The sequence below is a fragment of the Capricornis sumatraensis genome, chromosome 13 (assembly GCF_032405125.1).
Source record: "Capricornis sumatraensis isolate serow.1 chromosome 13, serow.2, whole genome shotgun sequence".
Taxonomy (NCBI): domain Eukaryota; kingdom Metazoa; phylum Chordata; class Mammalia; order Artiodactyla; family Bovidae; genus Capricornis; species Capricornis sumatraensis.
Window position 1 is genome coordinate 41574678 of NC_091081.1, and position 288358 is coordinate 41863035.

General features: G+C 37.8%; 1 protein-coding gene across 1 annotated transcript; it reads right to left on the reverse strand.

Annotated features, from left to right (window-relative positions):
- Positions 1-241459: 241459 nt before the first annotated feature.
- On the reverse strand, positions 241460-241728 carry LOC138089888 (small ubiquitin-related modifier 1-like). The gene is made up of 2 exons (XM_068985459.1): positions 241585-241728; positions 241460-241531 (listed from the first exon to the last, which is right to left on the reverse strand). Exons 1-2 carry the CDS (start codon positions 241726-241728, stop codon positions 241460-241462), a joined length of 216 nt encoding a protein of 71 aa, XP_068841560.1.
- Positions 241729-288358: the final 46630 nt, after the last annotated feature.

The window sequence follows — 288358 nt, forward strand, 5'->3', positions numbered from 1 at the left end:
GAGGGGCAATGCCAAAGAATGTTCAAACTACTGTACAATTGTGCTCATTTCACATGCTAACAAAGTTATGCTCAAAATCCTTTTAAGCTAGGCTTTGGCAGCACATGAACTAAGAACTTTCAGATGTACAACCTGGGTTACAAAGAGCCAGAAAAATCAGCAATTAAATTGCCAACATTCGTTGGATCATGGAGAAAGCAAAGGAGTTCCAGGAAAACATCTACTTCTGCTTCATTGACCACTTTAAAGCCTTTGACTGCATGGATTACAAAACCCTGTGGAAAATTCTCAGTGACTGGAGGACCACACCACCTTACCTGTCTCCTGAGAAACTTGTATACAGATTAAGAAATAACAGTTAGAAACAGACCTGGAAAAACCAACTGGTTCCAAATTGGGAAAGGAGCATGGCAAGACTCTGTACTGTCACCCTGCTTATTTAACTTACATGCAGAGTTCATCAGGCTGGATGACTCACAAGCTGGAATCAAGACTGCCAGAAGAAATATCAACAAGCTCAGATATACAGATGAAACTTCTCTAATGGCAGAAAGTGAAGAGGAACTTAAGAGCCTCTTGATGGGGGGTGAAAGAAGAGAGTGAAAAAGCTGACTTAAAACTCAGCAAATTATCGTGACATCCAGTCCCATCATTTCATGGCAAATAGAAGGGGGAAAAGTGGAAGCAGTGACAGATTTTCTTTTCTTCGACTCCAAAACCACTGTAGACAGTGACTGCAGCCATGAAATTAAAAGAAGCTTATTCCTTGGAAGGAAAGCAATAACAAACCTAGATAGCATATTAAAAAGCAGAGAGATTACTTTGCTGACAAAAGTCTGTATAATCAAAGCTATAGTTTTTCCAATAGCCTTGTTTGGTTTTGAGAGTTTGACCATAAGGAAGGATGAGTGCTGAAGAACATACTTTCAAATTGTGGTGCTGTACAAACCTCTTGAGAGTCCCTTGGACTGTAAGGGGATCAAACCAGTCAATCCTAAAGGAAATCAACCCTGAGTATTCACGAGAAGGACTGTTGCTGAAGCTGAAGCGCCAATACTTTGGCCACCTTATTGGAAGAGCCAACTCACTGGAAAAGATCCTGATGCTGGGGAAAGTTTAAGACAAAAAGAAGAGGGACTGGCACAGGATGAAACGGTTAGATAGCATCATCCTCTCAGTGGACATGAATTTGAGCGCACCCTGGGAGATAGTAGAGGACCAAGGAGCCTGTGCTGTAGTGCATGAGGTCACAAAGAGTCCGACATGACTTAGTGACTGAAAAACCACAATATAGTGTAAGCATATTTTTCATGAGCACTGGGAAATTAAGACTTTGTGTGATTTACTTTATTGTGGTGGTCTAGAATTAAACCCTCAATATCACCAACAGATGCCTATACCACAAATATTTACATGGATAACCATAAATGATGAGTTTAATAAAGCAAGCTGCAAAATAAAAGATAAATTTTAAATACCATAATCAATACTTTATGAAATCACACAGATTTAATAAAGGTAAAAAAGCATAAGCTGTAAACATGAATCAAATTTAATGCCTGCCTTTGATCATGGGGAAAATCAATGAAATGAAGGAATTTCAAAGGCATCTGTATTGTTTTATTTCTTTAAAAGAGAATTTAAACAAATATAGCAAAACTACGTGTGTGTGTTAGTCGCTCAGTCATGTCCAACTCTTTGTGACCCCCAAAACTGTAGCCTGCCAGGATCCTCTGTCTGTGGATTTCTCCAGGTAAGAATGCTGGAGTGAGTAGCCATTCCCTTTTCCAGGGGATCTTCCTGACCCAGGGATTGAACCCAGGTCTCCTACATTGCAGGCAGATTCTTTACCATCTGAGCCACCAGGGAAGTCCATAGCAAAATGATAGCATTTGTTAAATTTCTTGGCTCAAAAGAAGTTATAATATTAAAAATTCAGTATGCTATCTTCTCCTAACCATCTCCTCAGCCAATAAAACATCTTTCCTGTTTACTCCAATTGTAATGTAGGTTGGCTGCTTGGGATCTCTAGTACTCTCTATTGTTTTTTTTTTTCTCAAGACTACGTCTGATCATTGCATTCCCTTCCCATGATCTACACTAGTCCTTCTTCAACTAATGCTGGACTACTTATGAGTCTTCACGTCATTTTTCTACCTTCAGTCATTCTTTTACAACTCAAGCTACTCAAGCTACATCAAAAGATGCTTTTCCTTAGGTGGTATTTATACTTCATAAGTCACTTAAATAAACTTATGGAACTTCTCTTTGCCTATAATCTTGAACATAAAGTTGGGGATTTAGCTTTTATTTTTCAGACCCTGAAAATTTAAATGCTATGCATAATTTGCCTTCTATTTTCTAAAAATTTCTCCCACATGGATTTCTCTTCCATGATTCTGCCAAATCATGCCCATTACTCCTTGGAGTATTGGGCAATAAGAATTTTACTTTAATTCCTTCTGTTTCATATTTCACCTTATTCAATGAATATTTGTTAGTTACCTAATAAAGTTTAGCAGGAATCCCCGGTGTCTCAGTGGTCAAGAATTCACCTGCAATGCAGGAGACTTGAGTTTGATCCTTGGGTCAGGAAGATCCCCTGGAGAAGAGCATGGCATCCAATTCTAGAATTCTTGCCTTAAGAAATCCCATGGACAGAGCAGTCTGATGGGCTACAGTCCATAGGGGTCACAGAGAGTTGGACATGACTGTGCACACATGCATGCTTGCAAGATTTAGCAATGGAGTCAAAATACCCACAAGAAAGACACAATCCTTGCCCTTAATAATAAACTTATATTTGTCTTACTTACTTTTGAGGTTGTAAACAGTTTTTCTATCCTTATCTCTAATTCACTATCCCACTATCCACTTTTAAAAAGTATATGCATGTAGCAAAGAATGACTAATTTTCTTAACAAACCGAATTCTCCCCCAAGTGTATGCCACATTCTATGTGTTATGTAGGGAAGAAAATCTACTGGATCGTGACTTGTATTCATCCTTAAACTCCCCTGGGTATCTGTCTATCTAGCAGTTTGTAAAGGTGGATGCGTGAAACAGGTTGTAATATTAAAAATTCAATATGATGTCTCATCCCTGGTCAATAACATCTTTCCTTGATTCCTATGATTATAATATTGGTTGACTACTTGGAATCTCTTATCTAGTACTATTTAATTTACTCTTACTGTTTTTCTCCATTCTTAAATCATCTGACTCCAACACACCTACTTCATGTGGTAGAACAGATCTTTCATGGACTAGATATAGCTAAAATTCTTGCTCTCAAGATCTTTCTTTTAGGTTTGCATCTGAGTATGCCATTATCGTTAAAGTCAGTTCAGTCTTGGAATTTGCCTCAACTTGCATCTAGCATGGGCTTCCCAGGTGGTGCTCTCCTGTGATTGTACGTATACAAAATGCTAGCCTTGTCTCAGGGGGAAAAATTGTATCTGGTTCCTTGTTAAACTTGATTCACTATCTTCAGGGCCCATTTCATTTCACTACTAACTAATCATAAAAAAAAAAATAAAAAATAAAAATAAAGAAACATGCCCAGCAGGGTCTAAATGTTTTCAGACTCATTGAATAGAATATAGGACACAGAGAGGGTGAAGCTCTGGGTGGTACTGCAGAGCCAGCATCTGGGCTCCAGGATCATCACCTCTTGTGAATCACACCAGAGAAAAGTAACATCATGGAATGCACAGAGCCTCACACACCTCCATCTGTTTCTGAGTCTGCACCGTGTTTATCAAGGTTGCAATCTGTGACTTCTGGTGGTTTTTCTTATACTTGGTGTATTTTTGAGAGAAGAAAAAGAAAAAAGAGAGATAATAAGAAATGCTATTACTGGCCAGCACTGGAAGATATTTGTGATTAAATTCCTGGATGTTTAAAAGTCTTCAAATCATGTCTGTGTGGCTGAAGGGCAGGCAGTTGAAGGTGAAATGTTTACAAATAAATAGATTTGTTCATTATTCCTATGGTATATAAATGTGCCAAGTTTCTGCTGCTGTCATTTTTTAAGTCTCGCGAGATACCAGTTTTTGGAATACTCGTATATACATCTCATAGCATTCACAAATAGATGAAGGTAAATCTGAATGACATTCAGACAATGTGTATATAAATTAGTAGGTGGGTGAATAGTTTCCTATCTACTAACAAGTATATTCATCTGTAGAAGTAAATGGCAACCCACTCCAGTATTCTTGCTGGAAAATCTCATAGACAGAGGAGCCTGGTGGGCTACAGTCCATCGGGTTGCAAAGACAGTAAAATAAATTAGCTTCTTGGCTACCTTCGGTGGTAGATACTATTAGTCTCTAAATATTCACTATCCACCTACCAACACCTGCCTCCACTCATGGGAGAAGTATAATTTTATGCCCCAACAATGTTGGGCTTTAACATGTGACTTGTCTTGCCCAAGGGAATATGAAATGATGCAACAGACATTTCATCTTATCAGAAGCTGCTAGAAGTATGCAACTTTCTGTCAGTCACCTTGAACTTCTACCTTCTGCCATTACAAGAGTAAGTTGCAGTAGTGTTTGATTTTTCAGCCTGGGGTCTTGCTCACATGGAGCAAAGCTAAACACAGTAAGACCCAGTGACAGCCCACCAAATCCAGAAAAAGCCCAGCCAAATGAAGCCAACCATCAAGGTTTGCATAACGTATGTGTGTGTCTGTGTGTCTTAGATGACTGAGAACTGAATAGTGAGATTTGAGATTTTAGGATTGCCTTATTATGAAGAAAAAATTTATTGATATCATTCTATAAAAGAAAAAAATTCAGAAGGATCAATGGATCAATAGTATATATGAATCACTGAAAAACATAATAAATTAAGGACATGAATTTTTTGAACCCTAAAAAAGCAAGTTTAAAACTCATATTTACAAGATGATTTTTATATTTTCTGTTCATTTTCTGTGAACAGAAATATGATCATTTATTAACATGGTACTCTTTCATTCCCATCAAGAACTATTTTATCTCACTAATGAAGGGTAAAAGTGATGGATATATGTTGCTGCTAGAGTAAAAGTCACCTTACGCTCCAGAAAATTAATGTATTACTGTGACAACTTTGTTCTTTATTAAAAATGAATCATCCTTGAATCAAAATCTCTTTGCTTTGGAGGTTAGTATCTCACCCTTAATATTAATTTAACTTTGTAGAAATATGACTAGAAATTGAATAGCAGGAAAATAATGAGAAATAAATTAATACAGAAAAGATGTATAATTTAAAATGAACAAGTATCACATGTGTGCACTCAAAAAAGATGAATGTGAAATCAAGAAAATTGTAATCAAAGATAGTTCATTCTATAAAAACAAAAGTATATGGGAGTATACTGATTAGAAGAGAAAATTTAAATCTCCAAAAATTGTTCATGTAGCTTATTTGAAGTCATAAAATGTAAAGAAAATAAGGTGTGCTGTTCTGGGGTGAGAAATTGCCATGACACTTGTAGTTGACAGCTGTTGGCTTTGCCTGCTCAGCTCTCATTCTCAAATTTTAAGTTAAAAAAATTCTGATGGGCGTGGGAAGCACGCTCTTTTTCTTCAGTTTCAGTAGCCTAGGTGTTACGATGTCAGTCCTCTCTTAGATCTGGGCCATGTGACTTGTTTTAGTTTCTCTTACAACTCTAGTCCCTGAATGCTGCAGTGCTCCTGAGGGATGGTGAGGCTTTTGGAGATGAGAGTTTTGCAGACAGACTTTCTGCTAACATCTATATTTGAGTAAAACCACTAAGAAAATGTTTCATAAATTGTTTAATTGTTGTAATGTCTCTTAATTTAAATGTCAACTTTGCAATGATGTCCTCTATAGGGATTTCAGCAAGTGGTGAAATGGTGTGGGGGGTGGGTGATAAAGGATGGAGAAGAATATATATATATATATATATATATATTAGATTATGTTAGAAAAATCTTCTTTGTATACATAGATGCACCACTAGATGAATGATGTCTACTTTATATTTTCACACATTCGTGTCTTAATTGTTTCTAAAATATCTTTTAGAATTTTTTTGGTAAAACTTCAGGACCAATTGCAGTTGGTAAATTATATTTATATTTTTAACCTCTGGTTTTTTTCAATGTTGAATTGTCCCTCTACCTTCTAAATTTCTCATAATATCGAATTTTTTTATAATTCCAGGGCTTTGGTCTGTTAGAATGCATCGTAGTCTTGTTTTTTATAATTGTTTCCACATGAATAGATTAAAGTTAATAATTCTGGCAAAAACAGTACAGAGGTGTTATTATATGCTTCTTACTGTTTCACAAGAATAAGAACATCGTATCAAGTTGTTTCATCATTGATAATACAAAGTTTGGTCACCAAATCTTTCAGTTGTAACTAACCATTTATTTTTGTTAGTAATTAATAAGAAATCTCTTGTGTTTTAACTTTAAGAGATAGAAATAGCCTGTTTTCTGACAACTCTTCATACAACGGTTTCAGTCTATTGATAATGCTTGTCTGACTCAACTTTTACCTTAGAGGTTGTAAATGCTTATTTTCCTATCATTCCTTCCACATTTACTAGTTGCCATTTATGTGTCAACTCTTATCTCCATCTCTTTATCTTTCCCATCTTCTTTATGCCTACCATCAAATTAATCGTTTGCTTTAGTCACTGTTTATCATTTCTTTCTGTGTCATATATTACATATTATAATTTGTTGTTGTTCAGTTACTAAGTCATGTCTGACATATATGTGCATATAAGAAGAAATACACACATGATTTCCTCTATATTCTTACACAAAGGATATCATACTATATAAACTCTTGACATAGCTGGAAAATACTCCATATAATTTCAAAGTTAATTATCTTCTTATATTAATTAAATAGCATTTCATTGTATGGCTGTTGCATAAATTATTTAATCTGTCTTTTATGAATAGATATTTAGTTTTTATCCAAAATTTGCTATTTCAAAGAATAGTACAATAAACAGTCCTGCTTATTGCACTATTATTTGAAATTACATTATTATTATCTTGTATTTGCAGATGCGTATATGCAAAGTAGAGCCTTAGAAGTAAGATTTCTGGATCAAAGTGAAAATGGTCATGCAATTTTGTTAGATATTAACACATAATATTCTACAGAATTTTTTCAGCATATGCATAGCCTATATGCATAAATATATATACATTCAGTTCAGTTCAGTCCAGTTGCTCAGTCGTGTCCGACTCTTTGCGGCCCCATGAATCGCAGCACGCCAGGCCTCCCTGTCCATCACCATCTCCCGGACTTCACTTAGACTCATGTCCATCGAGTTCGTGATGCCATCCAGCCATCTAATCCTGGGTCGTCCCCTTCTCCTCCTTCCCCCAATCCCTCCCAGCATCAGGGTCTTTTCCAATGAGTCAACTCTTCGCATGAGGTGGCCAAAGTACTGGAGTTTCAGCTTTAGCATCATTCCTTCCAAAGTAATCCCAGGGTTTATCTTCAGAATGGACTGGTAAGTACTGGAATGATAGCCAGAGGACTCTGATTTCCTCAGTGCTCATACTTAATAATTCTAATCCTGAGAAATAGAGCAAGTGAACAGTTTTTAAAAAGATTTGTCTTCATTAATGATAGTTCTGAATAAAGAACACAAAAGCCTAAAGAAGGAAATAAAAAGACACTCAACTATACATTAGGGAACTATCAAGACAATAAACTATTAAATATCCTGTATATGTTGTATGTCAAATAGCAAGAATTACAACATGGAGAGTTTGGGGGAAAATCATCCAAGTAGTCTTTAATTCCTATAAAGAATTTTTAATCTATGTTTTAAACTTCAGGAAGGTTATGATTTTTAATACTAGAGATTTAGTCAAGAGTGACTCAAGTCATTTCTCAAATAATTTTAAAAGATCAGTGTTGAGAGAACAAGATTATTTTACCTCCTCTATTAACGCATTTTATTTTGCTTATTCTTCATGAAGCATATTAAAAGTGGAAGAGAAAAAAAGATTTGTAGTCATAAATAAATTTAATATAGTAATGTAATTGCAAATCAATCTTGCTCTTAATAATAACGTATGGTCTTCTTTAACAGTATGAACTTTAGGCATTTTATCAGCATTCAAGTTTCAAATATAAACGACTATGAAGAATTTGGTCTCCGGTGAGGGAATCTTATCTGCAAGATTTTATTTATAAGTTTGTTGTATGTTTTATTGTGCTTTCTCCAAGGAAAGATTTTATTCTAAACAGTATGTGTACATATATCAATACATGAACAGTCACTAGTATATATCAAGCAATTTTCAGAGTAAATGCTGTAAAAAATCCATCACTTTCAACAGTACTTATGAGTAAATCTAATTTTAATGATTAAATCAACGTTTTTTATAATATCAATATTTTTTCTAATCTTTAAGTTCTCATACATGAAGTATAACTTACCTAAACTTCTTCTTTAAGTATGATTGGTTACATACTTAAAGTCATGTTAAAAATTTTAATGGGAAGAAATATTATATACTATGAATATGTCAATCATTATAGTTAGAAATATGGCCTATATATTCATGGAATTCATAAATGACCTCAATTTTTAAATTTTAATTTTTATTATTTTTAATTTAAATTTCTTTGGCCATGCCCCAAGTTGGATCTTAGTTCCCCAACCAAGGACTGAATCTGTGCCCCCTTCATTGTTTTTGTATTGTTGCTTTCTTTCTTTAATACTTTGTTCAGCAGAAAGTAATTTTCATCTACTCTTTTTAATCAGTCTTCAAGGCTCTATTTTCAGTTCTCTGAGTCCTTCATCCACTTTATGGATGCTTTTAGTTTTGGCTTATGATGAACTGATGAGTTAAGTGGTAGAGTAACATTTGGAATCAACTGTATATGTAAGAACTCATGGAATGAATGGGATTTTAACCAAATAGCCATGCAGGATCCCCAGATATGGATCTTTCTCAGCACCTTCCTCAACTGGAACAACTATACTTTCAAATCTGAACTTTTTGTCAGGAATATGATGATTCTGAGATTGGAAATATTTGAATGTTAATAATATATTATGTTTGAGACTAAAATAATATAACTCATATATACACACATAGGCTTCCCAGGTGGCTCAACAGTAAAGAATGAGCCTGTCAATGCAAAAGATTCAGGAGACACATGTTCAATCCCTGGGTCAGGAAGATCCCCTGGAGGAGAACATAGCAACCCATTCCAGTATCCTTGCCTGCAAAATCTCATGGACAGAGAAGACACAGTCCATGAGATCTCAAAGAGTTGGACACTACTAAGCACGCACGTGCTTGTGTGTGTGTGTGTGTGTGTGTGTGTGTGTGTGTGTATAACTTTAACCCTATTTTACTGTTCCATTTTGATGAGTTATAGTGTAACAGGAAACACCTAAGTCTGCCGCAAAATTCCTGTACAGCAAAGGCTTGTATCTTCCTGATGTCATTTTGCCCTCTAGGATGATTAAGAAGTTCCAGAACTCATTGGGCCATACCAGGCCCAGTTATCCATTTGAAAAACACCAAACACATTAACAGTTTGGGTTGCAGTATATGACCTTTAAAAAATATAATTAGTTGTTTAATTTCTTTTTAAAAAAAGGCTTCTTTCAAATAATTTAAAAATATAGGGAGGTAAGGAAGACGTTGCCCCTAGTTCATAAACAGTAACAACAGTCCTAATACAATTTACAAAGAAACAGTCTTTATCACCCTTCTTGACTCCAGGAAGTTTGATGTTTCCTTCTTAAATCACTTTCAAGAGAAAACACATTTCCAATTTGATTGAGCAGAAAATCAAATACTCGTGGAGCTATGAATGTAAGTGGTGGGATTCCTGTACTCAAAGGGCAGTGTTCAAGTGTTGTCCACATTGCCCATTCTTCATCCATGCAGTGAGCAGAGATAGATAAGGTCTGCCATCAGCTAGAAAATGAAGTGTAACTCTCTTCTCTTATTTCACTCCTAGCCCACCCTTTTCCAAGGAAGTAGTTTCTCAAAAAATTTCTCTGCATATTAGTTTTCTATATTTCTCTTTCTCTCCACAAGTAAGCCAGAGTGTGATGGGTCCAAGAATTAAATTTGAGTAAATGAGTAAATAGAAAGTCTTACTTTATCCTTACCCAAGAGCCACCTACACCCCCAACCTAGAAGTATACACTGATGTTTCCAAAACTTTAGTAGCTATTGAAAGTGCTTTGATTCCTATTCAGCAACTCATTTTTGTAAATAGCTACTTTAGATTCTTGCACTGATGGTGGGGCTGAAGGGAGGTAGTACATGCATGCTAAATCGCTTCAGTTGTGTCTGACTCTTGTGATCCTATGGACTGTAGCCCGCTAGGCTTCTCTGTCCATAGGATTCTCCAGGCAGGAATACTGGAGTGGGTTTCCATGCCCTCCTTCAAGGGATCTTCCTTACCCAGGAATTGAACCTGAGTCTCTTTTGTCTCCTGCATTGGCAGGCAGGTTCCTTACCACCAGTGCCAGCTGGGAAGCCCAGAGGGGAGGTAGAGTGATGGTTAAAGGTGATTAGTAGAGTAAGATTCAGGAATTGCTTAGTTTTAGGCCATAAAGCCATCAGTAACTGTCAAAAACATCATCTTTAATTGCTCACGTAGAGCATTGGTGATAAGAATGTCAATTTGAAGTACAAGTCAAGCATTTTGTGAGGAGAAGAGGCACTAAAAAACAAAGGAAGCAGTAGAATCTGCTTTTAGATGCTCCAGAACCGTGAGGAGAAAAATGAGACATGAAATAATTTAAAAAAATGTGGTGACTAAGTCATCTTGAAACAATGATTTCCTAGTTTCATTGTTGTTAAGTGCATTTTAACATATGTTGACAAAATGCAAACATATTGCCAAATGCTCCTAAAATATGATTAATTTTAATAATACTAAGTTAAAAGTATTATTAATGTCTGTTCTGCTGCTGCTGCTAAGTCGCTTCAGTCGTGTCCGACTCTGTGCGACCCCTTAGACGGCAGCCCACCAGGCTCCCCTGTCCCTGGGATTCTCCAGGCAAGAGTACTGGAGTGGTTTGCCATTTAACGCCTGTAGTTTATTTTATATGAAAATAGATTAAACAGCATTCTTCTGAGGTCCTTGTAGTTTTATTCTAATCTTCTAGGGCTTTTTTTGTTATATACATTTTCATCTTCTTTTCCGTTATGATTAATAACAGGATAGTGAATATCGTTCCCTGTTCTATACAATAGAACCTTGTTTTCTATCCATCCTATGAATAATAGCTTGCATCTGCTAATCCCAAACTCTAATCATTCCTTCTCCCCCTTACCCCTTGGCAACCACTTACATAGTCTCCTGTAACTTATTTATCTAAAGTTGAACCCTGTGAACTCAAATATCTTTCTGTCAAGAAATCATGCTTGATTTATATGTGGAATACTGTGCTTACTAATGCAATGGTGTGGACTAAGTTATTATAGAAAGGTCTATAAGTTGACCAAAAGTATGATACCTTGTGGAGATATCTTCACATTATATTTCTATCTATTGAATGTCCATTTTCTATATAAGATAAGAATATTTTAGGTATATTGCATTTGTTGATCTAGATCTAATGGGCAAATATAATATCGCTTTTACCCCAAATCAGGTGCTGACATCAGAGAACACTTGGAGAGTTAATATTTGATAAAAAGATTCTTAAAGAGGAAACAAATTGAAGAAAAACTAACTTAAAACACTGTCAACAATATGGAAGATAAACCCTAATCTCATATTTCAACAGGTTTAGGTTCAGATATAATGAGTTTGCCAAAACCAAGGCAAAATCAACATAAACAGAACATTCAGATGACTGTAGTTACTGATTTTAACTTCTCTTGATCATATGATGCCTCATAATTTGCACCAGTTTAGTATGCTGAGTATAAGTATGTTGACATAACTATGGTTGCCAGATTACATGGTGTATGCTGCTGCTGCTGCTAAGTCACTTCAGTCATGTCCGACTCTGTTCGACCCCATAGACAGCAGCCCACTAAGCTCCTCTGTCCCTGGGATTCTCCAGGCAAGAATACTGGAGTGGGTTGCCATTTCCTTCTCCAATGCATGAAAGTGAAAAGTGAAAGGGAAGTCGCTCAATCATGCCCGACTCTTAGCGACCCCATGGACTGTAGCCCACCAGGTTCCTCTGTCCATGGTGTGTATATATATATATATATATATATATGTTTGAATTCTACAATAAACCTGTTGATAAAGACATAAATGGAACTGGAAAAATATCCAGCCTGGCAGACTGTCTTGCATCTGTTGAGATAATAAATTTCAACATTCAAACTGCTAATATTTCTTGAGCACTTACTATACACTAGGAAATTCATATCAGTTCTCTCATTTCATTCTTGTGTCAGCTTGATAATTGAGGCATATTCATCTCACATGAAAAAAACAGGTTTTTGGCTATTTATGATATTACATGGTCCCTTATGGACTACATATAGAGAGTGCTGAAGGCAGAATGATGGCCTATGGAGTCTGGCTCCAAAGACTTTTTGCTCTATCACCATGGGTACCACTGCCCATGCAGAAACCACTCATGCTCATTGTTATCAAATGTTTTCCCAAAAATCAGAATCCAGTGCAGGCCTAAATTCTTATTGGCTCAATTTTTTTCTGAATTTCTTCTTTTGATATCTAACAGGAAGAACTGAGATTGAAAAGGTGAGGGAAAATCTTTAAATTGACAGAGTTGTTGTTGTTGTTGTTTTATTTTTTTCCTCTTCTCCAGTATCTTGCCACTGTAACTAGCCCAGTGATATTTAAAATGACTTTTCCTGTCTCCAGAGATCCCTGAGTCCCAAAGGTAGTAATTCCTTCAGTACTAGCTTCCTTAACATGTGAAATATATCTACGTGTCCTGGAATCTAATTACATCTCCTCTTATTAAACGTATTAAAACATCCTGACTGGATCTCTAGCCAACCTATTCTTCATTTGACACTTTTTTCATTGACTAAAAAACAGTTGAGGATTTCAGTGCCACATGCTCAATTATTTCTAGATTTCTCTCAAACTCTACAACAAACGAATGAGTATTGATTGCCCTTCACTTCATCTCTTTTCAGAACACAGCTTTATCTTTTTACACATGTGAAGTTTTACTCGATGAGACCTTTACCAACATTTAGCATCAATAGCTGTTTGCAGGCAATTTGAGTTTCCAATCCATCCAACTCCTTCACAGAATAGGAGTCATAGTAACTATTTCAATAAAATGATTTTCATAATGCATCTATCACCTATTTTAATTTAGTTTATCTTTTTGTTTCTGAGTCATTCTTTTTAAAACGTGCTTTGGGAAGCAAAGAGACTTTAGAACTATTTTCTATCATTAAATTACACACTTCTGAAAGGTTATCTTACAGACCATTATGTGTCTGGATAAAAATGTAAAAGTTAACAAATTTATTATAAGTTTATTTGCTTTGCATTAAGTCCATGGTGACATGTCATTACAAACTTAGAAGATATTTAGTGTTTGTTAGGTTGTTCTCTCTAACAGGAAAATGTGTCATTTATATAAAGCCTCAAAGTGAATGTGATTCCAAGAAAATCTTGAAGGCATAAATTCTGGTTATTTCCTAAAGATCAATAAAATCATTTCCATACTATGAGATCTTTATGGTGTTCTCACACTATCTTCTTCCTTCAACTGCAAAAATAAGGGTTAATTTGAGTTTCTCAGCCTCTTAAATATATGGATTATAATGAAAAACTCTATTGAAAAAGAAACCATCTTTGTAATATATTGTAATTTAAAGTTGTAGTGAGAATATACTATGAAATATTTAGGGATTTGTCCACGAGAAAAAAATTGAAGATACTGCTGCATACTTATTAGAATGGCTACACTTTAAAAAAAAATATGGGCAATACCAGAATACTGATGAGAATCTGGAGCACTTTGTAAGTACATCATTTATTAAGGGAAGCCCAGCCTATTCAGATTGTTTAGAGTATTTACTATTTTATTGATTAAATGCTGCTCCGATGTAAGAATATATCACCTTCATTGTATAAATGTAGATTTGGGGAGCATTGAAGGTTTCAAAGTAGAGACAAAGATATGGTAGAACCTTGATGTCAAGACCCATGATCATTCTATACCTCCAAGATTTCTACTGCTTTCTGCAGAGGAGTCTTGCTTCCTGCAAAGTGGAGCAGTGCCTTGGTCCTCAACCATTGCCCTTTGAGCACCACAGTATAAGCACTGGGTGGGTTATGTATGCAAGAAGGAAAGATACTCATTTGTTGTTGTTTAGTTGCTAAGTCATGCCTAACTCTTTTGTGACTCCATGAACTGTAACCTGCCAGGCTCCTCTGTCCATGGGATTTTCTAGGCAAGAGTACTGGAGCGGATTGTCATTTCCTTCTCCAGGGGATATTCCTGACCCAGGGATTGAACCTGTGTCTCCTTCATTGGTAGCCAGGTTCTTTACCACTGAGCCACCTGGGAAGCCCAAGATACTCATTTATCTTTAGACAAATGGTAACAATGTTACAAAAAAACAAATACAGATGGATCATTTTAAGATGGAATACAGAATAGGGTCACAAATTATTTTTTACCCCAAACAAAGACATTAACAAAGATAATTTAGAAAAGGTTACAACTGCAAGGAATTGTAGCTATCTTTTATACTATCAGAGGGGACTTGGGAACAAATTTTGGTTCAGGTGATTTCTGGTAGTTAAGGGGTAAACAGTTTACAAGCTGAGCAACCGGTGATCTAAGGGGAGTTGGGAATTACAATGGGCAAATATGATAGAAAAGAGTTCAACAGAGGCCCTGCTGGAATGGACAAGAGAGACATTAGCAAAACTCAACACACGTAATAGGGTGCTAAGGAAACCAAAGTGTGCAGAAGTAAATGCTCTATCAGGTCTCGTATACCACTTTAAAATGAAATAAAAATCCCCAAGCTGATAGATTATATGAATGGGTTTTGCAGATTGAGCTCAAATGAAATTTGAGTTTCTATGTGCATTTTACATATTTAATGTGTTTTGTTTTTCTGCTAAATTAACACATCAATATCATATTGTGAAAAAGTGCTTGTCCCTTAATCAGATTTTCTCATGAATATATAACCTGAAGAGTGTTAGCTGCTCAGTCATGTCTGACTCAGGCTCCTCCATCCATGGAATTCTCCAGGCAAGAATACTGGAGTGTGTAGCCATTCTCTTCCCCAGGATAACCTGAAGGAATCCCTTTTAAAAATATGCTTGAAGTGATGTAAAGATTTCTAGAGAAATATGTATTTTTCATTATAATTTTATGATATAGCTTCTTGGGAAAGAAACGAGTTAAAAACATAAAGTATTAAAACTCATCAGATTTACACTTTAGCAGTATTCATCCTTAGGGATTTATCAATCTATGTACATTTATTCCTACATCTACGTCAATGAAGCTGAGTTTATTCCAATTTTATAAAAAGGAAAGTAGAGTTCTAAAGATTATAGACTTATATGAGGATAGTATGACCAACATGAAAATCCTAAATTTTCCATTTTTATTTTGTATTTATTTTTCTCATAAGAACATAAACTTAAGTTGTTTCTCATATCCTCATTGGTTGTACATATTAATAATAGAAAAATTTTAAAATATCTTTACACTCAATATTTATTAAAGATCTGTTTTTGTTAAGTACTCGAATATGATGATTTGAGGAAATAAATAGGAATATACTAGTAGCAATTTCAGATAGCCCTATTTTTAGCTCTATCTGTGGTTAGCAAATGTTTTATTTTGGTTTCACTTTGAAACAAATGACAGAAAATTCATTCTAATACCTACTTTTAAAATATGCTCACAAGCAGTTTTATATATTTTTTCTGTTTTATATTTTTAAACCATGTGGCTTTGCAGATCTAGTTATTCTGAATAAAAAATATGCAATATAAGCAGCATAGGTTAGATATGCTCACATTTGAGACTGTAAGAATGCAAATTGTACATACATGTTTATAGACATATTCATAAATCTCTTTATTGTAGATAACTTTATTAATAGATAAAAATAACTGCAACAAAAATTACTTGCTTTTAGAAATGGATATTTGATTTTACAGAATACCATACCTAGAACAATGTGAATCATACCTCCATCTCTGATTTTAAGAGTAAAATTGGAAATGATTCTTGAGAGTGAGAAACCAAAGAATAAAGTAATTCCACATATTTGAAATGAAAAATAACTTTTCAAAGAAATTCAGGAATCAAAAAAATGAGCTAAATTGTTGTTGTTGTTCACTTGTTCAGACGTGACCTCTTTGTGACCCTATGGGCTGCAGGATGCCAGGCTTTCCTGTCCTTCATTGTCTCTCGGAGTTCGCTCAAACTCACGTCCATTGATAGATGATGCCATCCAACTATCTCATCCTCTGTTGCCCCCTTCTCCTCCTGCCCTCAATCTTTCCCAGCATTTTCCAGTGAGTCGGCTCTTCATATCAGGTGGCCAAAGTATTGGAGCTTCAGCTTCTGCATCAGTCCTTCCAATGAGTACTCAGGATTAATTTCCTTTAGGATTGACTGGTTTGATTTCCTTGCTGTCCAAGGGACTCTCAAAAGTCTTCTCCAGAACCACAATTTGAAAGCATCAGGTTTTCAGTGCTCAACCTTCTTTATGGTCCAAATCTCACATCCATACATGACTACTGAAAAAAACCCATAGATTTGATTATACAGATCTTTTTTGGTAAAGTGGTGTCTCTACTTTTTGATATGCTCTCTAGGTTTGTCATAGCTTTTCTTCCAAGAATCAATTATCTTTTAATTTCATGGCTATAGTCACCATCTGTAGTGATTTTCAGTTCAGTTCAGTTCAGTCACTCAGTCGTGTCCGACTCTTTGCGACCCCATGAATCACAGCACGCCAGGCCTCCCTGTCCATCACCAACTCCCGGAGTTCACTCAGACTCACGTCCATCGAGTCCATGATGCCAACCAGCCATCTCATCCTCTGTCGTTCCCTTCTCCTCCTGTCCCCAATCCCTCCCAGTGTCAAAGTCTTTTCCAGTGAGTCAACTCTTCACATGAAGTGGCCAAAGTACTGGAGTTTCAGCTTTAGCATCATTCCTTCCAATGAAATCCCAGGGTTGATCTCCTTCAGAATGGACTGGTTGGATCTCCTTGCAGTCCAAGGGACTCTCAAGAGTCTTTCCCAACACCACAGTTCAAACACATCAATTCTTCGGCACTCAGCCTTCTTCACAGTCCAACTCTCACATCCATACATGACCACAGGAAAAACCATGGCCTTGACTAGACGGACCTTAGTCGGCAAAGTAATGCCTCTGCTTTTCAACATGCTATCTAGGTTGGTCATAACTTTTCTTCCAAGGAGTAAGCGTCTTTTAATTTCATCGCTGCAGTCACCATCTGCAGTGACTTTGGAGCCCCCCAAAATAAAGTCTGACACTGTTTCCACTGTTTCCCCATCTATTTCCCATGAAGCGATGGGACCAGATGCCATGATCTTCATTTTCTGAATGTTGAGCTTTAAGCCAACTTTTTTACTCGCCTCTTTCATTTTCATCAAGAGGCTTTTTAGCTCCTCTTCCCTGTCTGCCATAAGGGTGGTGTCATCTGCATATCTGAGGTTATTGATATTTCTCCCAGCAATCTTGATTCCAGCTTGTGTTTCTTTCAGTCCAGCGTTTCCCATGATGTACTCTGCATAGAAGTTAAATAAGCAGGGTGACAATATACAGCCTTGACGTTCTCCTTTTCCTATTTGGAACCAGTCTGCTGTTCCATGTCCAGTTCTAACTGTTGCTTCCTGACCTGCATACAGATTTCTCAAGAGGCAGGTTAGGTGGTCTGGTATTCCCATCTCTTGAGGAATTTTCCACAGTTTATTGTGATCCACACAGTCAAAGGCTTTGGCATAGTCAATAAAGTAGATGTTTTTCTGGAACTCTCTTGATTTTTCCATGATCCAGCAGATATTGGCAATTTGATCTCTGGTTCCTCTGCCTTTTCTAAAACCAGCTTGAACATCAGGGAGTTCACGGTTCACGTATTGCTGAAGTCCGGCTTGGAGAATTTTTAGCATTAGTTTACTAGCATGTGAGATGAGTGTAATTGTGCAGTAGTTTGAGCATTCTTTGGCATTGCCTTTGTTTGGAATTGGAATGAAAACTGGCCTTTTCCAGTCCTGTGGCCACTGCTGAGTTTTCCAAACTTGCTGGCATATTGAGTGCAGCACTTTCACAGAATCATCTTTCAGGATTTGAAACAGCTCAACTGGAATTCCATCACCTCCACTAGCTTTGTTCGTAGTGATGCTTTCTAAGGCCCACTTGACTTCACATTCCAAGATGTCTGGCACTAGATTAGTGATCACATCATCATGATTATCTGGGTCATGAAGATCTTTTTTGTATAGTTCTTCTGTGTACTCTTGCCACCTCTTTTTAATATCTTCTGCTTCTGTTAGGTCCAGACCATTTAGGCTAAGAAAATAATTAAGACATACTTTAAATAGCAATGAAAATATGAGATATTAAAACATTAGGATGAGTCTAAATAGCAATTTAGAGGAAAATTTACAAACTTAAATGCAGATATTTGAAATGAAAATTTTTGAAAGATTGAAAATTATTGATAATCATTCAGTATATAAATTTAAGAAAGATAAACAGAAAAGTCATATAAAAACAGAAGTAAGAATCTGCCTGCAATGCAGGAGATGTGGGTTGGATCACTGGGTCAGGAAGTTCCCCTGAGGGAAGAAATGGCAACCCACCCCAGTATTCTTGCCTGGAAAATCTCATGAGCAGAGGAGCCTGGAGGGTTACAGTTCATGGGGTCACAAAGAGTAGGACAGAACTGAACTACTGAGCAGGCACAGCATGCCATAATGAGGCAAAAAAGAATAAAATTTTGAAAATAGCTAAGGTTTTTGAAAAACTGATCAGATAAACTTTTGTCAAATTGAGCAAAAACAGAAATAAGTAAGCTAAGAGAAAGTGCACAGATAACAAAAGCTATTTGTATTTCACATGTATTTACTAATTTAATCTGCATTCACCTAACAGAGTAGAGACTATTACTAGTCTCAGTTTACTGTTGCCCAAGGACTCAGATCTGACCAAGGCCACACCACAAGTCAGGAATTAACTTGAGGCAGTGTGTCCTAGGGCCCTTTTGCTTAACCACTGTGTTGTACTTCATCACGAAATAAAATGCTTTTGCTTCCAGAAACTTACCTAAAACAAAAGTATGAAACAATTTATACCAATGAATTTGAACAAAATGGAGTCTTGTGACTAGTAAATGTATCTTGCCTAATTCTGACTTTCATGAAGAGATTTTTCTAAACAATTTTAGTTTTTCTCTTTCCTTTCATTCACTTTCTCTAGGCAAGTGGGCATAATTTGATCAATACGTCTGGGCAGAATAAATGGTACCTTCTCAACTCAGTTCCTCCTGATTCCTCTGGGGAACTGGCTTGCCAGGAAAGCGTGTGCCCCACTCCTAGAGGCAGTGTGGGTCATGGTACAGATCTGTCCTCTGGGTTTGGCAAGGCCAGTCTGAGTGGATACACTGAGCTTATTCTGGATTTTTATAATAGTAAACATGATTGGTTCTCTCCTCAGCCTATTCTTCAAAACCAGCTTTGTTAGCAATATTGGTGATAGTGGAAAGATAACATGTAGAGATGAGATTTCAGTGGTCAGAACACGTGTTTGTTTGTTTTTTGGGGTTTTTTTTTTTTTTTTTTGAATATAATTGCTTTGCAATGTGTTAGTTATTGCTGTACAATGAACTGAATCAACTATATGATTTATGATAGAACAATGTTCCCAGTGCTTAAAACCATATGTTCCATGCAAATAAAAAGTAGAACATGTCATTCCTAACTCCTTCCTTTTTAATGGGCCAAATACACCTCTACTGCTCCCTGCTGTGATTGTAAAAGGAATCTCCTTTTGAAAGAGATGACTTTGTTTCCCTTAACCTTCTGCGGCTGACAGATAAACATTTAACTTTGGCAGTCAGGATTAGGGGCTCTTTTACCTGTGGTTATAAGCTTTTTTTTTTTTTTTTTTTGAACCAAATTTCTTCAATAAGATAAAGGTGATATTTTTATCTCCCACTTCTTCAGTCATTTATTTGATGTATCAGTTTGTTCAGAAGTCATATATGGAACAGAACTGATTTGTATTGTTCACCTTTGTTGCAGGAAGGGGGACCTCTTCCAGGATCTGAGAGTGAACTCTAGTCTAACACTCAGAAATGAATTCCCCAAGGAGACACAAGGACAGCCAAAGCAAAAGACTTCATTAAGAAGGGGTAAGGGGACCCAGGAGAACCAGTCTGCCATGTGGTTTGTTGCCTCAGGTTTTATGGTAATCGGATGAGTTTCCAGGTTTTTTCTGGCCAATCATCTTGTTTGGCTCATATGCTGTCTGATTCAGGATTCTTCTTGGTGGTGCCTGCATCTCTCAGCCAAGATGGACTCCAGGTTCAGGGTTTCTGGGAGGTTGGAAAGACACCCTTTCTCCTCCCTCCTCCTTTCAGCCCCTCCTGAATTCTCTCTGTTAATTTTCTGCAGCAGCATCACCTTCCTTATTGACACCTGCTATTGTGAGGTGACTCATGCAAGCATTTATCATTGTGCCTGGCCAAGGCAAGTGGTTTTGGTCAATGGTTCCCTAACACTTTAAACTCCAAAATCTCATGTTTCAGTTGAATTCTTGAGTTACAGTCAATTAGTAAAATTGGAAGTTCATAAAAATATATGCATACTGAAGCTTCTGGCAAGGCAGGGAACTTCAGACTTTGATGATACCTTTGTAAAGGAAGGACATATGGAATTTCCATCCGGGTGAGACTCTTCAGTATATGTATAGCAGTTTCCCCCCACCTGGATTTATATACCTGAAGCCATCAACAATAGGTTTCCCTGGTGGATTAGTGGTAAAGAATCTGCCGGCCAATGCAGGAGATGCAGGTTTGATTCCTGGGTTGGGGAGATTCCCTGGAGGAGGGCATGGCAACCCACTCCAGTATTCTTGTCTGGGAAAGTCCATGGACAGAGGAGCCTGACAGGCTATAGTCCATGCGATGGCAAAAGCATCAGACAGGACTTACAACTAAACAACAAAGCCCTCAGCAAAAGCTCCAGCCTCATCAGTATGCAGGCTGTTTAGCTACACCCCGGCTTTAGGTCATAAGTTGTTAAAGCTTGTCATTGGAGCACAGCTTTTCCCAAGTGGAAAGAGCTGTAATGAGCATTAGTGTAAAAAAAGGTCATCGTTTAGGCTTAGTAAAAACTTGCTTTGAGCCAAAGGAATCTCCAATGAAAATTATTTTTGGTTTCACTATGTGACTTAATCAAGTCCGAAAGGGACTTATCAGTGTCAGATGTCAGCAGGCACTATAGATTAGCTATCCCAAGTCCTTTCCCTATTCTGTTTTTTTTTTTTTTTTAACTAACCTGTCTTTTGGGTCTGATTCCTATATTTTGTTCATAATCTCTAGTGTCACTTGCCACTAAAAGACATCAGATATTTTGGATTTGTTAAGTTATAAAAGCTCTGAGCATTTCAGAAATTCAACCCATTGCATTGCTCATAAAAAGGTAGATTTTTATTAAGAAGCAAATGGAAGGGAAGAATGGGGCTTTTTATAGTGACAAAAGTACATAACTTACTGACACAAATTATCACAAACCCTAAGGTATAAGAAACAATTAACAAGACATATACATATAATGGTCTGTCTTCTAGAATCAAGTTTATCCATGAAATCAAGAAGAAACTGGAATGGTTACCACTGGAACAGGAGCAGTGGAAGAATGAAAATAATGTAAATTGATTAAATTGGAGAAAGAGATTTCTTTAGTTGAATGTCTGAGCAGATAAAGTTAGGAAAATAAAATATTGAAGGACATTATAGACTGATATGAAAGGGAAACTTACACCTACCAGTATACTTCTATGTACCAGTTTCAATTTCTCAGGATGAATTTTCAGTATAGTGGTGATTAGGTGTTATTAGTTTGGAAGTTGTGTTTTGTGTCCAGTGAAATCTGAAGGTGTGTAATCTTAGAGAGTGAATTTGGATGAGTCCAAATTATTGGATCTGTTTCAAAGTGTCATAGATATTCTGGGAATGATGCTATTATTTGAGCTTATGTTCAAGATATTTATACAGAAAAAGATATGGCAGACATGCAAGGCTGGGGTATTCAAAAGCTGAGAAAAGACAACACAGCAAGTGTTGGTCCTCCTATGCTCTTGGGGCACTGACTTCAGAAGCATCAAATGCAAATTTATTTCAGGAATCCTGCTGAAACACATGGGGATGAGAGAGAAATCATGTCTAGTAAGATGAGGATGGAAAGACACATTATAAACAGATGAAGGAAAACAATTTTGTTGCTGCCAGATGTTACACTCAACTCAGCAAAATTCTTGAGTACGATGAATTGAAAAGAAAGACACCTCATCTGAAGCTTGGTGCTGAGAGAGGGCAATATTGCAAATTTGTGAGTTTCCCAGAAGTTGCAGTGGCAAAGAATCTGCCCGACAGTGCCGGAGACTCAGAGATATGGGTTTGATCCCTGGGTCAGGAAGATACCCTGGAGTTGAAAATGGCAACCTACTCAGTATTCTTGCCTGGAGAATTCCATGGAGAGAGAAGCCTGGTGGGCTACAGTCTATGGGATTGCAAAGAGTTGGACTAAACTGAGTGACTGAGCATGCACACACCATAAAACAACCTATGACAGCCATACCTTAAGGACAAAAATTTTCTTTCTGGGTCAGAGTACAACCCCATGGATTTTGCCCACTGTAAGTCCCTGACTATTTCTCTTCCCCAGAACACTCTCATTTTTACCCAAATCTGTTTCCCGAATTGAAATTTTTAGGACTTCAAATAAAGTTTTATTTACAACCTTCTGCATTTTTGGTTTGACACAAGCTAATAGAAATAGGTATACAAAAATGCAAGAAATTAAAAAGAGTAACTTTAAACAGATTGATCAAATAGAAACAAAAAGGTAACATGGTGAGATAAAACAAAGCATACGAATAATAATATGACACGTAAAGGATTAAGTATAAGCAAAATACTAATATTGACAAGTTATGCAACCAAATAAGCCAGTTATATATTTTATACTAGAAGCACACATTTTATACAAGAATATAGAAAGCTTGATAACAGAAAGGATACAAGAAGATGTACTATGCATATAGTACTTGTACCTTAACTAAATAAAGTTAATGTAGCTATTTTAATATCACACTAGGCTTTAAATGTTCAAACTATCTCACAATTGCATGCATCTCACATGCTAGCAAAGTAATAATCAAAATTCTCAAAGCTAGGCTTCAACAATAAATGAACCAAGAACTTCCAGATGTTCAAGCTGGATTTAGAAAAGGCAGAGGAACCAGAGATCAGTCGGTAAAGAATTTGCCTGCAGTGCAGGAGACCTGGGTTCGGTCCCTGGTTTGGGAAGATCCCCTGGAGAAGGAAATGGCAACCCACTCCGATATCCTTGCCTGGAAAATCTCATGGACAGAGGAGCCTGGTGGACTGCAGTCCATGTGGTTGCAAAGAGTCAGGCACGACTGAGCGACTAACACACACAGAGATCAAATTGCCAACATCCATTGGATCATAGAAAAAGCAAGAGAATTCCAGAAAAATATCTGCTTCATTGACTATGCTAAATCCTTTAACTGTGTATATCACAATAAACTGTGGAAAATTCTTAAAGGGATTGGAATACAAGATCATCTGACTTGCTTCCTGAGAAATCTGTATGCAGTTCAAGAAGCAATGGTTGGAACTGCACATGGAACAACAGACTGGTAAAGGAGTAGGTCAAGGCTGTTTATTTAACTTATATGCAGAGTACATCATGAGAAATGCTGGGCTGGATGAAGCACAAGCTGGAATCAAGATTGCAGAGAGAAATATCAATAACCTCAGATTTGCAGATGCCACCACCCTTACAGCAAACAGTAAAGAAGACCTAAAGACACTCTTGGTAAAGGTGAAAGAGGAGAGAGGAAAAGCTGGCTTAAAATTCAACATTCAAAAAATGAAGATCATGCACCCAGTCCCATCATTTCATGGGATGTAGTTAGGGAAATGATGGAAACAGTGACAGACTATTTTCGTGGGCTCCAAAATCACTACAGATAGTGACTGCAGCCATTAAATTAAAAGACGCTTGCTTCTTGGAAGAAAAGCTATGACCAACCTAGAGAGCATATTAAAAATCAGAGACATTACTTTGCTAACAAAGGTCCATCTAGTCAAAGCTATGGTTTTCCCAGTAGTCATATATGGATGTGAGAGTTGGACCATAAAGAAAGCTGAGCACTGAGAAACCAATGCTTTTGAATTGTGTTGGAGAAAACTCTTGAGAGTCCCTTGGACTGCAAGGAGACCAAACTAGTCAATCCTAAAGGAGACCAGTCCTGAATATTCATTAGAGGACTAATGCTGAAGCCGAAGCTCCCATCCTTTGGCTGCCTGGTGGGAAAAGTTGACTCATTGGAAAAGACCCTGATGCTGGGAAAGACTGAAGGCAGAAGGAGAAGGGGATGACAGAGGATGAGATGGTTGGATGGCGTCACTGACTCTATGGATATGACTTTGAACAACTCTGGGAGATAGTGAAGGACAGGGAAGCCTGGTGTGCTGCAGTCCATGGAGTCACAAAGAGTCAGACACAACTGAGCGATTGATCTGAGCTGAACTAAATTGTTATATGGAGACCTTAACATATCTATCTCATTAGCCAATAGAAGAAGGAAACAAAATTCAGGAAAAATATAAAAGATCTGAAAAAAAATTAACAAACTTGACATAATGGAAATTTGTCAGCAAATACAAGTGAAAGTATTTATGGACTATTAACCTAAATTATCCTAAGCTAGTCAATAAAGACAGCCTTCAATAAATAGCAAAGGATCGAAATGATTCAAAGAATGCTATCTCAACACAGTAGAACTAAGCTAGATTTAAATGACAAAAGAAATTAGAAAATTCTCAACTATCTGGATATTAAAGCACTTCTGAGTAATCTACGCATCAATGATACATATTTTCACAAATGTCTTTTCTAGTGTACTTATGTAAATATATAGACATAGGGATATCTTTCTTTCTCTTTCTACCTATCCCAGAGAAATGCTAATACATGTGCAAAAAAATTTTGAATGATGTTTAAGAACATTTATGTAATTGAAAAAAAGACTTTCATTGAAAGTAAATTATATATATATATAAAGATGCATAATCATTATTATATAATTGTTATTGTTCAATTGTTAAGCCATGTTTAACTCTTTGTGATCTCATGGACTATAGCACACCAGGCTTCTCTGTGCTCCACTACCTTCCAGAGTTTGCTCAAATTCATGTTTATTGAGTTGGTGATGCAATTTAACCCTCTCATCCTTTGCAGTCCTCTTCTCATTTTGCTTTTGATCTTTCCTTGAATCAGCATCTTTTCCAATGAGTTGATTCTTCACATCAGGTGGCCAGAGTATTAGAGCTTCTGCTTCAGAAACAGTCCTTGCAATGAATATCCAGGGCTGATTTCCTTTAGGATTGACTGGTTTGATCTCCTTGCTGTCCAAGGGATTCTCAAGAATCTTCTCCAACACCACAGTTCGAAAGCATCACTTCTTCGGCATTCAGCTTTTTTTTTTTTTTTTTTAAATTTATTTTTTTAATTGAAAGACAATTGCTTTACAGAATTTTGTTGTTTTCTGTCAAACCTCGACATGAATCAGCCTTTTTTATGGTCCAACACTCACATCCATACATGACTACTGGAAAAACCATTGCCTTGACTATATGAACCATTGTCAGCCAAGTGATACCTTGGCTTTTTAATGGGTGCGTGTGTGCTCAGTCGGGTCTGACTTTCTGCTTTATAATATGCTCTCTATATGGTGGAATTTATTAAATAATTTGATATGTGTGTATACTCAGTTGCTCAGTCGTGTCCAACTCTTTTCGACCCCATAGATTGTACCTCTCCATGCTCCTCTTCCTATAGAATTTTCCAGGCAAGAATACTGGAGTGGGTTTCCATTTCCTACACCAGGAAATAATTGGATGGGCAACCCCAAAGACATTCCAGGCCTGGTGTCAGAATATATATCAATAATTTGTCCTTCTGATACTGGGCATTCTCTGGTAAGAGTACTGTTCTCTGTGTGTTGCTTTGCTTTAGCTAGTGGGAGATTTACCCTCTCAATTCATACTGAGCAGTAATAGCATAACCAGCTTGGAAATTCTCTTTTTATTTTTACATTACAAACTAAAAAATTAATAAATAGAAACATCCATCAAGAGAGCTGGGAAACCAGAAGAGGGAGCTCTCACACTCTTCAAAGTTTGCAGAGCCCATCAGGAAGAAGGACTCCCTCCTCTTTCCTGGGAAGGACTCAGCCAATAATAATCCAAGGACTCTGTTTACTAAAGCCTTCCCAACTTTCCTTTCCTCTGTATAAAAGAGTTCTCTTTTCTTTCTGTAGGGACTTGCACATGGCTCACCATGGTCAAATAAAATCTATATATGGAACAATCATTACCTTCCATGAAATTCTCCCTGCCATACTATCTCAGGTGATGAGGCAAGGGGCTAAAAATCAGACCATTGGTCATAAGTCTGAACTGAGAAAGTTAAACCTCACAATCTCCTGTCCAGAAATCAGAGCACTATCAGTGCAGCTGCTACACAAACAGGGAATGGGAGTAAATTCTTTGAAAAATTCTAAATTCCCCAAAACAAAAATCTATAATGTAAAGAATACTCCTCTGTCTACTCTCATTCCCCTCCAAATATATATATACACCCAGTGGCCTTATACTGAGGATCACAACTCCAGTCATAGAGTAGTAAGGATTTTAGCAGTATCTCCAGGTGCTTAACCTTCAACCTTGTGTGCAAATCTATGTCAAGAGAATGATGCTGAGATAGCAATAAAAAGTAGAAGAGACAGTTAGGGTGATTTTGAATCTTGATCAGTAGAGGCACCACATCTTGCCAAAGTGAGTGTTTCTTATTTCTCTTTTTTATTTTCTTTCCTATTTGGTGACAAGTCACATCTCATATATATTTTGTATCCAAAACTTCATGAATAGTCTCTTGAGTTCTGTTTTTTGTTTTTTTTTTATGTTTTTTTAATGAGGCATCATTGAAAAATGTGGCCAAATCATTTTAACTCAGTTACACACAGTTACAGTAAGCTATTAAATCAATGGACAATGTTTAATACTGTGTCTTAGTTTCTTCATCTAAGATATGGTGATAAGCATAGTTCAGTTCAGTTGTTCAATTGTGTCCGACTCTTTGCGACCCCATGAACCGCCTCACGCCAGGCCTCCCTGTCTATCACCAACTCCTGGAGTCCACTCAAACCCATGTCCATCAAGTTGGTGATGCCATCCAACCATCTCATCCTCTGTCGTCCCCTTTTTCTCCTGCCCTGAATCTTTCCCAGCATCAGAGTCTTTTCAAATGAGTCAGCTCTTCGTATCTGGTAGCCAAAGTATTAGAGTTTCAGCTTCAACATCAGTCCTTCCAATGAACACCCAGGACTGATCTCCTTTAGGATGGACTGGTTGGATCTCCTTGCAGTCCAAGGGACTCTCAAGAGTCTTCTCCAACACCACAGTTCAAAAGCATCAATTCTTCAGCACTCAGCTTTCTTTATAGTCCAACTCTCAGATCCATACAGGACCACTGGAAAAATTATAGCCTTGACTAGATGGACCTTTGTTGGCAAAGTAATGTCTCTGCTTTTTAATATGCTGTCTAGGTTGGTCATAACTTTCCTTCCAAGGAGTAAGCATCTTTTAATTTCATGGCTGCAATCACCATCTGTAATGATTTTGGAGCCCAGAAAAATAAAGTCAGCCACTGTTTTCACTGTTTCCCCATCTATTTCCTATGAAGTGATGGGACTGGAAGCCATGATCTTAGTTTTCTGAATGTTGAGCTTTAAGCCAACTTTTTCACTCTCCTCTTTTACGTTCATCAAGAGGCTCTTCAGTTCCTCTTCCCTTTCTGCCATAAGGGTGGTGTCATCTGCATAGCTGAGATTATTGATATTTCTCCCAGCAATCTTAATTCCGGCTTGTGCTTCCTCCCTCCCAGCATTTCTCATGATGTACTCTGTATATAAGTTAAATAAGCAGGGTGACAATATACAGCCTTGACATACTCCTTTTCCTATTTGGAACCAGTCTGTTGGTCCATGTCCAGTTCTAACTGTTGCTTCCTGACCTGCATACAGGTTTCTCAAGAGGCAAGTCAGGTGTTCTGGTATTCCCATCTCTTGAGGAATTTTCCACAGTTTATTGTGATCCACACAGTCAAAGGCTTTGGCATAGTCAATAAAGCAGAAATAGATGTTCTTCTGAAACTCTTTTGTTTTTTCCATGATCCAGTGGATGTTGGCAATTTGATCTCTGGTTCCTCTGCCTTTTCTAAAACCAGCTTGAACATCTGGAAGTTCACGGTTTATGTATTGCTGAAGCCTGGCTTGGAGAATTTTAAGCATTACTTTACTAGCCTGTGAGATGAGTGCAATTGTGTGGTACCTTGAGCATTCTTTGGCATTGCCTTTCTTTGGGATTGGAGTGAAAACTGACCTTTTCCAGTCCTGTGGGCACTGCTGAGTTTTCCAAATGTGCTGGCATATTGAGTGCAGCACTTTCACAGCATCATCTTCAGGATTTGAAATAGCTCAACTGTAATTCCATCACCTCCACTAGCTTTGTTCATAAGGATGCTTCTTAAGGCTCACTTGACTTCACATTCCAGGATAATGTTAGTACCTTAGGATTATAACAATGATATTATGGGAAATGCATAGTGCTGTGCTGACACGTACAAAGCACTCAGTGAATGTCAGGCATTAATATCATTATTATTGGCATTTTATATATCATTAATCATTCAATTAACTATGCAGCTATTTCCTGAACTATTATGTTTGTCAACTTAATTTAGATGTTGGAAATATACACTGTTACGTGAAGTGATAAATGACGAAGATCACCCTCTCAATTTGTCATCTTGAATATGTTTATTTTTTAGGAATCATATGTTATCTTTTACATTTTGAACCATACCTTATAAAATAAGGCTGTTCATTATTAATATTGACAATATAGCATTAATAAGTAATGCTATTATGATATGCATATACTCTGTGGTCATTATTAAAGTAAAATAGAAATGAAAATGAATCTAAGCTCAATCAACTTAAGGACTCCCCTGTTTTATTGTATTATATTTCTTGTATCTAAGTCAATCTTTCTTTTTAAGAAATCTTCCTGCTTTATTGATTCTGCTAAATGAATTAGATTATTCTGACAGATTTGAGTGTTGCAACTTGATATCTCTGTCATTATCCAAATCTTTTCCTTAAAGATTTCTTTTTCTGTTGACAACATATACAAGTTCAATTTGAACTGCAATCTTTTCAGTATTCTTTTACTATATGGGAATAAAGGTGGATAAAATCTGGAGTTGAATAATGTTTGTAGGAATTATTAGGTAGTTGCAGATATCGTGGATTTTTCTACATATAAACTTAAAGAGGCATCTGACATCAGGAAAAAAAAATGAGACTGAAACACTCATTTTTTAAATACTCATCCTAAACATTTGTGTTTTAACTAGCACGTAAGTTTTGCTCTGTTTCCTTCCTGGAGTATTTATTCCTCTGGTAAATTGTAATACGGACACAGAATGAAAAGAATATGTGTATGTGTATTTATTTTCATAATATCAAAATACCAATATTAATACTAGTATTTGATTTAAAATTACCCAGTATATACTAATAAAAAGCAGTTGAAACTAAATATATAAACAATTCAAAAACTTGTATATATTATAAAGCAAATACAAAATATAAATATACATGATTTATAATCTGATGCACAGATGCATAAATTTAAAATATACTATAAATCAAATACAGAAAATTATAAATAAGTTATAAAACATCAATTATACTATGAATTAAAATATACAAAATTCAAATTTAACATTCTATTAGTATATTGGTAGCATATAAATTCCCCAAATGAACAATATAAAATGAAAAGGTTATTTAGCATGTAGATTGAAAATGAAATATTATTTTTAAACAAGTGAATTTAAAAATATTGTGCATTCAGGTTGCCATGGTTGAGCTAAAGTATCTTTTTGAGCATTTTTTCCCCTGCTAGATGAAAAATCTCTTTATGTCTCCATGGCATAATGTTGCTAAATTTAGTATGAGCACATTGCAAGCCAAAACCCTGGAGCTCAGCAATCTTGCAGTTTCTGCCTCTTGAGTAGCTAGTAGCATAGGCATGTAACATTATACCCAGTCATTCATGGTACATGTGTGATGGGGGGAAATTTTCATTTACAACCATTATTGAATTTTAAGAGATGATTCCCAGTAGCATCAGGCTTTTTTGCTAAGTACTATCTTGAACTTTGGCAAATAAGTTTGAAGGCTGGGGCGATGCTAAATATCTTGGTGTAATAATTGGAGTGAAGGAAATTCAGAATTAAGGAATGGAAAAGCCTTGACACTAGTGCCTGTATAAAAGGCAGAATAGAGCTGTGTCCATTAGAGATGATGGTGGGGAAGAAGGAAATTGCGAAGATCAGATATGTTGGTTTAATGCTTTAAAGTAGTTTTACTTTGGTTTGTGCTCAGGGCAAACAAGTGACTATAGAGTCAAGAAATATGATGTATGAATTACCTGGTGAAGCTCTATATTTACAACTGTAGAGTTGGACTTTCATGTAGATGCCATTTTACATTCTTGTCAGTGGAGTGCCTGATTCATGTCTTTCTCTGATGGGCATAGTATCATGGAAAGCTTTTTGTAAATCAAATTATTTAGAATTTTATCTGAATTCCAGACACACTATACTCTCTAAAGTTTTACATAAATTTTGAGCTTTGAAGATAAAATTTCCTCAGTCATTTGGAGTCGGATTTTATTTAGTATTTGGATGCTGCCTTGAGCCAAAATACTTAATTTCCTATTTTGAAATTCAGTTCAGTTCAGTGGCTCAGTCATGTCTGATTCTTTGCAACTGCATGGACTGCAGCATACCAGGCTTCCCTGTCCACCATCAACTCCCAGAACTTACTCAAACTTATGTCCATCAAGTTGGTGATGCCATCCAAACATCTCATCTGTTGCTCCCTCTCCTCCCACTCTCAATCTTTCCCAGCATCAGGGTCTTTTCCAATGGGTCAATTCTTCACATCAGGTGGCCAAAAAATTGTACTTTCAGTCCTTCAAATGAATATTCAGGATTGATATCCTTTAGGATGGACTGGTTGGATCTCCTTGCAGTCCAAGGGACTCTCAAGAGTCTTCTCCAACACTACAGTTCAAAAGCATCAATTCTTCAGCATTCAGCTTTCTTTAGAGTCCAACTCTCAGATCTATATATGATGAATACTGGGAAAACCATAGCTTTGACTAGATGGACCTTTGTTGGCAAAGTAATGACTCTGATTTTTAATATGCTGTCTAGGTTGGTCATAGCTTTTCTTCCAAGGAGGAAGCATCTTTTAATTTCATGGCTGCAGTCACCATCTGCAGTGATTTGGGAGCCCACAAAAATAGTCTGTGACTATTTCCATCATTTCCCCAACTATATGCCATGAAGTGATGGGACCAGATGCCATGATCTTAGTTTTTGAATGTTGAGTTTTAAGCCAAATTTTTCACTCTCCTCTTTCACTTTCATCAAGAGGCTCTTTAGTTCTTCTTTGCTTTCTGCCATAAGGGTGGTCATCTGCATATCTGAGGTTATTGATATTTCTCCTGGAAATCTTTATTCCAGCTGCGCTTCATACAGCCCAGCATTTCTCATGATGTACTCTGCATATAAGTTAAATAAGCAGGGTGACAATATTCAGCCTTGAGGTACTCCTTTCCTGATTTGGAACCAGTCTGTTTTTCCATGTGTGGTTCTAACTGTTACATCTTGACCTGCATACAGATTTCTCAGGAGGCAGGTCAGGTGGTCTGGTATTCCTATCTCTTGAAGAATTTCCATAGTTTGTTGTAATCCACACAGTCAAAGGCTTTGGCCTAAAGCAGAAGCAGATATTTTTCTGGAACTCTTTTGCTTTTTTGATGACCCAACGGATGTTGACAATTTGATCTCTGGTTCCTCTGCCTTTTCTAAATCCAGCTTGAACATCTGGAAGTTCATGGTTCACATACTGTTGAAGACTAACTTGGAGAATTTTGAGCATTATTTTGCTAGCATATGAGACAAGTGCAATTGTGCGGTAGTTTGAGCATTCTTTGGCATTGCCTTTCTCTGGGATTGGGATGAAAGCTGACCTCTTCTTGTCCTGCGGCCACTGCTGAGCTTTCCACATTTGCTGGCATATTGAGTGCAGCACTTTCACAGCATCATCTTTTAGGATTTGAAATAGCTCAGCTGAATTCTATCACCTCCACTAGCTTTATTCATAGTGATGCTTCCTAAGGTCCACTTGACTTCACATTCCAGGATGTCTGGTTCTAGGTGATAGATCACAGCATTGTGATTATCTGGGTCGTGAAGATCTGTTTTTTTGTATAGTTCTCTGTCTATTCTTGCCACCTCTTCTTGGTATCTTCTGTTTCTGTTAGGTCCATACCATTTCTGTTCTTAATTCTGTCCATCTTTGCATAAAATGTTCCCTGGTATCTCTAATTTTCTTGAAGAGATCTTTAGTCTTTCCCATTCTATTGTTTTCCTCTATTTCTTTGCACTGATCACTGAGGAAGGCTTTCTCATTTCTCCTTGCTATTCTTTGGAACTCTGCATTCACATTGGTATATCTATCCTTTTCTCTTTTGCCTTTCACGTCTCGTCTTTTCACAGCTATTTGTAAGGCCTCCTCAGACAGCGAGTTTGCCTTTTTGCATTTCTTTTTCTTGGGGATTATTTTGATCCCTGCCTCCTGTACAATGTCACGAACCTCCATCCATAGTTATTCAGGAACTCTATCAGATCTAATCCCTTAAATCTATTTTTCACTTTCACTGTGTAATCATAAGGGATTTGATCCAGGTCGTACCTGAATGGTCTAGGGGTTTTCCCTACTTTCTTCAATTTAAGTCTGAATTTGGCAGTAAGGAGTTCATGATATGAGCCATAGTCAGCTCCCAGTCTTGTTTTTGCTGACTGTATAGAGCTTCTCCATCTTTGGTTTCAAAGAATATAATCAATATGATTTTGGTGTTGACCATCTGGTGATGTCCATGTGTGACGTCTTCTATTGTGTTGTTGGAAGAGGGTGTTTGCTATGACTTTGTGTTCTCCTGGCAAAACTCTATTAGCATTTGCCCTGCTTTATTCTGTACTCCAAGGCCAAATTTGTCTGCTACCCCACATATTTCTTGACTTCCTACTTTTACATTCCAGCCCCTTATAATGAAAAGGACATGTTTTTTGGGTGTTAGTTCTAGAAGGTCTTGTAGGTATTGATAGAACCATTCAACTTCAGCTTCTTCAGCATTACTGGTTTATATTACCAGCTACTTAAATCTCAGGAAGTGATATAATTTAGATGAACATTCCCTTAGTATACAATTTGGACAAAATAAAAATGAATCAATTACTGAATTGCTGGTTGTTCAAAATGGTGGTGTTCATAATTCTATCATGTTCAACATTTATTACTTGTTGTTACTTTTACAAGCTGTTCCAATTTCATCTTTACATTCTCTACACCAGAATGAAAAAGATATACACTTGATCTTAGCTTTGTATAAGATTTTTTAAAAATCTATTTTCCAGTAAGTATAATTTTCCAATAGTAAGTAAATATATAAATATAATCTCACTTGTGACAGAAATTCACTAGCAAATAATATTTAAAAAGAAACTGAACTTCTTTCTTTTTCCTTTGTCTAAACATTGTAGGGCATTTGTATAAGAAGATGCCAGCTCATCCTGTCAGAACAGAGCACAGTGAAGAGGGGTGGATTGCCTGGAACAAGATGTTGGAATCTAAGGAGGATGACGAAGGCATCTATTTACTGGGGGTGGAGGACTGGAGGGCAGCTGTAATGATCAGCGCGTTGGCTATGCTGGAGCTCTGTGTGTATGCTTGGTCACTCAGGTATATCTGCTCACCAGGTTCCTCTGTTCATGAGACTTTTCCAAGCAAGAATAGTGGAGTGGGTTGCCATTTCCTACTCAGAGGGTCTTCCCAACTCAGGGATTGAACCTGCAAGTCTTGTACCTCCTGCATTGGCAGGCAGATTCCTTATCACTGCACCACCTAGGAAGCCTGTTGAAGCTGTGTACTTTTTTCCAATGGAGAATATGCACAGAATGAGCTTTTCTAGTTTAGTATCCTGAACTATAGAAATAAAGTAAATAGAAATATTGTTTATGACAAGCATGCATTATTTGTATTAATAGAGTGAATCATAATCTTTATTTACACCTAGGTTAAATATTCATTCTGTACCTTTAAATACATTCTTACCGATCCCTGCAAAGCTTTGGATACTTTATAAGGGATTGTTTTCTTTAATCATCACAACACCTGTATAAAAGAATTCCCATTTTACAAAGACAAAATTGGGATTGAGAGTGAATAAGACATGTCCTCTTTTCTCAGAGATCCTTAAAGGTGGGATGTACATAGAATTTAGTACCATATTTTCAAAATATTTTAGATCAGTTCTTTCCATGGTGTCATAAGGAAGGCATATTCAACTCTGCAGTGGTTCTCAAACATATTTCTTTAGGCAACACAAGGTTTTCTCCAAAGGAAGTGTCTGGGTAAGCACCATAAGTACATCAAATAAAAGACCTGCTCAGGTTGGAGTCCAGAGTTTCTCAATCCTGGTTATACTTTAGATCTGTCTGGAAAGTTGTTAAATGCCTTGGGTCACCAACCTTCTAGGGGTGGAGGGGCATCAGTATATCTTAAACATTCCCCAGATGATTTTATTGTACAGTCGGGGATGAGCTTCACTGTAGCAGTTAAAAAGGGAACACTTAAAGCTGACTGCTGTGTTAGGAGTACAGAGGATGACTGAGGGAGAATGCTAGAGGATGGGAAACTAGGTGACACTAGTGAAACCCAGACTTTGGAGGCCAGTTTTAATGAAGTTCTTAAAGGTTTGATTTCTGATACCTGTATATTTTTTATGTAACCCATAAACATATTGGCATAATACAAACTCCTGGCTCACCAAAATGACAGATTCTAAGTGTGTGTGTGTTAAAGAATCTAGAAGTAAAAGACATTTTTTCAACGTGCAGCAATGCAAAGAAAAATCAAGATCAACAAATTAATCGAACGAAATATTTTTCTGGTGCTAAATGAATCTAAGAAAATTGATAGGTAAGTCGTTATGAAATAACCTTTAGTTTCTTTTTGAAAGCTCTGAATACTTAATAGAATTCTCGACTGTGTCAAATAATTTGAATGTAGTGTCTTGTTAAATGTTTCCTAAACAGAAGTTAGATAAAGAAGGATAAATAATAAGTAAAGAGCCTGGCTTTTTATTTCACAACAAATAATCATAGTATTGAATAAGATACAAATACCTCCCAGCAAGAGCTGTATTGTTGAAATTTTGGGGGATAATCTTGGGGAGATATTTTTAAAGGCCTAGGAAAGTATCATTTACAAGTACGAACAATAAAAATGACTGTGCCTGCATTATTCTCAGTTAGTCTGTTTTATAGGACTTTGATTTTGTCTAAGGTTATATATATTACTTAATCATTTTCTCACAAGATAAAAATTATATCTTAAATCATGATAAATTAAAGGATAAAAAGAATAAATTTTAGAGTTAGATAAACCTGGATTAGAATTGTGAATTTTGGCTCTGCTATTTGGGTGGTGTATGCTTTTGAATTGGTATTTGATATTACTGAGCCCAGTTTTCTCATCTGTAAAATAGTCTTAAATATAGTACTTACTTCACAGGGTTGTTGCAAAGATTGAATTAGTTGACAAATATTAAGTGTCTAAAATAGTGGCTAAAATACAGTCTCCTTCAATAAATGTGATGTGATTATTACTGTACTAATGTATTCAATAGTGGAATTTCGGAGAAGGCAATGGCATCCCACACCTGTACTCTTGCCTGGAAAATCCCATGGACGGAGGAGCCTGGTGGGCTGCACTCCATGAGGTCACTGAGAGTCAAACACGACTGAGCGACTTCACTTTGACTTTTCACTCTCATGCGTTGGAGAAGGAAATGGCATCCCACTCCAGTACTGTTGCCTGGAGAATCCCAGGGATAGGGGAGCCTAGTGGGCTGCTGTCTATGGGGTCTCACAGAGTCAGACACGACTGAAGCAACTTAGCAGCAGCAGCAGCAGTGGAATTTGGAGGAGAACAAGGGATGCCATTGGATAGAATACACTCTAAAACAACTAGAATGTTCTAACAGAGTCAAGAAAATAAAACAAATAGAAATCATAATTCTCTATTCAATGATTATATAAATCTTGTAGACAGAATTTATTCTACAGACCTTTTATTTTACTTGCATCTTTACAGAATTATAAAAAATTGGTGATCATTATTAGGACAGAATTAGAAATCCTATAACCTATAAGGCTTGAGGAATTTGGTCTCTAAATGTAAACCAGCAAACATTCTAGCTATCTTTGGGGAACTAAACTCCCATAAATCCTTCTCACAAAGTTCACATATACTAAATACATAGTACTTTTTGTCTGAGTACTTCTAATTTTGATTTTTGCATGTTGCCACTATAACTCTGTTTTGTCTGTGTACAATTAGCACTGTATTAGACATTGCTTACAATGATAAACAGATTAGATGTGGTCCTTTCCCTCATGGGCTTATAGGATAATAGGCCAAAATAAACATTAACAAAGGAAAAGCACTGGCTGACAAAAATAAATGTGGTTAACCTATCTTAGTCAGCCAATTGTTTGTTTATTCCCTTATGTCAGTTGGAAAGATAAAAACACCAAGGAGGACTTTTATGAGTACAAAATATTCAAACCCATTTGAAAATCTGACACAAAGGGTTATGATTAACTGTATCCCAGGAGGGAACTCATGACTGGAAAGCTCATAACAAGGTCTGAAAAAACCACTTTCCTTTTCACAGTTCAAAGCCCAATTTAAATAAGTACTATAGTGTATACTCACCCAACTTACCTAGAGTCCTCTGATCAGCTTCAATGCATAAGTGCTATAAACATGCAGTTTGGTGAGACTTAACAATGATTCAATTAAACAAGAAAGATTCTCTTGGGTGTTAGGTAGAATGGTTGCTAAGAGATTAGAGAACAAGTAATTTATCTGTCAGAAAAGCTGGGAAACAGATCATTTCTCAAAGTCAGTTTGAAACTTTAATGTTAAGATGGTATCACAAGGAAAATTATACTGGACAAAGCTGAGCAGTCAAGGAAGATTTTATTCAAGACAACTGCAATAGGCTGGTAGAGCCGGAACTCAGTCTGAATTCAACTGCTCTGAAATAAGGGTGGGATTGATTCTAGGAGACAGAGTGGGGAGAATCATAGGCCATCAATGTTTGCTAATTGGCTTTCCTCCAAAGAAACGATAAACACTCATATCTGTATAATAAGAGGTAGTGTTGCAACATGAGGCAAGGTGCCCACATATGTTAAGCTCCTGACCTTCCAGAAACTGAAAGAAGAAAGCTTAATGATGACATTTCAAAAGGATGGCCTCCAGGTACTTGAGAAAGACAGTCCTGGGTAATAAAACTGGAAACTGGCAAAAGGATTTTAGAATGATTTATATTTCAAAAGAGTAGAGACAGAATTTGCAGTTACGTGGTTTCTAAAATAAACGCTCTAAGAGGTAGATCAGTGGCATAGAGGTAAAAAAAAAGAAGCCTGTCTAAAGTTTGGTTAAGCTGAGGGAAACATTAAGGTCCTCTTAGTTAGTAGGTGAAAATAGATAGAACTTTTAATAGCAAAAGAATCTCTCTCTGATGGGATCCTACAAGGAGACTATCTTCAAACCTGTAAAAATTTTGTGAAGTAGGAGAGTTTGTGATTATGGTTTAAAACTTAATTAGGTCACCTCTAAAGATTTCTAAATTATCAGAACTTTAAACTTCACTGTTTCATCTCAAAGACCAATTTTTTCCCCTCACAAACAAAAAAAGAGACATCCAAAATGACTTTCACTTCAATGAAAGAAATTCTAAAAAGATGTCCTACTTAAAAACGCTATGTGAGCATGTGAATTTAAAATATTATTTTATCATATCACAGTTCATCATATTTCAAAAAGACTTGTTTTATCCAATAATTTAACAGAGAATTTGCTGAATAAGAAAAATGTGTACCATGAAGTTTAATATAAAAATTGAGCTATACAAGAACTTTTGCCAACACTTTGAAAAACACATGCACAGAAATGATTTTTACACCTAAGTGTGCATTAGAACCACATTTGGACCTTTTAGAAAACACAGATACTAGCTCAAACTCTTAGGTCTTCAGTAAAAAGACACTGATTTGTATTTATTGTATATTTATTTTTTTGGTCATGCTTTTCAGTTTGCAGGATGACCTCAACCAGGGATTCAACTTGGGCCATGACACTGAAAGCTCTGAGTCCTAACCAATTGGATTCCCAAGGAATTCCAGTTAGGTATAAAAATTTCTAAATATGAGTTCTATTGTTTTAAAAAAATGCTTTCAATACATGCCCTCCAGACCAGTAGAGCTTCTGAGAAATGTAGGATCTTAGGTTTTGCCACATCCACTAAAGTTCATGATTTGAAAAAAATTTGGTTGTTGATATCCATATGAAGTCTATTGTTCAGTTGCTAAGTCCTGTCTGACTCCTTTCTACTCAGTGGACTGCAGCATGCCTGGCTTCACTGTCCTTCACTATCCCCCAGAGTTGCTCAAACTCACATCCATTGAGTCAGTGATGCCATCCAACCATCTCATCCTCTGTTACCCCTTCTCCTGCCCTCAATTTTTCCCAGCATCAGGGTCTTTTCCAATGAGCTGGCTCTTTCCATCAGGTGGCCAAAGTATTGGAGCTTCAACTTCAGCATCAGTCCTTCCAATGAATATTCAGGACTGATTTCCTTTAGGACTGACTGGTTTGATCTCCATGCTGTCCAATGGACTCTTGAAAGTCTTCTCCAACATCACAGTCCAAAGGCATCAATTCTTTGGCACTTGGCCTTCTTTATGGTCCAGTTCTCATATCCCTACATAACTACTGAAGAAATCATAACTTTGACTATACATACCTTTGTTGGCAAAGTGATGTCTCTGCTTTTTAATATGCTGTCTAGTTTTTTCATAGCTTTTCTTCCAGAGAGCAAGTGTCCATTAATTTCATGGCTACAGTCACCATCAGCAATGATTTTGAGTCAAATTTTATTTGGAGAAAATAAAATCTGCCACAGTTTCCACTTTTTCCCCATGTATTTGCCATGAAGTGATGGGACTGGATTCCATGCTCTTAGTGTTTTTGAATGCTGAGCTTTATGCCAGGTTTTTTCACTCTCCTGTTTTACACTTATCAAGAGGCTCTTTAGTTCCTCTTCATTTTCTGCCATCAGAATAGATCATCTGCATATTTGAGATTGTTATTTCTCCTATCAGTCTTGATTCCAGCACGTGATTCATCCAACCTGTCATTTCTCATGATGTACTCTGCATATATGTTAAATAAGCACAGTGATAACCAGAGATCAAATTGCCAACATCCACGGATCATAGAGAAAGCAAGGGAATTCCAGAAAAAAACCCCATCTACTTCTGCTTCATTGGCTACTTTAAAGCCTTTTACTATGTGGATCACAACACACTGTGGAAAGTTCTTAAATAAATGGGAATATCAGACCACATTACCATCTTCTGAGAAACCTATATGCAAGTTAAGAATCAACAGATAGAACCGGACATAGAACAACAGACTGGATCAAAATTGAGAAAGGAGTTGTCAAGGCTTTATATTGTCACTCTGCCTATATGACCTGAAGCCTGAAAAGCATTGTTCTATAGGAGGTTTTGCTGCATAGCCAGAATCAAAGCCATTCACCAGGTTAGGATGAACTGGCCTCTGGCACTGCGAAAGCAACTTCGCTAAAATTATGGATCCTAAACATTCAGCTTTGGTTTCTATTTAAGTCACATGTTTGGAGAACAGTATTTTGGACCAATAAAAACCAAAGGACAATACAGAGAAAGATGGTGGATACTCATATTAATGTGTGCATGTGTGCCCAGTTGCTCAGTCATGTCTGACTCTTCAACCCCATGGACTGTAGCCTGCCAGCCTCCTCTGTCCATGGGATTTTCTTGGGAAGAACACTGGAGTGGTCGCCATTTTCTCCTCCAGGGCTTCTTATCCCAGCCAGGGATTAAACCCACATCCCTTGTGTCTCCTGCTTTGGCAGGCAGATTCTTTACCACTGAGCCACCTCAACATTTGAAAATAAATCTAAAATTTCAAGAATCTTAAATAAGGATTTCTTTGCTGAGAGGGAGATGAAGAGAGCAATCCACCAGACTGGGAATTGGACTCGCCAGTGACTCACTGATTAACTTTGGCCTGGGGCAAGCTACCTGTACAATTTCTCCAGGGGTTCCCGCAGATGATAGGAGCTATAATTTCTTCTTTTAACAGATGCTTAAAAGCAAATTAGGACATCTTAAAGTAACTTCTGCTTCTCTAGGGAGAAAGCTTTATTAAATTAGTAGTAGATAGAAATAACATTTATTAGTTTACCATATTTTTCTGATGTGCTGCAGTCCAGACCTTTGTTGGCAAAATGATGTCTCTGCTTTTTAATATACTGTCTAGGTTTGTCATAGCTTTTCTTCCAAGCAGCAAGTGTCTTTTAATTTCATGGCTACAGTCACCATCAGCAATGATTTTGGAGTCCAAGAAAATAAAATCTGCCACAGTTTCCACTTTTTCCCCATCTATTTGCCAGAAGTGATGGGACTGGATGCCAGGCTTAGTTTTTTTGAATTCTGAGTTTTAAGCCAGGTTTTTTCACTCTCCTCTTTCAAATTTATCAAGAGGCTTATCACACTTATCAAGGGGGTCACAAAGAATCAGATTTAGCAGCTAAACAGCAAATATTTACTCAGGCTAATGACAACACTGTGTTTAGTCTCTTTCCCAGTTGATAGGCATTTGTGTCTGTGTATAAATATTTATGTGGAGAAGGCAATGGCACCCCACTCCAGTACTCTTGCCTGGAAAATCCCATGGATGGAGGAGCTTCGTAGGCTGCAGTCCACGGGGTTGTTGAGGGTCGGACATGACTGAGCGACTTCACGTTCAATTTTCACTTTCATGCATTGGAGAAGGAAATGGCAACCCACTCCAGTGTTCTTGCCTGGAGAATCCCAGGGACAGGGAAGCCTGTTGGGCTGCCGTCTATGGGGCAGCACAGAGTCAGACACAACTGAAGTGACTTAGCAGCAGCAACATAAATATTTATGAAATTTAAGAATTTTGGAATGTAAGGTAAAAGAAGATAAAGTTTTGCTCAGTAATGATTATTTCAAAGTTATTGTTAAATTTTACCTTTCTGTTCTCTACTTTTGAAACTCCCAACTGCAATGTATTATTTTTCTATTTATAGCAAGTCAATAGAAGCAATTGTGGAAAAAAAAAAAGAAAAAGGTAACAAAATTTTTTTTCCTTTTTTATTAGTTTTTTATTTTTTTAATTTTAAAATCTTTAATTCTTACATGCATTCCCAAACATGAACCCCCTTCCCACCTCCCTACCCATAACATCTCTGTGGGTCATCCCCATGCACCAGCCCCAAGCATGCTGTATCCTGCGTCAGACATAGACTGGCGATTCAGTTCTAAATTCAAAGAGGTAAAGTTGCCTTTTAAAAAATTTTTAAAAATTATATTTATTAAGCCATTTCTTCCCTATGCTAAGCACTATAGTTTTATTTTCCAAATTATTTCAACTACTGGGAGCTACTGGCTTGACATGTTCTAGCTAGTGTAAATAGTGCTGCAGTGAACAATGAGACACATGTGTCTCTTTCAATCTTGGTTTCCTGAGGGTATATGCCTAGGAGTAGGATTGCTGGGTCATATGGTGGTTTTATTCCTGTTTTTTTAAGGAATCTCCATGCCCTCTTCCATAGTGGGTATATCAATTTACATTCCCACCAACAGTGCAAGAGCATTCCCTTTTCTCCACACCCGCTCCAGCATTTATTGATTATAGACTTTTTGGTGATGGCCGTTCTGACTGGTATGAGGTGATATCTCACTGTAGTTTTGATTTGCATTTCTCTAATAATGAATAATGTTGAGCATCTTTTTATGTGCTTGTTAGCCATCTGTATGTCTTCTTTGGAGAAATGTCTGTTTAGGTCTTTTCCCCACTTTTTTATTTTTTTATTTTTTTGTATTGTGTTATATGAGCTGCTTGTATATTTTAGAAATTAATTGTGTGTCAGCTGTTTCATTTGCTATTATTTTCTCCCATTCTGAGGGTTGTCTTTTCACCTTGTTTATGTTTCCTTTGCTGTGCAAAAGCTTTTAAGTATAATCTGTCCCACTTGTTTTTGTTTTTATTTCCATTACTCTAAGAGGTGGGTCATACAGGATCTTGCTTTGATTTATGTCATTGAGTGCTCTGCCTATGTTTTACTCTAAGAGTTTTATAGTTTCTAGTCTTACATTTAGGTCTTTAATCCATTTTGTGTTTATCCTTGTGTATGGTGTTAGGAAGTGCTCTAATTTCAATCTTATATACGTAAATATCCAATTTTTCCAGCACCATTTATTGAAGAGTCTGTCTTTGCCCCATTGTATATTCTTGCCTCTTTTGTCTAAAATAAGGTACACATAGGTGCATGGGTTTATTTCTGGGCTTTCTATCTTGTTCCATTGGTCTATATTTCTGTTTCTGTGCCAGTACCATACTGTCTTGATGACTGTAGCTTTGTAGTATAATCAGAAGTCAAGAAGGTTGATTCCTTCAGCTCCAATCTTCTTTCTCAAGACTGCTTTGGCTATTTTGTGTCTTTTGTGTTTTCATATGAATTGTGAAATTTGTTGTTCTAGTTCAGTGAAAAATGCCATTGGTAATTTGATAAGGATTGTATTGAATCTGTAGATTGCTTTTGATAGTATAGTCATTTTCACAATATTGATTGATTCTTCCTAACCAGGAACATGGAATATCTCTCCATCTGTTTCTGTCATCTTTGATTTCTTTCATCAGTGTTTTATAATTTTCTGTGTACAGTTCTTTTGTCTCCTTAGGTAAGTTTATTCCTTGATATTTAATTCTTTTTGTTGCAATGGTGAATGGGATTGATTCCTTAATTTCTCTTTCTGATTTTTCAGTTAGTATATAGAAATGCAAATGATTTCTGAGCATTGATTTTGTATTCTGCAACTCTGCTAAGTTCACTGATTAGCCCTAGTAATTTTCTGATACTATCTTTAGGGTTTTCTATGTACAGTATTATGTCATCTGCAAACAGTGAGAACTTTACTTCTTTTCTAATCTGGATTCCTTTTATTTCTTTTTCTTCTCTGATTGCTATGGCTAGGACTTCCAAAACTATATTGAATAATAGAGGTGAAAGTGGACACCATTGTCTTGTTCCTGATCTTAGGGGGAATGCTTCCATTTTTTACCATTGAGAATAATGTTTGCTATAGGCTTATCATATATGGCCTTTACTATGTTGAGGTAGGTTCCTTCTATGCCCATTTTTTGAAGAGTTTTAATCATAAATGGGGGCTGAATTTCTTCAAAGGCTTTTTCTGCATCTATTGAGATTATTATATGGCTTTTATCTTTCAATTTGTTGATATGGTATATCACATTGATTGATTTTCATGTATTGAAGAATCCTTGCATCCCTGGAATAAACCCAAATTGATCATGGTGTAAGAGCTTTTTGATGTGTTGTTGAATTCTGTTTGCTAACATTTTGTTGAGAAATTTTGCATCTATGCTCATCAGTGATATTGACCTGTAGTTTTCTTTTTGTGTGTGTTGTCTTTGTCTGGTTTTGGTATCAGGGTGATGGTGGCCTCATAGAATGAGTTTGGAAGTATTCCTTCCTCTGCAATTTTTTGAAAGATATAGAAGGATAGGCATTAACTCTTCTCTAAATGTTTGATAGAATTCTCCTGTGAAGCCATCTGGTCCTGGGCTTTTGTTTTTTCAGAGATTTTTGATCACAGTTTCAATTTCAATGCTCATAATTGGGTTGTTCATAATTTCTATTTCTTCCTGGTTTAGTCTTGGAAGACTGAACTTTTCTAAGAGTCTGTCCATTTCTTCCAGGTTTTCCATTTTATTGCCATATAGTTGTTCATAATAGTCTCTTATAATCCTTCATATTTCTGCATTGTCTGCTGTAACCTCTCTTTTTTATTTATAATTTTGTTGATTTGATTCTTCTCTCTTTTTCTGGATGAGTCTGGCTAAAAGCTTTTCAATTTTGTTTATCTTCTCAAAGAACCAGCTTTTAGTTTTATTAATCTTTACTATCATTTCTTTCCTTTCTTTTTCAATTATTTCTGCTCTGGTTTTTAATCATTTCTTTCCTTCTGCTAATTTTGGGTTTTTTTTTTTTTTTGTTCTTTTTTCCAGTTTTTTTATGTGCAAAGTTAGGTTGTCTATTCAATGTTTTTCTTTTTTCTTGAGATAGGATTGTATTACTATAAACTCTCCTCTTAGAACTGCTTTTGCTATATCCCATAGACTTTGAGTTGTTGTGTTTTCATTGTCATTTGTTTCTAGAAATTTTTTTTTATTTCCCCTTTGCTTTCTTCAGTAACCTGTTGGTTATTTAGAAAGGTATTGTTTAATCTCCATGTGTTTGTGTTTTTTTGCAGTTTTTTTTTCTCTTAATTGATATCTAGTCTCATAGCATTGTGGTCAGAGAAGATGCTTGATATGATTTCAGTTTCCTTAAATTTACTGAGGTTTGATTTGTGACCCTAAATGTGGTCTATCCTGGAGAATGTTCCACATGCACTTGAGAAGGTGTATTCTTCTGCTTTTGGATGGAATGTTCTGAAGATATCAGTGAGATCCATCTCATCTGATGTATCATTTAAGACTTGTGTTTCCTGCTTAATCTTCTGTTTTGATGATCTGTCCATTGGTGTGAGTGGGGTGTTAAAGTCTCCTACTATTATTTTGTTACCGTCAGTTTGTCCTTTTATGTCTGTTAGTGTTTGTCTTATTATTGAGGTGCTGCTATGTTGGGTGCATAGATGTTTACAATTGTTATGTCTTCCTCTTGGATTGAGCCCTTGATCATTATGTAGTGTCCTTCCTTGTCTCTTGTAATCTTTATTTTAATGTCTATTTTGTCTGATATGAGGATTGCTTCTCCAGCTTTCTTTTGCTTCCCATTTGCATGGAATATATTTTTCCATCCTCTCACTTTTAGTCTATGTGTCTTGAGGTCTGCAGTGGGTTTCTTGCAGACAGCATATATATGGGTCTTGTTTCTGTATCCATTCAGCCAGTCTGTGTCTTTTGGTTGGAACATTTAATCTGTTTACATTTAAAGTAATTATTGATATATATGTTCCTATTGCCATTTTCTAAATTGTTTGGGGTTGATTTTGTAGATCTTTTTATCTCTTGTATTTCTGACTATATAAGTCCCTTTAACATTTGCTGTAAAGCTTGTTTGGTGGTACTGAACTCTTAACTTTTGCTTGAATGAAAAGCTTTTTATTTCTCCATCAATTTTGAATGAGATTCTTTCCAGGTATAATAATCTCAGTTGTAGATTTTTCCCTTTCAGTATTTTAAATATATCCTGCCATTCCCTTCTGGCCTGCAGAGTTTCTGCTGAAAGATCAGCTGTTAAGCGTATGGGGTTTCCCTTGTATATTACTAGTTGCTTTTCCCTTGCTGCTTTTTAGATTCTTTCTTTGTGTTTAGTCTTTAAAGTTTGATTAGTATGTGTCTTGGCATGTTCCTCCTTGGGTTTATCCTGTATGGGACTCTGTGCCTCTTGGACTTGACTGACTATTTCCTTCTCCATGTTGGGGAATTTTTCAACTATAATCTCTTCAAAATATTTCTCATACCCTTTCTTGTTCTTTTCTTCTTCTGGGACCCCTATAGTTCAAATGTTTGTGAGTTTGATATTGTGCCAGAGGTCTCTGAGACTATTCTCAGTTCTTTTCATTTTTTTTTTTTACTTTATTCTGCTTTTCAGACATTATTTCCACCATTTTATCTTCCAACTCACTGATTTGTTCTTCTGCTTCAGATATACTGCTATGGATTCCTTCTAAAGTATTTTTAATTTCAGTAATTGTGTTGTTTATCTCTGTATGTTTATTCTTTATTTCTTATATGTGTTTGTTAATTGATTCTTGCATTTTCTTCATTCTGTTTTCAAGATTTTTGATCATCTTTACTATCATTATTCTGAATTATTTTTCAGGTAGTTTGCCTATTTCCCCTTCATTTATTTGGAGTTTTATGTTTCTAGTTTGTTCCTTCATGTGTAGTATTTCCCTGTCTTTTTATTATTATTATTATTATTTTTAACTTACTGTGTTTGAGGTCTCCTTTTCCCAGGCTTCAAGGTTGAATTCTTTCTTCCTTTTGGTTTCTGCTCTCCTAAGTTTGGTCCAGTGGTTTGTGTAAGCTTCCAGGGTGAGATTTGTGCTGAGTTTTTGTTTCTGTGTTGTTTGTTTTTGTTTTTCCTCTGATGGGCAAGGCTCAATGAGGTGGTAATCCTCTATGCTGATGACTGAGTTTGTATTTTTGTTTTGTTTGTTGTTTAGATGAGGCATCCTGCACAGGGTGTTATTGGTGGTTGGGTGATGCCAGGTCTTGTATTCAAGTGGTTTCCTCTGTGTGAGTTCTCATTATTTGATACTCCCTAGGGGCTTCCCTGGTGGCTCAGATGGTAAAGCGTCCACACGCAATGCAGGAGACCCAGGTTCGATCCCTGGGTTGGGAAGATCCCCTGGAGAAGGAAATGGCAACCCACTCCAGTATTCTTGCCTGGAGAATCCCATGGACAGAGGACCCTGATAAGCTACAGTCCATGGGGTTGCAAAGAGTCAGACACGACTGAGTGACTTCTTTCACTTTCACGGTTAGTTCTCTGGTAGTCTAGGGTCTTGAAGTCAGTGATCCCACTCCAAAGGTTTAGGGTTTGATCTCTAAAAGGACAAATCCATGTGCTTCTGTCTCTGGTACTGACAGTTTTTTAGATTCCAGAGGCTTTCTGAAGAAGTGAAACACTGCTGCTTCTTCTGTTACCTCACGCTTGCACTGCATTCCCCTTTCATACCAGCACCAGGGCCCGCCACCTTGCTTCTGGGCTTCAGCCCACCTTTTGTTTTTATTGAGAGATGTAGAGAGCTGCAAAGAGTGATGTTCCAAATCTTCAGGTGAAGAAAAAACCAAACAAATACAAAATGCATAATCATCCTTGAGTCCATTGGCGTGCTGACATTGCACAGCAACAAACTGGCTCAAAATCTAAGGAGAAGCAAGCAAGGGAAGAAAAGATTGGAGCACTAGTTTTGACAAGACATGGACACTCCATAATAGGAATTCAGCTAGGGTACATGGCTCACTGCACAGTATACTGTGAGAGAGGTGAACATCTTGGGGTTATAGACGTATGTGGTATCCTCATCTTTTTTCCAGGGTTTTCCCTCACAAACTTCACCGGTGCTCACACATGAAAAAGGGTAATTCTTAGACTCTCTCATGGTACAAAACAGGAGGGGAGGGGAATAGCAGCTGCCAGTGGGGCTTAGCTGTGGGGCAATGCTGAGATGCTCATTCCACCTCCTTACTGAACAAAAGCTAAATCTGCTGGGAGGGCAACAAATGCTGCCATTACACTGGTGGAGATTCCTTGCAAGTGAGGTAAAACAAGAGAGAGAGGGAAACAAACAAACAAACAGAAAAACCCCCAAAACCCTTTCGCTAGTGGAAGGGCAGCAGAAATAAAGACTGAGGCTTTATTCAAACATAGAATACTCCTACTCCAGCCCCTAGCAGGCCAACAGGCATAGAATAAAAACAATATCTCAAGGGTGGCAAGAAGAATGAACAGGAAGAGTACAGAGAATTTTTAGACGATAAAAATACTCTGCATCATAATAATGGATAAGTGTCATTATATTCTTCTCCATAGAATGCATAGCATTGAATGAAATCTAAGGTGAACTCTGGACTTTGAGTGATTGTGATGTGTCAATGTAGATTTATCCTTGGTAACAAACGTGACATTTTGGTAAATGATGTTGATAATGGAGGAGGCTATGCATGCATATGGGAAATCTCTATATTTTCAGTTTTTCTGTGAACTTAAACTGTTCTAAATTATAAAGCTTTAAATTTAAAAAGGAATCCTGCTAGAGACAAACCACTTCTGAGATGCAAGGCCAAGGCCTAAAACTAACAGAGCAGCAGGCACTCAGGACCAAAAACATTAAAAACGTATGAAAACCTAGCCTTTACTCTAAATGCAAAGTAATTATTTAGAGGAAGTTTAAGCCTGTGGTGCACTAAGGTAATAGTAGCAACAAAAAACATACCCAGCCCAACTTTTAATTAGAGTCAATCAAATCTGCTCACTACAGGCCTTGATTAAAGAAAAGTATGCCCATTTCCAGGTATAAAGCTACTTACTTCAGTCTTTACTATGCTATACAAGAAGCCCAGCTTTCAATAACAATGAAAAACTAGGAAGCATATGAAAACAAAAGCTAAAGTTCTACCTTCCGAGAGAGAACACAATCATGATATAATAGTTGGAATGATATGACAGTAAACTTAAAATAACTGTGTTTAATAGGTTAACAGTTTTTATGGGAAAAGGTAAAGAGCATACATGATTAAATGGCTAATTTCAACAAAGAGGTGGAAATTATAAGAAAGAATCCAAAGGCAACGTTAGAAATGAACAACATTAACAAAGATGAAGTGTCTGATAGTCTCTTCAGTAGACTCAATTCAGTAGTAGAAAGAATTGCCTAACATCAAGATAGGTCAATAGAAATTATACAAACTGAAACACACACACACCGCATATACATATACACACTATATGGATTTCTACTGATTACAGAATTTTATTTATCTTTGTTATATTATAGACTGGATGGGTTTGGAAGCAGCCTTAGAAGCAAGTCCTTTGAAAAGAATTCATTGCTGATGGTTGACTTTCAGGGGCCTGCTTATCAAAGTGAATCATCATTAATCAGGAAGATTTAAAGCCAGTTCTAATGATTAATAATTAGTATAGCTATAGAAAATTATAGGGACTTGATTATAAATTCTCAACTGTGTGTATATTCTAATTACTGACTTGGTCTAAGAGTAAATGAAAAGCATACTTACAACTGTTAATAGATATTTTCCCCAAGTTTGTTATGGTTAGTCTTTATGTTAAGCTGTACTTCCAATTGGGGTTTCTCAATTGGCACTAATGGTAAAAAACCCACCTGCTAATACAGGAGACACAAGAGACATGGGTTCGATCCCTGTGTCAGGAAGATCCCCTGCAGGCGGGCATGGCAACCCACTTCAGTATTCTTGCCTCGAGAATCCCATGGACAGAGAAGCCTGGCAGGTAGTGGTCCATAGGGTTGCAAAGATTCAGAATGACTGAAGCGACTTAGCACACATGCACATACTTCTAACTGCTAAATATTCCAATGTTTATGAGATATTAAGGTGAACCAAAATAGGCTCCCATTGTAATAACAGACTTTTATTTTTCATAACTGTGGGATAAATGTCTTGAGGTTATTCAGAAGATCAAAATCTCTAATATTTTAATCAAATATTGTTTAGAATTCCTCTCTCCACTATTGTAGATCACAGATTCAGGCAAAAACATTAATTTCTGTAATATTATTACAAATTTACAGAGTAATTTCAACTGTAGACATTAAAAATTAAATTAAATGTGAGAAGAAGCAGCAAATGACATTTGATGCATTGCTGTGGTACAGCTTAGTGTGTGGGATTTTAATTTAGAAAATACTGTAGGAGTGAGTTGGGGGAGAAAGAAAATTATCTATTGCAGAAACAACTCATCTCAAGATAGTGTCTATGTATGCGATTACTTTTGTCAGAAACTGTGTAATTGACAATAATTTGCTTGCTAATCTAATTAAACTATGAACAAATGGTGCAAGAAATTGTAAAGAATTCTGGGTAAAGCCTTGGGCTCTTCTTGATGGATGTTACTGAAGGTACTAAGCTCATTTTTCTGGGTCATTATTTTATGCATTGGATAGTGGAGAGAGGATTGAAAAATCATTTTTGCAGTAGTTCTGTGTTTAAACTCCCTGACAACCTACTAGTATTTGAGGTGTAATCATCAGTGGGTGGGGTGGAGAAGGAGGAGTTAGGTAGCTGGCAAGCCAGCAATGAATCCTTTAGCTATAACCTCACTGACCCATGCCTTCTGACCCTCAAGGACCCCCACGTGTCTCCAACTACAAGCTCACACCAGTCTTCTGAGACCAAATGGGCCCTGCTTCAGAGGGGTTCTGCCGCAGAAGCTTGCCTTGGCATCAAACCTCACTTTTCTTTTCATTATGCTTAAAAGGATCAAAATTTTAAAGCAAATCATCAATATGTGCCTGGCAAGCAGGAGTGTCTTTGGGGAACTACAGGACAAGCTATTTCAGAAAATCTTGAATTTTTGATCATTGTATTCATGATATTTGCTGAAATATATGTAGATATACCCCTTCTTTTTTAACCCTGTTTGTTATCATTCCACCTGTCCGCATATTGTTTCCCTCATTAATAATCTATTTATTTCATTATTCAATAAATATATATTGAGGTCACACTATGCACCAGGGTTTCCCTGGTGGCTCAGCTGGTAAAGAATCTGCCTGCAATGCAGGGGATCTGGGTTTGATCTCTGGGTCCTGGAGAAAGGAATGGCAACCCACTCCAATATTTCTTGCCTGGAGATTTCCATGGACAGGGGAGCCTGGCAGGCTATGGATGGAGTCACAAAGAGTCAAACACGACTGAGCTACTAACATTTTCACACCATCCACCAGGTGTGTTGCTGTAGTTGTTTAGTTGCTCACTTGTGTCCAACTCTTTGTGACTCCCTGGACTGTATAGCTCACCAGGCTCCTCTGCCCATGGGATTCTCCAAGCAAGAATACTTGGAGTGGGTTGCCGTTTTTTTCTCCAGGGGATCTTCCCAACCCAGGGATCAAAACAGCATCTCCTGCATTGGCGGGTGGGTTCTTTACCACTGAGTCACCTGGAAAACTCATCTACCAAGTGTATTGTGGGTATATTTGTAGTTTGCGTATATCTGACAAATGCCTGCATTTTATTTTCTCTAAGATCTACTAAATGCTTCTGCTTCTTGTGGTGGTTCACATATGCTTTTTTAAAAAATAAATTTTTATTGGAGTATAGTTGATTTACAATGTTGTGTTAATTTTAGATGTACAGCAAAATGAATTAGTTTTACATATACATATATCCACCCTTTGTTTTGTTTTGTTTTTTGTTTGGATTTTTTTCCCATATAGGCTGTTTCAGAGTATTGAGTAGAGCTCCCTGTGATATACAGCAGATTCTACTCAGTTATCTATTTTATATATTGTGGTGTGTATATATCAAGGGCTTCCCTGGTGACTCAGTGGTAAAGAAGCCACCTTCTACTGCAGAGACATGGGTTCTACCCTGGGTCAGGAAGATCCCCTGGAGAAGGAAATGACAACTCACTCCAGTATTCTTGCCTGGGGAATCCAATAGACAAAGCAGCCTGGCAGGCTACAGTCCATGGGGTCACATGATTTAGTGACTAAACAACAACAAATATATATCAGCCCCACTCTCTCAGTTTATCCTCCACCCTTATCCCTTGGTAACCATAAGTTCGTTTTCTACATCTGTCACTCTACTTCTGTTTTCTAAAAACAGTTTATTGTATCATTTTTTTAGATTCTACATCTCAGCGATATCTTATGATATTTGTCTTTCTGTGTCTGACTTACTTCATTCAGTACAACAATCTCTAGGTCCATCCATGTTGTTGCAAATGGCATTATTTTATTCTTTTTATGACTGAATAATATTCCATGGTATATATGAACCACATCTTTATTCATTCCTCCATTGATGGGCATTTAGGTTGCTTCCATGTCCTGACTATTGTAAACAGAGCTGCAGTGAACACTGGGGTACATGTGTCTTTTTGAATTGTTTTTCTCCATCTTATTTCCATTTATTTGTTTGCTGCCATTAAGATATAAACTCCAAGGGGTAAATATCATGCCTACCATTTAGTCTAACACATGGGCACCACAGCCCTGGGAATAAATTTCAATAAACATTTATAGAATAAATTCTTCTGTAGCAAGACTTGTTCATTTTTATCTGTGTTTCCTCAAGTTTTGGTTTATTGGATTATCTGTAAATATTTAATGGATAAAGAACTAATTAATTAATATATTCTAACCTCTAATTTTCTAACCCAAAATCCTTGGACTTTTTTAAACTTTTATTTTGACCATTTATTGAATTTCTGCCACTTTGTTCCATAACCTCATACTTGTTACTGACGCATTTACTGCCCAAACCTTTCTGTATTTCCTACTTGAACACTGTGTCTCTAATCATTAGTCCTTTTAGGTACCTGGAGTTCCTATCCTAACAATTCAAATTTCCACAGCTAATGTTCCTGTTCTGCCTTATCTTACAGCCATTCAAGTCCTGGCATAATAGCCTCTGTTCATCTTGTGCTCAAACCTCCTGGCTTAAGAGGGCCAGCCTGTCCTGAACCTTACTAACATGCCCCAAGTTTAAATGAGGTGACAAGATAACATTTTCTGACTTGAAATTTTGAGTTCAGTTATTTATGTATTCTGACTATATGCAACATTTTCTCTAAAATCCATTTACTTCATTTGTTTGATTTGGAATATCTATCTTTCCCCTGAAAATAAAGTCTGTGGAGGCCATTGACTATGCTGTATCTTTATCTACCTATTTTCTGTTACATTTCTGCCACTGTAGCATCTAACTCAGTGCATTATTTTACATAGTTGTACCATATATAAGGTAAAATCAAAACCAAATAATAAAATATAGTAATAAAATCAAGTAACAAAATAGGGACAAATTTGGAAGATGATGAAGTATTTCTTATATAATGAACTCTCTCAAATATATAAATTATTTACAAATCCACACTATTAGAAGCTAGTATATTGTTAAGCTTCAGATAGGGAATTTGTCCCATGTGAGCCTTCCAAACTATCTGAGTGTTTTGAATTGATGGCAGTTTTAATCTGAAATTTTGTATTATAAATTTCATAACATAATTTCAGTTTTGATGAAGTTATCTGGAGACCCTCAGGTATTATTGCTAATAAAGATGTACAAAGTGAGTGAAAGTCGCTCAGTCATATCTGATTCTTTGTGACTCCTTGGACTATACAGTCCATGGAATTCTCCAGGGCAGAATACTGGAGTGGGTAGCCTTTCCCTTCTCCAGGGGATCTTCCCAACCCAGGAATCAAACTCAGCTCTCCCACATTGCAGGTGGATTCTTTACCAGCTGAGCCACAAGGGAAGCCCCAAGATGTACAAAACTGATATATAATATAGCTAATGCATAATATTCAGAGAAGGCAATGGCAACCCACTCCAGTACTCTTGCCTGGAAAATCCCATGGACGGAGGAGCTTCGTAGGCTGCAGTCCATGGGGTCGCTAAGAGTCGGGCACGACTGAGTGAATTCACTTTCACTTTTCATTTTCATGCATTGGAGAAGGAAATGGCAACCCACTCCAGTGTTCTTGCCTGTAGAATCCCAGGGACGGAGGAGCCTAGTGGGCTGCCGTCTATGGGGTCACACAGAGTCAGAGAGGACTGAAGCGACTTAGCAGTAGCAGCAGCAATGCATAATATTATCTTACGTTTGTAAAAATGTCTGTAGTTTAATAATCATCATTTTGTACATTTCTCATTTAACCCCCAGGATAGTACTCTGAGGTAAGTGTATTATCTCCATTTTTAAGGTATGAAGCTTGGAGATGTTAAAGTGACTTGCCCAAAACCAAAACTCACCACCACTCATGTTACCTTTTGTACTTTTTTCAAAATTAATACATCATCCTCTGTTCTGAAGTTCAGTAGGATATGACTGACTGGCTCTTTGTGTTGGTTTTTAATTTAGAAGAACTCATCATTGGTAGGTGAAAGCATGATACTAATTTGGATTTAATTTGGACACATTTAATTTTTGGTATATTTCTATAACTTAAAAATTATTTCTACTGTAAGTTTCTGAGTTATTTTAAATGCACAGTGGTAACTATCACAATCTATCAAAATTGAAGTAAGTATTAGAGCTGGAAAGATCAGAGAGCACCTATAGATCCAGTATGGTTAATGACTTACCCATAGACAGTCTGTTGATTAGGACAAGACTAGCAAACAAAATTCATTTAATATCTGATGCACTTCTCTACATGATGTTAAAAATCATGGGCATATAAATGAATATTAAATGCTGACTATACCAGGTGCTTCATGCCAGCCTCCAAAGTCAGATTGAGCTAGTCACACAATATTGCCAACTGTTTCCATCATCAGATGTCAGCACCACATGCATTATCTCACATTTGTATTAATCTAAGAGATGTCCCTGGAGAAGGCAATGGCAGGCACCCCACTCCAGTACTTTTGCTTGAAATATCCCATGGACGGGGGAGCCTGGTAGGCTGCAGTCCATGGGGTCGCGAACAGTCAGACACGACTGAGCAACTTCACTTTCACTTTCACTTTCATGCATTGGAGAAGGAAATGGCAACCCACTCCAGTGTTCTTGCCTGGAGAATCTCCGGGACGGGGGAGCCTGGTGGGCTGCCGTCTATGGGGTCGCACAGAGTCGGACACGACTGAAGCGACTTAGCAGCAGCAGCAAGAGATGTCCCAAATGCACAGCAAAAGGATGGGTAAAACTCATGCGGTGAATCTGTTTTATTTATAATCATACAGTTATCTTTCATGTTGATTTTCCAATTATGGATTTTGATAATATATTTTTTTCAAAATGTTACATGCTTTTATGATTTGCTTGTTATACATGTTTGAATTTGTATCTTTAACCATCAGTGTGTGAATTTATATAAATATATATATATTTTTTAATTTTTATTTTTACTTTATTTTACTTTACAATACTGTATTGGTTTTGCCATACATTGACATGAATCCACCACGAGTGTACATGTGATCCCAAACATGAACCCCCCTCCCACCTCCCTCCCCACACCATCCCTCTGGGTCATCCCCGTGCACCAGCCCCAAGCATGCTGTATCCTGCATCAGACATAGACTGGTGATTCAACTCTTACATGACAGTATACATGTTTCAATGCCATTCTTCCAAATCATCCCACCCTCTCCCTCTCCCTCTGAGTCCAAAAGTCTGCTATACACATCTGTGTCTTTTTTGTTGTCTTGCATACAGGGTCATCATTGCCATCTTTCTAAATTCCATATATATGTGTTAGTATACTGTATTGGTGTTTTTCTTTCTGGCTTACTTCACTCTGTATAATTGGCTCCAGTTTCATCCATCTCAACAGAACTGATTCAAATGTATTCATATGTATAAATATATTTTTAAAATATGTTATTTTATTATTTTAAAATTAATTTATTTGTTTTAATTGGAAGCTAATTATTTTACAATATTGTAGTGATTTTTGTCATACGTTGACATGAATCAGCCATGGGTGTACATGTGTTTCCTATCCTGTACCACCCCTCCCACCTCCCTCCCCATCCCATCCCTCAGGGTCATCCCAGTACTTCAGCCCTGAGCACCCTGTCTCATGCATCGAACCTGGACTGGCAATCTATTTCACATATTGTAATATACATGTTTCAGTGCTATTCTCTCAAATCATCCCACCCTCACCTTCTCCCACAGAGTCCAAAAGTCTGTTCTTTACTCTTTTGATGTCTTGCATATAGGGGTTATCATTACCATCTTTCTAAATTCCATATATATGCATTAATATACTGTATTGGTATTTTTCTTTCTGACTTACTTCACTCTATATAATAGGCTCCAGTTTCATCCACCTCATTAGAACTGACTCAAATGTGTTCTTTTTTTTATAGCTGAGTAATACTCCATTGTGTATATGTACCACAACTTTCTTATCCATTTATCTGCCAATGGACATCTAGGCTGCTTCTGTGTCCTAGCTATTGTAAGCAGTGCTGCAAATAACACTGGGGTTCATGTGTCTTTTTCAATTCTGGTTTTCTTGGTGTGTATGCCCAGCAGTGGGATTGCTGGGGTGTATGGCAGTTCTAAGGGATTATAGAGCTATCAGGGACTTTTCTTATAGCTTAGCTGGTAAAGAATCCACCTACAGTGCGGGAGACTCCAGTTTGATCCTGAGTCAGGAAGATCCACTGGAGAAGGGATAGGCTACCCACTCCAGTATTCTTGGGCTTCCCTGTGGCTCAACTGGTAAAGAATTCACCTGCACTGTGGGAGACCTGGGTTGGAGAGATCCCCTGGAGATAGGAAAGGCTACCCACTCCAGAGTTCTGGCCTGGAGAATTCCATGGACTATATAGTTCATAGGGTCGCAAAGAGTTGGACATGACTGAATGACTTTCACTTTCACTTTATGGCAGTTATATTTCCAGTTTTTTTTAAGGAATCTCCTCATGGTTCTCCATAGTGGCTGTACTAGTTTGCATTCCCACCAACAGTGTAAGAGGGTTCCCTTTTCTCCACACCCTCTCCAGCATTTATTGTTTGTAGACTTTTTGATGGCAGCCATTCAGACCAGCACGAGATGGTACATCATTATGGTTTTGATTTGCATTTATCTGATAATGAGGGATGTTCAGCATTTTTTCATGTGTTTTTTAAGATATTAACTCTTTTACCACTTCCATTAAGCAAGGGGCCATGTGTGCCTTGCCTTGGCTTTAATGAAAATGACAAGTAGAAGGAGAAAAATAGAATTGGAATGCCCAGTTCTCTAGCATGAGGAATATTTCTTTACCAAAGACATAAAGGATAAAATTGATTTTCAACAACTATAAATGATGTTTTTCTGAAGTTCCTAAAGTACTGATTTTTCACAATTTATCACATGTCCAAAAGATCATGATTTTAAGAACTTTTGTAGTCTCTTTTGGGAAAAGTAATTTGATTTGTGGGAAGCTTTCATTTATTATTGTTATTATTTCTGAAAATAAATATGTCAAATCAAATTTTTGGAAATCCCTTTCCCTCTCAGTCTTTTGAGTTAAAAATGTTATGAATTATTAAATACAAACAGATATATCTGTCTCTACCTTTTAAAATCAGTGGCATTCTTGCTTTTTACCCTTAAACATAAAGGCCAGCTATTTACAACCCTGCTTTTTTATATTTTTTAAAAAAATTTCTGGTGATTGGGGAAAATGCTTCTTACTTGTAGACTCTGTTATAAATGTAGAAAGATAATATCTATAATCTTTACAACCTCTCACTTCAAAGACCTTACAAATATGCGAATCTCATTTATTTTTCAGTTCTCTGTGCTGTTTGTAAAGATACCCTCCAGGCACAAGTACAATCAACTAGCAGTAGTTCAAAATTGTCTAAAAGAAACAGCAGCAGAAAAAAAATCAAACCCTAACAAATCAAATAACATAGCATAAAATAACAATTATAACCTTCCCAGCCCAGGAAAATAGGCTGTTAAATGACAGCAGTAACAAAACTTGCTTAGTTGGACAAACAGCACTTTAAGAGATCATGTGACATCCAAACAGCGTGGAACCGAACGTATATTTTAAGAACATATTTCTTTGATACTTTCTCTTGAGAGTTATTGCTGATGCTTTGGCTATTGGAAATAACTTCGTTATACAACATTTAACTTCAAGTGTTCTGAATCCCCTAAGAAATTCACATACATGTGTCTGTGCCTGAAAGAATGTATAAATCTGAAGACATTTGGCACTGTGTATATTTGACACCCTGCCATATCTTGTCCCCCCTTTTTTTCTTGCATAAACTGCTTGTATAAACCTGCATAACATCCTTGTCCACACACCACCATCAGATTGAATTTTTTTTTTATAATCCAGACTATAGATATAATTTAAAAAACAATTCATAGATCTCAGTCTCTAGAATGACTCACAATCTAGCACAGACACTAAATAGAACCTTGTTTTCCCTTTGTTGCTATATAACACAAAACTCATATACCTATGAGGATTTAGCACTCTTTGGTTCAAATCTACAGTTTGAAAACAACTCCTTGGCATATTCAATGTTTTTCTTTTTGCCAGGCTGTATCAAAAATGCAGAGAAGTGATGCTGGTCAGGGAAAGTGGGAGACACACAGACTAGACCAGGAAATGGACAGAAAGGAGAAACGCAGCAGCAAACTGGTATTGTAATAATGCCTGCTGGCCATGCATGACCCTCAGTTCAGTTCAGTTCAGTTGCTCAGTCATGTCTGAGTCTTTGCAACCCCATGAATTGCAGCACGCCAGGCCTCCCTGTCCATCACCAACTCCTGGAGTTCACTCAAACTCATGTCCATCGAGTTGCTGATGCCATCCAGCCACCTTATCCTCTGTCGTCCCCTTCTCCTGCCCCCAATTCCACCTAGCATCAGAGTCCTTTCCAGTGAGTCAACTCTTCGCATGAGGTGGCCAGAGTACTGGAGTTTCAGCTTTAGCATCATTCCTTCCAGTGAACACCCAGGGCTGATCTCCTTTAGAATGGACTGGGTGGATTTCCTTGCAGTCCAAGGGACTCTCAGGAGTCTTCTCCAACACCACAGTTCAAAAGCATCAATTCTTTGGTGCTCAGCTTTCTTCACAGTCCAACTCTCCCATCTATACATGACTACTGGAAAAACCATAGCCTTGACTAGACAGACCTTTGTTGGCAAAGTAATGTCTCTGCTTCTGAATATACTATCTATGTTGGTCATAACCCTCATTCCAAGGAGTAAGGGTCTTTTAATTTCATAGCTGCAATCACTATCTGCAGTGATTTGGGAGCCCCCCAAAATAAAAAGTCTGACACTGTTTCCACTGTTTCCCCATCTATTTCCCATGAAGTGATGGGACCAGATGACATGATCTTAGTTTTCTGAATGTTGAGCTTTAAGCCAACTTTTTCACTCTCTTCTTTCATTTTCATCAAGAGTCTTTTTAGTTCCTCTTCACTTTCTGCCATAACTCGGCCAATGCTGCAAGCCAGTAACCCATACCCCATTACTGGGCAACAGTTACACAAGCCCATTAACTGTCCTCACTCAGCCATTGGTTGGTGCCAGAGTGGGTCTCTCCCCCAAGCAAGCACCTGTTGCTGAGTGACCATTAGTGTGGGCCATTAGGCCAAAAGTTGGTGGAGTGGTGGTTGTCATCGGTGGAGTGAAGTAAGAGGCGGATCCCGGCCACCTTCCTTTCAGTCTCCAATTCACCTGGCCCCAGGCCAGCGGTGAGCTTGGGGGACCCCGGGAACAGGCTGAGGCTTGTGTCTTTCAGGATTCAGAGCCCTCACCACGGTCTGGCCCAGGCCTTGAGGTGGAAGTGAACCTCCCCGCACCATCACCGCCTCTGTGACCTAAGGGCAGCAGCGGTAGTCTGCCTGGGATGCATTCTCTGGGGCCTGGTGCCCGCCATTTGGGTGCCCTGAGGAGACTGAGGGCCAGTTGGGTCCTGGCACCTGGGTCCCTCAGTGAAGACAGTTGGGCTGGGTCTGGGGACTTGGCCTGAGGGAGCCGCCAACTGAGATCTGTCTCCTCTTCAGCTAGGACCGGGACCACAGAAGGTGACAGTTGTGCCTTGAGACCTTTCCCTTTCTTGTCAGAACAGAGAACATTTGTCTGACAGAGATTTACAGGAACATTAGTATCTTACCTCAGGAACAAAGGCTCTGACACCAAAACGTTTGCAACAATTAACCATGCCCCTCCCTCACCTTTCCAAGAAAAGGGCTTTGTGGAAAGCTTTTGGGGAGTTGGGTGGTTTTAAGACATGAGCCACTCATCTTGCATGGCCCTGCAATAAACCTTTCTCTGTTCCAAATTGATGTTCTGGTGTTGTGTGGCCTTGTTATGAGGCAGGCACACAGACTTAACAATGGTAGAGGGCACCCTGCCATGCTGAGTGGTGATCATGTTAAACAAGGGAACTGAGATGAGGTGAGAACAGAATGTGAGCACCGCCATCTTTCATCAGAGCTCCTGATTGCTTTCAGAGTTGAGATAGCCAAGGTCTTGTTTTCTTCCTCTAGGAAGCAAATGAAGGTTTTGACAGGATCACAGTCAAAGAATACTCAGAAAGCAGGTAACAAAAGGCAGTGCTCTGTATGGTAGCCTTCCTGGGCTTCTTTTCATGGATATTTTATTCAACTTATTTAAAATTATCATCAATATGAGTGTCTCTGGCAGCTAACAGGTACCCTGGTGCATCTGAAGTAATGCTGTTAGGAAGAACAGGTGTCTCTTACCTGCATTATGAGTCTGTTTGCTGGTGTGACTGGAAGCAGTCCTGCACAGTTGTTTCTGGGAATGGCTGATCCATTCCTTATTAATTACTTAGTCCTCCTAACTGCCTCACTGGTTATCCTCATTTTCTGAAGTACTCTGGAGAGGCAAATGAATAGCCTGGCATACTTTCCAATGAGAAAAAATGCAGCTTGGGCAACAATGATGTGGCTAAGGCCAATCTCTTTCTATAAGTAGAGTGCTTAGTATAGAAACCATTTTTTGTATGTTTTAGTGTTTATAATTAGCTATAAGTGAGTGATACGCACATTCATGTGGATGCATGCTCTCACATGCATGCATATACATATATATTCCTTTCAGAATACTATAGAAACTACATGGTACAAAAAGATAATTATATATTTAAAACATGCTGGGACTTTTGGCATTAATTGTTTTTGTACAGGTGATGAGAGTGGACTCTGAATTCCCTATCAACACTGTAATTTAACTTGTATTTGGTTAGAAGGGATAAATTTTCCCTATGGTGCTGATTGACACAATGGTGTTTTTATTGCTGTGTTGACTGTTTCAAAAATATAATTTATAGGTTGGCAAATATTATCACAGGTATACTAATGTTACATGGAGCACTTGTAGAAGTATTGGAGTAGCTAAACTATTAAATCCTTTTTGGTTTATTGGGGGAACTGGTTCATTACCTTAGGTTTTCTAAGCATTAATACTTTTTGAGTTACTTTTTATACTCTTTGCACTGGTTGTGAAATGATAACTAGACCTGACTTTGAGATTTCAGAAATGGTGCTCAGTTCAGTTTAGTTTTCATTCCAATCTCAAAGAAAGGCAATGCCAAAGAATGCTCAAACTACCGCACAGTTGCACTCATCTCACACGCTAGTAGAGTAATGCTCAAGATTCTCCAAGCCAGGCTTCAACAGTACATGAACCATGAACTTCCAGATGTTCAAGCTGTATTTAGAAAAGCCATAGGAACCAGAGATCAAATTGCCAACATCTATTGGATCATCGAAAAAACAAGAGAGTTCCAGAAAAACACCTACTTCTGCATTGTTGACTATGCCAAAGCCATTGACTGTTGGATCACAACAAACTGTGGAAAATTCTGAAAGAGATGGGAATACCAGACCACCTGACCTACCCCTTGAGAAATCTGTATGCAGGTCAGGAAGCAATAGTTAGAACTGGACATGGAACAACACATTGATTCCAAATCAGGAAAGGAGTGTGTCAACGCTGTATATTGTCATCCTGCTTATTTAACTTCTATGCAGAGTACATCATGAGAAACACTGGGCTGGATGAAGCACAAGCTGGAATCAAGATTGCTGGGAGAAATATCCATAACCTCAGAAATGGTAACATTATTAATTTTATCCCTATGCATTGTTTTTGTCTCTGTCTACATCATAGCTTCTATTATGTTTCCTGGATATTTCTATACTATGTACTTTTACTTAACCCATGATATTTTTCAAATTTGTAACAGAAACTAAATGAGATACTGGGGGGAAAATGAGCTCTAAAAATTTTTGCACTTCTCAGAAATTTCTGACCCTGAGCATGGATACCTGATGTCAGTTGAGAAGTCTTTAATCACCTTTTAGAGAACAGTTTTCATTCCTCCTGTTATGTGCTGTGATCTGTGGGACTGAACCAAGATTTCAATCCTGACTTCTGTTCTGGTTATAAACATGATTATATGGTACTAGGAATTCATATAACCTCTTTCTCTTAAGTAACATAAAAGATTTTCCTATCCCTCACCTCTGTTATTACCTATAAGCAATCACAGCTGTACATATTTTTCCATGTCACAAAGGGAGAAATGGAGAGAAAATGATAAAATGATTTGTTTGTCATCATAGTGACAGTCTAGGTTTGAGCCTTGTTCAATCCCTGAGTCGGGAAGATCCCCTGGAGAAGGTTTGGCAACCTACTCCAGTACTCTTGCCTGGAGAATTCCATGGACAAAGAAGTCTGGCAGGCTACAGTTCATGGGATTGCAAAGAATTGGACACGACTGAGCAACTAACTTTGGCTTTTTTTTTTTTTTTTAACTGAATCTCATACTCTTCCTTCTATTAAGCAACTCAGTAAGGAGGGGTGAGATAGGAGTGGGAGGAGAGTGGATGCAACATAACAGATTGGAAGATATTCTGATAGGTCTCCTAGAATGCCATCTGTAGAAATCCCTCCTGATTTGGAATGATCCTGGTCTAAAGTTGTTGCAGAAAGAAGAAACCCCTTCTAGGACCCAAGAGTGGGCTCCTGCCTAACACTTGGAAATAAATGTCTGAGGAGACACACATGCTGACAAAGCAAGATAATTTATTGGGAAGGAGCTCCAGAGAGGAGAGCAGCAGGAGGAAGGGAACTGAGGAGGACTGTTTGGTCACTTGGCTTGCAGTCTCAGGTATTATGGTAATAAAGTTATTTTCTGTGTTGTCTCTTGCCGTTTTTGTCAGGTCTCACTGTTGCTGTGTGTGAAATGGCAGGATTAGGTGTATGCATTATTAAAACTCTAGATGCTTAAAATTAAAGATAACTGTAGGGAATAGGAATTTATATCTTGGTCATAAGGTGAACTATCAATCAGAAGCCTACAGAGATGACTTTCATTTATATGGGTTAATTTTTTAACCATAGACTGGGACTTCAATGCTCATTTAATTTCAAGTTCTGATTCTAACCAGAATTTCCCTTGATATTTATTGCCAAGAGTGACAACTCCATTACCAAAAAGCATAAATTTCTTGATATATATTTGTTTTGCTTTGTTTTGCAAGCTAAACTACTTTATAAATATGTTTTCCCTATGTTTACTGCCTGAGGAGCCATCTGGCAAGGTATAAACAGGCTCACAATGCACATTGACAGAAGCTTGGTATGTCAGCAGAAAATTAATAGTTGTTTTGCTTTCATTGCTAATACAATTGATCAGCTATGTAATTTTTTGTTTACCTCCAAGTTTTTCCACATTATTAACACCTTGGTTTTCCTTTCTTTTAATTATAAAAATTAATGAAATCTATAATAACTCTTTGTGTGAAATACTGCTTAATACAGCAAGGATGTATCACGGCATTATTATCTCTCCCTTGTGTCCATACCATGAAAATAACTTTTAGTACTTTTTTATTTTTTGATCACAGAATTCTACACATAAAGAGCGCAATACACACGAGAAGTCCTAAAATCAGGAATAGATGATATCAGTGAACCTCCAGCACTTACAAAATATTGTCCAAATTGTCTAGTACTCACTGGACATTACTCTCTGAGAGAAGGAAACAGTCAGGTCTAGAGCATAAATTATGCAGTGAACAAAGCAGATGAAAGCAATAGTAGAAAAAACATTCACATATTTTTATTAGTAGATACTCATAGCGTGCTGGGGATTTCCACTACCTCTCCTCTTTTCAGGTTATTCTCTGGCTCTACCATTTTAGGAAAGCTTGACAATGGCAGGACAACATTATAATCGAAATAATCTCTTCTCAACCCTTACAAAATTGGCAGAGTAGTCATTTTTTCCCACTGGTTAATGATATTATTTGGTAACCACTTATCTGAAGATACTGATTTTTAGCTTTGATTGTCTATGTGACTTCAAACATTATTCATTTTCTCAACCTCCCAAAAGTGATAAAAATTTCCTTCTAAAATTCTCTGATTAAAGATGATTATGTAATAACACTTTTAGTCCTCTATTTTTATAAAGCCTACTGCCAAATAAAGGAGATAAACTCTCTTCAGTGAAACAAGAAAGTAGCTATAGCTATCAAACAAACTATAAAAGCCCACTGCAAATATGGTAATGTTTGAAGTAAGGCTGGGAAGGACACAAAGAGTCAACAGAGCTCTGGCGAACTTTTAAGTTTCTCCAAGAGCCAGTGGAGCAAGAGATCCAGGCCATGACCTGGCAGTGGACAGTGTGGTGAAACTGTAATGAACGTAATGCTGAAGGCCCTGGAGTCAATGAGGGAGGAAAGCAGAGGGAAGGTCAGTCCCTGCTAGAGCTGTGATTTTAAAAACACAGTGACTTTTTTTTTGCATTCTTATTGAAGTATAGTTGATTTACAATGTTGTGTTTGTTTCTGCTGTAAAGCAAAGTGAATCAATTACACATATACATATGAGTGAAAGTTGCTCAGTTGTGTCCAACTCTTTGTGACCCCATGGACTATACAGTCCATGGAATTCTCCAGACCAGAATACTGGAGTGGGTAGTGTTTACCTTCTCTAAGGGATCTTCCCAACCCAAGGATCAAACCCAGACCTCCTGCATTACAGGTGGATTCTTCACTAGCTGAGCCACCAGAGAAGCCCAAGAATACTGGAGTAAAGAAGCCCACTGAAGCCCACTCCAATGAAGAAGCCTATCCGTTCTTCAGAAGTGAATCTTTTGACCGAGGAATCGAACCGGGATCTCCTGCACTGCAGGTGGATTCTTTACCAACTGAGCTAACAGGGAAGCCCTATATACATATCTATTTTAAGGTACTTTTCCCATAAAGGCCATTACAGAGTATTGAGTGGGGTTCCCTGTGCTATAAATAGGTCTTTATTAGTTATCAGTTTTATGCATAATGATGTGTATATGTTGAGCCCAATCTCCCAATTATCCCTCCATGCCCCTTACTGTTACTGCATAGTAACAGTAAGTTTGTTTTCTATATGTGTAATTCTATTTCTGTTTTGTAGATAAGTTCATTTGTACCTTTTTTAGATTCCACATATAAGTGATATCATGTATTTGTTTTTTTTCCTGTCTGATTTCACTCAGTATGAATCTCTATGCTCAGGAAGATTTTGAATGAGGAAAACCTAAAGAGATACAATCCCAGGTAAAAGGAAATAATAGATTTAATAAGACACTAATCCTGATAGTGTCTAACTTGAATCAAAGCTCCAAGTTTCCTCTAGTTCATTCTCAGACTCCCCCACTGGTCTTTAGTAAATAATCATCTCAGCTCAATGACAGGCCATATAATGAATTTGGCCTTTTTAAGCTGCATTCAGCAAACGACAGTTTGAAACAAAGACCGAAGAACGTATATCACAAGAGGATTTACACAAGTCAGTAAGTGAAGAATTTTAAAATAGGATTCTATTTCTCAAAGAATTCATAGTTAACATAATCTCTCTTAAAAAAAACGTATGGCAAAACCAATACAGTATTGTAAAGTAAAATAAAGTAAAAATAAAAATTAAAAAAAAAGACAAATAGGTGAAAAAAAATGGTTTAAAAAGAGGCTATAAGGAGACACTGACAAGTAAGGATAAGTACATATAATAAATAAATAAAGACCAATGAACATTGAGCAACAAAGGGCATACATCAAAAACAGATTATTCATCAGGAAAACAGACAATACATCTGAACATTCAAATTCCTTTCTGATTATGTTTGCAATGAAAGCAATCTGCTTGGAATAACTGATTTCAGTGGATTGGGGGGATATGTATGGAGAGTACGTTTCCATAAAATGCACTATTCGTGAAGCACTACATTTAAAGCTAAGATATATAAAGTCATTTTAAAAAAGTAAATTTTCCATTGAAAAGACATTCTAAAATTTATAGGGAATTTTCCATGTGTATTAGGAAAAGTTATCTGTTCAGATTAATTGCATTATTAAACTCACAGTGCGATAGCAGTAACCAAAGGATAAGCTTTTTTTCTGAAGTAAACTTCCAAACCTCAATTCCTGCAAAGTGAAGTGAAGTCGCTCAGTCGTGTCCGACTCTTAGCGACCCCGTGGACTGTAGCCTATCAGGCTCCTCCGTCCATGGGATTTTCCAGGCAAGAGTGCTGGAGTGGATTGCCATTTCCTTCTCCAGGGGATCTTCCTGACCCAGGAATCAAACCCAGGTCTCCCACATTGCAGGCAGACCCTTGACGGTCTGAGCCACCAGGGAATTCCTGCAGGATGGCACCAAAAGGACCAAGTGACACCTGTGTATGCAATGAATTGCATGACAGAAAAGGAACCCTGACTTTAGTGAACATGAAACCTTAATAATGGACAATAAGCCTGACTTGTGTTTACTTCAGAGAAGACACCATTTCTTCCAGGACTGCCAGCAATGTTGTTCACTATAAAGACACCTGTGAAAAAATAGTCTGGAAGAAACACTAGTCAGTCTTTTGCTTATAAAATCTGCAGAAAACCAAGAGGCCCATAGAGAAATGATCCCAATAATTATCTACCCCTTGTTTCTTTGTCTCTTGACTTGTGAAATTTCCCATGAGTACATCACACTGCAAACTACTCTAATTATTCTGAGTAATGAAGTGGGACTATATTTGTTCAATTTGTCATTTAGGGTTTGGCACAAGTGGGACCTCTATCAGTCAAGGGGTGCAATGTGACAGTGCATCCAATGTAATTTCTTGGCTCTCTGGTAAGCCTTAGGGTTCCCAATCAGTTTAAATAATTATGTCTAGCCTTTGCTGTTGAAGAAACCACTTGTGGGTATCCATGTTATCAACCAGGTTGTGTCAGTCTCTGCTGTGGAATGACTGGCCAACAGTTATAGAAATGTGGGATGCAGAACGTATTCAGGTGTTTTGCATGAGAGTTGAAAATACAGAGGCTGTCCTCCACTGTTTGTGATACATTTCTCAGGAAGTCTAAGAGTTATAGCAATCAAATTTTTGTCAGAGCTATTTGTCAGGGAATGGCAGACCTAATTCCAGGTGGTTCAGTGGTAAAAGAATCTGCTTGCCAGCGCAGGAGACAAAGGAGACATGGGTTCGATTACTGGGTTAGGAAGATCCCCTGGAGGAGGAAATGGCAACCCACTCCAGTACTCTTGCCTGGAGAATCCTGTGGACAGAGGAGCCTGGGGGGCTATAGTCCATAGTGTCACCAAGCATGAGTCGGTTGGACTGACCCAAGAGTCAGTTTAATTTAAGGTGTTTGCAATAGTTTGGGAGAGCAATGTCAGGCATAGCTTGAGTGAATAGCTGCAGAATTCAATTCTGAAAGATGAAAATTATTAATGTTCTTTCCTCAATTCCCAGATCCCAATGTCACTGTTGCCCTTCCACTGCCATAAAATTAGTGTGTCCCATTTCCCGGTCTAGTGGACATAGTTTCACCTTTCTTGCAAGCATCCCCTACTTGCATCTGTTTGCTGGGAGGATCAGGTGCAAGAGGGAAAAAGACACTTTCTAAAGCTTACAGAAATCACTATTTTCTTACTTTTGCCTACACGAAGCACTGTAGAGGGGCCTCAACAAGAAGTGTACTTGGATAAGAGGTTATTATCCTATGGTCAAGCACCAGGTCAGTCCAAATAGAAAATGCAGGTGACTGAACCAGAATTAAGCTTGAATCCTCTAGGCCCATTTTAAAAGAGTGTAGCAATATGCCAGCCTAAAGTTGGTGGATTCTGGTGAGAGCTCTTCTCCTGACTTACAGATGACTGCTCTCATACTCTGTGTTCAAATAGCCTGTCCTTGGTATCCACTCTGAGAGAGAGAGAGAGGGAGAGGAATCTCTATCTCTGCTTAGAAACCCACCAAATCTAATGGCTTAGAACCTTACCCATGTGACCTTATTTAATCTTTATTAGGTCCTAAAAGCTACATCTTCAAAAACAGTCACATTGAGAGTGAGGGCTTCAACATATGAATTTGAGGAGGTGGGGGGAGACTTAGGCCATACTATGGAATATATTTTTGTTAAATAGTCTTAGCTTTGCTGTGTTATCAAATATATCCTGAAACCTCAGTGAACAATCCCAGTAAAACTTTATTTCTCTATCAGACACAGAGATCTAGACTTCTTCAATCCTGTGATTCATCCATCTCAAATGTGATTTTCAGGGACACTTCAGCAAGGAAAAGACAGTGTGGAACTGGAAAACCAAATATTGAATAATTCCTTTATAACCATAAAATTATAAAACTGGAGGGGGAAATAGAATTAAGTCCAATCTTTTTATCTATATTTTATAGGTGAGTAAAAGGAGCATAAAGAGGATAGATGAGTCACGCAGAACAAGATGGTGACTGGGTAGAAGTTGAATCCAGATCTCCTAGCTTAGTATGAGTTAACCAGTAGTTAATCAGTTTCATCTGGTTGAGATATTAGGTCCTGGAAATCAGAAAACCAAAGTAAATATGCTTTTAAGTCTAATTCTAGTTTAAAAATATTATAGAAAAACTTACATTCAAGAAATTTAACTAATTTACAAATTTGTTTCTGATATAGATCTTGGTAATGATTTTTTGAGTCTGATACCAAAATAACAAAAGCAAACAAAAAAACAAAAACACAACAGAACTACATCAAACTAAAGGACTTCTGCACAACAAAGGAAGCCATGGGAGGAAATGTTGCAAATCGTGAGTTAATATTAAAAATGTAGAGGGCTTCCCAGGTGGCTCAGTGCCAATCCACTTGCCAATTCGGGAGATGTAGGTTCGAGCCCTGGGTCGAGAAGATTCCCTGGAGAAGGAAATGGCAACCCAACAGCTAACTCATACAACTCAATAGCAAAAAAAAGAAAAAACGTGATTAAAAGTGGTGAGAAGATCTGAAGAAATTTTTTTCCAAAAACACATACAGATGGCTTACAGGTACATGAAAAGATGCTCAACATTGTCAATCATCAGGGAAATGCAAATCAAAACTATAATGTGGTATCACCTCATATTTGTCAGAAAGGCTGTTGCCAACAAGACAAGAAATAACAAGTTCTGGTGAAGATGTGGAAAAAAGGGAACCCTTGTTCACTGTTGGTAGGAATGTAAATTGGTGTAGGTACTATTGTAAACGATCTGGAAGTTCTGTGAAAAATTAAAAATAGACCAATAACATGATCTGGCAATTCTACTTTTGGGCATTTATCTGAAGAGAAGGAAAACACTAACTTGAAAATATATATGGGCTCTCATATTCATTGCAGCATTATTTACAATATCCAAAATATGGAAACAGTGGATGAATAGGTAAAGAAATAAACTGCGATATATACATGTACATATATGTGGAACATTTCCTATATATGTAATATATATGTAATATTCAGTCATTAAAGATTTAATGGAATAAAATCTGGCCATTTGAGACAAAATGGATGAACTTCAAGGGCATTTCATTAAGTGAAATAAATCAGACAGGGAAATAAATGTTGTATTATTTTCTTATATGTGGAATCGGAAGGGAAAAATGCTCATAGATTCAGAGTAGAGATTAGCAGTTGCCCCATAAACAGTGGAGTTGGAGGGGAAAAATAGGTGAACTTTTTTTTAACTAAATTTAATTACATTTTAAAATTATTTGTCCCCAAATTTCCATAAATTTAACAATATAGTTGGATCATACAAAAAAAACTTGTGTTGATATATTATTATATGGAAAAATTTTGTTGGTCTTATTTTTTCAATATTTTTGTTTTCTGATTTCTAGTTGCAGAATATATTTAACCACAGTTTCTTTCTATCCTCTGTGTCTACAATATGCTTTGTAAGTATAAAACTCGACCTTGTTAGAGCGTTCTGAAAACTTATAGCATACCATAATAGCAAAAATTCACTTCTAAGACAAATTCTTCTAATAAATGGAACTCAAGGTAATTCAATTACTTATAAAATATATTCATTATTATTTCTAGTATGTATGGCATATTGGATTTCTTTTACATAGAAAGGGAAATGAAATCAAACCCACCATATATTCTCTTCTCAATTCTGTATCTATTCAACGATTCTTAATTGTGTTCTCCTGTGTTGTCATTTTAATCATTAAAGAAATAATTCTATGACTCAGGCATTAGACATAAATATCAAACTCATTTCAAAGACTTTTTGTTAATATAAAATAATTTAGAATTTTATTCTGTTGCTATCTTTTGACTAGCAAGAAAGGAAACTCTTGTCCTTGTGAATCACAGATATTTTGAATATTTTATAAATTGAATATGAATTATCTCTGTGCAGAGAATTGAACCATTTGTTCAGCATGACCTTGGAGCAGAAAGACCAAATCGGCCTCAGTTCAATTTAACTTCAGTATTTCCAGAGTTTGTTAGCTGTATGACTGTTTTAGTCTACTAATGTTGCCATAACAAAATAACATAAACTTGGTGGCTTAAACAACAGAAATTTATTTCTTATCATCCTAGAGGCTAGAAATGCAAGATAAGTGTTTTGAGCAGGCTTAGTTTCTCCTGTGGGCTTTCTCCTTGACTTGCTGATGGCCATCTTCTAGCTGTCTTCACAAGGCCTTTTATGCAGATGTACATCTCCAGTGTCTTCTCATAAGGATATTGGTCCTGTTAGGTTAGAACTCTACCCCACAACCTCATTAAATGTTCATTGTCTCCTCAAAGGCCCTATCTCCAAACATAGAGTTCAGTTCATAACAATGACCCTAGGCAAATAATCTACCCATGAGCCTCCTTTTTCCTGGTGTGTACAATGGAGATATTAATAATTGCTATGCAGTTATTATTAAGTGGTATACTATGTATCAAGTTACCAACACAATATCTATGCTTAATAAATAATATACATACGATGACTGCTATTCTAATTGTAAATTTGCTATGTCCACCCCTGATTTTCCATCTGCTATTGGTTGTTGCATGGGTATTAAAGAAGCAAAGACAATAAAGATATGGTTTTGTCTTATTAAAAATATATAACTTATGGCATTTGAGACAGTGATTTTTATGATAAAAAAGATATTTTATATATAGGTATACAGATGAGATTTATACTGATTGGAGATTTGATAGGTCATGACACTATAACATTTGAAGTAAAAATTAAAGGATGTATATTATTTTGATATATACAGAGATATGGGAAATGGGGTATACAGTGGGAAATTGAAAGGATATTCTACAACAGCTTTATCAAAGAAACATGAAAATAAAAGCAATATGCAGGTATCGTGGGTATGAAACTTACAGACTTTATGACTATCTTTAAGAAAAAGAACGCACATTTGAAAATAAAAATTAGAGACAGAAGTATTTATTAGAAAAAAAAGTAAATCCTACCAAATTACTAGGAGCTTATAGATTATGACTTTTCCCTATTAGGCAGTTTATTGGAAATGGTGCAGAGAAATCCCTCCTGATTGCAACCTGACTTCCAGATCCTCTCTTGAACTATTTACAGCTCCCAGCAATTTCTAGTCTTGGAGATGCTTGTGCAATTAAGAGTCCCTGGTACATCAAGTTCATCTGAGTCAAGGTAAATCTAAGTGTGGTTAGGAATAGTAAGGCTATATACATAGAACAGCAGGGGCAAAGGCAGGAGGGGTGGGGAGAGTAGGGTTATCTAAGATAAAATTGAAATGGGGAAAAATGAGGCCAATCATGGGATGCCTTAAAAGCTTTCTCAGATCTTTTGCTTTATTCATTGAAAGAATCTATGAGGAGTTTGGAGAAGGAATTCTTATATTTCAGAACTATGTTCTTATAATACAAAGCTCAGAAAATGATTTGCAGATATATCATTCTTTCGTGGTGTTAAAGTGGAATATGTATTCACATAGGAATTGATTTGACCTCTACTCCAATCTAATGTGTGCTATATATAGTAAGATGACTTATGATAGTGTTTTAAAGTCTATTTTCAATGCTTATAAAAATATAGTTTTCATTTTCATGTCTTTAAAAGACCAAAGGTACTCAGCAAAAAATAAATTTGATGAAATTTTCATTATTTCCTTATTTTCTTTAAAAGTGATTTTATTTTAATGAAAGCTTTGGAAAAATAATGGGATTAAGATATTGAATTTCATGATATGCTACTTTGATGGGGACAATTGTTTTCATTATTAATCTCCCATGCATAAGAGCAGATAAACAATAAAGAAAGATGACAAATTAGCAAGTAATTTTTTTCTTAATTAGAAATAAGAATACAATTGCATATTTGGGGAAAGTGAAAGAGCTAAACCTAAGCAAGCTAAACTTTGTCTCTTTCCTGTTGAATTCCCCATTTGCTCTGTAGGAGTCAAAGATCAAAGTCCCTATGGGATGACACTCAAAATACTCATATAGTTTGGAAATTATCTGTCATGATGAATCATTAAAGGGAAACTTTATCATAGTATTGCTCTTTATAGCATCGGACCTTGTTTCTATCACCAGTCACATCCACAGCTGGGTATTGTTTTTGCTTTGGCTCCATCCCTTCATTCTTTCTGGAGTTATTTCTCCACTGATCTCCAGTAGCATATTGGGCACCTACTGACCTGGGGAGTTCCTCTTTCAGTATCCTATCATTTTGCCTTTTCATACTTTTCATGGGGTTCTCAAGGCAAGAATAATGAAGTGGTTTGCCATTCCCTTCTCCAGTGGACCACTACGGAATGAGGTTAGTGACATTGTACAGGAGAAAGGGATCAAGACCATCCCCATGGAAAAGAAACGCAAAAAAGCAAAATGGCTGTCTGGGGAGGCCTTACAAATAGCTGTGAAAAGAGAAGCAAAAAACCAAGGAGAAAAGGAAAGATATAAGCATCTGAATGCAGAGTTCCAAAGAATAGCAAGAAGAGATAAGAAAACCTTCAGCGATCAATGCAAAGAAATAGAGGAAAACAACAGAATGGGAAAGACTAGAGATCTCTTCAAGAAAATTAGAGATACCAAGGGAACATTTCATTCAAAGATGGGCTTGATAAAGGACAGAAATGGTATGGACCTAACAGAAGCAGAAGATATTAAGAGGAGGTGGCAAGAATACACAGAAGAAATGTACAAAAAAGATCTTCATGACCCGGATAATCATGATGGTATGATGGCTCATCTAGAGCCACATCCTGGAATGTGAAGTCAGGTGGGCCTTAGAAAGCATCACTACGAACAGAGCTAGTGGAGGTGATGTAATCCCAGTTGAGCTATTTCAAATCCTGAAAGATGATGCTGTGAAAGTGCTGCACTCAATATGCCAGCAAATTTGGAAAACTCAGCAGTGGCCACAGGACTGGAAAAGATCAGTTTTCATTCCAATCCCAAAGAAAGGCAATGCCAAAGAATGCTCAAACTACCACACAATTGCACTCATCTCACATGCTAGTAAAGTAATGCTCAAAATTCTCCAAGCCAGGCTTCAGCAATATGTGAACCATGAACTCCCTGATGTTCAAGCTGGTTTTAGAAAAGGCAGAGGAACCAGAGATCAAATTGCCAACGTCTGCTGGATCATGGATAAAGCAAGAGAGTTCCAGAAAAACATCTATTTCTGCTTTCTTGACGATGCCAAAGCCTTTGACTGTGTGGATCACAATAAACGATGGAAAATTCCTCAAGAGATGGGAATACCAGACCACCTGACCTGCCTCTTGAGAAACCTGTATGCAGATCAGGAAGCAACAGTTAGAACTGGACATGGAACAACAGACTGGTTCCAAATAGGAAAAGGAGTACGTCAAGGCTGTATATTGTCACCCTACTTATTTAACTTCTATGCAGAGTACATCATGAGAAACGCTGGACTCGAAGAAACACAAGCTGGAATCAAGATTGCCGGGAGAAATATCAATAACCTCAGATATGCAGATGACACCACCCTTATGGCAGAAAATGAAGAGGAGCTAAAAAGCCTCTTGATGAAAGTGAAAGAGGAGAGTGAAAAAGTTGGCTTAAAGCTCAATATTCAGAAAATGAAGATCATGGCATCTGGTCCCATCACTTCATGGGAAATAGATGGGGAAACAGAGGAAACTGTCAGACTTTATTTTTTGGGGGCTTCAAAATCACTGCAGATGGTGAATGTAGCCATGAAATTAAAAGATGCTTACTCCTTGGAAGAAAAGTTATGACCAACCTAGATAGCATATTCAAAAGCAGAGACATTATTTTGCCGACAAAGGTCTGTCTAGTCAAGGCTATGGTTTTTCCTGTGGTCATGTATGTATGAGAGAGTTGGACTGTGAAGAAGACTGAGCACCGAAGAATTGATGCTTTTGAACTGTGGTGTTGGAGAAGACTCCTGAGAGTCCCTTGGACTGCAAGGAGATCCAACCAGTCCATTCTGAAGGAGATCAGCCCTGGGATTTGTTTGGAAGGAATGATGCTAAACCTGAAACTTCAGTACTTTGGCCACCTCATGCGAAGAGTTGACTCATTGGAAAAGACTCTGATGCTGGGAGGGATTGGGGGTAGGAGGAGAAGGGGATGACAGAGGATGAGATGGCTGAATGGCATCACTGACTAGATGGACATGAGTCTGAGTGAACTCCAGGAGTTGGTGATGGACAGGGAGGCCTGGTGTGCTCCGATTCATGGGGTCGCAAAGAGTCGGACACGACTGAGCAACTGAACTGAACTTATAGTAGAGTTGATTCCTGCCAAGTGAGGATAACTCATGGGTGTTCTGTGTTCACATTCTCTATAGATCTAAAATTCTTCTATACAATGGGTGTCATGGGGTGATGTTTCCACAATGGGCATCTATTTTGTACCAAATTGTTGGATAGGAAATGTGCATCCTGTTTCCTTCCAGTCTATATCAGCTCCCCTCAAGTATCACAGCTTGCTCTCCTGCTCACATAGGTCTTCACTCTTCTCATGTAGGCTGTCCCTAGAACCTGATGCTGTCTGCTTTGATTTTTAGAGTGGTATATTCAGGCCTACCAAATCTTAGTGACCGGGAGAATTTGTTAAAATGGAGACTATCTGGGCCCTGAGTCCAGAATAAGATCTAGAAATCTGTACTTTTCACAAGCAGCTTGGAGGTATTTTGAGCTTCAACTTTGAAAGGCTCTGTTCATGACTAAAATGCCAAATTGATAGTCAGAAGACTCAAATCCTACCTCACCAGCATGCATCAGTGGTATACATTGCTTTGAGCATGACTCATTTTTCTTATTGGAGATAGGCTTATACACAAGCACTGTGAATTTTCTAACACTAAAGATCTATGCGCTAAGTCAGGCTGTGGAACACTCTCCTTTAGTCTTTCCTTATTATCCTTTCTACACCATTTCCTAATCCAGTGGTTCTCAATGTGTATCCTGAGACCAGCACTACCAGCATCACCTGGAAACTTACTAGAAATGCACATTTTTGGACCCCATTTGACTTCATCTGAACCAAGAAAACTGGGGTGTGGCACACCCTCCCAAAGATTTTGATACATGCTAAAGTTGAAGAAACACTGATCTAGTCAGTTCCTTTGAGTCCATCTCAGTGCCTACTGATAGGGGCGGGAAGGAATCTGTGAAATTAATTCACATTGAATTTTAAGGATATTTGTATTTCAATAGAAAATGCTGGTAAAGAGATTGTTGAACCCACAGAAATCTAGTAATAGAAGAATTTATATTATCATAAATCCTGGAAGGAAAGGACTTTAATGAGAGGTTGCTTGGGAATGCTATCAAGCAATTATATATTCTATACTTAAACTCTGGGCTTCCCTGGTGGCTCAGAGGTTAAAGCATCTGCCTGCAATGCAGGAGACCTGGGTTTGATCCCTGGGTCGGGAAGATCCCCTGGAGAATGAAATGGCAACCCACTCCAGTATTCTTGCCTGGAGAATCCCATGGATGGAGGAGCCTGGTGGGCTACAGTCTACGGGGTCGCAAAGAGTCGGACACGGCTGAGCGACTTCCTTTCCAGTACCTATTTCTGTGTAGATACATCAGAATATGTTGTGCTGTGCTTAGTCACTCTGCCGGGTCTGACTCTTTGCGACCCCATGGACTGTAGCCCACCAGGCTCCTCTGCCATGGGGATTCTCCAGGCAGGATTACTGGATTGGGTAGCCATGCCCTCCTCCAGTGGATCTTCCCAACCCAGGGATTGAAACCAGATCTCCGGCGTTGCAGGAGGATTCTTTACCATCTGAGCCACCAGGAATCCTATATTACCCTTCCTTGTTCTCTTCTCTATAGGGAAAAAAGTTAATAGATGAACTAATCCATGTTGATATACAAATACTTTACTGATCTTAAGTAGCTTCTGTTTTCACAGGGGTCTTTTGGAGATGATCTCTTAGTCACATGGGCTGGAAGAATCTAGATAACATGGTAGATTGATGAGATAGAAAGATTCCATTAAGTTCACTCTATCTCCTCATGACTCTGATATTTCTTTCTTCCTTTAAAGGAGAGTTTAGATTTGTGTCTGGTATACCATAAAAAAAAAAAAGAAGAAGAATATAGGGAAATCTAATTGCTTTATTACTTTATTTGATGTGCAGTTAAAAAGTATTAAACTTAATCTGAAATTTATAGGAATGCATATTTCTACTCAGTATAAGGAAAAATTTTCTAAGAACTAAAGTTGTTCATCTGGAAAGCTCAAAGACACATAGCATAGATATTTAGAGCACATTCTTTGAAAGTGAAAGGAACTGAGTTCATATCAATTCTTTGATCTTGAACAAATTAGTAAGTGTTGTAAACCTCAGTTGTCTAAAAAAAAAAATGATGATAATGTCTTCTTCATAGGGTCATTTAGAAGAATAGTTGGGATAATTATGAACTACTTAATACAGTGACCACTTAGAAATGGTAGCTCTTTTTACAAAAAATTTATCTTTTAGTTGGAGGAAAATTGCTTTACAATATTGTATTGGTTTCTGCTGTACAACAATGCAAATGAACCATAATTATACATATACCACCTTCCTCTTAAGCCTCCCTCCCCTCCCCCACCCCATACCCTCTAGGTCATCACAGAGTGCCAGACTGGGCTCCCTGTGTTATATAGCAACTTCCTACCAGCTATTTATTTTATACATGATAGTGTATATATGTCAATGCTACTTTATCCATTAGTCCCATCCTCTCCAGATCAGGTGGTAAAGTGTCTGCCTGTAATGAGCAAGACCTGGATTCGATTCCTGGGTTGGGAGGATGCCCTGGAGAAGGAAATGGCAATCCGCTCCAGCACTCTTGCCTGGAAAATCCCATGAACGGAGGAGCCTGATAGGCTACAGTCGGGCACGACTGAGCGACTTCACTTTCCTTTCCTTTCCTCCTTCCCCTACTGTGTCTGTAAGTCTATTCTTTACACCTGCATCTCCATTCTTTCCCCGCAAATAGATTCATCGATACGGTTTTTCTAGATTCCTTATATATGCATTACTATATGATATTTGTTTTCACTTTCTGGCTTCACTCTGTATAACAGGCTCTAGGTTCATCTACCTCACTAGAACTGATTCAAAGTTGTTCTCTTTATGGCTGAGTAATATTCCATTGAATATCTGTACCACAGCTTATTTACTGGTTCATCTCTCAATGGACATTTAGGTGCTTCCATGCTATTGTAAATAGTGGTGCAATGGATATTGGGGTACATGTGTCTTTTAGAATTTTGGTTTTCTCAGGGTATATGCCTAGTAGTGAGATTGCTAGGCCATATGGGAGATTTATCCCTAGTTTTTTTAAAGGAAACTCCATACCATTCTCCATGAAGGCATTATCAGTTAACATTCCTATCAACAATGCAGGAGGATTCCCTTTTCTCCACATCCTCCTTAGCATTTATTATTTGTAGATTTTTGATAATGACCATTTTGATTTGTTGACATGATTCCTCATTGTAGTTTTGATTTGCATTTCTCTAATAATTAGTAGGAGAAGGCAATGGCACCCTACTCCAGTACTCTTGCCTGAAAAATCCCATGGACGGAGGAGCCTGGTAGGCTGCAGTCCATGGGTTTGCTAGGAGCTGGACACGACTGAGCGACTTCACTTTCACTTTTCTCTTTCATACATTGGAGAAGGAAATGGCAACCCACTCCAGTGTTCTTGCCTGGAGAATCCCAGGGACGGGGGCTCCTGGTGGGCTGCCATCTCTGGGGTCTCACAGAGTCGGACATGACTGAAGAGATTTAGCAGCATAATTAGTAATGTTAAGCATCTTTTCATGTGTTTATTAGCCATCTGTATGTCTTCTCTGGAAAAATTTTGTTGTTGTTTTTCTGATATTGAACTGTATGAGCTGCTTATATATTTTGGAGACTGATCTTTTGTCAGTTGCTTCATTTGCAACTATTTTCTCCCATTCTGAGGGCTGTTTTTTTATTTTATTTTTTCCTTTGCTGTGCAGAGGGCTTTAAGTTTAATTAGGTCTCATTTGTTTATTTTTATTTCCATTACCCTAGGAGGTGGATCAAAGAGGATCTTGGTGTGATTTATGTCAAAGAGTGTTCTGGCTGTGTTTTCGTCTATGTAAGTAGTGGTGCTGTGAACAGTGGGGGCTTCCTAGGTGGCACCTGTGGTAAAGAACCTGCCTGCCAATGCATGAGACACAAGAGATGCGGGTTCAATCCCTGGGTCAGGAAGGTCCTCTGGAGAAGGGAATGGCTACCCATTTTAGTATTCTTGCCTGGAGAATTCCATGTCACATCATCTGCAAACAGTGATAGTTTTATTTCTTTTCCAACTGGATTCCTTTTATTTCTTTTTCTTCTCTGATTGCCATGGCTAGGACTTCCAAAACTATGTCAAATAATAGTGGCAAGAGTGGGCTGGTACCTCTTATCTTTATAGTTTCAAGAAGAAGCTGAATCACTACCTTGCAGAGATGCTATAGAAAGTGAGGTGAAAACACTGCTAATGTCTATTTCAAATCTATGAATCTCACACCCTAGAAAACTATGCATTCTTTAACTCCTCCATTTTGATGAGAACTATATTTGGGAAATAATTAAATAGAAAAAAATCCTCAATGAAATTGTAACCTGCATTTTGGCTGGTTTATTTTTGCAGGGATTTATAAAACAATCCTAAATCATCCTCAGTATATTTTTCCCATTATGAGACACTTCTATCCTTAAAGCCCATTTTCTTCAATGGTATTTCCATCTCTCACAGAAAAACTGAGACATAGGTGTACATTCACATTCACACGCATGTATCTATGTCACTTGCATGTCTCATGAAGCTCATTGAACACACTCTGGGTTGGCTTCACATGCTAACTGGTCTCTGGCAGAGAATTTTTTTTTTCTTTTTCTAGTCTGTTTCAGTATAGTTTTCAGGGACATAGCTTTCTGCTTTCCCTGGATTAGGTGATGAACAAAGTTTTTTTTTGATATGGCAAGTTATTTCTTGCCATTATTCAAAGAATTGACATTGGATGCTTTTACTTTGTGATTCCTTGACTGAATTTGAAAAACATCCAGCAATAATCAGCAGTGTTCTAAAAACTTTTAAAGAAGCGATCTTCTCTGGTATCCTTGGAAAATATGATTTTAAATGAACACTGAATGGATAAAAGCATTTTCAAAAAGTGGGAAAAACACTTTACCTCATAAACAAAGGCTGTTTATGAGGTAACAGCCTCATAAACAGGAGGCTTATTTTGTTTGTTTTCCAAATGAAAACAAACCCGAGACTTTAATCAAAATTTTAACTATTTCACTAGCTTTGTTTAGAAATTTCATATCTTGCTATTCATTCTACAGACTCTTTGGCAAAACTTGTGTTAGAATTAGAGCTAGAAATGAAACTTGAAAAAGTGAACACTTTATATTTATCACTTGTGACAATCTTTCTTGACTTCATTCCCTGCCAAATAGATGCACTATTAATAATGCATTTATTTCACTATTGCCTACATTTGCTTCCACACTTGGTAAGGGCCCCTTGGGGACCTAGAATGCCAATAGAGTAGATTCCAGCTGGAGATTTATTCAGTCAGTGATCCTGGGTCCATAGCAACAGTCTAACAATTGATTTAGACAGAGGTCTTGGACATTCAGTCAATGTCAGTGACTTTGGCAGGCAATAAGTTTATGGGAATCTATGATCTTAACACAGACTCGGGCCTCTGGTTTGGACTCTGCAATGTTTTGTTTATCATCAACCCACTTTGGTAAGGAAAATGGAACTACTGCATGTTCTATGTAATTATGTATCAGGATTATGAAATTCTTCCATTTACATAAAATTCCAAGGGCAGGCAGCATGGAGTTAAGAGGAAAAAATAACTTAAAATCAGAAATTCTGGGCAGAAATTATCTTCCATGTATTAGCTGTATGGTTACAGACAATCTTCTAAGGTTAGTGATTATAACTTTTATTGATCTTATTTTAATATAAATAACTATATAAAAGTTTTATGTACTGTATTTTTATCAAACATGTACTTTCATTGTCCCAATTTTACAAAAAGAGAAATCAAAGTATATGGAAGTTTAGTACTTGTCCAAAGTCACATAACTTGTGTGTGTCTAGTGTTGGAGTGGAGGGGTGACTGAAATTTAAACCAGGGAATCTAACTTAAGGGTCCATATTCTTAACAATTAAACCTACTACCTTAGTTTTCTTATCTGTAGATTACACAAAGAAAAAAATAGCATCTTTGATATCAACAGCTTGAGGTTTTTGTTGGTCCCCAACATAGCAATGTTATTAAGTATTCTCATTGTTAAATTAAACATAAAATAGTATTACATCGAATTATGTAAAAATAGAGAGTAAACTATTATTATTATTTCAGTACCAGATATTCCAACATAATTTTTCAATCATGTCTATAAGTTAAGATTTATAGCATTAATCATTTTTTAAAGGTGAGGGAAATAAAATTCTAAGAGGTAAAATGATTGGCCAAATTCCTCATAATTAAGAAGTGGTAGAACTGAGATTCAACTCTAAAATCCAGTTTGAGTCTATCATATTAACCTTAATAATCATAAATAATATTTCTACCTTTTAGAATTTAATGCTTTATTTGTTAAAAGTACATATGGTTCTGAAAAACTATTGTGTACTTTTTTAAAAAGCATATTGATATATTGTTTGGAGAAATAAAAGCATTATTATCTTCCCTCTGTGAATTTCAAAAAAATTCTTCAGGAATAATATAGTGATTGTCTGTTTTAGATTTTATAAATTATATACTTTATACTCAACTGAAAGCTCAAATTGATTTTTTTGGCAATCACTGAAAAAAATATGATGTCTACATGAAATGTTCTCTCCATAAAGCAAGCAACTGGTTTCTGCAATTGTAAATATTCGTTGCTTAACAAAATGTTTATGGGCTACATTAAGTCATCTAGAAAGAGTTTTGCATTGTCAATGCCCCTTGGACAAAAGAGTGCTCTCTTGGTAATTGTAAATATATGTGGAGGCAAAGATTCTACTATATGCGGAGAGGAGAAAATCCAGACCTGCTACAGAATCCAAGTCCAATTTAGAGACTAAAAGCAAATGAAGTCTGGCTTTCCATGGGGCCCTAGTTTCAAACCCTTTTGAAAGGGTCAGAGGTAATGGATATTCGATATGCATATATACTGCAGCAATTATATTTTTATAAGGTCAATTGGAGTCATATGGGTAGTTTAATACAGCATGTCTCTTTTATACCATCAAATAACCACTTGGCTTAAAAATCCTCAAATCAAGTCTGAAATAAGAGGATTGTTTTAAAACCTTAGATATCTAGGGGTGAAAGCCCTGAGAATCTGCTCTGTTTTACCAGATTAACTACAATAATTTTGGACTTGGACTGTAATAGAGATAATAGTACAAACCAGTAAGGGTAAACAAAATCAACATTTCAGGTGTGTAACTTATAACAAGGTAGCAATTGCCAGCAATTAAGTCCAAGAACACCAGGGTAGAGTATATTAAAGTGGGTTTAAAATGACATTAGAACCAAGACCTAAAAATAACCCAAGATTTGCCATTCCTCTTGATAGGATTCTTGAAAGAGAAGTATACTTAGATAAAGAAAAATGACCGTTTTACAATGCTGCTACTGCTAAGTCTCTTTAGTCGTGTCTGACTCTGCGTGACCCCATAGACGGCAGCCCGCCAGGCTCCCCCATCCCTGGGATTCTCCAGGCAAGAATACTGGAGTGGGTTGCCATTTCCTTCTCCATTTTTTTTTTTTTTTTTTACAATGGGTGGACTTTTATCTTGAATCCTCTGTAACTTGCTAATTGGCTAGACTGAGACAATGAAGGTGATCCCTAAGCTAGGTAAGTCCAAATGGGCCCAAACCAAAATAGGCTGAAAGATTTGTTCCACTCACACCCTCCCCCAACCTCAAACCCAATTTCAAACTCCAGTCCTAATAAAGGCCAACACACATGTGCCCAGATAAGAGCATGAAAAACATTTTTTTAAAGATTTGCTCTAATGACGATGGTGGAATCAGCCTAGGTTCCCTGCCTTACACTTACTTCAGATGTCTTCTGAAAGATTTCCTTTAACTATGTGGGAGAAGAGAGTGTTTGAAGAAAGACATACATCACAGCAGGATCCTCTATGATCCACCTCCCAGAATTCTGGAAATAAAAGCAAAAATAAACAAATGGGATCTAATTAAAATTAAAAGCTTCTGCACAACAAAGGAAAATATAAGCAAGGTGAAAAGACAGCCTTCTGGATGGGAGAAAATAATAGCAAATGAAGCAACTGACAAACAACTAATCTCAAAAATATACAAGCAACTTATGCAGCTCAATTCCAGAAAAATAAACGACCCAATCAAAAAATGGGCCAAAGAACTAAATAGACATTTCTCCAAAGAAGACATACGGATGGCTAACAAACACATGAAAAGATGCTCAACATCACTCATTATTAGAGAAATGCAAATCAAAACCACAATGAGGTACCACTTCACACCAGTCAGAATGGCTGCGATCCAAAAATCTGCAAGCAATAAATGCTGGAGAGGGTGTGGAGAAAAGGGAACCCTCCTACACTGTTGGTGGGAATGCAAACTAGTACAGCCACTTTGGAGAACAGTGTGGAGATTCCTTAAAAAATTGCAAATAGAACTACCTTATGACCCAGCAATCCCACTGCTGGGCATACACATCGAGGAAACCAGAATTGAAAGAGACACATGTACCCCAATGTTCATCGCAGCACTGTTTATAATAGCCAGGACATGGAAACAACCTAGATGTCCATCAGCAGATGAATGGATAAGAAAGCAGTGGTACATATACACAATGGAGTATTACTCAGCCGTTAAAAAGAATTCATTTGAATCAGTTCTGATGAGATGGATGAAACTGGAGCCGATTGTACAGAGTGAAGTAAGCCAGAAAGAAAAACACCAGTACAGTATACTAACACATATATATGGAATTTAGAAAGATGGCAATGACGACCCTGTATGCAAGACAGGAAAAAAGACACAGCTGTGTATAATGGACTTTTGGACTCAGAGGGAGAGGGAGAGGGTGGGATGATTTGGGAGAATGGCATTCTATCATGTATACAATCATGTAAGAATTGAATCGCCAGTCTATGTCTGACGCAGGATACAGCATGCTTGGGGCTGGTGCATGGGGATGACCCACAGAGATGTTATGGGAAGGGAGGTGGGAGGGGGGTTCATGTTTGGGAACTCATGTAAGAATTAAAGATTTTAAAATTAAAAAAATAATAATAATAAATAAATATATTAAAAAAAAAACTGCCGACCAATAAGTTGCGAAGAAATTAAAATGCTAATTTCTCTTGTCTGTAATAAAAGTAGATTAATTGACTTTCAAAAAAAAAAAAGAAAGATATAAACAAACAAACAAAATCTCACAGATACAGAGAACAGAGTGGTGTTTGAAAATGGGTGATGGGTTCAAAAATACCAACTTCCAGTTATGAAATAAGGCATGGATATGTAATGTAAAGCATGGCGACCATAGTTAACAACACTGTGTCACATATTTGAAAGTTCCTAAGAAAATGAATCTTTTTATTTTATTTATGTTTTCATTGAAGGATAATTGCTTTACAGAACTGTGTTGGTTTCTGCCAAACATCAACATGAATCAGCCATAGATATGAATATGTCCCCTCCCTCTTGAACCTCCCTCCCCACCCTATCCCTCTAGGTTGTTACAGAGCCCTGGTTTGAGTTCCCTGAGTCATATAGCAAATGCTCATTGGTTATCTACTTTACATACGGTAATATAAGTTTCCATGTTACTCTCTCCATACACCCCTCCCTTTCCTTCCTCCCACCCCGAATCCATAAGTCTGCTCTTTCTGTTTCTCCATTGCTGTCCACAAGTCTGTTCTTTGTCTGTGCCTGTTGCTGCCCTGCAAACAATTTCATCAGTACCATCTTTCTAGATTCCATATATATGTGTTAGTGTATATATATATTTTAAGTTTCTGACTTACTTCCCTCTATATAATAGGCTCTAGGTTCATCTACCTCATTAGAACTGACTCAAATGCACTCTTTTTTATGGCTGAGTAGTATTCCATTATATTTATGTACCACAGCTTCTTTATCCATTCATCTGTCAATGGACATCTAGGTCACGTCCATGCTTTAACTATGATAAATAGCGCTGCAATGAACATAGGGGGTACATGTTTCTTTTTCAGCTTCGGTTCCCTCAGGTATATGCCTAGTAGTGGGATTGCTGGATCATATGGGAGTTGTATTCTTAATTTTTATGTAATCTCCATACTGTCTTCCATCGTGGCTGTATCAATTTACATTCCCACCAAGAGTGCAGCAAAGTTCCCTTTTCTCCACACCCTCTCCAGCATTTATTGTTTATAGACATTTTGATGATGGCCATTCTGACTGGTGTGAGGTGATATCTCATTGTAGCTGTCATCTTCAATTTCTCAATAATAAGTGATGTTGAGCATCGTTTCATGTGTTTGCTAGCCATCTGTATGTCCTCTTTGGAGAAATGTCTGTTAAGGTCTTTTCCCCACTTTTTGATTGGGTTGTTTTTCTGGTCTTAACTTGTATGAGCTTCTTGTATATTTTGGAAATTAATCCTTTGTCAGTTGTTTCATTTGCTATTATTTTCTCACATTCTGAGGCTTGTCTTTTCACCTTGTTTATAATTTCCTTTTCTTTTTAGTTTAATTAGGTCCCACTTGTTTATTTGAAAGTAAATCTTAAAAGTTCTTAACACAGGAAAAAAATTCTGTAAGTATGTATGGTGATGAATATTAACTAGAATTATTGTGGTGATCATTTAACAACATATACAAATATCAAATTATTATGTTGCACACCTAAAACTAATATAATGTTGTATGTCAGTGTGTTAGTCGTTCAGTCGTGTCTGACTCTTTGACACCCCATGGACTGTAGCCTCTGTTCATGGGATTCTCCAGGCAAGAATACTGGAGTGGGTTGCCATTCCCTTCTCCAGGGGATTTTCCCAACCCAGAGATAAAACCCAGGCCTCCCTCATTGCAAGCAGATTCTTTACCATCTGATCCACTGGTTGGTTTGGGTTTAGTTCACTAAGTTGTGTCTGACTCTTGCGACCTCGTGGACTGTAGCCTGGCAGGTTCCTCTGTCCATGGGATTTCCTAGGCAAGAATACTGGAGTGGGCTGCCATTTCCTTCTCCAGGGGATCTTCCCAACCCAGGGATCGAACCCAGGTCTCCTGCATTGTAGGCAGACTCTATCAACTGAGCTATGAGGGAATCCCTACACCTCAGTTAAAAAATAATAAAGAAAAACACCACCCAGACACACAAAGCTTTTGAAATTTCTTCCCTTTAACTGTAGCCCATTGTAGTATCTTAAATCTGAAAAGTTTAGATTGAAAATTCTCCTCCCAAAGGATGAAGTTGGGGCTGGATGGTAAAAATCGGGAGCAGATGAGAACCTTGAACTTCCCCTAAATAACACCATATTCGTGATTTTTTAATGTACCTTTTATTAACCCCAGAGAATTAATACTAAATCCCATAATCAACCAAGAATGTTAGAATCCCTTTTGGGAGAGGTTATCAAAGATTATCAGAGAAGCCCTGTCCACAACTTCTCCAATCCATGCCACTATAATACCTTCTTAATCAATGAACTGGGAACTTTATGCCTTTTTACTTTACCTCTAATAGTTTTTTTTTTTCATTTTAATAGTTCAGGGAAGTACAGCTATTCAAAGTTCACCTTACTGCATAAAATGAGAAAGTCTTCTGAATTTCACTTTGAAATTTTCCATTATCCAATTAGGCTGAAAAACATGGTTTTCCAGTATATTTGAAATAACATCATAATTTGAAAATGCCATCATGCCAAATATAGCAGCAGTGTGCTAATCCTCTCTAACAGTTAACAATAGACAACTTTCTACAGATAGTTTCTTCTTCCCACAGAAAAGTTAAAGTCCTGAGTTTGAAATTTCTCCCTTAATTTTTCTCCCAGAAAATTTGAACTCATAAAAGCACCCTTCCTCCCTGATTTCTTATTCCACCTTGTACTAGCCAGATGGGTTTTATTCTGTAGCAGCAGTTGGATCATCCATCACTGAAACAAGTGGAGCTCCTTCCGCACTTCCAAAGCTGTGCTCCACAGCCAAATAGTTTATGCAGCCAGCATTTGCAAAGATCCATACAGTCAATAAAGCCACCAAGATATCCAAACATTAATCCTACGTCAATGCAATTTAGAAATCACAAGTATTGCCAAGCCCATTAGAGCACTTTAAACACGTCACCAATTTCACTCTGCAATATTATGTTTCAATTAAAAGTAATGTTCCCCGAACCCTATGTAGACCTGTATTGATTTGCTAGCCACAATCCAAAACAAAGAATTGCCATTTTAGGTAAAACGAAGTAAAAAGGAAAGGCAAACAAAATTATCAAGTAGAAAGATAGCCTGCTTGGTTTTGTACTCTGCTTTGTATCAATAGATATCAGTGGTCAGAGACCCACAATTTATAAAAAGTAAATTACAATCACTTAGAAAGTGAAAGTGAAGTCACTCAGTCATGTCCGACTCTTTGTGATCCCATGGACTGTAGTCTACCAGGGTTCTCTGTCCATGGGATTTTCCAGGTAAGAGTACTGGAGTGGGTTGCCATTTCCTTCTTCAGGGGATCTTCCTGACCCAGGGATCAAACCCAGGTCTCCTGCATTGCAGGCAGACACTTTACCCTCTGAGCCACCAGGGAAGCGTATGTCCACCCTAATCTCCAAATTCATCCCACTCTCCCCTTCCCCCACTGTATCCACATGTCTGTTCTCTATATCTGGGTCTCTATTCCTGCCCGGCTCATAGGTTGATCTGCACCATTTTTCTAGATTTCACATGTAGGCATCAATATGGAACATCCACTTTTCTATTTCTGGCTTACTTCACTCTGTATGACAGATTCGAAGTTCATCCACAGCTCTACAAATGACTCAATTTCTTTCCTTCTTATAGCTGAGTATATTTCATTATACATATAGTATTTCATTGTATAGATGCACCACTTTTTATCCATTCTTCACTATCATGTGTAAAATAGATAGCTCATGGGAACCAGCTGTATAGCGCAGGGAGCTAGAGTGAGTGCTCTGTAATGACCTACATAGGTAGCTGAATGGGGGCTGAATGAGAGGGAGGTCCACAAGGGAGGGGATATATATATATATACACATAGCTGATTCACTTCATTGTATGGCAGAAACTAACACAATATTGTAAAACAACTATACTGCAAAAACTTTCAATCACTTATAAAAATATTGTGTACTGGTCACAGCAAACACTCTTTTCTAACAACACAAGAGATCATTCAGATATGACATGAAGCAAATCCCTGACAATTATACAGTAGAAGTAACAAATAGATTCAAGGGATTAGATCTGATAGAGTGCCTGAAGAACTGTGGGTGGAGGTTCATAACATTGTATGGGAGGTGGTGATCAAAACCATCCCAAGTAAAAGAAATGCAAAAAGGCAAAATTGTTGTCTGAGGAGGTCATACAAATAGCTGAGAAAAGAACAGATCCAAAAGGCAAAGGAGAAGAGGAAAGATATCCATCTGCAGAATTCCAAAAAATATTAGGAGAGATATGAAAATCTTCCTCAGTGATCAATGCAAAGAAATAGAGGAAAACAATAGAATGGGGAAAACTAGAGATATTTTCAAGAACATTAGAGATACCAAGGGATTATTTCATCCAAAGATGGGGACAATAAAGGACAGAAGTGGTATGGACCTAACATAAGCAGAAGATATTAAGAAGAGGTGGCAAGAATACACAGAAGAACTATACAAAAAGATCTTAATGACCAGATAGCCATGATGGTGTGATCACTCACCTAGAGCCAGACATCCTGATGTGAAAAGTCAAGTGGGCCTTAGGAAGCATCACTATGAACTAAGCTAGTGGAGGTGATGGAATTCCACTGAGCTATTTCAAAACCTATATGATGATGCTGTTAAAATGTTGCACTCAATATGCCAGCAAATTTAGAAAACTCAGCAGTAGCCACAGGACTAGAAATGTCAGTTTTTGTTCCAATCCCAAAGACAGGCAATGCCAAAAAATGTTCAAACTCCCACACAATTGCACTCATCTAACATGTTAGCAGAGTAATGCCCAAAGTTCTCCAAGCCAGGCTTCAACAGTACATGAACAAAGAATTTCCAGATGTTCAAGCTGGATTTAGAAAAAGGCAGAGAAACCAGAGACCAAATTGCCAACATCTGTTGGATCACAGAAAAAGCAAGAAAATTCCAGAAAAACATCTACTTCTGCTTCATTGACTATGCTAAAGCCTTTGACTGTGTGGATCACAACACACTTTGGAAAATACTAAAAGAGATGGGAATACCAGACCACCTGACCTGCCTCCTGAGAAACCTGTATGCAGGTCAAGAAGTAACAGTTAGAACTGGACATGGAACAGCGGACTGGTTCCACACTGGGAAAGGAGAACGTCAATGCTGTATGTTGCCACCCTGCTTATTTAACTTACATGCAGAGTACATCATGAGAAATGCCAGCCTGGATGAAGCAAAAGGTGGAATCAAGAGTGCCAGGAGAAATAGCAATAACCTCAGATATGCAGATGACACCATCCTATGGCAGAAAGTGAAGAGGAACTAAAGAGCCTCTTTCACTTGATAAAAGTGAAAGAGGAGAGTGAAAAAGTTGGCTTAAAACTCAACATTCAAAAGACGAAGATCATGGCATCTAGTTCCATTACTTCATGGCAAATAGATGGATAAAAAGTAGAAGCAGTGAGAGACTTTATTTTCTTAGGCTCCAAAATCACTGCAGATGGTGACTGCAGCCATGAAATTAAAAGATGCTTGCTCCTTGGAAGAAAAACTATGACAGACCTAAACAATATATTATAAACCATACATTACCTTGCTGTCAAGGTCTATATAGTGAAAGCTATGGTTTTTCCAATAATCACCTATACATGTGAGAGTTAGAGTATAAAGAAAGCTGAGCACCAAAGAATGCTTTTGAACTGTGGTGTTGGCAAAGACTCTTGAGAGTCCCTTGGACTGCAAGATCAACCCAGTCAATTGTGAAGTAAATCAGTCCTGAATGTTCATTGGAAGTACTGATGTTGAAGCTCCAATACTTTGACCACTTGATGGGAAGAGCTTACTCATTAGAAAAGACCCTGATGTTGGGAAAGATTGAAGGCAGGAGGAGAAGGGGATGACAGACTATGTGATGGTTGGATGGAATTTGCCAACTCGATGGATATGAATTTGAGCAAGCTCTGGGAGATTGTGAAGGACAGAGAAGGCTGCCGTGCTGTATTCCATGCGGTATAAGAGAGTTGGACATGATTGAGTGCCTGGACTGAACTGATAATGATATTGGTTACCATTTCCTGGAGGAAACAACCTCTATGTATAAAATGAATTCTGTCAGATATTAGAACCTAAAACACCCCTGGTTTCTGCATATTGAGAGATTTGCAAAGCATACCCCTAGATTTTTTTATTTTCTTAACGTCTGCTCCTCTAGTGTATGAATGTATTCTATCAGCCCCTTAGTTTTTATTTTCTCCTCTCTCAAAAACCCACTTTTGACCTGAGACAAATTATGAAAATTTTCTGTGTCAGTCAATTCCCTCATCTATTAAAGGGCATAATATTAATAGCACCCTACCTCATAATGTGGTAGAGGGATTAAAGAAGACATGTAAATAAAAAGTTTAGCACAGTGCATGGCACACCATGGGTGCAGGACATGTTTTCAATAGGCCACTTCCAAACAAATGTCCAGACCTTGAGGAACTCCTGCTGTTCCTCCCGGTGCTTCTTGGTCCTCAGCAAAAGGTGATAGGGTCCTTGAGTAAGGGAGATAGTCCAGGTGACAAACCCAGACAAGAGATGGGATAAATTTAGGCATTGTGAAGACACCAAGTGTGTAGCACCATGAAAGAACATCCCAAGAGTTGTACCATAGGCTTATACATCACTCAAAAGTTTTACTCCAATATACCCCACAATTCACATGGCACCCCAAGGTCTAGTATCTGTTTACACCTTTGTATGTTTTTCTTAACCTAAAAAGCTTGAAAGCTAATAGAAATCAGGATTCTAGCATTTTCTTTTTTTCATGACAGAGTGATTATTTTATTTTTGTTGTAAGACTGTAGTTTTTTTTTCTTCTATTTTTAATGTTTAGTTTATATTGGAGCATAGTTGATTTACAATGTTACAGGTGTAGCAAAGTGATTCGGTTATACCTATTCTTTTCCGTATTCTTTCCCCATATAGGTTATTAGAGAATATTGAGTTGAGTTCCCTGAGCTAAATGGTAGGTCTTTGTTGATTATCTATTATATATATAAGAGTGTGTATATGTTAACCCCAAACTCCAAATTTACCCCACCCTACTCACCTTTCTACTTTGGTAACTGTAAGTTTGTTTTATTACTCAGCCATAAAAATGAATGAAATAATGCTATTTCCAGCAACATGGATGGAATTAGATATTATCACACTAGTGAAGTAAGTCAGACAGGGAAAGACAAATATCGTATGATATCTTATGTATAGAATCAAAAATTGATACAAATGAATTTATTTAAAGAAGCAGAAACAGACTCACAGGATTCTCCCATTTTAACTTCTTTCTATAATTTGTATTACCTTCAGTATTTAACATAGTACAGGCCATAGTTCACTTTCTTATTGGTTAACAAAAGGAGAAATCAGATTTGATTGTTTTGTGTCTCTCAAAACTATGAAGAAATGTGTGAAATCCTGTTTTAAAAAAGGCAGACAAAAGAAGATAACATAGAAGAAATGAATTCAAGAAAAAACTTGGTATAATTATGGACTTTGAATAATTCTAATGTTTTAACACTTTTTTTCACACTTTCAACATAGTTTGGTGTTGTTCCTCAGGTATTATAATAATGTCATAATTTTATCTATATTAACCCTTCAAGAAATGACTGGACATAGAATGCTTGTCATCATACTAAGTAAATGGTCAACAAGTGCATTTTCAACATCTTGGCAACAAACAAGACAAACATACAAATCCGTCATTGTTTAAGGCAAAGTTTATGGAATCTTGTCTATTCTATTACATGTTCTCACAGAGCAAAGTACTTCCTAGTAATGTAAGTGTGCTATAATGTTTGAACATTCAGTGTTCTTTTGCAGGTGACTCTGTGACTTAGAGTGTTTATGAATGAAATGAAATATATCCTGTGTGAATTTCTTCTATTTTGATATTTTTCTCTCTTTCATTAGTCACAAAGAAGAAAAATTGTGTTTTTATAGTATATCCAGAGCCCAAAACTTCATTTTTGTTCTAAGTAAGCAGTTCCTTTCATAAAGATTATTTAACTCACTTTTAGTGACTTCTTATCCCTCAGCAGAGAGCTGGTGTCACACTATAACCACATCTTCTTAGACAAAGAGAACACAGTTCAGCTCCCATGCTAGTGGGTCTCTGGTTTGAGAGAAAAGTCAGTTTGTATTAGGTAAACTCTGTACATCTACACATCCCTGGAAAACGGAATGAATCATGGTTTGATCTCCTTTCAATAAGCAGTGGAGGAGATGGAGAGGCAATGAGACTTAAAAGTCCATCCAATCAAGTTCTTGTACTTATGTATTTTGATAATTATGCATAAATATTTATTATTGAGAGCAAGAAGATAATTATAAAAAGTATTTTTGAATAAGAAACCCTCCACTTAAAATCTTGTTGACTGTAAATAGAATTTAATATGGAGTCTTTGTGTTTAAATGCATTTTCCCTTTAGCCAACTGAGCTAGACTCAGGGATAAGAAGCGATCTTTTTTGTAAGCCCTGAAGAAAGCCAGTGGTACTATCCAGTAAAATTAAACACATGCCCTTCCCTGCCAAGGGCCTGGAAAATTCTGATAGCATGCATGTGACTCCACTGGAAAGTAGTCACCAGCTTCCAGAAAGGTGAAGGTTGCAGTTGGTTGCTTCAATCACAGCTCAAGTAATGAAAAGGGTGAAATCTATCAAGAAGGGGAAACAGTTGTTGAACCAGAGGTAGAGCTGAGGTGTTTTGTCACCTGTCTTTGAAACTCTGCAAACATATACACTTTGGATAAAGCTGGAGTTGACAAAGATCAAGTGCCCACCGAGTCTCTCCTGCCAGCCCAGAAAAAGGAATAAATGTCAGTGATTGTAGTGATGTGAGCTCACTTTGCAGACCAGTGTTACTTAGGAATCCTCAATACTTTATGCACTCTACACATTTAATTTTTAATATGAATATGTAATCTGTATGTTGATAAAAATCTTAATGTTGTATTATATTATTCATAATAGTGCTTAAACCATATTGTAGATATTCCCAGGAGGGCTGAGAAAAGTATACCTCCCAGCAAGATGGCATAAAACTAATTATCAGGGGGGGATTGATGAAAAATCAGCCAGGTTAAATTGCTATGTATACAATATAAACATATTATCAGTAGATATTTGAATATAATCTACTTCTCAATAACCCAATTGACTGTTCTATTCTTCAAGCACTTAAAGACAAAACAAATATTTCAGTTCTATTGTTACATCTTTCTTTCTAGTTCTATTAGTTTATATTCTTCTGAAATTATCAATTTAATGTCTTCTGGAGATAAACTTATTGTCATTTATAATAAGTAATCTTAGAATCAGAAAAATCTAAAGTTATTGTTTTCTTAATCTCAGTTGGATTCTGTAATGAACACAGAATGTGAAATATTCTCAGCACCTAATAGTGGTTTTCTAACATCTGAAACGATATGGTTGAAATGTATAAGATGTGCTGCTTTTATGAGAAAAACTATAAAATCAGATCTTTTGCAATAAAAATAAGACAAGAAAAAATATTTTGAGGGGGGAATTATCCTATGTTACAATGTAAAAATCAGGTTAGAAAGCTCATAAATTATTTCCAATTTTGGAAAGTTAGAATAGATATAGTCTTCCTTATACCTCCCACTAAGTACAGTTAAAATCTTTTGACATAGTATAAAGTACAAACTTAGGAAGACTCTAGAAAAAGATAGAGAGAAGACAGCAGACAGTCTAGGGATCTTGTGATTAAAGTAATGACATTGATGATTCTCTGGATTTTCTTTTTGCTTAGTATTGATTAACCAAGCCAAATTTAGTTCTGGAGAAGCCAGTAATCCAGAAATACTGGAAACGCTAATGCACACAAGCAAAAATAGCCCCAATAAAATTTCATTCCTTTTAATCAAAGGTCCAGAAAAAGGAAAGCCAACAAGACAGAAAAATTGTAGACAATAATCACTCTTATCTAGCAAACACCAGAGGAAAAACCATGGCCTTACTACCATACTTACTGACAAAGGCTGAGACTGGAACTTTTTTGTCCATTCTTACCAATGTATAGGCCTTCCCTGGTGGCTCAGCTGGTAAAGAATCCGCCTGCAGTGAGGGAGACCTGGGTTCAATCCCTGGGTTGGGAAGATCCCCTGGAGAAGGGAAAGGCTACCAACTTCAGTACTCTGGCCTGGAGAATTTCATGGACTATATAGTCCATGGGGTTGCAAAGAGTTGGACATGACTGAGTGACTTTCACTTCACCAAAGTATAAGATACCCCTTGGCCTACTATCACGCTGCCAGTGTGGTGTCAAAGAAGCTCAAGTGGAGAGCCCTGAGTTTTTCCTCATTGGAGGACAGTAAGAGGCCATTTGCACTAGCTAATAATCCTATGTAATTCAGAATTACTATACTTTTTTGAAAAATGTTTTGGTTGACAGATAATAAAACTAGACATTTTTAAGTTGCTACAAATGGAGTCACTAGCAGTATTTAAGTCTTTGCAAATTTGTGAAATAATTTCTTGTGACATCTTCAAATACTCCAAAGCAAAAGCATAATGGTATAAGCCATCATAAGAGTCTGCTGTGTCTCAGATGGTAAAAGAATCTGCCTGAACATGGGAGACTCAGTTTTGATCTCTGGGTCGAAAAGATCCCCTGGAGAAGTACCACTCCAGTACTCTTGCCTGGAGAATCTCCTGGACAGAGGAGCCTGGTGCACTACCGTCCATGGGATTGCAAAAGATCTGACACTACCGAGCAACTAGCACGTTCACTTTTTATAAACCAATCACATTTTATTTCTTACAATTCATGTCTTCCCTTCATATTACCTGAGGTACCCATTTGAGTGATTTGCACATGGCATATTTTTCAATATGTGCCTGCTGAACTGAGATAGCTTAGTGTTAGGGAGACAGCACGGATCTGGGAACATGAACATTTTGTTCTAGCCCTAGATTTAGTAGAACTGGTTGTGTGACCAAAGTAAATCATTAGTTGATTTTATACTTTGATTTCTTTGTAAAAAATTCAGAAATGGAGAAAGAACATACTAACTTATATCTAAGTCTTCCTGTATTGTTTTGTGATCCAATAAATACTATTAACCTATTTCCAGCTTCTTATAATAATTTCCTGACTCATCTCTAGTCTTCAAAGTTCACATTGTTAAAACAAAATTCAAAACAAAATTTAGCTGAGTGAATTATGAAGATATTATTGATCTTATTCAACAATACATGAATTGTGCAGAATTCCATCTAACATGTAGAAAGGAGCTCCAAGGAGCTGAACAAAATGATAGACTTAAAGGCAGAAGGGAACAGGGGAAAAAAAAACCAAAAAAAACCCCAAAAAACGTTATGCCAGACAAAAAGCGAGTTAATTATTTCAAGATAACTTTCCTTTAGAAGATAGCAGGAATCCATCAGCAATAACCTAACTAGTGCTGATCAGGCAATTCCTGATTGACTGGTTTAAAATTTCTTTCCTGGAGAGCCAAAATAGTAATTGTTAGGTCTTGGTTTGGTGATGTGGAGTTTAGTGACTCCATTTCAGGCTTGTTCTCATTTTCAACAACATCCATCATTGCTCCAGTTAAATCTTCCTAAAAGATTTTCTTGATCATGACACTTACTGTTAATAAAATTAAAACAAGAAAAACAAACAAAATCTCTCCAGTGTGCACCAACAAAACTTAAAACCCAGACTTTCAGTTTTGCTTTACAAAATCCTCATGAATCATCACCTGTCATCACTTCCTGCAACATCAGAATTCTAGCCTGACAGCTCCCTGCCAATCAGCAAGCACAGCTGAGCTCTACTCCTGTGTTTTTGACATGCAACATCCCTTCCACCCAGAGTGCCTCTCCTCTCCTTTCCTTTTTCCATTTTTTCTGCCTATAATAGCTCACATTTATTGAGTGCTAACTTATACTAGCAAACACAGTAAAACTTTTACTGCATAGTCTCATTTTTGATTCTCACAGTGACTCTCTCAAACTGGCCCATTTTACTTAGTAAACAGATGCTGCTGCTGCTGCTGCTGCTAAGTCGCTTCAGTAGTGTCCGACTCTGTGAGACCCCATAGACAGCAGCCTGCCAGGCTCCCCGGTCCCTGGGATTCTCCAGGCAAGAATACTGGAGTGGGTTGCCATTTCCTTCTCCAATGCATGAAAGTGAAAAGTGAAAGTGAAGTCGCTCAGTCGTATCTGACTCTTAGCGACCCCATGGACTGTAGCCTACCAGGCTCCTCCGTCCATGGGACTTTCCAGGCAAGAGTACTGGAGTGGGGTGCCATTGCCTTCTCTGAAACAGATGCAGAGAAGGTAAATAAGTTTTCCAAGGTCAAGCAGACAATATACTCGTAAAATGGAGAAACAAGAACAAAACCTGTGTTGTAATTTGAATGAGTACATAAACTTCAATAGGAGACTAAAGGAAAAGTCATCAGGTTGGTTTCCAGGATAATAGTAATAAGATCTACTTTAAAAATAATTTAAATTTTACAAAGAAATTTTATATCCTCTATCCTTTTTTTTTTTTAATTCATTGTCAACAGAAGCTTGGTTTGAGGGGGAAATGTGTAATGGACTTAAAAGAACACCATTTGAAAACTTAATAATTATTTTTCAATTTGAACACAAAGCTTAAAAATGAAATTGATTATTTCATATTATATTTTGGTTGCAATAAAAATATTAAAGCATATTTTTAAAAGACTGTAAAGAATTTTATTAGAACATTCCTTTGCTTAAAGAAAATATGGAAATCTTGATGTTTAAAATTTTTAAACAAAATCATAAGTTTAGTTGAATGTAATAAATCCCTTCTCCTCAACACAAGGCCTGCCTAATTGAAGGGTGAGTTTGGTATTATTAAGCTTATACATCTATAAGTTTTGTTGTTTTTAAATTTTGAGCCTTCAACCAACTGACTAGGGTAGGCTTTCCAAAGATTTAAGAGGCCTTTGTTTGTTGAACAAATACTTTATATTCACCACTGGAAAATAGGTTGAGCCTGCTGTGTCAATTAGCTTAATTGATGAGAACTTCAATTGGTCCTGGGGTGTGTTAATTTCCTGAGGTGAACCTGTAGAGAGAACTACTTAGAGAAACTTTCACAGTTGGGAAAGCTTTCAAATGCACTTGACTTAATCTAATATCTAGGTACCATAATTTCACATACATCAAATGCCTCCAAATCCTCCTTTCGTCAACATCTTTGATGCCAAGACAACATTTGCCTCCCTCTTCCTACAGTTTCTTCATCAGCCTCCCACTTAGACAAGAAGGACAGGATCTTTTTCATATATAACACCACACCATCCTAGCAGACCTATAAAATACTTATCCATCTTATAAATGGGATGAACTTATTCAAGATTGCATAGCAGATCCAGGATTTAATTCCAACATCAGAAACTGATCTCTTTTCTCTATATTGCACTATCTTATGAAAGGTGTGGCTTCCCTGATGGCTCTGTGGGTTAAGAATCTGCCTGCAATGTGGGAGACACAGAATAGGTGGGTTCAATCCCTGGGTTGGGAAGATCCCCTGGAGGAGGAAATGGGCACCTACTCCAGTATTCTTGCCAGAAAAATCCCATGGACAGAAGAGCCTGGTGGGCTACAGTCCAAAGGGTCGCAAAGAGTCAGACATGACTAAGTAAGCATGCATGCAAGGTAGACAGGCAACACATACTAAAAAATATTCAAGTATTTTTTGGAGAGAGAGAGAGATGTTGGGCTAATATCTTGAACATATCTTAGAATGATTTGAAAGTTCAGTCTCTTTCTGAAGCATCTGAAAATTATGAGAGCTCTAAATTTATTTAGAGGCTCTCTTCTCTTCCCTTTTCTTCTCCTCCTCTTTCCTCTTCTCTCTCTCTCCCTCTCTCTCTCTCTCTTAGCATGATGGTCCATGCACACAAAGTGATGAAGACAATAACAAGCAAAATGTAGGCCCCTGTAACCTAATCTTTTTTGACTTTGCAGATGATTGCCAGGTTTCCTCCCATCTACCCTTATCATCCCTGAATAATGAAGCTGTAGATTCATCTAACACCTCAGCCTCCTTGCTCATCAACATTCACTTCTACTGAACTTTTACATTATTTAACTTAAACAATCACACCTTATTACACTCTGAATCTTTTGTTCTTTTCAAGTGCCTGAAATTCTATGACTTTCAAATTTCTGTCTTTATTGTGGACAAGTATCTTTTTGAATATATCTATTTCCTCAATGGATCCTACTAGCTGGATTTATACTTCTTCCAATCTAAGATCGCCAAAGTATACAGCATAATCTTTATCTTTACACCACTTTCTTCTTTGATTCTACTAAATCATAGCCCCTGGTGTCCTTGAATTTACCTTTGTCTTCTACTCTTTTCTAATCAAAGATCCAGTAGGTCACAATCAGGTTAATTTATTGGGACTTTTGCTGGGAGAAATATCAATAACCTCAGATGCGCAGATGACATCACCCTTATGGCAGAAAGTGAAGAGGAACTAAAGAGCCTCTTGATGAAAGTGAAAGAGGAGAGTGAAAAAGTTGGCTTAAAGCTCAACATTCAGAAAATGAAGGTCATGGCATCCGGTCCCATCATGGAAAATAGATGGGGAAACAGTAGAAACAGTGTCAGACTTTATTTTTGGGGGCTCCAAAATCACTGCAGGTGGTGATTGCAGCCATGAAATTAAAAGACACTTACTCCTTGGAAGAAAAGTTATGACCAACCTAGATAGTATATTCAAAAGCAGAGACATTACTTTGACAGCAAAGGTCTGTCTAGTCAAGGCTATGGTTTTTCCATTGGTCATGTATGGATGTGAGAGTTGGACTGTGAAGAAGGCTGAGTGGCAAAGAATTGATGCTTTTGAAATGTGGTGTTGGAGAAGACTCTTGAGAGTCCTTTGGACTGCAAGGAGATCCAACCAGTCCATTCTGAAGGAGATCAGCCCTTGGTGTTCTTTGGAGGAAATGATGCTAAAGATGAAGCTCCAGTACTTTGGCCACCTCATGAGAAGAGTTGATTCATTGGAAAAGACTCTGATGCTGGGAGGGATTGGGGGTAGGAGGAAAAGGGGACAACAGAGGATGAGATGGCTGGATGGCATCACCGACTCGATAGATGTGAGTTTGAGTGAACTCCAGGAGTTGATGATGGACAGGGAGGCCTGGTGTGCTGCGATTCATGGGGTCACAAAGAGTCAGACATGACTAAGTGACTGAACTGAACTGAACTGAAATTACCACTTAATCATTTATTGTCTCATCACCCTTTCTCCTTTTGTTCTGAGACATGGCGCTCTACCTTTCTGGCCTGATCGAGAGTAGTCACCCTTCTTCAAAAGTTACGATTATAGAATAGATCTGATAATGTCTCTTACAAGCTAAATTAATGTAAAATAAATGTTTATATGCATTATTTTTCCTTTTTTAAGTTGCAGAAAACACCTGTGTCTTATCAAAGTTCACACAGCCAATTAATTGCAGAATTGAATATCAATCTTTCCTTACTATCAGTTAAGTTCAGTTCAGTCACTCTGTCGTGTCCAACTCTTTGCGACTCCATGAATCGCAGCACGCCAGGCCTCCCTGTCCATCACCATCTCCCGGAGTTCACTCAGACTCACGTCCATCGAGTCCATGATGCTATCCAGCCATCTCATCCTGGGTCGTCCCCTTCGCCTCCTGCCCCCAATCCCTTCCAGCATCAGAGTCTTTTCCAGTGAGTCAACTCTTCACATGAGGTGACCAAAGTACTGTAGCTTCAGCTTTAGCATCATTCCTTCCAAAGAAATCCCAGGGCTGATCTCCTTCAGAATGGACTGGTTGGATCTCCTTGCAGTCCAAGGGACTCTCAAGAGTCTTCTTCAACACCACATTTCAAACGCATGAATTCTTCAGCTCTCAGCCTTCTTCACAGTCCAACTCTCACATCCATACATGACCACAAGAAAAACCGTAGCCTTGACTAGATGAACATTAGACAGCAAAGTAATGTCTCTGCTTTTGAATATGCTATCTAGGTTGGTCATAACTTTTCTTCCAAGGAGTAAGTGTCTTTTAATTTCATGGCTGCAATCACCATCTGCAGTGATTTTGGAGCCCCAAAAAATAAAGTCTGACACTGTTTCTACTGTTTCCCCATCTCTTTCCCATATTACCCCAAGCTAGGCCATCATAATCAACAAAAGAATCCAAAATGCAGTACTTGGATGCAATCTCAAAAAATTCAGAATAATCTCTGTTTGTTTCCAAGGCAAACCATTCAACATCACAGTAATCCAAGTCTGCCCTGACCAGTAATGCTGAAGAAGCTGAAGTTGAATGGTTCTATGAAGATCTACAAGGCCTTTTAGAACTAACACCAAAAAAAATGATGTCCTTTTTATTATAGGGGACTGGAATGCAAAAGTCAGAAGTCAATAAACACCTGGAGTAACAGGCAAATTTGGCCTTGGAGTACAGAATGAACCAGGGCAAAGGCAAAAGAACACACTGGTCATAGCAAACACCCTCTTCCAACAACACAAGAGAAGACTCTACATAAGGACATCACCAGATGGCCAACAAAGATATCAGATTGTTTATATTCTTTGCAGCCAAAGATGGAGAAGCTCTATACAGTCAGCAAAAGTGAGACCGAGAGCTCACTGTGGCTCAGGTAATGAACTCCTTATTGCCAAATTCACTGGATCATCAAAAAAGCAAGAGAGTTCCAGAAAAATATCCATTTCTGCCTTATTGACTATGCCAAAGCCTTTGACTGTGTGGATCACAATAAACTGTGGAATATTCTTGGAATATTCTTCAAGAGATGGGAATACCAGACCACCTGACCTACCTCTTGAGAAACCTGTAAGCAGGTCAGGAAGCAACAGTTAGAACTAGACATGGAACAAGAGACAGGTTTCAAGTAGGGAAAGGAGTTCATCAATGCTGTATATTGTCACCCTGCTTATTTAACTTATATGCAGAGGACATCATGAGAAACACTGGGCTGGAGGAAGCACAAGCTGGAATCAAGATTGCCAGGAGAAATATCAATAACCTCAGATATGCAGATGACAGCACCTTTATGGCAGAAAGTGAAGAACTGAAGAGCCTCTTGATGAAAGTGAAAGAGGAAAGTGAAAAGTTGGCTTAAAGTTCAATGTTCAAAAAATGAAGATCATGGCATCTGGTCCCATCACTTTGTGGCAGATAGATGGGGAAAGAGTGGAAACACTGGCTGACTTTATTTTTTTTACTTCAATATCACTGCATATGATGACTGCAGCCATAAAATTAAAAGATGCTTACTCCTTGGAAGGAAAGTTAGGACCAACCTAGATAGCATATTAAAAAGCAAAGACATTACTTTGTCAACAAATGTCCATCTAGTCAAGGCTATGGTCTTTCTAGTGGTCATGTATGGATGTGAGAGTTGGGCTATAAAGAAAGCTGAGTGCAGAGGACTTGATGCTTTTGAACTGTGGTGTTTGAGAAGACTTGAGAGTTCCTTGGACTGCAAGGAGATCCAACCAGTCCATCCTAAAGGAGATCAGTCCTGAGTGTTCATTGGAAGGACTGATGCTAAAGCTGAAACTCCAATACTTTGGCCACCTGAGCGAAGAGTTGACTCATTGGAAAAGACCCTGATGCTGGGAAAGATTGAGAAGGAGGAGAAGGGGATGACAGAAGATGAGATGGTTGGATGGCATCATCGACTCAATGAACATGATTTTGGGTAAACTTCCATAGTTGGTGATGGACAAGGAGGCCTGGTGTGTCCATGGGGTCACAAAAAGTCAGACACGACTGAGCAGCTGAACTGAATTGAGGTCATTAAGAGACTCCTCTTTATGTAAAAATAAGCTTATGGTTACCTCGGGGTAAGGAGTAGTGGGAAAAATTAGAAGAACAGGATTGATATATGCACACTCTGTTCATGGGACTCTCCAGGCAGGGATATTGCAGTGGGTTGTCATATCCTCCTACAGGGGATCTTCCCCACCCAGGGATCGAATCCAAGTCTCTTAAGTCTCCTGCATTGGCAGGTAGGTTCTTTACTATTAGTGCCACCTGGGAAGCTCATATACATACTATAATACATAAAATAGAAAACTAATAAGGACCTACTACATAGCACAGGGAACTCCACTCAATACTCTGTAATAGCCTATATGGGAAAAGAAGCTAAAAAAGCGTGGATATGTGTACATGGAAAACAGATTTACTTTATTGTACACCTGAAACTAATCCAAGATTGTAAATTATACCTCCAACAAAATTTTTTTAAAAGACTCCTTTTTATATGTAGGCTGAAGCTCAAATCCCTTTAACATTGTCCACCTTTAAAATTTCATCTTTTTTACTCCCACACACTTAGCTTATGCTTGTTTTCAAATTACTTGTTATTTCTCTGAATAAGCAGATCTTCATAAATTCATACATGCTCCACTGATTGTCATTAGAGCGGTTGCGAGTGTCCAGTCATTAATGATGAAACTTCCCTGTAGGACTTGGACTTTCCATGAGCAGGTTTCCAGGGGTGCCTCAGAATTATGCAACCCCAAAACTTGAGATTATCAAGAATGATCGCTACATCATGCTCTTTATTTATTCCTTTTCATGTTAATACTCTAGAAACCCTGGTCTTCTACATTAATACTCATCACTTAGAACTTTGATGCCTTTACATTCTGTAATTATCTTCTGACCTCAATTCCCACTCTTCTTCTGCTAAAGGGAAATTTAGATTCCCTATATCTCTGAATCTTTTATCACTAATCTGTCAACACCTCTCTCTCTTGGAGTCAATTATCATTTCCTAGAATCAATACTCTTCCTCCTTTGATGTCAGGTCTGGATTCTCTATAGTCTTCTCCAGCAATACTGCTATCATAACTCTCAGATTTTGCCATCCGTGAAGATCCCTCCAATATTCAGAATGCTTAGTAGGTTGATCTCTTCTACATTATCATAGCCACACATTCTCATGGTTATACCCTAGTGCTTATGACCAATAACAACCTCCCATCCAAAATTTCAACATCAAACCTCCCACTTTTTCTATTTCTGGCTCACTTCCTCTAGTACTCCAACTCTAACAGTTCTCCAAACATAAGAACATATTTGATTTTCTGACTTCTCAAAAATCTGTTAGCTCCTTAAATTCTCACTTCCCTCCTTGTTTAGATTAAATTTCCTAGTCAGTTATTACAATGGTTCTGCTTCCTTTCATACACACTCAACCTCCTTGCCCTCCATGCAAATGAATATGTCTGAGGGAAAATACAGTCATGCTGACTGGACACTCTTTATAATTATGATCATTAACCTCTAGTGGTTTTTTAATGCTACCCAGTAATCATATTTTATTTTACTATTACTATTCACACTTCCACTCAACCATAACATCTCTTTCCCCAAACTTCCAAAATCTCCTCTCTCATCATCATTCTTAGCTGATCATGTGCTTGCTGTTTCAGAGCCAGCCGCATAATTTGCAGGATGGAATATGAAATTAAAAATGCAGAGCCTCTTATTTAAAAAATAGGAAACAAAAGACAGCAAAAGTACTGAGATATAAATTTTTTTCCTTTTATGGTCTCTCTCTCTGACAATATCATGGCAGTTTTTTAACTTTGCATTTAATCTTGTCCTAAGTAAAGAGAAACTTAAAAAGTTTGATTTATTATCATGGATTTTACATTAATCTTTATATTATACAATGTCAGTTTTCAATGCAAATATAAGAAAACTTGTATGCAGAACCAGCAAAATTACAAAACTTACATTTTGTGTTTCGTGTATGCATATGTATTTTGTTTTTGTCAGAATAGAGGAAATTTACAAAATTAACCAAACATTTTCTTTTTCCTTCTTTATTCATGGACATTCTGTTTAAACTGTCTACCTCAGCTTACTGCTGAGTGAGGAAAAACTGAAAGAAAAAGAAGTATATGTTGTCCTGTGTTTCCCTTTCATGTCATCATTTTCAGTATAAGAAGTGAGCTACTACAGGGAAGTATTATAACTTGAATAAGAAAAGATATAATAAATTCTGGGGCTTTTTTGTGCTTCTTGGATCACTGTTGCTTTTTTTTCTGAGTTGCAAGCAAGTTCTTGTACAACTGATAGTGTGGCTTCTTGGGCTGTCAGTGTCCCAGGCATTCGTAGGTAAAGGCTTGTCTACCTTGTGCTTGCTCTGAGTCTTGCCGAATTCCCATGCCTAGCATATCCATTGGAGTTCTGTGTTCACAGGGCATCATGAATGTCATATGTGAAAGTGATAGCAAGAAAGAGAAGATACATCGATTGTGTCTATCTCCTCTGCTCACACTCATGTTACTTTGTCTCATTGGGCTTTACAAAAGTTCAAACATAAATCTTCTAAGAATTATATAACATCAACAACAGAGTTTCAAAATCCATGGGACCCTTCTGAGCACTGGGTCCTGTGCAGTTGTATGGGTTGTACACCATAAAGCTGGCCCTGTCCTTTTTCATTAGAAATAGAAAGAGAACTTTCATAAGGACCTATTACTACATTCTCATCATAACTTACCTTTCTGCCCATACCTTCAACTTCCCATCTATATGATTAACAGTCCACACTCCTGTTTAAATTCAACCCCTCCATGTCTCTATTGGAGGTTTCCCATTCCAACTATTCAAAATGTTGCATTTCTCTTTTTCCTTCTTCATCCTTTCTGCTAGATTACTCTCTTTAGCAAATATATTGCTACCTATCCCATATTTAAGAAGTACAATCTTCTCTTGACTCCATCACAGAAGCTACCATGTCATTTTTCTCCCCATCTGTAAAGTAAAAATTTCCTCAAATGATTGTTTATTCTTACTGCATTAAATATCTCTCTTCACATTCTCATTTGGATTTGCTCCAATCAGGTACCACCATCCAAACCATATGTAATCATTGAGTTCAGTTCAGTTCAGTTGCTCAGTTGTGTCTGACTCTTAGCGACCCCATGAACTGCAGCACGCCAGGCCTCCCTGTCCATCACCAAATCCCACAGTTTACCCAAACTCATGTCCACTGAGTCGGTGATGCCATCCAACAATCTCATCCTCTGTTGTCCCCTTCTCTTCCTACCCCCAATCTTTCCCAGCATCAAGGTTGACAAAGTAATGTCTCTGCTTTTTAGTATGCTGTTTAGATTGGTCATAACTTTCCTTCCAAGGAGTAAGCATCTTTTAATTTCATCGCTGCAATCACCCTCTGCGGTGATTCTGTAATCATTAGTGGCATTGTTTTGCTAATTCTGATGGTCGGTTTATAGCCAAATTCTCATTTATTTTATATATTGCCTCATTCTCTTGGCTTTGATATCCTCTTTTTTAGTTAGCTTTTGTGATGGATAGTTTTGTGTCAATTTGGCTGTACTATGATCTCTAATTATTTGGTCAAACACCAGTTTCGATGTCACCATAAAGGTATAATTTTAGGTGAGACTACCATTTAAACTAATAGACTTGAAGTAAACTATGTTACCCTTCATAGTAGGGGTGGGCCTCATCCAAATAGTTAAAGGTTGTAGAGAAAAAATGATTAAAGTTCCCCCCAAAAGAGAGAATTCTGCCTCTAGGCTGCCTTTGGACTCAAGCTGCTGTTCTCTGGGTCTCCAATCTGCTGTCCTATCCTGCAAGTTTTGGATTCGCCAGCCTCCATAATTTTGTGAGCTATTGCATGGATAGATACAAATATAGAAATAGATATAGGTATTTCCTATTGGTTCTGTTTCTCTGAAAATTCTAATAAGCTGCTAAGATTTCAAAGTTTTCCATCTAATTTTGATCTTACCTCTCAACCTAGTTCAGCTGAGCCTTTTTTTTTTTTTTTTCATTTCCCCCCATTTTCCCTTATCTCTAAACTTTGGGATACTGAAGCATTTTTCCTAAGCATTATTCTCTTTGCTATTTACACTCATTCTCTTGGTAATCTCATCTGAATATATATTTTCCCATATTGACTTTATCATTTCCTCTATGTATATATTGGGGGGGAGGAGTATATTTAATTTTTTGTACTATTTTACAGTATTCACATACCTTATTCCCACTTTCAAGGTTTTCTCTTATATGACAATAATATAATTATAAAAATTAAGATTGATATATAATAATACCATTGTTTAATGTAATAACTTCTTTAACATGTCATCAAATGTCCTACAAATGTCCTTTACCACAACAGGATCACATATCATATTTACTTTTCAAGTCTTTTGAGTTTCTTTTAATATAGAATAATTCCTCCATCTTTCTTTGTCTTTTGTGATATTGATATTTGAAAAGTACAGGGAATTAGTTCAATAAAATGTCTCTCAATTTGGGTTTGTCCAATGTGTCCACATGATTATACTCAGATTATATATTTTTGGCAGGAGCACCATGAATGACTACTTTCTGATTTCTAGCCTAAGCTTTTTGCTTTTCAGCAAAGTCATTTTGTTCTGTGAGAATGATATCATATTGGAATAGTGTGGACCCTAATCCAATATAACTGGTGTCCTTATAAGAAGGCGGATTTTGGACACAGAGGAGAATGCCATGTGAAGATGAAAGCAGATATCAGGGTGATGGTGCTACAAGCTAGAATGGCCAGAAATCCACCAGAAGCTATGACAGAAACATAGAACAGATTCTTATTCTTAACACTCAGAAGGAACCAATCCTGTTGACAAAATTAGTTGATGTCATTGATCTCCAACTTCTAGAATGGCAAGGCATACATTTTGTATTTAAGACATGCAGTTTGTGTTACTTTATTATAGCAGCTCTAGCAAAATAATAACCCATTCATTCCACTTTTAGGTATTTACCTAGGAGAAATGAAAGTTTATGTCCAGCAAAGAATTCTACATGGGTGTTCACCATAGGTTTATTTATAATTGCCCCAAACCAGGAGTAACTTAAATATTCATCATCAGGTTAATACATAAATAAAATAAATTTTAGCATATTTTTATAAGGAAATATGCAGTGGTTAAAAGAACAAACTACTGATAGACTCTGCATGAATGAAATACATAATTAAAAAAAAAACTACTGGATGAAAGAAGTCAGGAACAAAAAATGCATCCTATTATAATGATTCCTGTTGAATGAAATTCTAGGAAATGCAAAACTAACTTATATAGACATAAATCTCATCATTTGGGAGGACAGAGCTTGAGGGATTTGTTGGGAAAAGGGACCAAGGGGCTTTCTATGGTGATGAGACTATACTTTAGTGGTACTGGTGCTTATATTTGTGAAACCTTACACTTAAAAATGGCAATTTTTATTTTGGAAATTATACGTCAGTAAATTTGATTTTTAAAACTGTATGGTTAGTAAAAATACAGTTAAAAATACTTAAGATTGAAATAATATGTATAGAAACAACAGCAATTCCTTCTTTGATTTTAATTCTTAACATTATGGTGTTCATTTTCATAAACAGTGTAATAAAATGTCTAGCTATAGACTCATTATTTTTTAATGGGCATACTCAGGATTTCTGGCATTGTCTCAAAGCTGTCACTGAGAAGGTTGCTGGGTGTTTTGATAGCAAGCTAGAAAACTGGAAATTAGGTTGGAAATGAACTCAAGTATAATTGAAAAACACATTGCATGGATTTGGATTATTGATAAGGGCTTCTTTTCACATAGAATTTAACAACAATGCACAGTATTTGCTATTTTTATGAAGTATTTTACTTATCTAGATATACACTTAAAATGGTAAGTTTAGGTGTAGCCTCTTACTTTCAAATTTCCATCCCCTTGGCTCTGTATATTTTTAGGAAAGTTGGATGAGGTAGATTATCTAAGAGCAACTTTCTGATCAACAGGGAAATTAACAGGGTTGAAAACCATTAAAAACTTAATTAGGTTTATATTCAGGTGCTGTCTGTTAGTACGGCTTTCATATTCCCCAACTCGGTTACACATGCAATCACCTTAAAATACCTACACCTGAATTTCATACCTATTTGTTTTTAATTGTCCATGAAGTAAAATTTTAAAAATAGTTCCAGTTGATTCACATGTGAAACCAATGTCCCTAAATGACTGGGTAACTTTGCATGGTTGCCATATAACTATATATGTATGTATGTATGTATGTATGTATGAATGTGTGTGTGATCAGCTGTGTCCAACTCATGTGACCCCATGGACTATAGCTCATCGGGTTCCTCTGCCCAGGTTCGAACCTGAGCCTCCTGCATTGGCAGGCAGATTCCTTACCACTAGCCACCACCTGGGAAGCCTGACATATAATTGATAATCTGTAATAAATTGGGAAATCATGGTTTCATGGCTCTGGTTGACTCTAGTCTTCACCTATGAATCAATTGGTTTCTGTGGATGGACAACTTGAGTTTTTTATTATTCAAATTACCACCTTTACAACACTTTATCTGAAGTTTCTACTTTGAAGTCATTGAGATGTGGAAATGGTTACTTTAGAGATAAAGCATTATCAGTTAAAAATGTTTAAAAAGAAGAAGTATTCCAGTACTGTGAATTTCTAAACTACATTTTTGTTTAGTATAAAAGCCTCCAGTTCAATTTATCATAAAGGATTTAGAAGTGTGTTAAAGAATTCATAGTTTCAAAAGTTGTATGTTATCCTTAACTAATCACTTTCTAGATTAGTTTTGTTATGGACTGGAGTGTGTCCTTGCCAAATTCACATATTGACATCTTAAAAACCCAGTACCTTAGAACATAACTCTATTTGGAGGTAGACCCTTCTTCTTCATTAGCTATGTGGAGTCCTATTTGCAGCTCCCAGGGTCTCTCTTGTGTAAGTTCTTTTGTGGTGTCACACGGGCTCCAGAACTACTCAGGCTCAGTAGTTGCTGTGCAGGTTTAGTTGCTCTGCAGCTTGTGGGATCTTAGCTCCCCAGCTAGGGATGGAACTTGAGTTTTGTGCGTTATAAGGTGATTTCTTTACCACTGGACCATCAGGGAAGGTCCTGGAGTGAGGTTGCTCAGGTGGGTCCTGATCTAGCATGACTGGTCTTCTTATAAGAAGAGATAAGGATAGAGATGCACAAAGAGAAGACAAGGTGAGGGTATGGGGAGAAGATGGTTAGCCACAAGCCAAGGAGAGAAACCTCAGAAAAAACCGACCTGCTGACACCTTGATCTCAGACTTCTAAGGGTTAGTATTTTGAGAACACACATTTTTCTTTAAGACATCTAGTCTGTGGTACTTTGTTATGGAAGCCCTAGGAAACTAACACAGTCCTTTTCAACATCAGCTGATCAGCAGGACCACCTGTAGCTACAAGAAAAATTTAAAAATTGATGTGCATACCAATTAACTTATAGTTAGGGAAAAAATGTAAGGTGAGTGAACATAGATTTTTTTTCTTATTTTTTAGTAAGGTCTCCATGTGATTTCTTTGGTCATTGAGGACAGGTTTACATTTAACTAAGTTCTTTCAATAACAATCTGCTGCAAAGCTGCTTGGTAAGACTAACAAAACCTGATAAACAAGTCATAAATTTTTTACAATCTACCCAGGTTCTATTTGTTATTTTGACAAGTATGTTCCTTAAATTATTTAGTATTTGTTCCTTGTGAGATATAAAACAAAAGTAAATGGGTTTAAATTTTTGTTATCTGTTATTAAAATAAATTCCTTCTTGTGTGGCTTATGCAGAGAGATGTTATTTATTCTATTGTAATATTTCCCTTAAGATTCAGATCTCAATATGTTCTTGTTTTCTCTATGTGATATCATAGTCCCATAGAAAATATAAATGCCAAGATTTTAAGCCATTTCATGAGTACTTTGAGGATTAATTATTAAATTACAGCTTCTAAAATTCTTTGGTTTTATTTCTTCAGAGAGAATATGCTTTATCACAGGTAAAGAAAGGGAAAAAAAATTCCTGAAACTGGAAAGAATACAAATAAGAAAACTACAGGAAATAACCATTGCAGAAACTGTTCAGAAATGCCAGTTAAAATTTAGTTCTTTCCAGGCTCTTTCCAAACAAGTTCTGTTGCTTACTAAGCTAAAAATAGTTACCACATAATAATTATCTGCACATGGGGATTTTCCAGGAACTGACCTCTATAATTTGGGATAAAAATCACCTGGAGACCTCTGGTTGCTTCTGATAATCGGTTCTGACACAAAGTCAGAATTTAAGAGTAAAAATTAAATGCTAGAATACATGGTACTCAAATCTTAGTTTTTCTCTTTCTTGGCTTTGTAAACTTGGATAATTTTTAAAAAAATTTTTAATCTCTGTTTGGCTTATTTTACCACAGAGACTTTTTGTATGTGTGTGTCCATTTATTTAAAGCAGTAGTTAACAATGTTAATTTATATGAGAAATCATCTATTACAGCTATGTACAAATCCTTGCATCCTTCTCTATCTTCCTTTATACTTCAGTAGTTGATGAATATTTTTCTTTTATGTCTTCTTTCTCTCTTCTCACTGTCTTTTACACTGGTAATTTATGTTCCATTTGTTACTATTCTGTATCAACCACACAGCAGTATGGTTCTATCTTAGTCTTCATGAGAAGTTACTTCATTGGTAATATCTTGAAAAGAAGCTCTTGCTATTGTCAATCACACTTATCTTACTTGTCATCCCCAACATCACCTTACAAGGAAAAGATAACTCTGAGATGATTGGTTGTTAAGGTAAAAGAGGAAAATTGAAGATGGTAGTGTCAAAATATCTCAATAAATCAGAGCAAAAAGTCTCTGCTTATTAAAGAAGCTTCCTTTTTACCAACTTTACGCACTCAGGAAGTTCACCCTAATAAGCCTTCGGTTTTTTCCATTAGGTCATCACTTGATTCATCATCTTATGAAGGAGGGACACTAAAACTCTACCCTAGAACAGCACCAATGTCAGCTGCTTAATTGCTGTAAATCATAATCTCTCTTAGTTTTCAGCTCCTTTGACTATCTTGTTATTCCTACTTGCTTCTGAACTTTAATATTCCTGACTTTCAATTATCCTTTTTAACATCTGTAACATGCTTAACACTTGAGTATCTTACATGTGGAACATAATGTTATATAATCATTTGTTTTGTAAACAGCTGTTGCAGTTATGTCTTTTATTTCTCAATTGTTTGTGTACTCATGAGGGAAGAGATGTATTTTTTTACATATCATTTAAAGTCATTTATGAATATTAAAACCATTAGATGAAAGGCACTAGAGAGCAGAGCATCCCTATAGTGTTCATAAAACAATTGACCCTTGAATAATGTGGGGGTTAGGGAGCACCACTGTCTCTTCAGCTGGAAGTCCTCACATAACTTGACAGCCAGCCCTCCACATAAGCAGTTCCTCCACGAATGTGGTTTCAATTCTGTGGATTCAGTCAACCACAGATCACGTAGTACTGTAACAGTACCTATTTAATGAAAGAAGTCTCTGTGTAAGTTGATCCGAACTGTTCAACCCCTGTTGTTCAAGGATCCACTCTAATTGAATGGGCAAAAACCCACATACTTTTACCATTGACAATTTTGGGAGGTTTCCACCATAAGTGATCAAAATCAACATTTGAAATAATGGAGCAATATGATATTGGGACATGTCATTTTGTACCACCTGATTTGATCCAGAATGAAGTGTACAGCATCACCTACATAGTATTACTGGAAAGAAATGTATGAATTTCATCAAGGAGATAGATGTAATTTCCAATTTACAGGAAATGTATGAGCTAGAGGAAATCATTAAATGATGCCACAAGGAAACATTCAACCAAGTGCAGAGTGTGTGACATTTTATAAAAATACTGACCTAATCTTTTCAAAAATCCAATATCATGGGAGAAGATAAGGTAGGAGGATTGCCCTACACTAAGACTACAGACACATATTTAAAAGTAAGGCATAAGCTTAGGCTACTTTATGATTTTGAAAAGTAACAAGTATTTAAGCAGAATTGGAAAAATCTGATTATAATCTGGATGATATATTAAGAAATTGTTAATTTTATTTGAAGTGTGTGTTATTATTGCAATATACATAAATGTCCTTATTTTAAGGATCTGTGCTCTAAAGGATTTAGGAATAAAGCATCATGTTGTCTATAACTTACTTTGTTTATGAAATATTATTTTTATTTCTATGTTTATATATAAAGGAGAGAATGCATATTTGAAAAATGCTAACATTAATATAATTTTTTGAATATTTCTTCACTGTCTTATAGTTTCAAACTTTTGTTATAATTCTTATAATAAAAATTGGAGAAATGTATAGTTTTGTGAAAAGGCAATTGCAGCTGTAAAGATGGTACAGTTTTTTATTTCAATCAATCTTTATTCATTAAACACTTATAAGAGTCAGACAGATTCCAGCATTCAAAATAGAGTCAACTATTGTTAGTGGTAATGTAAATTGGTGCACCACTGTGGGAAAACAGTATGATGGTTTATTGAAAAACTGAAAACAGAATTCCAATATAACCCAGCAATTCCGTTTCTGGGTTTTCATCTGAAAAAAAAAAGAAACAAACCACTAAACTGAAAAGGTGCATGCACCCAAATAGTCATAGCAGCATTATTTACAATTGCTAAAATATTGAATAAACCTAAGTGTCCATCAACAAATGAATGGATAAAGAAAATGTGGTACATGCATACACAATGGAATATTACTCAGCCATAAAAAGGAACAATATTTTGCCATTTACAGCAAGATGTATGGACTTGGAGGGTATTGTGCTTATGGAGTAAGTCAGACAGAAAAAAACAAATACAGTATGATTTCACTTGTACATGGAATGTGAAAAATACAACAAACTCATGGATATAACAAAAAAGAAGCAGACTCACAGATATAGAGAACACATTCGTGGTTATTACCAGTGAGGGGTATGCAACACAAGAATGGAGACGTGGAAGGCCCAAACTACTGAGTGTAAGATAGGATCATGGAGGTATTGCACAATACGGGAAATCTAACCAAAACTTTCTAATAACTGCAAGTGGAAAGCAACTTTTAAAATTGTATAAAAATATTTTTGAAAGTTTTTGCAATACATTTTTTAAAGTTTGGTTAAATCTATGAAAATTGCATTAAAACAAATTATATCTCAGAGGAATAAAGAATAAAATATGACATAAAGTAATAAAATATACAAGATTAGTTACCTTTAAAAAACAAATTTAAGGAAATCTTTCTATAGCAAGTAAGATTAACCTAAACACAGGAAAAATTAAAAGTCTTTCAAGGTCACTAGAAATTCTATTTTGGAGAAGGCAATGGCACCCCACTCCAGTACTCTTGCCTGGAAAATCCCATGGACAGAGGAGCCTGGTGGGCTATAGTCCATGGGGTCGCTAAGAGTCGGACACAACTGAACGACTTCACTTTCACTTTTCACTTTCATGCATTGGAGAAGGAAATGGCAACATACTCCAGTGTTCTTGCCTGGAGAATCCAGGGACGGGGGAGCCTGATGGGCTGCCATCTATGGGGTCACACAGAGTTGGACACGACTGAAGCGACTTAACAGTAGCAGCAGCAGAAATTCTATTTAAATAATAAAGAATATTTTATAATTAAGCAACTCCTAGAAGTGCTTCCTGTTTAGATATTGTTTTAGGCAGCCAGTACACTCTATAGTTTTTGTACAGCATAAAATTTTATGGTCTTGTTAAAGGGAAAAGAGGTGACATAAGAGCAGTAACTTGTAGTCAAAGGGATCTAGGCCATTTAACTTTTAGTGGTGGCAATTCCTTTCATTTTTATAGTGCTTTAGTTTTTATCAAAAGGGCTTTGCCGTGCATTGTCTCAATTTTTGTTTCACAATACTCCTGTGGGTTAAAGTTGTGAATATCATGATTCTCTATACTGTGCAAAGGGCTTCCCAAATGGCACTAGTGGTAAACAACCTGCCTGCCAATGCAGGAGATATAAGTTTGATCCCTGGCTTAAGAAGATTCCCTGGAGGAGGGCCTGGCAATCCACTCCAACATTCTTTTTTTTTTGGATTCAAGTGGCCTTTTTTTTTTTTTTTTAATTTTTATTTTTACTTTATTTTACTTTACAATATTGTATTGGTTTTGCCATACAGAGAATCCATTGACAGAGGAGCCTGGTGGGTTACAGAGCATAGGGTCACAAGGCACATACTAGCAAAAATCAAATAACTGAGAGATCTTTAGGTTGTGCCTTGCAGAAATATTAACTTCCTTTATGTAATGGGAGTACTAAGAATAGTGCCTATCACACGGTAGATAATCAATAGAATTCTAAATAAATGAATCAATAGGAAAATGAATAAGCAAATTCTTGAACATTTGAGTTAGTTGGGGAAAAATGTAGGAACTCTGTTCTGCAAATCTCTCCACTTGTCTGCCGTTAAGGAGTGGTTGGTTTTCTATGTAGGTCAAGAGGGTTTTATGAATGAGTGAAATATTTCTGCTCTGGAAGACAAGTGGCCATGTAAGTTGTTTTTATTTAATTGTACATGGAAGGAAAGATTCAAACTTAAGCAAAAATTTCTCAACAATGCTTTCAGATCATAGGCCAGTAGTCTAAAATAGTGCTGAAATATTCGATGCAGGATACAGCATGCTTGGGGCTGGTGCACGGGGATGACCCAGAGGGATGTTGTGGGGAGGGAGGTGGGAGGGGGGTTCGTGTTTGGAATTGCATGTACACCCTTGGTGGATTCATGTCAATGTATGGCAAAACCAATACAGTATTGTAAAGTAAAATAAAGTAAATATAAAAAATTTAAAAAAAATTTAAAAAATGAAATATTTTAAAATTTAAATTGAGTAGGGACATTATCTAAAGACTAAAGAAGAAGTAAAAACTGGTAAGCTTCTGTTTATGCAGGAAATCTTTCCAGGGCAATCACCTTAGAAAATTTCTTATTTTAAAAAAAGACACCTTTACAAACACATTTTAATGCAATGGTTATATTTATTTTTGAATGGGGCTCAGAATTAATTTTACTTCTTTGCTATTCAATGGATCATTTCCCAGCTTGCTTATAAAAATACAGTTTTTAGGTAGGTGTAAATGCAAAAGTATTGTTATAGAAGCTGTCATGAATCACATCACTAAATGAAAGACACATTGAAGGATTATTACTGTGTTTTTTTAAATGGTCTTTCCCATTAACAACCCACTAAAGTTTTACGGCACCTTGAATTCTGTTATCCTCAGAAACTTGTTTTCAAAAAATATAGCTAATATTTTCAACTCAGTTATTCTGGTACCTCAGAAAAAAACTGAGAAATTCTCTTCTTTTAATTTGCTTATATCCACAATATAAAGCAACTGTAAATTTATGAAAGGATTTTTATTTTTTTATTTTATTGTTTTTTGTTTTTAAAATGTTTATTTTTACTTTATTTTACTTTACAATACTGTATTGATTTTGCCATACATTGACATGAATCCACCATGGGTGTACATGCATTCCCAAACACGAACCCCCCTCCCACCTCGCTCCCCATAACATCTCTCTGGGTCATCCCCGTGCACCAGCCCCAAGCATCCTATATCCTGCATCAAACATAGACTGGCGATTCTCCCAAATCATCCCACCCTCTCCCTCTCCCTCAGAGTCCAAAAGTCCGCTCTACACAGCATATTTAGTAGAAGGTTCATAAATGTCCTATAAACCCTCAGCCTCACACATCATAGTCTCCATCATAATCAACATCCCCCACCAGAGTGATAAATGTATTTGTCTACTTCGACACATTGTTATTACCCCAAACCCATAGGCTTTGGATTTATACTCGGTGTGGTATATCCCATGGACGGAGGAGCCTGGTAGGTTGCAGTCCGTGGGGTCGCTAAGAGTCGGACACAACTGAGCGTCTTCACTTTCACTTTTCACTTTCATGCATTGGAGGAGGAAATGGCAACCCACTCCAGTGTTCTTGCCTGGAGAATCCCAAGGACAGGAGAGCCTGGTAGGCTGCCGTCTATGGGGTCGCAGAGTCGGACACGACTGAAGTGACTTAGCAGCAGTAAATTCTATGGGTTTCGAAACATAGACTAGTATTTACCATTATGGTACCATGCAGAATAGTTTCACTGCCCTAAAAAATTCCTCTGTGCTCTACCTATTTATCATTCTCACTCCCCTAACCCATAGCAATAGCTAAACTTTATGCTATCTCCATAGTTTTTATTTTTTCAGAATACCACATAGTTGGAATTAAACAGTATGTAGCCTTTTCAGACTGGTGTCTTTCATGCAGTAATATGTATTGAAGATGCCTCCTTAGCAATCAATCATATTCAGCTGTCTGGATGCATCACAGTTTGTTTGTCCATTCACCTATTGAAGGACATCTTGGTTGCTTCTAAGTTTTGGCAGTTATAAGTAAAGCTGAAGTGAAGTCGCTCAGTCGTGTCAGATTCCTTGCGACCCCATGGACTGTGGCCTACAAGGCTCTTCTGTCCATGGAATTTTCCAGGCAAGAGTACTGGAGTGGGTTGCCATTTCCTTCTCCAGGGGATCTTCCCCACCCAGGGATCGAACCCGGGTCTCCTGCATTGCGGGCAGACGCTTTACCGTCTTAGCCACCAGGGAAGCCAGGAAGTAATCGTATATGTTCACATTTTTATGTGGATATAAGTATTCAGGCTTGTGTATTCAGTTGCTCAGTTATGTTCGACTCTTTGTGATCCCATGGACTGTAGCAGGTCAAGTACCTCTGTACATGGGATTTTCCAGGCAAGAAGCTGGAGTTACTTGCCATTTGCATCTCCAGGGGGGTCTTCCCGATCCAGGGAGTGAACCATATCTGCTGAATTGGCACGTGGGTTCTTTACCACTGAGCCATCTGGGAAGCCCGTAATTTTTCAACTCATGGGTAAATACCAAGGAACAAATTACAAGATTGTATGATCAGAGTAAATTTAGTTTTGTAAGAAAGAGTCAAGCTGTCTTTCAAAGTAGCTATACTGTTTTGCTTCCCTGGTGGCTCAGATGGTAAAGCATCTGCCCACAATGCAGGAGACCCGGGTTCGATTCCTGGGTCGGGAAGATCCCTTGAAGAAGGAAATAGCAATCCACTCTAGCACTCTTGCCTGGAAAATCCCATGGATGGGGGAGCCGGATAGGCTACAGTCCATGGGGTCTCAAAGAGTCGGACACGACTGAGCGATTTCACTTTCACTTTCATACTATTTCACATTTCCACCAGCAATGAATAAATGTTCCTGTTACTTCACATCCTTGCTATTAATAGCCTCTGGTATTGTTGTTTTGGCTATTGAACATTCTAATAAGCATGTGGTAGTAACTCATTGTTCTAATTTGCATTTCCCTGATATGTGGTGGGGAGCATCTTTTCCTATGTCCATTTGACTATATATCTTCTTTCATGAGGTATCTCCTAAGGTCTTTGGTCCATTTCTCAATTGGTTGGTTGTTTACTTATTAATGACTTTTAAGAGTTCATTGTATATTTTGGATAACAATACTTTCAAACACTAACTTCAAAACAATACTTTTTATATGATTCTTCTGCAAGCATTTTCTTCCAGTCTTTGCTTTGTCTTTTTATCCCCTTTACAGTGTCTTTCCCAGAGCAGAAAATTTCATTTCTGTAACATCCAGGTTATCAATTCTTCCTTTCATGGATTATGCCTTTGGTGTTCTATCTAGAAAGCATCACCATACCCAAGATCATCGAGATTTTCTCCTGTATTATCTTATAGGAGTTTTACAGTCTTGCAATTTATATTTAGGTCTGTGATTCATTCTAAGTTAATTTGTGTGAAAGGGGTAGGGTCTGTATCTGGGTTCACTTTTTTACATGTCAATATCCATTTGTCTAGCATCATTTATTAAAAACACTGTCTTTGCTCCATTGTACTGCCTTTCCTCCTTTATTGAAGATCAGTTGACTGTATCTATGTGGATCTATTTCTGGGCTCTCTATTCTGTTCCTTTAATATATTTTCTGTTCTTCTTCAATACAACAATTCCTTGATTATTGTAGCCTTACAATATGTTTTTAAATTGGGTATTATAAATCCTCCAACTTTGCTCTTCGATATTCTGTTGGCTATTCTGAGTCTCTTGCCTGTCCATAAGAATTTTAGAATCAGTTTGTCATTATCCATGAAATAATATTAGGATTTTGATTGAGATTGCATTGAATATATAGAGCAAGTTGCAAAGAATTAACATCTTGGCAATTCTGAGCCTTCCTGTGCTTACACATGAAATATCTCCGCATTTGTTTTGTCCTTTTTTGTATTTTGTTCCTTGGAGTTTTGTAGCTTTCTTCTTATAGACTATGTACATATTTTAAATTCATATCTATTTCATTGTACTGAATAAAGTGTAATCAATATTGATTTTGAATTCACTTATTTATTTCTTATGCATAGAAAAGCAATTGACTTTTGTATATTAACCTTGTATCTTGCAACCTCGCTATAATCACTTAGTTCCAGGAATTTTTGTCAATTCTTTTCAAATTTTTTACATAGGTAACCATGTCATCTGTGAACAAAACCAGTTTTATTTCTTCTTAATTTGTATACTTTTATGCACTTTTCTTGTCCTGTTCATTAGCTAGCACTTCTGGTACAAGTTTACAAGCATTTGTGACAGGGTTTTTTTTTTTTTTTTTTTTCCCTGATGTTAGCAGGAAGGCTTTGAATTTCTCATTATTAAATATGATGCTAGTTGTAGGTTTTTTGGCATTCTTTATTAATTTGATTAAGTTCCTATTTATTCCTAGTTTACTGAGTGTCTTTATGATGAATGGGTATTGGATTTTATCAAATGGGTTTTTTGCATTTATTAATGTGATTATTGATTTTTTCTCTTTTGTTTGTTGATGTGATGAATTACATTGATTGATTTTCAGATATTGAACTAGTCTTTTGTACCTTGAATAAACCTCTTTTTGTCCATGGTATATAATTTTTTCACACTGTCAGATTTGATTTGCTGACATTTTGTTGATAATTTTTGCATCTATGTCAATGAAAGATAGCGGTCTATAGTTTTCTTGTCATATTGTTATGTGCTTTGGTTTTAGGCTAATACTGGGCTCAGAGTTAGGAAGTATTCCATTTGCTTCTCTATTCTAAAAGAGACTAAACAATTCATATCATTTCTTCCTTAAATATTTAGTAGAATTCACCAGTGAACACTGATGGCATGGTGTTTTCTGTTGTATTCATTAATGATTCAATTTCTTTCATATATATAAGCCTATGCAGATTTTCTATTTAATTTTGTGTAATTTGGGGAAGACTGTATCTCTCAGGGACTTGATCTTTATCATATACATTATCAAATTTGTGGGAACAAGGTTGTTAATCATATTTTTAAATAAAATTTTGATGTTCAAGGGATCTGCTGTGATAATCTCATTTTATTTCTGATCTTAGCAATTTATGCCCTTTCTCTTTTTTTTTTTTTCCTTAGTTAGCTTAGCTGGAGTCTTATTATTAGTTTTGCTAATCTTTTCAAAGAAACAGCTTTTGCATTCACTAATTTTCTCTATTGATTTCTGCTCTAATTCTTGTTTTTTTCTTTTGTTTACCTTGAATTTGTTCTTTATATATATATTTTTTTTCTAAGGTGGACACTTAGTTGATTGATTTTAAGTCTGTTTTCTAATATGTCCATTCAATGTTATAAATTCCCCTCAAAGTGCTACCTTTTCTGCATCCCATAAATTTTAGGCTGTGCTTTCATTTCCATTGAGTTCAAAATATATTTTAACTTCTCTTAAGATTTCTTCTTTGACTGAGTATTATTTAGAATGTGTTTAACCTCCAAATATTTTAGAGTTTTCAGCTTTCTGTTATTCATTTCTAGTTTAATTCCACTGTTGTATGAGAGCAGATGTCATAAGAATTCTCATCAAACATTTGCTTGTTTGATGGTGCAGAATGTGGTGTATCTTGGGGAGTAATCTATTGCACTGTTGTTGGATGAAGTAGTTTGTAGATATCTATTATATCCCATTGATTGATGCTATTACTGAGTCGACTATGTGCTTACTGCTTTTCTGTCAGCTGAATCTCTCAATTTCTGAAAGAGGAGTGTTAAAATCTCCAGCTGCAATAGTGGATTCATTTATTTCTTTTTGTGGTCTTTTCACTTATTGTTTCACACAGTGTATGCTCTGTTGGGCACACCACACATTGACAATTGTCGTGTCTTCTATGAGGTTGACTGCTTTATTATTATGTAATATCCTTCATTAGTCCTGATAACTTTCCTTGCTCCAAAGTTGACTCCTTTTGAAATTAATATAGCTGCTCATGCATTCTTTGATCAGCATGGTGTGTCTCAGTCTATTTACTTTTAATCTATATTAAATTAAGACCATTAACATTTAACATAATTGTGATATAACTTGTATTGATATATACTATATTTGTTGCTGTTTTCTGCTTGCTGGTCTTGTTCTTTGTTCCAATTTTCATATTTCAGTCTTTTCCTGCATTTTGTGTTTTTAATTGAGCATTTTATATGATTCCATTCTCTTTTGTAGCATATCAGTTACATTTCATTTAAAATGTGTTTTAGTTACTGCTGTGGAGATTGCAATATACCTTTATAACTAATACAAGTAGACTTTCAAATAGCACTATGTCACTTCATGGATAGTACCTTATTATTACCTGAGCTGGTGGCTCAGACGGTTAAGCATCTGTCTACGATGTGGGAGACCCAGGTTTGATCCCTGGGTCGGGAAGATCCCCGGGAGAAGGAAATGGCAACCCACTCCAGTACTCTTGCCTTGAAAATCCCATGGATGGAGGAGCTTGGTGCAGGCTACTATCCATGGGGTTGCAAAGAGTCGGGCATGACTGAGTGACTTCACTCACTCACTCACCTTATTATTACAAAATAATTCTGATTCCTTCCTCTAACATGTTTATTTTGCTGTCATTCATTTTACTTGTCTGTAAGTATATATATATATGTGTGTGTGTGTGTGTATGTGTGTGTGTGTGTATGTATATCTAAATACACTGTTACTCTTTTATTTTGAAGAAAGTATTCTGTTAGATCAAATAGAATAAGAAAAATAATTTTTTATCTTCACTTATTTCTTCTTGGATGCTTACTTCCTGCATCTTATCTATGTTGTTTTCCTCCTCTCTAAAAATCTGCAAGCATTTATTGCAAGACAGGTCTACTGGCAATACATTTTCTCAATTTTTATTTTCCTTAGGAAGTCTTTCACTTTTGAAAGATAATTTTATAGGATGCAGAATTCTAGATTTTCTCTCTCTCTGCACTTTAAACATTTCAGTACACTCTTTTTTTTTGGGGGGGGGCATGGATTCTGAGAAGTTACAAATATTTCTTAGCTTTGTTCTTGCATATGTAAAGGTGTGTGTGTGTGTGTGTGTGTGTGTGTGTGTGTGTGTGTGTGTGTGTGTGTGTGTGTGTCCTTTTGGCTTCTTTCAGGACGTTTTCAGTATCTTTTATTTCCTTTAGTCTGAAAATGATATGCCCAGGTTTAATATTTTAACATTTATCCAGCACGGTGTTCTCTTGGCTTCCTGGATTTGTAGTTTGGTGTCTGACATTAGTTTGGGAAATTTCTCAGTCTTTGGACGGAGCTGTGTGCTTAGTCATTCAGTATTGTCTGACCCTTTGTGATCTCATGAACTGTAACCCTCCAGGCTCCTCTTTTCATGCATGGCATTTTCCCAGCAAAAATGCTAGAGTGGGTTGCCATTTCCTTCTCTGGGGGATCTTCCTGTCCCAGGGATCAAACCCACATCTCCTGCATTGGCAGATGGATTCTTTACCACTGAGCCACCTGGGAATGCCAAGGGGCTTTACGGTTTGTTGTAATTTTTTCTTGATATCTGTGCATGAAGTATTGGGTAAAAGAAATTGCTGTAAATAGACCTTTAATAATGTGGCAGTATGCTGTGGGGGCAGGCAGGCATTCTATAATCCTGTGTTTAGGGGTGCCTCTGCACTGTGAACTTCACAAGTACTTCTCAGTATCCCCCTTTAAAATGGGCTGGAGTTGTGTGTTTTTGTTCTTTTTCATGGAAGCCGGAGGAGACTGGTATTTCTCATTTTCTTTTCTCCATGCAGGAGGCAAGAGCCAACTGGAGTTGGCTATTTCCCTTTCCCAGGTTACTTAGACTCTAATAACATCCCACCTGGTTAGGCTCTAGTTAATAAGTTTCCATTGAGAGCAGATCTTATTAAGAATCAAGGATTGCTCTATTGTATTTCAAAAAGGCTGTTTTCCTCTCCTCACGTGGAGAGCACAGGGTAGTTTTCTCTGGGATTCACTGTGAGAAACTAGTTAAGCTCCTAGGGAGAAGTTCACAAAATGTGGGGACCTCCCTGTGAGTTGTTCACCCTGAAGATTTTACTTCTCAGTCTTTCCACCCTGAGCCTCCAACAATTCTTCAGGTAGAATTAAGATTTTCTTACCCCACACTATCTTCCATGGAGGTTTCAGCTCATGGTTTTCTGTTCTGGTAAGTTGTGATTTCCTTTTTCTTCTTTAAAAAGTCTTTGTTTATCTGTTTGGCTTCACCGGGTCTTAGCTGTGGCACATGGGATCTTCAGTCTTCCATGCAGCATGCGGGCTCCTTAGTTGTCTGCAATACATAGGTAAGAAATTTTCACCAGAGTACTGAAGTGAGTACACCAGTCAGTATCTATCCGAAAGAATGAGAACTAGAAATTGACTGTGGAGGGAAAAAATGCTTAAACAAAAATGGGACAACCTAAGGGGAAGGGATTATACAGACCTGACCCAATGAGAAGAAGAGAAAAGGAGTGGGGAATCTTGTGTTGTGCTAAAATTTTGGACTAAGGTTAAAACAAATCCACACATGCAAATATAGGTTTCAAACTAATAGAGAAAACTTAATCTCCACAGTTACTTATGATTTTTTCACAATTCCCAGGGCAAACAGGCAGTTGTGAATACAACTCACATCATATAAGAAATTAAACCATTGGGATGGGATTGGAGAGCATTGACCTCTAAACATAATCAGTATTTCTGATTTCAATTCAGTTATAACACTACATGGATCACTATAAAGATTTGTATAAAGCTGGGAAACCTATCCCAGGAGTTTCATATATAGTTAATAGAACAACTACCTTAAGCCTAAAGGATTAAAGTAATTCAAAGTATATTAATCCCTCCTGAGCCATGCAAAGCTTTGTTTGGTTTACCCCAGAATCACCAGAGCTTTCTTGAGCTTTCAGAATATTCATTGGTAGTTGAATTTAGTTCCTCATCTTTTTTCTTTTGTGGGGGCATCCAAGATTTTGTAAAACTTTGAAATTAAAAGATTACCATCATATTTACTATTTATTCTATAACTCTAAAATATTATTATTTTAAAAGTTTAGCAATTTTGTTAGAAATAATTCTCCTTCTCCCACTTATATGTCTCCCCCAAACATGGTGTGTACCACATAGCTTCAAAATAAAAGAAATGAAGCAAAACAGAAATAAATCTCTTAACAAGTATAATAATAAATATGCAAAATAAATCATTTTATAAATATCAGAGCTGCATGTTCTTAACTCAGATGCAAATTTTTTTAATGAAACCTGATAGTCTTGGTACAAAAGATTTGATTAGAGAGTAATTCAAAATGAAAAATATTGATAAAATGACTTTTTAAAATATATGTCTCTACATCAAAAACAAGAATATATTTGTTTTAGTACTTGAAATTCTGTAATTTTTGAGCCCATGGCTATGTTCTTACACATTAAACCTTTCAGAAAAATAAAAGATCATGCTTATTGGCAATTTCTAATTCCTCTTGAACTGTTGTATGAAAACTATCATACACCTCTGCTCATACCCTGAAGAAAATGAATATTATTGATATATCAAGCTGTTAAAAACCTTTTAAGTGGGGCCTTCAGGATATAAAGTTTTAATGAAATGTCAGAAAATGATACGTTAACAAAATATGATTTTAATAGGTGTTTTTTTGGGGGGATATATATATATATATATATTTTTTTTTACTGCTTGGGTTTGATAAGGCCAACAGGTCAGAAGATAACTGCCATTGAATAGATAGTTTATACTCTCAGATTCAAGAGAGGGAGAACACATCACATCATGAGGGGCTACACTGGGAATCACCTGTAGTCAACTGAAGGGAAGACCATTAGCAAGAGCCTATATTGTAGTTTCCAAGGGAAAGCAGGCGAGACAGGGCAAGCAGGCTTAGAACTGGCTAAGTTTGAATACTTTCAGTGGCTTTAAAGAGTAGGGTCTGTCCATGGTTGCTTAGTACCTGGCCCTGGGTTAACTAAGGTAGGTGGATATTGGTCCAGAATATAAGAGTCCAATAGGCAAGGTAGTGGTGGGTATGGACTAAATAGGCTGCTCAAGAAAGCAGCTTGAGGGGACTCTTGCCAGGGATTCAATACTGGATCAAATAGTATTATAAAACTGAAAGTCACTCAGTAATGTCCAGCTCTTTGTGACCCCATGGATTATACAGTCCATGGAATTCTCCAGGCCAGAATACTGGAGTGGGTAGCCTTTCCCTTCTCCAGCAAATCTTCCCAACCCAGGGTTTGAGCTCAGGTCATCTGCATTGCAGGTGGATTCTTTACCAGGTGAGCCACAAAAACTGTTACAATTGTTTCCCCTATGTCTTAACACTAGTTTGAACTTGATTTTTTGGGTATTTGAGTGGCCCGAGCAGTAGGAGATACCTTAAAAGAGTAGGACATAGTTGGCCTAAACAGCATAGAAAACATTATGAGAGAAAAAGGAAAGAAACAAATAGAAATATAAGGGGTCCTTATAGGCTGCTCATAACTTCAGTTTCTCATTAGATGACATTAGCCAAGACAACAGATCGGAAATTTCTGTGGTATCTGATAGTATCTCCATGGTGTTATACTGTGATAAAAGTATTGAAGCTATGCCCCATAGAGTTAAAAAACATTTTGAAACCACACCCCAAAGGGTGAACAGAAACGGAGGACTAATAGAAATCCTTGAGCTTGTCTTATAGTTTGTTAAAACCCCCTTCACCTTGGTCTATCTTCACAGAACAAGCTCACCTTAATTATTTTGTTACAAATTGCATACCCTCCAAGCTTCATGTAACCTAAACAGTAAGGTGTTTGTCACAGTTGTTTCCCAGGAACGTGAATCAGCTGTGTCTAGTTCAAGCTTGAGCAGGCTGAGGCTGGCTGGGACCACCAACATTAAAACTGGACCTGTGCAGATTCCAATAGATAAACTTGACATTAGAGGGCCCCCAACTCTACCCTCAGTTCAGTTCAGTCACTCAGTCGTGTCCGACTCTTTGCGACCCCATGAATCGCAGCACGCCAGGCCTCTCTGTCCATCACCATCTCCCGGAGTTCACTCAGACACACGTCTGTCGAGTCAGTGATGCCATCCAGCCATCTCATCCTCTGTCGTTCCCTTCTCCTCCCGCCCTCAATCCCTCCCAGCATCAGAGTCTTTTCCAATGAGTCAACTCTTCACATGAGGTGACCAAAGTACTGGAGTTTCAGGTTTAGCATCATTCCCTCCAAAGAAATCCCAGGGCTGATCTCCTTCAGAATGGACTGGTTGGATCTCCTTGCCGTCCAAGGGACTCTCAAGAGTCTTCTCCAACACCACAGCTCAAAAGCATCAATTCTTCGGTACTCAGCTTTCTTCACAGTCCAACTCTCACATCCATACATGACCACAGGAAAAACCATAGCCTTGACTAAACAGACCATTGTTGGCAAAGTAATGTCTCTGCTTTTGAATATGCTATCTAGGTTGGTCATAACTTTTCTTCCAAGGAGTAATTGTCTTTTAATTTCATGGCTGCAGTCACCATTTGCAGTGATTTGGGAGCCCCAAAAAATAAAGTCTGACACATTTCCACTGTTTCCGCATCTATTTCCCATGAAGTGATGGGACTGGATGGCATGATCTTCGTTTTCTGAAAGTTGAGCTTTAAGCCAACATTTTCACTCTCCTCTTTCACTTTCATCAAGAGGCTTTTTAGTTCCTCTTCACTTTCTGCCATAAGGATCGTGGCATCTGCATATCTGAGGTTATTTATATTTCTCCCAGCAATCTTGATTCCAGCTGTGTTTCTTCCAGTCCAGTGTTTCTCATGATATACTCTGCATAGAAGTTAAATAAGCAGGGTGACAATGTACAGCCTTGACGTACTCCTTTTCCTATTTGGAACCAGTCTGTTGTTCCATGTCCAGTTCTAACTGTTGCTTCCTGACGTGCATACAGATTTCTCAAGAGGCAGGTCAGGTGGTCTGATATTCCCATTTCTTTCAGAATTTTCCACAGTTTATTGTGATCACACAGTCAAAGGCTTTGGCATAGTCAATAAAGCAGAAATAGATGTTTTTCTGGAACTCTCTTGCTTTTTCCATGATCCAGCGGATGTTGGCAATTTGATCTCTGGTTCCTCTGCCTTTTCAAAAACCAGCTTGAACATCAGGAAGTTCACGGTTCACATATTGCTGAAGCCTGGCTTGCAGAATTTTGAGCATTACTTCCCCACCATTTTTGAACACACATCCCATACACAAACAGTGTAACTGAGACTTCACAGAATACTGATTACTTCACCTTTTCTCTGCCTCCAATTGTCTTTCCCCACGCCTAAGACCACCTGCTTCTGTATCCCATAAATTGTTTATGCCCCTCACCTTCAGGGAGGAAGATCTGAGACTGGCTTTCCCATCAACCTTGTTTAGCTGCGTTGTGAATAAACCCTTTCTTTGCTGCAAACCTTGGTGTCTCTTTTTTAGCTTGCTGCACATCAAGCAAATGAAACTGGTTCAGTAATAGTGTGCGTTAGGTATTTTTTTTTATAATATTTTGGTGTATCCCTGTATGGAAACAGTGACTGACTTTATTTTTTTGGTCTCCAAAATCACTGCAGATGGTGACTGCAGCCATGAAATGAAAAGGCACTTGTTCCTTGGAAGAAAAGCTATGGCCAACCTAGACAGCATATTAAAAACCAGAGACATTACTTTGCCAACAAAGGTCCATCTAGTAAAAGCTAGGGTTTTTCCAGTAGTCATGTATGGATGTGAGAGTTGGACTCTAGAGAAAGCTGAGTGCCAAAGAATTGATGCTTTTGATCTGTGGTGTTGGAGAAAACTCTTGAGAGTCCCATGGACTGCAAGAAGTTCAACCTGTCCATCCTAAAGGAGATCAGTCCTGAGTGTTCATTGGAAGGACTGATGCTGAAGCTGAAACTTCAATACTTAGGCAACTTGATGCAAAGAACTGACTCATTTGAAAAGACCCTGATGCTGGGAAAGATTGAAGGCTGGAGGAAAAGGGGACGACAGAGGATGAAATGGTTGGATTGCATCACTGACTCAGCAGACATGAGTTTGAGTAAACTCTGGGAGTTGGTGATGGACAGGGAGGCCTGGCATGCTGCAGTCCATGCCAGATTGCTGCAGACTCGCAAAGAGTCAGAGACAACTGAGCAACTGAACTGGTGTATCCCTCAGGGCAGGGTGGCAGGCGCAGCAGCTATGGTTGTTGAAGGGTATGAACTGATAGATCAGTCAAGTGTACTCCCTTAGGTAGGGGTACATGAGATGGCAAGAGCAAGGAGTATACCAGAAATGTGGATTAAATGGATAGCAAACCCCCAAAATATAACAGAAACTCTAATAACAAACTGTCCCCTGGTAGCTCAAACCGTAAAGATATTTTCTGCAATGCGGGAGATCTGGGTTCAATCCCTGGGTCAGGAAAATCCCCTAGAGAAGAGCATGGCGATCCGCTCCAGTATTCTTGCCTGAAGAATTCCATGGACAGAGGAGCCTGGCAGGCTACAGTCTGTGGAATCATAAAGAGTCAGACATGACTGAGCAACTAACATTTTAACTTTCTTTCTAGTAAAGAAGAATAGAAATAAATGTTTCATGTCCAATTTGTTAGCCTCTTTGGAGAGGTAGCCTCTGGTAGCTAGAGGTAGCCTCTAACCATCTCATCCAACCATCTCATCTGGGTGTCTGTGTGACAGAGATTTAGTCTCTGGGCAAGTCATTGCAGGGAACAATGCCATCTCCAGTGGTAAACTCCTGAGCCTGGTGATATTGTCTAGGTTGAGGGACTGGGGATCCTATTAAGAGGATATTCACCAAAGTTGAAGTGTGTCTGGTGTTTGTGACTCTGACTTATAGGCAGTCCATAACATGTATGTTAATACATTTTTAGGTGTAATATTGTTTTACTGATTAAAAGACCAAAACATTTTTAATGTAGCAGGTAAATTAGAAAGACTAGAAATTGACAAAGTTGTTGATAAACATTTCCCTAAGTGAGATTTAAAAGGAAATTTTAATGAATTGTAGACTGAATAAAAGTTTGGTTTCTGGTAGGAATTTTTTTAGCCTTAGTCTTTGCCAGTTGGGGTGCCAAACTTAGACTTTTAAAAAACATAATATCACTTAGAAGATACAAAAATATTGTGAAGATACAAAAAACATTGTAAATAAATAATTAATAAGACTGTTTAGAATCATGTACCTAGAGTTGCTGCCTTTAGGTACCCAGAGTGATAGAATGTATAGTTTGGGACTTCAGTGAGGTTTACCATGTTGATGAGGGTGGGTTGAAATATCTTTATTCATGAAACTGTGAAGCAAAAATTTCAGACAAAAAGCAAATACATGATAGAAGGTGTGCTATGTGCTGTGCTTAGTTGCAGCCATGTCTGACTCTTTGCAACCCCATGGATGGTAGCCCACCAGATAGGATGGTAGACAATTCATAATACTTAGAAAAACTTAAAGCAAAATAAAATATTACAGAGAGCCCTTAGTTGGAAAAAGCTTGATGGATATTAAAATATTTACCTATGACAGTCTATAAGAAGGAACAGCGTAGATGAGAAGATAGATATCTTTTTATTTATTATTGTTGTGGTTGTTTTGTTTTTATCTGATTAAAACTAAGCTTGTGTAGGGATGTAGCAGACAGAGTTCAGATACATAGAGTGAGAGACCAGCTTTATGTTCTAGGTTGGTCAGGTTTCCTGTATAGCTGCTCAGAACAAATAGAGTTTGGATCACTAATGCATCAAAGGGAGGATGAAGAAAAACATTCAGAAAGCCACTGACACTCAGGCACACATCCAGCTTGCAAATGTGAGCTTGCAAACTATTCACTGAGTGACCGCTGGACACTTCACTTACCATATGCCTAGACCTACTTTTTTAAACAGAAGTATAGTTGAATTATAGTATGTTAATTTCAGGGGTACAATAAAATGATTCGGGAGTATATGCATATATATTTCAGACTATTATCCATTATAGGTTATTATGAGATATTGAATAGTTCCCTGTGCTATACATAAATCCTTACTGCTTATTTATTTTATGTATAGTGATTTATATCTGTTAATTCCTAATTTATCCATCCTCCCTCTAATGGTTACCCCTTGGTAACCATTAGTTTGTTTCCTGTGTTTATGGATTTTCTGTTTTATATTCAGATGCATTTGTATTAGTTTTAGATTCCATGTGCAAATGAAATCATATGGTATTTGTCTTTCTCTGACATACTTGACCATGTATAATATTCTCTAGGTTCATCTCTGTTGCTGCGGATGGCAGTGTTTCATTTTTTATGTCCAAGTAATATTTTATTATGTTTATATATACTACATCTTAAGTTGGTCATCTGTTGATGGGCACTTGGGTTGTTTATATGGCTTCAGTTCAGTTCAGTTCAGTCACTCAGTTGTGTCCGACTCTGCGACCCCATGAATCGCAGCATGCCAGGCCTCCCTGTCCATCACCATCTCCCGGAGTTCACTCAAACTCATGTCCATCGAGTCAGTGATGCTATCCAGCCATCTCATCTTCTGTCGACCCCTTTTTCTCCTGCCCCCAATCCCTCCCAGCATCAGAGTCTTTTCCAATGAGTCAACTCTTCACATGAGGTGGCCAAAGTACTGGAGTTTCAGGTTTAGCATCATTACTTCCAAAGAAATCCCTTCAGAATGGAATGGTTGGATCTCCTTGCAGTCCAAGGGACTCTCAAGAGTCTTCTCCAACACAGCAGTTCAAAAGCATCAATTCTTTGGCACTCAGCTTTCTTCACAGTCCAACCCTCACATCCATACATGACCACTGGAAGTTGGCAAAGTAATGTCTGTGCTTTTGAATATGCTATCTATGTTGGTCATAACTTTTCTTCCAAGGAGTAAGAGTCTTTTAATTTCATGGCTGCAGTCACCATTTGCAGTGATTTGGGAGCCCCCCCAAAATAAAATCTGACACTGTTTCCAATGTTTCCTCATCTATTTCCCATGAAGTGATGGGACCAGATGCCATGATCTTTGTTTTCTGAATGTTGAGCTTTAAGTGAACTTTTTCACTCTCCTCTTTCACTTTAATCAAGAGGCTCTTTAGTTCCTCTTGCCTTTCTGCCATAAGGGTGGTGTCATCTGTGTATCCGAGGTTATTGATATTTCTCCCAGCAATCTTGATTCCAGTTTGTGCTTCTTCCAGCCCAGCGTTTCTCATGATGTACTCTGCATAGAACTTAAATAAGCAGGGTGACAGTATACAGCCTTGTCGTACTCCTTTTCCTATTTGGAACCAGTCTGTTGTTCCATGTCCAGTTCTAACTGTTGCTTCCTGGCCTGCATACAGATTTCTCAAGAGGCAGGTCAGGTGGTCTGGTATTCCCATCTCTTTCAGAATTTTCCACAATTTATTGTGATCCACATGGCTTAGCTATTATAAATAATGTTGCTATGATCTTTGGAGGTGCATATATCTTTTTGAATTAGAGTTTTAATCATTTCTGGATATGTGCCCAGAAGTGGGATTGGTGGATCATCTGGCAGTACTATTTTTATTTTTTTAAGGAACCTCCATACTGTTTTCCATAGTTGCTACACCAACTTTCATTCTTACCAACAGTATGGATTCCCTTTTCTCTCCAGTATTTATCTCTTGACTTTTGGTGATGGCCATTCTGATCAATGTGAGTTATCATTGTAGTTATTTGTTTTTCTCTGGTAATTAGTGATGTGGAACATCTTTTGGCCATCTGCATGTCTTCTTTTGGAGAAGGAAGTGGCAACTCACTCTGGTATTCTTGCTTGGAGAATTCCATGGTCGGAGGAGCCTGATGGGCTACAGTCCTTGCAGTCAAAAAGAATTGGACTTGACTGAGTGACTAACACACACACTATGTCTTCTTTGGAAAAATGTCTAATTTGGGTCTTCTTCTCATTTTTGATTGCATTGTTTGTGTTTTTGATATTGAGTTATATGAGTTGCCACATATTTTGGAAATTAACCCCATCTCAGTTGCATCGTTTGCAAATATTTTCGATCATTCTGTAGGTCTTTTCATTTTGTTGATGGTTTCTTTTGCTGTGCAAAACCTTTTAAGTTTGATTAGATTCCTTTGTTTATTCTTGCTTTATTTTCTATTGCCTTGGGAGACTGATATAAGAAAATATTGCTATAATTATGTCCAAGAATGTTTTGCCTATGTTTTCTTCTGTGAGTTTTATGGTGTCATGTCTTATATTTATGTCTATAAGTCATTTTGAGTTTATTTTTTGTGTATGGTGTGAAGGAGTGGTCTAATTTCAGCTTTACTAACACCAGTTTTGTTTTTTTTTAATTTGCTGCTTTGAGTCTTATTTTATGAGTTCAGCTATTTTGCTTTTTTAAGAGACTGTTTTTCTACACTGTATATTCTTGCCTCCTTTGTGATAGATTAATTGATTATAGTTGTCTGGGTTTATTTCTGGGCTCTCTATTTTGTTTATTGATCTATAGGTCCCGTGTCAATACCACACTATTTTGATTACATAACTTTGTAGTTTTTGTCTGAAGTCTGAAAGGTTTGCCTCAAGTTTTGTTCTTGAGGTTGCTTCAGCAATTCTGGATCTTTGGTGGTTTCATATAAATTTTAGTATAATTTGTTCTAGTTCTGTGAAAAATGTTATGGATATTCAATAGGGATTACATTAAATCTGTATATTACTTTGGGTAGTATGGCCATTTGGACAATATTAACTTTTTCAACTCAAGAGCATCTATTTCTTTGAGCCATCTTCAGTTTCATCAATGTTTTACAGTTTTCAACATATAGGTCTTTCACCTCCCTAGTTAAGTTTATTCCTAGGTATTTTTTAAATGCAGTTTATATTGACTTTTTTTGCTTTATCTTATATTTCATTTCATTTTCAGTGTAAATAAATACAAAAATTTCTGTATATTTATCTTGTATTTTTTTACCTTGCTGGCTTCATTTATTCAAATAGCTTTGGTGTGGAGACTAAAGGATTCTCTTTAGAGCATATTGTGTCATCTACAAATAGTGAGTTTTGTCTCTTACTTCTGATTTGGATATCTTTTATTTCTTTTTCTTGCTGCATTGCTCTGGCTAGGACTTCAAATAGTATGTTGAATAGAAGTGATGAGAGTGAGCATACTCATCTTCTTCCAAACTGGGAAGGCTTTTCTCTTTTCACTGTTAAATATTATGCTAGCTGTAGGCTAGTAATAAGTGGTTTTTATTATGTTGAAATAATTTTCCTTCTATACCCACTTTGCCTAGGGTTTTTACCAATAATCGATGTTGAATTTTATAAAATGCTTTTTATGCAACCATTGAGATGATTATGTGATTTTTTTTGTCTTGTATTTTGTTGTGGTGTATCATAATGATTGAATTGCATATGTTGATCCAGCATTACAAATCTGGAATGAATCCAACTTGACCGTGGATTCTTCTTATGATCATACATATGATCCTTCTTATGTATTGTTGGATTTGGCTTGCTAATATTTTGTTGAGGATTTTTGCATCTGTATTCATGAAAGCTATTGGTCTATAATTTTCCTTTTCAAACCCACTTTTAATAATGATCTTCCATTTGAACATATTATTATCACTTAGATCCCAAGATATTGAAAATAATGTTTTATCCTCAGCCTAAACTTCCCTTGAAAAATAGCTACTAGGCCTAATCCAGGCTCTCTCATTTAGAGATCCTGGGCTGCTTTCCTTCTTTTCTAGCTCTTAATCTGTGCAAATGCAAAATACAAATCAGACCAAACAGACTTAAATGATGACATATTATTCCTTAAAGGAAACCTGAAAACATTTACATCGACTTCTTTATTTTATAACTCAAGTTATAGGCCAACTCAACTCACTCTTGGAAGTATAGGACTCTGACTATAGTCATACCACTTGACAGTGGGGACCAAGCAGAGATTAGAACTTAATCTCTGGATCCTAACCTAGCCTTTCTTTTCTTAATCCAAATTCTTTTTGACCAGTCTCCCCAGGCTATCGTGCCTAGGGATCCACGGCATGATTCCACTGTGCATGCACTGCTGCAAAAAACAATATTTTGTTTCAGATCTGAAAAGCTGTTCAAAAGAGATAAATAAAAGAGTTAGTGAATTTACCTAAATGCAGCTGAATATAATAGAAAATGAAAAACCAATTCATAATCACAGACGTGGTTTGTAAGTTACCAAAGAAATTACCCTGAGCCTTCACTGTTCCTTCACTGTGCCCATGGGGGAAGTATTGTACAATACTGACTGCTGTGTTGTGCTCACTTGCTTCAGTAGTGTCTGACTCTTTGTGATCCCATGGACTGTTGTATGCCAGGCCCCTCTACGCATGGGATTTTTCCCAGCAAGAATACTAGAGTGGGTCCAGACTCAGGGGTCAAACCTATGTGTACTGCAGGAGGATTCTTTACAGCTGAGCTGCCAAGGAAGCCCACAATACTGACTGAACACATATTTCACAATGGGTGCTCTTCAGTCTATAAAGCTAATCATTATCTCCACATACCAACAATTTGTCTCATCCCCCTAAATTAATTACAGGTGCAGATTAAGCTGTTAACCTTGTCAGGTCTCTGCAAAGCACACATTTTGTGAACTATGTTTTCATAGAACATCAAGATCCAGAAAAACTTAGATCTAGACTGAATTTTGTTTATTCATAAATGAGAAACATTCCAAGATCATCTCTGAGAGTGACAGATTCCATTAACACCTAAGAAGGAATTTATTTTCTCTAATCAACTGTTAAGCATACATAAGCTTCCACTTGAACTGTACTAACCCAATCTAAAGTCTTTAGTTCTTCTTAAGCATAAGCTTTGGGCATTAGGATCATTAATCAAATTTATCTTCCTTTTCACAAATACCAACAAATTAGAGTAAAATGAGAATAATACTATTACTTCAATTTTGAAATTTTTACTAAAAGCCTATATGTGAAGTAAAATTCTTATTATTCTTTGGGTAAGCCAGTCTCTGCATCTAGCCTGCCATCTGCTCACCCACTTAAATCTCGACTTTATTTAGGCAGAAATGCTTTTAAGCACAGTCCACCTGAAAATTTCTGAGTATACACATAGGCATAAAGTTTATGAATTCAGCATGCAGCCCAGGTGTGCACACTGTAAGAAGTTGTTCTTGAATTTCTTAAAATCTATTTTCCAACTGCTCCTTAAGTATTGTAGGTCTTATCATTCTTGGCCAGATGCTAATTTTCCAGATCAGTGGACCTGAGGTCAATACCAGAAATGCAAGTAGGCCTAGCCTTCAATTTATTTTTTATTATTTCTGATAGGATTTCTCTAAGAATGTCAAATATTACATTAAATGTTTCACTTTTTGTAGCAGTTAGCATGTACTTAAGCCCTTTCCTATATTCAGAGCCTCTTTAAAACTTGCAAAACTGGTGAGAAGGAACACAGATTAAAAAAGTTTTTAACTCACCCTTTGTTTGAATTAAAAATTTACGTTGAAAGTTGAAGGCATAGTACCAACTTTATTTATATCAGATATTTAAAAAGTTGCTGATGAGTCAAATGAAAGAAAAATTGAAAATTAATCTTCTCAAATAAAATTTAATGTGAAAAACATATACATTTCAAAGTTTGTGTCTACTTCTACATATTGAACATTGGAAGGTATGATTTTTAGTAAATATTTTTACTGAATATAACTTATTAATATTAAAGTAGATAGCAGACAGCAAAGTTAGTAGGAAAACACATAAAATTTAGGAACCCTGGCAGATTCATGAGTGTGGATGTATATAATTTTCTAAAGAAAGATTTCACTCAAAGAAGAGCTTAATGTGAGTATGACCTTCAGAAAGAGTCATCCAGTTCCTCCATTTGAAAAGCCATAGGGATTCAGACTGAGGGAAAATACACCCTGAATGATGTGAAGATAAAGCAGACTTGATAGATTCATTGTTTTCAATATAAATACTCCATGGCTTTGAAATTGGGAATTCTTCTAAACTTTACTCATTCATTTGGTATCTAATTGAGATAAATTTAAGAACTATAAGTTTGTTTTTGTACATAATTCCCTCTAGGCTGCTGCTGCTGCTAAGTTGCTTCAGTCGTGTCCGACTCTGTGTGACCCCATAGACGTCAGCCCACCAGGCTCCCCCATCCCTGGGATTCTCTAGGCAAGAACATTGGAGTGGGTTGCCATTTCTCTCTCCAATACCCTCTATAAAACATGTTTAAAATGATTTTTATTTGGTCTCACTTGGTGAAGATGCACATGCATACAGATATACACAAATTTTAAAGAGAAGACAACTTTTTGTAATGCAGAAAATATAATAAATTCTTATACCCTACTTCATATAATGTGGGCATCATCCTAACTATTTTTTGAATTGTCCAACTCATTAACGATTGTGAAAATCAGTTTGGGGATGTATAGTGAGTTCTTATCTTTGAAGAATCATACACATATGACATATATATTTAAAGTTTCCTTTTTGTATATTTATATATGCTAGAATAATTACTTATATAAGAAGCCAGGGAAGGACCTAGGAGAATAAGAACCACGAACTACTAACTTTTAAAGTAACAAGTCATAATCATTTACTTCAGTCTTATAAACAGTGACATTTCTGTTAGAGTTATGATGTATATTTTGAAAAATGTTGAAAAGCATTCCTCTTCGATAGCCATTTGCAACTTCCAAGCTTTCCACAACATGGAAACATCAGCCCTGCCTTAGATTTGAATCATCAGCAGGTTTCACTCTTCATATTGTTCTTCCTGATTTGAAAATAGCTTCTTGAGCCCCATTAGCTTTCTCCTTTAGAGAAAGCCTTACTATGAAGCCATTTTACAGACATTTAGCCACTCAACTCAAGAATGACTATCATCAGAATGAATACAAATAACAAATGTTGGCAAGGATGTGGAGAAAGTGAACCCTTGTACACTATTGGTGGGAATGTAAGTTGGTGCAGCCACCATGGAAAAGAGTATGAATGTTTCTTGAAAAATTAAAAATAGAACTATCATATGACATGGCAATTCTATTCCTGAATACATATCTAAAAAAAACTCCAAAACACTAATTTGAAAAGGTACATGCTCCAGTGTTCACAGTAGCATTATTTCCCATTGTCAAGACACAAAGCTACCTAAGTGTAGGACGACAAATGTTGCATTATATCACTTATATGTAGAATCTAAAAACTGGTGAATGTAACAAAAAAGAAACAGACCCAAGGCATAGAGAAAAAACCACCAATGGGAAGAGGGAAGGAAGGAGGGACAAGATAAAGATAGGGGTTTAGAAGGCTGAGCACCGAAGAATTGATGCTTTTTAACTGTGGTGTTGGAGAAGACTCTTGAGAGTCCCTTGGACTGCAAGGAGATCCAACCAGTCCATTCTGAAGGAGATCAGCCCTGAGATTTCTTTGGAAGGAATGATGCTAAAGCTGAAACTCCAGTACTTTGGCCACCTCATGCGAAGAGTTGACTCATTGGAAAAGACTCTGATGGTGGGAGGGATTGGGGGCAGGAGCAGAAGGGGTCAACCGAGGATGAGATGGCTGGATGCCATCACTGACTCAATGGATGTGAGTCTGAGTGAACTCTGGGAGTTGGTGATGGACAGGGAGGCCTGGTGTGCTGCAATTCATGGGGTCACAACAAGTCGGACACAACTGAACTGAATAATTAAAAACTATTATGTCTAAAATAAGCTATAAGGATACATTATACAACATGAAATGTGAAGTGAAGTGAAAGTCACTCAGTCATGTCCAACTCTCTAGTATTTTATAATAACTATCAGGATCAAAGGGCTTCGCTGTTGGCTCAGACAGTAAAGAATCTGCCAGCAATGTGGGATACCCAGGTTCGTTCCCTGGGTTGGGAAGTCCTTGGTAAAAGGAATGGGTACCCACTGCAGTATTGTTGCCTGGAGGGTTCCATGGACAGAGGAGCCTGGCAGGCTACAGTCCATGGGGCTGCAAAGAGTTGGACACAACTGAGTGACTAACACACACACACACACACACACACACACACACACACACAGAGGGATCAAACCCTGGTTTCCTGTACTGCAAGCAGATTCTTTACCATCTGAACCACAAGGGAAGTCTTTTTTTCACTTTCATCTATTCACCCATCTCTTTGAAAAGTACTAGTAGGCCAGTAAATTCTGATTCGTGTCTTGTATAAATCAAAGATTAGAGTTTGAAGATGATCTGTTACATAAGATACCTGCTAGTGCTTAGGATTCAAAGGATTATTATATATATATATATATATATATATATATCTCCAGTTGCTAACAGAAGTAAAATGCTTAGAGTCAATTCAAGCTTATGAATCTCTTCAAACTACCATAGACTCTTGAGTTTATATATTTTGTGATTTCATTTGGGTGGTTGATCTTTTCTAACGAAGTTAAATCCACAATGAAACATCTACATTTTAAATCCAGACAGGAATTTAAAGCACTATCTGACAATAAGCCAAGTGCAGATTTTGTCCTTTTTTGCATGACATAATATCATATAATCCACATACTTGACAATGTCTCCATCTACTACATTTATTTTAAAATGAATCATTTAATCATAAGTAAAAGTGACTGCTTACACTGCTGCTATTATATTATCACTTCCTAATTTTATTATTTGTAAGCCACTGACCACAATTATCTTTTCAAGCATGAATTATGTTCATTGATGTTCCTTTTCAATATTTCTCTTAATAAATTTGTGTACACATTAAAGCAAAATATTTTGGAAGAAATGAAATATTTATATATGAAAATGAATAGCAATGGCAATAATTTATTCCCAGATCTTATTTCCTTTTGCAATAATGTTTACCACTGTTTATTGGAATTCATCTGTAAAATTACAGTGAATACCAGAAAAAGAACCTTACAGATTTTCGGTGTTGAAGTGTAAATAAACTGTTATTTAAGGTTTAAGATGACAATGGAGAAACAAGGTCATCTAGAAATTACCTTCTGGAATTATCCAGAACGATTAGGTATGGTATCACAACTTCATTGACTTTATCCTTCTCTTTTCTTGGGTTAAAGAAGAGTTTCTCTGCAATGTGATATCCAATATTTATGGACTTAAAACATATACACACACTCACACATCCACTCAATAGACTTAATCACCTCCCAACTTCATGTTTCAAGATATTCCCACATATACTAAATTCTTTTTAATTAACTGCATAATGATCATAGCCCTTTCAAATTCTAGATTTGAACTTCAAAGTAATTATAGACATAAACAAAATAATGAAAGTACTGGAAATATATACTGTTTCTTCAAATGGTGAAAGCTGGAATAGTTTACTTTGAAGAAAAAAATGCTGTGATATGGAGAACTGAACAACTGAAGCAGGGGAAAGGAATGCACCCATGCTGATGCCATTGGGTGAAGAGACAGTTCTCATTTTAAGCTTTTGGCTCATTGGCCAAAATCACAATAATGAGGCCTTAGAATCCTGAGCTTTCTGTGTACTCACCTGGAGGTCTGGCAATGTACATAACTTAAAATGATATGGAGAAATGACTAATTCCATAATGTTTTGCTTTCCAAACTATATTTGCCAATATGAATATTTTAAAGCCCACGACACCATTCTGTTGTCCCACAAGATGGTAGCTTAAAATTTGGAGACAGAGACCAGAAGGCTGATAAATTATCTCAATGGTTGCATCAAAATTACTCTTCACTTTACCCAAAATAGTCTAGGAACTTATTACCTTTAAAAATATCTTGATACTAACATAAAGATCACACTTTGATCTTATTTTGTCTGTCTCAAGCTGTGTGATGTATGAAATCTTTTAAAAGTTGCTGATTCAGAAGACTGAACAAGTGGAATGAATTATAGATAAGGTAGATAATTTTTTAAAACTAAATGGCAGAAGACAAATAGTTCAGAGATATTAGATGTACAGATTTTTTAGGGTCTCTTAGACTTTCTTGTCTCCTTCTTTAACTCTCACATTAATGAAACATATTTTTACTTCCTCTTCTACTAAATAAATAAAATCTAAGAGTTAATTACATCCTGCTGATTGATGGTAACACTAGAAACAACAGATAGCTGAAAAATCCCCAACAACACGGAGATTAAACAACATACTTTTAAATAGTACATGGGTCAAATAAATCTCAAAATATATTTTGAAATCAAAGAAAATAAAAACATAAGATCAAAAATTGTGGAATTCAGCAAAGTCAGGCTTAGAAGAAAATTTATAGCATTAAATGTGTGACCTAGCAACGAAGAAAGACCTCAAACTAATTATATAAATGTCAACATTCAGTTCAGTTCAGTTGCTCAGTCATGTTCGACTCTGTGACCCCATGAATCGCAGCACGCCAGGCCTCCCTGTCCATCACCACCTCCCGGAGTTCGCTCAAACTCACGTCCATCAGATGCCATCCAGCCATCTCATCCTCTGTCGTCTGTCGTCCCCTTTTCCTCTTGCCCCTAATCCCTCACAGCATCAGAGTCTTTTCCAATGAGTCAACTCTTCGCATGAGGTGGCCAAAGTACTGGAGTTTCAGCTTTAGCATCATTCCTTCCAAAGAACACCAAGGGCTGATCTCCTTCAGAATGGACTGGCTGGATCTCCTTGCAGTCCAAGGGACTCTCAAGAGTCTTCTCCAACACCACAGTTCAAAAGCATCAATTCTTCGACACTCAGCTTTCTTCACAGTCCTACTCTCACATCCATACGTGACCACAGGAAAAACCATAGCCTTGACTAAAAAGACCATTGTTGGCAAATTAATGTCTCTGCTTTTGAATATGCTATGTAGGTTGGTCATAACTTTTCTTCCAAGGAGTAGGCGTCTTTTAATTTCATGGCTGCAATCACCATCTGCAGTGATTTTGGAGCCCCCCAAAATAAAGTCTGTCACTGTTTCCACTGTTTCCCCATCTATTTCCCATGAAGTGATGGACCAGATGCCATGATTTTGTTTTCTGAATGTTGAGCTTTAAGCCAACTTTTTCACTCTCCTCTTTCACTTTCATCAAGGAAACTAGGAAAACAAGATCAAATTAATCCAAGGTAAGTGGAAGAAAATAAATATTAATCAGAGCAGAAATCAATACAATTGAAAACAGGAAATCAATAGAGAAAATCAATGAAGCTAAAGCTGGTTCTTTGGAAAGAGCAAAAAATTCAGTGAGCTAAGAAAAAAAGACAGAAATTACTATTAGAAATAAAAAGAGAGTTATCAGGGTAAATCCCATGAATATTAAAGGAAAACTGAACCATTCTATGCCCATGAATTTGATGAAATGGGCTGATCACTTGATTGACAATATGCCAAAATTCACACAAGAAGTAATGGACAATCTGAGTAGGCTGACAACTAATAAAGAACTTGAATCAATAATTAATATTCAAAACAGTACCAGGCATACATGGATTCACTATTGAATTCTACCAAACTTTTAAGGAATAGATTATACAGTTCTCTACAATGTCTTCAAGAAGAGAGAAGCAGAGAGAAGACTTTTTAACTAATTTTATGAGCCCAGTATTACCCTTTAGGATGGACTGGTTGGATCTCCTTGTAGTCCAAGGGACTCTGAAGAGTCTTCTCCAACACCACAGCTCAAAGCATCAATTCTTTGGTGCTCAACTTTCTTTATAGTTCTACTCCCACATCTGTAACATGACTACTGGAAAAACCACAGCCTTGACTAGACAGACCTTTTGCTGGCAAAGTAATGTCTCTGCTTTACAATATGCTGTCTTAGTTGGTCATAACTTTTCTTCCAAGGAACAGGTGTCTTTCAATTTCATGGCTACAGTCACCATCTGTACTGATTTGGGAGCCCCCAGAAATAAAGTCAGCCACCGTTTCCACTGTTTCCCCATCTATTTCCCATGAAGTGATGGCATCAGATGCCATGATCATAATTTTCTTAATGTTGAGTTTTAAGCCAACTTTTTCACTCTCCTCTTTCACTTTCATCAAGAGGCTCTCTAGTTCTTTGCTTTCTGTCATAAGGGTGGTGCCATCTGCATATCTAAGGTTATCAATGCTTCTCCTGGCAATCTTGATTCCTGCTTGTGCTTCTTCCAGCCTGGCATTTTGCATGATGTACTCTGCATATAAGTTAAATAAGCAGGGTGACAATATACAGCCTTGACGTATTCCTTTCCCTATTTGGAACCAACATGTTGTTCCATGTACAGTTCTAACTGTTGCTTCCTGACCTGCATACAGATTTCTCAAGAGGTAGGTCAGGTGGCCTGGTATTCCCATCTCTTTAAGAATTTTCCAGAGTTTGTTGTGATCCACACAGTCAAAAGCTTTGGCATAGTCAATAAAGTAGATGTTTTTCTGGAACACTCTTGCTTTTTCGATGATCCAGTGGATGTTGGCAATTTGATCTCTGGTTCCCCTGCCTTTTCTAAATCCAGCTTGAATATCTGAAAGTTCATGGTTTACATACTGTTGAAGCCTGGCTTGGAGAATTTTGAGCATTACTTTACTAGCATGTGAGATGAGTGCAATTGTGCTGTAGTTTGAGCATTCTTTGGCATTGCCTTTCTTTGGGATTGGAATGAAAACTGACCTTTTCCAGTCCTGTGGCCATTGCTGAGTTTTCCAAATTTGCTGGCATATTGAGTGCAGCACTTTCACAGCATCATCTTTTAGGATTTGAAATAGCTCAACTGGAATTCCATCATCTCTACTAGCTTTGTTCATAGTGATGCTTCCTAAAGCCATACCATAAATTATTTTAAAACATGCTACTAAGAAAATGTTAATTGTGATTTTAACAAAAATCCTCTTGTACTTACATTTCAATGTGTTATTTCTGATTTTTTAATGTTAAATCCTAAAATTGGGTTAAAAAAAACAGAATTATTTGAGGACTTTAAGTACATATTACAGTTCTGTCCATGAAAGCCTTACCACATTGCATATTTATCTGTACAACATTAATATGAGACTGCCTGGTTACCATGCCAGTGGTTCACAACCTGGCAGCTCATTAGCATTGTCTGGGTGACTGTACAAAAGCAAAAAGGTGATAGTTTAACTCATGACCTGAAGATCAAGGGCTGGAATTAATTGGGAAGTTTTCCTTTCTCTTCTGTTTTCTGAGTTTGTATAGCTTTGGTATCATTTCTTCCTTCAGAGTTTTGTAAAATTCACTAGTGAAACTATCTGATCCTGGTGTTTTCTTAGTTGGAAGGTTTTAACTAAAATTTTCAATTTCTTTAATACATATAGAACTGCTTAGATTTCTGATTATTCTTTCTTGAGATTTGATTTGTATCTTTCAAGAAATTAGTCCATTTTACTGAAGTTGCTGAGTATATGGCATTACCTTGTTTACAATATTTCCATGTTATGTTTTTTATATCTACAAGTCTATACTGATGCTCTATTAATTTCAAATATACATTTTAAAATTAATGTCATTTATATTTTTTCCTGATGAAAGTGAAAGTGAAGTATCTCAATCGTGTCTGACTCTTTGTGACCCCATGGACTGTAGCCTATCAGGCTCCTTTGTCCATGGGATTTTCCAGGCAATAGTACTGGAGTGGATTGTCATTTCCTTCTCCAGGGCATCTTCCCAACCCAGGGATCGAACCCAGGTCTCCTGCAGTGTAGACAGACACTCAACCATCTGAGCCACCAGGGAAGTCCTTTTTCTTGATAAGTCTGCTTAATTGCCTCTACTTTTTCCATGGTTATTACTCTATTTATGTGTAGTTTTTATTCTACTTTCTAGGCTAACAATTTATCAGTTGATTTATATCTTCTCTTTCCATTTTTTCTCTGATGCATCTATTATTTTTATCATTTGTTTTTGTCTTTTTAAAAATGTCTAGTTGGCCTTTTATCTTTAATTTTTCCTCTAAAGAATCTGCTTGTTAATTCATTATTTCTAAACGTTTTCCTTAGTCACAAATGCATGATTTTTCTTTCTTTTTCTCTCCAAGATTCTCTCTTTATTAAGTCTACCCCAGACAAGGGAAGGGAGACAAACCATGGTTACTGTGATGCCCTCTACCCTTGCCCCAGGACATAAGGAATCTCTTCTGTCTTTTCCCTATCTCTTCCCCCTGCCCAATAAATAAAAGCAGACAAGGAAATACAGGGCAACAGAGGTATGCTTTTCTTTGTTAATTATTTTGTTACCAAACCAAATTTGGTCAGTTTCCAGTGGACAGCAAAGCCAAATTATTGACACCAGGCTGTGGTGAAGGAAAGTATAGAGTTTATTGAAGGCACTCAGTGTCAGGACAAACAAGGTGAATGGGGCCAGTGTTGGTCAGTGTGAGCTTGAAAATTATGTGTATTCTGTGGCTGTTGGATGAAGTAATCTACAGATGTTAATTATACCTGCTGATTGATGGTATTGTTGAGTTCAACTCTGTCCTTTCTGAATTTTTTTCCTTGCTGAATCTGTCATTTTTGATAGAAGAGTGATGAAGTCTCAATTGTAAAGTGGGTTCATTTATTTCTCCTTGGAGTTCTACCAGTTTTTGCTTCATAGAATTTGACGCTTTTTTGTATGCAAAAAAGTGTGTACACAATGAGAATTGTTATGTCTTCTAGGAGAATTGACCCCTTTATCATTGTGCAATGCCCCTCCTTATCCCTGATATTTTCTTATTCTGAAGGGTATATGATCCAGAACCCAATATAGCTAGCTACCCTCACATTTTTTGAAAATCTGTTATACCTTTATCTATAAGTGTTCTTGATATTTAAAGTATAGGGAATATATAGTTGTGTCTTACTTTTGATCCATTCTGACATCTGTCTTTTGGGCTATTTAAATTATTGATATTCAAAGTGATTATTGATATATTAATAATATATTTAGTATATAATATATTTGTGTTATTAATATAGGAAATATATTTGCAATGTACACTTACAACTAATGCAAGTATACTTTAAAATAACCTATACCACTTCACAGTTAGTGCAAGTACCTTACAATAACAAAATGATCTTAATTCCTTCAATTTGCCCCTTGTACACTGATGTTATTCATGTTGCTTATTCACATTAATTTTTGTTATTTTTATTTTGAATAAATTGTTATGTGTACCATCTAGAAAAATTAAGATTTTTATTTTATCTTCACTTATTTCTTCTCTGTACCCACTCCAGTATTCGTGGGCTTCCCTCTTGTCTCAGACGGTAAAGAAGCCGCCTGCAATGCAGGAGACCTGGGTTGGAAAGATCCCCTGGAGAAGGAGATGGCAACCCACTCCAGTATCCTTGCCTGGAGAATCCCCATGGATGTTGGGGAATGATGGACTACAGTCCATGGAGTCGCAAAGAGTCGGACACGACTGAGCGACTAAGCGCAGCACAGCATCCCTTCTCTGATACTCTTCTTTTATGTAGGTCCAAGTTTCATACCTATGTAATTTCCTCCTTACTAAAGAACTTCTTTCAACATCTCTTGCAAGGCAGTCTACTAGTAACAGATTCCCTCAATTTGTGTTTTTCTGGTAGTCTTTATCTTTCATTTTTGCAAGATATTTTTGCAAGGTATAGAATTCTAAGGTGGTGGGGTATTTTTCCTCAACATTTTCAATATTTTCTCCACGGTAATCATCTTTGCATGTTTTCTAAGGAGAAGTGAGATAAAATTACTTCTATGGAAGTATCCAACTCTCAAGCCTCTTTCCTTTCAGGATTTTTTCCTTTGTCCTTTATTTTTCTGTAATTTAAATATAACATGTATAGGTGAAGTTTTTTGGCATTTACCTTGCTTGTTGCCTTCAAAGCTTCCTGGATGATGTGTGGTTTGCTGTTTGGGATAATTATCAGTCATTACTGTTTCAAATATTGTTTCTAATCCTTTCTCTCTTGTTTTTCCTTCTATTATTTCTATTGTCCATATGTCACATATTCTGCAGTTGTCCCACAGCTCTTGGATATTTTGGTTTTTTATTCCCCTGAGGCTTTTTGCCATTTGCTTTTTGCAGTTTAGGAGATTACTAGTTAGATATCCTCAAATTAGAAATTCTTTCCTCAGCTGTTTCCTGTCTGCTAATAAGCTCATCAAAGATATTCTTTTTGTTACAGAGTTTTTGATCTTAAGCATTTCTTTCTGGGTCCTTACAAGTTTCATCTCTAATCTTATATCACGCATGTGTTCATGCATGCTATCTACTTTTTCCACTGGATCCCTGAGCCTACTAGTCCTAGTTGTTTTAAATTCCTTGTCTGGCATACACACCGAGGAAACCAGAATAGAAATAAAACATGTACCCCAATGTTCACTGCAGCACTGTTTATAATAGCCAGGACATGGAAACAACCTAGGTGTCCATCAGCAGATGAATGGATAAGAAAGCTGTGGTACATATACACAATGGCGTATTACTCAGCCATTAAAAAGAATACATTTGAATCAGTTCTAATGAGATGGATGAAACTGGAGCCAATTATACAGAGTGAAGTAAGCCAGAAAGAAAAACACCAATACAGTATATGAACACATATATATGGAATTTAGAAAGATGGTAATGATGACCCTGTATGCGAGACAGCAAAAGAGACACAGATGTGTAGAGCGGACTTTTGGACTCTGAGGGAGAGGGTGGGATGATTTGGGAGAATGGCACTGAAACATGTATACTATCATGTAAGAAACGAATCGCCAGTCTATGTTTGATGCAGGATACAGGATGCTTGGGGCTGGTGCATGGGGATGATCCAGAGAGATGATATGGGGTGGGAGGGGGGTTCATGTTTGGGAACTCATGTACACCCATGGTGGATTCATGTCAATGTATGGCAAAACCAATACAGTATTGTAAAGTAAAATAAAGTAAAAATAAAAATTTAAAAAAAAATTCCTTGTCTGATAATTCCAACATCATTGCCATTTTGGGGTCTGGTTCTGATGCATTCTCTGTCTCGTGCATGTTTTGTCTTTTATCTATGTTTTTGCCTTTGAATATATCTTGGTTTTGTTTTTGGTAGTTGGACAAGATATACTGGATAAAAGAAACTTCTGTAAGTAGGCTTGGAGTACTGTAGTGGCAAGTTGTGGAGGGAGACAAAGCTGTAGGATAGTGCTATGGTTAGATCTCAGTTTTTCAGTCTGCCCATGCCTCTGGACTGTGAACTGCACACAGTGTTTCTCATCCCCAGCCTCCCTTAGTAGGGACAGAATAGCTAAAGTGAACTGGCAGTGGGTCTTTTTGTCTCTCCAAGGAGAAAATTAGAGCCAGCAGTGCTGCATATTTCTTTTCCCCCGATTAATTAGGCTCTAATAATCCCCAGCAGTTTAGAATCTGGTTAAGCAGTTTCCTCTGAGTGCAGGCCTTATTAAGAAAAACAAAATGCATTGGTGCATTTTAAAATGGCTCCTTTTCCTTTTTTGCCTGCCTGAAGCCCAAGTGGAATTTTCTCTGGTATTCACTGTGAAAACTTGGTCAGGTTCCTGGAGGTAAATCTCACCAAATTGTGAGGCTACTCTCTGGCTAGGTTTTTTGGAGGTTTTAACTCTCAAATTCGCCCACAGTGGGCTTCTAGAAATGCATCAATAATAGTTCAGGCTTTCCTATTTCAACTAATTGTGAAAGTTTCAGCTTATGGTTTTCTGCTTAGGTATGTTGTAATTCTCTGTATTTACCTGTGAATAGCTCCAATTTGGGAACAATAATTTGTCTTTTGGTGCCACCACTACCCCTGAGGGATCTTAGAAGAGTTGTTGCTGTTTTTGGTTATTCAGTGTTTTGTTTTGTTTTGTTTTGTTTTCCCATTGTTAGGATGGAGTGTTAGCGTCTAACAGGCTGAACAAGAAACTGGAAGTCCTGTTCATAACAATTCCTGTTTCAGTGACCCTTTGCCAGTTACAGATTCAGCAATTTAGAAATTTAAGAACCATTTTTTTCCTTAGATTTCTGAAGTGTTTTCCCATTTATTTTTTCTTTTTTTGTACCAGCGCTATGTAAGCTTTTAAGTGGAACTATAGTTAATTTACAATATTAGTTTCAGGTGTGCAGCAAAGGTATTCAGTATTTTTACAGATTATACACCATTAAAAGTTATTACAAGGTAATGACTACAATCCCCAGTGCTATACAACATATCCTTGTTTATTATTTGTTTTATACATAGTAGTTTGAATCTCCTAATCCCATGTTTCTAATTTATCCTCCCAGATTCTCTATCGCCTTGGTAATCATAAGTTTGTTTCCTATATCTGTGAATCTCCATTTTGCATATACACTGACTTGGATTATTTTTAGCTTCCATATATAAGTGATATTCTACAGTATTTGTCTTTCAGTGTCCGAGTTATTTTACTAAGCATAATATTCCTAAGGTCTATCCATGTTGCTGCAAATGCAGGAATTTCCAGGATCCTGTTTTAATAAATTGCCCTCCCCTGCCCTCCCTAACCCTCTTCCTTGTTTTACTTTTTCTATAGCATTTGCCACATTTCAATATACTGTAGGATTTAACTACTCATTTTGTTTGTCACCTATCTTCCATGAGTTAAAAAACTCAAAAGTATCCTGAGCAGGTATTCTTGAACCATTCTTATGACCTGTTTTAAACTGGTGTCATTGACATTCACACACACTCTAAAAGATATGTATCGTTTATTCCCCTTTCCCTTTTTGTGTTATGGATATCACATCTTATATCATCATACTTATCTCTTCATTATTTACTGTAGTTATACTTGCTTTTATACTATTTTGTCTTTTAATCTACCTTCTGGCTTATTTATCTCTAATCTTTACTATAGATTTTCCTTTCCAAGTGGAATTTTTCCTTTTCTATATATTCTATTTTCCATTTAGAGAAGACCCTCCAGCATTTATCTTAGGGTAGGTATAATACTGATAAATTCTTGTATATTTTGCTTGTCTAGACGTTCTTTATCTCTTCCTGTATACTAAACAATACTCTTGCTACCTAGAATATGCTAAGTGGGGGTTTTTCCCTTTCAGCATTTTTCCTTTCTGGTGTGCACTTTCTGCAGAAGTATCAGCTGATAGTCTTAATGGTAATTCCTTTGTATATGATTCTTTGTATTTCTCTAGGCACCTTTGGAATTACCTCTTTAATTTCTGTTATTTTTAATTTTTATATTACTTTATGTGGATCTTTGGGAGGTTCACCTTATTATGATCTTCTGTGAGTCCTATGAAAGTGAAAGTCACTCAGTCATGTCCCACTCTTTGCGACCCCATGGACTGTATAGTTCATGGAATTCTCCAGGCCAGAATACTGGAGTGGGTAGCTTTTCCCTTCTCCAGGGGATCTTCCCAATTCAGGGATAATATCCAGGTCTCCTGCATTGCAGGTGGAGTCTTTACCAACTGAGCTATCAGCCAAACTATTTCCTCCTTCAAGTGTGGGGCATTTCCAGCTATAATTTCTGCATATTTTATTCACATTTTTCACATTTTCGATTCCTTACTTGCTCTCTTGCACTTCTGTAACACTTATATTGCAAATATTGGAATGTTAATCCTAGCCATCTCTTAAGTTGCTTTCATTTCTTAAATTGTTTTTCTTTCTGTCATCCTGATTGGGTGATTTCCTTACTTCTATCATCTAGATAACATATGTGTCCTTCTACATCACTTAGTGTCCTATTCATTTCTTCTAGTGTGTGTGCACTTTTTTTCCTTCCTTCATTTTATTATTTTTTTCTGAAGTAGTCCTTTTATTTGTAACAAGAAGCTATTTCCAGCCTCACCCTGCTTTCTGTGTTCCCAGTAATATCCACAGAATACCAGCGCACTCACCTGTTCTGTTTGCTGCCATTTTCCTTGAGCTCTACTGTGTTTTTTTGTGACCTTCCTCTTTTTTTTTTCACTTTACTGTATTGGTTTAAAAGCCAGAAAGAATAACACCAATACAGTATACTAACACATATATATGGAATTTAGAAAGATGGTAATGATAACCCTGTATGCGAGACAGCAAAAGAGACACAGATGTAAAGAACAGACTTTTGGACTCTGTGGGAGAGGGAGAGGGTGGGATGATTTGGGAGAATGGCCTTGAAACATGTATACTATCATGTAAGAAACGAATCGCCAGTCTATGTTTGATACAGGATACAGGATGCTTGGGGGTGGTGCACTGGGATGACCCAGAGAGATGATATGGGGAGGGTGGTGGGAGGGGCGTTCAGGGTTGGGAACTCATGTACATTTTTGTTTTTTAAATTTCAGTTATTGAATTATTAATTTTTGACTGGATCTTTTCTATAGTTTCTAGTTCCCTGTTAAAATGTTAAGTATTTAGATTATTTTCCCTAATTTAACAGTCTATTACCAATGTTTTGAATTCTTTATTTTGTAAGTGTTTTGTTTAAATTAGGTTTCATTATTTTGTCAGGGGTTTTCTCTTGCTCTTTCAACTGGATGTAGTTCTTCTGCCTTAAGATTTTAACTTCCTCTTCCTCTGTGCATTTAGGTAAAACATTTACCTATTGTGTTTTTGAAGGTGTACACTATTGTGGGAGTGTCCCAATGCAAACTGCATGTGCCCAAGGCTTTTGGTGGAATGGCTGGATGTGAAGTGGATGCCAGTCACATCTTTCCTCAGGTTGTGCTGGCAGTTGCCACCTTGGTAGCACGTTGGGCTGGAGATGGAGGAGCTGGCACCATGATAGAAGTGGAACTTCCTCTCTTCTCAGTGGCCATCACTGCCCTGTGATGCGTAGGGTCTGATTCCAATTTGCTGGAGCAGAAGCCCTGAGGTTCAGGTTGCAGCTGACTTTGTTTTCTTCTCTGTGTGTTTTTCCCCTACTTGAACCATATTCTTTGCCCCAGAGGAGGGGCATGATTAAGGAAGTGGGGCTTGTGCATATGTAGAGGTCCAGGGCACTGCCTGTGTAGATATCTTCATCTCCACTCAGAGTTCACGGTTGAGTCTTGTCTCTGGTCTTGGCCACCCCAGACTATCTGTGATGGGGACTGAGTGCAGAGCATTTGCTTGCTCTGGGCTGGGGCACATGGTGAGGTGCTCTTAGGACACCTGGCATTCACTAGAGCAGACATTTCTCCACTCGTCCTTGGGGCCAAGTCGCCTTTGTCTCTCATGGCTCCTCACTGACCTCAGCCTCTCCTGCTTTCCCTCTGTGTGAGACTGCCCTGCAGGGGAGTGTGAGGGCCGTGTTTTTTCTCTGCAAGTATCCAGGGTGAGCTGTATCAGAGTTGCTCCCATCAGAAATCTGCGCTGCTTCTGGGACACCACTTGAGTAAGTGCCAAAGAATTGCTATCACCACCCGACCTGGGCTTCTCCTGGGACTGGACCCCTCTGTGGGCTGAGATCAACTTTTTTCCCTGGCTCTGTTCAATCCAGAGCTAGTGATTTACTGTGATGTGGAGTGAATGGGGCTGGCGCATTCACTCATCTTGGGCTGGGGCGGGGCAGTGTGTGTGTGTGTGTGTGTGTGTGTGTGTGTGTGTTGTGTGTGTATCTGTGTGTGTGTGTGTGTGTGTGTGTATTTTGTCCTTTCTATTTGTTTTTGAGGTCCTCCAACCATCCAACGGTGCTTGTCTCTTCCTCACAAGACCCCAGGATAGGGACTCCTGGTCCATGCCTTGATTAGCTCACTCCCCAGGGTGGTTGCCACCCCTGCAAACTCCCTTTTCCTCTAATCCCCTGCCAGTCTCACAGATCAGAACTGGATCTCTTTTCCTCTCTTCCTAACCAATTAAATGTGTATCTTAGAGCCTTGGCTGTACAGGAGTCCTTCAGCTAGTTTCCAGTGAGAATATTTCCACGTGTATATGTATTTTTGATGTTTTCATGAAGAGATGTGAGATCCAGGTCCTCGTACTCTGCCATCTTGATGTCTTTCTCTCCACTTATTCTGTTCTGTTCCTAAGCATCTGTTTTATTTTTTATTTTTTTTTGTCTTCCTGAGTCTCTATGTCGTTTGAAAATTTTTCATTTATTTTCTTTTTCTCAATATTCAGAAATACCTCCCAAATATCCTCTCAAAATAATGATTTTCTTCATGAAATTTTAATCTCATAGTTTGTTTTAATGCCTTCAGTTATATGCTTTCTGACTTTAAAAATAATACCAGGTTATTTTTCTTCTCAGGTGTAATTTTTCTCACCTTTCCTCTTGTTTTGTACTGTGTTCCTTTTCCCCTTCAGATTGTAAATCCTCTAGTGTGTAGCAATTATTTCTATTTTATGCATTACATCTCCTAAAGTACGTTCTTTATCTCTTATTGGTTATTTTTTTACCCATTGCAGAATATTTACATAGCATCCATATTATTTTTTTATGTGTGTTTGAATGAATGCAAAATATTCAAGACTCCTACTTTCCTCCTTACTCCATCTGAAAACTAAGTGAAGTTTTTCCCCTACATTTTTACATCTCTATTTGACTGGATACTTCTACTAGAATCTTTTAAAAATTTATTTTGTTTACTCAATCTCTGAAGAGGTATTGTTGAAATAAATTAGCATCAGACGTGCAGAAAGATTAGGGGAGAGGAGAAAAAGGAGACAAGGAGTCTTAATAGATTAACACAACTGCAGAAGTGTGCTTTTTGAATGAATTTGTTGAGACTGCTTTCTCTTCCAAGAAAATAATATTGTTGTGCCCAATACCTTTCATGGGATATCTGCCAAAAATTGGCAGAATACACATTTCTTACTTAGGAAGGGAATCATTTTATTTTAGGGAAATTCATGTATCCTCTTTGAACGAACCACACAGTGATACAGTATGACAGAGAGTGATTTTTGATGGATTTGCTGTATGTATGGTGAAATATCTAACTGCTATTGAGTATACATTCAATGATATGTATACCTAACTATCCTTCTAAGGCTGGCTTTTTTCTAAATTCCACAAATTTTGATAAATTATATTTTTGTTTTCATTGACTTCAAAATATAATTTAACTTTTTTTGAGTCTTTTGTTCTTTGACCCAGGTATTATATCAAAGTGTTTTGTTTAATCTCCATGTATTGGGGATTTTTCTGCTGTTATTGATTTCTAGTTTAATTCTGTTTTTGAATGAGAGCAGATGTATCAAAGTCATTCTTTTAAATTTATGTTTTTATGTCCCAGAATAGGGTCTACCTTGGTCAGTGTTCCATGTGAGCTTGAAAATAACATGTATTCTACTCTTGCTGGATGAAGTAATCTATAGATGTCAATTATATCCTGTTGATTGATGGTGTTGTTGAGTTCAAATCTGTCCTTTCTGGTTTTCTGCCTTCTGGAACTCCCCATTTTTGATAGGGTCAGTGATGAAGTCCCATACCTAAACTGGGTTCATTTCTCCTTGGAATTCTATTAGATTTTGCCTCGTAAATTTGACACTCTCCTGTTAGGTGCATAAGCAATGAGAATTGTTATGTCTTATAGGAGAATTGACCCCTTTATCATAGAAAATGCCCCTCTTTATTCTTGTCACTTTCTTAGACTGAATTGTGCTCTGTGCAAAGACTAATATAGCTACCCTCACATTTTTTTGAAAGCCTGTTACAAATTTCTTCATCCTTATACCTTTAATCTGTAAGTGTCTTAATATTTAAAAGTAGGGAACATACAGTTGTCTCTCCTTTTTGATCCATTCTGACATCTCTCTTTTAATTAAGGCATTTAGACTATTGATATTCAAAGTGATTATTGATATAGTTGTGTTAATATCTACCATATCTGTTAGTACTTTCTATCTCTTGCTTTTGATCTTTGTTCCTACTTTTATCTTCCACTGTTTCTGACTTTTGTGATTTTAATTGAGCACTTTATGATTCCATTTTCCCTGCTGTCTTATTATTTCAATTTTATTTATTTTTCCACTTTTTTACATGACCATCCTAGAGTTTGCAATGTACACTTACATCTAGTCCAAGTTTACTTTCAAATAACATTATACCCTTTCACTGGTGGTGGGAATACCTTACAATAACAAAATGATCCTCTGTTCAGTCCCTTGTATCACTGTTATTTATGCTGTTTATTCACGTGCATTGTTGCCTTTACTATTTTTAATAAACTGTTATGTGTTAGCATAGTCCATAAAAATTAAAAATTGTCTTTTACCTTCAGTTACCCATTTTGTGATACTCCTTCATGTAGACCCGAGTTTTATACCTGCCTAAACTTCTCCTCACTAAAAGGACTTCTTTTAGCATCTCTTGCAAGGCAGTCAACTATTAACAAATTCCCTCATTTTTTGTTTGGCAAAGGCTTGAATCTTTCAATTCTGAAAGATAATTTTTCAAGGTAGCAGAATTCTGGTGTGGCAGGTTTTTTTCCTCAGTAATTTCTGTATTTTACTCCACTATTGTCTTAGCATGTTGTTCTAAAGAGAAATCAGTTATAATTGCTATAATTATCTTTATGATAATGGTAAATACTTCCTTCCCAGCTTTTTTCCTTTCGGGATTTTTTTTCATTTTCCTGTTTTCTGTAATTTGAAAATAATGTTTCTAGGTGACAGGATTTTTTTTTTGCATTTATCTTGCTTGTTGTCTCCAAGCTTCCTGGATATGTGATTTGGTGTTCGGAGTAATTATCAGTCATTATTGTTTCAAATATTGCTTGTACCCCTTTCTCTCTTGCTTTACCTTCTGATACTCCTATCATATGTTACATCTTTGCAGTTTTCCCACAGCTCCCTGGTAGCTCAGATGGTAATGAGCCTACCTGCATTGCAGGAGACCGGGGTTTGATCCCTGGTTCGGGAAGATCCTCCGGACAAGAAAATGGCTACCCATTCCAGTATTCTTGCCTGGAGAATCCCCATGGACAGAGGAGCCTGGCAGGTTACATTTCATGGGATCCCAAAGAGTTGGACATGACTGAGCAACTACCACTTAATCCATGCAGCTCTTGGATATTTTGTTCTTTTTTTCTTTTTTCTCATAGTTTAATTGATGTTTGCTTTTTGCTCTTTGGGAGATTACTATTTAGATATCCTCAAACTCAGATATTCTTTCCCCAGCTGTGTCCAGCCTGCTAATAATTAGCTTGTCAAAGGTATTCTTCATTTCTTTTATAGTGCTTTCAATTGCTAGTGTTTTTTGCGGGGAGAGTCTCGCTCAGAATTTTCATCTCTATTCTTATATCACCCATCTGCTTATGCATGCTATCTTCTTCAGTCATTAGAACTCTAAGATAGTTATCCTCAGTTCAGTTCAGTCGCTCAGTTGTCTCTGACTCTTTGCGACCCCATGGACTGCAGCACTCCAGGCCTCCCTGTCCATCACCAACTCCCAGAGTTCACTCAAACTCACGTCCATCGAGTCAGTGATGCCATCCAGCCATCTCATCCTCTGTCGACCCCTTTTCCTCCTGCCCCCAATCCCTCCCAGCATCAAAGTCTTTTCCAATGGGTCAACTCTTCACATGAGGTGGCCAAAGTACTGGAGTTTCAGCTTTAGCATCATTCCTTCCAAAGAAATCCCAGGGTTGATCTCCTTTAGAATGGACTGGTTGGATCTCCTTTCAGTCCAAGGGACTCTCAAGAGTCTTCTCCAACACCACAGTTCAAAAGCATCAATTTTTTGGTACTCAGCTTTCCTCACAGTCCAACTCTCACATCCATACATGACTACTGGAAAAACCATAGCCTTGACTAGACGGACCTTTGTTGGCAAAGTAATATCTCTGCTTTTCAATATGCTATCTAGGTTGATCATAACTTTACTTCCAAGGAGTGTCTTTTAATTTCATGGTTGCAGTCACCAACTGCAGTGATTTTGGAGCTCCCCCCAAAATAAAGTCTGACACTATTTCCCCATCTATTTCCCTTGAAGCGATGGGACCAGATGCCATGATCTTAATTTTCTGAATGTTGAGCTTTAAGCCAACTGTTTCACTCTCCTCTTTCACTTTCATCAAGAGGCTTTTGAGTTCCTCTTCACTTTCTGCCATAAGGGTGGTGTCATCTGCATATTTCTCCCAGCAATCCAGCAATAGTTATCTAGCTGTTTTATATTCTTGGTCTGATAATTCCAACATCTTTGCCATTTTGGGGTCTGGTACTGATGCATGCTCTGTCTGATGCATGTTTTGTCTTTAATGTTTGTTTGCCTCTGAATATGTCTTGTTTTTGTTTGGTAGCTGAATACAATGTACTGGATAAGAGGAACATCTATAAGTAGGCTTGGAATAATGTAGTGCTAAGTTGTGGAGGGAGAGGAAGCTCTAAGACAGTGCTCTAGTTAGATCTCAGTAATTCAGTCTGCCTATGCCTTTGGACTGTGAGCTGCACAGTGCTTCTCATCCTCATCCTCTTTTAGGTGAGACAGAATACCTAAAGTGGGCATTGAGTATTTCCTTCTCCCCAAGTAAAAAGAAAAATAGAGACAGCAGTTTTTATGTTTCTATTTCCCCAGGTCAACTAGACTCTTAATAAAACCCATCAACTTGGACTCTGGTTAACTAGTTTCCCCTGAGGGCAGACCTTGTTAAGAACACATGCTCTGGTGCATTTTAAAAGGGCTCCAATTTTTATTTCGCTTCTGGAAGGCTGAGTGGGGTCTTTTCTGGTATTTACTGTGAACACTCACTCAAGATCCTGGAGTAAATCTGACCAAATTGTGGAAGCTCCCTTCTGACTGGGTTTCCTAGTGTATTTACCACAAAAGGTTGTCCACAGTGGACTTCCAGTAATCCATCAATGTCAATTCAGGCTTTACTACTGCATAGCTAGTTCTTGTGGAAGTTTCAGCTTGTTTTCTGCTCTGGTAAGTTGTGAAGTGAAGTGAAAGTTATTCAGTCATGTCTGACTCTTTGTGACCCCAAGAATTCTCCAGGCCAGAATACTGGAGTGGGTAGCCTTTCCCTTCTCCAGGGAATCTTCCCAACTCAGGGAAGATCAAACCCTGGTCTCCTACATTGCAGGAGGATTCTTTACCAGCTGAGCCACCAGGGAAGCCCTGAAAGTGAAAGTGAAGTTGTGTCTGACTCTTTGCGACCCCGTGGACTGTAACCTATCAGGCTCCTCTGTCCATGGGATTTTCCAGGCAATAGCACTGGAGTGGATTGCCATTTCCTTCTCCAGCGGATCTTCCCGACCCAGGGATTGAACCCAGGTCTCCCTCATTGTAGACAGACGCTTTACCGTCTGACCCACCAGGGAAGGTAAGCTATAATTCTCTGTATTTACTTGTGAATATCTACAATGCGAGAACACATGGGTTTCTCCAGTACTCCTGCTCCCAGCCCTCCGTTCAGAGATCTAAGTTTTGCTTTTTCAGGTTGTTCATCATTTTGATTGTTGTTAGGATGGAGTGGCAGCTTCTAAGAGGCTGAAAAGCAAAGTGGAAGTCCTATTATAACTTTTTCATAATAATCCCTGTCTTAGTGAGCTCTTGCCAGTTAGAGATTCAGGGGTTTAGTCATCTTATTTTCTTAGATTTTTGAAATGTGTTTTTCCACTTAATCTTTTTTTTTTTTTTTCAGTATCAAAGAATTTTTTTTCTGCTGAGGCACAGTTAATTTACAATATTATATTAGTTTCAGGGGTTTAGCATAGTGATTTTTGTATTTTTACAAATTACACCTTATTAAAAGTTATTATAAGGTAATGACTATAATTCCCTGTGCTGTACAATATAACCTTGCTGATCATCTGTTGTATACATAGTAGTTTGTATCTCTTAATTCCATACCCCTAGTTTGTACTCCACCCCTTCCCTTTCCTTTGGTAACACTAATTTGTTTCCTATATATTTGAGTCTGTTTTTGTATGTACACTCATCTCTATTATTTTTTAGGTTCCACATATAAGTGATGTTGTACAGTATTTGTCTTTGTCTGGCTTATTTCACTAAGCATAATATTCCCTAGGTCTATCCATGTTGCTGCAAATGCAGAAATTTCTAGGCCCTTGTTTTAATAAATTGCCATCCCCTGCCCTCCCAACCTGCTTCCCTATTTTATTTTTCCTATAGTATTTGTCACATCTCAGTATGCTGTTGGAGAAGGAAATGGCACCCCACTCCAGTACTCTTGCCTGGAAAATCCCATGAACAGAGGAGCCTGGTAGGCTACAGTCCACGGGGTCGTGAAGCGTCGGACATGACTGAGCGACTTCACTTCCACTTTTCACTTTCATGCATTGGAGAAGGAAATGGCAACCCACTCCAGCACTCTTGCCCTGGAGAATCCCAGAGATGGAGGAGCCTGGTGGGCTGCCATCTATGGGGTCGCGCAGAGTTGGACATGACTGATGCGACTTAGCAGCAGCAGCAGTATGCTGTAGGATTTAACTATGAATTTTGTTATCTGTCTTCCCTGAGTTAAAAAGTAAACATGCTTAGCATGTATTTCTTTGGTTGAACCAGCCTTGTGACCCTTTTTTAAAATTAGTAGTCATTGATGTTCAAATACATTCTAAAAGATCTGTACTATTATTATCTTTTTGACTCCCATTCCTCACAGTTCGTGTTTTGGATTACATCTTCCTACTTATCCCTCAACTGTTTGTTGTAGTTATAGTTGATTTTTACATTACTTTGTCTTTTAATCTACCTACTGGCGTATTTAAGTGATCTTTAATCTTTATACAGATTTGCCTTTCCTAGTGGTATTTTTCATTTTTAATATATTTTATACATTTCTTTTTTTATTTTCCATTTAGAGAGGATCCTGCAATATTTCTCTGAGGGTATGTTTAATATTGATTAATTCTTTAGATTTTTATTGTCTGTGAGGTTCTTTATCTCTCCTCTATACTAAAAAATAATCTTGCTGGAAAGGGAATTCTAGGTGCAGGTTTTCCACTTTCAGCCTTCTGAGTATATCATGGTATTCCCTTCTTCTTTAGAGGTTTTGCAGAAATATCAGGTGATAATCTTGTGGTAATTCCTTTGTATATTACTCTTTGTATTTCTCACTACATTTAGAATTTTTTTTTCAATTTTGATACATCTTGATGTGGATTTGTGTGTGTGTGTGTGTGGCAGGAGGAGTTCATCTTAATCTCAGGTAGCCTTGCCTGCAGCAGCTGAAGTATTGTTTAGGTTCCCATTCAGAGACTGAGGTAGGGTCTTGGCAGTGAGAGCTGAATCCTAGCCACTAGACCAATGATCAGTGACAAGGCCCTAACCCTTTGGCTTTGCAGAAAAATTTCCCACCAAGATGGAAGGTAGTCAAATGAGTAAAGTGTTCATTAGCAGGAAAAAAAAAAAAAAAAGACTACAGTACTTATGAATAGACACAAGGGTGGGCTCTGAGAGAGAGCTGCACCTGTGTGGTAGCCTGAATCACTTTTATGGGGCATGTATTCCAGGTTTCCTTTGGCCAGTCATCTTGCTTTGCCTGGTTCTGAATCTGTATTTGATAAATCTCAGTGTCCTTCCATGTTTGAGCATGCATTCTTAGCCAACATGGATTCTAGCAAAAAGGCCTATGATATGTTGACATCATTTACTATGAGGTGACACTCCCTCCCTTTTGACATCCAAGGAGCCTTTATGCACATGTATACAGTTGAAAGGTTTTCTTGACTTTGAGAATGGAAAATATGCGGTTTCTGTCTTTTATCTGGGCAGGGCTCAACTCATCTCTCCTGCTGTTTTGGAGTATCTGTCCATAGCAGAAAATCAGCTGTTCACCCTGAGGTCCATCTAGTTCGTGCTTCAATCTTATTTTGAAGTTCTGTGATTCCTGTACCAAGATATATTTCCTTCTTCAGGTCTGGGACATTTTCAACTAAAATTTCTTCAAATATATTTTTGATCCCCTTCTTTCTCTCTTCCCTTGTGCAACACTTATTAAGTAAATGTTAGAATACTGTTATCCTAGCCATCTCTTAAGTTGCTTTTTATGAATTTAGGTAAAAGAGTTGCCTATTGTGCTTTTCAAGGTGTGCTTTAATGTGGGAGTGTCTCAATGCAAACCACATATGCCCAATTCCTTTGGTGGGATTGATGGATTTGAGGTGTTTGCCAGTCATATCTTTCCTCAGGTTGTGCTGGCAGTTGTCACGTTGGTAGGGCATTGGCCTGGAGATGGAGGGGCTAGCACCATGATTGAGGTGGAACTTCCTCTCTACTCAGTGGCCATCACTGCCCTGTCATGCATAGCATCTAACCCCAATTTGCTGGAGCAGAAACCCTGAGATTCAGGCTGGAGATGGCTCTGTTCCCTTTATGTGTGGGTTTTCCCTCTGCTTATAGCAGGTTCTTTGCCTTAGAGGGAAGGTGTGCTTAAGCAAATGAGGCCTGTGCACATGCAGAGGTCCAGTGGGCTGCCTGTGTAGGCATCTTCAGCTTCACTCAGACATAGCCCATGGTTGAGTCTTGTCTCTGGTGCTGGACACCCCAGGCTGACTATGATGTGGACTGAGTGGAGCCAGATCGGTACATGGTGAGGTGCTCAGGACACCTGGCATTCAGTAGAGCAGACCTTTTCCAGTCTGCCTCAGGGCCAAGGCACCTTTGTCTCTCATAGCTCCTCGATGACCCCAGCCTCTGTGGCTCTCAGTCTGTGTGAAACTGCCCTGTGGGGGAATGTGAGTCCCATGTGATTTCTCTGCAAGTATCCAGGGTGGGCTGTGATAGAGCTTCTGCCATCAGAAATCTGGGCTGTTTCTGGGACACCACTTGAGTAAATGCCAAGAATTGCTGTCACTGTTCTCCCTGGGCTGCCCCTGGGACTGGGTCCCTTCTGTGTCCCTAGGTCTACTCTTTCCCCTGCCCTGCCTGACCCAGGTCCTGTGATTTACTGTGATGTGGGGTGAGTGGGGCTGGAGCATTCACTCATCTTGGGCTGGAGCATGCAGCAAGAGGGTCCTGGGAAGCCTTGCTGCTGCTACAGTTGACCTTTCTCTGCCTTGCCTTAGGGGCAGTTGTGTGTGTGTGTGTGTGTGTGTGTGTGTGTGTCTCTGTGTGTGTATGTGTCTGTGTGTGTGTGTGTGTGTCTGTGTTCTCCTGTGAACTGAGTCCAGTGTTTCTTAGATTTTCTATCTGTTCCGGAGGCCCTGGGTACTTCTCTCCTCCACATAGGACCCTAGGCTCACTCCCTTCGGGTGAGTTTTCATGTAAACCCTATGATTTCCCCTTACCTTTGTGCCTCCTCCCAGATGTACAGTTCCTGACTGAATATCTTTTCTTCCTTTTCTAACTAATACTTCTGTATCTTTCTTACAGTCTTGACTGTACAGGAGTCCTTCTGCTAGATTCAGGTGAGAATTGTTCCATATGTAGACGTATTTTTTACATTTTCTTGAAGGGATATGAGCTCCACGTCCTCCTAGTTGGCCAACTTGATCTTCCTCTCCAGTTATTCTCTTCTTTTCTGAAGTATGTGTTTTCTGAAGTGTTTTAATCTTCATGTTGTCTTCCTTGAGTCTCTCAGTTTCTTGAACAATTCATTTTCCTTTTTTTAATATTCAGAAATAGCCTCTCAAATATTTCATCAAAATGGTTTATTTTTGAAATTTTAATTTCATTGTTTTGTTTGTTTCTAATAGCTTCAATTATGTGGCTTCTGACTTTAACAAATAATGTCAGCTCATTTTTCATCTCAGATATAATTTTATCTCATCTTTTCTCTTTTTTGTTTTATGTAATTTTCCTTCATATTTTAAACCAACTGGTACCTACCAATTGTTTCTATTTTATATAGTAAATCGTCCAAAGTGTGTTCTTTATTTATCTCTTATGGTTTTCTTCTTATACATTACAGAATATTTACATAGCATCCATATTTTTTTTTCTATTTGTGTTCGTCTTTTTTTTAATTTAAATTTTATTTTTTTACTTTACAATACTGTATTGCTTTTGCCATACATTGACATGAATCCACCACATTGAACGGATGTTCTCCACCTAAAAATAAGTGGATTTTCCCTCTCATTTTTGCACCTCCCTTTGATTGGGCACTTCTATCAGAATCTTTTTTTTTTTTAATTATTTTTAGTACTAAACCTGGAAGAGATATTATTGATATGATTTAGCATCAAATATCCAGAAGGATTAAAGTAAGAGAAAGAGCTGAGACTAGAAGTCTTAATAGGTTAAGACCTGTAAGAATGTGCTTTTTGAATGAATTTATTGAGCATACTTTCTCTTCCAAGAAAATAATTTTTCTGTGATCAATACCTTTCATGTGACATCTGAATGAAAAATGGGCAGAATACACCTTTCTCACTTAGGCAGAGAATCATTTTATTTTAGGGAAATTCTTTTATCCTCCTTGAGCCAGCCACACAGCAATAAGTTGTGTCAGAAATTGATTTTTGCTGGATTTGCTGTGTATATGCTGAAATATGTAATTACTATTGGTTCCACAGTACAAGTAGCTTAAAGCAGTCATCTCTTTTACAGAAAGCTTTCATATCTTTTCTCATTTCTCTAAATTTAGGTACAGTTATTCTCCTATCCTTGAAAATGTTCTCCACATTGGAAATGACTCATGATTCTTTGGAAATCAGCACAAACACTGATTTATTCAAGTGGTGAGTTTTTCCAAATTTACTCGAATACTATTTGCTGGAGATGCCAAATGGCATTTCTAAATCATTGAGCCCACTTAATCTCGTATTGTGGTTCCTTGTAAACTTTGATAAGAGGATGTTGCAATTTACTGCATTTATTTCTCCTAAAAATGAAACTTTCTTGAGAATAGAGCTGTGATTTAATTATTGATGACTATAAAATCCATTTCCTTTGTAATATTCTAGCAGTTATGTTATTTGTTTGCTATTACATGATATTTGGTCTAACATCCGACAATGTAAAATAGTCAGGGTTCAGTTTCAGAGAAGGTAGACTCTTACATTGCAAAAAGCATCACATTTAACTGGCAACCATTTTTAAGTGTATACTTCAGTATGTTAAGTATATTTACATTGTTGTGCAACAGATCTCTAGAGCTTTTTCTTCTTGAAAAAGTGAAATTCTGTACCCACTAGAGACTAAATCTCCCTTCCTCTCCCACTGCCCCTTCACAATTAGATTTCTATTTTGTTTTTATAATTTTGATTAATCAGATATACTTTCTATGAGTAGAATCATATAGTGTTTGTTTTTTTGTGACAGACTTACCTTGCTCAGCATAATGACCTTGAGGTGTATCCATGTTTTAACATTGACAAGATTTCATTTTAAGACTACGTAATATTCCATTATATGTATATGTTACATTTTACTTACTCATATGTTGATGGATATTTAGGTAGCTTTTACCTTTTGGCTCTTAGGAATGATGCTGCAATGAATAGAAGTGTTCACATGTCTCTTTAAGATACTACTTTGATCTGTTAGCTATACACCCAGAAGTAAAATTGCCAGATCATATGGCAGTTCTATTTTTAATTTTTTGAGGAACCTCTGTATAATTTTGCATAATGGCTACACAATTATATTTCCACCAGCAGTCCACAAGATTCCAATTCCTCTACATCCTTTTGAGTACTTATTTCCTATTCTTTTGATAGTGGCCATCCTAATAGATTCAAAATGCTATTTCATTGTGATTTTGATTTGCATTTCTCTTATGATTAGTGATGTTGAGCACCTTTTCCTATTCTTGTTGGCCATTCATATATCTTCTTTGGAAAATTATGTATGTGCATCATTTGTCCATTTTTAAAAATAAAATTATCTGGTTTGGCTTGTTTAGTGGGAGTTTCTTATATTTTGGATGAATAAGGATATTTAGATATTTTAAGCACAGGAATATATGTTGCAGTGTATTTAATGGCTTTAAAAGTCATTGGTTAAGCTTAAGAAATATATTTTTGGTTAAGCTTTCAAAAGAACTTTAGTGAAGAACGGAGTCACAAGGGGAGGTAACATTCTTTGACTAAGAAAATTAGAAATCTGCCACTACATATCCCAGCTCTAGAGTCATGCTGCACCATATAACCAAAATAAGGAGGCCACAGCAAGATCAGAAAACTTAGTCAAAAAGCCATTCTCAGAAAATCCTCATGATCAGGGAGGCACTGTTACAACTGCAGCTTCCAAAACACCTGCAAAAAGTCACTAGGAAATTGAATACCCTACACAACTCTTATAATTAATACTCATGGATCAAGCGACCACACATTAATACCTTTGTTAGTGCTGCAAAAGAAAACCAGACACCATGTGATGGTCTTTGCAAGTAGGAAAAAAAAAAAAAAAACACACACAGCATAAGTAGCCTCCATATCACATTAATCATGCGAATATTATGACAATGTATCTGACTGGCAGAGCCAAAATCATATACAGAACTGTAGGTGCAAGAGTTTGTAGAAAAATGCGGAATTCTAGCCTCTGAAATATGAAACCATTCCAGAAATATATTAAGATGGCTATTGGGCTCCAATCCATCATATCTACCTCTAATTAAAGTAATGGAATTTACTTCTCTTTGTTTTCCTCTTGTTATGGTAAGAGTGAAAGAAGTTGGGTTTAGAAGTTTTCATTTATTAAAATCATCCTGGTATGATTTTCCTAAAATTCAAGTCTGATTATGTCATTCTTCTGCTTAGACCATGACATGTTAGTACAAAATATTAATTATTTATTATAATTATGTTAATTTGTTCTTTTTTTGATACTTCAAAAAGATGTACTCACTTACTGGCTTGCATATTGGCTCTTTTGGCAGTGAAAGAAGGTTGACCTTTGTGACTGTATTCTAAATTAGATTAGCATGTGTGTATGCCAACTGTAGGCAACTCTACTTTTATTTATGAGCCATGATAAAGTTAATCCCAGTCACTGGTGTTCTTCTGGATAATGGACGGGAATAAACTGATAGAAATGAGAATTATTTGTAATATATAAGAAAGAAAAAATGAAAGTTAGAAGTCAGCTGGCGTCTAACAATATTGAACTGTCCAATAAAATTAAAGCTGCTATATACATGAATAGGTAGGATAGCTTTTTAATTGTCCAAAAATCAAATATGCAAAACCAGGTTTAGTCTGTATTTAACATGTAGATATTTGTTAGAAAAGTGATCTTTTTCAGAAGGAAACATAGCGGAATTTATATGTTTCTTATAAGTCAAAATGTTATACATTATTGAAAATGTCATTCCATATTAATCCTAAAATCGCTACTCTATTTTGTCCCAAATAATTTAAAATCAAATTTAAAGACAGAAATATTGATGGAGTAAGTTTAGGAACCAAGTTTTCATTTTCAATAAAATGACAATTTCTAAAGAATTATAGTCCTTGAATAGAACTGTTAGAGATAATTTCTTCTAAAATAGCTCATGATAGGAATATTGAAATTATTACATTTTGACTATAAAGCTGATATGGGATGCTATTATAGATTAAAATCTAAGAGAAAAAGTTTTCAAGAGGAATGTTGGTATGTTCCAATGTCCTTAGGAATTATAAAAATATATCCACATAAGAAGCATATCACAATTTTCTTTTTACAGAACTATGGGATTTTCATCAATCCCCAGTTATCAGTGAAGGTTATTCATTCACTGATTCAAATGTATTTACTTAATGCCTACTGTGTTTCAGGCAGGCAGACAGCTAACAGGTCATAAAAAGGAATAGAGAAAAAAATCTTTCCAGTGATGCTTGTATTCTAGTATAGATAGACACTAAACAAAATAAATAAGCATAATAAAGCAATAAATCAGGTATTAACAAGTGCTATGGAGAAAAAATGAAGCAACAAATAAGGAGATGAAAGTCTTATGAAATTGAGAACTGGGTCAAGACCCAAAGTTGGTGAAATATAGCATTTTTTATAGGAAGAGTTCTCAAGGCAAAATCAGGATTTTGTGCAAAATCTTTAGGTCAAAGCTTGCCCAGAGTGTTTGAGGGATAGTAAAGAAGGACAGTGTGCTTGGAGGAAATAATGGGGAGATGTGATTGGAGAGAAAAGGGAAAATAAAATCAGTAGAGCCTCATACTACTACTACTACTAAGTTGTTTCAGTCGTGTCCGACCGACTCTGTGCGACCCCATAGATGGCAGCCCACCAGGCTTCACCGTGCCTGGGATTCTCCAGGCAAGAATACTAGAGTGGATTGCCATTTCCTTCTCCAATGCATGAAAGTGAAAAGTCAAAGTGAAGTCGCTCAGTCGTCTCCAACTCTTAGCGACCCTGTGGACTGTAGCCCTCCAGGCTCCTCCATCTACGGAATTTTCCAGGCAAGAGTATTGGAGTGGAGTGCCATTGCCTTCTCCAGTAGAGCCTCATAGGCTATCATAATGATTTGGTTATTCTTTTAAGTCATTGGATGGCTTACAGAAAAAAAAGTAATTGGTCAGGGACATTATAAGGAATAAATGTGGAGGAGAGGGACAAATTTAGAGACCAATAAAATAATCTAAGCAAGAAATTGTTATGGCTTGAATCATGGTACCAGAGCATGAAAGTGAAAAGAAGTAAAATAATGATAAAAGCCATATTTTAAAAATATTCACTAGGGGAAGAGAATTAATACACATGATTTTAGCTAGAGGTGTAGATATTTTGTATCTAGTAAAAAAAAGAGGAGATGGAATGTATATTATTAAGTGATACGGGGACTTACTGATGTGCTATTTCTAGAATTTTTTTCTCAGTTTGTAGCAGACTCACCAACTATGAGTGAATAAAGTGAACATATCTGGCAAATACAGCATGATTGCCATGGAACTCTATAGACTGTGTACTTTACATTGATAGTAATGTGTATAAAGTGTAAACAGCATGACGGTATATAAATTTCTGGCCATATTAGTTACTCATGTATAGGATCAGAGGAGACAGAGAGTTAGATTTAACTAGGGTTTTTAACTAGGGTTAGGGTTTTTAACTAGTGTTATGATTTTGCTAAAATAAATACAAAATATAAAAGCAATGAGATTTAAAAATATATGGAAAGGATTGATTTTATTGATGGGATATGGAATCAAAACTAAAGTTGAAAATGATGACGTAAGCATGGTGAGGCATGTTAGATGGTAGTCAGGTTAATAGACTATAGGTCCTAGTGGATACGAAGGAATGAATGGAGTTGCAGTACTAAAGGGAGTGAATTAAAGTAACTAGAGACCGGTATGCATGAAACTGAGATTAGGAAGAAGCTGTATTTGTTTATAATGACAGGATCCAGTGCCTGAACATAGAAGTGAAAGATTAATCAAGGGTGGAAGAAAAATTCGTATAAAGAGAATCAGAGAAACCTAGAGAATAGGTAATAGAAGGATCGTATTTACAGATAATGAAATGACTAGAAATACGAGTAGTGTTGAAAGAAATGTCAGTATCAGTTCAGTTCAGTCACTCAGTTGTGTCCGACTCTTTGCGACCCCATGAATCGCAGCACGCCAGGCCTCCCTGTCCATCACCAACTCCCAGAGTTCACTCAGACTCACGTACATCAAGTCCGTGATGCCATCCAGCCATCTCATCCTCTGTCGTCCCCTTCTCCTCCTGCCCCCAATCCCTCCCAGCATCAGAGTCTTTTCCAGTGAGTCAACTCTTCGCATGAGGTGGCCAAAGTACTGGAGTTTCAGCGTTAGCATTATTCCTTACAAAGAAATCCCACGGCTGATCTCCTTCAGAATGGGCTGGTTGGATCTCCTTGCAGTCCAAGGGACTATCAAGAGTCTTCTCCAACACCACAGTTCAAAAGCATCAATTCTTCAGCGCTCAGCCTTCTTCACAGTCCAACTCTCACATCCATACATGACCACTGGAAAAACCATAGCCTTGACTAGACGGACCTTAGTCTGCAAATTAATGTCTCTGCTTTTGAATGTGTTATCTAGGTTGGTCATAACTTTTCTTCCAAGGAGTAAGCGTCTTTTAATTTCATGGCTGCAGTCACCATCTGCAGTGATTTTGGAGTATAGAGTAACTTAAGTCTTCCAAGCATAGACATCATCTATGTGCCCAATGACTGCAATTTTTCAATTGCCTGTGATTCAAAGGTAAATGATTTTAGGGATAGAATTGGGAAAATGCCTGAAAAAATAAAAGAGAGAAAAGAGGACACCAAAAAATGGCACTGGAAGTATCAGGGGGCAAAGAATTGCCACTGAGTATCCCTCTAGGCAAGCTGTTGCTCCACTTACTTTTGTGAAGATGGGCATACCTACAGGGACTGGCCATCTCTACACTAATGACTTTTTTGAAAATAATTCTGTGCAATATCTCCTCTGCTTGTGGGGTTAAAGAAATGGGCTGGGCAGGATTGTATGCTGGTGAAATTTTAACATTCAGGATATAATTCACATCCTTCAAATTAACTCTATAAATTTTGAACCACCTGGTTATTATCTAAAATTAAACATGTGGAGAATTATATTAAAGGTTCTTTCTTATAAATGGCTTTCCTCAATGTGCTAAGACTATAATATAACTTAATTAGGGAGCTTTGCTACCATCAGCAACTTTGTGTGTTGGAAACCAGCTATTTTAAATTACAAAATTTTCTCATTAGCCATTGAATAGTCCTAGAGATAAGAAAGCTTGCATTGCTGCATATTTCTCCCAAGCTGTCTTTGGAAATGGGATTGTTGTTCTCTTGGGTGTATTTTAGACTTCAGCTCTGCTAATTACCAGGAAAGGGGAATATTACATATGAGCAATCAGTTTTCACAGAAGAAATACATAAGGTAAAGGAGATTAGAGGTCATAAGAATGTCTGTTCATAAGTGCTTTATAATTTTTATACACTTTTAAAATATTACATTTGTAGTAAGATGATCTTTGCTATACTTAGAGTAAGTTACCATAAACATTTCTTTCTTAGTTATTTTTTATGTAGCAGGAGCAGAAAAATACTCTTTTTTGAGGGGTAACATAGCAAAAATACAAATTCACCCCATCAAAAACAAGCTGGTGAAACTCCTCAGTTGCATTGCTTATCTAATTTTTATTTTGTTTTTCCACAAGAGAAGGGACTTAGTATTTTCATCATCTTGTTAGTTGCTCAGTCATGTCCAACTCTTTGTGATCCCATGAGTATAGCCTGCCCATCTCCTCTGTCCATGGAATTCTCCAGGCAAGAATACTAGAGTGGGTTCCCATTTCCTTCTGCAGGGGATCTTCCCAACGCAGGAATCGAACCTAGGTCTCCCAAATTGCAGGCAGATTCTTTACCATCTGAGCCACAGGATGTCCATTTCATCACCTTCTACTAGGCTTCTCTGTCCATGGGATTCTCCAGGCAAGAATACTGGAGTGGATTGCCATTTCCTTCTTCAGGGGATCTTCCCGACCCAGGAATTGAACCCAGGTCTCCCGCATTGGAGGCAGACACTTTAACCTCTGAGCCACAAGGGAAGTCCAGTTACCATAATAGTTTTTTTCTAAAGACTTGTATTTCATAATCAAGAAAGATGATAAAAGTTTTTGAGGGTTTAGAATTTAAATTTCTGGAGCTACATTAAAATTACCTTTACAATTCCATATATTCATTTTGATTAGTAAATATATTTTCAAGTATGCCTCTTCAAGTATTCAGTTCAGTTCAATACCTTAGTTGTGTTCTGACTCTTTGCGACCCCATGAACCTCAGCATGCCAGGCCTCCCTGTCCATCACCAACTCCCAGAGTCTACCCAAACTCATGTTCATTGAGTCGGTGATGCCATCCAACCATCTCATCCTCTGTCATCTCCTTCTCCTCCTGTCCTCAATCTTTCCCATCATCAGAGTCTTTTCAAATGAGTCAGCTCTTTGCATCAGGTGGCCAAAGTATTGGTGTTTCAACTTCAACATCAGTCCTTCCAATGAACACCCAGGACTGATCTCCTTTAGGATGAACTGGTTGGATCTCCTTGCAGTCCAAGGGACTCTCAAAAGTCTCCAACACCACAGTTCAAAAGCATCAATTCTTCTGCAATCAGCTTTCTTTATAGTGCAACTCACATCCATACATGACCACTGGAAAAATCATAGCCTTGACTAGACAGACCTTTGTTGACAAAGTAAAGTCTCTGATTTTTAATATGCTGTCTAGGTTGGTCATGACTTTCCTTCCAAGGAGTAAACATCTTTTTATTTCATGGCTGCAGTCATCATCTGCAGTGATTTTGGAGCCCCCCAAAATAAAGTCAGCCACTGTTTCCCACTGTTTCCCCATCTATTTGCCATGAAGTAATGGGACCAGATGCCATGATCTTAGTTTTCTGAATGTTGAGCTTTTAAGTCAACTTTTCCACTCTCCTCTTTCACTTTCATCAAGAGGCTCTTTAGTTCTTCAAGTATTAATGTGTGCTAAAAAATACAACAAAGTCTTGAAAATAACCACTACAAATATATGCAACTTCTCATCAAAAGCAGCAATTAAGTGTCATGAAGGTCCATTTCATCCCTTTATTTGTTTAGAGGTAAAAATAAGAGGAGTAAAATACACAGTCTGTAGCTGTTCAAACTCCAGATATTCAATTACTTGGTGGTAGCTGATCATTAGATTAGATACATCCTAGCACATCACAGAGGGTGAAAAGTTTCCTCTAGAGACAAAGGTGCTTTAAAGCAATTTCACTTCTCATTATGTTTTCTGTAAGATTTTATTTGTGTCTGATTTAAAATAGGATATAATCTAGAGAGAGAAAGAAATCAAAAGATTAACATCATCTTATTATCTGGTATGAAATGGGCCTAGGCTCAGGCTTATGTGATGAAAACTATAGAAATTCTCTTTTATTTAAAATTAGAGGATTGTCACTGGATAGAAAATATGAGCAGACATATTAGTTTCGTGTTCTGGCATAGTTAACGTCTATGATAAAAATGTTTAGCTTTCTTGTTATACACCTAAATAACATTTTTGTGTTTTTTTTTCATTCCTGGATTGTGACCTTTGTAAAATTTTTGTCAAGTGAAATATTAGGGCCTGCAATAAATATTAGTCAAATTTAATTGAATTATGAAAAAAAAATGTTTCTTTTACTTATTTCATCCTCGACATTAGAAAACAGTAAACTTATAAAAGCATTTTTCACACACAGTGAAACTAATTCAGGTTATGTCCTGTAGAATTAGTTTTAGATATTGTAAATTTGAAAAACATATATTCTGACCTTTTATGTGCCAATTACTTTATGTGGAATTTATGTTGGGGAGTGTTAGGAAATAAGAATTAGGATACGCTTGCATTTGCTATTGATGTTTATAATTTTGAGTGGGGTCTTACTACCCGAAGCTGTTTAAAAACTAGAAAAAATAGGCAAAATTTGTGGTACTCAAAAATATGCATCTTGATTCTTATTTTCCATTTTTCCCTTAACATAGTTGGTGGAAAAGTATTTTTCTCTTTCTCTTGAAAACAATCTCTGTCTTTGATTTCAAAGTTCTAAAAATAGCTTTTAGATAGTAAATTGTTCTGTAGTCATATAAATTAATAGACTCTTAATTAAGAAATTAGAAAAGACAACCCTTTATACTAATCAAGTTGTTTGCAATAGCAAGTTTTTCAGTGCATTGAAAATATATTCAGAATGTCAGTGGCTGTCAGGGAAAGTGTTTATTTCTTACTCTGAGATCTGAGAACCCAACTCCCCTGGGTTCATCTAGTTTAAGCTGTATATGAGGCTTCAGTTTAGTTTATGCTTTTCTCATTTTTCTTCATCATTCTTCAACCAGCTGCTGCTCAGGGTATTTGCTCCTCACGGTAAATAGCAGAAGTGCAAGAGATCAAAACAAATCCTGCAAGATTTGAAACCTCTGCTTTTATTATACTCAGTAAAATTCCACTGGCCATGGAAACTCCCATGGCCAAGCTTAACATCAATGAGGTGAGAAATTATCTCTCGCAGTGAGGTAGGTAACAAAGAAATAATGGAAAACAGTGTAATCTACCACAGCGTCAAGTGCAATTAAATAGCAGTTCCTCTCCCATCCTCCAGAAAAAAACCATAGTAAACTGTCTATTAGCAGTGGGGATGGCCATTATGGTCATTCAGTTCTAATATTTCTTCCACTCAACCCCATCCCTTTCTAATAACCAAACTAACTCATTCATAGCTACAGAATAGAGAGATGTTATGGGAAGATGAACTGTAAAGAAAAGAAATAAATTAAATTTCTTGGGCTTCCCAGATGACTCGGATGGTAAATAATCTCCCTGTAATACAGGAGACCTGGGTCTGCTCCTTGGAGAAGATGAAAGGGAAGTGACTTCTTGCTCTGTATGACTGGCTGATATTTAAATGGAGGCAATGTTGTGGGATCTGTCCTTGGTGCTGAACACATTCTCCTGATGGCACTTTCCAGGTGCACCATTCAGAACATAAGCAATACTTTTCTCTCAGTCGATGGCTTCGCTATTCCTTTCTGTTGTGTGTATGTGTAGTTCACTCCTCATAGTCTCTAGAGTCTTGGCACACTTTTTAAACATTTCTCTTTAGTAGGACTTAAAAGAGCTCTAGGCTCACTCTCCTATCTTGCTTATTTCTGTTTCAAGGAAGCACTCATGCATATTTTGGCATATCAGTGAAAAGTAGTCCAGTTCTTCCCTAGAAGCACTCAGTTACCTGTTTCTTCCCTGCTTAAGCAGCTCTCTAAGCAACTTATTTCACTTGCTTTCCATTTTTTTCCCAAACTGAGAAGGACATACTTCAAAATTTTCGTTAAAGGCCCTAGAAAATTTGCCTGTCTATAATTGATATGAAAGATGTATTTTCAATCTCCCATCCTTTCCCACAAAATGAAAGGGGTAGGAATTATGGAGGGTAGCAATTTTCTTTCAAAAAGCCAAATGAAAAATAACTTCTTTTTATTTTATAGCATATTTTAATTGAAATATAGTTGGCATATAATATTATGTTAGTTTCAAGTGTACCACATAATGATTTGACATTTGCATATGAAATGATGCCCACACTAAGTCTAGTAACCATCTGACCCATATAAATTTACCAAGTTCCTTATGCTATATATTACATCTTCATAACATTAATTACACAACCATAGGTTTGAATCTCTTAATCCCCTTCACCTACTTCACTCATCCCCTACCCCCTCCCTTCTGACAACCACTCGTTTGCTCTCTATATTTATGAGTCTGTTTTCATTATATTTTGTTTGGCTGGTTTTTGAGACTGCACATAACAGTGAGATCATGTGGTTTTTGTCTTTCTCTGTTTGACTTATCCAACTTTGCATAGTTGCTCTAGATCCATTCACGTTGTTGTAAAAGGCAAGATTTCATTTTTGAAGGCCAATATTCAATTATATATATGCATACATATATATTATATCCTTTTATTCATTCATCTATCAATAGACACTTAGGTTGCTTCTATATGTTGGATATTGTAAATAATGCTACAATGTACATAGGGTGCACAAATTTTTTTTCAAATTAGTGTTTTTGCTTTGAGAAATTACACTTGAGTAAAATTGTTGAATCAAAGGGCAATTTTATTTTTAATGTTTTTGAAACCTCTATACTATTTTCCATAATGGCTGCACCAATTTACAATCCCACCTACAGCACACAAGGATTTCTTTTCTCCACAACTCTCTTGTTGCATTTTTGATAGCCATTCTGAATGATGTGAGGTGATATCTTATTATGGTTTTGATTTGCATTTCCCTGATGATTAGTTATGTTGAGCGTTTTTTTCATGTGCCTTTTGGCCATTTGTATGTCTTCTGTGGAAAAAATGTCTATTTAGTTCCTATGCTTATTTAAAAACAAGGCTGTTGGAGTTTTTGATGCTGTGTAAGTTCTATGTATATTTTGGATATTAACCTTTTATTAGGTTTATCAGAAATATCTTCTTCCTTTTTATAGGTGGACTTTTCATTTATTGATAGCTTCCTTTCTATGCAAAAGCTCTTTAATTTAATGTAATCTCATTCATTTCTTTTTGCTTTTGTTTCCCTTGCCTTAGAAGATATATCTAAAGAATTTAGAAAAGACCAGTTGTCAAAGAGTGTACTGACTATGTTCTTTCTCAGGAGTTCTGTATATTCAAATTTTATATTTAAATCTTTAATCCATGTTGAATTAATTTTTACATGATATGAGAAAGTAGTCCAATTTGATTTTATTTCATGTAGCTGTCCATTTTTCCCAATATCATTTATTAAAGAGGCTGTTTTTTTTCCCATGATTAACTCTTACCTCCTTTGTTGCAGTTTAATTGACTATATAAATGCATGGGTTTATTTCTGAACTCTCTATTCTGTTGATCCATGTGGTTTTTGTGCCAGTACCATGCTATTTTGGTTACTGTAGCTTTATTATATTAATAATATTAATTTTTCCCACTCTATTAACATGACATATATTTCCATTTGTTTATCTTCAGTGCTCTTTGTCACTGTCTTATAGTTTTCAAGTACTGGTGTTTTACCTCCTAAGTTAGAGTTTTTTCCCCTGGATATTTTATTATTTTTGATGTGATTATAAATGAGATTGTTTTCTTTCCTGATAGTTTTTTGTTAATGTGCAGAAACACAACAGATTTCTATATGTTAATATTGTATCCTGAAGTATTAGTGAATTTATTTCTTAGTTCTAATAGTTTTTTGGTGGTATTATATAGTATCATGTCACCTGCAAATATTGACAGTGTTCCTTCTTCCTTTCAAATTTAGGTTTCTTTTATTTCTTTCCCCTGTTTTATTTCTGCAGCTAGAACTTTCAATACTATGTTGAATAAAAGTGGCACAAATGCACACTCTTGCCTTGTTTCTAATCTTAGAGACAATGCTTTTGACTTTTCAGTGTTGATTATGATATTGGCTGAGTTGGTCATGTTTAGTATTTATTATATTGAGGTATATTTCCTCCACACCCACTTTGTTGAGAATTAACATAAATATGTTGAATTTGGGCAAAGCTTTTCCTGCATCTGTTGAGATTATATTATAACTTTTATTCTTTAGTTTATTAATGAGGTTTGAGGTGTTAGCTAATATGCAGATATTGAAATATCCCTGCATCACTGGGATAAGTCCCACTTGACCATGGTATATGATATTTTAATAAACTGTTGAATTATTTGCTAATATTTTATTGAGGATTTGCATCTATGTTCTCAGTGATACTGACCTTTAATATTCTTTGTCTTTGGTTTTTGATATCAAGGTGATGTTGGCCTCATAATTTGATCTCAGAAGTGTTCCATCTTCTTTAACTTTTTGTGGAAGGATAGGTGTTAAATCTTTGTTAAATGTTCAGCAGAATTCACTTTTGAAGCTATCTGCCCCTAGACTTTTTAATTGCTGACAGCTTATTTTTAAAATTACTGATTCAGTTTTATTACTTGTAATTGGTCTGTTCATATTTTACATTTCTTCCTGATTTTTTTTGTTGTCCAGTATTTTGTCATATAATTGTTGGTAGTAATTGCTTATGATCCTTTGTATTTCTGTGGTGTCAGATCCTCTTCTAGTTCTGATTTTATGTTTAGGCTCCCTCTTTTTCCTGATGAGTCTGTCTAAGCACTTGCCAATTTTGTTTATCTTTTCAAAAAATCAGCTCTTCCTTTTATTGACCTTTTGATCTACATTTTATTTATTTTTAAATTTCTGGTCTGAACTTTATTTTTTTATTTCCTTCTACAAACTTTAGATTTTTTCTCCTTCTAGTTAGTTTGGATCTAAGTTTGCTATTTATTTTAGATTTTTCTCATTTCCTGAGGTGGTCTTTTATCATTATAAACTATCCTCTTAGAATATATATCTGCATCTACAATAAATATATCTGCATATAATTATTTCTGTTTCTCCACCCAACATAGGTAAATTCTAGACTTTTTGGTTTTAATCCCAGTGATGCAATAACATGAATGTTTTTGCAAAACCTAACCATGAATCTTATTCCCTATACTATATTATGACTGATCTTTTAGAGACTTAAAGATCTTGTGAAAGTTAAAAACTCTTTCAGAAATTTAAGCAGTTCCATTTCTACTATAAAATTTTTGAATGAATATTTATTTTTTCTCTAGCCCCCTCTTAAATATGTTAATTGTTAGTAGGTAAATGGTTAAAAGACATTTATAAAAAAGAACACAGAGATTATGAAATAAATAGTAAAATGTTTAATCTCACAATTTAAAAATGCAAATCAAGCTAAGAGACTTTTTATCAAATAATATTACATTTTTTAATATATAAAAGTAGCAAAATAAATGGTCAGATATTATTGAGAGAAACTACTACACAATTGCTTCTTCCTTGTATAACCGATTTGTTTCTTTCTTATTTGCATGCCTAATAGCTAAAAACACTATGGTTTCAATCTAGTGGTTTTTGTAGTATTTTTACCTCACCATGACACTTCGGCCTACATCAAACTTGAAAATTTTTATTAAGGCTATGAGAGAGTCAATTCCTAGGCAGGTTGATAAGTCTGTGGTCCCCAAGGAGGAAAAAGGGGTCTGGGACTCTGAGGAGATGGTGTCTGGAGTTCTCAAGGAGGAGAAAATGACAAATGTTTTTTCTTTAAGCCCAGAGCTGATGATTGCACAACAAAACAACTCATCACATGCAAAGATGCTCAACATCACTCATTTTCAGAGAAATGCAAATCAAAACCACAATGAGGTACCATCTCATGCTGGTCAGAATGGCTGCTATCAAAAAGTCTACAAACAATAAATGCTGGAGATGGTGCAGAGAAAAGGGAACCCTCTTACACTGTTGGTGGGAATGCAAAGTAGTATAGCTACTATGGAGAGCAGTGTGGAGAGTCCTTAAAAAACTGGAATCTTTAAGAGATTCCATATGACCAGCAATCCCACTGCTGGGCATAAACACTGAGGAAACCAGAACTGAAAGACACATGTGTACCCCAATGTTCATTGCAGCACTGTTTATAATAGCTGGGACCTGGAAGCGGTAACCTAGATGTCCATCAGCAGACAAATGGATAAGAAAGCTGTGGTACATATACACAAAAGAATATTACTCAGTCATTAAAAAGAATGCATTTGAATCAGTTCTAATGAGGTGGATGAAACTGGAGCCTATTATACAGAGTAAGCCAGAAAGAAAAACACCAATATAGTATACTAATGCATTTATATGGAATTTAGAAAGATGGTCATGATAACCCTATATGCGAGACAGCAAAGAAAAACAGATGTATAAAACAGTCTTTTGGACTCTGTGGGAGAAGGCGAGGGTGGGATGATATGAAAGAATAGCACTGAAACATGTATATTATCATATGTGAAATAGATCACCAGTCAAGGTTTGACGCATGAGACAGGATGCTCCGGGCTGGTGCACTGGGATGACCCTGAGAGATGGGATGGGGAGGGGGTAGGAGGGGGGTTCAGGATGGAGAACACATGTACACCCATGGCTGATTCATGTCAATGTACAGCAAAAACCACTAAAATATTGTAAAGTAATTAGCCTCTAAATAAAATAAATTAATTAATTAAAAAATAAAAAACTCATCTTGCTCAAGGATATATTTTTCCTTAAACTCTGTACCCATGATTATATAACAACAATGTATCCTGTTGGAGGACATGTTTCTCCTTCATGAGAACCTTCTGACTAAAGCTGTCATGTTAAAATGTATATTTTGGGAGTGGGTCTGGTATGACCTTTCTATTGTTAGCTCTAATCCCATTATCTTAAAATGTAAATTATGGGAGTGGGTTTGGTAAGACCTTTATAATCTTGAGATATTATTTTGTTTATTGTAATAGCCAATTGAAAAAGTATATAGCTCCCCTGCTAGGACTAGCAAGGGGGGCACGCTCCATCCCCCTTCTGATGTCTATGTCAGAAGCTTTCTCTGTCCCTTTTTCACTTTAATAAAATTGTGCTACACAAAAGCTCCTGAGTGATCAAGGCTGGTCCCTGGTCCCAAAGCTAAATTTTCTTCTTCAGAGATCATGAATCCAACCCCATTCACTGTAAGCTATCAGCTGGCCGAGCTAAATCTGCATGTATTTTATAAAAGGCAAAACAACAACCAATCAGCATACCAACAACAATAACAATAAAACCAAAAAAACTCCTGTTTCATTTGCAGTTTTTCCATTAACCATAGGATACTTTTAAGTAACTGGACTCAGAAATGTGTTTATAGTTCCTGAGAAAGAATAAGATCATAGCTTGTGTATAGAAGGGTTTGGGATGAGGTGAAATAAGATAGAATTACCTGATAGCTTACTGGAAAAAATCTGTCCAAAGTCATAACTGTCGTAATGACTGTTGTGTCCTAAGTCATGACTGCTGGTAATGTAGGGGTCCACTCTTCCTTCTGGTTTCTTTTAATTTTCCCCTCAGATTTAGCTTGTCTTTCAGCCTCCCATTGATACTGCATTATTATTTTAATAAATTCTTTATTATTATTATTATTATTATTATTATTATTGCAGCCAGAGTCAGCTCTGTGCTTTCATAGGGGTATTATGTAAGATTTGCAGATGATCAAACTGAAACTCAGAAAATCATGTGATATCAGTTATACAGTTAAAAAACTAGTAAAGTTAGAAAACTAGGATTCCAGTCTCAAACTGAAACCATATACCTCAGATTGGGACTTGAACCCATTGGCTGGGACTCGAACCCAGCCAAAACTTTGCTTGGGACTTAAACCAACGTGTCTGGGACTCAAATCCAGCCAAAACCCTGCTTGGGACCTAAACCCACATGGCTGGGACTCAAACCCAGCCAAAACCCTGCTTGGGACTTGAGCCCACGTGGCTGGGACTCAAATCCAGCCAAAATCCATGGTACCTGGTTTCAGGACCTAATGAAGATCAGGTTCTTGATGTCTCATTGCTGAAAGAATTTGTTATGCACCGAGCCCGTATCTCCGAACTGACCGAGAGAAAGCAAGTCCTCCACAGTAATGCAAAAAGGCAGGAAGGGAGTTTATTTCTAGCGCGCTAGGGTCCGAGTCTCATCTGACACAGCAGAATCCGACAGGGACCCCGAACAAAGGGATATGGTGGTTTATATACAGTCAGTTCTTTGTCTCAGTTACAGGAGTAGCTGGCATTACATGATTGGCTAGACAGGATGAGCGCATGTCCTGTCTCTTTCTGGTTGGTGTGTACGGGAAGTCTTCCTAATTTGGTCAAGGAATGCTGTTTTTTTCTTCCCAGCTAACAGGAAACATGACTCAGGTCCCTGGTGCTATGCACCTCACTGAGCCGTCCGGCCTGCCTGACATTCCCCCCTGTTCTTAGATCATACAGAGGAATCTTCCTCTGGTTCCTGAGACACAGTCTAATATTGTTGCCGAAGCACGAACAGCCGTACTGTATTTATGCGTTCCTTTACAAAGGCTACAAGTCTATTGATAATGCATGGGCCAAAGGTAAGCACTAATAAAAGTACTAATAGGGGTCCCAGCAATGTGGAGATTAGGGTGGTCAACCAAGGGGACTGTTGAAACCAAGACTCAAACCACTCTTGTTGAGCCTCACGTTCTCTTTTATGTTGGGCTAATCCTTCTCTCACTTTGGCCATAGATTCCCTGACTATTCCAGTGTGATCAGCATAAAAACAGCACTCTTTTCTTAAGGCTGCACAAAGTCCTCCTTGTTGCAGAAAAAGCAGGTCTAAACCTCTCCTGTTTTGCAGGACCACTTCAGATAGTGAAGTTAAAGATGATTCTAAATGACTAATAGATTGTTCTATACGGGTAATGTCTTCATCTATGGCCACTCTTAAAGAGTTAAATCCTTGACTTTGCATGGACAGAGCTGCTATTCCAGTTCCGGCCCCAGCTATTCCCATAGTTGCTATGGTTATGGCAGTAATGGGCTCTCTCTTAACTTTATAAGCTCTTTCTTGTTGATTAAGAGTCAATTTGTGGGCCCAATAATCATATACAGCTTCTTCTGGTCTATACAGTATCTTTGGTATCACAGCCACCATAACACAGAATTCTTTTTTTAGGGTCAAAGATTGAGCTGTATAAACATGGAGTCAGCCCCGTGTGTGAACAGACCCACCATCCTCCCATCCGTGGTATTAGCCACTTGGCTATGGGCAAGTCCTGATTTCCTACATCCCACCGTCTATACCCTGGAGTCTCCGACCCATCATTAGAAGTTATGCAGTCCCAAGATTTACAATAAGAGTCCTGTATCCCCCCACAGATCTTCCAGTTGTGCCTGGGTGCACCTGGACATGCCCAGAATGCATGATTCCAGAGGTAGTCCCTCTTCCAAGGTACATTTACCACCAGCTTAAGGTCAAAGTATAAGTCTGGCCACCAAGTATTTGGTGGATGTATTGCGGTGGTGGAGTTAAGCATCTCACGTGTTAGTCCATTTTGCAGTTTCCAGGTGATTTTGACAGGTGGGTGCGGGTTCACGCTGGCAGCTTTGGAGCAGAGTAACATGGTCATCCATAAGATGGTCCAGACGAGTTGCCTTGGTCTTGTCGACGATGCCAGAGCTTCAGCCTCGGGGTTGGATGGGTGCAGAGACGCTTCCCATTCTTTTTTAGCATCTTCCTGCTCTGCTGAAGCAGCTGGGCGTACGTGGTTGCAATGCACCCAAGGCCCGATACTGTCAACCTTTAGGGCAGTTGGGGTGGTAAGAAGAACAACATAAGGACCCTTCCATTTAGGTTCTAGTACCTTGGTGTGGTGCCTTTTGACCCACACCCAATCTCCGGGGCCAATGTTATGTGAGGGGATAGTCCCCTTGTTTTGACCCTCATGTATTTCCCAGAGCAGTTTCCAGACGCGAGAATGCACTTTGCCCAAAGCCATCAAAGCCTCCTGGAATTGTCCCAAAGTAGGAGGTGGAAGTTTCTTTCCTTCAAATATTGGACATACAGGGGGAGGTCGCCCATACAGAATTTCAAATGGGGTCAGATTAAGCTGATAAGGAGTATTACGTGCGCGAAAGAGGGCGAAGGGAAGGAGAGTCACCCAGTCGCCGCCAGTCTCTATAGCCAATTTAGTTAAAGTTTCCTTTAGGGTCCGATTCATTCTTTCAACTTGCCCCGAGCTCTGTGGGCTGTATTCACAATGTAATTTCCATTTGGTCCCCAGAGCTAGGGCAAGGCTCTGAACTATTTGGCTCACAAAAGCAGATCCATTATCAGAGCCAACAGTCACCGGCAGGCCAAACCTGGGAACTATTTCTTCTAAAATCTACCATTGCAGTTTCTCCCTTAGTAGGAAAATCTTCTACCCACCCTGAGAAGGTATCTACCAACACTAACAAGTACTGGTAACCATACTTGCCTGGCTTTACCTCGGTGAAATCTATTTCTCAGTGCTGCCCTGGCCCTTCTCCCCGATACCTCAGTCCTGCGTGTTGCCTCTTTCCTGGCCTCATCTGTTGACATGCCTTACAAGCATGTACTATGTTCTTCACAGTTGTTTGGTGCCAGGGGAATCGCAGGCATGCAGTTTGAAAAAGCATCAGAGTCTTTTTCTCTCCCAGATGAGTAGCCGAGTGTAGATGCTCACACAGTAGCCATCCCAACTGAGCAGGGAGTATCAAGTAACCATCGGAGTCTCGGTGCCATCCATCCTCTCCTTGTTGGAGGTTGGGACGTTCCTGGATCCAGGCAAGGTCTGTGGATGAATACTCAGGGGTTGGGGGCAAAGTTCCCATACCTGGGGGTGGAAGTCCTATCGCCAACACCGGAGCGATAAAATCTTCATCAGCCACTTTTCGAGCTGCCAGATCTGTGGCACGATTTCCTCGTGCCGTGGGGCTGTTCCCTTTCTTATGTCCAGGTACATGTACTATTGACACAACCCGAGGCAACTGCACAGCCTCCAGAAGTCGACAGATTTCTGGCAAGTTTTTAATCTCTTTTCCTTCAGCTGTCAAAAACCCCCGTTCCCGATATATTGGGCCCTGGATGTGTACCGTGCCAAAAGCATAGCGACTGTCAGTAAAAATAGTTATTCTTTTTCCTTTAGTTCTCTCTAATGCTTGAATCAGGGCAATTAACTCTGCTCTTTGTGCTGAGGTGTCTGGGGAAAGAGTCTCCGCCCATATCGTCCGTCCAGAATCATCTACCACTGCAGCCCCCACCCGTCTCTGTCCATCTTTTACATAACTGCTCCCATCTGTAAACCATATTAGCTCACTGTTATCCAGTGGCGTATCTGTTAAGTCCTTCCGTATTGCCATTACTCCGGTCAGTATCTCATTGCAATCATGGAGGGGGCTATCCCCCTCTGGATTGGGCAAAACAGTAGCCGGGTTTAGAGTGCAGGGCATTTGAAAATGAATCCGTGAGGTGTCAAGTAGCAGGGCCTGGTAATGTGTCAAGCAGGCATTGGAAATCCATTTGCCCAGGGGTTGTTTCAGAACTCTCTCTATAGCATGAGGAGTGTAGACCAAGAGTCTCTGTCTATAAGTCAGTTTATCAGCATCATGGACTAGGAGCGCAGTGGCCACGATGATTCGGAGGCAAGGTGGCCATCTGGCTGCCACTGGGTCCAATTTCTTGGAAAGGTAAGATATGGGACGCTTCCAAGTTCCCCACTTCTCTGTTAGTACCCCTTTTCCTATCCCTCGCCTTTCATCTATAAATAATTGGAAAGGCTTAGATGGGTCAGGAAGGGCAAGGACAGGAGCTTCCAGCAAGGCAGACCTGAGCTCCTGAAAGGCCGTTTTCATTGACTCAGTCAATTTCCAGTCTTTGTTTTCTTTGGTCCCTTCATACAGGGGCCTGGCCTTTTCTGCAAACCCCAAGATCCATAATCGGCAATATCCCACAGTCCCAGAAATTCTCTCACTTGTCTAGGGTTGGCCGGCTCAGGGATCTGGAGGATGGTTTCTTTCATAGCCTGTGTTAGCCACCTCTGGCCCTGTTTTATCTTATAACCGAGGTATGTAACCTCTTGCTTGGCAATCTGGGCCTTTTTGGGACTGGCCCTGTAACCTAAAGTCCCCAAGGTTTGGAGAAGGTCACCTGTTGCCTCTTGGCACTCTTTTTCCACAGTCGCTGCCAGCATAAGGTCATCAACATATTGTAATAAAACAATGGTGGGGTGTTCAACCCGATACTCACGGAGGTCTTCATCCAAGGCCTCGTTAAACAACGTGGGTGAGTTTTTGAAACCCTGTGGTAAGTGAGTCCACGTCAGCTGCACAGGAGTCTGACTACCATCTTCCTGCCATTCGAAGGCGAAGATCTCTTGGCTTGCAAGGGCAAGAGGCAGACTGAAAAAGGCATCTTTTAAATCTAAAACAGTATACCAAACGTAGCTTGGTGGCAAGCTGCTTAGCAATGTATAAGGGTTAGGAACGTAGGATGAATATCACTCACCCGTTTGTTGACTTCTCGCAGGTTTTGAACCGGTCTAAAATCAGTTCCCCCAGGCTTCTTTATGGGAAGCAGGGGAGTGTTCCATGGGGACCGGCACTTTCTCAAGACCCCAGCGTCTATGAGGTGTTGTATGTGAGGAGTAATTCCTTGCCGAGCCTCTTGACTCATGGGATACTGCCGCACTCTCACCGGTGTGGCACTGGCTTTCAGTTCCACAATAATAGGGGGCCTCTGTTTGGCCAGTCCCATTCCTGCTGTTTCAGCCCAGGCCTGAGGGTATCTCTGAACCCATGGCTGTACTTCGGGACTTATTGTCGCTGGGGCCTCTGGCAAGTACAGTCTGTATTCATCCCTTAATGCCAGAGACAAGACCTGAAGAGGATGCCCGGTTCCATCTAAAACTGACCCTTGCCCGTGGTCGAAATGAATTTGGGCATTTACCTTAGACAGTAAATCTCTTCCCAGCAAGGGCGCTGGACACTCAGGTATCAACAGAAAGGAATGGGTCACTTGGTGGGCCCCCGAGTTCACATGCCATTTTGTAGTCCATCCATATTGCTTAGTCCCGGTTGCTCCCTGCACCCAGCTACTTTTCTTAGACATGGGTCCATCTCTTTGGTTTAAGACTGAGTATTGAGCTCCTGTATCCACCATGAAGCCATCCGGTTTCCCCTCCACATTTATAGTTACCCAGGACTCGGGGAGGGGCGTCGAGCCCTGACCCCCCTAGTCACTATCCTCACCTGCGTAGAGGATATGACTGTCAGGAGAGGGAGTCTCGTTCTTGGGATTTGGGGGCCCCTCTTTTAGGTTTTCCTTGGGGCATTTATCTTTCCAATGTCCAATCTCCTTACAAAACGCACATTGGTTTTTTTCAAGCTTACACCTTGCAGGTTTTCCCTCAGTCTATGAGTCTAGCTTTTTCCCTTTTTGGAACCTATTTTTGTTTTCAATCCAGCTCTTTTTGGTTCTTACGGTTTTCTTCAGCTCTAAATTCTCTTTCTTCCCTTCTAATGCGGTCCTCTCTCTCCTCTGGGGCTGCCCTCACTAGATCTTGCAGGGACTGGTCACCCAGCCTCTCTATCTTTTGTAACTTTCTCCTAATATCCGGGGCTGCCTAATTCACAAATGCTAGCATAACTGCTGCTCAAGACTCATCTGCCTGTGGGTCCATACGAGTATACTGTCTAAAAGCTTCCATTATCCTTTCAAGGAAGGCTGCCGGGCTCTCATTTGGCTCTTGCCTCACTGAATTTACCTTGGCTAAATTAGTTGGCTTTCTGGCAGCCGCTCTAAGGCCAGCCATAAGGATCTGGCAGTACATCGGAGATGCTCCCTACCTTCAGCGCATTCGAAGTCCCAGTTGGGTCGCACCAAGGGGAACCCCTCCTCAGTGAGGTTAGGCTGTATTGTGGACCTCCCATCTACCCCCGGCACGTTCTTCCGAGCTTCTAACAGGATTCGCTCGCACTCCTCTGTAGTGAAAAGCACCTGTAACAGTTGCTGACAATCATCCCAAGTGGGGTTGTGAGTAAAGAGGATAGATTCTAAAAGATCAATAAGACCCTGCGGTTTTTCAGAGAAAGAGGGAGTCTGAGTTTTCCAATTGTACAAATCACTAGTGGAAAAGGGCCAATACTGATATGTCCATTCCCCGCCCTCTCTGGCTGGCCCTGCCTGGACCAGAAACGTGTGAACAGTGGGGGAGGGAATTTCTGGGCCTTCTTCTTCCGCTGCGCTGGCCATTTCCCTTGCTCTTCCCAGAGTTCCCTGGGTGGGGCCCCCTTCCCTAGGAGGAGCCAAGGGCTCCGCCCTCCTCCGGGCTTCTCCCGATGAAACTTGTGGAACCTGTGGAAGCAAGGGCGGATGCGGATCTGTATACGGGGGTGGGAACAATTCAGTCTCCAGATCTATCAGATTAGGATACAGAGAAGATTCCTGGAAGACCGACTTTGGTTGATTGTCGTCCTTTTTTCCTTCTTTTTCTTTGGAAGCCTTCATGACTAATACCTGTGGGTTTGGCGAGGTTGGGGTTGGGGAAGAGGGACGGGGAGGTTTAGGGGGTTTAGGAGGAGCAAGAACAAAAAGTTTAAGCCATTCCGGCGGATTCCTCACTAGATCCTGCCAGACTAGGATGTAGGGAGTCTGATCAGGGTGTCCAGCAGGACTAGAAGCAAATACCCGCTCTTTAACTGCTTGGACAATCTGGGGATTGAAGGTTCCCTCTGGTGGCCATCCAACGTCAAAGGTGGGCCACTTGGTGGAACAGAAAGTCACCAATTTGCTCTTCTTCACCAGTAATGAAAGATTCTGAGCTCTAGACTTGAAATCAGAAAAATGGTCGGTCATCAGAGACAGCGGAGTAGAAGTAGATTGCCCCATGGGTACAGAGAAAACTAACAGCAACAGCGAGACTCACACAGACAGACAGTGCTGGCACACTGAGACACGAAAACAACACTACAAACAGACTCCAGCTCCAGTATTACTTTCAGTCCTCTTTACAGCACTTGTAACCCCTTCTCCGCTTGCAAGCGTCTTACCGTCAGGACGTCCTCCGCGCCAGCTGCCCTCCCAGTACGCTACCTGGGACCCGGCCTTACGCTGGACTTGCCTCTTCACTTGACACCTAGATGCCTCCCCAGCACGACACTGGGCCCCGGACTTAATCTAGGCCTCTGCTACGTTAGCACTGGTGCTCAGAGCTCTTACCTCCTAACGAGGTGGCCCCCTTCTGCCAGGAGAGTTGTTCCCCTGAGGTGGAACGGAGATCCCGGACGAGCCCCCAAATGTTATGCACCGAGCCCGTATCTCCGAACTGACCGAGAGAAAGCAAGTCCTCCACAGTAATGCAAAAAGGCAGGAAGGGAGTTTATTTCTAGCGCGCTAGGGTCCGAGTCTCATCTGACACAGCGGAATCCGACAGGGACCCTGAACAAAGGGATATGGCAGTTTATATACAGTCAGTTCTTTGTCTCAGTTACAGGAATAGCTGGCATTACATGATTGGCTAAACAGGATGAGCGCATGTCCTGTCTCTTTCTGGTTGGTGTGTATGGGAAGTCTTCCTAATTTGGTCAAGGAATGCTGTTTTTTTCTTCCCAGCTAACAGGAAACATGACTCAGGTCCCTGGTGCTATGCACCTCACTGAGCTGTCCAGCCTGCCTGACAGAATTCAGTGAAAGACAAAGGGATAGGTTAAGAAGTGGATTTATTCAGATACAGAGAGAAGCACACCTCACAGAGCCTGGGGCATCACAGAGGGTGAGCATGGCTGTGAAATGTGGCATGGTTAGTTTTTATAGGCAGGACAAGTTCATATGTTAATGAGTGGGAGGATTATTCCAACCATTTTTGGGAAGGGACAGAAATTTCCAGGATTTGGGCCACTGCTCACTCCTTGGTCTTTTAACAGTGCCTTGGAACAGTTATGGCACCTCTGGGTGTGTCATTTCACTTGCTGATTGAAGATCAAGGTCTAGTCTTGTCTTCCATCTTGGTCCCATTTGATTCTAATTGGTTTATATTGTGTCCTTGGGCTATGTCACGGAGTGGCGCTGGAGCAAACAGTGGCCACGTGGTGCTGGAGTGGCTGTGAGGAGATACCCTGTGTCCAAGGTCAGAAGCAGCAGCTGTGATTCCCTGGAGGGGCCATGAGGAGATACACCAAGTCCAAGGTCAGAGAGAACCCAGTAAGATGGTTGGTGCTGGAGCCGTGGCTGCACAGTGCTGGAGCAGCTATGGGGAGATACCCCACATCAAAGGGCAAAGGAGAAGCCCTGGAAAAACGGAAGGAGGGGCAAATTCATGTTTAGAATCAAATGCCATTCCCACAAAGATGCTCAGAGGGCTCAAACAAACTCTGTGTGCACCAGGACCCAGAGACCCCACAGAGACTGAGACATAACTGTGTTTGAGCATCTCCTGTGGAGGTATGGGTCAGCACTGGACTGCTAAAGTGACAGGAGCTCTGGGTGCAGCAGGCTTGGGTATGGCATAAGCTCTATTGGAGCAGGTTGCCATTAACCCCACCATAGAGCTGCCAGAACTTACACAGAACTGGGAAATAGACTCTTGGAAGGCACAAATAAAACCTTGTGTGCACCAGGACACTGGAGAAAGAAAGAGAGACCCCACAAGAGACTGGTCCAGACTTGCCTGGGAGTGACCAGGAGTCACCAGCGGAGGTGTGGGTTGGTGGTGGCCTGATGCAGGGTTGGGGGCATTGAGTGTAATGCCCCCAGTACATGCATGGGATATTTTGAAACAGGTCACCATTATCTTCATTACCTCCACCATAGTTTGGCCCTAGGTAAATAGCAGGGAGGGATCAGAGCTCCACCCATCAACAGAAAATTGGATTAAAGATTTACTGAATATGCCCTCCACCCCATCAGAAAAAGGCCCAGTTTCCCCCTCAGTCTCTCCCATCAGGAAACTTCCATAAGCCTCTTATCTGTCTCCATCAGAGGGCAGACAGACTGAAAACCACAATCACAGAAAGCTAACCAATCTGATCACAAAGGCCACAGCCTTGTCTAATTCAATGAAACTATGAGCGGTGCCATGTATGGCCACCCAAGATGGATGGGTCATGTTGGAGAGTTCTGAGAAAATGTGGTCCACTGGATGAGGGACTGGCAAACTACTTCAGTATTCTTGCCTTCAGAACCCCATGAACAGTATGAAAAGGCAAAAACATAGGACACTGAAAGATGAACTCCACAGGTCGGTAGGTGCCAAATATGCTACTGGAGATCCGTGGAGAAATAACTCCAGAAAGAATGAAGAGGCCGAGCCAAAGCAAAAACAACACCCAGTTTTGGATGTGACTAGTGATGGAAGCAAGGTCCAATGCTGTAAAGAGCAATATTGCATAGGGACCTAGAATGTTAGGTCCGTTAATCAAGGCAAATTGGAAGTGGTCAAAGAGGAGCTGGCAAGAATGAACATCAACATTTTAGGAATCAGTGAACTGAAATGGACTGGAATGGGTGAATTTAACTCAGATGACCATTGTGTCTACTATTTTGGACAAGAATTCCTTTAGAAGAAATGGAGTAGCCAATATAGTCAACAGGAGTCCAAAATGCAGTACTTGGGTGCAATCTCAAAAACAACAGAATGATCTCTATTCATTTTCAAAGCAAACCATTCAATATTATGGTAATTCAATTCTATGCCCTGAGCAGTAATGCTAAAGAAGCTGAAGTTGAACGTTTCTATGAAGACTTACAGGATCTTCTAGAACTAACACCCCAAAAAAGACAAACTAACACCCCAAAAAGGACATTTTCATTGTAGGGGACTGGAATGCAAAAGTAAGAAGTCAAGAAATACCTGGAGTAACAGGCAAATTTGGCTTCAAAGTACAGAATAAAGCAGGGCAAAGGCTAATAGTGTTTTTCCAAGAAAATGCACCAGTCATAGCAAACGCTGTTTTCAAACAACACAAGAGAAGACTCTCTTCACATGGACATCACTAGATGGTCAGCACCGAAATCAGGTTGATTATATTCTTTGCAGGCAAAAATGGAGAAGCTCTATATAGTCAGCAAAAAGAAGACTGGGAGCTGACTGTGGCTCAGATCATGAACTCCTTATTGCCAAATTCAGACTTAAATAGAAGAAAATATTGAAAATCACTAGACCATTCAGGTATGACCTAAATCAAAGCCCTTACAATTATACAGTGGAAGTGAGAAATAGATTCAAGATATTAGATCTAATAGAGTGCCTGATGAACTATGGACAGAGGTTCATAACGTTGTATAGGAGACAGGGATCAAGACTATCCCCAAGAATAAGAAACGTAAAAAGGCAAAATGGCTGTCTGAGGAGGCCTTACAAATAGCTGTGACAAGAAGAGAAGTGAAAGACAAAGGAGAAAAGGAAAGATATACCCATTTGAATGCAGAGTTCCAAAGAATAGCAAGGAGAGATGAGAAAGCCTTCCTCAGTGACCAATGCAAAGAAATAGATGAGAACAATAGAATGGGAAAGACTAGAGATGTCTTCAAGAAAATTAGAGATACCAAGGGAACATTTCATGCAAAGATGGGCTCAATAAAGGACAGAAATTGTGTGGACCTAACAGAAGCAGAAGATATTAAGAACAGGTGGAGAAATACACAGAACTACACAAAAAAGATCTTCACGACCCGGATGATCACGATGGTGTGATCACTCACCTAGAGCCAGACATCCTGGAATGAGAAGTCAAGTGGGCCTTAGGAAGCATCACTATGAACCAAGTTAGTGGAGGTGACAGAATTCCAGTTGAGGTATATCAAATCCTAAAAGATGATGCTGTCAAAGTGCTACAGTCTGTATACCAGCAAATTTGGAAAACTCAGAAGTGGCCACAGGACTGGAAAATGTCATTTTTCATTCCAATCCCAAAGAAAGGCAATGCCAAAGACTGTTCAGACTACCACACATACACACATCTCACTGGCTAGCAAAATAATACTCAAAATTCTCCAAGCCAGGCTCCAACAATATGTGAACTGTGACTCTCCAGATGTTCAAACTGGTTTTAGTAAAGGCAGAGGAACCAGAGATAAAATTGCCAACATCCACTGGATCATCAAAAAAGCAAGAGAGTTCCAGAAAAACATCTACTTTGTTGACTATGCCAAAGCCTTTGTCTCTGGACCCCAGGAAACTGTGGAAAATTCTTCAAGGGATGGAAATACCCAAACCACCTGACCTGCCTCTTGAGAAATCTGTACGCAGATCAGGTAGCACCAGTTAGAACTGGACATGGAACAACAGACTGGGTCCAAATTGGGAAAGGAGTTCGTCAAGGCTGTATATTATCACTCTGCTCATTTAACTTATATGCAGAGTACATCATGAGAAATGCTGGGTGGAGAAAGCACAAGCTTGAATCAAGATTACTGGGAGAAATAGCAATAACTTCAGATATGCAGATGACACCACCCTTATGACAGAAAAGGAAAAACCACTAAACAGCCTCTTGATAAAAGTGAAAGAGGACAGTGAAAATGTAGGTTTCCAGCTCAACATTCAGAAAACTAAGATCATGGCATCTAGTCCCATCACTTCATGGCAAATAGATGGGGAAACACTTTAAATAGTGACAGACTTTGTTTTCTTGTGCTCTTAAATCACTGCTGATGGTGATGACAGCCATGAAATTAAAAGATACTTGCTGCTTGGAAGAAAAATTGTGACCAAACTAGACAGCATTTTAAAAAGCAGAGACATTATTTTGCCAACCAAGGTCTGTCTAGTGAAGGCTATGTTTTTCCCAGTAGTCATGTATGGATGTGAGAGTTGAACTATAAAGAAAGCTGAGCGCCAAAGAATTGATGCTTTTGAACTGTGGTGTTGGAGAAGACTCTTGAGAGTCCCTTGGACTGCAAGGAGATCCAACCAGTCCATCCTAAAGGAGATCAGTCCTGGGCATTCATTGGAAGGACTGATGTTGATGCTGAAACTCCAATACTTTGGCCACCTGATGCAAAGAACTGACTCATTTGAGAAGACCTTGATGCTTGTAAGATTGAAGATGGGAGGAGAAGGGGACAACAGAGGAGGAGATAGTTGGATGGCATCACCGACTCAATGGACATGAGTTTGGGTGGACTCCGGGTTTTGGTGATGGACAGGGAGGCCTGGTGTGCTGCAATCCATGGGGTCAGAAAGAGTCGGACATGATTGAGTGATTGAACCAAACAGAACTGAGCTATATCACTCTTTCAAAAGCTGAGCCCTGCTCCTTTCCACCTGTTACAAAGGCACTTTCTACTTTTGATAAAGATTTAATCCTCAACCATACAATAGAGTTCAACTCTCAGGTGAAGTATTTTCTGCTTCTAAGATTATATCATTTTCTCAATGTACATATACTTAATAGACAAAACTCAATTTAAATAAAACATACTATGATTATATAATAATCTTTAATTTTTCAGGTATTTATTTTAAATTAGTGATAAGCTCAACATATTTTAATATATATCTATAAATCTCTGTATCTATATTTATATGTAATACTTGCATATTTTCCTGCAAAACATGTTTTAGTTACATTATTTAAAAACATTTTTTTCTGTTTGATTTTTTCTATTCCAACCTAACCAGAACTTCATTTTCATACTTTGAAAAGTAGTTCATGTGTTATGTAATTGCATTGCAGAACATTATTCACCATCACATGATATAATCTATGGAGTGATTTTATGAGGCCAGCTCTCTGCTTGGTTGCCATATAATGAAAAATGCTTTTATTCCTCTTGAATTTTTCAAGTCACATCTTCTCTCTGCACAATAATTCCTGAATATATTAAAAAGAAACACTCACACCTACAAAGTAGCATAGGTTAGGGTGCTTTGAATGCATGATTGAATTGAAGATGCTGTGCTCTAAGTAATGTTCTTGTATACATTGATATTAAGATTTGAGTTTTGGAGTAATTTGAAAACTCAGTGCAACTCAGTATCCTAGTATTGATTTTGCAAATGTTTCTGATAAAAAATGGTGGGATTTATGAAGAGTGCTTTCTTGGTAAAGTTCTATATACCTTCTTACTTACAAAAAGAATATATTTTAAAAAGAAACAAGCAAACCACTTGAGGCAAAGTGATTTTTTTCTGAGTTTCAGTTCAGTCATTCACTCGTGTCTGACTCTTTACGACCCCATGGACTGAAACAGGCCAGGCCTACCTGTCCATCACCAACTCCGAGAGCCTACTCAAACTCATGTCCATCTAGTCAGTGATGCCATCCATCCATGTCATCCTTTGTCGTCCCCTTCCTTTCCTGCCTTCAATCTTTCCCAGCATCAGGGTCTTTTCCAAAGAGTCAGTTCTTTGCATCAGGTGGCCAAAGTATTGGAGTTTCAGCTTCAGCATCAATCCTTCCAGTGAATATTCTGGACTGATTTCCTTTAGGATGGACTGGTTGGATCTCCTTGCAGTTCAAGGGATTCTCAAGTCTTCTCCAACACCACAGTTCAAAAGCATCAATTCTTCGGCACTCAGCTTTCTTTATAGTCCAACTCTCACATCCATACATGACCACTGGAAAAACCATAGCTTTCAATAGACGGAACTTTGTTGGCAAAGTAATGTCTCTGCTTTTTAATATGCTGTCTAGGTTGGCCATAGCTTTTCTTCCAAGGAGCAAGCATCTTTTAATGTCATGGCTGCAGTCACCATCTGCAGTGATTTTGGAACCCCCTAAATAAAGTCTGTCACTGTTTCCTTTGTTTCCCTTTTTTTTTTTTTTTGCCACAAAGTAATGGGACTGGATGCCATGATCTTAGTTTTCTGAATGTTGAGTTTTAAGCCAACATTTTCACTCTCCTCCTTCACTTTCATCAAGAGGCTCTTTAGTTCTTCACTTTCTGCCTTAAGAGTGGTGTCTTCTGTGTATCTGAGGTTACTTATATTTCCACGGCAGTCTTGATTCCAGCTTGTGCTTCTTCCACCCCAGCATTTCACATGATGTACTCTGCATATAAGTTAAATAAGCAGGATGGCAATATATAATCCTGACTGTATATATCCTCCTTTCCCAATTTAGAACCAACTGTTGTTCCATGTGCAGTTCTAACTGTTGCTTCTGACCTGCATACGGATTTCTCAGGAGGCAGGTCAGGTGGCCTGGTATTCCCATCTCTTGAAGAATTTTCCACAGTTTGTGGGGTCCACATAGTCAAAGGCTTTCACATAGTCAATAAAGCAGAAATAGATGTTTTTCTAGAACTCTCTTGCTTCTACTATGATCCAGCAGATGTTGGCAACTTGATCTCTGGTTCCTCTGCCTTTTCTAAATCCAGCTTGAACACCTGGAAGTTCACAGTTCATGTACTGTTGAAGCGTGGCTTGGAGAATTTAGAGCATTACTTGCCCAGTGTGTGAGATGAGTGCAATTGTGCAGTAGTCTGAACATTCTTTGGCATTGCCTTTCTTTGGGATTGGAATGAAAACTTTTCCAGGACCTTTTCTAGTCTTGTGGCCACTGTTGAGTTTTCCAAATTTGCTGGCATATTGATGGCAGCATTTTCACAGCATCATCTTTCAGGATTTGAAATAGCTCAACTGGAATTCCATCACCTCTGCTAGCTTTATTTATTGTGATGTTTCCTAATGCCCACTTGACTTCACATTCCAGGATGTCTGGCTCTAAGTTTGTGATCACACCATCGTGGTTATCTCGGTCATGAAGATCTTTTTAATATAGTTTTTCTGTGTATTCTTGTACCTCTTCTTAATATCTTTTGCTTCTGTTAGGTCCATACGATTTCTGTTCTTTATTGCACTCACCTTTGCATGAAAAATTCCCTTGGTTTCTCTAATTTTCTTGAAGAGATCTCTAGTTTCCCATTTTGTTTTCCTCTATTTCTTTGCATTGATCACTGAGGAAGGCTCCCTTATCTCTCCTTGCTATTCTTTGGAAAGCTGCATTCAAATGGGAATATCTTTCCTTTTCTCCTTTGCCTTTAGCGTCTCCTCTTTTCTCAGCTATTTCTAAGGCCTCCTCAGACAACCATATCACCTTTTTGTATTTCTTTTTCTTGGGGATAGTCTTGATTACTGCCTCCTCTACGAGGTCATGAACCTCCATCCATAGTTCTTCAGGCACTCTGTCTATTAGATATAATCCCTTGAATCTATTTGTCATTTCCATTGTATAATCATAAGGGATTTGATTTAGGTTATACCTGAATGGCTTCCCTGGTGGCTCAGACAGTAAAGTGTCTGCCTGCAATGCGGGAGACCCAGGTTTGATTCCTGGGTCGGGAAGATCCCCTGGAGAAGGAAATGGCAATCCACCCCAGCATTCTTGCCTGGAAAATCCCATGGATGGAAGAGCCTGATAGGCTACAGTCCACGGGGTTGCAAAGAGTTGCACATGACTGAGCAACTTCTTCATACCTGAATGATCTAGTGGTTTTCCCTACTTTCTTCAATTTAAGTGTGAATTTGACAACAAAGAGTTAATTTTCTAGTAGGAAATTATATAGTTCAGTAAACAACATATTTTGAAGAGCTCTTGAAAATGATAGATTGGTTTAAGGATGTTGAAATTGTAGTGTACATTGCCCTAAAAAAGCAATGGAATTAAAGGATTTCACATCCTAATGTGCTGAATTAATAAGTAGAAGAGGTGTTTAGAGTATAAAATTTGTTATATTGCTTAAAGTTGAGTTTAACTGCACCATCATCCCATTGTTGGTGAAGAATTTACTTTTTTGCATAGGAATCATGGTACCAAATTATTATATCTGTTGTGTTATATCAAATATCCTCATGTTTGAATATTCATAATTCAGTTTATATATTTGTGGAAGTAGAGATCACAGGGAAAGACAACTAAGTCCTGTCCATTGGCAGTCTGATGAATAAACACAAGCACACACACGTGTGACAAATCACAGACTCCAAATTCAAATAAAGAAAGACCTATACATGATTTAATTGTATTTCTTTTTAAAATCACATGAAACAAAGAAATAAACAGTTGTATATATACACACATATATACATATATACTGATGGTTACTATATGTATATACTGATGATGGGACTAGATCTGATAGACAGAGTGTCTGATAAACTATGGATGGAGGTTCATGACATTGTACAGGAGACAGGGATCAAGACCATTCCCAGGAAAAAGAAATGCAAAAAAAGCAAAATGGCTGTCTGAGGAGGCCTTACAAATAGCTGTGAAAAGAAAAGTGAAAAGCAAAGGATAAAAGAAAAGATATACCCATTTGAATGCAGAGTTCCAAAGAATAGCAAGGAGAGATAAGAAAGCCTTCCTCAGCGACCAATGCAAAGAAATAGATGAGAACAATAGAATGGGAAAGACTAGAGATCTCTTCAAGAAAATTAGAGATACCAAGGGAATATTTCACACAAAGATAGGCTCAATAAAGGACAGAAATTGTATGGACCTAACAGAAGCAGAAGATATTAAGAAGAGGTGGCAAGAATACACAGAAAAACTATATAAAAAAGATCTTCATAACCCAGATAATCACGATTACATGATCACTCACACTCACCTAGAGCCAGACATCCTGGAATGAGAAGTCAAATGGGCCTTAGGAAGCATCACTACGAACAAAGCTAGTGGAGGTGATGGAATTCCAGTTAGCTATTTCAAATCCTGAAAGATGATGCTGTGAAAGTGCTGCACTCAATATGCCAGCAAATTTGGAAAACTCAGCAGTGGCCACAGGACTGGAAAATGTCAGTTTTCATTCCAATCCCAAAGAAAGGCAATGCCAAAGAATGTTCAGACTACTGCACAATTGCACTCATCTCACACGGTAGTAAAAGTAATGCTCTAAATTCTCCAAGCCAGACTTCAATAGTACATAAACTGTGAACTTTCAGATGTTAGAGTTGGTTTTAGAAAAGGCAGAGGAACCAGAGATCAAATTGCCAACATCCGATGGATCATCGAAAAAAGCAAGAGAGTTCCATGAAAACATCTATTTCTGCTTTATTGACTATGCCAAAGCCTTTGACTGTGTGGCTCACAATAAACGGTGGAAAATTCCTCAAGAGATGGGAAAACCAAACCCCCTGACCTGCCTCTTTAGAAACCTGTTTGCAGGTCAGGAAACAACAGTTGGAACTGGATATGGAACAACAGACTAGTTCTAAATAGGAAAAGGAGTACGTCAAGGCTGAATATTGTCACCCTGCTTATTCAACTTCTATGCAGAGTACATCATGAGAAATGCTGGGTGGAGGAAGCACAAGCTGTAATCAAGATTGCTGGGAGAAATTTCAATAACCTCAGATAGGCAGATGGCATCACCCTTATGGCAGAAAGTGAAGAAGAACTAAAGAGCCTCTTGATGAAAGTAAAGGAGGAGAGTGAAAAAGTTGGCTTAAAAATCAACACTCAGAAAACAAATATCATGGCATCCGGTCCCATCATTTCATGGCAAATAGATTGGGAAACAGTGGCTGATTTTTTGGGGGTGGGGGGGGTGGGGGGCGGTGCTCCAAAATCACTGCAGATGGTGATTGCAGCCATGAAATTAAAAGACGTTTACTCCTTGGAAGGAAAGTTATGACCAAACTAGACAGCATATTAAAAGGCAGAGACAATAATTGCCTTCAAAGGTCTGTCTAATCAAGGCTATTTTTTTTTCCGGTAGTCATATATGGTTGTGAGAGTTGGACTGTAAAGAAAGCTGAGCACCGAAGAATTGATGCTTTTGAACTGTGGTGTTGGAAAAGACTCTTGTGAGTCCCTTGGACTGTAAGGAGATCCAACCAGTCCATCCTAAAGGAGATTAGTCCTGGGTGTTCATTGGCAGGACTGATGTTGAAGGTGAAACTCCAATAGTTTGGCCACCTAATGCAAAGAGCTGACTCATTTGAAAAGTCCCTGATGCTGGGAAAGATTGAGGGCAGGAGGAGAAGGGTACAACAGAGGATGAGATGGTTGGATGGCATCACCAACTCAATAGACATGGATTTAGGTGGACTTCGGCAGTTGGTAATGGTTAGGGAGGCCTGGCATGCTCCGGTTCATAGGGTCGTGGACAGTTGGACATGGCTGAGTGACTGAACTGACTGATACTGATGATATAAATACTTGAGATAAATAAGGAGGTCCATCAAGTATCAGACTTAATGGATCCTTCAGAAACCAAAAGAGGAACTGAATGAAGAATGAGCTTTAAACAGACATTCCAGGTACCCAGTGCTAAAATACCGTATGTTAAATGTTGTGTTGTTTTCATAATTAATGTCTGGTAGTTGCATTAAACTGATATTACCAGGTAGCCAGTGCTAAAATACCATATGTTAAATGATGTGTTAACTTTTCATAATTAGTGCCTGGTAGTTGCAGATTGGGGTGAGTATGGAATCTAGAGTAATATAGATTGAACCTTGTTTTTAAACTGCAGACCACTAGCCATGTCATTGTTGAAAAGTCATGTAACTTGCATGAACCTCAGATTCCTCTTCTGGAAAATGTGATAAAGTAAGTGGATGATGCCTTAAATCCTTTTACTCCTAAACTGTAATAATTATTCTACAGCTAGGTTATGTACTGTTATCTCCTATCTCTACAATATAATTTTTCTCATTTTATTGTTGAAATTTTATTGATTCTTAAGTAGGCATGTGCTTGAGCATGTTCATTACAACTGTATTCATTTTAAGGAATAATTGAAAAGAAATTAAATTGACGTAAAACAGCTAAATTTTGGTTAAAACATTCTGGAATTTTATTCAGATATTAACCTGAAAACTATAACTAAATTTTTAAAACTTTATGGCTATTAAAAAGTAAAAGAAAGAATTGAATGCATATCCTAATTGCAACTGTACAAATAGTATCAATATAAAAAGAGATTAGAAGGAAAAGGAGCCAAATATTTATTTTTTTTTCCTTTCTAAAAATCTGTTTTTAATCAAAGGATAATTGTTTTTCAATATTGTGTTGGTTTCTGCCATACATCAACCTGAGTCAGCTAAAGGTATACATATGTCCCTTCCCTCTTGAACCTTCTTCCCACCTCCCACCCATCCCACCCCTCTAAGTCATGACAGAGCTTAATATTTTGAAGTACTAGAATTATAGGCCATTTTTACATTTATGAAGATATTCATGAATATGATTCAACATTGCTTATTTAATAATGCTTGTAATGATAGTTTTAAAATGTTATTCATATTTTAAGACCAAGCTTAAATGCCTCTGCCAGAATAAAAATGAATTTTCCCTCAAGTATTTATATTGCACAGTTTTACACCATTTATTAGTTTAAACTTCAATACATTGTATATGTATTGAAGGATATCATATATGTATCTACATATACACATTGTATGAACTTATGGGATTTTTTAAAAGTTAATTTGTTTGCTGCTTTGAGCTATGCTTAAAGGAGATAAGTTTGGGAAAAGGAAGACAGTTAAGGTTATGAAGAGTTTTAATTGAAGTTGGTGGCAAAAATTTTGATGGCAAGTATATCAGAGATGGTAGGATAAGTCAGGTCTCTTAAAATTTTAGGTTGTATACATTGCTTATCTTGGTCACCTATATCCAGTTAAGGTACTTCATATCCAGTTAAGGTACTTTACATCCAGTTAAGGTCCTAAACTAGACTGTCAGTGTGTCTGTTTATTAAATTAATTTTGACAGTTACTAGATTGACGCTACATGCTTATATAAAAGAAATCTTAATATGTCCAGTTGGCTTGTTTCTTCCACTTTTTAATTTCTTTTCCAGGTAAGACGTGTATTTACCACTTTTAATTTTGTATTTACTAGTTCTTAGGGTAACCATATATATAATACATTAATGGGTTCAATTTGCAAAAGAGAAACTGAATCAAATAAAATAATTCACTAAATAATTCAAAAAGAGAAGGCAGAGAGAAGTGAAATGAAATGAATAAATATTTATTTTCCATCTACAATAATACAGTTATATATTTACCATCTCATTTAATCTGCACAGAAAACCTATAAGGCAGTAATTATTTTCCTCAGTTCATAGAAGAAAAACAGTAGTTTGCCTGATATTTTCAGTAATGCTCAGCTATCATATTTTACCTCAGCTTAATTTTTCAGAGCTACTTATTACAAATTCTTCACCCAAATTTGGAGTTATTTCTTAAAAAAATTTATAGCTTAAGATTCAGTCTTTTGCCCTTTTTACAAACAAAATTCAGCTTCTTGGTGAGGATATAGGTAGTGATTCTTTGGGTTCCCATGAAAGTGTAGGGTGCAATTATTTCAGTATCCAAGCCCAAACCGTTCCACATTACAGAAGTAAAACGGGAATGCAAATTGTCACTTATGTTTTTGTACATGTTTGTGTGGTTTGTGTGTAAATGTGTATAGAAAAGAATATTTGATTATATCCTACATTACCTGTTGAAATTTTAAACCTTAGTTGATGATTTAGTTTATCTTAGCGGTTGCATTCTGAGTCAGCATAAATGTAAAAATTGATATATGGAATAATTTGCTTCTCAGCTGTTCTATGTTTGGCTCATCATAAATTACACGTGATGGCTATTAGTGAAACTGTTTGTTAATAAAGTTTACGAACAGTGAATATTTGGAGGCTTTCGGATTAGATGTCCTCTTTGAATCTGTAAGGATTGAAGAACGTGTAGGAGTTCATATTCAGGTTTCTTCATTCCAAAATGTGTTTGGAAGTACACAGGTTAGAGAAAACCTATTTATTAAATATACCTTAATTCTCCATTTCCCAGCTGTATTGACTAGTTTTTTCTCTCAGGCTTTTTGTCATTGATTATTTCCTAAAACTTAGGTACTGTTACTATGTTTCTAATTTTCCAACATCCACAGAATCAAATTAGAAGACCCATAAAAACTCTCTAAGCTATAATTGAACATTTGGAATTCATGAAATGAAATTTTGATGTCTCAATAAATCTAGTATACATGCAGGCTGCCTTTTAATGATTTTTGAAGTGAATCTGGGCATTGTTCACATGATACAATATTGTTAATAGGGCAACAGAGTTTCCAGACAAACAGACTATCAAATCAAATATCATCTTGTGTTTGTCCTCTATGTAGAACTTTCATGTAGGAATAATAAAATACCATTCTCATTAAAATATTATCCATTTACTTAAACAAATATTTCCTTCTTTAAAAGATCGGATGCCACAGAAATAAGTAAAATGACAATTTTTCAATAAAATGTGGCCTTTTAATTCTATTTTATGTGAAGGGTCTGATATATTTTTCTCTTGGAGTTGTTGATGAACATGATATTTGTTTGATTATGTTTGAGGTAACAATTACTATAGTATCTCACATGGGAAAACCTGGCCAGTGAGGCTCATAAATTACAAAGTGAAAGTCACTCAGTCATGTCTGACTCTTTGCGACCCTTTGGACTATACAGTCCATGGACTTCTCCAGGCCAGAATACTGGAGTGGGTAGCCTTTCCCTTCTCCGGGGCATCTTCCCAACCCAGGGATCAAACCCAGGTCTCCTGCATTGCAGGAGGATTCTTTACCAGCAGAACCACAAGGGAAGCCCATGAATTACAAAACCAGTCTTAATAAGATGCACCAAGAATTTTAGTGACTAAAATCATTGGCTCAATGATCTTTTTTACCTGCTAACCAAAATTCCATAATATTCCAAGGAAGTTTTTAATGGAAGACAAATAAAGCACTTAAGATAACCTATATCTTATTATTGTATATCTGAAACTTAATGCTTAAGTTGATTCAAGGATGAACTGTCATGGAATCACCAGGAGATGTGGTAGAAATGCAGATTCTCAGGCCCCATCCCGGACACACTGAATCAGAATTTTTATATTTATGAGTTCCCAAGTGATTCAAATGCATATTAAAGATGGGCAAACATTTTTTCTAATGCATTCTTTCTCATTATCTTCCTACTAACTCTGAAAAATATATCCTTTGGTTACCTTTGTCTAAAACATATTAAACATATGTCCCTTTTTGATATCTGCTTCACAGTGATTAGGAACAGAGCCCGCCATATTTTTGTTGTAGTGCAGTGTCCTATCTACCATGCACTTTGTTCCCTGTAATGATTTTGGAGGCCTTTCTGAAAATTTTGCCTGGAAAAATGAAAACCACCCCTATATGAATACTTTTTTCTTCTTAGGAAAAAAGTACCATATCTATCACCTTTCAAGACTGAGCTCAGGGTCAACAATTATATTTGCCGAATGCTTTACTTAAGTGACAGAAATTAAATATAACACTAGAAATAGGTTGCCATTATCATCCCCACTTTGCAGGTCAGTAAACAGATTCAGTAATGTGACCACAGTCAGACAAAGAGTAAACAATGAATTGGAATTTCAACTCAGACCGAGAGAAGTTAATCTTAGTCATAATGTCATGATACACTGGAAATCCATGCTTAAAAATGGCCTTTATGGTTCTGAAAGCACAGGTCAGTTCAGTTCAATTGTTCAGTTGTGTCTGACTCTTTGCGACCCCATAGACTACAGCACACCAGGCTTCCCTGTCCATCACCAACTCCCAGAGCTTGCTCAAGCTCACGTCCATCAAGTCAATGATGCCATCCAACCACCTCATCCTCTGTCATCCCCTTTTCCTCCTGCCTTCAATCTTTCCCAACAAATCAGTTCTTTGCATCAGGTGGCCAAAGGATTGGAGCTTCAGCATCAGTCCTTCCAATGAATATTCAGGATTGATTTCCTTTAGGATTGACTGGTTTGATCTCCTTATAGTCCAAGGGACTCTCAAGAGTCTTCTCCAACCCCACAGCTCAAAAGATTCAATTCTTCAGCACTGTTTTCCTTATGGTCCAACACTCACATCCATATGTGACTACTGGAAAAACCATAGCCTTGACTATATGGACCATTGTCAGACCTGTGATTCATGTGAAATCACAGATATTTATTTTCAAAGTGTTTTCTTAAGTTATTACTTTATATGACTATGACTTTATAATTCCCTTTCCATAGGTTCATTTTTCTAAGCTTCTTTTCTTATTTTTGTAGCATTATTTTTCTTATTTGATTATCAGTCACATACCTCATGTACAATAATGCCATCCTTTCTTAAACAGTTTTAAGATTTCTTACACTGAGGACTTCCCTGATGGTCCAATGGTTAAGACTCTTTGCTTCCAAGCAGTGAAGGTGAGTTTGAGCCCTGGTTGGGAACTAAAATCACATGCCACCTTGTAGCCAAAAAAAAAAAAAAAAATCCTACACTAAATGATGGTATTGTTTCTTTCCCCATGGCATAGAAATATTCAGTCATTTCCTCAAAAAAAATTACAGAATATTAATTTTGTTCCAGGCACTGTGAAAGGCACTAGGGTCATAATATAATGGGGAAAGAATTAGAGTCTGTATTTAGATAGGTTCCAGCCTATTAAAGGAGGAAGGCATTAATCAAATCACTGCCATACTGATGAATCTATAAGGACATTGACCAGAGCTTCATAAGCCAACATATAGATAAAGACAGTATAAAGAACAGGACTGAACCAAATTTAAGTACATGGAAATAAAGGGGGAAGATGCTGAGAAAATGTTGAGAAGACATCTTGAGCAAAGGTTCTGTGGGAGAAAGAAAAAAGGCAAGAAAAGAGATCTGAGAGAAGGTTTGATAATGGCACTCAATGCCTTAGCCTAGTCAAAATACCAAGACCAGCTTCCACACTTCTAAGTATGGTTGGACGCTGTTAGGGCTGAATTGTACCCTCCTGCCAAATACACACACATACATATAGAATTCCTAACCACCAGTAGTTCAGGATGAAACCTTATCTGGAAAGAGTTATTACATATGTAATTCAATAAGTAAGATTCTCTCATTCTAGAGTGCCAAGGGCTCCTTATCCATTACCAGTGTTGCCCTTATAAGAAGACAGCCGTGTGAAGACACAGAGATACAGGGAGAATATCATGTGATAACAAATGTTAGGCTACAGAGGTTGGAGTTATGCCGTAAGTCAAAGATCATGTTAAGACTGTCAGCAAACAATTAAAAGCTTGGAAGAGGCAAAGAAGTATTTCCCTCCAGTTCCAGAAGGAGCATGACCCTACCAACATCATTTTTTTATAAATTTACTTTTTAATTGGAGAAAATTGCTTTACAATATTGCCTTGGTTTCTACCACAAAATCATTCAAATCACTCAATTACATATATATTTATATTTATATTTATATTTATATCCCTTCCATCCTGAGCCTCTCTCCCCTCCACCCATTCTACCCTTCTAGGTCATCACAGAGCACCAGGCTGGACTTTGTGTAGTTTATAACAACTTCACACTAGTTATCTTTTTTAAGTGTATATATGTCAAGGCTACTTCATCCGTCCCACCATCCCCTTCCCCAATTCTGTCCACAAGTCTGTTCTCTACATCTGCATCTCCATTCCTTCCATGCAGAAATGTTCATCAGTACCATTTTTTTTTTTTTAGATTCCATTTGTTGCTGTTGTTCAGTCACTAGGTTGTGTTCGACTCTTTGCAACCCCAGTTACTGCAGCACACCAGGCTTCCCTATCCTTCACTATCGCCCTGAGTTTGCCCAGTGTCATGTCCATTGAATTGGTGATCCTGTCTAACCATCTCATCCTCTGATGCCCTATACTCCTTTTGCCTTCAATCATTGCCAGCATCAGGGTCTATTCCAATGAGTCAGATCTTCACATCGGGTGGCCAAAGTATTGGAGCTTCAGCTGCAGCATCAGTCCTTCAGATGAATATTCAGTGTTTATTTCCTTTAGAATTGAATGGTTTGATCTGCCTACAGTCCAGTGACTCCCAAGAGTCTTCTCCAGTGCCACAAATCGAAGGCATCGTTTTTCAGCCCTCAGTCTTCTTTATGGTCCAATCTTCACATCCATACATGACTACTTGAAAAACCATAGCACTGACTACACACAGATCTTTGCTGGCAAAGTGGTCTTTGCTTTTTAATATGCTGTCTAGGGTCACAGCTTTTCTTCCAAAGAGCAAGCATCTTTTAATTTCATGGCTGCAGTCACCATCCACAGTGATTTTGGGGCCCAAGAAAATAAAATCTGTCACTGCTTCTAATTTTTCTCAATCTATTTGCCATGAAATGATAGGACTCAAGGCCATGATCTTAGTTTTTTGAATGTTGAGTTTTAACCCAGCTTTTTCACTCTGTGTTAATGCATCTAGATTCCAGATATATGCATTAATATATGATGATTGTTTTTCTTTTTCTGACTTACTTCACTTAGTATAATAAGCCCTATGTTCATCCATCTTGCTACAACTAACTCAAATTCATCCCTTTTATGGCTGAGTAATATTCTATTGTATGTATATACCACACCTTCTTTATTCATCTGTGGATGGACATCTAGGTAGCTTCTATGCTCTGGCTATTGTAAATAGTGGTGGAATGAACATTGGGGTACATGTGTATTTTAGAATTGTGGCTTTCTCAGAGTATATGTCCAGTAGTGGGATTGCTGCAAAATAGTAGAGTTATTCCTAGATTTTAAGGAGCCTCCATAGTGTTCTGAATATTCATTAGAAGTACTGATGCTGAAGATGAAGATCCGATACTTTGGTCATCTGATGCAAAGAGCTGGCTCGTTAGAAAAGATGCTGATGCTGGGAAAGATTGAAGGCGGTAGTGGAAGGGGATGACAGAAGATGAGATGGTTGGATGGCATCACTGATTCAATGGATGTAAGTTTGAGCAAGCTCCAGAAAATGGTGAAGGACAGTGAAACCTGGTGTTCTGCAGTCCATGTGGTCACAAAGAGTCAGACACGACTGAATGGCTGAACAAAACTTCTCCATAGCAGCATCAATTCATATTCCCACCAACAATGCAGAAGGGTTTTATTTTCTCCACATCCTCTCCAGCATTTATTTGTTGGTAAATATTTTGATGATGGCCATTCTGACTAATATGAGGTGATACCTCATTGTAGTTTTGATTTGTATTTCTCTAATAATGAGAAGAGAAAAACAAAGGAGAAAAGGAAAAATATAGCCATATGAGTGCAGAGTTCCAAAGAAGAGCAAGGAGAGAAAAGAAAGCCTTCCTCAATGATCAGTGCAAAGAAATAGAGGAGAACAATAGAATGGGAAAGACTAGAGACCTCTTCAAGAAAATTAGAGATGCCAAGGAAACATTTCATGCAAAGATGGGCACAATAAAGGACAGAAATTGTGTGGACCTAACAGAAGTATAAAATACTAAGCGGTGGCAAGAATACACAGAAGAACTATACAAAAAAGATCTTCACGACCAGATGATCATGATGGTGTGATCAATCACCTAGAACCAGACATCCTGAAATGTGAAGTCAAGCAGGCCTTAGGAAGCATCACAACAAACAAAGCTAGTGGAGGTAATGGAATTCCAGTTGAGCTATTTCAAATTCTGAAAGATGATGCTGTGAAAGTGCTGTACTCAATATGCCAGCAAATCTGGAAAACTCAGCAATGGCCACAGGGCTGGAAAAGGTCAGTTTTCATTCCAATCTCAAAGAAAGGCAATGCCAAAGAATGCACAAACTACCACACAATTGCACTCATCTCACACGGTAGTAAAAGTAATGCTCAAAATTCTCCAAGCCAGGCTTCAGCAATACGTGAACCGTGAACCTCCAGATGTTCAAGCTGGTTTTAGAAAAGGCAGAGGAACCAGAGATCAAATTGCCAACATCCACTGGATCATCAGAAAAAGAAGAGAGTTCCATGAAAACATCTATTTCTGCTTTATTGACTGCCAAAGCCTTTGACTGTATGGATCACAACAACTGTGGAAAATTCCTCAAGAGATGGGAATACCAGATCACCTGACCTGCCTCTTGAGATATCTGTATGCAGTCAAAAAGCACCAGTTAGAACTGGATATGGAACAACAGACTGGTTCCAAATAGGAAAAGGAGTACGTCAAGGCTGTATATTGCCACCCTGCTTATTTAACTTATATGCAGAGTCCATCATGAGAAATGCTGGGCTGATTGAAGCACAAGCAGGAATCAAGATAGCCGGGAGAAATATCAATAACCTCAGATATGCAGATGACACCACCCTTATGGCAGAAAGTGAAGTAGAACCAAAGAGCCTCTTGATGAAAGCGAAAGAGGAGAGTGAAAAAATAGGCTTAAAGCTCAACATTCAGAAAACAAAGATCATAGCATCTGGTTCCATCACTTCATGGCTGATAGTTGGGGAAACAGTGGCAGACTTTATTTTTTGGACTCCAAAATCACTGCAGATGGTGACTGCAGCCATGAAATTAAAAGACGCTTACTCCTTAGAATGAAAGTTACAACCAACCTAGACAGCATATTAAAAAGAAGAGACATTACTTTGACAGCAAATGTCCGTCTAGCCAAGGCTATGGTTTTTCCAGTGGTCATGTATGGATGTGAGAGTTGGACTGTAAAGAAAGCTGACTGCTGAAGAATTGATACTTTTGAACTGTGTTGTAGGAGAAGACTCTTGAGAGTTCCTTGGACTGCAAGGAGATCCAACCAGTCCATCCTAAAGGAAATCAGTCCTGAGTGTTCATTGGAAGGCCTGATGTTGAAGCTTAAACTCCAATATTTTGGCCACCTGATGTGAAGAACTGACTCAATGGAAAAGACCTGGATACTGGGAAAGATTGAAGGCAAGAAGAGAAGGGGATGAGGTGGTTGGATGGCATCACCAACTCAATGGACATCAATTTGGGTAAACTCCGGGAGTTGGTGATGGACAGGGAGGCCTGGTGTGCTGCAATTCATGGGGTTGCAAAGAGTCGGACACGACTGAGCAACAGAACTGAACTGAAGATTCCATTAGAATTTTATGGTGGTTTATTTTATTTCTGTGAAAAATGCTATTGGAATTTTGATAAGGATTGCACTGAATCTGTATATGGCTTTGGGCAATTGGTCATTTTAATAATATTAGTACAATCCATGAGCACAGACCGTCTTTCCATTTATTTGTATCGTCTTCCATTTCTTTCATTAATGTTTTATAGCTTTCAGTACATAAGTAGTAGGTCTTTCACTTTTTTGGTTAAATTTATTTCTAGGTATTTTATTATTTTTGATGCAATTATCAATGAGATTGTTTTCTTCATTTTTCTTTCTGATAGCATAGAAATACATCCAATTTTTGTGTATTGATTTTGTAACCTGCAACTTTATGGAATATATTTATTAGTACTAAAAGTCTATTGATGGAGTCTTTAGGGTTCTCTTTATATAACATTATGTCATTAGCAAGTTGTGACAGTTTCACTTCTTCCTTTCCAATCTGGATGCCTTTTATTTGTTTTTCTTGCTTGTATCATCTGGCAAGAACTGTAAAGAATATGAATACTAACATAGAATACCATGTTGAATAAAAGTTGTAAGAGTGGGTATCCTTGTGTTCTTGTGATCTTAGAGTAAAATATTTCAAGTTTTCAATATTGAATATGATGTTAGTTGTGGGCTTGTCACATATAGCCTTTCTTATGTTGAGGTACATTCCCTCTAGGCCCACTTTATTGACAGTCTTTAATTGTAAATGGATATTGAATTTTGTCAACTGCTTTCATTTGCATCTATTGAGATGATTATATAATTTTTATCCTTTTTTAAAGCAGAGTATCACATTGATTCATTTCCAGATGTTGAATGATCCTTGCATCCTTGGAATAAACTCCTCTTGATTGTGATATATGAACATTTGAATGTACTGTAAAATTCAACTTGCTGATATTTTGTTGAGGTTTCTGTATCTGCGTTCAATTGGTCTGTAATTTTCTTATGGTCTTCATATTTGGATCTGGTTTTGGTGTCAGGTTAATACTGGCCTTGTAAAGTGAGTTCAGAAGTTTTCTTTTCTATTTTTTGGAAAAGTTTGAGAAGCACTGATGTTAATATTTTAATTCTCAGTGGAGTTCACCAATGAAGTCATCTGGTCCTGGACTTTGGTTTGTTGGAGGTTTTGGATTGCTGATCCAATCTTATTAATAGTAATCAATCTGTTCAGATTTAGTATTTCTTCATAATTCAATCTGAAAGTTGTGTGTTTCTATGACCCATCCATTTATCCGAGTTGTCCAATTTTTTGGTGCTCAGTTATTCATAGTAGTTTTTTATAGTGGTTCTCTATATTTCTGTGGTATCAGTTGTGACATCTTCTCTTTTACCTCTAATTTTATAAGTACGCTTTCATTTTTTTCCTCATGAGTCTAGCTAAAAGTTTGTCAAGTTTGTTTATCAGGAGCCAGCTCTTAGTTTCACTGATCTTTTCTAATACCTTTAGTTTCTATCCCATTTATGTCTGCTCTTATCTTTGTTATTTCCTTCCTTGTACTAGTTTTGAGTTTCATTTTTCCTTCTTTTTTCTTTTCTTTTTTTTTGAGGTATAAAGTTAAAGCTTTTATTTTAGAATTTTCTGAGTTCTGGTGGTAGGCCTTTTTTTGCTATGAACTTTCCTCTTAAAATAGTTTTTGCTGCATCCCATAAATTTTGCTATATTACATCTCCATTTTCATTTGTCTTACTGTGTGTTTTTATATATTCCTTTGATTACTCCTGTGACATATTGATATTAAATAACATCACTTTTAATCTCCATCTATTTATTACTTTTCAAGTTTTCCTCATGTAATTAATTTCTAGTTTCATACCACTGCGGTTGGAAATGATGCTTGATATGATTTCAATCTTCTCAAATTTATTGACTTGTTTTGCGACATAACACATGAACATAACAAGAACATAACAGATGATCTGTCATGAAAAATGCTCCATGTGTACTGGAGGAGAATGTGTATTTGGTTGCTCTGGGATGAAATGTTCTACAAATATGTGAAAAGTCCATCTGGTCTGATATGTCATTTCAGGTCAATATTTCCTTATTGATTTTCTCTCTGAATGATCTATCCATCATTGCAAGTAGGATGTGAAATTCCACTACTATTATTTTATTGTTTTTTCTTCCTTCATAATTGTTAATATTTGCTTTTTTATTTAGGTGCTCCTACATTGGGTATGTAAATATTTACAAATGTTATATCTTCTTGTTAGATTGACCCCTTCATCATTATGTAATGCCCTTCTTTGTCTCTCATTAAAGTCTTTGTTTCAAAGTCTATTCTGTTTGATATAAGTAGCACTAGTCTAGATTTCTTTTGGTTTATATTGACATGGAATATCTTTTTTGATTCTTTCAATTTCAGTCCATGTGTGTCCTTAAATCTAAAGTGAGTCTCTTGTAGACAGCATATATATGGGTCATGTTTATTTTTGTTCTTTATTTTCATCCATGCAGCCACTCTGTTTCTTTATATTGCAGAATTTTATCCATTTTCATTTAAAGCAATCACTAATAGGAATATACTTCTTGCCATTTTATTAATTGTTTTCTGCCTCTTTTTTGTAGTTGGTCTTTTTTCCTTTGTTTTTCTCTTGCTCTCTTCCTTTGTGTTTGATAACTTTAGTAATATGCTTGTATTACTTTTTCCTGTTTTTCTGTTTATTGTGAGACTTTCCCTTGTGATTACCATGAGGCTTACATATAACCATTTATATATGTGCCAGTATATTTTAAGTTGATAACAAATTGAATTTGATCCCATTTAAAGCCCAACATCATTACTGCCCCTGTGTTTTATATTCTTGATGCCATAATTTACATCTTTTATTAGCTCAGCTGGTAAAGAATCTGCCTGAAATGTGGGAGACTGTGGTTCTATTCCTGCATCGAGAAGATCCCCTAGAGAAGGGATAGGCTACCAGTCCCAGTATTCTTGGGCTTCTCTGTTGGCTCAGATGGTAAAGAATCCACCTGCAATGTGGGAGACATGGATTTGATCCCTATGTTGGGAAGATCCCCTGCAGGAGGCCATGGCAACCCACTCCAATATTCTTGCTTGGAGAATCCCCATGGACAGAGGAGCCTGGTGGGTTACAATCCATGGGGTCACAAAGAGTTAAACATGACTGAGCAACTAAGCACAGCACAGCACACATTTAACACATTATTGTAGCTATGGTTATTTTAATATTTGCCTTTTAACTTTTATGTCAGAGCTAAAAGTGATTTATAAAGCACTATTAGCATATTCTGGATTTGTCTATATTCTTAGCTATATAGTGAATTTTATAATTTCATGTGCTTTCATATTGTTAGCCTTCTTTCACTTTAACTTGAAGAAGTCCTTTTAGCACTTTTTATAAGGCAAGACTAGCAGTGATAAAGTCCCAAATCTTTCTCACTCTCTCTCTTTTTTCTGGTTTGAGAAAATCTTTATCTCTCCATCATTTCTGAAGGACAATTTTGCTGGGCTAGGGTTAGTACCCTTGGTTGGAAGTTTTGTTACTGTACTTTGAATATATCATTCCATTTTCTCCTGGTTTTCGCTGAGAATCATGCCAATACTCTCATGTAGTTGCCCTTGTATATGATAATTTATTTTCTCTTATTGCTTTTAAAATTTTATCTTTGATTAGACCATTTTATTACAATGTGTTGTACAAATCTTTTTGAGTTAAAACGTTTTGGAGACATCTGAGCTCTATGAACTTGATTGTCTAAATATCTCCCTCAACTTATGAAGTTCTCATTCATTATTTCCTTAAATACATTTTCTGCCCCCTTTTCCCCTCTCTTCTCCTGGAACTTCAATAATACATGATTGTGTCTCTTAATGGTATCTCATAGTTCATATAGGCTTTTCTCTCATTCTATGGGTTTTCTTTTCATTATGTTGATGCTTTCTTGGTTGAAAGAAGCTTTATTTTTAATTTGATGTAGTTTTGTTTTGTTTATTTTTGGTTTTGTTGTCTTTGTTTTTTTGTGCCAAATCCAGAGAAACTGCTGACAAGGCTGATGTCCAGAAGCTTACTATCTGAGATGTTTTTTTTAGGAGTTTTACAGTTTCAGGTCTTACATATAAGACTTAGTACTTAATACATGTTAGTTTAATACATGTCAATTTTTGTCTGTGTTAGTTAATTTCAGTTTCATTCTAGATATCCAATTTTTCCAACATCATTTATTAGAAAAATTCTCCTTTCCCTATCATATATTCTTGGCTCCTTTCTTTATACATAAACATTATTAGACCTGGCCCTCTTTAACCAAAGAAAAAAAATCTATACTAAATGTTAATACCTGGTTACATTATAGAACTAGTATAGAAATCCCCAGGGGGTATATAAATGCTATTTTACTCATTAAGGAAAATTACTTTACATTCTAAGATCTCATGGTGATTATTTTTTTATTTTTATTTTTATTTTTTTGTAATTCACAAGTCCTCTGGTTTGGTATCAGTTCAGTTCAGTTCAGTTCAGTTGCTCAGTCGTGTCCGACTCTTTGTGACCCCATGATTTGCAGCATGCCAGGCCTCCCTGTCCATCACCAACTCCCGGAGTTCACTCAGACTCACGTCCATTGAGTCCGTGATGCCATCTCATCCTCTGTCGTCCCCTTCTCCTCCTGCCCCCAAACCCTCCCAGCATCACAGTCTTTTCCAATGAGTCAACTCTTTGCATGAGGTGGCCAAAGTACTGGAGTTTCAGCTTTAGCATCATTCCTTCCAAAGGAATCCCAGGGCTGATCTCCCTCAGAATGGACTGGTTAGATCTCCTTGCAGTCCAAGGGACTCTCAAGAGTCTTCTCCAACACCACAGTTCAAAAGCACCAATTCTTCGGCACTCAGCCTTCTTCACAGTCCAACTCTCACATCCATATATGACCAGTAGAGAAACCATAGCCTTGACTAGATTGACCTTAGTTGGCAAAGTAATGTCTCTGCTTTTGAATATGCTATCTAGGTTGGTCATAACTTTTCTTCCAAGGAGTAAGCGTCTTTTAATTTCATGGCTGCAGTCACCATCTGCAGTGATTTTGGAGCCCCAAAAAATAAAGTCTGACACTGGTTTGGTATACTGTATAGTTATTTTAATGTTTCAATTATCTTGTATAGTAAGGTCTAGAAATTATGGTCTTCTAATATCAATTTTCTGTTATATACCACACATAGTGACAAGCTAAATAGGAGTTTTCCATTTATCTGTACCGATTGGAAATATCTCTTTTATTCCATTTACTATAATTAAAAAAAAAAAACCCTTCTAATTGGTATAAACCTAGTGCTAAATGTCAGGAATAAGTCAGCTATGGGAACCAATCTCATCTGCACATTGCAATTAGGATTTCCCAGTAAGTCTGTTAGGATAACTTTCATGTGATTGCATGCCATTTTATGTGCCCCTTCATTTTTAATTATACTATAAATAAGTTGCTTCCAATTATCTTTAAGCACTTGCTGATAGAAAACAATGAGATTATTCATTTTTAAAAAATACTTTATTGTACTGATTGAAAAATTTTTGTTTGTTTGATATCTCATAGGAGTTTGATTACTGGTCTTTACCTGGATAATATATTACCTTTAAAAGTCTTTCAGAGAGTTATGTTGGTATATCTTATTGCTGGTTTATCCAGGGTCCAGGAAAGATGAGTACAATTGTTTGTAATTTTTGGTGCTTCAAACTTGACAAGTACTTTCTTTACAATAGGAGATAATTTGTCTACAATATTAACTGAAAAAAACATAAAATTCATATTTAAAATATCTAAATTATACTTTGTAATTTATTTTTGGAGGCTCCAAAATCACTGCAGATGATGACTGCAGCCATGAAATTAAAAGACACTTGCTTCTTGGAAGAAAAGTTATGACCAACCTAGACAACGTATTAAAAAGCAGAGACATTACTTTGACAACAAAGGTCTGTCTAGTCAAGGCTATCAAAGAAGGCACTGGTACCCTACTCCAGTCTCTTGCCTGGAAAATCCCATGTATGGAGGAGCCTGGTAGGCTGTAGTCCATAGGGTCACAAAGAGTCGAACATGACTGAGCAACTTCACTTTCACTTTTCACTTCTATCCATTGGAGAAGGAAATGGCAACCCACTCCAGTGTTCTTGTCTCGAGAATCTCAGGGATGGAGGAGCCTGGTAGCCTGTTGTCTGTGGGGTCACACAGAGTCAGACATGACTGAAGTGACTTAGCAGCAGCAGCAGTCAACACTATGGTTTTTTCAGTAGTCATGTATAAACGTGAGAGTTGGACTCTAAAGAAAGCTGAGCACCGAAAAATTGATGCTTTTTAACTGTGGTGTTGGAGAAGACTCTTGAGAGTCCCTGGACTGCAAGGAGATCCAAGCAGTCCATCCTAAAGGAGATCAGTCCTGAGTGTTCATTGGAAGGATTGATGTTGAAGCTGAAACTCCAATACTTTGGCCACCTGATGTGAAGAACTAACTCATTTGAAAAGACGCTAATGCTGGGAAAGATTGAAGGCGGGAGGAGAAGGGGATGACAGAGGATAAGATTGTTGGATGGCATCACCGACTCAATGAACTTGAGTCTGAGTAAATTCTGGGAGTTGGTGATGGACAGGGAGGACTGGCATGCTTCAATCCATAGGGCTGCAAAGAGTTGGACATGACTGAGCAACTGAACTGAACTGATACTTTGTAAAGATCTATGAGAGAGATAAGTTTATGCATGGTTTTTATTCTTTTCTGCTTCTGTATCTTGAAAATTTTATATTACTATTAAAATTGCATTTTATATTTATACATGTTCTACATTATGTAGTATATGCACCGTGAAGTATGCTTAGTAATTCTAGATAGTTTCCCCCTTCAAGTTGTGGGAAATATTCTTAAATTTTAATTAACAGGTTTTACATGAAAGGTTATGTGTATGAGATAGCTTAAGATCACTACATAAACCTGAACTGTTATAGGCTAGACTATAAAAATTGTCATTCTCTTGGTATTTAAATACACACCCCTACATTCTAGTGTAATATTCAAAGTACAGAACAGACCCTGGCTGTTGGGCTGGTGCAGGATGTGAGAGCAACCCTGCCCTCTGATCTTCTATGAATTTCCATTTCTTTTTTACTCAGTGGACACCTGGTGGAAGGTCCTAAGAAATGTTCCACTTGCCTAGAATAGCAGAAATGCTTTTTACTGAGTTGGCTAAAAAGTCCATTTTGATTTTTCATAAGATATTATGGAAAAACCCAAACAGACTTTTTAACCAACCTAATATCTCATTCTTTCTTCCACTAGAAAGGATAACATCTCCTAGGATCCTTCACCTTCATGTGAAGTAAAGAGCATGTTTCTTAATTTGTTCAAGACAGGGAACAGAGCTAGATACTCTATGCATAAGAGCGGTTGACCTTTTGGCCTTTTAAACCTATAAATAGCAAACAGCTATAACTCATCATGAGTAGTTCTTAAGCAGAGTTGTGCAGATACTCCAATGCTCAGGAAGAGCCTCTAACCATGACAAGAGATTTCTTGGGGTTTCTTAGGGGAAATGCCATCTAAGCCTAGTCTTAAAGATGAGTTGGAATGAATCCGGAAATGAAGTGAGAGTTAAGAGCATGGCAGGAGGTGGTAGTTAAGGCAAGTACAAGGTCACAAAGTTGAAAACAGCAGTGGAATGGTATGGTCTGTGAATAAGATGTTCAGTAAGAAGGAGCATAGAATAAAAGGAAAGGAGCTCTATGTGCGTGTAACTAGAAAGATACATAGGGTGGAGATCATGAAAGACTTTATAATCATTTGGAGTTTATCTAAAAAGAAATTGGAAGCATTTGGAGCCAGGGAAACAAGCAATCATATTTATATTTTAGGAAGAGTATGCTGGTTGTAGTGCTAAAGCTGGATTGGAGGGAGAAAAGCTGGAGGCACAAGGACACTTTAGGAGGCTGTAGGAGCAATTGTAGTAAGAGATAGCAAGTGTCAGAAAGGTTTTCCTGGGTAAAGTTTGTCTTCCTCAAGTGATCTGAAGACAGAACTGATGAACCTTGATATGTAGTAGTAGGTGAAGATGACTTTTAAATTTCAGGCCCAGGTAACCATGTGGAAGCGGAATATTGTCAGTCTGAATCATAGCTGTTTCCAAGGCCAAATATCAGAGAGAACACGGGTTTATTGGAACAGTCAAAATATGCTACTGTGTATGTGAGGACTATTGGCCAACCACTGTGTTTATCTCAAAGCAAATCAGGTATCTCATAGAAATGATCAAACCCCTGTGTTCACTCCCTAAAGACTTCTGTATCTAGCTGTTGAAATAATTCCTTGAAAGATCAAGGTCAGGTTACTTCTCCACATCCCAACAGAACGTTCAATGTGCAGATAAGAGTAACTGAATGCAAGTGGAAAATAAATAAGTATTTGTTGTGTTTAACAACTTATCCAAGACTTCACAGTTTTTTCTTTCCCACTGAAAACCACAGAAGGCTTTCGAGACAGAGATTATGAAAAGAAAATATCTTATACTTGCCTCTGAAAATGGGGGAAAAAACATAAAAGACCAAAAAAAGAGAATGCACTAATTTTTAGTTGTGTTTCAAAGGGCTTTATTTGTTGTGTTTTGATTGTATTTTGTCTTGTTTTACTTTGGTTTTTCACCTAAGCATCTTGATGTGCTGTCAGATCTCAAAATCACAAATACTAGTGAGATACTACTCCATGGTTTAGTATTACAGTAAGGCAAACATCCCTTCAACACACACATACACTCTCAACATATTTTTTAACCTTCGAGAAAGAAATAATTTCACCCATCCTATCTTCCCTGATAACTTTTTCTTACTTTTGACAACATAGAATATTCTTATGGGAGAGAAGATATTGTAAAGACTTTATAAAACTATTTCTACATATTGGGAGCTATAAGAATATAAGATACAATGATAATTGTACAGCAAAATAAAAGCCACAGCTAATTAGGACCAATGAATTTCGAGTGCTCTTTTTCCTTAGAAAGTTCTTCTCAGATAATCCAATTAAATAACACTATGAGAAACGCTGGTCTGGAAGAAGCACAAGCTGGAATCAAGATTGCCGGGAGAAATATCAATAACCTCAGATATGCAGATGACACCACCCTTAAGGCAGAAAGTGAAGAGGAACTAAAAAGCCTTTTGATGAAAGTGAAAGAGGAGAGTGAAAAAGTTGGCTTAAAGGTCAACATTCAGAAAACAAAGATCATGGCATCTGGTCCCATCACTTCATGGGAAATAGATGAGGAAACAGTGGAAACAGTGTCAGACTTTATTTTGGGGGGCTCCAAAATCACTGCAGATGGTGATTGCAGCCATGAAATTAAAGGACACTTATTTCTTGGAAGAAAAGTTATGACCAACCTAGATAGCATATTCAAAAGCAGAGACATTATTTTGCCAACAAAGGTCTGTCTAGTAAAGGCTATGGTTTTTCCAGTGGTCATGTATGGATGTGAGAGTTGGTCTGTGAAGAAAGCTGAGTACCGAAGAATTGATGCTTTTGAACTGTGGTGTTGGAGAAGACTCTTGAGAGTCCCTTGGACTGCAAGGAGATCCGATCCGTCCTAGGTGTTCATTGGAGGGACTGATGCTGAAGCTGAAACTCCAGTACTTTGGCCAGCTCACGAGAAGAGTAGACTCATTGGAAAAGACTCTGATGCTGGGAGGGATTGGGGGCAGGAGGAGAAGGGGGCGACAGAGGATGAGATGGCTGGATGGCATCATCGACTTGATGGACATGAGTTTGAGTGAACTCTGGGAGTTCGTGATGAACAGGGAGTCCTGGTGTTCTCTGATTCATGGAGTTGCAAGGAGTCAGACACTACTGAGCAACTGAACTGATGAAGACTTTGCTGCAGCGTTTCAGATTACTTCTGAGGCAAAGAACAGCAGTTCATAAATGGTGCAGTCCAACCACAGTTCTTGAACTCAATATATGAATCAACAGTGCACAAAAATCAGATCTGATTTTATCATGTTACTGAGGGGTCTATTTTCCTCTCTGTCTAAAACCTTCAATTATGATTCCTCTGATGGACCAATCTGCTTTTGTGACTGGTGCTGGATTCTAGTTTTAAATTGTGTTTGATTCTATTCAGTAATTAGTTTTTTTGTTTGTTTGTTTGTTTTTTAGTATAAAGGATATGCTATTTTTTTAGGAATACTGCCTATAGCTATGTAACAGAACTCTTGTCTGCTGGCAAATGCTTTTCCTAGTTTATAAAGTAAAATCAGAATTCAAACATATTATATGATAGTGCTATATAATAACTGATCAAAACCAATAATCAATCATACAAACAAAATTGTACAACCTAATTAAATATTGTTTTCTTGCAAGATCTGTTTAGTCTTAACTTTTAGTGTAGTTCTTTCTCTTGGTACACTCATGTTAATCAAAGTTCAAAGTACTCAAAAGGAATGATCCAGAGAGACCATGTTAAGATGTCTCTTGAGGTCTTACCTTGAAAACTGTGTAGAATCAAAATGCTTCACTCAAACTACACTTTTTTCTTAAAAAAAAAAAAAAGAATTTGTTACATACTAGTGATTTTATCAGAGTGAAATGAATTGACCACTGTAAGGATTTGGGTTTATTTAAATTACTTTAATCATAATCATCATTTTAAGAAATTGTTTAGATGCTTGGTTTTATATAATTCATATTGATTCAAAAATAAAATTAATAGTACTAATATTATGGTATTGTGTTTTTAAGTTCAAATTCTATTTGTTCATTGCTTTATATAGGAAAATGAATTTTGTATATTAACTTTGTATCCTCCAACCTTTCTATAATCTCTTACTGTAGACTTTTTGTTGATTCTTTCAGATTTCTACATAGACAATTAAGTCATCTGTAAACAAAGGCAGTTTTATTTTTTCCTTCCTTCCAAGTTTGTGCACCTTTATTTCCTTTTCTTATTGCATTAGCTAAACTGGCATTAAAATATTGAAAGGAGATAGTGAAAGGGAAGATTCTTAACTTTGTACTTAATCTTAGTGGTAAGGCTTACAGATGTTCACCTGTATGTATAAGGTTGGCTGTAGGTTTTCTGTAGATATTTTTAATCGAGTTGAAGTTCCCGTATATTCCAAATTAACAGAATTTTTAACAGGAATGAGTCTTGGACTTTGTCAATGGCTTTTTGCATCTATTGATACAATCATGAGATTTTTCTTTTTAAGCCTGTTGATGTGATAGATTACATTAATTTCTGCGTTTTGAACAAAACCTTGCATACCCGGAATAAATCTCATTTTTTTATAGTGTATAATTCTTTTTTACCTGTTGAACTTGATTTCCTAATGTTTTGTTAATTCTTACATCTGTGCTCAGGAGTGTTACTTGTCTATAGTGCTTTGGTAATGTCTTTCTCTGGTTTGGGTATTAGCATAACAGTGACCTTATAAAGGACTTCCTAGGTAGATAAAGTCTGCCTGCAATGCAGGAGACTCAGTAGACGAGAGTTCGATCCCCAGGTCAGGAAGATCCCCTGAAGGAGGGCATGGCAAGCACTCCAGTATTCTTGACTGGAGAATCCCATGGACAGTGGACCTGGTGGGCTACAGTCCACAGGGTCACAAAGAGTTGGACATGACTGAAGTGACTGAGCATGTACGCATGCTCTTACAAACAGAGTTTAGAAGTATTGCCTCTGTTTCTATCTTCCAAAAGAGACCAGAATTTATTTTTTTATTTTTAACTGACATGTAGTTAACTTACTATATCCTTATAGTTTCAAGTAAATAGCAAAGTGATTCAGATATATAATATGTATATATGTATATTTCAGGTTAGTTTACATTATAGTTATTATAGGATATTGAACATCATTTCCTGTGTTATATAGTAAATCCTTGTTGATTATCTGTTTTATATAATAGAGTTTATCTGTTAATCCTATAGTCCTCTTTATCCCTCCCCCACTTTCCCCTTTGCTAACCCTAAGTTTTTTATGTCCATGAGTCTTTCTTTTTTGTAAATAAATTCATTTGTATTATTTTTTAGATTCCACATAGAAGTAATATCATACATTTATCTTTCTCTGCCTTACTTCACTTAGTATGATATTCTCTAGGTCCAAATGGCAATATTTCATTTTTGTAGCTGAGTTATATTCCCTAGTGTGTGCATCTGTATGTCTGTTTACATACCATGTATTTGTAAACCAGTTGTCTGCTGATGGCTATTTGGGTAGCTTCCATGTTTTGGGTATTGTAAATAGTGCTGCAGTGACTAATGGGGTTCTTCTATCTTTTTGAGTTATATTTTTTATATTTTCTGGATATATATCCGAGAGTGGGATTGCTGGAGTGTATGATAGCTCTATTTTTAGTTTTTTGAGGGACCTCCATAGTGGCTGCACCAATTTACACTCTTACTAACATGTTGGAGGTTTCCCTTTTTTCCTCACCCTCTCCAGGTTTATTGTTTGAATACTTTATGGTGATGGCCATTCTGACTGGTGTGAGGTGATGCTACAATTTTATTTTATTTTCATTTCTCTAATAATTAGTCATGATGAGCATCATTTCATGTTCCTTTTGACTGTCTGTCTTTGGAGAAATGTTTACTTAGGTCTTCTGCCCATTTTTAAATTTTATTATCATTATTATTTTTTGGCATTGAGTTGCATAATTTGCTTGCATATTTTAGAAGTTACCCTTTGTCAGTTGTATCATTCATAAATATTTTCTCCCAGTCTGTATGTTCATTTGTTCATGGTTTCCTTCACAAAATCTTTTAAGCTTGATAAGGACTCATTTATTTTTGCTTTAATTTCTTTTGCCTTGGGAGACTGACTAAAGATAATATTGTTACAATTTATGTCTGATAATATTTTGTTCATGTTCTCTTTGGGTGTTTATGGTGTCATATCTTATATTTAGGTATTTAAACTATTTTGAGTTTATTTTTGCATATGGCATGAGAGTATTCTAATTTCTTTGATTTACATAAGCCTGTCCAGCTTTCCCAGCACTACTAACTGAAAGTGTATCTTTTCTCCATGGTATATTCCTGCCTTATTGTCCATAGGTGTGTGGGTTTATTTGGGAGTTCTCTATCTGTTTCATTGATCCATATGTCTATTTTTGTGCCAATACCACACTGTTTTGATTAATATAGCTTTGTAGTATTATTTGAAGTCTGGGAGGTTTATGCCTCCAGTTTTGTTATTTTTCCTCAGGATTGCTTGGTAATTCTGCATCTTGATCAAGGTCCATCTTGGTGAATATTCCATGTGAGACTGAGAAGTGTATATATTTTGATGATGTTGAATGAAGTAGTTATAGATATAAGTTATAGCCAGTTTATTTAGTGTTGGTGAGTTCAGTGATAGCCTTCCTGACTTGCTCCCTGTAGGACCTGTCCACTTCTAATCAATGGGTGTTGAAAACTCCACATACAATTGTGGATTCATCTGTTTATCTTTGTAATTCTATTAGTTTTGCCTCACATAGTTTGATCTATTTTTGGTCAGGTGCATGCATGTTAAATATTATAATATCTTCTTTAAAAATGGACCCCTTTATCTTTTTTAAAAATTTATTTATTTTAATTGGAGGCTAATTACTTCACAATATTGTATTGGTTTTGCCATACATCAACATGAATCCACCATGGGTGTACACGTATTTCCCATCCTGAACCCCCCTCCCAAATCCCTCCCCGTACCATCCCTCTGGGTCATCCCAGTGCACCAGCCCCAAGCATCCTGTATCCTGCATAGAACCTGGACTGGCAATTCATTTCATATATGATATTATACATGTTTCAATGCCATTCTCCCAAATCATCCCACCCTCTCCCTCTCCCACAGAGTCCAAAAGACTGTTCTATACATCTGTGTCTCTTTTGCTCTCTCACATACAGGGTTATCGTTACCATCTTTCTAAATTCCATAGATATGCATTAGTATACTGTATTGGTGTTTTTCTTTCTGGCTTATTTCACTCGGCATAATAGGCTCCAGTTTCATCCACCTCATTAGAACTGATTCAAATGTATTCTTTTTACCTTTAGGTAGTACCCTCTATTCCTGCTACTGTCTGCTTTGTCCCAAATTAATATATCTAACCCTACTTTTTTTGGAGTAGTATTAGCAAAGTATCCTTTTCTACATACATCTACTTTAAATCTTTATGCGTTTATGATTAGTTTTTGCAGGCATACTGTATTTGGGTTTTTTTTTTTAATTCATTCTTAAAATTTTTGTCTTTTAATAGATACATTTAGGTCATTGACATTCAAAGTGATTATTGTTATAGTTAGATTAATATCTACCACATGTTTTACTCTTTGTGGCCTTTGGTCTTTTTTCCTAATTTTGTCATCTTTTTTCTACGTTTTGTGGTTTTAATTGAACATTTATAATACTCCACTTTTCTCCTCTCTTAGGATATCAGTTATACTTTTTTTTTTTTTTTACTTTTTAAATGATTACATCAGATTTGCAATATACATTTATAGCTAATCCGAGTCTTCTTTCAAATAACACTATACCTCTCACAGGTAATGTGAGTTCCTTATAAATAATCCTAACTCCTTCCTCCAGTCCCTTTTATCATTGCTATAATTTATTTCACTTATGTGTAAGCATGCATTTTTTGTGTATGTAGAAATTGAAAAACATTATTATTATAATTATTCTTAACAAACTGCTATCTGGTCAATTAGAATGAGAAAAATAAAAGTTTTAATTTTATCTTTACTTATCCCTTCTTTAATACTCTTTCTTACTTCATGTTGATCTGAGTTTTTGACCTATATTATTTTCCTTTCCTATAAGGAAATAGCTTTGATATTTCTTGCAAGGTAGATCTACAGGCAAATTTCCTCATTTTTCAGGGGAGGGTGGAGCTGAGAAAGTCTTTATTTCTCCTTCACTTTTGAGGTATAATTTTAGTAGATATAAATTCTAGATTGGTAGAGTTTTTTTCCTCTCAATACTTTAAATATTTCACTCCATGCTCTTCTTGCTTGTGTACTTTCTTAGGAGAAATTGACTGAAATTCTTATATTTGTGTCTCTATCAGTAAGATATTTTTAATCTCTGAGTTTTCCTCTGTTTTCTTTATCTTTGATTTTCTGTAGTTTGGAAATGATAAGCTTAGGTGTGGCATTTTAGACATTTATCCTGGTTGGTATTCTTTCACCATCCTGTATCTATTGACATTAATTTGGGAAAATTTTCAGTCATTACTGTTTCAGCTATTCTTCTCTTACTTTTTTTTTCTTTCATTTTTATTCTCATTATGTGTATGTTACATTTTTTACAGTTATTCCACAGTCTTTGGATATTCTGTTTTTTTCTTGGTTTTTCAGTTTGGGGAGATTTTATTGGTATATCTTATAGTTCAGGGATCCATTTGCTATGGCTGGTCTACTAATAAACTCATTAAAGGTATTTTCATTTCTGTTAAATTGTTTTTATTGCTAGCGTTATTTTTTGGATATTTCCTGGGATTCGCATCTCTCTGTTTTAATTTGCCATTTATTCTTGCCTGCTGTCTACCTTATCCATTAGTACCTTTGGAATTTTAGACATAGGTGTTTTAAATTATGATCTGATTATTCCAACATCACTGCTACGTCTGGTTCTGATGTGTACTCTGCCTCCTCAAAGTTTTTTTTTTTTTTTTCCTTTTGATATGCTTTGCAATTCTTCTGTCATAGACAGGCATGATGTACTAAGTAAAATGAACTGTAAACAGGCCTTTTGTAATGTAGTGGTGAGGTGTAGGAAGAGGGGAAATATTCTGTAGTCTAATGATTAGTTCTCAGTCTTATAGTGAGCCTGTGCCTCTCGATTGTGAACTTAACAAGTGTTTTTCAGACTTTTTCTTCCCTCCCAGTCTTAGATGGAACAGGATGCTAGAGCTATCTGGAGCTGGGTATTAGCTTTGTATATGTGTATGTGTGTGCGTGCACACATGCATGCACACACACCTGCTCAGTCAAGTCTGATTCTTTGTGACCCCCATGGACTATAGCCCACCAGGCTCCTCTGTCCATGGGATTTTCCAGGCAACAATACTGGAGGGGTTGCCATTTCCTTTTCCAAGGGATCTTTTGGATGGACCCAGGAATCAAACCTGCATCTCTTGCATCAGCAGGCAGATTCTTTACCATTGCACCACCTGGGAAGCCCCAGATATTACCTTTGTTGCTGTTCAGTCGCCCAGTCATGTTCAACTCTTTTTGACCGTGTGGTCTGCAGCACACCAGGCCTCCCTGTCTCTCGCCATCTCCTGAAGTTTGCCCAAGTTCCTGTCCATTGCATCAATGATGCCATCCAGCCATCTCATCCTCTGACACTGTCTTCTCCTTTTTCCCTCCATCTTTCCCTGCATCAGGGTCCAATGAGTTGTTTTTCCAATGAGTTGGCTGTTCATATCAGATGACCAAAATATTGGAGCGTCAGCATCAATCCTTCCAATGAGTATTCAGGGTTGATTTTCCTAAAGATTGATTGCTTTGATGTCCTTGCTGTCCAAGGGACTTTCAGGAGTTTCCTGTAGCACCACAGTTTGAAGGCATCAATTCTTTGGCACTCTACCTTCTTTACAGTCTAACTCTCACAGCCATACGTGACCACTGGGAAGACCATAGGCTGACTATACAGACCTTTGTTGGCAGAGTAATGTTTATGCTTTTCCACACACTGTCCAGGTTTATCACCATTTTCTTGCCAAGAAGCAATTGCCAATTTCATGGCTGCAGTCACCATCCAAGTGATTTTAAGTTAGAGCCCAAGAAAAGGAAATATATCACTACTTCAACCTTTCCCCTGCCATGAAGTAATGGGACCAGATGCCATGATCTTAGTGTGTTTATATAAATATAAATATATATATATTTAAATATATATAAATATATATATATTTAAATATATATATATATTTAAATATATATAAATATATATATATTTAAATATATATATATATATATTTAGTTTTAAGCTGGCTCTTTCTTTCACCCTCATCAAGAGGCTCTTTAGTTCCTCTTCACTTTCTATCATGCTATTCTTTGGAACTCTGTGCTTAGTTGGATATACCTTTCCCTTCTCCCTTGCTTGTGGCTTCTCTTCTCTCTTCAGCTATATGTAAAGCCTCAGATAACAACTTTGCCTTCTTGCTTTTCTTTTTCTTGGGGATGTTTTTATTCACTGCCTCCTGTACAATATTGTGGACCTCTGTCCATAGTTCTTCAGGCACACTGTTTATTAGATCTAATCCCTTGAATCTATTTATTACCTCCTCTGCATATTCATAGGGGATTTAAGTTGTACCTGGTTGGTCTAGTGGTTGTCCCTGCTTTCTTTAGTTTAAGCCTGAATTTTGCTATGAGAAGCTGATGATCTGAGCCACAGTCAGCTCCAGGTCTTGTTTTTGCTGACTCTATACAGTTTTTTCATCTTTAGCTACGAAGAATGCAATCAATTTGATTTTAGTATTGACCATTTGGTGATGTCCATGTGTAAAGTCATCTCTTGTGTTATTGAAAGAGGGTAATTGCTATGACCAGTGCATTCTCTTGGCAGAATTCAGTTAGCCTTTGCTCTGCTTCATTTTGTTCTCCAAGACCAAACTTGTCTGTTACTCCAGGTATCTCTTGACTTCCTACTTTGGCATTGCAATCCTCAATGATGAATAGAGTAACATTTTTGGTGTTAGTTCTATGTTGTCATAGAACTGATCAACTTCAGCTTCTTTGGCATTAGTGGTAGGGACATAGATTTGAATTACTGTGATATCAAATGGCTCACCTTGGAAGTGAACCATGATCATTCTGTCATTTTTGAGGCTGCATCCAAGTACTGCATTTCAGACTCTTTTGTTGACTATGAGGGTTACTCTGTTTCTTCTATGGGATTCTTGCCCACAGTAGTAGATATAATGGCAATCTGAATTAAATTCACCCATTCTTATCCATTTGAGTTCACTGATTGCTAAGATGTTGATGTTTATTGTTACCATCGCCTGCTTGGCCATGTCTATTTTACCTTGATTAATGGACCTAATATTCCAGGTTCCTATGCAATACTGTTCTTTATAGCATCAGATTCTACTTTCATCACCAGACACATACACAACTGGGCATCACTTCTGCTTTGGCCCAGCCACATCATTCTTTCTGGGACTATTAGTAGTTCTCCTCTGTTCTTCCCCCAGTAGTATATTGAACACCTTCTGACCTGGGGACTCATTTTCCAATGTCACATCTTTTTCTCCTTTTATACACTTCACAAGGTTCTCATGGCAAGTATACAAGGGTGGTTTGCCATTTCCTTCTCCAGTGGATCACGTTTTGTCAGAACTCTCTGCTATGATCCATCCTTCTTGGGTGGCTCTACATGACATGGCTCATAGCTTCATTGGGTTATGCAAGCCTTTTTACCACAAGGCAGTGATCTGTGAAGAGATTACCTCTACCTCAGGTTAATTTGATTCTGATAAGACCCCAGCAGGTTAGGCTCTAGTTATCTCATTTCCTCTGAGTGCAGATCTTGTTAAGAAAGAGTATGCTGCTGCTGCTGCTAAGTCGTTTCAATCGTGTCCGACTCTGTGCGACCCCATAGACGGCAGCCCACCAGGCTCCCCTGTCCCTGGGATTCTCCAGGCAAGAACACTGGAGTGGGTTGCCATTTCCTTCTTCAATTCATGAAAGTGAAAAGTGAAAGTGAAGTCGCTCAGTCATGTCTGACTCTTCACAACCCCATGAATTGCAGCCCACCAGGCTCCTCCATCCATGGGATTTTCCAGGCAAGAGTACTGGAGTGGGTTGCCATTACCTTCTCCGAAGAGTATGCTAGTATGTTTCAAAATCGTTCTTTTTCCACTGCCTCTGCTGGAAACATGAGTGGATTTTTGTCCAGTATCTTCCAGAAATCAGGTTGGGCTCCTGAAAAGAAATCTCACTCAGAATTGTTGTGGTTCCACTTAAAATGAGTTTAGTTACTTCCCTGATGGCTCAGATGGTAAAGCGTCTGTCTACAATGCGGAAGATGCGGGTTCGATCCCTGGGTCGGGAAGATCTGCTGGAGAAGGAAATGGCAATCCACTCCAGTACTATTGCCTGGAAAATCCCATGGACAGAGGAGCCTGGTAGCTTACAGTCCACGGAGTCGCAAAGAGTCGGACACGACTGAACGACATTCCTTCCTTTGGTTCTCAGAGTGGTCCTCACTGAACCTTTAGCAATTTGTCAATTACAGCTCAGATTTTCCTGCCTGGCTCTGTTTTCCACAGTGGTCTCAGCTCTGGTAAACTGTGATTCCCCAGGTTTGTCTGTCTCTTAAATTTGGAGGTTGCAGTGTGCCCTGGATCTTCCCTTTCCTAATGGATCCAAGAAAAGCTGTTGATTTTTTAGTCTGTTCAGTTTTTTACCTATTGTTCAGATAGACTGGAAGCTTCCAAGCTTCTTATATGCAGAACTAGAAACTAGAAGTCTCCTGAACATTTATTTTAATGTTTGCTGGCCATTTGCATTTCTACTTTTACAAATAGTTATTTATGAATAGAATACCTTTATTTTTCTTATTTATATGTTAGAGTTTTTGAGAATTCTGAGTATCAATGATTTTATATATAATAACATTTTCACCAATATACTATTAATTTTTGACCATTATTTTTGCCATAGAAATGTGTTTAATTTTTTATGCTTTAAACTTTATCAGTATCTATATATATTTTCTGACTCTGGAACATATTCGACAGAGGCTATTCTCCTTTGAATTTTAATACATTTTTTAATTTATGCTTTACTTTTAGAAGCATAAATAGAAAAAAATATCTGTAATAAGTGTAATTGTCTGAGGTTATTTAAGTGCTTTTCTATTTAGCTTTTGAAACTTTTCTTTATCTGACATCCTCTTTGCCCAGCTCTGTCCTGCCCGGAGAAGATTAGGACTTTTTTTACAGAAGAAATAAAAGAAAAAGTTTCAGTTTCTGATATCTAAAAACATTATTTGGAAGCAAGTGGATAAACTTGAGATATTGTCATGAGGACAGACTGTCAAATTTCTTTACCTCTCTCTTGGCTCAGCTGATAAAGAATCTGCCTGCAATCCAGGAGATGTAGGTTAAGATCCCCTGGAGAAGGGAAAGGCTACCCACTCCAGTATTCTGGCCTGGAGAATTCCAAGGACTGTACAGTCCATGGGGTCACAAAGAGTCAGACAAGACAAGGCGACTTTCACTTCACTTAGCATATCAAGATGTAGGATACATGGGTTAAACTGTATAAGTCCAGGTAAAAAATGCAAACAGGGAAACCTTTTTTTTTTTTTTTCCTGAACCTGGGGGATTTAAAACAGGAATAGATTAGAAGCAGATGTTATGGACATAACTATAAATGCTATCCTGATTTTCTTCTTGCTGATTTTTTTGAAAGAGGCATTTATGTTAGGATGAAGCACAATAGTTAGGAAACTATTCACTTGAAACTCTGAGGAGCCTAGGATCAATGATCTGGCAACACACATATTGAAGTAACCTTGGTGGTACTGCACCATCCAGCAGAGAAAAACAATTGTACCTTATTTCTCCAGAGGAACACTTTGTTTCCTTTATTACAGAAGTAAAAACAAGTGAAAGGCTTGCTAGAATCGCTTAAGGTAGTACAAGGAGCAATCAGAGGAGACCGCTTTGACTAAGATCAGTGTTCATCACGTGCAGATTTCTGGTTAACAAATCTTTAAATAGATCAGGCTCATCAAAGACTCCCTCTAGGACTGTTTCTAGATCTGAGGGTAGAACAAAGGTTAATGGGCATGGCAAGTGCATATAAAGACAAAAGACATAGAATTTACCTCACAATCAGCAGATACCAGCCAATGCCCAGCTCATGACTGGCCTGAGGTCAGGGGCCTTGTCCTCACAAATGCAAAGCCCACCCCCTACTAGGATAAGTGGAGAAGTTACCTGAAAGTTTATCTGAAGGATGGTTTAATAGTATGATTAGTTCAGGTTTTAAACTGGATAGGAGATACACTTAATTTTTTAAAAACCAATCAGTGAGTGGTTCCTAATGAAAGAGACCAGAGCAACCAATGAAAACTAAAGGGGATAGAAATATTGCTTTCCTTGTATCTAAGTTATAGAAAGTTAGCTTGTAATCAACTGAACTCATTATAAAACTCAAATTATTAGAAGGTCACGAAACTGTGTAAAGAAGTTTTGACAAAAAGACCTTGGCCTGCCAAAGGCCAAAATCACCGTGAGCTATGAGGGAGGAAAAAAAAAAAAAAAATCTGTGTATTCCTTTCCATACAGAATGCATTTAATTTAAAGGGAATTTTCTTTTACATTAATATTTCTCTGTAACTTCAGTCTTCCAATAAAAAAATGGATTCAATTTATGAGTAGAAAATATAAAACAGATACATTTTAACACATAGGATCTAAGTTGTATGCAACTGTTTTGTATCTAGGTAAGAATCATTGCAATTTGAAGTGATTCTGATATTGCTCTCATTTATCTATGTTTTTATTCTCATCCTTAAATTTCAAAAAAGTCAGTATTTAATTTTCATCACTGGACCATAAAAAACAGAATGACTGGAATCCAGAAAAAAAGCCTATGAGTAGATGGCCTATAATCTTTGGCTCTTTGATATACAGCTTACAATTCCATAAGGAAAAAGTGGTGCCTGCGAAACTGGAAAAAGCATATTAAGTAATATGGGTCAAGAGCTTGTCATTAAATATTTATTGAATAATGCAAATAGTCTCATTCGTTGTTTTAGGGATGTACTTCTGATCATTTTTACAGCATCTGCCATCCTTCCTGACCATTTTAAGTGACTCACAGAGTGAGATTCTTTGATTTCTGCCCACACAAGCCTCATACTGGGACTCAAAGCACATATGAGCAATAATGTGAGGGTTTAACTTACTCCAAATTGTTCCAAGATTATTTTTATGACTAGGAGTAATAGCTTCACCTTTTTATTCAATTTAATGGTAGTAATTTTATATCGTTTGCTTCATGCTAGGAAGTCCTAAAAAATAGCATTGTCTTGCAGACCTGAATAGCTTGTTAGGACCTAAAGGGCAGTGGCTGAACTTACCAACACTTGGGCAATGATACAACCTCCATGGAGATTTATTGACTGAAATGATGATTTACCAGCCCTCTCATATAAAAGATTCTCTCAACAGCTAGGACAGAAGTTTCAAAGGCCCATAGCTAACATTTTAAGTTGCCAAACTGTAACATAACATTTTGATTTTATCAGACTTTTTCCTTTAATTGTACCTTTTACTATTGAAGAGATGGTAGTAAAAATGGAAGAAAACATTAAAAATAAAAAGGCCCTGTAGAAATGAATAATCTTTTTTCAAATAAGATAGAATTGAAATAAACTCAAATTTTGTGATCAATACTTGCTCAATTCAAATATTAGAACTAAATTTTCTGCCCTTAATTTGTTTCCATAATCTACTGTATTGTATTTATATGAGGAAGTATTGGATTTTCTTCTTTAGTTGTTCTGAAGCTTGAATTCAGTAGATTGTTTTCATCTCAAGCTTATCTAATTTAGGCAGTATAGTGACAATAATTCTGAATTACTACTCTAAGAAGGTGAAGTAGTATTCAATTTAAAAGTAATAAAAGGCAAACTATTTAGATATTTAGGCATAAGTAGATACTTAAGTAGTCCATGAAGTATTATTCAGCATAACTAGTCTCAAGAAATTGCAATTTTCACACAATATGCATGCCAGTCACACACACATTTGATCAGCTATCCAAATGTTCATTTATTGACTAACTTACATTCTTTAAAAAAAACCAATGCTAATGACTGTATATCAAAGTATAATTTCCTACTCCTAAATGCAAAATTAACCACTTTATTTTAGATTTTGAAATTTTAGATTGGTTAATTATATTGTTTCCATTACCACTAAAAGACAATTAGTACTTTGTTTTCCCCACAAACTATTATTATTAAAAATCAGCATAACTTTATTATATACAGAGGGAATTTACAGACAGCTTTACACAGATTGGAACTTCCCAGGTGGCACAGCAGTAAAGAATCTGCCTGCCAATGTAGGAGACACAAAAGACTCAGGTTTGATGCCCTGGAATAGGAAATAGCAACCCATTCCAGTATTCTTGCCTGGAAAATTCCATGGACAGAGGAGACCGGTGGGCCACCGACCATGGGGTCACAAAGAGTCGGACATGACTGAGCACATACGTTTAACTTTATTATATTATTTAAAATGACAGAAAATATAAAGTAATGGATAATATTAGTTCTTTAAAAAGATATAATTTTAATTTTATTGTAATGTGATAAAGTTCTTTTGGTTTTGCTGTTTTTAAGAAGCTAAGAACAATACTTTTATTGAGAGAATAGTTTTTGTTTTGAAAACTATTTTGATAAGCGTCTTATAGGGGAGGGAGGAGAGAAGACCCTGAGAAGCAAGAGAGGACATACGTTAGTTCAAAGCCAGAAACAAAAGTGATGTAGAACTTGCCTTCACAAGAGAAAACTAGGGGTTTGGGAAAACTAAAGAGGAACAAGAGAAAGTAATGAAGCAAGATGGTGAAGAGCTGGAACCCTGTGTAAGTTCCCCATCTTCCAAAAACTTTATGTGAAGCTTTGAATATGCATAAATGCATGTAAATATAGCTTATTTGATAGGACTTGAGAAGGAGCAAAGCTCTGGACAGCATTAGCTCCGTGTAGGAAAACCATGCAACCAACTGATCCCTAAACTAAGCTAACTCTGTTTAGTTCTGTGCAGGATCTCCAAATCAGATGGAGCTAAATCTCATTTTACACACATATAAACACATATACAACAACAGAGAGAGAGGTGCAGGCAGGCAAACATACACAAAAGAGTCTTTCTTAAAATGCCTTTTTATATGTATGATTCCTGCTTTAGAAAAAAAAAATCCTGGCTTCTTATTGTCAGCTAGGGAAATAACATTACAAACTAGTAGAACCAAAGACCATGTAATAACTTATTGTTATAGTTCATGTTTTTATCATGTCAACCAGGGCACACAAATTTGAATATGCATATTACATATATATATAGTATTGATTATAGTGTACAATAAAAATCAAAAATTTAGATAATTTATAAACTTTTCCTTCTATAGATAGATTTTTTTTGTTGAAGAAATTCCTAAACCCTTGTCTATTTCCAAAACTCTCCAGATCCTTTCTTGCAGATATGCGTACAAGTAATGCAAACTGTCTTTAATCTTTATATAAGCACATCATAGTTAGGAGCATGAATTTTTTGATCTCTAGAAAATGTCATTCTATTGATCCTAAACCCAGGTAGAAATAATTTTGTATTTGGAGAACCCCCAAGATGTCCTTTTTACCTTGGCTATTTTCCATTGAGGCTAAATTAAAAGAAAACATGAAAGATTTCTTTGATTTTTATTTTTTAGCAAGAATTCATAAGAAATGTGCAGAGGCCTTTTTAATTCCTTCACTCCTCTCAAATAAGTATTCCCAATACACTGAAAGGCAAAAACCATAAGTTCAAAATAAACAGCTTTTTATGATTAAAAAAAATCCAAAGCTGCTTACTGAATTTTCTCAATTTTAACTGCCTTGAAGCTTTGAAGAACTGCATCTGACTGGAAACCATTCTCCATCTCCTATTTCTTCCAACACTACCTTCAGTTCTTTCCCTATACACTTTTCTGCAGACACTAAACATACATGAGTATATATTCAGCATGTAGGGCAGCATTATATTACAGACAGAAGAAAAATATACGTTAACTCAACGGGAAAAAAAACCACTTTGTACTTTCATTTATTCTTCTGTTCTTCCAATGGATGATAATTGCCTATCTGTACCAAGCACTGTGCTAAACACTGGAAACAAAATAAAGGAAAAGAAAGGAATAATCATAAATAAATGATACAATGGGAATGCACCAGAAGTGAGGAGAACAAAGCATCTGAGTGTGTGGAGAGAATGAAGGAGCCACAGTAATGGTTTCTTAGAGAAAATGACTTTAAATCAGCTACATAAAGAGAAGAGTAGGAAGGGAAACAGAGGAAGATCAGAAGTCGAGAGAGAATGTGGCCTATTCAACAAATTTTAAAGCTGTCAACATGATTGGAACATGAAACAAAGGGAGGCAGTGAAGACTCAGGAGGAAGTCTGGAAAAGAGTCAAGGGTCAAAACTGGCAGGTGTGATTTTCATCCTAATGGTGACTTAAAAGAGAAAAAAAAAAACAACACTCAGGAGTTACATGAGAATCATTATAATATGCTTTAAAACTATGATGACTTCTTTGTGAAGAATAGGTGAGGGGAGGTAGTGCTGGGCAACAATGAAAGCAGAGCTGTTGCAGAAATTCAGGTAAGAGCTGATGGTGGCTCCTCTGAGTTTGTGAGTGAAAGTGAAGAGAAGGGAAAATGGCCATAGAATAGAGTGGGTACGAAATAGTGAGTTTTTGTATGGAAATATCAGGGGAAAATGGGGTTAAGGAAAGCTGCCAGAAGTTTGGTGAGGATAAACATGATGTCGATTTTAGTCTTTGAAAGTAAACATAAAGGTGGTAATAAAGAAGGTTGTGTGTGTGTGTGTGTGTTTTGCGGGTAAGGCAACAGGTTCAATTTTGGATATGTTGATTAGAGAATCAAGCAAGATACTTAGGTAGAAATGTTGAAAAGGTAGTTGGACATTTAGAATAAGAGTTTTGGAAAATGGTAGGAGTAGCTCATTAGTACCTGAGGGATAATTGAATATTTGACAATAGACAAAACCACTTTGGCAATGTAGAAGAAAACCTTGTACAGAAACACTAACCTTCAGGGATATGTGCAGCAGTGGGAGAAAAGAATAGTATGGTATGGTGTCACAGGGCCAAAGTAAGTGAGTGCTTCCTGAAGAAAGAAGTTAAACAAGATTTAGTAATGAGAAGGTCACTCGGTTCAGTTCAGTTCAGTCGCTCAGTCATGTCCAACTCTTTGTGACCCCATGAATCGCAGCACACCAGGCCTCCCTGTCCATCACCAACTCCCAGAGTTCACTCAGACTCAAGTCCATCGAGTAGGTGATGCCATCCAGCCATCTCATCCTCTGTCGTCCCCTTCTCCTGCTCCCAATCCCTCCCAGCATCAGAGTCTTTTCCAATGAGTCAACTTCGCATGAGGTAGCCAAAGTACTAGAGTTTCAGCTTTAGCATCAGTCCTTCTAAAGAACACCCGGGACTCCTTTAGAATGGACTGGCTGGATCTCCCTGCAGTCCAAGGGACTCTCAAGAGTCTTCTCCAACACCACAGTTCAAACACATCAATTCTTCAGCACTCAGCTTTCTTCACAGTCCAACTTTCACATCCACACATGACCACTGGAAAAATCATAGCCTTGACTAGATGGACCTTTGTTGGCAAAGTAATGTCTCTGTTTTTGAATATGCTGTCTAGGTTGGTCATAACTTTTCTTCCAAGGAGTAAGCATCTTTTAATTTCATGGCTACACTCACCATCTGCAGTGATTTTGGAGCCCAAAAAGATAGTCTGACACTGTTTCCACTGTTTCCCCATCTATTTCCCATGAAGTGATGGGACCAGATGCCATGATCTTTGTTTTCTGAATGTTGAGCTTTAAGCCAACTTTTTCACTCTCGTCTTTCACTTTCATCAAAAGGCTTTTTAGTTCCTCTTTCCTTTCTGCCATAAGGGTGGTGTCATCTGCATATCTGAGGTTATTGAAATTTCTCCCAGCAATCTTGATTCCAGCTTGTGTTTCTTCCAGCCCAGCGTTTCTCATGATGTACTCTGCATAGAAGTTAGATAAGCAGGGTGACAATATACAGCCTTGACATACTCCTTTTCCTGCTTGGAACCAGTCAGTTGTTCCATGTCCAGTTCTAACTGTTGCTTCCTGACCTACATACAGGTTTCTCAAGAGGCAGGTCAGGTGGTCTGGTAGTCCCATCTCTCTCAGAATTTTCCACAGTTTCTTGTGATCCACACAGTCAAAGGCTTTGGCATAGTCAATAAAGCAGAAATAGATGTTTTCCTGGAACTCTCTTCCTTTTTCCATGATCCAGTGAATGTTGGCAATTTGATCTCTGGTTCTTCTGCCTTTTCTAAAACCAGCTTGAACATCTGGAAATTCTCGGTTCATGTATTGCTGAAGCCTGCCTTGGAGAATTTTGATCATTACTTTACTAGCATGTGAGATGAGCACAATTGTGCGGTAGTTTGAGTATTCTTTGGCATTTCCTTTCTTTGGATTGGAATGAAAACTGACCTTTTCCAGTCCTGTGACCACTGCTGAGTTTTCCAAATTTGCTGGCATATTGAGTGCAGCTCTTTCACAGCATCATCTTCCAGGATTTGAAATTGCTTAACTGGAATTCCATCTCCTCCACTCGGTCACTGCTGCTGCTGCTACTAAGTCGCTTCAGTCGTGTCCGACTCTGTGCGACCCCATAGACAGCAGCCCACCAGGCTCCTCTGTCCCTGGGATTCTCCAGGCACTAGTGCCTAGTAAAATGTTTGTAACTCTAATAAGGAAATGCTCATCAACAGAGATAGTGTGAGGTGAGAAACAACAAGAATGAGAAAAGTAACATCATCAATTGTTAAGATTTATAAAAATAGACTCACCTCCTAAGAAGTATCAGCAATACCCAAAGCATCAGTAGGCAGATAAAAGTGTAAAAAGAAGTGTTTACAGAGATCTTCAATAACTGGCAAGTAATGCAGTTAGGGTGGAGAAGGCAATGACACCCCACTCCAGTACTCTTGCCTGGAAAATCCCATGGACGGAGGAGCCTGGTAGGCTGCAGCCCATGGGGTCGCCAAGAGTCGGACGCGACTGAGCGACTTCACTTTCACTTTTCATTTTCCTGCATTGGAGAAGGAAATGGCAGCCCAATCCAGTGTTCTTGCCTGGAGAATCCCAGGGACAGGGGAGCCTGGTAGGCTGCCATCTATGGGGTCGCACAGAGTCGGACATGACTGAAGTGACTTAGCAGCAATATAGTTAGGGAGGGCCTTTGAGTACCTAGTTTGCAGTGACATTTATGGTTGTTAGTGCTTTTGGTGGCCTTGCTTTATCCCATTTGTTTGCTTTCAGGGTCTAGACAGTTCAAAACAGAAAGAGTTTGGGCATGATGAGTAAAATAGCATAGTGGAGTATTCCAAGGTTTATCTTAGAACTACCTGTTAGGAATTCATATTAGCAAAACCTCCTACCTTAAGCGAAGTGAAAAGCAATCACAAACAAAACATGAGATGGAGATACAACTCTCAACTAGGCACAGAATTTCACATATCAGAGGTTTTTTGGGGGGATATCACATTCCACTAGCAGAGACAAAGGTCAGGAGGCTTGAATGTCAATAAAAATGTTATCAATGTATATCAGAGATAGATAAGAGGGCATAAGTGCAGTTTAAAATTCTGATACTATGTTCATCATAGAGAATGACTCCATTTGCAATAAAGGTCCCCTCCCCAGAAAAATAGGAAAGCATCCAAGGCCATTTTGGAGTAATTAAGTACAGCAGTATATCCCCTATGAATATTCACTTTAGTAGGTGCAGCAGCTGAATAAGGAGCTTTTTTTTTTTTTTAATATGTAGGGAGTGTAGATAGAGAGCATCTTCTAAATATGGAATTATTCACACCATGCAACTTATATTAACTCATACCATAAAAGGTATTCACATCTTTCTTTGTCTGACTGCTCCTGCTTGATCATTTTATATAGACCCCAACTTGAAGCTGGCCTCTTAATTATATAGTATTCCTGTATCCTCAGAGTGAACTGTATTTAATTTTCTTTGGATAGTTTTTATTCTTTCGGTTGATAATTACTCCATATCATATTATACTACTTCAAATTTTTGGAGAAAACTATAACTAGGGACACAGCAATCAAAGCTCTTGTTTTAATTTTTAAAAACATATAAGGAGTATTATTTTAGGAAAACCAAAATAGTTATAAAAATTTAAATCTGTTTCTCCTGGTGATATGAATTTTTCAACTTCAGCTGTCATAAACAGGATTTTCTGAAAGCTACCTTTTTGAGCTGTTATGTTTTCGAAATGGTTGCAGAGATTTCATAGCTTCCTCTAGGCAACTGCAAAGCTTTGAAACACACGGTAAGATGATTTCGCCAGAAGGGAGAGGAATTTGTAACAGCTATTTTTAGCACTGGACCCTCAGCACCATGGACAGCATACTCAAGAGTACTAGGACAACCCAAACTTCCACAGAGGAAAGTCATCATATCTGGAAGGACCTTAGTTGGGATGCCACTAATAGCCCCTTCAGGACCTGACCCTTCTAGGAATGTGACATTCTTTAGCAAAAATGAAAAAGAAACAAAACTTTGTTTATCGACAGCACTATGTTATTACTAGCATCTCAGGTCTCATCTCCTGCTTGCTTAGCTTTTATATGACAGTGCCCATCAAAACCTGAGAACTAATAGTCATAAACACAAGTCAGATTTAGAGGATGAGATCTGTTCTGGATCATTCCCACTGTGCCACCTCAGATGACCTTTTCTGTACTCTACGTAAGTTCAAGGCCAGTGGTTTAGAAGATGATTGCAGAAGAACAAACAAATACAGGAACATGGAAAATTTTTGCTAAGACTTTAAGAAGTATTAAAGCTTTTGGATATGAAAGAAAAGGGAATGGGCTCAGGGTCAGTATGCTTAGTAACTAAGAGAATGGTCTTTGTGTACTCTTTAGAAAGTCATCTTATTTCCCAGATTTGATTCCTTCATGAGTAAAAATAAAAGGTCTAGATTAAATGATGATAGTATTATATAGTTTTCAAAAGGATTTTTTCTATATATGCTATGATTCCATATGCACATAATTTTAGTGTATTGTTTGCAGTACACTTGTTGGATTCTATTCTCCCTCAAGTGAGAGATTTCAGAGAAGGAAAAAAAAATATTCATATTAGGACAAAAACTGAGATGACAAGCAATTATACAACTGTAGCAATTAATTACACTAAAATTTAAAAGCTTGTACTCTGCATATTTTAAGCCATTAGACTGAAAAACAATCTGTCATCTATCTCCGTCCACCCTATCATTTAAATATTGCAATATCTTTAGCATTTATCATATATTCTGAGACCCAAATTTTAATACCCCACCCAAAAAATACCCACTAAGAAATCTTTATCTTTCATCAAGCAGAGGGAGACAGTAGTGTCTGGTATACTAACGGAGGGAAATGTTAGCATCCATTTAGGACTCATTTCTTTCCAGAGGTTCCTGGTTCAAACTGGTCCCTGGAAAGGAAACAAAACAAAACAGTGAAGGAGTTGTGATTGTAAATGACCCTCAGGGTAAAAAAGGAAAAGAAATGGGAATGGAAGAGATGTATCTTAGGAACGAGATGTTCTAGACAAAATTTGGGACAAAGAGGCTTTTAAGGAGTGAAAAGACGTTTTGGTCAAGCCCTAAGCATTAGTGACTGTGATGTAGCAACAGCCAAGAAAGAGTTCCAGTTTCTATGCCTAAATTTTATGCTTTTGCACTTTTGCTCTCAACTCTAATAGCAAAGAAAAAAACAGATGTGTTTCTTTAAACCCAGACTTACTGAATCAGATTACGGCCATAATGCCCTAACAAAATCTCTTCAAAAAATTGAAAATGTTATCAAAGATGTGGAGAAACTAGAGTTAATAGTGCTACTAGCATCTACTCCAACAAAAATCTGAGAAATGTTAGGTATGAATTGAGAGGGGAAAACAAAAAGAAACTCGAGAAACAGAAATCTGGAGGAATTGTGATTGTACTGGCTTCCCTACCTGGGTTTTTTCCTTATGCGTGCGTGCTAAGTCACTTAAGTCGTGTCTGACTCTGCAACCCTATGGACTGTAGCCTGCCCGGCTCCTCTGTCCATGGGATTCTCCAGGCAAGAATACTGGAGTGGGTTGCCATCCCCTCCTTCAGGGAACCTTCCCAATCCAGGGATCAAGCCCGTGTCTCTTATGTCCCCTGCATTGGCTGAGAAGCCCTTTTCCTTATAAATTTTGCTTGTATTTTTGAGACTCTTAAAGAGATTTTCATACAGAAAACAAATGAAAATCCAGCTTTGGGATAAATATATTCAAGTGAGAAGAGAGCAGAAACTATTCAAGCAAGCTGAGTAAAGATACTAAAAATCTCAGGAATGTGAAAGAGATTTGGTACTAGAGATGAGCCTTGGGAGATGGTTAAGATTCTGTCAGGAAATTTGAAAGATGGACAATAGTGGTAAAACCAGGTAAGGCCATTTCATAAGGGATGTTACCACGTTAAGGGGTGTAGATTTAATTTGAGGGTCATGAGGGGAGAGGTAAATGTTTTAAAAGAGTAGTTAAATTTCTTTTTGAGATAACTGGTACCAGCACAGATGCTGAGTTGGAGAGGTCAAAAGGCAAAAGGAATGGGGAAGAGCCAGAAGGGAGGAACTGGAGAACTACTGCAAAAATCCAGCCTAGAGATGGAGGAAGGAGATATATGGTAGTGATAGTAAAGGGTGGAGGTAGGGGAGGGAACTGGAGAGGTGTTTGAAAGGTTAACTTAATCAGATTTAGTAAAAGATTGAGTGTAGGGTTATTAAACTACTAGGAGCAGCTTTCAACATAGGAGCTTGGAGAACCAAGTGAATGACAAATTCATCAACCGGACTAGGAAATGCAAGAACTAAGTCATTTGCAATTTAGCCAGTCTGGGTAAGCCTGTGTGATATCCAGGCGGAAATCCTCCTCTTGTAACTTTGGAACCCAGGAAAGAATGGCAAAAAATTGAAATTTACCATAGATCATCTATAGATATCTAATACTACAACTGCCCTACCATTGTACACCGATGTAGCCTTCCTCCAATTTCTTTGGCACCCGAAATTAATAAAAACCCTTTGAGATCAGACTTTTTTTTTTTAATGTGCAATTATGCTGGAAAATGGACTGTAGACAGACAGTCTGTCAAAACATCAGCTCAAACCTAAGAGGATGCATTGTATATTAAAAAAAGAAAACACGCAATCTCTCCATAGTTTGTTTTAGTAATCAAATGTATTAATGTTATCTCAGGTCCCATTACATTTTATGGAAAATACTTTCAGTTTTTCTAAAATCCTTAAACAGTTTTCTGTAAAATACATCCACTTTAAATCATGTTAGGCATTTTTTTTTTTTAATTCACACAATTGACACAATTTAAGAACCACCATAGATCCTCTCACACTTTCATTTAAAAAAACAAAATGTCTTCCATTAAGATGTGAGTTCAACATGATAATTTGATATCCTATTCATTTGCTGTAAATAGGGCCTTATTTGTATTTAACTTTGTATGTTATACACCAAAATAACATGTACAAGACCCTCTTCTGAATATCACTTTACATGATGATAATAGGTAGTGATCTTAAATGAACAGATTTCTATCCAATTTTGTAAAATCATAAATCCATTTTACACACATTGATAAATAATTCAAACAAGGCTAACAGTGCTCATATGTACCTTAAATCATTTCTTAAAATAAAGGCAAATTTATTTATTTTATCTAGTGGCTCAGATGGTAAAGTAGCTTCCTACAATGCAAGAGACCTGGGTTCCATCCCTGGGTGGGGCAGATCCCCTGGAGAAGGGAATGGCAACCCACTCCAGTATTCTTGCCTGAAGTATTCCATGGACAGAGGAGCCTGACAGGCTCTAGCACATAAGGTTGCAAAGAGCTGGACATGAATGAGTGACTTTCACTACTGACTTGGTTAATGAAAATTAAGGAAATAAAATTTAAATATCATTTCATCATCTTTTTTATCCCAGCTAAGAATTCTCAGAAGAAACCACCAAAATCCTTCAGTGAAATATTTAGGTTTAACTAATAAACTGTTATTTTCTTTTTTTGAGTCTTCTCTTTCTGTTACTTGCTCCCCTCCAATATCCATCAGCAAAGTCAACAAAACATATTCTAAATCCATCCCTTTTTCCTCTAATCTCTAAATATGCCCTAGTCCAGCTAACAATCATCTCTTACCTGGGACACTGCATTATTTCTCTTCCACTCTTGCCCACACCTTAAACAGATCCTCCCTTTAGAATAATCTTTTAAAATAGAATACTTAATCATTTATCTACTTAAAACCTTCAAAAGCGCAAGTAAAACAAAAGCTAAATATGTTACACTGTTTAGGTCCTATGTAATCCTGTGCCTGTCTGTCTCCAGCCAAACTTAATCTATGAGCTCCAGCCATTTTGGGCTGATTCTGATTCTGCAAACATGCCAGGGTCCTGGCACCGGCTCTTCTTTCTATTTCCAACACTGTTTTCTTCATATTTGCTTACCTGGCTCCTTTTCTGTTCCAGATCTCCCCATATAAATAGAAAAGCCTTTTTATCACCTAGCTTAAGCAATACCTCATGACTCTACCTAGTCAGAATATTTTAATTCTCTTCACAACACTCGTATTTGATCACTCAGAGAGTTCTCTTGCTTATTTGTTTGTTTACTGTCCATCTTCCAATATATAATAGTAAAGTCCAGGAATATTCTGTGCATGGAAGAGATTATTACAGTGATGGAGAGCACACGTATTGGCATCAAATAGCTGAGGTTTGAAGCTTTGATTGTCACTGTATCCTCTGGAAAGTTATTAACACTTTGCCTCAGTTCCTCACATGTAAGATAGGACAAACATTAGTGTACACTTCATAAAGCTCTTGTGAATATCAAATGAGCTAACCAGGCATTGGTGTATTCTAAGGATCTGAGAAAAGCCATCCACTGTTTACCTCTGAACTTCAACACCTGGAACAATACTCAGTACAAGTGGAAACTTAATAAATACTTTTTTTAAAAAAAAAGAAGCAGAGGAAAGAAGACCATTATACCCCTGTTTATTAATGTATTGAAGTGATTCATTATCTTTTAGAAAAGATTTGTTATTTCCTTTTTTCAGTTCTAAGGTATAGGCATATACCCAAATGGGAATTTATTTTTCACTTTGTACTCCAACTCCTCATGGATGTAAATTACTTTGGAGCTTGAATGGTCTCTCTTATAAAATGGCACTAATAATCCCTGAACTTTAGCACGTCATAGAAATGTAAGGCAAAAGAGAACTGAAAAACAGCAATAATGTACCGGCTGTTTGTTAATTTAGCTGCCTTCTCTGTGTAACCCCACAGCTGCAATACAAGGCAGTTTCAATTGTAAACTGGAAAGAATATAAATTATGGCTAATTGAAAGTGCCAGAGAGACCCAAAAGATGACAAAATGCAATTACCCAAATTGGATGTGGGCCAGGCCAGGAGTGGTATGTCTGCTCTTAGAAATAATGTGAAGTTTTATGTGGCAACAATAGCTTGTTACAATATGGCTGCTGGAAACAGTTGGTACCTCAGTTTCCCCCAGGCTCCTAACAGCCCTATATTTCCAGGACCAAGTGCCCCTGGGAAAGGAGTTTATGGATGCTTCTTTTTCACAAATGACCACATATTTGCATAGATCTGACTTTATATCACTTAAAACCCAAGAGTGCTCCTGGTTTCCTGGTCTGGGATATCTGATGCCCTTTGGGGATAATTTATTTCAGAAACCACAGGCTATTAATTTGGTTTCAGGTTGGAAACTGCTGCTTCCTCATTCTTAGGGATAGAATAAGACATAATCTGGTCCTCCCCTTTTAGACAAAAAGACGGAATTTAATATAATATTTTTCTTTTATGTATCTTGGGCTTTAATTCCATGGCATATAAATAATACTTGTAAGATTTTTTTTACAAATATTTTGTTTATATTAATGACACTAATACAATGTCCATTTAAAACCCATATCCCAGACCAAAAAGTACAAATAAAGTCAAAAAGAGCAGCGTTCTGTTGTATACACTTCTGCATGAATAACTTTAACCGCTAACGAAAATTAGATCTTTTCTGGGATCTTCTGACAAGATTTTTCTTTCATCATAAAATGGTTTCTCCTCAATGAAGCCATCTTTGGAGTTAGTCATTATTCTCAACACCTCTGTCATGTGACTCCAACTGGGTATTCCTCTTCTTTTGGTCCAGACCCTCAGATTTTAAAAGTAGCTTCAAATTAAGGAAAGGTCATTTTTCCACAGTTCTGTTTTTCAAAAAACATCCATCTCCAGGAATGAAGCAATCATATGCTAGAACTTCAGAGCCAATTGGAAAGTCATAAGGAACACTAGCATTAGCTGATCTTATTTATCACAAGCCTGCAAATGCAGTCCTGGAAAAGACAGCCTCTCTATGCACATATGTAATTTTAAAAAGGAAAGAGTGATGTGAAGGGGGCTGAGGTTTGGTCACAAAAAATCAGCATAATTAAAAGAAACAGTAATGAATAATGGGCACTCGAATTCAAATTACCAGATGTTTTAAAGAGATAGGGTGCCAGTTTTCGATTCTGTTTTGAACACCACATTACAAAAGAACTATTTTAAAAAATAAAAAAGGATTAAGGGGAAAGAAAAAAAAAAATAAAAAGAGTATCTAAACCGTTGAACAACCCCCTGTTTATTCCTGATAAACTTCAATCGCATCATCCTCCGTTCCCAGTTCTTTTGGAGTGTGATTATCGGCAATTCTCTGACCTTCAAAGAGAAACCTGAGTGAAATCATGGGAACTCCCTGTCTTTGACGGTATGATTGAGTGTCTTGAGATGCATCGTCATTTTCACTTTGAAGTGAATCTCACTGCTATCCTGTTCGTTGACTTTAATATATTCTCCTTCCTCCTTATTCCCGAAGTCTTCGATGGAAGGTTTTGCTTCCTGGTCAGACATGGTGACGGTGGCTTACCCGGGGGTCTCTGCACACCAGCGGCCTCTGGTAGGTAGAACCTTGCTCCAGGATTTACAAATCTGTCTCTCTACCCGACTACACAACACTGTGGCTAAAGGGACTTTCCCTACACCTTCTACTTGTAAGATTTATTTCTTAAACGTTTATTAGGTTTGCTTTTAACCTGAGATGTATATATATATACTGCTACTGCTAAGTCGCTTCAGTGGTGCCCTACTCTGTGCGACCCCATAGACGGCAGCCCACCGGGCTCCCCCGTCCCTGGAATTCTCTAGGTAAGAACACCAGAGTGGGTTGCCATTTCCTTCTCCAATGCATGAAAGTGAAAAGTGAAAGTAGAGTCGCCCAGTCGTGTCTGACTCTGTGACCCCATGGACTGCAGCCCACCAGGCTCCTCCATCCATGGGATTCTAAGTTCATTAATATATTTCAAGGTGGAAGAAAAGTAGGTTTCTTCCTAATACCTACCTGCCTTGTGGTAGTTTCATTATTCCCACTTAACACAAGGGGAAACCTAGAGCTAGGTTAAAAACCTTCCACACAATCCCTCAGCTCGTCCCTGACTAAAGCAGAAATTCCAGCTCAGGCCCAGGTGATCACAGAGCCTCTACTTTTCCGTCAACACTCTTCTGTTTTTGAAGAAACTAGATGCAGAAATGTAGAGAAGATAAAAAAGCTGGATCCCCACCATCTATGACCTTAAAGAGTTTAGGACCTGGTCATGGAAAATGTAGTATAAACATACTTAAGTAGAGACATTCCCCTACTGGTCCCAGCCTTTTCCTAGAGCCCAAGTTGTCTTTATTACTGCAATTCAGGCATATCTGACAGTGTCTGTGTGCTGGTTGCAAAAGAGAAAAAAGTGAAAGTGTTAGTTGCTCAGTCGTGTCCAGCTCACTGTGACTCTATGAATTCTCCAGGCAAGAATACTAAAGTAGATAGCCATTTCCTTCTCCAGGGAATCTTCCCAACCCAGGGATCAAACCCCAGGTCTCCTGAATTATACACAGATTCTTTACCATCTGAGCCACCGGTGAGACCAAAGGACACCCATGGGCTTGAGGGGCCAAGTGGTCAGAAGAGTTATTACAAATGATAACCTCGAGGAGGAAGAGTTTATATCAGCATCTCCTACTACAGATATAGCCTCTTGCATCTCCATGTAAGAAGAATACATTCCATGCTGCTTGACATGTGCCAAAAATTACATGTTTGCTGAGGGACTGATTTACTGCTACATTAACAGCATCTTGCATTGAGCTTGAAGCAAGGCCTCATTAAGTGTTGGTAGTGTGATAGCTAAAAGTAGTCATACTGGGTTACCCAGGTTCCAATTTCTGCTTTACCTCTTATTAACTGGGCAACGTTAGACAAATCAATAATCTCTCTGTATCTCAGGCTTCTTATCTATAAAATAGGAATCTAAGATTCCCCACTATAAGAGTTAAATGAATTGTTGGTCAGTCATTAAGTCATGTCCAGCTTTTTGCAACCCCATGAACTGCAGCAAGCCAGACTTCCCTGTCCTTCATTATCTCCCTGAGCTTGCTCAAACTCATGTCCACTGAGTCAGTGATTCCCATATCCATCTCATCCTCTGTCACCCTCTTCTCCTCTTGCTCTCAATCTTTGCCAGCATCAGGGTCTTTTCCAGTGAGTTGACTCTTCACATCAGGTGGCCAAAGTATTGGAGCTTCAGCTTCAGCATCAGTCCTTCCAGTGAATATTCAGGACTGATTTCCCTTAGGATTGACTGTTTGATCTCCTTGCTGTCCAAGGGACTCTCAAGAGTCTTCCCCAGCACCACAGTTTGAAAGCACCAATTCTTTGGTGCTCACCTGGTGGCTCAGAGGGTAGAGCGTCTGCCTGGAATGCTGGAGACCTGGGTTCGATCCCTGGGTCAGGAAGATCTCCTGGAGAAGGAAATGGCAACCCACTCCAGTATTCTTGCCTGGAGAATCCCACGGAGGGAGGAGCCTAGTAGGCTACAGTTCATGGGGTTGCAAAGAGTCCGACATGACTGAGTGACTTCACATGCCTTTCTGGTGCTACATGCACATGCTGCTATTTGGAAAGAAAGAGGCCACTTGACCACCTGAGGGTCCCCAATCAAATATGGTGATCAAATCCTTAGACTCTTGGAGGCAGTCCATCTGCCCACTGAGGTTTCAGTCTCCCACTGTAAAGGACACCAAAAAGGGAGCGCAGAAGTGACACAAGGGAACCAAGGAGCTGATCAGGCAGCTAGGAGAGCAGCACTACAGAACAATGAACTGATAGGGGTTGCCACCTTAGTTCCACAGGCTAATTTGCCAGAAACCCCTTCATATACTGAAGGTGAGACCCTTAAGCTAAGAGTGAGGGCTTTCAAGATCATATGGGGTGGTTCCAAAAAGAAGGACTCCTTTTTCTGCCTGGGAACCTCCAACAGAAGTTGGTTAGCTCCTTACCTGCCACCACCCATTTTAGGGAAAAGGCCCTCCAAAGATTACTAGAAAGGTCCTTCAGAGGAACAGACCTCCAAACAACTATAAGGCAAGTGGTCTCTTCTTGTCCCACTTGCCAATTAAACAGCCCCCAAGGAGCTTGAAGACCCCAGCTGGCCCAGCCTGTCCAATGACATGGGACCTACCCAGGAGAGGACTGGCAGATGGACTTCACACAGATGCCAGTCTCTCAATGGTATAAATACCTATTAGTCATGATAGATACATTCACAGGATGGGTTGAAGTCTTCCCCACCCGGATTGAGAAGGCTGAAGTGAAGTTGCTCAGTTGTGTCCGACTCTTTGTGACCCCATGGACTGTAGCCTACCAGACTTCTCTGTCCATGGGATTTTCCAGGCAAGAGTATTGGATTGGGTTGCCATTTCCTTCAGGGGACCTTCCTGACCCAGGGATCGAACCCGGGTCTCCTGCATTGCAGGCAGATGCTTTACCCTCTGATCCACCAAGGAAGCCTGAGGAGGTGGTAAAAAAAAAAAAAAAAAAAAAAAACTGCTCCATGAAATCATTCTGAGATTTGGTCTGCCCAGGTCATTACAAAGTGACAATGGGACATCATTTACTTCTAAGGTCACCCAAGGGGTCTGTAAAGCATTGGGCATTACTTATTATCTCCATTGTGCCCAGAGGCCTCAGCCTTCAGGAAAAGTAGAAAGAGCCAACCAATTCTTAAAATCAGCGATAAAAAAAGATAACCCAGGAGACCTCCCTGGTATGGAAGGAAGCTTTACTAATAGCTCTCCTCTGAACTCATATTCCCCCTAAGGAACAGGTTGGTCTTAGTCCTTATGAGATGCTATATTGGGAGACCTTTTGTTTATGTCAGTGACCTCTTCCTAGATCCAGAGGCTCAGACCCTCCAGTCTTATACCATGGCCACTGGGCAATTCCAACAGGATATACACTTGTGGGGTGTGAACCAGGACCCAAAAGATTCTAAGGAGTCACCACTATATGCTCCAGGGATTCAAGTGCTAATTAAAGTCTGGAAAGATGGGTCCCCCAAAGCTCAACTCCATCCCACATATAAGGGCCCCTACCCTGTAATACTTTCTACTCCACAGAAGTCAGGGTACCGGGACATACCTCCTGGATTCACTAGTCATGAGTCAAGCCATGGAAGAAAACAGAAGAGGACACTCAATATACCCGTGAGCCCCTGAGAAATCTCAGATACCTATTCAGAACTACAAATGAGTGCCATTCTAATGAACACCCAAAATCTAGTTTCTGGGGACAAGATTTTCAGGATAGCACTAAAGAGCCAACACAGCTTGGCAGAGGTTGTACTCCAAAACAGGAAATAGATCTTCTGATCCCTGAACAAGGAGGGACTTGATCCTCCTGGTGATGGAAATTTGGAGTTGGATAATGCGCCTACTAGTCCTTGTTATCACCGTACTGATGCTGCTTATGCTTGCTCCATGTATTAATTGTCTAACCCGTTTTGTCCCTGCCCAGGTCAACAAGCTGCAGTATGCAGTGCCAGTTCAACAAGGATATATAAAACTCCAGCCGACCACAGAAAATATCACTCACCCTTAGATGGACACTGCTATAAGGACTCTGAGGCCTGAGACTATCAAGAGGGGGAGGCCCAATGCCCCTCATCGTCCCAGTTCAGCAAGAAGTACCCAGAAAGACCTCAACACTCCTATTCCCCAAAATCGGGCCTCCCATCTCTTGAGGGGGGAATGTTAGGTAGTTAGAATAGGAGAAAGGAGTCCAGAACAGCGCTGGCTAAAAGGCAAGGAAGGGAAAAGCCCACAAAAATAGAACAAAGGAAGCTCTGAGGACCAGAATGAGGACCTCAGGTAGAACAAACAGTACTCCTGGCTAGCCCAGTTTACATAGAGCAGGCCCAGGGGGAGGGGGGCAAAAAGGGGAAAAAAAAAAAAAAAAAAATATATATATATATATATAAAGAGGAGCCAAAGGGCCAGGGACTCTCTCTCTGTCTCTCTCACTGTCTCTTTTCTCTCTCTCTCTCTGTCTCTATCTCACTGTCTTGCTCTCTCCTCTTCACGTCTTTTGGGTTGGCATGCCCTCACGCCTTGAGGATGTATTTTCCTTTATTTTCTAAATAAAACTGAGCTGTAACATGGAGCTGTAACACTGATCTGCTGGAGAGCTGTGACATGGTCTGTCCGATGGCTGTAACACTGGTCCATCTCTTCAAGTTTTTGTTGTGATGAGACAGAACTGAGGAAATTACACACTACCCTGACACTTCAAACTTATATTCTCAGTTCTTTCTTGAGGAAATGTTTTATTGTATACTTGTCTATTTTTCCTATTGAAATTACTCTAGATGTTACTTCCAAAATGATGTTTATTTTTGTATTGACTTTATCATGGTTTGAAAAAAATAAAAGAAGGCCCCCAGCCTCAGTAACTTACACAATAAGCATCAACAAGCATTTATATCCTAGCTTATATGTCATGTATGTCACCCTTTACCTATTTTTTATTCCTTAATCAAGCCTGCCAGAGCAGCAGCTTTTAGGAGTTTGCCATTCTTTTCACAGAGGGAAAAGTAAAGGAGGCTGTAGAAACTGACAATGCTTCCTAAAAATTCTTGAGGGAAATGAAATGCTATTACTTTCTCTCCTCTTTCCTGGCCTAAGCAATTCATGAACAGATCTAAATATAGAGAATTATACTCTACCTACTAGGAGGCACTATAAGTTGTGTTGAGTTGGATAGAAATGAAAGCATGTGGTTATGAACAATAAGAAAACTGACTGCAAGATTGATCTCATCTTTGTCCTCCAAATTTATCAGCTTCTCTTAGTGCATTCATTATTTTTCTCTTTTCCTCTACATACATAAAAAAAAAAAAACTGGTCAACTCCATCCTTTATTTTCCTGATGCAAAGTTTCATGGCATTAATTTTACTCTTACCATCACTAACAGGGATCTGGTTACATTTAATTTCCTTATAAAATTTCTTCTTCTCATCTATTTCCAGACCTATCTAAATGATTTCCACTTCATTTTATTCTAGTCCTTTTATAAAGGGATATATTTACTTATTTCTGTTGGATGTATTCTAAAAATACAATTGATAAACTAAATTTCTCAGCTTCTCTTAGTGCATTCATTATTTTTCTCTTTTCCTCTACATACATAAAAAACTGGTCAACTGCATACACCCTTTCTTTTCTTGATGCAAACTTTCATGGCATTAATTTTACTCTTACCATCACTGACAGGGATCTGGTTACATATATTTATATATATATTTAGTTTTAGTATTGTTGACTACAAAATATTCACAACATGAAAGTAGAGAGTCATTTTATTTGGTGGTAATATTTAGGACTCCGAGCTCAGGAGACAGCATCTCAGCAGCTCTGAGAAAACTGATCCAAGGAGGCAGGAGAAGTCAAGCTATATACAAGTTTGCAACAAAGGGAGCAGGCAGTCTGAATATCAAAGACCAGGTATCAGATTAAGGAATTCATCATTCTACATATGGGAGATGCAAGCCTCTGGGCTCGCTGAATTCATTCCTCTTGTATGCACCTCAGCTATCTGGGGCCAATCCTTTTTCCCTGTCCGCCTTGCTTCTGGCACTTCACGCCCAGCATCTCGACAATCACCAGGGTGGGCTGGCAGCATCTGCTGGATCACAGTGGTGGGAGCCCTCATTCACATTTGGAGCCCAGAAATTGCTGATGGCTGTGGTGTTTCTTGTTTATTGATAAGGCAGGAGATATTTTCATTTCACAGTAAGCAGTATTAATAGTACAACCAAATCTGTTTCCAGAGTTTTTACAAATTTAGTCACACACCATTTGTGTCTTGGGTTTCAGTTTATTCCATATTTTTGATATTACTTGGTGCTTTTGCCATCTTCATTTTAGTCATCCTGATGGGTATGAAGTTGGTTTCCACTGACGTTTAATTATGATTTGTTTGAGACATAATAAGTTGGGTACTATTTCACATACATATTAACAATTTTAATATCGTATTTTATTGTCTATTAATGTCTTTTACCCATTTTTCTGTTGGATTATCTGCCTTTTTCTTATTGATTAATAAAAGTTCTTTATATAGTCTTTTGCTGAATGTATGTTTTGGGGGAAAGTTCCCTTATTTATAAATTTTTTTATCACACTCCTAAATTTAATGTGGTTTATCACAACTTTCTTTTGTAGTTGCTTCCTTGGGGTACAATTAAAAAAAGTCTTTGCATATATGAAGTTCATGAAGTTGCCTTTTTTAAAAATACTATTATTTAACTTTCTTTAAAATTGAAGTAGACTTAAATTTTCTATTAGTTTTATTATACATTGAAGTGGTTCAGTATTTTTATAAGTTCTCATTTCACTTCACTAGCTCAGTCCTGTCTGACTCTTTGAGAACCCATGGACTGTAGCATGCCAGACTTCCCTGTCCATCACTGACTCCCGGAGCTTGCTCAAATGCATGTGCATTGAGTGGGTGATGCCATCCAACCATCTCATCTTCTGTTGTCCCCTTCTCCTTCTGCCTTCAGTCTTCCCTGAATCAGGGTCTTTTCCAATGAATCAGTTCTTAACATAAGGTAGCCAAAGTATTGGAGTTTCAGCTTCAGCATCAGCTTCAGCATCAGTCCTACCAATGAATATTCAGGATTGATTTCCTTTAGAAATAACTGGTTTGATGTCCTTTCAGTCCAAGGGACTCTCAAGAGTCTTCAACACTGTAGTTCAAAAGCATCAATTCTTCAGCACTCAGCTTTCTTTATAGTCCAACTCTCACATCCATACATGACTATTGGAAAAACCATAGCTTTGATTAGATGGACCTTTTTCAGCATAGTAATATCTCCACTTTTTATTTTTTATTTATTTTTTGTTGTAATATTATGTAAGTAATCTTTTTTTTTTCACTTTTTAATATGCTGTCTAGGTTGATCATAGCTTCTCTTCCAAGGAGCAAGCGTCTTTTAATTTCATAGCCTAGTCACCATCTGCAGTGATTCTGGAGACCAAGAAAATAAAGTCTCTCCTTGTTTCCATTGTTTCCCCATCTATTTGCCATGAGGTAATGGGACCAGATGCCATGATCTTCATTTTTTGAATGTTGAGTTTTATGCCAGCCTTTTCACTCTCCTTCACTTTCATCAAGAGGCTTTTTATTTCCTCTTCACTTTCTGCCATAAGGGTGATGTCATCTGCAAATCTGAGGTTATTGATATTTCTCCAGGCAATCTGGATTCTAGCTTGTACTTCATCCAGTCTAGTATTTCACAGGATGTACTCTGCATGTGAGTTAAATAAGTAGGGTGACAATATACAGCTGTGATGCACTCCTTTCCCAATTTGGAACCAGTCTGTTGTTCCATGTCCAGTTCTAACCGCTGCTTCTTGACCTGCATTCAGATTTCTCAGGAGGCAAGTAAGGTGGTTGGATACTCCCATTTCTTGAAGAATTTTCCACAGTTGTGATCTACACAGTCAAAGGCTTTGGTGTAATCAATAAAGCAGAAGTAGATGTTTTTCTGGAATTATCTTGCTTTTTCCATGATCCAATGCATGTTGGCAATTTGATTTGTGGCTCCTCTGCCTTTTCTAAATCCAGATTGAATATCACAGTTCACGTACTGCTGAAGCCTGGGTTGGAGAATTTTGAGCATTACTTTACTACCATGTGAAAAGAGTGCAATTGTGTGGTAGTTTGAGCATTCTTTGGAGTTGCCTTTCTTTAGGATTGGAATGAAAAGGGACCTTTTCCAGTCCTGTGGCCACTGCTGAGTTTTCCAAATTTGCTGGCATATTGAGTGTATTTCACAGCATCATCTTTTAGGGTTTGAAATAGCTCCACTGGAATTCCATCATCTCCACTAGCTCTGCTGGTAGTGATTCTTCCTAAGGGCACATGACTACACATTCCAGGATATCTGGCTCTCAGTGGGTGATCACACCATAGTGGTTATCTGGGTCATGAAGATCTTTTTTTGTACAGTACCTCTGTGTATTCTTGCCGCCACCTCTTAATATCTTCTGCATCTGTTAGGTCCATACACTTTATGTCCTTTATCGTGCACATCTTTGCACGAAAGTTCCCTTGGCATCTCTAATTTTCTTGAAGAGATCTCTAGTCTTTCTCATTCCATTGTTTTCCTCTATTTTTTGCATTGATCACTGAGGAAGCCTTTCTTATCTCTCCTTGCATTCAAATGGGTATATCTTTCCTTTGCTCCTTTGCTTTAGCTTCTCTTCTCAACTATTTGTAAGGCCTCCTCAGACAACCATTTTGCCTTTTGCATTGCTTTTTCTTGGGGATGGTCTTGATCACTGCCTCCTGTACAATGTCATGAACCTCTGTTTATAGTTGTTCAGGTACTCTGTCTATCAGATCTTTATCCCTTGAAACTATTTGTCACTTCCACTGTATAACCATAAAGGATTTGCTTTAGGTCATACCTGAATGGTCTATTTGTTTTCCCTACTTTCTTCAATTTAAGTCAGAATTTGGCAATAAGGAGTTCATGATCTGAGCCACAGTCAGCTCCTGGTCTTGTTTTTCCTGACTGTAGAGAGCTTCTCTATCTTTGGCTGCAAAGAATATAATGAATCTGATTTTGGTATTGAACACATGATGTCTATATGTGGAGTCTTCTCTTGTGTTGTTGGAAGAGAGTGTTTACTATGACTAGTGGGTTCTCTCGGCAAAACTCTGTTTGCCCTTGACCTTCTTCATTTTGTACTCCAAAACAAAATTTGCCTGTTATCCAGGTATCTCTTGACTTCCTACTTTAAATATTGGCTATATTCAGTACATATACAAGATATCATTATAGCATATTTATTTTATATGTAGTATTTTGTATTTCTTAATCCTCTGTGGCTACCTTGCCCTTCTACCTTCCCTCTCTCCACTGGTAACCACTAGTTTGTTCTCTGTGGTACATCTACTTAGATTTTCTTACAGTCATTTGTTTGTTTAATTCTTTAGATTCCATATTAAAGTGATAATGTATAGTATATTGTCTTTCTCTGCGTGACTTATTTCACTAAGCATAAATACCCTGCAGGTCCATCCATGTTGTAAAATTTTACTCTTTTTCATGGCTGAGTGATATCCAATTATATGTGTGAGTTTTTACACACACATCAGAGCTTCTTTATCCATTCATCTGTTGAGGGATACTTAGGTTGCTTCCATATCTTAGCTATTATAAATAAAGCAGCTATGAACATTGATGTGTGTGTATCTTTTCAAATTAGTGTTCTTTGACCACGTATCCAGCAGTAGAATTACTGGATGATATAGTAGTTTCAGTTTTAGTTTTTTGAGGATTCTCCATACTTTTTCCATAGTAACTGCACCAATTTTCATTCCTACCAACAGTGTACTAGGATTTCCTTTTCTGTATATTCTTGTCAACTTTTTTTTTGTGGTCTTTTTGATTCCCATTCTGACAAGTGTGATGTGATGTTATTATGGTTTTGATTTGCACATTTCCAGTGATTAGCAAAAGCAATTTTGAGCATCTTTCATGTGCCTATAGACGATCTATCTTCTCTGGAAAAATATCTATTCAAGTCATGTATGGATGTGAGGGTTGGACTGTAAACAAAGCTGAGCACTGAAGAACGGATGCTTTTGAACTGTGGTGTTGAAGACTCTTGAGAGTCCCTTGGACTGCAAGGAGATCCAACCAGTCCATCCTAAAGGAAATCAGTCCTGAATATTCATTGGAAGGACTGATGCTGAAGCTGAAACTCCAATACTTTGGCCACCTCATGCAAAGAACTGACTCATTGGAAAAGACCCTGATGCTGGGAAAGATTGAAAGTGGGAGGAGAAGGGGACGACAGAGGATAAGATGGTTGGATGGTATCACCAACTCAATGGACATGAGTTTGAGTAAACTCTGGGAGTTGGTGATGGACAGGGAAGCCTTGCATGCTGCAGTCCACGGGGTCATAAATAGTCGGACATGACTGAGTGACTGAGCTGAACATTCTAGTTTTCCCAGCACCATTTATTGAAGAGACTATCTTTTCTTTATTGTCTATTCTTACCTCTGTTGTTGAAGATAAATTGATGATGAGTGTGGGTTTATATCTGAACTCTCTATTCTGCTCCAGTGATCTATGTGTCTGTTTTTTGTGCCAGTAGATATGCAGATGACACCACCCTTATGGCAGAAAGTGAAGAGGAGCTGAAAAGCCTCTTGATGAAAGTGAAAGAGGAGAGCAAAAAAGTTGGCCTAAAGCTCAACATTCAGAAAACGAAGATCATGGCATCCGGTCCCATCACTTCATGGGAAATAGATGGGGAAACAGTGGAAACAGTGTCAGACTTTATTTTTTGGGGCTCCAAAATCACTGCAGATGGTGACTGCAGCCATGAAATTAAAAGACGCTTACTCCTTGGAAGAAAAGTTATGACCAACCTAGATAGCATATTGAAAAGCAGAGACATTACTTTGCCGACTAAGGTCTGTCTAGTCAAGGCTATGGTTTTTCCAGTGGACATGTATGGATGTGAGAGTTGGACTGTGAAGAAGGCTGAGTGCCGAAGAATTGATGCTTTTGAACTGTGGTGTTGGAGAAGACTCTTGAGAGTCCCTTGGACTGCACAGCGATCCAACCAGTCCATTCTGAAGGAGATCAATCCTGGGATTTCTTTGGAAGGAATGATGCTAAAGCTGAAACTCCAGTACTTTGGCCATCTCATGCGAAGAGCTGACTCATTGGAAAAAACTCTGATGCTGGGAGGGATTGGGGGCAGGAGGAGAAGGGGACGACCTAGAATGAGATGGCTGGATAGCATCACGGACTTGATGGACGTGAGTCTGAGTGAACTCCAGGAGTTGGTGATGGACAGGGAGGCCTGGCGTGCTGCGATTCATGGGCTTGCAAAGAGTCGGACACGACTGAGCGACTGAATTGAACTGAACTGAACTGTTCCATTTTGATTGACGTAGCTTTGTAGCATACATACATACATCCCTGAAAACAGGGAGCATAATACCTATAGCTTTGTTCTTCTTTTTTTTGTTTTTGTCTTTTTGTAAATTTGCTTTGGCTATCCAGGATTTTTTTGTGTTCCCATATAAATTTTAGGATTACTAAAATTAGTAGTTCTGTCAAAAATGTCATGGATGTTTTAATAGGAATTGGAATAAGTCTACAAATTGTTATGGGTGATATGGATACTTTAATAATTTTAATTACTCCATCTCATGATAACTGGACATCTTTCTAGCTCTTTGTCATCTTCAATTTCCCTCATCAGTGTTTTATAGTTTTCAGAGTATATATCTTTCACCTCCTTGGTTAATTTTATTCCTATGTACTTGATTTTTTTTTATGTGATTTTTAGCTGGAACTGTTATCTTTGTCTTTCTGATATTGCAGTATTAATGTATAAGAAAATCCACATATTTCTACACATTAATCTTGTATCCATCAACTTTACTGAATTCATTTATTACTTTCAATAGTGTTTTGGTGGAAACTTTAGATCTCTCAATGTAATAACATGACATCTGCGAATGGCGGCCGTTTTATTCTTCCAGGTTGGATGCTTTTATATCCTTTCTTTATCTGATCACTGTGGCTCTGACTGCCAAGAAAGTGAAAGAAAGTGAAGTTGCTCAGTCGTGTCTGATTCTGCGAATCTATGGACTGTAGGCTGGCAGGCTTGTCCATCCAAGAGATCTTCTAAGCAAGAATACTGGAGTAGGTTGTCTTTTCCTTCTCCAGGGCATCTTACCAACCCAGGGAATGAGCCTGGATCTCCCGCATTGCAGGCTGACCCCTTACCATCTGAACCGCCAGGCCAAGACAATGTTAAATAGAAATAATGAGCGTAGGCATTTTTGCTTTTTTCCTCATTTTAGAGGAGAAACTTTCAGCTTTTCATCACTGAGTATGATGTTAGTTATGGGTTTTTCATAAATTGTCTTTATAGGATTGCGATATGTTTTCTCTATACCAGCTTTGATGAGAATTTTTCTTATCACAAATGAATGTTGAATTTTATCTGATGGTTTATCTTTCTGTTTGTTTGTATAGTGATTGATTTGTGAATACTGAACCATACTTGAATCCCTGGAATAGATCTTACTCAATAATGGTGTATGATCCCTTTTATATACTGTTGAATTCAATTTGCTAATATTTTGGTGCATCTATATTTATCAGAGATATTGGCAGTAATTTTTTTTTTTTTTGGGGGGGGGTCATGGTTTTGTCTGGTTTTGCTATCAGAGTAATGGTAGGTTCATAAGATGAACTGGTGAGTGTTCATTCTGTTCTTTTCGATTTTTTGGAATAGTTTGAGAAGTATAGGTATTATAAAAAATATTTTTTAATTGGAGGAAAATTGCTTTACAATGTTGGGTTGGTTTCTGCCATAGAACAAGAATAAACTATAATTGTACTTCTATCCCCTCCTTCTTGAGCTTCCCTCACCTCCCCACATCTCATTTCTCTACCAGAGTGGGCTTCTTGTGTTATATAGCAATTTCTCACCAGCTTTCTATTTTACACATGATAGTGTATGTATGTTGATGGTAATAGTACTTGTATATTTTTGGAATACTCCTGTTAATTTGTCTTGTCTGGGACTTTTATTTGCTGGGAGTTTTAAAATTACTAATTCAAGTCATTTATTTGTTTAGATTGTCTATTTCTTCCAGATTCATCTTGCAAGATTATATATTTCTTAAAACTTATCCATTTATTCTAGGTTGTCCAATTTATTGAAATAAAACTCTTTGAAGATAAATTAACAGGAGTATTCCAAAAATATACAAGGACTATTACCATCAACATGCATATTGTATCTCTGTGATATTAGTTGCTATTTCTCCTCTTTCTTTTCTGATTTTATTTATTTGGGTTCTCTTTTTCTTGATGCATCTCACTACAGGCTTATCAATTTTGTTTATCTTTTCAAAAAACAGCTCTTGCTTTCATTGATCTTTTCTAATTTTGATATGTATTTTATTTATTTCCTTATTGATATTTATTATTTTCTTTTTCCTTTTGCTGACTTTGGGCATTGTCTGTTGTTTTTTTCCTTCCTGATTCCTTTAGGTAGTGGGTTAGGTTGGCTGTCTGAGATTTTTGTTTGTTTGTTTCTTGTTTCTTGAGGTAGTTCTGTATCACTGTGAACTTCCCTCTTAGAACTGTTTTGCCACATCCCACAAATTTTAGAAGTTGTGTTTTCATTTTCATTTCTCTTGAGGTATGTTCTAATTTCCTCTTTTATTTATCCATTGACCTATTTGTTTTTTAATAGCATGTTGTTTAATCTCCATGGTTTGTGTTTTTCCAATTTTTCTTCTTGTAATTGATTTCTAATTTCAACATTGGTATTTTTTTTAATGCTTTCTACAATTTCTGTCCTCTTAAATTTATTGAAACAGGTTTAGATATGGAATGTGATCTATCCTGGCAATTGATATACCTGTGTCCTTGAAAAGAATGAGTTTAGGTTTCTTGTAGCCCAGTCATTCATCCCACTGTTTTTCAAACCAGCTAAGAGGACTTGTCTCCCCAGTGTTGAACCCTAGGCCTGGTGCCCCCAATAAGTGGTTTGGATTGCTCACTTCTATTAGAGGATCTCTGGGCCTGTGTAATCTCCCACTTCTTGTGTGCCTCTCCTAGGTCCTGACCCGCTTGTTTCTATTTCCTTAACAATTGACTCCATGTGGATCTTTCTTACATCCTTGGTTGTATAAGAGTGTGCTGTCTACAGTTTGTTTCAGTGAGAACTGTTCCATATGTAGATGTATTTTAGATGTATTCATGGGATAGGTGAGCTCTCTGTCCTTGTATTTTTTCTTTATTTCTTCCATCACTTTAACTTTTAATGCATTTTGAACTGATCATTTTTCTATGATAAGTATCCAGACACATTTATTTTTCTTGTTGTTGTTCACTGGGTCACTCATGTCTCACTCTTTGCCACCCCATGGATGGAGCATGTCAGGCTTCCCTGTCCTTCACTATGTCCAGAGTTTGCTCAAACTCTGTCCATTGAGTCAATGATGCCCTCCAATCATCTCATCCTCTGTTGCCCCCTTCTCCTCTTGCTTTCAATCTTTCCCAGCAGCAGGGTCTTTTCCAATGAGTTGGTTCTTTGCATCAGGTGGCCAAAGTGTTGAACCTTCAGTTTCAGACCAATCCTTCCAATGAATATTCAGGGTTGATTTACTTTAGGATTGACAAATTTGATCTCCTTGCACTCCAAGGGACTTTCCAAAGTCTTTTCTAGCACCACAGTTTGAAAGCATTAATTCTTCGGCTATCAGCCTTCTTTATGGTCCAACTTTTACATCCATACATGACTACTGGAAAAACCATAAATTTAATTCTATGGACCTCTGGTGGCAAAGTAATATCTCTGCTTTTTAATATGCTGTCTAGGTTTGTCACAGCTTTTCTTCCAAGGAGCAAGAGTCTTTTAATTTTGTGGCTGCAGTCACCATCCACAGCGATTTTGGAACCAAAGAAAATGAAATCTGTCACTGTTTCCACTTTTTCCCCTCTGCTTGCCGTGAAGTGATGGGACTAGATGCTATGATCTTAATTTTTTGAATGCTGAGTTTTAAGCCAGCTTTTTCACTTTTCTCTTTCATCTTCATCAAGAGGCTCTTTAGTTCATCTTCACTTTCTGCTATTAAAGTAGTATCATCTAACGTTGCTGATATTTCTTCCAGCAATCTTGATTCCAGCTTGTGAGTCATCTAGCTCAGGATTTTTCAGGATGTACTATGCATATAAGTTAAATAAGCAAGGTGACAATATTCAGCCTTGATGTACTCCTTTCCCAGTTTTGAGCCAGTGTGTTGTTCCACGTCTGGTCCTAACTGTTGCTTCTTGTCCTGCATACAGGTTTCTCAGGAAGCAGGTAAGGTGATCTGGTATTCCCATCTCTTTAAGAATTTCCCTGTTTGTTGTGATCCACACAGTCAAAGGCTTTAGCATAGTCAATGAAGCAAAAGTGGATGATTTTTTGGATTTCCTTTGCTTTTTCTGTGATCCAGTGGATGTTGGCAATTTGATCTCTGGCTCTTCTGACTTCTAAATCCAGCTTGTACATCTAAAAGTTCTAGGTTCATGTAACATTAAAGCCTGTCTTGAAGGATTTTGAGCATAATCTTGCTAGCATGTGAAATAACTGTAGTTGTACGGTAATTTGAACATTCTTTGGCACTGCCTTTCTTTGGGATTGGAAAACTGACCTTTTCCAGTCCTGTGGCCACTGCTGAGTTTTCCAAATTTTTTTTTTTCATTTTTTCTTATCCCTTTAAAAATAACTTTAGAAGGCTGTGCATTGTATTCTGCTGAAATAGTGTGATTTTGTGTAGACAACGAGACATGAACGTAAATTCTAATTGTGTTTTACTCATTGATTTGGGCAATTTTCCTAAATGCTTTTCTTTGTTACTGATTATGAAAAAATTATGTATCACACAAAATTTGTATAAGGATTTAAAGAACGAGATATAAATATAAAACATTTAGCAGAATGTTTTCCATACATATATACATATATATATATAATTGCTAATTTCATTAAGTTACAGTATTTTGTTTTCAGATGGTCATTATTATTGAGGTTAAGAGTGATTGTGTGTAAGTTGTGTCTCTGGGAAGCAGACTTTGAACTGGAGTTAGGAGTGTAAGATTTTTATCAAGGAGGACAAAAGCCTTTAGGCTGCAATCCAGATCTGCCTTCAAAGAAAAGAGACAGCCTCAGACTGAGATAGTGATCTGTCAAATTTCTATCTGGCCAAGGGGCTTTGGAGCAAAATAACTCACTATAGGAGACTCAGAATGGGCAGAAATGCCAAACCTAGTACCTCTGCCACATTCTTCATGCAGGAATCGGCAAAAAGCCCAGGAAGTAGTCTTTGTTTACAGATTCAGGCACTGTCAGCCAACTGTATTTTTTGCAGTCAGATAGCAAACTCTTTCTTGAAGAGGGATCCCAACAGTACCCCTCATGCTGCCCTGTAGGATTGTGGAGCAAGATTACCTGTGATTCAAATCTGACCACCCACCCCCATCCCTTATTCACTGGTAGATTGTAAGGAAGGGGCTTAACCTCTTTATCCTTGGCTTCCTTATCTGTAAAATAAGAAAAATAACAGTAGCTACTATAGCAGTGTTATGCAGGTTAAATTAAATAATGCACATAAAGTACTTATAATAATATCTGAAACAGAGCAGAGACTCAACATATTTGCCATTAGTATTGGCATATTCTTACATATTTTGCCTCTTCTTTGGTTATTTTCTTGCCTATATACCCTCTTCTTTCATCTTTTGTATACAGTCTTTTCTGAAAAAGAACATATTTTGCTGTGAACCTAAAACTGCTCTAAAAAATAGCCTTAAAAAAAGAAAAGCAACACTTCATGGATCCTTATCATTGTTTACATGCTTTTTCTCACACGTATTCCCCACTCTTCATTGTTCAGTGCAAGTAATTGCATTTATTAATATTCCATTCAATAATCACATTTAGTATAGGTAAGATGAGAGTCTACATGAAAATTTTCATGCCAAAACTTTGCAGAGTTGATGAATTGGTTCCACAGTATGAACAAAATAAGCTTCTCTGAGGGCAACTCATAAGCACTCTGTGCTGTATCCTTCCCAGATAAAAGGAAGTTATTTTATATCCATCAAAGTGGAAATAAGGTTTAGGTTAGTGGACCAGAAAAATATTACCTGTTTTGACATAAATACAACGGAACAATTCCAAAGAAATCCAATTTTGAACAGCATTGCATTCAAGGATTAGAAAGTTTCAGAAGATTTGGGAGCTCTGAATGCTTTTTGTTGTTTGAGGTGCTCTCTTGAGATTAGTGGAGCATTAATATGACAAGCCAGGCTTATCCTTGTGCTTTTTCCATTTCCTAAAAAAAATGTAAATTTAATAGCAATCATTTATATTCAGTCTCACCCATTCCAAGAATCTGAAGGTTTTTAGATGGATCATCCTTTGAGGATGATACTCTAGAGCAATCCCAAGGCCACCACTAGAATTTACATGTAAAAACAGAAACCATGAACTATTAAACTATGATTGTAGAGAGAAATTGAATTGTTTTGACCAACTTGACAGTCGTGATTTTTCTTTTTAAAATTTCATTTATTTTTCATCATGTGATAATGACAGCATGACACAGAAGATAATGAATCTGAGTCGTTTTGTCATCGTACTCCAATTATCTTCCTTCAAACATTGCCCTTTCAGTCATTTATTTGTTTAGCAAATATGTATTGAGCAACTACTCTGTGCTTGCTTTATTTCTAGGTACAGTGGTATAGAAGTGAAGAATTGAAAGAACACTCAATCTGCAGCTTAAAATTCTCCATTATCATTAGAATAGAATTCTTACATTGCCTACAAGCCAAATCAGTACTTGAGCTGCTGCCTGTGTTTATGAGCTAAGTCATCTAAGATCCTCATATCTTACGGTTTCTTCTCTTTTTTCAGATTGCATCTCAAAGGGTAACCTCACAGAGAAGTCTCTGGACTAACATAGCTTGCAACTCCACGCTCCAGTCGCTATCGCTTAATACTGTTAATATTTTTAATCTAAAGTAATCATTATTGGAAATTATCTTATTTGTTTTTAACCACTGATTGATTTTTTTCACAGTGTTCATGGCTTTCCTGGTTTTAGGGCTCCATCTGACAGTCACCTACTATCCCTTGATGCCTTGTTTCCAGGATCCCATGATCACTTTTGCTTAGTGCTGAGTACTCTCTGAGTTGTAATGTTTGGTTTAGACTGCTACCAGCACTGTCATGTAGGCTATATGAGGATAAGAACTACGGTTTCATATTCACAGTTGTAGGTCCTGGAGCAATGCACCGTACACAGTGATTTCTCAAAAAAAAAAAAAAAAGATTCAGCAAATTAATGACAGTTTAAAACTTTGTGTAATATTTACCACTTAGCAACTATGTGACATTTCAACTGTTTCACACAAAAAGGGAAAAAAATACATAAATAAGCTGAATTTCCCTTCTCCCTTTTCAAAAGTCTTGCATTCCTTCTATAAAATGGTTAGAATCATTTATTTTTATAGCCACTTGTGATTTCTATGATATTGAATGTTCTCATTAGCAGTCTATTGATAGGAAGCAGGAAGAACTAAGAAAGTTTGGGGGTATTTTCATTTGAACCTTATGTTTTAGGTCACATCATTCTCTTAAATTAGTTGTAAATAAAACTTCTGATATTTCATAGGAAGTACTCATTTATACTTCCTCATTTATAAATGAGAATATGCATAAAGGTTTATGTACTAATTTTTAAATTATTATTTGTATGTCTGACTTATTTCTACAACTGTTTTAATATATAAATGTGTGTTCAGTTAGCAAAGAGTAGATTAAATTTCTTCCAACAATAATAGCATTGTTAGAATTTCTTCAACATTGATTATACCTCTTAAATATAGTGACACCCAATTATTTATTACATTTTCAAAGAAATGGTATATATTTGTTACTTATTTCTCCATAATAGATACTTCTTCTTATTCAGATAGACTTATGAAGTAGATATTAGATTAGAAAAGCAGAAAATGTGAAGACCTAATTATATGCAGAGAACAAAACATACATCTAACTGATTATGGTTATTTTCATCAGAATTTCATTTCAAATAGAATTTGAATTCTCAAATACTTAACAAGAAAACAAAACAAAATTGATTGTCATTTAAAGTAGCTGCCGTCTATGGAGTCGCACAGAGTCGGACATGACTGAAGCAATTTAGCAGCAGCAGCAACACCCTGTGCCAGTGGAGTAACTTCATCATATATCATTTGAATTAGACAGAAAAAAAGCACTATTACTTGACTCATTACCTTGACACTGTACAAAAATAATAATAATAGTTATTATTATCAGACTTTATATTTGAATATCATTCTTCCATGTGTGGCTAATATATATATCAATAAGAATATCAGAAATTATATTAAACCATTAAACTGGGCAAAGTATTAAGTAAACATGTTACATTTTCTAATAATATTAGATCTAGGGTCATGTTTTTAAGCAATATTAAACTAATTCATCATATAAGGACAGGTTTGTTTCAGAATGTCACTTTATACAGCATATTCTTTATTTTAAAATTATATGATCAAGAGTATAATAATTTTTATATTCCAGAAAGGATATGAATTGCTTTTTTTTTTTTTTAACTGAAGCAGTCCAGGTAATTTGAATGGAAATTAATGCATAGAGGAAAATCAGCACCATTCAGTGGAAATTTCCATGTGCCACAGTCTGTGGTGGTCTTTTTAGCAATCTAAGGTAAAATGAGCAGTATTTTTTTTTTTCCCAAATGTTCTTTTAGTATTAGCTTTTGATAATGCATGAGAAGATGTATTTCTGTAACTGGCAGCCAGACTTGCCTTGTTATTTACAGTGGTTGCACCTTGCATAGATTTTTACACTGACGTTTTTACACACTGATGTTTAGCAGAGTTCTGACCACTTTCCTGCAGTGCACAAAGTGATATCCAAACCACATGCCAATAGGTTATATTCAAAGCCTCAACTTGGACGTTGCTGCTTTTAAACAAAGATGACCTCAGGAGCATACTGGAAAAAGGATGAAGTGTAGCCTAGAAGAGGAAAAAGAAAACACAGGCTGGATAAGGCTGTAGAATGCTGAGATGAGCAAAAGTAAAACAACAGTACAAAGGCTAGATTATAAGTCCTAAAACATTTAGTCTCATTTTCTTATTCTATTTTCTATTTGCTGACACATTTATTGTCATACTCTATCCATAAGAAAGGCAATGCAAAGAATGCTCAAACTACCACACAACTGCACTCATCTCACAGGCTAGTAAAGTAATGCTCAAAATTCTCCAAGCCAGGCTTCAGCAATATGTGAACCGTGAACTTCCTGATGTTCAAGCTGGTTTTAGAAAAGGCAGAGGAACCAGAGATCAAATTGCCAACATCGGCTGGATCATGGAAAAAAGAAGAGAGTTCCAGGAAAACATCTATTTCTGCTTTATTGACTACGCCAAAGCCTTTGACTGTGTGGATCACAATAAACTGTGGAAAATTCCTCAAGAGATGGGAATACCAGACCACCTAACCTGCCTCTTGAGAAATCTGTATGCAGGTCAGGAAGCAACAGTGAGAACTGGACATGGAACAGCAGACTGGTTCCAAATAGGAAAAGGAGAAGGTCAAGGCTGTATACTGTCACCCTGCTTATTTAACTTATATGCAGAGTACATCATGAGAAACGCTGGACTGGAAGAAGCACCAGCTGGAATCAAGATTGCCGGGAGAAATATCAATAACCTCAGCTATGTAGATGACACCACCCTTATGGCAGAAAGTGAAAAGGAACTTAAAAGCCTCTTGATGAAAGTGAAAGAGGAGAGCAAAATAGTTGGCCTAAAGCTCAATATTCAGAAAACGAAGATCATAGCATCCAGTCCCATCACTTCATGGGAAATAGATGGGGAAACAGTGGAAACTGTCAGACTTTATTTTTTGGGCTCCAAAATCACTGCAGATGGTGACTGCAGCCATGAAATTAAAAGACGCTTACTCCTTGGAAGAAAAGTTATGACCAACCTAAATAGTATATTCAAAAGCAGAGACATTACTTTGCCGACTAAGGTCCGTCTAGTCAAGGCTATGGTTTCTCCTGTGGTCATGTATGGATGTGAGAGTTGGACTGTGAAGAAGGCTGAGCGCCGAAGAATTGATGCTTTTGAAGTGTGGTGTTGGAGAAGATTCTTGAGAGTCCCTTGGACTGCAAGGAGATCCAACCAGTCCATTCTGAAGGAGATCAGCCCTGGGATTTCTTTGGAAGGAATGATGCTAAAGCTGAAGCTCCAGTACTTTGGCCACCTCATGAGAAGAGTTGACTCATTGGAAAAGACTCTGATGCTGGGAGGGATTAGGGGCAGGAGGAGAAGGGGACAACAGAGGATGAGATGGCTGGATGACATCATGGACTCGATGGACGTGAGTCTGAGTGAACTCCGGGAGATGGTGTTGGACAGGGAGGCCTGGCGTGCTGTGATTCATGGGGTTGCAAAGAGTCGGACACGACTGAGTGACTGAACTGAATATTTTCTAGATATTTTATTTTCTCCATCTTTTTAAACCAATGTAAGGATTAGGTCTAGGAAGAGCCTCTTTGGGTTCCTGACTTCACGTGAGCTAAGACATTCCTTTAAGACTGCAAATAATAACCTCTGGCTTGTCATGTATTGACAATTTTATATTAGTCACAAATTGGGGAAATATTAAATTAGGGACAGGTGAGAGCATACTGGAGAAGGCAATGGCACCCCACTCCAGTACTCTTGCCTGGAAAATCCCATGGACAGAGGAGCCTGGTGGGCTGCAGTCCATGGGGTCACTGAGAGTTGGATACGACTGAGCAACTTCACTTTCACTTTTCACTTTCATGCATTGGAGAAGGAAATGGCAGCCCACTCCAGTGTTCTTGCCTGGAGAATCCCAGGGATGGCAGAGCCTGGTGGGCTGCTGTCTATGGGGTCTCACAGAGTCGGACACAACTAAAGCGACTTAGCAGCAGCAGCAGCAGAGGGCATACTGTAGATAAGATAACAAATGCATCCTCCCCACATGTGAATGAAGCAAGTTGTCATGAGGGCAGGGAGGATGTAGACCTGGTGAGATGTCCCTCCCACAGTATACCCTGTGAGATACATTTGTTTAGTAAACCCTCCAAAGGTGGTAGATCACCTTGGAAGAAAACAAGCAACAGTAGCCACACTGTAACCATAATGCTTTCCCTATCTCACCTTGGTATACTGAAGACAGTCTCTCTGTATATAAAACTTGAGCATTTGTCCTATGGTCATCTCAGTTCAGCTGATGTGTCAACTTATGATCTGAAAATGCAGGTATATCCGATGAGTGAAATGTGGCCCTTTATTACAGTAGCATGAGGAATGAAAATTGATTTTGGATTATGTGGTTTCTCCCTTCTACAATTTTCTGCCCTCGATTTTAATGTAATTTTTGATAAGTAAGTATGCTAAGGTCAGATCATAGAAGTAATAAGTGATGAAGTCAGAATTTGCATCAATATCTTGACTCCCAAACTTCCTGTTATCCTGTGTATTCTCATTAGAAGGAAATACTTAATCTTTTGAGGACATGAACATCTTCAAGTAATAAGATTGCTCTGTCTAGAATAATGTGCTTTTTTCATGAAAAGATGCCATGCAACGTAGAGGATTCACACATTTTAGGAATGAGTATTTGATTCAAAATGAGACTTTCTCCTGAGAAGGCAAAATGGAGGCTTTATTTTTCTTCTTTCTACAGGCCAAGAAAATTGTTTTAAATGGTGTTGTATTCAAAAAGGAAGAGGCAGATAAATAAGGTTGATTTTAAGGGACTAAATGGTATTATAAACTCGAGGTCAGCAACAACAGAACAACAAGAGCAATCACTGTGCTCTTTTGTGATTAGATTGTTTAATATACCTCCTCCTTCAGAGACCTGCATTTTAAAGTAATCATCTTCTATTCAGTCAGCATGGTAATATTTTATTTTTCCTCTTGTGTTACTGGTATTTTAATATTTATTTTTTCTATTTCTCCTTTAGTAACTGGTAACCTCAAAAGAATCATTTAAGTATGGATATATCTGGACAATACAATGTACATGATTTAGAAAATTTTAAATACCTTATTTAAGGCACATGTCACCATGATTTTCATATCAACCACATCCTCTTGTTAAGATAGTACTAATCCAGGTTTCTGTATCTGGGAAGCTCAATATTCTGATTCCGTGGGCATAATCTTAGATCCAAAATCTTAGATAGTTTCCCATTCCCTGGTGGCTCAGAGGTTAAAGCGTCTGCCTCCAATGTGGGAGACCTGGGTTCAATCTCTGGGTTGGGAAGATACCCTGGAGAAGGAAATGGCAACACACTCCAGTATTCTTGCCTGGAGAAGCCCATGGACGAAGGAGCCTGGTAGGCTGCAGTCCATGGGTTCACAAAGAGTCAGACACGGCTGAGTGACTTCACTTTCACTTGAGTTCCATAATGTGATTATTAAAACAATTAGGAGAACAGCACAATGAGCAAACTTTCAAAACATAAAATGCTATGAGTCTGTAAAGTCCACTACATCATTGACCAAATTTCGGAAGCTGTCAAATAAATTTAGACCAGACCATCTTGATCTAGATTGTTTCTCCCACAGAGAAATACGAGAGGTTTCTCTTCTGCCAGTGGGTAGTTTTAAAAAATATATTAAAATTCCATTTTCATAGATAGATCACCCCCTTCCCATCTTACAATCTTTGAACTGTCACGTTAGTGACAACATGCACACTTTCCCTTGGAAACATAACAAAAGTTATAACATTTTTCCCCCAGCACAGTCTGATAATGACAGAGAAGTCATTGTAAGGATCAATGAGAAATGAACATGAAATTACTTTGAAAATTATAAATTTCTGCTTACATATAAATATCACCATTCTTCTTCTTTTCATTATCATTGCTACCACTACAACTATTACTACTGCCACCAACGCAGTTAATATTTGAATTTTATAAAGTCCAAAGTGATCTAAAAAGTCCTTTTGTCCATGAAAGGAGGATTAGTAGCATGGTTTGATAATAGGTCTTGTATATTAGAGATAAGTACCTGGATTCTGACCCTACATTCAATATCTGTAAGAAAGTGAAAGTTAGCACATAGTCATGTCCTAATCTTTGCAACCCCATGGACTGTATACTACCTGGCTCTTCCATCAGTGCAATTTTCCAGGCAAGAGTACTGGAGTGGGTTGCCATTTCCTTCTCCAGGGGATCTTCCTGACCTAGGGATCAAACCCAGGTCTCCTGCATTCCAGGCAGATTCTTTACCTACTGAGCCACTTGGGGCAAATTATTTTAATGATCTTTGCCTCAGGTTCTTCATCTGTGAAATGGGAATAAAAATTTTATCTGAGTAAATTCCACTTCTGGTCATGATATAATAACTGGTACAATACTTTCCTTCTTATGTAAAGAACTAGACAAATATGTATGAACTACTTATATGAGATGATGGTTTTCAAATATTAGGCAATAGCAGGAGTGGGAAAGTTTGCCTTTAAAGAAGGGAAAAATCATGCTGAGTCCTACAGTTGTTTCCATTTTCAGCCTGGCTGCATGTTCTAGGGGCTTCCCCAATGGTTCAGCAGTAAAGAATGTGCCTGCAGTGCAGGAGACGTGGGCTTGATCCCTGGGTCAAGATGATCCCCTGGAGGAGAAAATGGCAACTCACTTTAATATTCTTGCCTGAAAAATCCCATAGACAGAGGAGCCTGGTGGGCTATAGTCCAAAGGATTGCAGAGAGTCAGACATAGCTGAGTGACTAAGCATGCATATCCCAGACTACCGAAAAGGGGGAGGGAATCTATTGTAAAGATGTCAGGAAATCGATAGTAAGGATGGCATTTCTGTTCAATTGACAAGTTTCAAGCAGAGATCAGTGAAGCTAAGGTAGCTGAATTTGCAGGGCAGAACTATAGGAGAGGGAACAACACTGAGTGCCAGAATTTACAGAGGGCGTTCCACTGAGTCTTAATGAAACTCACATGCGATGAGCCTTCGTGAGGATATGCAAAGAACAATGACTATAACAGGACAGCTTCCAGGAACTGTTCACTGAAAAATTACCAGATGGATGAAATATAGAGCAATATCTTATTGAACATCCATGATATTCAGTAGAGAATTTACTGTATAGTAGTTAGCATTTAAAAGGATTAGCGTTAAAGAATCCGCCTGCAGTGCAGGAGACAGGATACACAGGTTCAATCCCTGGGTTGGGAATATCCCCTGGAGAAGGAAATGGCAACCCACTCCAATATTCTTGCCTGGAAAGCCCCACAGACAGAGAGGCTTGTCCAAAGCAGGATACAGTCCAAGGAGTCACAAAGTCTTAGTCGGACACAGCTAAGCACACAGGCAGGCAGTTAGCATTTAAGTAACATAAGCCATATCCATCCCTTCTCAAGACCCTGTCTTATTCCAATTTTTTTCTGAAGTTGGATGTGGATGGGGGCAACTTTTCTAAAAGTCAAGGGGGGGGGTGGTGTCACCCTTCTTTTATATGAGGAAAAAGAGAGAGTGAATAAACACAGAAAGAATATACCCTTATACACACACACACACAGACACACACACGTACAAAGGGAAAGGAAGACATTTTATAAAAGCAAAAGTTCTGAATCACTTTCATACTCAACCTACAAAAGCTTCTACCCTTCAGCACCATAGTCTATTAATGTTCTCAACTGTGACCCCCGTCAGTGCTTCTTTTTCTTGGAAGTAGAATATGAAGGACTTGAATTCGACTAGAGAGATCAAAGTTTTCCATTAATAACCATGACCCAAGCTCCAGTGATGCCACATGGAAAAGGAAAGAAATGAACTGATAATGCTGAGGAATAAATAGAGACTGGAGAGAGTCAAGGATTAAAAAGAAGGAAAAGGATAGCATCATTAATATGACATGGGCATAATAGACAGGAATGCAAAAAGTATGCAATTTTTGAACACTTTGAGAGAAGTCTAATTTTGGTTTTGCTGAACCTCAGTGCTAGTATAGCACTGAGGAGGAGCTATGCAGCTGATCACAGTAAAAAGAGACATATGCTTAATATGAGCTGTTGGAACTAAATAGATTTTAAAGTGATCTGCTCGGGGGTACCTTTAGATACCTTAGGAAGTAATTAGTGAAGAGGTCAACAAAAAGGAAATAGAAGGCTTAGGATAAAATTTGAAGGCAAGTCTGACTTTCAGATGCATAAAATGGATGAAGGGTCAGCAAAAACAGAAAGTGGTAAGAGAAGCGAGATTTCTAGGGTTCAGTGGGTTTTGTAGCTTGCTGGGGTTATGTGATATTGTGATTTATAATAAGAAATATATATATTTGATTTTTTGACCCATTCCTGGCACAGAACTCCAAAAACTCTTAGTATTTCCTAAGTGGTGATAGAGATAAAAGTATCTTTTGGTACATTAATGAGGTGACTTTGGGAATAAACCTAAGGGTAGGGGTTGGTTGCCAGAAAAACTAACCAAGAGGTTAGAGGGTTGGAAATTTCTGTTCCACCCTCTGACCTGGAGACTGGCTGGGGGTTGGGGTGATGCTAATCATCAGTGGTCAATGATTTAATCAATATCTTCTACGTAATGCTAAGGCACTTCGGTCTTGTCCAGCTCTTTGCAACACTATGGACTGTAGCCTGCCAGGCTCCTCTGTCCATGGGATTCTCTAGACAAGAATACTAGAGTGGGTTGCCTTGCCCTTCTCCAGAGGATCTTCCAGACCTAGGGATCAAACTCACATCTCTTACGTCTCCTGAATTGGCAGGCAGGTTCTTTACCACTAGTGCTACCTGGGAAGCCATCTTCCATAAAAACCCAAAAAAGAGAGATTTTGGAGAACTTCCTGGTTGGTGAACACATGGAGATTCAGCCAGTGATGCCCTCAGGGTCTGAAGCTTCATGCCCTTTCCCTGTACCTTGCTCTAAGCATATCTCCCATCTGGCTATTGTGAGTTATCAGTTTAGTTCAGTTGCTCAGTCATGTCCGACTCTTCGCGACCCCATGAATCGCAGCACTCCAGGCCTCCCTGTCCATCACCAACTCCTGGAGTTTACCCAAACTCATGTCCATAAAGTTGGTGACATCATCCAGCCATCTCATTCTCTATCATCACCTTCTCCTCCTGCCTCCAATCCCTCCCAGCATCAAGGTTTTTTCCAATGAGTCAACTCTTCGCGTGAGGTGGCCAAAGTATTGGAGTTCAGCTTCAGCATCAATCCTTCCAATGAACACCCAGGACTGATCTCCTTTAGGATGGACTGCTTGGATCTTCTTGCAGTCCAAGGGACTCTCTCAAGAGTCTTCTCCAACACCACAGTTCAAAGCATCAATTCTTTGGCACTCAGCTTTCTTCACAGTCCAACTCTCACATCCATACATGACCACTGGAAAAACCATAGCCTTGACTAGATGGACCTTTGTTGGCAAAGTAATATCTCTGCTTTTTAATATGCTATCTAGGTTGGTCAAAACTTTCCTTCCAAGGAGTAAGTTTCTTTTAATTTCATGGCTGCAATCACCATCTGCAGTGATTTTGGAGCCCCCAAAAATAAAGTCTGACAGTTTCCACTGTTTCCCCATCTATTTCCCATGAAGTCATGGGACCAGATGCCATGATCTTTATTGTGAGTTATATCCTTTCCTAATAAACGGATGCTCTACTAAGTAAAATGTTTCACTGAGTTCTTGAGCTACTCTAACAAATTAATCAAACACTAGGATGAGGTCCTGGAAATCTGGACCAGAAATAACAACCTGGATTTGCATTTGGCATCTGAAGTGAGATGGGAAGCCATCTTATAGGACTGAGCCTTTACTCTGTGAATATGATGCGATTTCTGGGTAGAGAGTGTCAGAATTGAGGTGAGTAGCACACCCTGCTTGTGTCAGAGAATTGGTGGTGGTGTGGGGAGACACTTCCACATTGCAAGTTGGGTGCAGAACTCTTAGAAATGCCATAACAAAATATTTAGGCTGGGTGGCTTAAACAGCAGTAATTTTTTTTCTCACTGTTTTTGAAGCTGAAAGTCCAAGATCAAGAAGTCAGTAGGTCTGGATTCATCTGAGGCTTCTCTCCTTGATTTAAAGGCAGGTGGCTACCTTTTCACTGTGTCCCTTGGAGTCTTTTCTCTGTGCACAGGGATCTCTGAGGTTCCTTTGTGTTCTCATATCATCTTCTTGAAGGAAATTAGATTGTATTAGGACCACCCTGCTGCTACTGCTAAGACACTTCAGTCATGTCCGACTCTGTGCAGCCCCATAGACGGCAGCCCTAGTAGTCTCATTTTAACAGAATCACATCTTTAAAGTATCTATGTCCAAGTACAGTCATATTTTGAGGTACTTGAAGTTTAGAGTTCAACGTAAATTTTAAGGGGACATAATTTGACCCATAATGGCAGGAGAGAAAGAAAAGCATTTAAAGCAAAGCATAATGAAGCATATCTACCACTAGTTTTGGAGAGATCAAGGAGAAAGGGATTTTAAAACATAAGCTATGGAATTCATTATCAAAATGGTTTATTAGTGTGACAAAAATACCAGACTGAATGTGAAGGTTTTAGATGTGAAGGGAAATGAAGACATGTATGTGGTCATTTGAGAGTATTACAAGACTGAAAGGACAAGTTTTTTTCTTTTTGAATACAAAGGTCAGAGTGTTCTGAGTGGAAGAAGCTGATATGCAAAGACAGATATGGCTGATGGAAAGGGCATTTTAAGGAAAAGGCTTAGGAAGAAAAGGGCCTTAAATTTCAGGATTTTTTAAAAGTGTGGGAAAGGAGAAATTGAATAAGTTCTTGACAGCTGGTCAGTTTTCATTCCAATCCCAAAGAAAGGCAATGCCAAAGAATGTTCAAAATACTACACAATTGCACTTATTTCACATGCTAGCAAGATAATGCTCAAAATCCTTCAAGCTAGGCTTCAACAGTGTGTGAACTGAGAACTTCCAGATGTACAAGCTGGATGTAGAAAAGGCAGAAACTGAGGTCAAATTGCCAACATCTGTTGGATCAAAGAGAAAGCAAGGGAATTCTAGAAAAACTTCTACTTCTGCTTCATTGTCTATACAGCCTTTGACTGTATGGATCACAACAAACTGTGGAAAATTCTTCAAGAGACGGAAATAACAGAGTACCTTACCTGCCTCCTGAGAAACCTGTATGCAGGACAAGATACAAGAGTTAGAACCAGACATGGAACAATGAACTAGTTCAAAATTGGGAAAGGAGTATGTTAAGGTTGTATATGTCACCCTGCTTATTTAACTTCCATGCAGACTAGGTCATGTGAAATGCTGGGCTGGATGAATCACAAGCTAGAATCAAGACTGCTGGGAGGAATATCAGCAACCTCAGATACACAGATGATACCACTTTAATGACAGAAAGCAAAGAGGAACTACAGAGCCTCTTGATGAAAGTGAAATAGGAGAGTGAAGAAGCTGGCTTAAAACTCAACATTCAAAAACCTAAGATCATGGCATCTGGTCCCATCAGTTCAGTTCAGTTCAGTTCACTTCACTTCAGTTGCTCAGTCATGTCTGACTCTTTGCGACTCCATGAACCGTAGCACTCCAGGCCTCCCTGTCCATCACCAACTCCCGGAGTCCACCCACCCCTTGTCCATTGAGTGGGTGATGCCATCCAACTCATCCAGTCCCATCATTTCATGGCAAGTAGATGGGGACAAAGTGGAAGTGGTGACAGATTTCATTTTCTTGGGTTCCAAAATCACTGTGGAGAGTGACTGCAGCCACAAAATTAAAAGACGGTCCTTGGAAGAAAAGCTATCACAAACCTAGACAGCATATTAAAGAGCAGAGGCATCATTTTGCCAACAAAGGTCGGTTTAGTCAAAGCTATGGTTTTTCCAATAGTCACATATAGATGTGAGAGCTGGACCATAAAGAAGGCTGAATGCCAAAGAGTTGATGCTTTTGAACTGTGGTGCTGGAGAAGACGCTTGAGAGTCCCTTGTACAGCAAGGAGTTCACACTAGTCAGTCCTAAATGGAATCAACCTTGAATATTCATGGGAAGGATTGATGCTTAAGCTCCAATACTTTGGCCACTTGATGCAAAGAGTGGACTCAATGGAAAAGACCCTGATGCTGAGAAAGATTGAGGGCAGGAGAAGGGGGCAACAGAGGACGAAATGGTTAGATGGCATCACTGATTCAATGCACATGAATTTGAGCAAACTCAAGGAGTTAATAAAGGACAGGGCAGCGCGGCATGCTGCAGTCCACTGGGTCACAAAGATATGGACATGACTTAAAAACTGAACAACAAAAAGTGGGTCGTAGCATTAATAGTAAAGTAGGCTACTAGGTCATTTTCAAAAACTGAAAAGTGTTTGCTCTTCTGTGACTGGTTTCTTTCACTTATCAACTTGTACGAGGCATCTAAAATGGTCAGACACAGAGAAACCAGTAGAATGGTATAGTCACTGCCTGGGGAGAGAGGAAAATGGAGTTTCAGCTTTGTGAGATAATTATGTTCTAGAAATCTGCTATACAACAGTAAGCCATTAGTTACAACAGTGTATTATACAGTTACAAATTTATTAAGAGGGTAGTTCTGATGTTAAATGTTCTTACACACAAAAATAAGTGGTGCACCTCCAGCTGTTTGTGTGTGTATGTTGCTCAGTCACATCTGACTCTTTACAACCATATGGACTATTGCCCACCAGACTCCTCTGTCCATGGGATTTTCCAGGCAAGAATGCTGGAGAGGGTTGCCATTTCCTCCTTCCAGGGGATCTTCCTGACCCCAGGGATCAAACCCACATCTCTTGCATCTCCTGCGTTGGCAGGCAGATTCTTTACCACTCACTACTCCACTTGGGAAACTTCGTGATAAAGCAAATGAATGAGAAGAGGGGAGGAACAGAAAAGAAGTTAAAAGTAACACTGATGTGGAGAAGGATTAAAAGGAGGGAATGAATGAGTCTGAAAACAGGAAAATGTATTCAGAGCTGTGTTTGGTGGAACGCTGGAGAAATAATAAGGATATAATGTTCTCGTGCTTCAGAAGAAACAATGTTAATAACATTATGAATTTCAAAGATTTAGTAAATAAAGGAAAGTAGATTAGCAGCAGCAGCAGCAGATTAATTTTACTGAAAAGTTAGGGAAAGAGGAACTAGTATCAAGTAACTGACACTCATAGAAGTAATCACCTGTTTTTTTTTGTTTGTTTGTTTTTTCCCTGTCTCTCTAATGGCCCTGCTCACATAATAGACCATATTAGGAGCTAAGGGGTTATTCTATACTGATACCTCATCTTTGAATGATCTGAGTGTTTTCCTTATAAACTTTTGATGTAAATTTTAATTAGCTGAACATACATAGCCTTAGGAAAGTTAATTTATTTCTAAGGAATTCTTTAATAGCTATTACAAAAACTAAGAAAAAAACAGACCGAAAAAAAGATTAAGGCTGATTTATCTGTCTCAGAAAATGCAAGCTAACTGAAAACACAAAATGCCTCAATGCATGGAAATTGTTGTCATAAAAGTGAATTATCTCAGTGGATATGCATTCAGAAAGTTGTAAATAATGCTATTCACTCATAACACGTTTTAAACTGGAAAAAAATTATAGACATCTCCCACTAAAAGAGATAGCCTCTTTGTTACTATAATATAGACATGCTAAATGACAGAAAATCACAACACAGTCAGTCTAAAAGCTCACGAGGTCATGTCTACATTATGCTAGTAATAGGATCTAGGTTCAAAACTTATATTGTGCCCATGTTGCCTATTCTCATTCTATTATAAAATAATGTAACTAAAACAGATAAACAGATTTTTATCTGCAGTTACCTGGAATTAGAAAAATTTGATACATAATCACACTCCCAAAGAGAGAAATTCAACAGAAACACATATTCACTTCCAGTGCCATTCAGAAGCATAAAGAAAGTGTCAACCCTGTTTCCTCTCTCTCTGATCTGTTTTCCCTCAGAGACTACTTCCACTAGGCAGCTGAAAGAAAAACTAAATATAACTAATCCAGTAATCTTAGCCTGAGTTAATCATGTTAAAGCACTCTTTAAGTAATTCATCTCTTTGGAATACAAACATTGCCTTTCAGATTTCTATCTCTTCCCTTTTGAGAGATGGCAGCATGACTTATACAATCTCTTGTCAAAGACACTCAGGCTGGGACCCACATGGAGTCCTTTGTGTCCTCCAGGATCTTGCCTGCGGAGGGCCTTGGGCTGGTCAACTCTGTGGTCTGGTAAGGTGTGACCGCATTTCACTGTCTGTCTGTCATGCGCTGGGAACTACTGCTGGAGACTGGCTACAGACATTTGGGCTGGGTCTTCAAGTATATAGCTCCGCTAGCTCTATCATGGACCTGCAGATTTTGTAGACCATCTGCTGTTCCTCTGATCACATCTGGCTCCCCTCACAGGGGATGCAGAGACTCCCAGAGCCTCAGACAAGTAAAGGCCTGCAGAAACATGTTTACCTCTTCAGGTCGATCAATCTCCCTGCCTCTGGCCATCACCTCTGAGCCACATTTATGCCACACTGAACCCAGAGAATTTTCCCAGGGGTTTGTGCCCTCCATGACACAGTTCCCATGGAATGATGCCACTTGCCACACTGTTTCCAAACTCTAACCTATAAGTATGAATGTTTCTCAGACTCTTAACTTGAAGTTTTGGTGCTGAGTGGGAAGAGAAGATAGGCACTTTAACCCTGATACTACTTTGTCTTACCTACCTTAGGGTAACTTACCTACCTGAGTAACTTCACTGTACTCATCTGTAAGATTCTTTAAATTGGAAACTATTGGCAATTCATCTTCATAGTCATTGATGCTTACCCCAGGGTTTTCCATATCACAGGTTTTCAATCATTTCTTGAACAAAGACATAACTTAAATTCCTTAAAAGTAGATGACATAGCGGAATACATATGCATGTTGTCTGCAAAACCAGCCAAGTATCTTTGTGAAATGTGCACCATAAACATTTGGTCAATGATTCAAATCAAATTCAGATTATTTAAAATTAAACTCTCAAAGACTCTGCCAATCTCAGTTTTTAGAGGCATCTCTTCTGGAAGATTACAGCCATAGATTTATGTATAACTTTCAGGAATTTTATGGACTGAAGAAGTCCAAAGCACCTTTTGAGTATCGACTGAGGCTATGCCTATATGACAGCAGAAAAAAATAAATTAACAAATAATCAGATTAATATAAAAGTGAAAAATACTATGTTAAAATAGAAACCAGTCCCATATTTGCCCTTGACTTTATAATATTATACACTACTGAGGGAGACTTGCTTGCAAGACATCTTGCTTGTATTGGTTGATCATTTCCTAGAACCACAAATTTAACAGTTTTCATTTTAATGAGTCATAAGGCATAACTATTTTCCGTGTTCCCATTTGACTTTACTAAAATTTATTTCTCACACATAGCAACTAAAATATTTCCAAATGTACATCAAAATGTGCTATCACTCTGCTTAAAGCAAAGGATGTTAGAACAAACCCACCTCCTTACCTTGAACTATACAGGCCTGCGTTGCCTATCCCACTTCATACCATACTCAGTCTTGGTTACTGGGCTAGTCACAAGTCCTCTGTTCTCTAATATTCCTACTGTTTCTCATTTGGGGGTTCTCCACCTTCTATCTGGAGTGTTCTTCTATCCTTTTGCGTGTCTGAGTCTTTATCATCCTTCAGTTTTAGCTCAGTGTTACCTCCTTAAGACAATCTTCCCTGACAACCACAACCAAAGAAACCAGACTTAACCACTTTTTTCAGAGCACCTTTTACATGCTGATATTAAATTATATATTCATTTGTTTATTATCAGTTTTCCTTGTCTGTCTCTGCCCCCGACATGTCCAGGAGAGCTGGGACCTTGTCTTTCGCACGCATTGTTATATCTCCAGTGATCTGCCCATAATAGGTGGTATTCAATAAAGCTCTGCTGGATAAATGAATGAGAAGCAGTCTAGCATGGTAGAAAAAGCATAGGGCTTTGGAGACAGACTGGTTTTGAAAATCAGCCTGACTGCCCACTGGCTATCTACCACGGGCAACTTATTTGACCTCACTGTGCTTCAATAAAATGCAAATGATACAAGGACCAATCTCATAACATTGTTGTAAAGATTAAATGCTTGGAACGTAGTCCAACATAATAAGCACTCAATAAGCATTAGCTATTATTGATAGCTTATGCTGAAGGATGTCAGATTCATGACCTCCAAAGAAGATTTAGCTTCGGGACCAGGGACCAGGCTTGATCATTCAAGAGCTTTCGTGCAGCAGAGTTTTATCAAAGTAAGAAAAGAGCTTCTGACATAGACATCAGAAGGGGGGCTGAGAATGCCTCCACTCACTAGTCTTATCAAGGGCTTATATACTTTTACCAGACCCACTCACACAACATACTTCTTAAGATAGCAAGATTAGTCAGAAAACCTTCTTGTTAAGAAGAAACATGTCCTTGAGCAAGATACATTGTTATATTGACTAAAACAAAGCAATGTAGAAAAAGTTTTTTTCTCCTTGAGAGCCCCAGACCCTTTTCTTCTCCTTGGGAGCCCTGGACTTATCAACCTACCTAGGAACTGACCCTATCATTATCAGGCAGGATGATTTTTTTACCTGGAAAAAGAACAACATAGTTTTATTTAATGAGATGAGAGCTGTCTGAATCTCTACCACTCATTTTAAAGTTAGAGACTCTAGTATTTGGAGAGGAGAGGGGAGGAGAAAAGAGTCATGGTATTCTTTGCTCTCTTATGCAGAAAGAGGAATTTTAATACTTCTCCCTCAGTTTGGTCCTTGAAAAAACTGACCATGTTCATGTGGTGACTTAGCAAAGGCTAAGTCTAGGAAATGGTGATTAATCTTCATGGAACAAGGTATGGTAATGATGTGAAAGATTCTCAGAAACAAAGGACAATTTTAAATGCTAGAATTGCCTAAGATTAACTCATAAAAAGATTGGGTAGCTTTTCAAAAGAGATTTTTACAGATGAAAAAAACAATTGTAAACCAGAAGCAGTGGATAAGCTAAATTTAAAGTTGTCCCCCCCCACCCCCACCGTCTTTCCAAATTTGGGTTGGACAGCAAGATGAAATCAGTACTAGAAATGACAGATTATATGAATCTGAGTTATAGTGCATACATTTTGAAATTCCAGACACACACATACAAACTCATTGAGAATGAATTTGAATAGCCTTAAAAAAAAAAATACTGTGAAGAAATTCACCAAGTTATGCCATGCCTGACACTAAGGATGTGGTCCTCAAACTTGAGTGGGCAAAAGAATCACATGGTCATATTACACAATTATAGGTATGGAGTCTTTAAAGCCAAAGAGTCTGATTCAGTAGAGTTGAGTTGGCCTGGAAAAAAATCTGCTGTTTAAAGTCTTATTGGATGACTAATTATATGACAAGCTGTATGAGGACTAAATTTAAATAAATCTCTGTCCTAAAGATTTGTCAAACTTGATGGTTATAACAAATCAAAAATGAGCTTTCACAGGGCCATTCTATAGGAGAGTTTAAGATGCCTAGATTTTAGACTATATGGAAAGATGGGAGTAAATAGTTGAAAATACATTGAAAACCTAATAAGCAACATTTGTTGTAATATAAATCAGAAAAGTTGAGATGCTTTAGAGAATGCATAGTTAAAAAGTTCAGGGAAAAGCAATCTGATGAATAAGCCAACATTTCATATATTTTGTTCTTCCATTCCCCCTAATTAATTTATTTCTAAATAGCTTAAATTATATCTGAAGTCAAATACCAGGCTGTGCCAGCTGCTGATAAGAACCTTAATTTTATATCTATAAATGGACATAATCAAGGGGATATAAGTTACAAGAGCCTTAAGTTCAGTTCAGTTCAGTTCAGTCGCTCAGTCATGTCCAACTCTTTGCAACCCCCTGAATCACAGCATGCCAGGCCTTTCTGTTCATCACCAACTCCCGGAGTTCATTCAAACTCATGTCCATTGAATCAGTGATGCCATCCAGCCATCTCATCCTCTGTCATCCCCTTGTCCTCCTGCCCCCAATCCCTCTGAGCATCAGGGTCTTTTCCAATGAGTCAACTCTTCGCATGAGGTGGCTAAAGTATTGGAGTTTCAGGTTCAGCATCAGTCCTTTCAATGAACACCCAGGACTGATCTCCTTTCGGATGGACTGCTTGGATCTCCTTGCAGTCCAAGGGACTCTCAAGAGTCTTCTCCAACACCACAGTTCAAACGCATCAGTTCTTCGACATTCAGCTTTCTTCACAGTCCAACTCTCACATCCATACATGACCACAGGAAAAACCATAGCCTTGACTAGAAGGACCTTTGTTGGCAAAGTGATATCTCTGCTTTTCAATATGCTGTCTAGGTTGGTCATAACTTTCCTTCCAAGGAGTAAGCATCTTTTAATTTCATGGCTGCAATCACCATCTGCAGTGATTTTTGGAGCCTAAAAAAAAAAAAAGTCTGACACTGTTTCCACTGTTCCCCATCTATTTCCCATGAAGTGATGGGACCAGATGCCATGATCTTTGTTTTCTGAATGTTGAGCTTTAAGCCAACATTTTCACGCTCCTCTTTCACTTTCATCAAGAGGCTTTTGAGTTCCTCTTCACTTTCTGCCATAAGGGTGGTGTCATCTGCATATCTGAGGTTATTGAAATTTCTCCCAGCAATCTTGATTCCAGCTTGTGCTTCTTCCAGCCCAGCGTTTCTGCATATAAGTTAAATAAGCAGGGTGACAATATACAGCCTTGATGTACTCCTTTTCCTATTTGAAACCAGTCTGTTGTTCCATGTCCAGTTCTAACTGTTGCTTCCTGACCTGCATATAGGTTTCTCAAGAGGCAGGTCAGGTGATCTGGTATTCCCATCTCTTTCAGAATTTTCCACAGTTTATTGTGATCCACACAGTCAAAGGTTTTGGCATAGTCAATAAAGCAGAAATAGATGTTTTTCTGGAACTGTCTTGCTTTTTCTGTGATCCAATGGATGTTGGCAATTCGATCTCTGTTTCCTCTGCCTTTTCTAAAACCAGCTTGAACATCTGGAAGTTCGTGGTTCACATTTTGCTGAAGCCTGGCTTGGAGAATTTTGAGCATCACTTTACTAGCATGTAACGTGAGCCAATTTGACTTAAAAAAAAAAAATCTTCTTCCATTCTGTGACTCCATCAGAATGTTAAGTTCAGTTGCAAGCACAGCAATCTATGTTTTAGAGCTCAGGATTATACTTGCCCTTTGGGGAGGGGCTGTATTACCTGAGGATGGGGGTCTGGGGAGGAGGAGGGGGCTTTGGTGGTCCTGATAGTGATCTGGGAGCTGGATGTACAAAAGTTTAAATACATTGAGGTATATACTTAGGATATGTTCTTTTTAAAATGACTATTTAAATTTTTAGAATAGTTTTAGATTTACAGAAAGATTGTTAAGGTCATACAGAGATTTTTCGCATACTTCACACCTGGTTTCCCCTGTTAATAACACCTTTTACATTTGCCAACGTTTATTCAGATTTTTCTTAGATTTTCCTTATTGCCCTTTTTCTGTTCCAAGAGTCCATCCAGGATTCCAGATTGCATTTAGGTGTCCTGTCTCCTTAGCTGTAACAGTTTTTCAGAGTTTTCTTATTTTTGATAACCTTGACAATTTTAAAGAATACAGGTTACGTATTTTGCAGAATGTCCATCAATTAGACTTTGTCTGATATTTTCTCACGATTAGACTGGGTCATGGTTTTTGGGGAGGAAATGCCATCATCACATCATATCAAGAGTACATACCATCAATGTGATTTCTCACTAGATTTTGACCTTTATCACCTGCCTAAGACAGGGATTGTCAGATTTCTCCTCTTTCTTTCTCTCCCTTTCTATAGCGTGCTGTATGAAAGAAAGTTACTGCATACAGCCCACACTTAGTGAGTGGGAAGATGAGTGAAGTGAGTGAAGTCGCTCAGTCGTGTCCAACTCTTTACGACCCCATGAACTGTAGCACACCAGGCTCCTCCATCCATGGGATTTTCCAGGCAAGAATACTGGAGTGGGTTGCAATTTCCTTCTCCAAGTGGGAAGATATTCACTACCTATTTGAGGTTGAAATACCTGCCTAAATTATTTGGAATTCTACACAGGAGATGTGTCCATGTTCCTCTGTTTATTCTCTCATTTAGTTATATCAGTAAGAACTCATAGATGTTTATATCATATTTTTAAATAAGCCCAATGTTACTTTATGGATTGTGCTGCTCAAATTGTTCTAACTTTGGCCATTAGGAGCTTCCATTTTAGCTGGCTTTTTGTTGGCATTTTAGTTGGCTTCCATGTCTTTCAAAAAACTCTCACATTATGTCTTATTTTGTTTTTGTTGCATTTGTGTATTTGTTTGTTTGTTTTAGTAGGTACTTCCTTCCTTTCTGACACTACAAAGTGCTCCAGTCTCATCTTATATATTTTCTGCCCTTGGCCTAGAATCAGACCTCCTGTTAAGCAGTAGCTGGTTCTTTGTATGGGACAGTGGTAAAACCAAGGTCTGAGCAATGTGATTATGACTACTAGGATGTTGTTGACTTGAAGTCCTCTTAGCTGACAGAGCAAGAAAATATATGTATGTGTATACTAACACCATGTATGTGCATATATCTATAAACGCTTCTGTATGTCAACACCGATATCTATTTTAAACTGAATAAAAATTAACATAGATGTCTCAAACTCAAATCCATTACTCCATGGATTCTTCTAGTGTCTTCCCCTTGCTTATCTATAATTTCCCACTCCAGCAATGAGAAATCTGGTTCTCACTGTATGCCATTCATTAATTTAATTGTTCAATCCCAGTACATAGTTGATCCTCCATATCCATGAATTCAAAATATTTCTCACACAAAAACATTTGACAAAATTACTCCAGAAAGCTTCAAAACAACAAAACTTGAAATTGCCATGTGCCAGCAACTATTTACATAGCATTTACATTGTATTTTATACTATTTATTGGGTTGGCGAAAAAGTCTGTTAGAACAAAATTTCTGGCCGATTCAGTACATTGAGTTACATTGTATTTGATTTTGCAAGTAATCTAGAGGTGATTTAAAACATATGGGAAAATATGCATAGGTTATATGCAAATACTATGCCATTTTATGTATGGAACTTCAGCATTCACAGATTTTGGTATCCATAGGGGATCTTGGAATCAATACCCCCATGGATACAGAGGGACAACTGTACACGTAAAGCATTATGAGGATAGCCAGTTATTCTGTGAAACAATTTTATCAACTAGGGGACAGTGCTTATATGCAATTCCTTTTGCCTTAGTCATACAGATTCCCCCCATTTCCAGAATTATTTCAGTCAGACCCTATCACTCCATCCCCTTCAGTGAGGTTGTTTCGTACATTTAGATCATTTTGGCCACACTCAGCATTCTATCCTGTGGTATCTTTTAAATGATTTTTTTAAATTGCACACATGAAGGTTTATTCTTTGCTGTTAAGTTCTTTTTTTTTGCTGTTAAGTTCTGTGGGTTCTGACAAATACCTATTTTCACCTGTCCCCCATTATAGTACCATGCTGAAAAGTTTTACCTTCTCAATATTCCCATTCACTGTATATCAAAGATTCATCCTTTCCCTGCCTCCACTGAATCACCCCACCTCCAAGCCACTGATCTGCTTATTGTCTCTATAGTTTTGCCCTTTCCAGAGTGTCATATAATGGGAGGCATACACACACACACACACACACACATATACATACATGAACACGTATAGAAAGGAAATACATATGTAGAATTTTCAGACTGACTTCTTTTCTTTAGCAATATGTATTTGCGATACATTTATGTGTTTGTGTGACAAGATCCTTCTTTCATTTTAAATTGCTGAATAAAATAAAACATCTTTGTGTGTGTGTGTCTATATATGTTAATCATGCGCACACACACGACTGTAGCCCACCTGGCTCCTCTGTCCATGGGATTCTTCAGGCAAGAGTACTGGAGTGGGTTGCCACTTCCCTCTCCCAGGGAATCTTCCCAACCCAGGGATCAAGCCCAGGTCTCCTGCGTTGCAAGCAGATTCTTTACCACATTACCTAGTGAAGGCCATCTTGGTTACTTCTAGTCTTTGGTAATTATGAATAAATCTGCTAAAAAAAATTGGTGTGGCATTTTTTTTCCCCTACGGACACGTCTTTAAGTCATTTGGGTGAAATCTAAGAACTTGATGGATGAATCATATGTTAAGATTATGTTCAGCTTTGTAAGAAACTGCCAAACTGTTTTCCAAAGTAGCTGTATCATTTGCACTCCCTCCAGTGATGAATAAGGGTTCTTATTGCTTTATGTCCTCACTAGCTTTTATAAATGTCACTGTTTCTAATTATTGATTTTAATGTGTGTATAGTGGTATCTCATTGTAGTTTTAATTTTCATTTCTCTAATGACATATTAAAAAGCAGAGACATTACTTTGCCTGCAAAGGTCCATGTGGTTTTTCCAGTAGTCATGTATGGATGTGGGAGTTGGCCTATAAGGAAAGCTGAGCACCGAAGAATTGATGCTTTTGAACTGTGGTATTGAAGACTCTTGAGAATCCCTTGGACTGCAAGGAGATCCAACAAGTCCATCCTAAAGGAAATGAATCCTGAATATTCATTGCAAGGACTGATGCTGAAGCTGAATCTCCAATACTTTGGCCACCTGATGCAAAGAGCAGACTCATTCGAAAAGACCCTGATGCTGGGCAAGATTGAAGGCAGGAGGAGAAAGGAACGACAGAGGATGAGATGGTTGGAAGGCATCACTGACTCAGTGGACCTGAGTTTGAGCAAGCTGTGGGAGATGGTGAAGGACAGGGAAGCCTGGTGTGCTGCAGGCCATGGGGTCACAAAGAGTCAGACAGGACTGACTGATTGAACAATGACATATGATATTAAGCAACATTTCACATGCTTATTTGCTATCACTGAATCTTCTTTGATGAGGTATTCAGCTTTGTGCCCATTATTTACTGATATAATGTATTTTTGTGTTTTAACAGTTTTCTGTGTGTTTTGGATATGTCCTTTATCATATACGTATTTTGCAAATGTCTTCTTGCAGCCTGTGTCTTCCCTATCATTTTCTTAACAGTATTTTTTTTTCCCAAAAAGGTTTTTAATACAGTTAAAAATCAAGTTACCATTTTTTTTCTTTTATAGGTTGATTTTTGTGAGAATATAGCATGGAGGGGAACGGCAGAGGGGGGTATATTGTGCACGGCATACTCTCTAATCCTTAGGTGCCATGTTTGAGGCTCAATCCTATAACTGGATTTTATGCTAAAGGAAAGACAAAATGACTTGATTATATAAAATTACTTTGTTCCTGTGTAAGTCTTCAACAGTTGTTACTAGGAGGTCAGATTGATAGACAACTCCTTGGAAACCGTAGCACAGTTATCAGAAAGGCAGGCGGGTGGGCATGGCTGACATTTTAAAAACTAGATTCATTATACAGCTAATTCTAAAGCTGAAGTACTCTCTTTTGGGTTGGAATTCAGTTTTGGTTAATTAAAAACCCATTTATCTAAATTGTATTAGGTTTCCTTAAACGTAAAACGTGAACACCTGCAAGTGATATCAACATTCTAAAACCCAAGCTGCATAGGAATTGGTGTTATTTTTCATTGTCAGAAATGTCCTTGATCCAGATCTCTCTATGAAGAAAATTGTATATAACAGAGTAAAAAAAATAAAGCCTACCATTGATGTCTGAACATAAGGATACTTTTTAGAAGCAATGAAATATCATTGGTAATTCCTTATCATAAATTATTTTGCAGTAGATATTTGGAAGCTGTAAAATACTGTGATAAATAAAAGCTCCCAGAATACATGGGCTTGTATCCCAGCTCCAAAGCTAATGGGATAGTGATCTTGCACAAGTTATTTCATCTCAGTTTCTTAACCTATATGTAATCATAGTGGGCCTAATGTTAACTGTCCTCACAAGGAAATACCCAGCTGGTTTAATCTGGTGCTGCTTTGGCCAGAAGTGAGGTTCTTCCTTCAGCCCTATTTCTAGCAGGATGCTCAGATTTCTTACCATCTCTTTAAGGCGGGTGGAGGAGGGGTGCTTATAAACGTCAGAATAGTGGAAGACTAGGTTGGTGGGGCGGAGAAGGTGATGGCACCCCACTCCAGTACTCTTGCCTGGAAAATCCCATGGACAGAGGAGCCTAGTGGGCTGCAGTCCATGGGGTCGCTAAGAGTCGGACACGACTGAGCGACTTCACTTTCACTTCTCACTTTCATGCATTGGAGAAGGAAATGGCAACCCACTCCAGTGTTCCTGCCTGGAGAATCCCAGGGATCGGGATGCCTGGTGGGCTGCCGTCCATGGGGTTGCACAGAATCCGACACGACTAACGTGACTTAGCAGCAGGAGGTTGGTGGGGAATTCATGACCCATTGCAGTTCCATCTTGGAGATCTCTCCAGTCTTTTCTTTAGGTTTTAGATATTATATAATTTCTTCATCTCATTTAGACTGTAGCTGATTTACAATGTTGTATTAGTTTCAGGTGTATAGCAAAGTAATTCAGTTATACATATATATACATACATTCTCTTTCAGATTCTTTCCCCATACAGGGTTATTACAGAATATTGAAAAGAGTTCCTGGTACTATACAGTACATCCTTATTGATTATATATATTATATATAATAGTGTGTAAATATTAATCCCAAACTCCTAATTTTCCCTCCCCTCTACCACGTTTCTGTTTGGGGCATCATAAGTTTGTTTTTGAAGTCTGGGAGTCTGTTTCTGTTTTGTAAATAAGTTCATTTGTCTCATATTTTTAGATGCCACACATAAAAATAAAGTGATACCATATGATATTTGTCTTTCTCTGTCTGACTTACTTCACTTAGTATGATCATCTTGAAGTCCATCCATTTTGTTGCAATTGACATTATTTCATTATTTTTTATCACTGAGTAACATTCCATTGTATGTATGTACCATATCTTCTTTATCCATTTTTTTGTTGTTGGACATTTAAGTTGCTTCCGTGTCTTGGCTACAGTAAGTAGTTCTGCAGTGAATACTGAGGTCCATGTATATTTTCAAATCATGGTTTTCTCCAGATACATGCCCAGTAGTAGAACTGTTGGATCATATGGTAATTCTAGTTTTATGTTTTTAAGGAACCTTCATACTATTCTCTATAGTACCATACATCAGTTAACATTCCCACCAATAGGGCAGGAGACTTCTCTTCTCCACGCTCTCTCCAGCATTCATGGAAGATTTTTTGATGGTGGCCACTCTGGTATGAAAGGGTACCTCACTGTAGTTTTGATTTTCACTTCTCTAGTAATTAGCAGTGTCGATCATCTTTTCATGTGCTTTTTGACCATCTGTATGTCTTTGTAGAATATCTATTTAGATCTTCTGCCCGTTTTTTGATTGCGTTTGTTTTTGATAATGAATTGCATGAGCTGTTTATATATTTTGGAGCTTAAGCCCTTGTCAGTTGTTTTATTTCCAAATATTTTCTCCCATTCTGTGGCTTGTCTTTTTGTTTTGTTTATGGTTTCTTTTGCTGGGCAAAAGCTTTTAAGTTTAATTAGGTTTCATTTGTTTGTTTCTGTTTTTATTTTCATTTTTCTAGGAGGTGAATCTAAAAAGATATTGCTGTGATTTATTTCAAAGAGTGTTCTGCCTATGGTTTCCTCGAAGAGTTTTATAGTATCTTGCCTTGCATTTATGTCTGTAATCCATTTTTAGTTTATGTTGTATATGGTTTTAGAGAATGTTCTAATTTCATTCTTCTACCTGTAGCTGTCCAGTTTTCCCAGCACTACTTATTGAAGAGATTGTCTTTTCTCCATGGTATATTCTTGCCTCTTTGCACAGAGTCATTGATCGTAGGTGTTTGAATTAATTTCTGGGCTTTCTATCCTATCCATTCATCTAAATTTCTGTTTTTTGTGCCAGTAGCATACTATTTTGGCTATTGAGTTTTTGTAGTGTGGTGTGAAGTCAGGGAGCCTGATTCCTCCAACTCCATTTCTCTTTTTCAGGATTGTTTTGTCTTTTGTGTTTCCGTACAAATTTTAATAAAGCTTATCTCTGAAAAAAAATCATTTTCCCCCTTAGGTTGGCTCTTTCTTTCAGTATTTCTTTTTTCTTTAGTGTAAAAAGGATGGAAGGGAAACAGCTCCTGGATTACAAATGTGAGAACAGAGGATAGAGAATTAAATAATTAACTGGATTAATTCATACTTCAGGATATAGTTCCTTGATACATGTAATGCCATAGGTCCATTAGTATAGAAAGAGACTTAGGTTACTGTCCAAATCATAATCACCACTGTTATGATGAATGACTTAGTTCAAGCTTCTGTAACAAAATACCAATGACAGAGTAGCTTATAAATAACAGAAATTTATTTCTATAGTTCTGAACTGGAAGTTGGAGATGAAAGTACCTCCATTGTTGGGTGAGGGCTCTCTTTTAGGTCACAGACTTGTCATATGTCTTCATGTAGCAGAGTGTCAAGGAGCTCTCTGGAAACTCTTGTGAAAACACTGTGTCCTTCAAGAGGACTCCACCTGCATCGCCCAAGCACTTCCCAAGAACCTCACTTCCTAATACCCTCATTTTGGGGCATTAGGTATTCAACAATTTGTAGGGTAGGGGGAACAAAAATATTCAGACCTTTTAAATGACCCAGAAATTTCCCCTAATTTGGAGTTTAGGAAAGATTACAAATAAAAGTTTCTGACTAGAGAGACAAGAAAAAAATAAAAGAGAAAGCCATTCTGACCACTTTAAATAGCAAGAAATTATAATAGAGACCAAAAGGAAGAGTGAACCAAGGGATAAAGAAAAAGAATCACAATTTTCCTGAATGCTTTCTTTGACTGGCTTATATTTCATTCTCAATAGCAGCACTTGACCTCAGATCCAAGAAAGACAAAATCAATCTTGCTCAGAAGCCCATATATTTTTGGCAAGGTCCAACAGAAAGTTGCTTAGTGAACAACATGATTAGGTAACACACACCTCTCTTGCATCAGTCCTGACTCTGGGTGTTGGTCTCTTCAGAACATCAGGGCTCCAGAAGGGCCCAGGACAAGGGCTACTGCAGGAACCAGGCTAGGTGACTTCTAACTTATTTCTTTTCTATTCAGCAGAAAACAAACTTAATAAATAGGCAGGAAACTCTCACATTTATTAACCAGAAAAATAATGCAGTTAAGATATTGATTCCAACCTAAGGATTTAATCAATTTGAGAAATCACTATTTTTAAGCCATACTTTAGTCAGTTTTATGTATTACATCCAGAAGTTAGAGTTCAGTTCAATTCAGTCACTCAGTCATTTCTGACTCTGCGACCCCACGAACCACAGCACGCCAGGCCTCCCTGTCCATCACCAACTCCTGGAGTCCACCCAAACCCATGTCCATCAAGTTGGTGATGCCATCCAACCATCTCCTCCTCTGTCGTCCCCTTCTTCTCCTGCCCTCAATCTTTCCCAGCATCAGGGTCTTTTCAAATGAGTCAGCTCTTCTCATCAGGTGGCCAAAGTATTGGAGTTTCAGTTTCAACATCAGTCCCTCCAATGAACACCCAGGATTGATTTCTTTTAGGATGGACTGGTTGGATCTCCTTGCAGTCCAAAGGACTCTCAAGAGTCTTCTCCAACACCACAGTTCAAAAGCATCAATTCTTCGGAATTCAGCTTTCTTTATAGTCCAACTCTTATATCCGTACATGACCACAGGAAAAACCATAGCCTTGACTAGACGGACTTTTGTTGGCAAAGTAATGTCTCTGCATTTTAATATGCTGTCAGGTTGGTCATAACTTTCCTTCCAAGGAGCAAGTATCTTTTAATTTCATGGTTGCAATCACCATCTGCAGTGATTTTGGAGCCCAGAAAAATAAAGTCAGACACTGTCTCCACTGTTTCCCCATCTGTTTGCCATGAAGTGATGGGACCGGATGCCATGATCTTCGTTTTCTGAATGTTGAGCTTTAAGCCAACTGTTTCACTCTCCTCTTTCACTTTCATCAAGAGGCTCTTTAGGTCTTCCTCACTTTCTGCCATAAAGGTGATGTCATCTGCATATCTGAGGTTATTGATATTTCTCCCAGCAATCTTGATTCCAGCTTGTGCTTCCTCCAGCCCAGCATTTCTCATGATGTACTCTGCATATAACTTAAATAAGCAGAATGACAATATATAGCCTTGAAGTACTCCTTTTCCTATTTGGAACCAGTCTGTTGTTCCATGTCCAGTTCTAACTGTTGCTTCCTGACTTGCATACAGGTTTCTCAAGAGGCAGGTCAGGTGGTCTGGTATTCCCATCTCTTTCAAAGTTTATTAAAATAAATCCTCAAGTCCACTCCTTTCCTTCTATTTCTTTGA

What these genes read in the sequence shown, in the direction of transcription:
- LOC138089888 (XM_068985459.1), bottom strand. Translation starts at nt 241,728, where the DNA reads ATGTCTGACCAGGAAGCAAAACCTTCCATCGAAGACTTCGGGAATAAG. An exon ending in TCAAGACACTCAATCATACC is followed by an intron (nt 241,532 to 241,584) that starts GTCAAAGACAGG and finishes TTTGAAGGTCAG; the next exon opens with AGAATTGCCGATAATCACAC.